Here is a 288358-nt window from a genome sequence, read left to right as displayed (position 1 = left end):
TTATATTTCCATTCTTTTTGATTTCATACTGGTCCATCGCGGATGTACTCTTCCCCTCGTATTATGTTTGTTTCCCCTCACATCCTCCTGTAACCACATACACCCTCGTCATTCCTATCAGGGTGCAGGCATCTAATGGCCCATTGTGCTGTGCCATTTCTTTTAACTGGGTGCTATTTATCCAATCTGGAACTCGCCCGGTTTGTATCTGATCCATATTGTGTCTCACCTGACCGATCATCTCCCATATGCATGATATGTGTCTCTTTTCCTGTCCTCAGCATCGTCCTCTCATTCCTGCTTATTTAGCTCGTTAATTGTTCATGCATGGCCTTCCAAAATGGATATACCCTCTAGCAGTTTTTTTTTTGGATGTTTTAGACCCTAACTCTGAAGATTCTATCCCTATCCTGGCCTGTTTCCTCATTAGTACCTCCATCGTTCCCCTCAAACTATCTACACCTGCCTGGATCACCTGTATATCTAGTGCATTTACTAGAGAGGTCCCTGTACAACTAATTCGTCATTCCCTATAGATCTCCTCTGTCTTCCTCCTTTGTGTCTCAGCTGCTTGTGTTACTCCCTTGCTCCTGATGCATCACTAGCTTTTCTCAGGATTGTGTCCAGCAATCGTGTGTAGAATGCTTTAGTCTTGGGGCTAAACTTTTCTGGCAGGTATAGGGCTGATAAATTTATGCTCACGGATAGCATTTCATGCTGCACATTGTCAAATAACAACATTGCTTCTGTTCCTGGTTTAACTACCATGCGCTTTCCCAAGGTTAATTTCCCTGGTTTACAATATTCAGGTAACATTTTGTTACCCACTTATCTTGTGGCTTTAAGATAAACGCTCCTGACACTCAGATGCCACCTCCTAGGGGCTGCTTTACGTAGTTGTTGTACCCTCCGGTGTGGGTAAATGCTTCTGGACCTCCTCGGGACAGCCTTGTAGCTTGTCCTTGTAGAATCGGAAGGGCGGTGGTGATCACGTTTATATTCTGTTGATAAAACACATCCTGGATATTCCAAGTTTTTAGTTAGAGCCTTACCATTTTGAGTTCAACCGAATTGTTTGCACCATTTCTCCGATTGTTTGCACCGTTTCTCTGGGCATGTGCCCTTTTCCAGATCCATTTTATTATAGCCAGTACCCCTAATATTGCAAATATCCATCAATCCTCAAAGTCTATCTGTCGTATCTTTATATTTTTTCAGCTGGAACCAGTGCTTCCACCGGCCCCTACCTTTCATATTCATGCAAGCACATGTATCTCCACTAATTAATACCTCATATGGTCCGCTCCACCTAGGTGCGAACCCTGGTATCTCTGCCACCTCCTTAACCATTACCTTCACCCCCACCTCAGGGTTTATAGCCGAGGAGATTATCACACCGCCTTCGTCCTCCTCCTTCTGCCTTTCCCAGACCTCCTGTCGCATTCCTTTCAACTGCTCATTCAATTCCCTCACATATTTTCTGATTCTGTCTCATAGGGGGCCTAAGTCGGCTCCTCCTGTCACTATTCCTTCTGGTAACCTCATTGCCTCACTCAAGGTAGTTTTACGGATCCGATTCACTCTCTCTACCATCCCTGAACTCCAGGGGTGATATGGGATATGAAACTTCTGCTTAATGCCGAATATTCTACAAGTTTCTTTCATCACTTGACCCGTGAAATGAGTCCCCTGATCCAAGTCAATCATGTGGTAATAGGACTGCCTTCCATTTAGCATTTCCACCAGTGTGTGTTTTGTGTGCAGCATTATTTCTCCTGTCATTATGACAGGCTCGCTAATTTTGACTGCCCAAGTGGCACAATCCAGTGCGGCCACGTATCTGGACAGACCGTCAGCCGCTGGTGATTGCTGTGTTGAGTAGTAAGCTACGGGTCTCATCCTATCCCCATGCATTTGTGTCACCACGGCTCCATAGAAGCCTCCCTGGTTCTCACAATATATATGGAACGGGAGATCCATGTTCGGGAGTCCCAGCCCTGGAACTGACATTAAGACTTCCTTCAGATTACCGTATATTGCTTCTTGTTCGGGGCCCCACTCTATAGTTTCGAAGGATGGTCTTCCCCCTTTCACTAGCCGCTGTATTGGTTCTGCAATTCCCGCGGTTAGGTACAAAATTCCTGCAATAGTTAAAGAACCCCAGTACCTTACACACCCCTTGGACTGTTTTTGGTTGGGGCATAATCCTAATGGCCTCCTTCCTGTCATTGGACATGGTCCTAGTTCCTTGGGATATTTCGTGTCCCAGGTACTGTACCACAGCTTATCCGATTTGTGCCTTTTTGGGATTACTTTAAATCCTGCTTTCCGTTATCTCAAATGTCTTTTCCATAATTAGAACAGAGTTTAGCACGTAGGTTTTGAAAGCTGCTTTCCGTTATCTCAAATGTTCCAGTTTCAAGGCCATTACATCTCACTTCCTGTGGTTCTTCAACCACCATATCTGAAGTCACAAGTTCAACTTATATTGTCCTTTGTTCTAAACTGCTAAAGCTTGCCGTTTTAACATTTTAATGTTTCCAAAGTCCCTTTTACACTTTTGCAGATAGCTCCCCACTTGTTCAGGAGTTTGACCTGATCCCTGAAGGTATTTCTAGATTGTTTCCAAACCTTTTAGTTTGATTTTTTTTTTAAAGAGATCAGATTTAATTTTTTATTTTAAATGTATCTCATTTTGTTGTGCCTTTTCTTAAACAGTGGTACTTGAAACCTTCACAACAAAATTAACTTTTCACTGTTCCCATCCTAATTTCTGCTCCCCTTTTGTAGTATTTGTATTTATTGTTGGATTACAAAATGTCAAATATGGTAATACTGTTTTTTTTTAACTTGGACTTCTCATTTATGCTTATCGTGATTCACAGATCACAGAATGCAAAGTACTTGTTTTATAATTGTGTGCCCAACTTCTGTTTTAGAAGCTGAACATCAAAAACTCTAATCTTTTGCTCTGTAACTTCAATTTTATGATACAGTGTCTCATAAATTACATCTTTTTAAGCTTCAGCTTCTGATGCAGTAGTTGTGTAATTTTATTAAAAAGGCTTCCAAACCCAAGATTTTCCAATACAACCAAAATGTTTATCAAGGAGAATCACCTGAAATATCTCAAAATCCCAATTCAAATATTGTACTGCCAATCTTTTATTTAAAACTCTTTTTACTGAGCTAGAAGCTTTCGTGTCAAGGTTTTACACAAAGGAAAGTGGGTGTGTACTTCCCCAGCCTCGAGAGACCCACACAGGCTTTTTTTTAAAGGCATTACAACTTCCCTTCTCCGTTCTTTATCTCATTCCTAGACTAAATTTATTGTCTTTCAACCCAATGTAATCAATGATTACATATTTTCTTTTGACAAGTGAACGTGTCGAAATTTATTTTTTAAAACCAACAGGACCACGCATGTTTTATCTTTTGCTCAACAAACCTATCCTTTGTGCATTTCCTAGCTCCGTACCTTATCATCCGAATAAATCCACACCTGCGTTTCTAACTTAAAATGTAATTCAATTCTAGGTTTACACTTTCTTAAAACTTCCCACATACAGGACAACACTACAAAGGGTTAAAAAAAAACTTTCACTCTATCTGAAAAAGTGGGTGGGGCTAAAACAGCAGACATCTCCACCATTTTCTCAAACAGGCTTTCAGACACATGTAAAATTCATTAATTCCCACCTCAAATATTCCGCAGTCAAAAATCACACAAGCACTCTCATTCAAAGACAGACATTCACAAAAGTCTCCCTTCATTCAACAAAGCTTATTGTTTGGCCAGCTCTATTTTTGGATCCATACGTCACTTAAGATCGTCACTATCAGGTTTTTTATGGTCATCCGAAAAATATCTACGAAGCGAGCCGTCCGGCCCCAATCAATTCTTTAGTTTCCTCGGATCCTAATCCTAACCCTGTTAGTGGGGGATACAAATTTGGGCCAGATTCCTCTGTCCATTCCCTTTTGTCATCTATATCTCTTTTTATACTTACATCCTCTATCCTTTTGTCACTTTCTCTGTCCATCCCACTTCGGGTATCTTTCTATTCGTCTGTATGCTGCTAAAATTATCTTTTTCCTGTCTTCGCTTATTTTAGTGAGCTGGCTAACTTTATCTTCCAGCTCCTTGCATTTTTCCTGACTTTTCACCAAATCCTCTGCTTGTTGTTTAATGCGGCTCCGTCCCTCTCTACACCTGTCCTTCCACTTCTTCTTTTCTCCTTACGTTTGTGAAATCTCCGCACACTCTACAACTGCCTCTCTCCCTTTGTTTCCCTTTCTTTGTAACCACTAGTTGAGTTTCCAGGGTATCTTTTTCCCTTCATCAAATCCTGCCTTAACCATCTTCTGCTTAACCTTTTCAAATTTATCTCTCAGAATCTCTTCTGGTAGTTTATACCTCACCCCTCCAAGAGCCTTGGCAGTTTCCTTTGCCATTTCTTACACCGGGGCTTTTGCCCCAGTTCCCGTTTTTCCGCCTTTACTTATGCGGAACCTTTTACACTGAGGCATTTTCCCCAGTACATCGAGGCTTTTTCCCCGATATCCCGTATACGAGCTTATTCTCCCGGCACATGTATTTACTTACAGTGCCCTGACCCGGCCCTCAACTGGATTTACCAGCTGCACGGACTCCGCTTCAGATTCGTTGGATCTCTGGCTGGGACTTTGGGAGGAGAATTTCTCAAGATAATTCTCTACTCACTCGGTTTTAGGTTGGTTCGGCTTTTTGAGTCGAATCTACCCGTCCAGTAGATCCTGCCCGACTACGTCAAGTTGTTAGGGTTAACTTCAAACCACCACTCGGAGTCCATAGCCTTAAAGTAAATGCAGTTTTTATCAATACAAGTCAGCAGGGGAGCTATCCTTGAAGGAATGCACAAAGAAACTGCCAGAGGCATCTTATTTTATACAGTTTCAGATTACAGCATTACGCAATTATGCAAGTTACAATTAATACGTGCTGATTGATTAATACATGATTGATTGGGAGTGTGCTTTCTCCAATCTGGCTTCTATATGCCTTAATTGGTAATTCCGGATACATAGTGTTATGATTCTTTTTATTTAACTCTTATCTTGTTATACAATTCAAATTCTATGTTATCTGTGTCTGTGCCTGACTCCCAAGACCTTTGGTCTATGAATTGGAACATTTGCTCCTCTGTGGAAGGCATCCCACACATGCTTCCCACAGTCTGAAAAACAGGCTGTGGGATCCATTTTAAAAACCTGTTAACTCCATTTTAAAACATCCCAATTATTATTATTAATTGTAATTACGATTTTTAATCTATTCTTTCAATCAGTGTACATATATTTACAACAAAAATATTAACTATTCACCTTTGTGCAATCCCCCATACCTCTCGTTACTGTGTTTGCCTACTCTAGTTCTCCTATGAAGTGTTGGCCCAGTGGCTGGTGGAAGGCTTCTGAGTGTCTGTGCGGGAGACTTCAGATGGCCTTGCAGGATGCCCTCGACCAGCTCTGGGCCTGGAAGGCCCGGCTGTAGGCTGCACCATCTCAGCTTGGGTGGCAACAGTCTGGGCTGGCTGAATGACAGGCAGCAACAAGGGCAATGCCGGAGCGGCAGTGCTGGGAGCAGGAATGCTGTCATCCTGAGAGAGTCAGCAGGTTACGGCTCCACTGACCCACTACCACTCCCCTGGAGCAGCATCTCAGCATCCCAAGCAATCTGTTGGAGCGCAGCCACAGTGCTGGAGCGAGCAGCTGGAGGAGGAGCGAGGAGAAGCCTATAAAGGCCCAGCGGGAGTCCGGGGATCACCGGCAGGCTTTGGAGCAGCTAGCTGCGACAGGGTCAAACGTAAGAAAGAAGTAAAAAGTAATTGAAGGGTGACATCACAGCCAAGAGGATTACTGATTGGCTGGTTGAGTGATAAGTAGTTTTCTTTTTCTTTATCCTTTTTCTTGTTCTTAGCAGTAAGAAACCTTTGGCATTGTTGCCAAATTAAGTAATTTAAGGGATAAGTCATGGCAGGAGAGCCCAGACCCGTGTCATGCTCCTCCTGTGCTATGTGAGAACTCAGGGCTTCCAGTGTCCCTGATGGCTACATGTGCAGGAAGTGTATCCTGCTGCAGCTCCTGACAGACTGCATTGCGGCGCTGGAGCTGTGCAAGGATTCACTCTGGAGCATCCGCGATGCTGAGGATGTCATGAATAGCACGATTAGTGAGTTGGTCACACGACAGGTAAAGGTTACACAGGCAGATAGGGAATGGGTGACCATCAGGGAGAGCAACGGAAGGAAGGTAGTGCAGGGGTCCCCTGCGGGCTTATCCCACCAAAAAAGATACATCACCTTGTGTTATGTTGGGGAAGATGACTCATCAGAGGAAGGCAGCAGCAGCCAAGTCCATGGCACCGGGGGTGGCTACGCTGCACAGGAGGGCAGGAAAAAGAGTGAGAGAGCGATAGTGATAGGGGATTCTATTGTAAGGGCAATAGCTAGGCGTATCTGCGGCCGCAAAACAAGATTCCAGGATGCTATGTTGCCTCCCTGGTGCAAGGGTCAAGGATGTCTCGGAATGCATTCTGGAGGGGGAGGGTGAACAGCCAGCTGTCGTGGTACATATAGGTACCAACGACAACGACAAATGTGATAATGTTCTGCAAGCTGAGTTTAGGGAGCTAGGAGATAAATTAAAAAGTAGGACCTCAAAGATAGTAATCTCAGGATTGCTACCAGTGCCACGTGCTAGTCAAAGTAGGAATGGCAGGATAGCTAAGATGAATACGTGGCTCGAGGAGTGATGCAGAAGGGAGGGATTTAAATTCCTGGGACATTGGAACCGGTTCTGGGGGAGGTGGGACCAGTACAAACCAGACGGTCTGCACCTGGGCAGGACCGGAGGAGTGATTGCAAGTGCTGTTGGGGAGGAGTTAAACGAATATGGCAGGGGGATGGGAACCTATGCAGGGAGACAAGGGAAGTAGAATGGGGGCAGAAGCAAAAGATAGAAAGAAGAAAAGTAAAAGTGGAGGGCAGAGAAATCCAAGGCAAAAATCAAAAAGGGCCACATTGCAGCAAAATTCTAAAGGGATAAAGTGTGTTAAAAAGACAAGCCTGAAGGCTCTGTGCCTCAATACGACGAGTATTCGTAATAAGGTGGACGAATCAACTGCAACGAAAATTATATAATTGGGATCACAGAGACATGGCTCCAGGGTGACCAAGGCTGGGAACTCAACATCCAGGGGTATTCAACATTCAGGAAGGATAGACAGAAAGGAAAAGGAGGTGGGGTAGTGTTGCTGGTTAAAGAGGAAATTAACGCAATAGTAAGGAAGGACATTAGCTTGGATGATGTGGAATCTGTATGGGTAGAGCTGCAGAATACCAAAGGGCAGAAAACGCTAGTGGGAGTTGTGTACAGACCATCAAGCAGCAGTAGTGAGGTTGGGGACAGCATCAAACAAGAAATTAGGGATGCGTGCAATAAAGGTACAGCAGTTATCATGGGCAACTTTAATCGACATATAGATTGGGCTAATCAAACTGGTAGCAGTACGGTGGAGGAAGATTTCCTGGAGTGTATTAGGGTTGGTTTTCGAGACCAATATGTCGAGGAACCAACTAGAGGGCTGGCCATCCTAGACTAGGTGATGTGTAATGAGAAAGGACTAATTAGCAATCTTGTTGTGTGAGTCCCCTTGGGGAAGAGTGACCATAATATGGTAGAATTCTTTATTAAGATGGAGAGTGACACAGTTAATTCAGAGACTAGCGTCCTGAACTTAAGAAAAGGTAACTTCGGTGGTATGAGACGTGAATTGGCTAGAATAGACTGGCGAATGATACTTAAAAGGATTGATGGTGGATAGGCAATGGCAAACATTTAAAAATCACATGGATGAACAACAACAATTGTACATCCCTGTCTGGAGTAAAAACAAAACGGGGAAGGTGGCTCAACCGTGGCTAACAAGGGAAATTAGGGATAGAGTTAAATCCAAGGAAGAGGCATATAAATTGGCCAGAAAAAGCAGCAAACCTGAGGACTTGGAGAAATTTAAAATTCAGCAGAGGAGGACAAAGGGTTTAATTAGGAGGGGGAAAATAGAGTAAGAGAGGAAGCTTGCCGGGGACATAAAAACTGACCGCAAAAGCTTCTATAGATATGTGAAGATAAAAAGATTAGTGAAGACAAACATAGGTCCCTTGCAGTCAGAATCAGATGAATTTATAATGGGGAACAAAGAACTGGCAGACCAATTGAACAAATACTTTGGTTCTGTCTTCACGAAGGAAGATACATATAACCTTCCGGAAATATCAGGGGACCGAGGGTTTAGCGAGAATGAGGAACTGAAGGAAATCCTTATTAGTCAGGAAATTGTGTTAGGGAAATTGATGGAATTGAAGGCCGATAAATCCCCAGGGCCTGATAGTCTGCATCCCAGAGTACTTAAGGAAGTGGCCCTAGAAATAGTGGTTGCATTGGTGATCATTTTCCAACAGTCTATCGACTCTGGATCAGTTCCTATGGACTGGAGGGTAGCGAATGTAACACCACTTTTTAAAAAAGGAGGGAGAGAGAAAGCGGGTAATTATAGACCGGTTAGCCTGACATCAGCGGTGGGAAAAATGTTGGAATCAATTATTAAAGATGAAATAGCAGCGCATTTGGAAAGCAGTGACAGGATCGGTCCAAGTCAGCATGGATTTATGAAGCGGAAATCATGCTTGATAAATCTTCTAGAATTTTTTGAGGATGTAACTAGTAGAGTGGACAAGGGAGAACCAGTGGATGTGGTGTATTTGGACTTTCAAAAGGCTTTTGACAAGGTCCCACACAAGAGATTGGTGTGCAAAATCAAAGCACATGGTATTGGGGGTAATATACTGACGTGGATAGAGAACTGGTTGGCAGACAGGAAGCAGAGAGTCGGGATAAACGGGTCCTTTTCAGAATGGCAGGCAGTGACTAGTGGAGTGCCGCAGGGCTCAGTGCTGAGACCCCAGCTATTTACAATATACACAAATGATTTGGATGAAGGAATTAAGTGTAATATCTCCAAGTTTGCAGATGACACTAAACTGGGTGGCGGTGTGAGCTGTGAGGGGGATGCTAAGAGGCTGCAGGGTGACTTAGACAGGTTAGGTGAGTGGGCAAATGCATGGCAGATGCAGTATAATGTGGATAAATGTGAGGTTATCCATTTTGGTGGCAAAAACGCGAAGACAGAATATTATCTGAATGGCGGCAGATTAGGAAAAGGGGAGGTGCAGCGAGACCTGGGTGTCATGGTTCATCAGTCATTGAAAGTTGGCATGCAGGTACAGCAGGTGGTGAAGAAAGCAAATGGTATGTTGGCCTTCATAGCTAGGGGATTTGAGTATAGGAGCAGGGAGGTCTTAATGCAGTTGTACAGGGGCTTAGTGAGGCCTCACCTGGAATATTGTGTTCAGTATTCATCTCCTAATCTGAGGAACGACGTTCTTGCTATTGAGAGAGTGCAGCGAAGGTTCACCAGACTGATTCCCGGGGTAGCGGGACTGACATATGAGGAGAGACTGGATCGACTGGGCCTATATTCACTAGAGTTTAGAAGAATGAGAGGGGATCTCATAGAAACAAATAAAATTCTGACGGGACTGGACAGGTTAAATGCAGGAAGAATGTTCCCGATGTTGGGGAAGTCCAAAACCAGGGGTCACAGTCTAAGGATAAGGGGTAAGCCATTTAGGACCGGGATGAGGAGAAACTTCTTCACCCAGAGAGTTTTTAACCTCTGGAATCCTCTACCGCAGAGTTCATTAGATATATTCAAGAAGGATTTAGATATGGCCCTGATGGCTAAAGGGATCAAGGGGTATGGAGAGGAAGCAGGAAAGGGGTACTGAGGTGAATGATCAGCCATGATCTTACTGAATGGTGGTGCAGTCTCGAAGGGCCGAATGGCCTACTCCTGCACCTATTTTCTATGTTTCTATGTTTCTATTACATCAAATTGAGACTGCATGAGAGCAGTCTGAGATTGGATGCCACTAAGTATAGACTGTGTTACAGCACTAAGACGTTGCGTCACTTCCGCCTGTGCTGCAGTGGAAGCTGCCAGATCGCCCATCACACGCAGCATCAGGTCTGGGTCGCTACGGTCTCTCAGGGAGTTTACCACCCTTTGGAAATGAGCGACTCCATGGTGTGCACAGAGCCTGTGCAATGTTGGATGCGGACTCTTTCATGCTCCTTATCATTGCCACGAGGCTCTCAGGCACCCTTGCCATTGCACCTATCATCTCCGTGTGCATGCCCATCACCCTTCTTCTAAACACTCCTCATCGAGGTCCTCATCTGAATTCTGTGCAGCAAAACCCGCGCACGGACTCGCCCTCCAGGGAGCTGGCCCTTGAGCTACCCTTTCCAGCTGGCCTTGCTGCAGTCCACTCGTCCGCAGTGCCTCACCTTGTGCCGATCCCGCTATTATACTATCCGTTAAAGAATGCGTAGTGCCAGTGTCTGAGCTGGTGCATGCGGGTGAGACATGCAGTGACACGGTGTGTTCTTCCTCCTCCTCTTCTCCCGCCTCACTCTCTGCGGTGCCCTCAGGAACAGGCTGCTCAGGTGCTTGCTCACTATCTGAAAGCGTAAAGGCACAAGAGTCGGGTTAAGGTGAGGGGAAGGGCCAGGAAGGGAGAAATGCATGTATACAGCATGATTAGCTGGAAAGTACAAAATGCTTGTGGGGTGAGGGGGAAGTGGGATGTGAGAACAAGGACTAGGGATGAACATACCATTGTTTTCCCCAAGGGGGTCAATGTCGCCGGTGGCCACGGCGCTCACCACCTGGCGCCCAATAATCTGCAGCACTCTGCTCTCCAGCTCAGACAGTGGTTGGGTATCGGCTTGTCCCCCACCTTGCGCTCCTGTTCCCTCCTGTTGTGAGCCACCTTGGCCTGCAACAGAAAGGAAAGTGTGTGAGTGAGTGTGGAGCAATGTGTTTGGGTGATGTGCCTGCCATAGTTGAATAGTTCTCATTGTGTGCAAGGTTTGAGATGTGGGTGTGAGTGTTAGTAGGTAGTGATTGTTGGTAGGTGAATGCTGGGGGTGTAGTGCTTTGGGCAGTGTGTGAAGAATGTGGTTCAGATGGTGGTATGTGGCATTTGTAGAAGCATTCACTCACCCTGACCACCCGAGTGAGGTTCTTAAATTTCTTCTTGCACTGTTTGGGTCCTGAGGATCACAGTGCTGCCCGAGACGTGCTGCCCGAGACGTGTTGCTCGAGACGTGTTGCTCGAGACGTGTTGCTCGAGACGTGTTGCCTGAGACGTGTTGCTCGAGACGTGTTGCTCGAGATGTGCTGCCCAAGACGTGTTGCTCGAGACGTGTTGCTCGAGACGTGTTGCCTGAGACGTGTTGCCCGAGACGTGTTGCTCGAGACGTGTTGCTCGAGACGTGTTGCCTGAGACGTGTTGCTCGAGACGTGTTGCTCGAGACGTGTTGCCTGAGACGTGTTGCCCGAGACGTGTTGCTCGAGACGTGTTGCTCGAGACGTGTTGCCTGAGACGTGTTGCCTGAGACGTGTTGCCCGAGACGTGTTGCTCGAGACGTGCTGCCCGAGACGTGTTGCCCGAGACGTGTTGCTCGAGACGTGCTGCTCGAGACGTGTTGCTCGAGACGTGTTGCTCGAGACATGCTACCAGAGACGTGCGGCGCTACCTCCCTCCACATGGTGCGGAAGACTTGTGGCGAGGGCCTCCTGCCACTTGCCGGGTAGAGCACCGCCTTCTGTCTCTCCACAGAAAACAACAAAGCCTCCAATTCTTGATCGCAGAATCTCTCCCTGGGGCATGGATCTGCCATGAGTACAACTGCTTCAGTTGTCCATCTTCCTCTCCTTGATCTGCTTGCTTGCTGAGGTAACTCAGCTGCACTGCCAGCAATGTTGAGAATGAGATTCTGCAACATCAATGAACCTCCCCTTAAAGAACTGAAAAAAGCCTGTGACAATCATGACTTGTAATTAGACTGCACCTGATATTGGTCCACCCTTTGAGTGTAACGCCAATGAGCTTGGGCTTAAAGACTTGAATTAAGACTCCAATCATTTCTTGGAGCAGTGAGCACAAATTTTGCACGCAGTCTACAGCATTAGCACCTGGCACTAATTCGCCAACTTTTCTAATTATGTTGCCCATTCTTGGGCTATAATGAATTTCGAGCCCTTAGTTCGACTGAAACTGCAGTGAGACATGGGCATGTCATACCTTAATCTACAAGTATACCCAACATTCCATAACTTTTATTTCAGTAGGTAGAAAGAAACTATTTCCTCTAGTGGGAAAGCCAAGACAAGGGGGCATAATCTTAAAATTAGTGCTAGGGCAGTTAGGAGTGTAATCAGGAAATTTGGAACTCTTTCCCCAAAACTCTGCGGATGCTGGGTCAATTGAAATTTTTAAGACTGAGATCAATAGGTTTTTGTTGGATAAGTGTATCAAGGGAAATGGAAAAAAGAATAAATAGAGTTGAGGTGCAGATCAGGCATAGAAACATAGAAACATAGAAACATAGAAAATAGGTGCAGGAGTAGGCCATTCAGTCCTTTGAACCTGCACCCCATTCAATATGATCATAGCTGATCATGCAACTTCAGTATCCCATTCCTGCTTTCTCTCCATACCCCTTGATCCCTTTAGCCTTAAGGGTCACATCGAACTCCCTTTTGAATATATCTAACGAACTGGCCTCAACAACTTTCTGCGGTACATGTAAAGTCCTGTCCCCTCGGTACAGATTCACACGAGGCATGTAGTGAAGTCAAGGTCACTCTGGACCTGCACCTTTTATTTCACAGCTCTGGAATGCTGCACTTGCCTGAGACCTGTGCTTATATACCTGTCTCTTGCAAGTGCACCCCCGGTGGTAAGGTATGCTGGTGCTTACAGGTCATATCTTATTACAGTCATGTATAGCATGTTGGAATACAGTTATATATAATAATGTAAGATACATGACATCACCCTCCCCCAAGGTCTTATTGTCTTTATAAGTTTAGTCTCTCAGGTGGTTTGCGCTCTCGCGTGGAGCGTCTGAGTTGTTTGTTTGCCTTGGTGTCTGTTTTTCTTTGGGTGTGGTTGCTGGTATCTCGCCTGGGCTGTCTGTTTCAATTGGTGTGATTGTTGTTGACTCGCCTGGGCTGTCTGTTAGGATTGCCCTTTCCTCAGGTTGTTCCCTCTGTCTGTCCACCAGGTGTGGTGCGAGTTCCACATTGTAGTCTGCCTCTGGTTCCGCAGTGCTGTTGGTAAATCTGCTTTTGACTTGGTCTACATGCCTCTGGCAGGTTTTGCCATTGTCCATTTGTACTACCAGTAGCCTGTTTCCTTCCTTGCCCGTTACTGTCCCTGCAAGCCATTTGGGACCCCTGCCATAGTTTAGTACAAACACTTTGTCCCCTATCTCACTTAGCCCCGAAAAGGTATTGGTGCATCTTTTTGACACCGTACACGCACGCGAGCGCCTCCTTCTCTACCATTCCGTACCCGTGCTCCGCCCGCGAAAGTGACCTGGAGGCATAAGCTTTGGGTTGTAATTTGCCCGCACTATTGACATGTTGCAAAACGCACCCGACCCCATACGCTGACGCATCGCATGTGAGAACTAGCTTTTTACCTGGGTCAAAGAAAGTCAAAACACTGTTGGAACACAGAAGGTTGCGTGCCTTATTGAAGGCGCGTTCCTGGGCGTCCCCCCAAAACCAATCGCACCCCTTTCTGAGTAGCACGTGGAGAGACTCCAGCAGCGTGCTTAAGTTCTGCATAAAGTTCCCAAAGTAATTGAGTAGCCCGAGAAAGGCGCGCAGTTCTGAGACATTCCGGGGCCTGGGTGCCAGGCAAATTGCTTCTGTTTTGGACTCTGTTGGGCAGATTCCATCAGCGGCAATCCTTCTGCCCAAAAATTCAACCTCGGGTGCGAGAAACAGGCACTTGGATTTCTTGACTCGTAGGCCTACCCGATCCAACCGCTTTAGTACTTCCTCCAAATTACGGAGATGGGAGTCGGTGTCCCTGCCCGTGATAAGTATGTCGTCTTGAAATACAACCGTCCCCGGGATGGACTTGAGCAGACTCTCCATGTTGCGCTGGAATATGGCAGCTGCCGACCTGATGCCAAATGGGCATCGATTGTACATGAAAAGGCCTCGATGTGTGTTAATGGTGGTGAGTAGCTTGGATTCCTCAGTCAATTCTTGCGTCATATACGCAGATGTGAGGTCTAATTTTGAGAAAAGTTTACCTCCAGCCAATGTGGCAAATAAGTCCTCCACTTTGGGCAGCGGGTACTGGTCCTGTAGGGAGACTCTGTTTATGGTAGATTTGTAGTCCCCACAGATTCGTACGGATCCATCAGGCTTCATGACTGGGACGATGGGACTTGCCCAGTCGCTAAATTCCACAGGTGATATAATGCCTTCCCGCAGAAGTCTGTCTAGTTCGTGTTCAATCTTTTCCCTCATCACATAGGGTACAGCTCTGGCCTTGTGATGGACCGGTCTAGCATCCTGTGTGATGTTGATTTTGACTTTGGCCCCCTTTGAAAGTGCCCACACCTGGCTGAAAGAGATGTTCAAATCGCTTTATAACTGTTGAGCAGGAGGTCCGTTCCTCTAATGACATGGCATGGACATCATCCCATTTCCAGTTTAGTTTTGCCATCCAGCTTCTCCCCAGCAGTGCTGGAAGGTCTCCGGGGACAATCCACAGGGGAAGTCGGTTCACTGTCCCTTTGTGTGTGACAGAGAGCATGGTGCTGCCGAGGACTGGTATGATTTCTTTGGTATAGGCCCTTAGTTTGGTGTCGACCCTTGTGAGTTTTGGTCTGTCTCTTTTATGCGGCCACAGTTGTTCAAATTGTTGAGCGCCCATGAGAGATTGACTCACTCCTGTATCCAGCTCCATGTTGACAGATTTCCCGTTGAGTAGGACCCTCATCATTATAGGAGGCGTCCTGTCGTAGGAGCAGCGGCCATTGATCGTGTTGACCCGCTGTACATCGGTGTCCTGGGTACTGTCCCCACCATCTTCTGGTCCGCTTTCCGACCCATCCGATTCGTATACCAGCCGAGCTGCCGTTTATTTGCACATGCGGGCCAAATGCCCTGTATATTCACAGTTCCTGCAAACAGCATGCTGAAATCGACATTCAATTGACGAGTGCCCACCCCCACACCTCCAGCACAGACTGCTTGCAAAGAATGAGCTGCGTCTGGCTGATCTCTTTTGAGCTTCTCTCAGTTTGTAGTTGATTGCTCTCATTGTGGGTTGATGAGGTGTGAACGGCCGTTCCTGTGGCCCTTGATGGCTTTTGTTGCCACTGCTTGCTGTCGAAAGCCTGTTCCGCCAGTTTTGTCTGTGTGTGGGGGTAGCAGCTTGTTTAGTGCTGTGAACTCCTTGTTCCATTATTTCGTTAGTTGTCGTACCTGCATTGTAAATCAACCTCGTTTCTTCTTCCCCTGCCAAGAATGTCTGTGCAACCAGTGCTGCTGCCTCTAAGGTCAGGTTCTTGGTCTCTATGAGCTTTCGGAATATGCCTGTGTGGTCTATTCCTTCAATGAAAAAGTCTCTCAGCATTTCTCTCCTCAGTTCATCGGAGAACTCACATAAACTCGCCAACCTCCGAAGTTCCGCCACGAAGTCGGGTATGCTCTGGCCCACACAGCGTCTGTAGTTGTAGAACCTGTGTCTGGCCATGTGTAGGCTGCTCACTGGCTTCAGGTGGTCTCTTACCAGTGTGCTCAATTCTTCAAACGACTTGCTTGCTGGTTTTTCAGGTGTCAACAGATCCTTCATTAAAGCGTATGTTTTCGAGCCACAGCTGGTCAAGAGATGGGCTCTTCTCTTGTCAGCCGTATCATCGCCTAACCAGTCTTTGGTTACAAAGCTTTGCTGGAGCCTTTCTATAAAGTCCTCCCAATTGTCTCCTGCATTGTATTTTTCATCTGATCCGTTGTTCGCCATTCTTGGATTCTGTAATCCCGTAACCCGTCGCCACTGTAAAGTCCTGTCCCCTCAGTACAGATTCACACGAGGCATGTAGTGAAGTCAAGGTCACTCTGGACCTGCAGCTTTTATTTCACAGCTCTGGAATGCTGCGCTTGCCTGAGACCTGTCCTTATATATCTGTCTCTTGCAAGTGCACCCCCGGTGGTAAGGTAAGCTGGTGGTTACAGGTCATATCTTATTACAGTCATGTATAGCATGTTGGGATACAGTTATATATAATAATGTAAGATACATGACAGTAGAGAATTCCACAGGTTCACAATTTTCTGAGTTAAGAAGTTTCTCCTCATCTCGGTCCTAAATGGTTTACCCCTTATCCTTAGACTGTGACCTCTGGTTCTGGACTTCCCCAACATTGGGAACATTCTTCCTGCATCTAACCTGTCCAATCCCATCAGAATTTTATATGTTTCTATGAGATCCCTCTCATTTTTCTAAATTCCAGTGAATATAAGCCTAGTCGATCCAGTCTTTCTTCATATGTCAGCCCTGCCATCCCGGGGATCAGTCTGGTGAACCTTCGCTGCACTCCCTCAATAGCAAGAATGTCCTTCCTCAGGTTAGGAGACCAAAACTGTACACAATTTTCAAGGTGAGGCATCACCAAGGCCCTGTACAACTGCAGTGAGACCTCCCTGCTCCTATACTCAAATCCTCTCGCTATGAAGGCCAACGTGCCATTTGCCTTCTTCACTGCCTGCTGTACCTGCATGCCAACTTTGAATGACTGATGTACCATGATGTGTCTCGTTGCACCTCCCCTTTTCCTAATCTGTCACCATTCAGATAATATTCTGCCTTCCTGTTTTTGCCATCAAAGTGGATAACCTCACATTTATCCACATTATACTACATCTGCCATGAATTTGCCCACTCACCTAACCTGTCCAAGTCACCCTGCAGCCTCTTAACATTCTCCTCACAGTTCACACTGCCACCCAGTTTAATGTCATCTGCAAACTTAGAGATATTACATTCAATACTTTCATCTAAATCATGAATGTATATTGTAAATAGCTGGGGTCCCAGCACTGAACTTTGCGGTATCCCACTAGTCACTGCCTGCCATTCTGAAAAGGACCCATTTATTCCTGTCTGCCAATCAGCTCTCTATCCTCGTCAATACATTACCCCCAATACCATGTGCTTTAATTTTGCACACTAATCTTTTGTGTGGGACCTTGTCAAAAGCCTTTTGAAATTCCAAATACACCACATCCACTGGTTCTCCCTTGTCCACTCTACTAGTTACATCCTTAAAAAATTCTAGAAGATTTGTCAAGCATGATTTCCCTTTCATAAATCCATGCTGACTTGGACCGATCCTGCCACTGCTTTCCAAATGCGTTGCTATTACATCTTTAATAATTGATTCCAACATTTTCCCCACCACCAATGTCAGGCTGACCGGTCTATAATTCCTTGTTTTCTCTCACCCTCCTTTTTTAAAAAGTGGTGTTACATTAGCTACCCTCCAGTCCATAGGAACTGATCTTAGTGAATGCTCGATGGCTGAATAGCCTACTCCTGTCCCTATGTTCTGAGTATACAAAAGCACAGTTAGCAGCAGTGGTCATTTGGAATTATGAAAGGGGCTGAAGGCATGGGATTTATTTTCTATGGGGACATGCTCCCCTCAAAGCATTAATTTTCACACCTGATTTAATAAATGTATTGGCATTTTAGAGCCCCACTGTAATTCTAAGTGTCATTTTCAGTGCAAATGTTGTTAATTAACTAAAGTGCATCATAATTTCAACTCCACTCACTATTTAATTTCTAAACCCTGGCAATTTCATAGGAGTTTTCAAATAAAAATAGCTAGTGCATTCACACCAAGGAACATTCACCTTATTTCAAAACAGCAGCTGCAAATGGACTTGAAGAAAATACATTTTCATTTAAAACAACAGCTGGATATCCCCCAGAAAGTTCTTTTGAGAAAATGTTTTAATAAGTTTTAAAAGCATTTTAGCAGCATATTGGTTCCATATAACGTATGTGGAGGTGAACATTTAATACCCTCGTATGTGACATTGAAGAGGTAAATTCCTTTGACTTCTCTTGATCCACTGCCCCACATTTTGAATTTTTCACCTTAAGCTGAGGTGAAAACAAATAATGAAAGGAAGTAAAGTCTGATTAAAGTGGGAGTTCTGCGCTATAACCAATCTGGTTCTGATAGGCTGCAATTTCACGTTCCAAATGATCTGCGTGATTGATGCTGACAACTTCTAATCCCACTGAAAAGATGCTGATTTTTTTGTGAAATTCTGAGAAGCTGACACATAGGTTAAGAAAACTGTCAGGTTGTTTGAAATACCGATGATTGGTATGCATGAGATTATGCAAGTAGACTTTTTGTGCACTGTTAATTTAAAGCTTAAACACTCAGAAATTCCACGGGACATGATTCCAGCGGTTACAACCTCAGTGTAAGGAGACAATCTGTTTTTTTAAAAATGCAGCCCTTTCTTCAGGAGTTCAGGCTGGAGTTCTTCAGGAGTTTCCTGATTTGGACCTCACCAGTGAAGCTCATTTTCACTCATTTGGCGGCTGGTGTGCTTTAACTCACTTTCCTCCAGAGATACAGATATCACTTAGACTGCCACACTTTCTAGGATGCTCTGCATGGCCTGACATACCTCCTGCATGATGTTGTAGAGATGATTGATGGACTCCACCAACTTATCCACCATGCCTCCCACATGCATGGAGACACTCTCCACATGAGGTTGATACTCCTGTATGTTTTTCCTTGAAAACCTGGCCTGTAAAATCAGGGTCCCTAGCCTCCTCAGCCAATGACAGCCATTTCTCTGGTCTGGCAAGGCATGGCCGGATCCCCCTCTTCCCCTCCCAGCACCTCTAGCTCATTTGTGCAAAGTGCTTCAGCCAATGATATTCCCTCTGACTCATGGACGTTATCCTCGGGGTGGGTTTTCCTGGGCTGTAGCTCAAGTAAGTAAAGTGCCAGTGGTGAGACTGGGATATGAGTGCATGTGCCACACTGTATTTGAGACCAGCCATCTTCAGATTGAGCATCACCAATAGGAGTAACAAAAGAAACAGTTTTTGGAGAGTGGATTCTCACACGTAACTTTGAAGAAGCAACAGAGCAATGATAGGAGACCTTAAAATGAAGGTGAACTTCTGAAGACTGTACCAACTCATTGTACTGTGCATTGTCCCTTTCATTACCCAGCTGTTCCTTACGGCTGCCAGCGTCTTTTCCATTTCCTACTACCTCCCCAGTGCTTCCGCTGAGGAGATGAAACACTTCCTCCTCTTGTGTCCTAAGTGGTCTAATAATTGGCATTCTCTCTCTCTGGCACCTCTTTGCCGCTGATGGTAAGCAACTTTTTTCTTTTACCATGAGAATACAGACTGAAAAAGGCACCCGACCAACACAATATTTAATTTAATCTAGGTGACTGCAGCCATTCCATGTTTAGAATGCTTTCAGGCATAGACTATGTAGCATTCTCTTCTCTTTTGAGTCAACCACTCACATCCTTGAACTCAGGCACTGGGTGAAGGCACAATGGAACGATGGGAAAGGAATGCATGTGTCGGCCATGAGTTTCCTTGTGAATAAAATGCCACATTTATTTCTTCATTTGCACTGTGAGGACATGGTAGTTATGGATGCAAGTCACGCTTCTCGCATTTCCTCAGGATGTGCATCAGGATTTATGATTTCACTACCTTGCCCAGCCTCATGAAGTCATTAAACTGTTTCCACCACTGTGTTGCTATTTGTGGGGTGGTTGAGATGGCACTTGCAGCCTGAGCAGTCATTTTTGATTACCCAATTATGAAATGCCTTGGGATGTTTTTCTACATTAAAGTTGCTACAGAAATGCAAGTTGTTGTTGTTCCACCTCTCTCCATGCTGCCTGTCCCACTCCCTTTTGGGGCTTCCATTCTTTGATGCCAAAAAGCCAGTTTCTCAGCCCTTATATCTGTCAACAGAATCTCAATGAAAGCATCTGGAAATCTGGAAACTTTGGCCACACCAAACACCTATGATGCTGCTCCTCCTTCAAGACCTCTGTTGGCGCTCTCTCTCTTCTTCCTCAATTACATATGGCCTTAGTGTCCTGGGTTAGGTTTAGGAAAATAGGCCAGAATTTCTGATTGCTATCCAGTAACCCCTGCTAGAAGTGCACATGTGTGGATATTGGGTGATGACAGGATTAGGCTTGGTTGTGATGCTCCCAGTGTTGAATGACCTGCTGGACATTTGTTGTCTAGAGTTGCAATTTACAATGGCTACTTGAGTGAGGTACCAGAGCAGCTAGCCAAACACGGAACCATGCCTGCAACAAATAGTCAAAAGCCTTTCAGGGTAAGAAGTGAGGGTAGAAGAGAGAGGGAGGGAGAGGAGGAATGGGAAGGGGACAAGAGGGGAGAAATTTGGCAAAAATACTCAGATTCAACACCTTTCACACACAATAACCCTCTCTCCTCTCCCCCTCTCCCCCTACACTAACTCGAGCCCTATGGGGAATTTGACCACCTCAGTCAGTTCTTATCCCTTAATTTTCAAACCCCAAGGAAATAATTTACAATTCCATTCACCAAATATGTCGAACCAATCATCTTTAGAAAATCGGTGAGCAGGATTTAAAAAAAAATTGAAAGCCACAATCATTGTTGTGCATTTTTAGTGCAGTATTGTGACTGTGGCCTAGACACTCTATCCACTTGGAATATGCATCCACCACAACTAAAAACATCTTTCTCAGGAAGGGACCTGCAAAGTCGATGTGGATCCTGGACCATGGTTTAGATGGCCACGACCATAGACTCAGCGGCGATTCCACTGGTGCTTTACTAAGCTGCATGCAAGTGTTGCACTGATGCACACATGATTCCAGATCAGAGTCAATTCCAGGCCACCATACATGAGACCTGGCAATGGCTTTCATCATGACAATACCAGGATAAGTGCTATGTAGATCATGTACAAATTTCTCTCTGCCTTTCTTAGGCATAACAACGCAATTACCCCACAGTGAACAATCTGACTAAATGGATAGTTCGTCTTTGCGACGGTTGTAAGGTTTGGTCTCATCACCCATTTGCTTGGGTATGGCAGACCAATCACCACTACAGTCACAATGTTTCACAACTGATAATATCGGGTCCTGGCTGGTCCAGGTCTTAACTTGTTGAGCCGTGACAGGAGTTCCTTCACTTTCAAAAGCATCCCTAACTAACAGTAGGTCTGCAGGTTGTGATGTCTCCACCTCCGGTGTGGGCAACGACAGACGGCTCAGTGCATCGGCACAATTCTCAGTGCCAGGTCTATGGCAAATGACATAATCACAGGCAGATAATGTCAGCGCCCAACTCTGGATGCGGGACGATGCATTGGTATTTATACCTTTGTTTTCGGAAAACAATTAAATGAGTGGCTTGTGATCTGTTTCCAGTTCAAACTGAAGACCAAGCAGGTACTGATGCATCTTTTTAACCCCATACACACAGGCTAATGCTTCTTTTTCTACCATGCTGTAGGCTCTTTCCGCCTTTGACAAACTTTTAGAAGCATACGTAACAGGTTGTAGTTTACCCGACTCATTAGCTTGTTGGAGCACACAACTAACTCCATATGACGAAGCAGCACAGGCCAATACTAGATGCTTACACGGATCATAATGTACCAACAGCTTGTTAGAGCAAAGCAGATTAGTAGCTTTCTCAAAAGCTCTATTTTGAGACGCACCCAAAACAGTTGTCATCTTTTCTTAGCAGCATGTGCAGTGGCTCTAATGAAGTGCTCAATCTAGGTAGGAAATTACCGAAGTAGTTGAATAGACCAAGGAACGAACGCAGCTCCGTCACATTCTGAGGCTTGGGTGCATTTTTGATGGCCTTGGTTTTCAAGTCCGTAAGCCTGATGCCATCAGCAGCAATTTTCCTCCCCAGGAATTCGACTTCCGGTGCCATGAAAATGCACTTTGAACATTTCAGTCTGAGTGCCACTTTGTCCAGACGATGTAGAACCTCTTCCAGGTTGTTCAAATGTTCGGCGGTGTCATGACCTGTGACCATGATGTCATCTTGGAACACGACGGTTCTAGGGACGGACTTCAGTAGACTCGCCACGTTCCTCTGAAATATGGCTGCGGCCGAGCGAATTCTGAAAGGACACCTGTTGTAGATAAACAGTCCTTTATGAGTGTTGATGCACGTAAGTTTCTTCAACATCTTAACCAGCTCCTGTGTCATGTAGGCCGACGTCAGATCCAGTTTAGTGATTGACTTCCCCCCCCCGGCTAGTGTTGCAAGCAGGTCATCAGCCTTTGGTAACGGGTATTGATCGTGTTTTGAAACATGGTTGATCGTAACCTTGTAGTCTCCACAAATCCTGACAGTGCCATCACTCTTCAACACAGGAACAATGGGGCTGGCCCATTCGTTAAATTCGACCGGTGATATGACCCTTTCACACTGGAGTCTGTCCAGTTCGATTTCGACCTTCTCCCTCATCATGTACGGAACCGCCTGAGTTTTATGATGGTCTTGCATCTGAGTCCACGTGGATCTGCACCTTGGCTCCCGTGAAATTGCCGCTGCTTCAAACAGCGAGGAGGGGAACTTGCTCAGCACTTGAGCACATGGAGTATCAACCTCCGACGACAATGCTTTGATATCGATCCAATTCGATTTGATTTTTACTAGCCAATTCCTGCCGAACAGCGTTGGATCATTGCCTGGAACAATCATGAACTGCATCATCATAAGACACCTTGACTACTGCACTGCCAATCACCGTTATGAGTTCTTTAGTGCACGTACGCAATTTGGCATTGACTGGACTCAGCCTAGGCCTCACAGCCATAGTATCCCACAGTTGTCGAATGTCCTCTGGCTCATTATTGATTGACTTGCACCCGTGTCCAATTCCGTCGGTACCTGCACACCGTTAAGTTTCGCATTAATCATTATCAGTTGGCCCTTTGTTAGGAACGAATACAGTCCATACCCTTCCTCCTCTGGTATTTCAGATTGCATATCGGATCCGCGCTGTAATGGTCATCATCCTCCACGTGGTGTGTCGCAGCACGCTTGCTCAGTTGCGGACACGTGCGCTGGAGATGCCGCAGTCTTGAACAGCTTTTACAAATGTATTGTTTAAACCGACACTGATGAGGCCGATGATTGCCTCCACAATGCTAACACGGTGAAATCAGATTAATTCCCATTGGCAGCCACAGGTTTCGCATACGCAGTCGAGTAGGCCCTGCCATATGCAGCTCTGCCAAACGACAATACAATCTTGTTTACAGTACTTGCCAAGTTCTGATTTTTCGATGATATCTGCTTTAAGTTTTTGTCCGTCGTCATGCAAGGTCAATCGTGATGGCCTTGCTCAAATCCAGTGTCTCTGGCGCCGGTAGTTTACGGAGTATCACCTCGTGGTTGATGCCCATTGCAAAGAAGTCCCACAGCATGTCTCCCAACGCGTTTTCTAACTTACATGGTCCAGCTGGACGTTTTAGGTCGGCAACGAATTCCGACACATCCTGGCCCTCAGGACGAACGTGTGTGTAGAATCGATATCGTGAGATGATGAGGCCTTCTTCTGGTTTGAGATGGTCACATACCAGAGAACACAATTCCTCATAGTCCTTGTCCGTTGGACTTGCAGGCGAGAGAAGATTCTTTGAGTCCATAGGAAGACCGCCCTGCGCCTAACTGCATCAGTAGGTTCCTCCATTTTGTTGGCCACGAAGTACTGGTCCAAGCGAGTAACAAAATCTGCACAGTCCTCTCCCTCCACGAATCTCTCCAGGATTCCAATTGTGCTCATTTTTGCATGCGAAGGTTCTTAAGTTACCTCGTCGCCAAATGTTATGTATGTAATAATTTGATAGATTGAATATTGTAAACTAACACAGGTACAAAACTGGCTCTGCTTTATTAGGGCCCAAAGTGATTATATTACATGATGGCTTGCCTTTTATACCTGTGCCGCACACACGTGAGTACAGCCCAATGACCTCCGACAGTGGCGCCACTTGGTGGCTAGTAACCCCAAGCATACATACATGACAATCACGTACCTGGGAGCACCTGCAGCTGGCACCTTCATTCCCGCTTCGCCAGTGAGCTGCCTGTTCCTGTCCGCAGCTCACAGTCTGATGCTAATGAAGCCTGAGGCCCAATATTAGGTACACCTTTGGCCTTACCTTTCAGGCTTAGGGGTCATACCCTGCACATCCAAAAGTGGGCTTGCACAAATTTCTAGGGCTATGTGTTTAAACTCTATTCCATTCTATAGCTGTAAAAATTCCTCTGGAGTGTGCATATATATTTCCTAATAAAAGCAATGGTGTGTGACACTGTTTAATTGCATTTTTCAATCCTGTACTATTCAGAATGGTGCTTAAACACTGAAAGTTGCAGCCCTGGAGATTTTCTTTAACACAACTATTTTTGATCAATGCGTCATTATTTCTCAAGGCTACTCTCACACATGTCCTGTACACCTGATGTTCACAAACTGCACTTCCGTGACAAACCAGGCAAAATCCTTTGTATTGTAGTCAAACAGCCGGTAGCACTGAGTGAATTTAATCCTACAAAGAATACTTGACGACCAGAAAAAAATATGATTCATTTTTTCAGAGAATATTAATCATAGAAATATTCTGTTTTTTCCATCCTCTTATCTTCTTCTTTACAACATTCAGTATTTGGACTTAACATAAAATTAATTTTTTCATGGTGTACAGTGCATATCTTAAAGGATGCAGCAGGTTGTTTTTTGAGCAATAGGTTTACTCATTACTGATACATTATTTTTAACATTTTTCACTCAGTAAAAATATCAGGTCTTCTTTGGTCAAGGTAAAGCATTGGAGATGAATTAATGAAGGAACAATAAAGTATTTGGAGAAATAAGGAGTAATACTAGGGAATGAGACTGTCTTTATGGAACATCTTGTCTGACAAATCTATTGAACTTCTTTAATGATATAATAGACGTAGTTGGTCAGGAAAATTCAGTACATGTTATATATGATACTTTATTTTCTAGCGCAGTCATGATGGGTTAAATGGCCTCCTTCTGTGCTGTAAATTTCTATGATTCTATCATTTAGATTTTAGACAAGCTTTTGCCACAGTGCCTCATAAGAAATTTGTCTGAAAGGTTAAAAGGCACAGGATGGTGGTGAATAGTAGATCATAAATTGGCTCAATAAGAAGGAGAAAATGATAGTTAAACATTGAGCTGCATCAAAAGGGAAGAAGGTGACTAGCAGGGCACTGGCAGGGCTATTACTGTTTAACTGGAGGAAATTGAAGCTCAGCCAAGAATGGATGTCAGACAAGCAGTCTGATAACACAGAGGCAGTGGATGGGTGGGTCACGAAGTGATGGAGAGCTGGAGCTGAGTGTCATCAACATACATGTTGAACCTGACCCTATATTGTCGGATGATGTCGCCAAGGGCAGCACACAAATGAGGAAGAAGAGGAGGCAAAGGATAGGACTCGTGAGCAAATGATGTGGGATGGAGAGAGAAGCCACTGGTGGAGTTGCTCTTACTACCATTGAATAGTAAGAGTGAAACTAAGTGAGGGCAGTTTCAACCAAACAGTTCAAATGGCAGTCCAGTTGAGCTTGATAATGGAGGAGAGAATGGTGTGATTGACAGTGTCAAAGGCTGAAGAGATCAAGAAGGACAAGAAGTGATAATGCACTATGATCCCACTCACACAGGATGTCATTTTGACTTTGATTAGGGGTGTTTCAATGCTGTGGGAAAGACCAAACCCTGATTAGTGAGATTCAAACATGGAATCGTGGGAAAGATTGGTAGGAATCTGGGAGGCAACAACACATTCAAGGAATTTGGAGAGGAAAGGGAGTTTAGAGATGGAACGGTTGTTTGCAAGGATAGAGGGATGTCTTTGAGGAGGAACATGATGATGGCAATTTTGAAAAGGGGGGTAACAGTACCTGGGAAGATGGAAATATTTACAATGCCAGCTAACATGGATGCCCAGAATCAAAATTAACAGCCTTGTGCATAAAATAAATTCTCCCAACGTCTCTTTTGGTGATGATCTTGAATTTTTATCTTTTAATGGCTGACTAATTGACCAGTGGAAATAACTTTTCTCTGCTTACCTCATCAAAACCCTTCATAATTTTCAGCATCTCTATTAGATGTTTGGTTGCCCTTCTCTGTTCTCCTCAGAACTAAAAGCTGTCATCCCTGGTATTATCTTAGTGGATCTCTTCTGCTAACTAGCAATGGCCTTGACATCCTTTCTAAACGAAGGTGGCCAAAACTGGACTGAACCAGGCTGGGAAGTGAAATAAAGGCAACCTGACAGTTTTTGCAGGTAGAGTTTTTAGCGTTTGGACAGCGTGGGCCCGAAATTCACCGTGCCCGAAGGGAAGACTACCGCGGAGTTTGGGTGGCTGATCGAAAAAATCGAGCAGCCGCCAAGGTCGGGTGCTTTTTGCTCCCCGAGCCATATTCAGCTCAGGGAGGATTTCAGGAGTGTTCACTTCCGTCGGAAACGGCGCGGTGAAGCCGCTGTAAAGGAATGTTTCCAGCGGTGAGTTCTGCAGCGTTGCAGGCTGCTGGAAAGGGACTACTACAGCAAAATTTACCGAGGAAAAGATAGGACTTTTCCCGGCAGTGCTCCCGCGAGGTTTTCGATGTGGTGCTCGAACACGACACCGCTGGGGCCCTTTTGTAGATAAAAAGTTTTATTACTTATTATTGATTTTATTTCATTTTCCAGCATGCATCCGCAGTATATATCCTTTGATATAGTTTTATTAATTACTAATGTTTTTATTTCATTTTCCAGCAAGCGCAGTATTTATCTTTTGATATAGTTTTATGACTTCTGGTGTTTTTATTTCGTTTTCCAGCATCCGCAGTATTTATTTTTTCATATGATTTTATTAATTGTTTTAGCTCCATTAAACCTGCTGAGTGCTGCTCAGAGGTTTGCACATACCCCTGAACTTTCAGGTCTGACTCTTTAGTGGAGTCCTGTGGGCTGCAGAGACCTGCTTGGCAGGGTTCACCCTGAGGATGGGAGGTGTGTTGGGAGGGCGACACCTGATACACCTGGTCAGAAGCAGGGCAGCACGCAGGAGAAGGTGTCGCCGTCAGCACCGTGCAGACAGGCAGCGGGCAAGGGAGGCAGCAGCCATGATTCATTCATTCTGCACCAGACCAGTGTGCTCGCCGTCTTCACCGGCCCGAATCAGGATTGCGGTTGGCTGCTTGGAGACAAGGGATATCCTCTGTTCACTTGGCTGCTCATTCCTCTGCAGAACCCCAGGACAGCGCTAGAGCATGCATACAATGATGCTCAGTGCCACCAGTTGCATCATTGAGCAGTGCATAGGCATCCTTAAGCAGTGATTCCGTTGCCTGGACCGCTCTGGTGGCATCTTGCAGTACTCTCCTCAATGGACAACTTGGCTATCATGAGGGGACAGCCACTGGAGGTTGAGCCAGCAATACCACCTGAGGAGGAGGAGAAAGAGGAGGAGGATCCTCATCGCCCCAGAGCTAGGAGGCGTCGACCCATCGCCACCCTGGAAGGGCCGGGTGCAGACTGGCCAGCACCCTCCTGGGAGGGTGCGTACTCACATATATGGAGGTGCCTGACACCTTAATGCAATCTCCCTCCATGCATTATGTACCGACAGTCTGCCAGGTCTCCCCACGTCAGGAAACAGTATTCTTCTTCTGTCCTCCACACCGTCCATCAGTGTCTCCAGCTCCATATCAGTGAACCTGTTGGCTCTCCTTGCACCTCTTACACCAGCCATCCTTCCAAACTCCTTCCCCCCTCAGGGCCTTGCTGCAAACCCTGGCCTTTAAAAAGCTGGAACCCATTTGTTCACTTTTGCAGCTGAATATGGGGTGGCCCAGCCACGAAAAATTTTCAGCACTAAAGGCCCTAAAAAGGTGCGGGGAGCACCAACTTTCCAGCAGCAGAATTTCGTGCCCCTTGGCTTTTGTTGTGTGAGTGCTTTGAATGGGGCAGAAATATAAAGTCGTAAAACTTCTCCTGGGTGTATACTTTCTAAAGCTGCCTCATATACGTAAGTGTTGGATAGCGTTACCATGACAACTTCCTTGAGCTTTGTCATTCTCTTCCTCATTGCAGGCAGGTCATTGTCAGTTAACTCCATTTTGGAAGATTCTGATACGGGAGGAGTGTCCTTGAGTGCCAAAGAGGGGAGCGCTCCCTTGCCTCACTCCATGAAGTGTCACTTCAGTGGTACCCAATATCTAATACCCTTCATTTTACTGCAGTTGTTCAATTTCAATCCCTAAGCTTACTGGTCAGCAGCGAATGCACCCTGTAAATTCCTACTGCAGCCCTTTAAATAACTGTTGCAGGGTTCGGAAATTCCCGTCAGTTGCTCAAGGTCTCAAGGTTGCTGGGCATGGAGGGGGGCTGCGTGCATCCACAAATAGAACATTTGCCAAACTTTAGGCGAGAACAGTCATGTGAGAAAAGTCAACAGGATTTTCCACATTGCCCTGTTCAAACTGTTTGAACTGCATCACGACTCCAGACTCATATCGTAACTGATATTTACACCTGGGGTCTTCCCTTTGAGACAAGTTTGTCAGTCTGAGTTAAGTCACATGGGATGTATTGGAGGAAATATTGTCTGGGAAAGGCTTCTTCCTACATTACTCAAAGCTCTCTGAGATAAGCAAGAAGTAGCGTTGCTGATAGCCATACCGGTGAATTTTGTTTAAACAGCCGCACGTTCCTTACCGTACATGTGAAGTGCTAACCTAAAGTGAGAGAAATTGCAACATAAAATAATAATAGACAGGCGAAAAGCCTGAACTGAGGTGATAGAGTTTATTTTTTGGAGCATAAAATTCCAAAGCAAGGCAGCTAGAGATAGATTATATTTGTCAGGGTTCATACAAGTGAGAAGAAATAAGTGAAATTACAGCATAAAATAATAATGAACAGGTCTATTTATTTATTTAAAATGCTGCATAGAACATCAGCTCAAGTCATGAAACGGTTCGTAAAATCTGTGCCCATTTTTCACGATTTTCCATTTAGGCACATCATCTGGAGGAAAAATGCTTGAAATGGTCAATGTCACTGGCTTTCAAAAGCCATTATTAATGCTATTCTCAACACCAGAAAGTCTGATTCAAGCAGAGTTGAGTCACATTTTGTTTTTGCTATCTCTGAAATGGATTGGCTGATTCACCCATCGAAACAGGACTGGTGGACCTGGGACTTGAACTCGCCATCCTCTCTACTTATGACAGAAAAGTGACTTTTATCATTTTATTTATTCTGCTTTAATCCTTTCAAGGGTATGCTTCTACTTAACATCCTGCTGCAGCTGGGAGAAAGGGAGGAGGATTTGAACAAGTCTGTGAACAACTGTGACAAAGCATGTTTGAAGGAGAATGAGATGAGCAATGCCACGTATCGTTCTGTCTAAAACAGAAAGATGTTTCCACACGGCCGTCCATCTGTCACGGTGAATGAGAATTGATGGAAGGCACCTGATTGAGGCAGCAACATTTAAGACATAAAAGTGGAATATTTATGGAACCACTTAGTCACTCTTTATACCACCGTGCTCTCATCACTTTTCTCTGAATGTATGGATATTCTTTCTTTACAGATAGCTTTTATAGAGATGGAGTAATTGCCCTACTCCCACTTCAAACAGCCAAAAATTATCACTATAGAATTCTCAGAGTAGTTAAAGATGAGTTTCAATTGTCATACGGAGTCTAATTTTTTCCAGATTTTTCCCCCATTTCTTTAAGCTTTCCGACGACTGATTTCCTACACCAATGCAAATGGAAAGGAGGAAGTGTGCCTCTCTGCTCCTGCACGGTAGGCCCAATACTGACACTACACAACACTGAATCCAAAAAGTGGCATATCCGGCTCAAATGAGCAGTTAGATTTGAATGTCAATTGCTAGGATTCAAGTTCATAGACCCTTGGTCCAGAAACTAAACTTTCCACCACAGCCTTGCTAACTCAGACAAATTGTTTTTTAAAACCAGTTACATAACAGTTCTAATTTAAAAACATTATGGGGGCAAATTTGCCTCTTTTTATAGCCCCATTAGCGCCTCAAGGGGGCCTCCAGGGGGTGCTAATGGGGCGCTATGTCATTTTTGTCCGGGAGAGTGGGGCACTACCGCCTCCCAGGAAATTGCCCTGGAGGTTTGGGGGGGTGGGGGGTACTGTCCCGGCAACACCGCACCTCGCGGTTTAGCGCCCCAGGCCGGCACGCAACTGGCGATGACATCATCACTGTGAGCGCTGACCCTTCACCGCCCTGCGCTGACCCTTTCTGCTCCACGAGGAAAATTGCCCCACTTGCTGTGAGGCTGACGGGCATCAACCGCTGGGACGCAACTTAACGGGGAGGCCTTTAGCGCCCTAGGCTGCCATCTTTATTTGTCGTCCGACTTTTGGGGTTGGCTTGACAATGGCAGCCCTTACATCGATCGCATCCCTGGTGGCCCAGTGGCAGCCAGCAAAGGGCCTGCAGAGTGCATAGCGGCCCTCCCCTTTAATGGAACAGGACTCAGCGCCATGCTACCGCCCTGAGAGACAGCACTCCCCTTCATTTGAGGGGCATACAGCCCAATTCTACGTCAGGCACGGGACCCCCGGGCCGAGTGCAGGAAGTTCCGACCCTGGAAGGTTACCGCCCCCAATTGGGGCGAGGAGCAATTTCTAGCCCAAAAAGTTTTAAAAATTGGTTTAATTTAGATATTTAGCTACTTAATCATTATCATAAAGTGACATTAGAGGAATAGACCAAAAGCACTATGGAGTGAAAAATAAGTGGCCCATTAAAAGTTAAAAATATGAAGGAAATAGTAGATTCGAAAACAGCTAAAATGGGCAACAATTTTATCTTAACATAGAAGCGAACCCTTTGAAAATCATGACTCCCAGCTGTATATTTGTTTCACAGTCACACATCGTACATTGTTAATTAGGCAGCTCAAAAACAACAAGGTTACGGGAGCGGATGGAATCCCTGCTGAGGCATTGAAGTATGGCGGAGAAGCACTACTGACGTGAATACATGACCTCATCTCCCTCATCTGGAGGGAGGAGAGCATGCCGGGGGATCTCAGAGATGCAGTGATCGTGACCATCTTTAAAAAAGGGGACGTCTGACTGCGGTAACTACAGAGGAATCTCCCTGCTATCAGCCACCAGTAAAGTCGTTGCTAGAGTCCTCCTCAACCGTCTTCTTCCCGTGGCCGAGGAGCTCCTCCCGGAATCACAGTGCAGATTTTATCCCCTACGGGGCACAACGGACATGATTTTTGCAGCATGACAGCTACAGGAAAAATTCAGGGAACAGCACCAGCCCTTATACATGGCCTTCTTCGACCTTACAAAGGCCTTTGACATTGTCAACCGCGAGGGTCTATGGAATGTCCTCCTCCGTTTCGGATGCCCCCAAAAGTTCGTCACCATCCTCCGCCTGCTCCACGACGACATGCAGGCCGTGATCCTTACCAACGGATCCATCACAGACCCAATTCACATCCGGATCGGGGTCAAACAGGGCTGCGTCATTGCCCCAACCCTCTTCTCAGTCTTCCTCGCCGCCATGCTCCACCTCACAGTCAACAAGCTCCCCGCTGGAGTGGAACTAAACTACAGAACCAGTGGGAAGCTGTTCAACCTTCGTCGTCTCCAGGCCAGATCCAAGACCACCCCAACCTCTGTCGTCGAGCTACAGTACACGGACGACGCCTGCGTCTGCACACATACAGAGGCTGCACTACAGGACATAATCGAAGTATTTACTGAGGCGTACGAAAGCATGGGCCTTACGCTAAACATCCGTAAGACAAAGGTCCTCCACCAGCCTGTCCTCACCGCACAGCACTGCCCCTCAGTCATCAAGATCCACGGTGCGGCCCTGGACACCGTGAACCACTTCCCATATCTCGGGAGCCTCCTATGAACAAGAGCAGGCATCGCCGACATGATCCAACACCGCCTCCAGTGCGCCAGTGCAGCCTTCGGTTGCCTGAGGAAAAGAGTGTTTGAAGACCAGGCCCTCAAAACTGCCACCAAGCTCATGGTCTACAGGGCTGTAGTAATACCTGCCCTCCTGTATGGCTCAGAGACATGGACCATGTACAGTAGACACCTCAAGTTGCTGGAGAAATATCACCAATGATGTCTCCGCAAGGTCCTACAAATCCTATGGGAGGACAGGCGCACCAACATCAGCATCCTCATTCAGGCTAACATCCCCAGCATTGAAGCACTGACCACACTCAATCAGCTCCGCTGGGCAGGCCACATAGTCCGCATGCCAGACACAAGACTCCCAAAGCAAGTGCTCTACTCGGAGCTCCTTCACGGCAAATGAGCCAGAGGTGGGCAGCGGAAATGCTACAAGGACACCCTCAAAGCTGCTTCAGAAGTATTTCACGTTGCAAGTGATAACATTTGTGTCAAAAAGTTCTACGGAAATATTTACGGCATTAAAGTTATACTCCATCTCCTGCTGTTTTTGTGTTACATGTAGTAAATAATCCTATAGTTACTGAAAATAAAACAGTCTATCAGTCATATGATCAAAAACTTGTTATGTTCAGAATAAATCCACAGGACTGTATTGCAAACTCAAACTGTTGTGACCTCGGTCTCTTTATTCAGACTCCAGAGTGAGGAAGCAGCATGGTGAATCACCTTTTATCCCTGCTTGCCCCAGTGTGCACAGGTGACCCTTAGGTCTCCCACAGGTGTGCCCCCTAGTGGCAAGTCTTACATTTTGGTAAGGTTTACATACATACATAACATCTCCCCCCCCAAAGTCTTATGTGCAAGTTATTTGCAAGTTGAGGCGATCTGGTGCCCCGCGCCCCCGGCTTGATCGCCTGGGCTAAAGTCCTGACATGGTGGGTTCATCCTCGTGGTTGACGGCGAAGTCGATCGTGTTAGTGGGTCACTGGGGGCCAGGTCCTTTCACAGTGGTTCCTGGTTATCTATAGTTCACAGTTTGGTCTAATCCAAATGCTTTACGCGTTAGCCCGGTACATGGTTTCACAATCAAACGCTCTGTTTTCATCACATACACTCCATTCCCCCCTTGGCTAATGTGGTGCTAGCGGCTCAACTGGGGCCCTGAACATGGCCTGCATCACTTATTCTGATGTTGTGTGGGGGGCCGTGCGATCATGGTGCATTCTCTGCTGATGGCCTAGAGAAGGCTCGGTTCTGAGTGATTCTGTCAGGTGACTGCGTGGCACCCAGGATAGCCGGGTCTGTAGGGAGTCTACCGTGACACGCGTGGTGCTTGGTTTAGTGATTTAGGCTGCCAGTTCCGGGCTATTGTCACTGACCCTGAGGTCTAGCAAGCCCAGGATGGCCGCAATGGCCTTGAGATTTTCGGTAGTGGTGGGAGGCCTAGTGGTCCCCGTGGATCCTGGGCCGTAGTATGCGGGCCCCGGACCACCGACTGTGTGTAGCCGCCCTGCCTTACTTTGCAACGCTGGGATGGGTCTTTCGTCTTTGCGACGGATAGGTTGCAACATCCCGTCTAGCAGTTCACCTTTGGCCGGTGGTAACATAGGATTTTGGCTGGTCCAGGTCCTAAACTGGGGGGGCCGTTACGTTTTCTAGCACTTCCACGACTGCGAGTGGGTCTGCAGGCTGCGCCGTTTCCACCCCGGTGGTGGGCAACGGTGGCCAACTGAGGGCATTAGTGCACAGACATTCTCAAAACAATGCGTCAATAATGGTGCCTCTGCTCTTCCAAACTTGTGGGATGGGCGGCTTGTCTGACTCGAGCACAGATTGGGACACTCTTTGGTACGTCTCTTTAGTCCTGTGAATACAGGCTGCTGTCTTGGTTAGCTTATTGGATACATGCTCAATCGTTTGGGGCTCGCCCGCTACTTTTGCTTGCTGCACAACACTCTCGATCCCGTGCAGTAACAAATCACTTGCTACGAATACTTTGTTAGATACATATACAATTGTTGGTGTTTGCCCGCTACTTTGGCTTGCTGTACAACACACCCGACCCCATGTGATAACACATCACTTGTTACAAGTATTTTGCCAGATACATATACAACAGGTTGGTGTTCACCCGCTACTTTGACTTGTTGTAAGGTCCCCCCGACCCCATATAATGGTACATCATTGGCCGCGAAAGACCGCTCACATGGGTTACATAGTGCAAACAACTTATTGCAACTTGGTGGGTTCCTGGCCTTCTCAGCAGCCGCCCTTTTACCTTTGCCCCAAACCCAGTTGTCTTCCTTGCTGGGCGACACATTCCTCCATTCCGTTATGGACGCTCTCTCGTCCCGTGGTCTGGACGCACCTTCGCCCCGTGGTCTGGACGCACCTTCGTCCTGTGGTCTGGACACACTCTCGTCCCGTGGTCTGGACGCACCTTCGTCCCGTGGTCTGGACGCACTCTCGTCCCGTGGTCTGGACACACTCTCGTCCCATGGTCTGGATGCTCTCTCGTCCCGCGGTCTGGATGCTCTTCCATTCCATGGTCTGGACGCGCTCTCGTCCATGTCCGTGATGCCGACTGCCGCGATCTTCCTCCCCAGGGATTTTGCCTCTGGCGTCGGGAAGACACATTCGGATCGTTTCGGCTGGAGTCCTACTCCGCAAGGTCGACCTGGAGCCTCTTCCATTGTCGCGAAGAGGTCGTCGGCTTCGGGTGGTGGGTACTGCGTCTGTACTGCTGCTCGGTTGATCTTCACCTCCTCGTGGTCGTGATGAGTGTCCTGTACCTCTGGGATCTGCAATTGGATCTGCACTTCGATGTCTGGTTCAGCTGAAGGTGAGGATTTGTTCAGCCTTTGAGAAGGGGAGACATCGTTCGCCGGAGAAGGTACGCAGAGGTCTTCCCAGTTCCATCAAATCGGCCCCATCCACCTTCTACCAAGCAGTGTTGGCCCATCATCTGAAACAATCCACAGTGGTAAATCGTGCACTGCTCCCTCATGGGATACTCTTATGTCCGCACTATCAATAACTGGTATCAGTTCCTTGGTGTAGAAGCGCAGCTTTGCCTGACTCGGGATCAGCTCGGGTCGCTGTACTTCGTCGCTCCACAATCTCTCGAATGCCTTCTGGCTCGTAACTGATTGACTCGCCCCCATGTCTAGATCTATGGAGGCTGGAGTGCTGTTAAGTTCAACTTTTAACATTATTGGAGGGCTTTTGGTGGTGAAGGTGTGTATCCCATATACTTCCTCTTGATCCTCAGGTTCAGTTGCCTCTCCTGCTCATTCATCGTGATCCTCGCTGGATCGGTCATCCTCTCCTGGCTCTGCCACGTGGTGAGCCAGAGATAATTTGCACATTCGCTGGAGGTGCCCCATTGTTCCACAGCCCTTGCACACATAGGGCATGAATCGACATTGATGAGCTCTATGGCTGCCCCCGCAGCGCCAACATGGTGCTAATGGATATGCATTCACGCCCCATGGCGGACTCTGAGTCACTCTAGCCTAGGTCTGGCCTCTGCAGTCATGTGGGCCCTGCCCTGTGCCGTTTTGCCTGCTGCAAACATTATTTTATGCACAGTACTTGCCGGTGAGCTTCGATTCTGTTTCGTGTTATCGCTCGTGGATATGAAGGCTTGGTCTATCGTGATGGCCTTGCTCAGATCTAGGGATTCGGCAGACAGCAGTTTGCGAAGACTGACCTTGTGGCCAATTTCAAGCACGATAAAGTCCCGCAACATTTCTCCAAAGGATCCTACAAATTCGCACTGCCCCGCAAGGCATCTTAGGTCAATGAGAATACTCGCCACGTTCTGGCCCTCGGAGCGATGGTGTGTGTAAAAGCGATACCTGGCCATCAGGATGCTCTCCTTTGGCTTGAGGTGTTCCACAGCCAGCGTACACAGCTCTGTGTAAGACTTGTTGGTTTGACTGGTGCCAGCAAATTTTTGAGAAGGCCATATATCGAAGATCCACATACGGTGAAGAGAATCCTCTGCACTTGGTCGCCGTCTCAGCCTTGTCCAATTCGTTGGCCACAAAGTACTGGTCAAGGCACTCCATGAAGGCTTCCCAATCATCACCCTCAACAAATCTCTCAAGGATACCAACGGCAGCCATTATCGCGTGAAAGTTCGTGGTCCATTGCTCGTCGCCAATTTGTTAATCCACAGGACTGTATTGCAAGTGCAAATTGTTGTGACCTTGGTCTATTTATTCAGACTCCAGAGTGCGGAAGCAGCATGGTGAGTCACCTTTTATATCTGCTTGCCCCAGGGTGCACAGGTGACTCGTAGGTCTTCCACAGATGTGCCCCCTAGTGGCAAGTCTTACATTTTGGTAAGGTTTACATACATACATAACAAAACTTACATTTGATTTCATCAGAAGATTTGATTACTTGCTGGGTGCTCTCTACAGATTTACCGCTCTGTTATATGTCTTTAATTATTTTTTTCCTTTACATTTTGTCTGTTTTTCCTGTTTATTTGCCTGTATGTCTTTAATTCTATCAAACTTGATGAATAATTTACAACAACAAACTGCATTTATATTGCGCCTTTAACATAGAAACATGTCCCAGACAGAAACTGATCCAAGGCAAAGAAGCAGACATTAGGATGGGTAACCAAAAGCTTGGTCAAAAAGGTAAGTTTTAAGGAGCGACTTAGAGGTGAAGAGAGAGGTGGCGAGGCGGAGAGATTTAGGGAGGGAATTCAGGACCTAGACGGCTGAAGGCACAGCCACTAATGATGGAACAAAGGAACTGGAAGATGCAAAAGAGACCAGAGTTAGAGAAAAGCAGAGTTTTCATAGAGTTGTAGGGCTGAGGTGACAATATGATTACAGAGATAGGGAGGATGAGGCTATGGAGAGATTTAACACAAGGATAAGAATGTTTAAATTAAGCAGCTAGAAATTGAGTAGTGCCCCATTTGGGATGATAACCTTTGCAGGAGCACAAAAGTATCGTTGGACAAAAAAGATTTGCAGCCGATGGGAACTTCCGCTGTAGCTCCAAGAGGGAAGTGGAGCACTAAATCAAGCGTTATCACTTCTCTTAGAATGCTAAAGGGAGTGAGGGGGCGGTAGCAGCAGAGCACTGCACAATGTTCCGGGCAGCGCTGCCGTCTTTGGAGACTCTTTCCCTCACTTAAAGGGAAGGGCAGTTGTTGGTTTCATTCAATCTGCATCATATCTCTGTGGGGCCACGGGACATAAGAACATAAGAACATAAGAATTAGGAACAGGAGTAGGCCATCTAGCCCCTCGAGCCTGCTCCGCCATTCAACAAGATCATGGCTGATCTGGCCGTGGACTCAGCTCCACTTACCCACCCGCTCCCCATAACCCTTAATTCCCTTATTGGTTAAAAATCTATCTATCTGTGACTTGAATACATTCAATGAGCAAGCCTCAACTGCTTCCTTGGGCAGAGAATTCCACAGATTCACAACCCTCTGGAAGAAGAAATTCCTTCTCAACTCGGTTTTAAATTGGCTCCCCCGTATTTTGAGGCTGTGCCCCCTAGTTCTAGTCTCCCCTACCAGTGGAAAAACCTCTCTGCCTCTATCTTGTCTATCCCTTTCATTATTTTAAATGTTTCTATAAGATCACCCCTCATCCTTCTGAACTCCAACGAGTAAAGACCCAGTCTACTCAATCTATCATCATAAGGTAACCCCCTCATCTCCGGAATCAGCTGTGCTAGGTGCATAACAGCCCCAAGCACTCCAAGAGAGAGCAGGGCTGACGAATCGTGGGGTCCAAAATAAACAAAAGACACCTGACTGGGGAGAGTAATAAATATTGCCTTACATTACAACAGTGACTATATTCCAAAATTACTTAATTAGCTGTAAAACGCTTTCAGACATCCGGTGGTCATGAAAGGCGCTATATAAATGTAAGTCTTTCTTTCTTTTTATATTAGTGATCTCCCAAGGCATTAATCATGGATCAAAATTTAAAGTCTCCCTATTCCTGTAACTGTCCATCTGCTTGCTCCAAGTCTAGAAAGAAAGTAGAAAGACTTGTACTTATATAGCACCTTAGCACCTCACGACATCCCAAATATGTACAAGAGAAATTTCTTGATCAGTGTATTTCCAGCCCAACAAGGATCTAGTTCTGGGGATGAAGTGGGGAAAGTGGAGCATGTTTCAGTGGGGGAGCATTTGAGGAACAGTGATCATAATATCATCAGGTTTAGAATAATTATAGTAAAGGACAAGGAATTATCAAGCGTAAAAATATTTAACTGGAGGAGAGCTAACGTCAGTGAGTTGAAAAGGGATCTGGCTAAGGTGGATTGGAATCAAAAATTGGTAGGCAAAACAGTAATTGAACAATGGGAGGCCTTCAAAGTGGAGATGGTTTGGGTACAGAGTAGACACATTCCCACGAAGGGGTGAAGGAAAGGCATCCAAAGCTAGAGCTCCCTGGATGACAAAAGATATAAAGATTAAAATGAGACCGAAAAAGGAGGCTTATGACAATTGTACGGTTCATAATACAGTAGAGAACCAAGTTGAATATAAAAAGTACAGATGAGATTAAAAAAGGGAATAAGAGGGCCAAAGATAAAATATGAGAATAGATTAGCGGCAAACATAATAAGGAAACCGCAAGTCTTTTATAAACATATAAATAGTAAAAGGGCAGTCAAAGGAAGGGTGGGAACAATTAGGAACCAAAAAGGAGAAATTCTTGTGGAGGAAGATGGCATGGCTCAGGTATTAAATGAATGCTTTGCATCTGTCTTCACTAGAGAAGAGGAGACGTGGCTCCAGGATGATCAGGGCTGGGAACTCAACATCCAGGGGTATTCAACATTCAGGAAAGATAGAATAAAAGGAAAAGGAGGTGGGGTAGCATTGCTGGTTAAGGAGCAAATTAAGGCAATAGTTCGGAAGGACATTAGCTTGGATGATGTGGAATCTATATGGGTAGAGCTGCAGAATACCAAAGGACAAAAAACGTTAGTGGGAGTTGTGTACAGACCTCCAAACAGTAGTAGTGATGTTGGGGAGGGCATCAAACAGGAAATTAGGGGTGCGTGCAATAAAGGTGCAGCAGTTATAATGGGTGACTTTAATATGCACATAGATTGGGTTAACCAAACTGGAAGCAATACGGTAGAGGAGGATTTCCTGGAGTGCATAAGGGATGGTTTTTTAGACCAATATGTCGAGGAACCAACTAGGGGGGAGGCCATCTTAGACTGGGTGTTGTGTAATGAGAGAGGATTAATTAGCAATCTCGTTGTGCGAGGCCCCTTGGGGAAGAGTGACCATAATATGGTGGAATTCTGCATTAGGATGGAGAATGAAACAGTTAATTCAGAGACCATGGTCCAGAACTGAAAGAAGGGTAACTTTGAAGGTATGAGGCGTGAATTGGCTAGGATAGATTGGCGAATGATACTGAAGGGGTTGACTGTGGATGGGCAATGGCAGACATTTAGAGACCGCATGGATGAACTACAACAATTGTACATTCCTGTCTGTCGCAACAATAAAAAAGGGAAGGTGGCTCAACCGTGGCTATCAAGGGAAATCAGGGATAGCATTAAAGCCAAGGAAGTGGCATACAAATTGGCCAGAAATAGCAGAGAACCCGGGGACTGGGAGAAATTTAGAACTCAGCAGAGGAGGACAAAGGGTTTGATTAGGGCAGGGAAAATGGAGTACGAGAAGAAGCTTGCAGGGAACATTAAGACGGATTGCAAAAGTTTCTATAGATATGTAAAGAGAAAAAGGTTAGTAAAGACAAACGTAGGTCCCCTGCAGTCAGAATCAGGGGAAGTCATAACGGGGAACAAAGAAATGGCGGACCAATTGAACAAGTACTTTGGTTCGGTATTCACTGAGGAGGACACAAACAACCTTCCGGATATAAAAGGGGTCGGAGGGTCTAGTAAGGAGGAGGAACTGAGGGAAATCCTTATTAGTCGGGAAATTGTGTTGGGGAAATTGATGGGATTGAAGGCCGATAAATCCCCAGGGCCTGATGGACTGCATCCCAGAGTACTTAAGGAGGTGGCCTTGGAAATAGTGGATGCATTGACAGTCATTTTCCAACATTCCATTGACTCTGGATCAGTTCCTATGGAGTGGAGGGTAGCCAATGTAACCCCACTTTTTAAAAAAGGAGGGAGAGAGAAAACAGGGAATTACAGACCGGTCAGCCTGACATCGGTAGTGGGTAAAATGATGGAATCAATTATTAAGGATGTCATCGCAGTGCATTTGGAAAGAGGTAATATGATAGGTCCAAGTCAGCATGGATTTGTGAAAGGGAAATCATGCTTGACAAATCTTCTGGAAATTTTTGAGGATGTTTCCAGTAGAGTGGACAAGGGAGAACCAGTCGATGTGGTATATTTGGACTTTCAGAAGGCTTTCGACAAGGTCCCACACAAGAGATTAATGTGCAAAGTTAAAGCACATGGGATTGGGGGTAGTGTGCTGACATGGATTGAGAACTGGTTGTCAGACAGGAAGCAAAGAGTAGGAGTAAATGGGGACTTTTCAGAATGGCAGGCAGTGACTAGTGGGGTACCGCAAGGTTCTGTGCTGGGGCCCCAGCTGTTTACACTGTACATTAATGATTTAGACGAGGGGATTAAATGTAGTATCTCCAAATTTGCGGATAACACTAAGTTGGGTGGCAGTGTGAGCTGCAAGGAGGATTCTATGAGGCTGCAGAGCGACTTGGATAGGTTAGGTGAGTGGGCAAATGCATGGCAGATGAAGTATAATGTGGATAAATGTGAGGTTATCCACTTTGGTGGTAAAAACAGAGAGACAGACTATTATCTGAATGGTGACAGATTAGGAAAAGGAGAGGTGCAACGAGACCTGGGTGTCATGGTACATCAGTCATTGAAGGTTGGCATGCAGGTATAGCAGGCGGTTAAGAAAGCAAATGGCATGTTGGCCTTCATAGCGAGGGGATTTGAGTACAAGGGCAGGGAGGTGTTGCTACAATTGTACAGGGCCTTGGTGAGGCCACACCTGGAGTATTGTGTACAGTTTTGGTCTCCTAACCTGAGGAAGGACATTCTTGCTATTGAGGGAGTGCAGCGAAGGTTCACCAGACTGATTCCCGGAATGGCGGGACTGAGATATAAAGAAAGACTGGATCAACTGGGCTTGTATTCACTGGAGTTCAGAAGAATGAGAGGGGACCTCATAGAAACGTATAAAATTCTGACGGGGTTAGACAGGTTAGATGCAGGAAGAATGTTCCCAATGTTGGGGAAGTCCAGAACCAGGGGACACAGTCTAAGGATAAGGGGGAAGCCATTTAGGACCAAGATGAGGAGGAATTTCTTCACCCAGAGAGTGGTGAACCTGTGGAATTCTCTACCACAGAAAGTTGTTGAGGCCAATTCACTAAATATATTCAAAAAGGAGTTAGATGAAGTCCTTACTACTAGGGGAATCAAGGGGTATGGTGAGAAAGCAGGAATGGGGTACTGAAGTTGCATGTTCAGCCATGAACTCATTGAATGGCGGTGCAGGCTAGAAGGGCCGAATGGCCTACTCCTGCACCTATTTTCTATGTTTCTATGTTTCTATGTAGCAGTAAAGAAGGAGGTAGTAGCACTATTGGATAGGATAACAACAGATAAAGTGGAGGTACTTAAAAGGTTGGAAGTCCTCAAAGTAGAAAAACATCACTGGGTCTGGATGAGATGCATCCAAGGTTACTGAGGGAAGTAAAGGTAGAAATTGCGGAGGCGCTTGCCGCAATCGTCCACTCCTCCTTAGTTATGGGGCTGCTGCCGGGGGACTGGAGGATTACAAATGTTACACCATTGTTTAAACAAGGGGAGAGGGATAAACCTGGCAACTACATGCCAGCAGCTTAACGTCAGTAGTGGGAAAACTTTTAGATACAATAATCCGGGACAAAATTGATTGTCACTTGGTAAAGTATGAGCTAATAAATGAAAGTCAGTACAGATTTGTTAAAAGCAAATCATGTTTGACTAACCGGATTGAGTTCTTTGATAAAGTAATGGAGATGGTTGATGAAATACCATTTTGAACCCAATGAATGGTTGACCTTCTAATGTAGTAATAAGAATTACAATTTTTATATCCTTTTGTTCTGTGATATCTTCAAAAATTTGGAGCTATATCTTGTCTGTATAACAATCAGACACTAGTCTGACGCCTTCAGGAAATGTAACTAATCAGTTGCCTTCGTACTAGTGGATAGTTACATAAGAAGTCAATGACCCTGTTTCAAGTGTAAGAGAAGTGCCTTTACTGTTTTGGCAGTTTTGTAATGACTGTAAATATACAGGGCCTAAAAACCTGTCCAACAGTTATGTTGAGATCACACCTGCTAGTGACCTCTGGTGCTGACCTTGCAGGAGTATGTGGCAAATGCATACATGACATGGGGTGCATAGTAGATGTTGGCCAGGCCTGGAAGGCCGCAAACGGCAAATAGAGCTGAAAGAATCATAAATTCCATCAAATGTTCCCTGGGCAAAAAACATGACATATCTTTATCAATTCTTCATGGGTGCAGACAGTGACCCAGGCCTGGATGCCCAAGGTGTATCCCATATGTAGAGGACCTCTCTACACCTCTTATTTCTCAGTGTAACAGCTGCCACTACTTCACCAGGCCAACCTGAGAACTGAGGAAATTCCCAGGTTGGGAATTCTTGCTCTCTGCCACACCCTCTCTGACATAGGCACCATGTTAGAGGTTGACACAGGTTCAATTCCAAACAAGGCCTCCCCCCAGTAACTAACAGTACAGGTCGGGACAATAAATGTGTCTATTGGTTTATAAACTGTTCTGATAAGCTGCATCTTCTTTCACTTTCCAAAGCTGAGGCGATCATTTGGTTACATGCAATGTTTTTTAAAAATGTATTCATTCACAGGATGTGGGCATTGCTGGCAAGGCCAGTATTTATTGCCCTTCTCGAGTTGCCCTTGAGAAGGTGGGGGTAGATCACTTTCTTGAACGGCTGCAGGTATTCCCCCAGTGCAGTTAGGGAGGGAGTTCCAGGATTTTGACCCAGTGACGATGAAGGAACGGCGATATATTTCCAAGGTAGGATGGCGTGTGACTTGGAGGGGAACTTGGAGCTGTTGGTGCTCCCATGCGCCTGCTGCCCTTGTACTTCTAGGTGGTCAAGGTTTTTGGTGAAGGATTTGACAATGATAATGCCAATGAATGTCAAGAGGAGGTAGTTAGATTCTCTTGTTGGTGATAGTTATTGACTGGCACTTGTCTGATGCGAATGTTACTTGCCACTTATAAACCCGTCTGGATATTGTCCAGGTATTGCTGCATGTGGACATGGATTGCTTCATTATCTGAGGAATTGTGAATGGAACTGAACACTGCAGTCATCAGTGAACATCCCCACTTCTGACCTTATGATGGAGGGAAGGTCATTGATGAAGCAGCTTGTTATGTATGCAAACCTCACCAACGTGTAAGACTTGCCACTAGGGGGCACACGTGTGGGAGACCTAAGGGTCACCTGTGCACCCTGGGGCAAGCAGGTATAAAAGGCAGTCCACCATGCTGCTGCCTCACTTTGGAGTTATATTAAAGAGACAAGGTCACAATGGTTTGAGCTTACAACACAGTCTCGTGGAGTTATTCTGAACTTAACAACTGGTGACGAGTTACAGATCACGAACTTTCACGTGGAAATGGCTGCCATTGGTATTCTTGCGAGATTTGTTGAGGGTGATGATTGGGAAGCCTTCGTTGACCATCTCGACCAGTACGTCATGGCCAACGAGCTGGACATGGCTGAGACAGCGGTCAAGCACAAGGCGATTCTTCTCACCATATGTGGGTCTTCGATATATGGCCTCATCAAAAATATGCTGGCACCGGACAAGCCAATGGATAAGACTTACACAGAACTGTGTACGCTGGTTCAGGAACACCTCAAGCCGAAGGAGACCATCTTACTGGCCAAGTATCGCTTTTACACGCACCATCGCTCCGAGGGCCAGAATGTGGCGAGCTTTGTCGCCGACCTAAGATGCCTTGCGGGACAGTGCGAATTTGCAGGATCCTTGGGGGAAATGTTTTGCAGGACATTTTCGTGCTCGGAATTGGCCACGAGGTCATTTTTTGCAAACTGCTGTCTGCCGAATCTCTAGATCTTAGCAAGGCCATCACGATAGCCCAGGCTTTCATATCCACGAGTGACAACACAAAACAGATATCGTCACAGCATCGAAGCTCACCGGCAAGTACTGTGCATAAAATAATGCCTTCAGCAGGCAGAACTGTACATGGTAGGGCCCATACGACCGCAGAGGTCAGGCCTCGGGTGACTCAGAGGCCACTGTGGGGTGTGAATGCGTATCCATCAACATCATGTTGGCACTGCAGGGACAGTCATAGAGCTCAGCAATGTCGATTCAAGCACTATGTGTGCAAGGGCTGTGGAGTTAGGAGTTAAATTAAAAAGTAGGACCTCAAAGGTAGTAATCTCAGGATTGCTACCAGTGCCATGTGCTAGTCACAGTAGGAATTGCAGGATAGCTCAGATGAATATGTGGCTTGAAGAATGGTGTGAGGGGAGGGATTCAAATTCCTGGAATATTGGAACTGATCCTGCGGGAGGTGGGACCAGTACAAACCGGACGGTCTGCACCTAGGCAGGACCAGAACCGATGTCCTGGGGGAGTTTTTGCTAGTGCTGTTGGGGAGGGTTTAAACTAAAATGGCAGGGGGATGGGAATCTACGCAGGGAGACAGAGGGAAGTAAAAAGGGGGCAGAAGCAAAAGGTAGGAAGGAGAAAAGCAAAAGTGGAGGGCAGAGAAATCAAGGGCAAAAATCAAAAAGGGCCACATTACAACATAATTCAAAATGGACAAAGAGTGTTAAAAAAACAAGCCTGAAAGCTCTGAGTCTCATTGCGAGGAGCATTCGTAATAAGGTGGATGAATTGATTGCGCAAATAGCTGTTAACGGGTATGATGTAATTGGGATTACAGAGACATGGCTCCAGAGTAACCAAGGCTGGGAACGCAACATCCAGGGGGATTCAATATTCAGGAAGGACAGACAGAAAGGAAAAGGAGGTGGGGTAGCGTTACTGGCTAAAGAGGAGATTAACACAATAGCAAGGAAGGACTTTAGCGTGGATGATGTGGAATCTATATGGGTAGAGCTGCGAAACACCAAAGGGCAGAAAACATTAGTGGGAGTTATGTACAGACCATCAAACAGTAGTAGGGAGGTTGGGGATGGCATCAAACAGGAAATTAGGGACGCGTGCAATAAGGGTACAGCAGTTATCATGGATGGCTTTAATCTACATAGTGATTGGGCTAACCAAACTGGTAGCAATACTGTGGAGGAGGATTTCCTCCAGTGTATTAGGGATCATTTTCTAGACCAATACGTCGAGGAACCAGCTAGAGAGCAGGCCGTCCTAGACTGGGTCTTGTGTAACGAGAGAGGATTAATTAGCAATCTGGTCATGCGGGGCCCCTTGGGGAAGAGTGACCATAATATGGTAGAATTCTTTATTAAGATGGAGAGTGACACAATTAATTCAGAGACTAGTGTCCTGAACTTAAAGAAAGGAAACTTCGATGGTATGAGATGTGAATTGGCCAGGATAGACTGGAGAATGATACTTAAAGGGTTGACGGTGGATAGACAATGACAGACAAAAAAGGGCTCAACTGTGGCTAACAAGGGAAATTAGGGAAAGTGTTAAATCCAAGGAAGAGGCATATAAATGGGCCAGAGTGAGGACTGGGAGAAATTTAGAATTCAGCAGAGGAGGACAAAGGGTTTAATTAGAAGGGGGAAAATAGAGTATGAGAGTAAGCTTGCAGGGAACATAAAAACTGACTGCAAAAGCTTCTATCGATATGTGAAGAGAAAAAGATGCAGTCAGAATCAGGTGAATTCATAATGGGGAACAAGGAAATGGCAGACAAATTGAACAAATACTTTGGTTCTATCTTCACTAAGGAAGACACGAATAATCTCCCGCAAATACTAGGGGACCGAGGGTCAAGCGAGAAGGGGGAACTGAGGGAAATCCTTATTAGTCAGGAAATGGTGTTAGGGAAATTAAAGGTACTGAAGGCCAATAAATCCCTAGGGCCTGATAGTCTGCATCCCAGAGTACTTAAGGAAGTGGCTCTAGAAATAGTAGATGCATTGGTTGTCATTTTCCAATATTCCATGAACTCTGGATCAGTTCCTATGGATTGGAGGGTAGCTAATGTAACCCCACTTTTTAAAAAAGGAGGGAAAGAGAAAACAGGAAACTGTAGGCCGGTTAGCCTGACATCGGTGATGGGGAAAATGCTGGAATCAATTATTAAAGATGTAATAGCAGCGCATCCAGAAAGCAGTGACAGGATAGGTCCAAGTCAGCATGGATTTGTGAAAGGGAAATCATGCTTGACAAATCTTCTAGAGTTTTTTGAGGATGTAACTAGTAGAGTGGATAAGGGAGAACCAGTGGATGTGGTGTATTTGGACTTTCAAAAGGCTTTTGACTAGGTCCCACACAAGAGATTGTTGTGCAAAATTATTGGGGGTAATGTATTGACGTGGATAGAGAACTGGTTGGCAGACAGGAAGCAAAGAGTGGGAATAAATGGGTCCTTTTCAGAATGGCAGGCAGTGACTAGTGGGGTGCCGCAGGGTTCAGTGCTGAGACCCCAGCCAATTACAATATACATTAATGACTTAGACAAAGGAATTGAAGGTAATATCTCCAAGTTTGCAGATGACACTAAGCTGGTCGCAGTGCGAGCTATGAGGAGGATGCCAAGAAGCTGCAGGGTGACTTGGACAGGTTAGGTGAATGGGCAAATGCATGGCAGATGCAGCATAATGTGGATAAGTGTGAGGTTATCCACTTTGGTGGCAAAAACAGGAAGGCAGATTATTATCTGAATGGTGATAGATTAGTAAAAGGGGAGGTGCAAAGAGACCTGTGTGTCATGGTACATCAGTCATTGAAGCTAGGCATGTAGGTACAGCAGGCAGTAAAGAAAGCAAATTGCATGCTGGCCTTCATAGCGAGGGGATTTGAGTATAGGAGCAGGGAGGTCTTACTGCAGTTGTACCCGGCCTTGGTGAGACCACACCTTGAGTATTGTGTGCAGTTTTGCACTCCTAATCTGAGGAAGGACGTGCTTGCTATTGAGGGAGTGCAGCAAAGGTTCACCAGACTGATTCCCGGGATGGCAGGACTGACTTATGAGGAAAGATTGGATCGGCTAGGCTTATACCCACTGGAATTTAGAAGAATGAGAGAGGAGCTCATAGAAACTTATAAAATTCTGACGGGACTGGACAGGTTAGATGCAGGTAGAATGTTCTCGATGTTGGCAAAGTCCAGAATCAGGGGTCACAGTCTAAAGATAAGGGGTAGGACCGAGATGAAGAGAAACTTTTTCACCCAGAGAGTTGTGAACCTGTGGAATTCTCTGCCACAGAAAGTTGTTGAGTCCAGTTCATTGAACATATTCAAAAGGGAGTTAGATGTGGCCCTTACGGCTATGGAGAGGTATGGAGAGAAGGCAGGGGTCGGGTATTGAGGTTGCATGATCAGCCATGATCATATTGAATGGCGGTGCAGGCTCGAAGGGCCGAATGTCCTGCTACTGCAACTATTTTCTATGTTTCTATGTTTCTATGGAACAAAGGGCACCTCCAGCGAATGTGCAAGCGACCTCTGACTCACCACGTGGCAAAGTCAGCAGAGGATGACCGATCCAGCGTGGATCACGCTGAACGAGCAGGAGAGGCAACTCAACCTGAGGATGAAGAAGAAGTGTATGGCGTACACACCTTCACCACCAAAAGCCCTCCGATAAAGTTAAAAGTTAAACTTAACGGCATTCCAATCTCCATGGAATTGGACACGGGGACAAGTCAATCAATCATGAGCCAGAAGGCTTTTGAGAAACTGTGGGGCAACAAGACACAGAGGCCAAAACTGAGCCTGATTCACACAACGCTGCGCACTTACACCAAAGAACTCATACCTGTTATCGGCAGTGCGGCAGTGGAAGTATCGTACGACGGAATGGTGCATGATTTACCACTATGGATTGTGCCAGGCGATGGCTCAACTCTGTTCAGCAGAAGCTGGCTCGGAAAGATCAGATGGAACTGGGACGACATCAAACGCTGTCTTCGGTGGATGACGCCCCATGCGCCCAGGTGCTAAACAAATTTCCGGTGTTATTCGAGCCAGGCATCGGCAACTTCACAGGCACCAAGGTGCAGCTCCATCTTGTTCCCGTTCATCACAAGGCCCAAGCAGTCCCATATATGATGCGATAGAAAGTCGAGGTCGAGCTGGACAGACTTCAACGAGAGGGAATCATATCGCCAGTCTAGTTCAACAAGTGGGCCAGTCCAATTGTGCCAGTGCTGAAGAGCGATGGAATGGTCAAAATCTGTGGGTACTACAAGGTAGCGATCAACCGAGTCTCGTTATAGGACCAGTACCCACTACCCAAAGCAGAGGACCTATTCGCAATGCTAGCAGGGGGAAAGTCGTTCACCAAGCTAGATCTAACCTCTGCTTACATGACGCAGGAGGTGGCTGAATCGTCAAAGAAATTGACGTGCATCAACACGCACAAAGGACTGTTCGTGTACCACAGATGTCCCTTTGGGATTCACTCGGCAGCGACCACCTTCCAGAGGAACATGGAGAGTCTTCTAAAATAGGTTCTGTAAATTCCTTACTCTACAGCATGAAACCACACGAGGCACATTCCAGGGACAAGGCCACTCTGTGACCTTAACTCTTTATTACATGACTCCAGAAGTGATGACCCTGCGTGGAACCTCCCTTTATATACCTGTGTGATCAGGTAAGGAGTGTCTCCCACAAGCTCACCCCCTGTGGTCAAGGTGTGCATCTAAGTTGAGTGTATACAGTAATACAGTGGTGTTACATTGTAGTTACAAACATGACATCACCTTCCCCCTCCCCAAAGTCTTACTGGGATCATAGGTTCAGTCTTTCAGGTGGTCTACGCTCCCTCGTGGAGCGCCGCAGTTGGGGCTCTGGTTGTTGGACACTGATGTGAGTGTCTTGTCACCTGTGGTGATTCCGGCCTGTCTGGGCTGACCTCAGGGACTGTGCATTCTTCCGATTGCTCTTGTTGCACGTTCACTGGCGGTAGTGTGAGCTCCATCTCATGGTCTTCTTCAGGTTCCTCTGTGTCCATGCTGAACCTTTTTTTTACTTGGTCCAGATGCTTACGGCATATTTGGCCATTGTAGAGTTTTACCATGATGACCCTATTCCCCTCTTTGCCAATTGCAGTCCCCTCAAGCCATTTGGGCCCCATGGCGTGATTGAGGATGAATACAGGATCATTTATTTCTATACATCTCCCCCTTGAATTATGGTCATGGTACTCATTTTGTGACTTGCGCTTGCCCTCAACTATGTCAGTCAGGACTGGGTGGGTGAGGGACAACCGAGTTTTGAGTGTCCGTTTCATGAGCAGCTCTGCGGGCGGGACCCCCGCGAGCGAGTGCGGGCGGGATCTATAGGCCAGCAGGAGGCGCGATAGGCGGCATTGTAGAGAGGTCCTTGAATCCTGAGCATAACTTGCTTAATGATTTGGACTGCCCGTTCCGCCTGGCCATTGGAGGTTGATGCCATTGCCCTACATAAACTCCTGGAATTCATAACTCGTGAAACACGGGCCATTATCACTAAACAGGATGTCCGGCAAGCCATGGGTTGCAAAGATAGCGTAGGCTTTCCACGGTGGTGGATGACGTGCATGAATTCAGGATGATGCACTTGATCCATTTCGAGTACGCATCTACTACAATGAGGAACATCTGCCCCATGAAAAGGCCCGCGTAGTCAACGTGAATGCGTGACAATGGCTTGGTGGGCCATGGCCACGGGCTGAGCGGGGCCTCCCTGGGGGCATTACCCAGCTGGGCACAGGTCGTGCACCTGCGAACACAGTGTTCCAGGTCCGAATCAATTCCAGGCCACCAAACGTATGACCGGGCAATGGCCTTCATCATCACAATGCCTGGGTGCTCGCTGTGGAGTTCCCTGATGAATGCCTCCCTGCCCTTCTGGGGCATGACTACTCGGCTGCCCCATAGTAGGCAGTCGGCTTGGATGGAGAGTTCATCCATCCGCCTGTGGAACGGTCTGACCTTCTCAGGGCATGCTCCACGTGCGGGCGCCCAATCCCCAGTCAGGACACATTTCTTAATCAAGGATAGGAGGGGTCTATGTTTATCCAGATTTTGATCTGGCAGGCTGTGATGGGGGAGCCTACACTGTCAAAGGCATCGACAGCCATGACCATCTCAGCGCTTTGCTCAGCTGCCCCCTCGGTGGTGGCCAGTGGGAGCCTGCAGAGTCCATCTGCCTCATATATTACTCTGGTTGCAGGTTTTCTGCACATTCGAGCTAAATGGCCACTGAGATTGCTGTTTCTGCAGACAAACTGTTGGAATCTGCAAAATCTGGCTGAGTGTTTTCCCCCACACCTCCAGCATGAGTTAAAGTTTCCATTGTTGGGGACAAAGGGACCATGGCCAGGAATTCCGTACTGGCTGTCCCTTTGACTGCTCTTAAGTACCCTATTAGTCGGTGTCAATGGCCCCATCCCGGGCCGCATTGTCCACTGTGATGGCGTGAATGTCCGTTCAGCCTGCCATTGTCTCTGTTGAGGTCCTGCTCTGGGGTCTATTGCTGCCTGGTAAATGTCGGACTGCCCCTGCCTGCCTGCGGGGCTCTGAGTAGCATTAATGATGTTGACTCCCTGATCCATCGCCGCATTAGAGGCAGAATTGCGCACGTAAATCATTTTCGTCTCTTCCTCCCCCGCCATAAAGTTTGAGCTAACAACGCTTCCGCTTCCAAGGTCCAGTCCTTGGTCTCAATTAACTTGCGAAAAATTCCCGCATGACCGATACCCTCGATAAAGAAGTCCCTTAGCATCTCCCCCATGCAGGCGTCTGTGAACTTACAGAGGCTGGCCAAACGCCGGAGGTCCGCTACAAAGTCCGGTATGCTCTGTCCTTCACGACGTCGGTGGGTGTAGAATCTGTGTCGAGCCATGTGTATGCTGCTTGCCGGTTTGAGGTGCTCCCCGATTAATTTGCTAAGCTGTTCAAAGGTTTTGTTTGACGGCTTTTCGGGTGCCAGTAAGTCCTTCATGAGCGCATAAGTCTTTGGCCGCAGCTGGTCAGGAGATGAGCCCGTCGCTTGTCGGCCGCTGCATCCCCCAGCCAGTCTTTAGTAATGAAGCTTTGCTGAAGCCTCTCGATAAAATCGTCCCAGTCTTCCCCTACACAGTACCGTTCCTCTGTGCTACTGGTGGCCATTCCCGTGTGTCGTGAATTCCCGTTTCTCATCGACAATGTAAAGTCCTTACTCTACAGCATGAAACCACATGAGGCACATTCCAGGGACAAGGCCACTCTGTGACCTTAACTCTTTATTACAGGACTCCAGAAGTGATGACCCTGCGTGGGACTTCCCTTTATATACCTGTGTGACCAGGTAAGGAGTGTCTCCCACAAATTCACCCCCTGTGGTCAAGGTGTGCATCTAAGTTGAGTGTATACAGTAATACAGTGGTGTTACATTGTAGTTACAAACATGACAGGTTCCAAGATGACATCTTGATCACTGGTCGCAACATCACCGAACACTTGCACAACCTGGAAGAGGTTCTAAAGTGACTGGACAGAGTGGGACTCAGGCTGAAACACTGAATTCCACTGGGGAGATGATGCCCTCGCGTTGCAGCCTGTCCAGCTCAATTTCCACTCTCTCCCTCATCATGTGAGGTACCGCTTGCACCTTGTGGTGAATGGGTCATGTCTCTGGGACCAAGTGGATCCGCACCTTTACCCCGGAAAAGTTTCCAATGCCTGGCTCAAAAAGGGAAGGAAATTTGTTAAAAACCTGGGTACATGAGGCCTCATCAACATGTGATAGCGCTCGAATGTCATCCCAGTTCCAGCGGATTTTGCCCAGCCAGCTACTTCCAAGCAGCGTGGGGCCATCGCCCGGGACAATCCAGAGTGGCAGTTCGTGCACCATGCCCTCGTAGGTGACCTTGACCATGGCGCTGCTCAAGACAGTGATAAGCTCTTTGGTGTACGTTCTCAGTTTCGTGTGGATGGGGCTCAGGGCTGGTCTGAATGCCTTGTTGCACCACAGTCTCGCAAACATCTTTTTACTCATGATGGATTGGTTAGCGCCAGTGTCCAGTTCCATGGCTACGGGTAAGCCATTCAATTTTACGTTTAGCATTATAGGTGGACATTTCGTCAAAAATGTGTGCACCCCGTGTACTTCAGCATCTGCCTCCTCTCTCTGAGGCTCGAAATTGCTTTGATCCAGCATGGTCCGATCTTCCTCTGCCACATGGTGGTTAGCAGGTTTTGTAGAGCTTGCAGCTCGTTTACAAGCTCGTTGGAGGTGCCCCATTGTTCCACAGCTCTTGCAAACATACCCTTTGAAGCGGCATGAATAGGCTGAATGGAAGCCTCCACAACGCCAACAAGGTATTAATTGCCTTGCATTCATCGTTTGTTGGGGACTCTGAGTCATCTGGGTCACCTGAGGCCTGCTGGCAGTTGCAGACTTGTGGTTTCTGCCCTGTACATTTCTGCTCGCAAACACAGTTCCAGTTCATTTATGAACATTGCTAGCACTTGTGTGCTGAGAGATTTGTTTGGTGTTATCACTGGTGGATATAAACGCTTGTGCTATCGCAATGGCCTTACTGAGGGTCGGTGTCTCTACAGTCAAAAGTTTTCGTAGGATGGTCTCGTGGCCAATGCCCAGTACAAAAAAGTCTCTGAGCATTTGCTCCAGGTAGCCATCAAACTCACATTGTCCTGCAAGTCGCCTTAGCTCGACGACGTAGCTCGCCACTTCCTGACCTTCAGATTGTTGGCACGTGTAGAACCGATACCGCGCCATCAGCACGCTCTCCCTCGGGTTAATATGCTCCCGAACCAGTGTACACAGCTCCTCATACGACTTATCTGTGGGTTTCACCGGAGCCAGAAGATTCTTCATGAGGCTGTAGCTCAGTACCCCGCAGACTGTGAGGAGGACCGCTCTCCTTTTTGCAGCGCTTCCTTCTCCGTCCAGCTCATTGGCTACAAAGTACTGGTCTCGCCATTCTAGGCTTCCCAGTCCTCACCCTCCGAGAACTTCTCCAGGATGCTCACAGTTTGCTGCATCTTTGCGTTGGATTCATATTCTCGTCGCCAGTTATTGTGTTCCTAACACAGATGAGGCTGCACACAGAGAGGTTAAAGTAACAATGACCTCAGTCTTTAATAAGACACTCCAGAGTGAGGAACAGGCCTTAGGGGCCGGCTTATATACAGTGCTCCCAAGGGATGATGGGATCCCTTGGGACTTCAGGGGATGAGCTCCCTGGTGGCGGAACATGGGAGTGCATGCTTTACAGATACACAACAATAACATGTACCACGATCGCGCGACTGTATCGCGTGACATCGAGGTTAATGATCTGGTGTTTGTTCTAAATTGTGGTCAGGGTCCCAAATGGATTGCTGGCGCTGCTTTAGCCAAGGAGGGGATTAGAGCATTTGTTGTTAAATTGTTGAATGGGCAAACATGCAGAAAGCACTTGGATCAGACCAAACTGCGATTCACAGACAAACAAAAACAGTTTGAAGAAGTCTTTACCATCTTTGATCCACCAACACACACCCAACCTGCAATCGACCTCGCTGTGGGTGAGGATGAACCCACCATGCTCGACAGTCCGATCAGACCAGCTGTGCTGCCATGTATCAATGATCCGACCAACTCACCCATGCCAGGACTTCAATTCAGGCGATCAACCCAGGAACGCAGAGCGCCAGATCGCCTCAACCTGTAAATAACTTGTACATAAGACTTTGGGGGGGAGGTGATGTTATGTATGCAAACCTCACCAACGTGTAAGACTTGCCACTAGGGGGCACACCTGTGGGAGACCTAAGGGTCACCTGTGCGCCCTGTGGTAAGCAGGTATAAAAGGCAGTCCACCATGCTGCTGCTTCACTTTGGAGATTTCTTAAAGAGACCAAGGTCACAATGGTTTGAGCTTACAACACAGTCTCGTGGAGTTATTCTGAACTTAACACAGCTGAAGATGGTTGGGCCTTGGACACTGCCCTGAGGAATGTCTTAGGGCTGAGTTGATTGGCCTCCAGCAACTACAACCATCTTCCTTTGTGCTCGGTGTGAATCAAGCCAGTGGATAATTTTCCCCTGATTCCCATTGACTTCAATTTTACTAAGGCTCCTTGATGCCACATTCAGTCAAATGCTGCCTTGATATCAAGAGCAGTCACTCTCACCTCACCTCTGGAATTCTGCTCTTTTGTTCATGTTTGGACCAAGGCTGTAAGATTTCTGGAGCTGAGTGGCCCTAGTGGAACCCAAACTGAGCATCGGTGAGCAGCTTATTAGTGAGTATGTGCCGCTTGATAGCACTGTCGAAGATTCCTTCCATCACTTGAGAGTAGGCAGATGGAGCGGTAATTGGTCAGATTTGTCCTGTTTTTTTGTGAACAAGACATACCTGGGCAATTTTCCACTTTGTTGGGTAGATGCCAGTGTTGTAGCTGTACTGGAACAGCTTGGCTAGAGGCGTGGATAGTCCTGGAGGACAAGTCTTCAGCACTACAGCCAGGATGTTTTCTGGGCTCACAACCTTTGCCGAATCCAGTGCACGCAGCTGTATCTTGATATCAGCTGGAGTTAATCGAATTGGCTGAAGACTGGCTTCTGTGGTGGTGGGAATCTCAGGAGGAGACCGAGATGGATGTATTCCAGTAATCTGGAGAGCAGTGACAAGGGTTTTCTGTTCAACCTCTAGATCCCACTATAGCTTCCTAGATATTGGACAGAAAAAGGCACACTCTCCCTCAACATCTGATTTTCTTTAAATTCAAAAACCGGTTGATCCTGCAAGAATACATTAACAGTCATTGAATAGCAGAGATCAAACAGACAATTGTTTTTTATCATAAAGATAAAGTGCTAATTTCTGGATGCCCTGGGTACTAACTGCTCAATCTGCTTTGGATGAACAACCTGAAACAATGGGCTCAATTTTCCCGGGTCATTTGCACCGTTTGTTTGGCGCACGCCGTTTTTTCTGGCATAATTATTTAATTCAAAGTTTTCCCCTGGAATCTGCGTAACTGCTTAAATTCCAATTTTTCTATGTTAGGTTTTTTTGACGTCATGGGGGGGGGCGTTCCCTCATGTCTGTGCCAGTTTTCAGCATTTTTCGCAGTTTGCCCAAAAATGTTTTATCCTAGGTCGGCGTATCTGGCCACTCCCGAAAAACCTTCTGGTGAGTTAACAGAAAGCAGCGCACATTGAAAAATCGGCACTGAAAGACGCCATTGTTTTTCATCAAAGTTTTTGGAGGGAGCCTCTAACACTTGAAATATCCAAAATAAAGTTCAACTTTTTTTTACCTTTCAATGGAGTACATGGAAGTTTCTTGGATTTCTGAAGTTTTCATTTTTTTTTACTCACACACCACCACCAAACGTCATCAAGCAGGGCTGGAGGGGGGTCATAGCGTTGGCCATCAGAATCGGCCCTGCACCCAGACACAGGGGCATGGGACTCGGCTGGAAAACAAGCTCAGGGGGGCGGGGTGGTGGGGAGAGGTGGCGATCGGAAGGCTTCTGCACTGAGCCCGGGGAGAGAGGTACCGATCGGAAGGCTTCTGCACTAGGCATAAGACTGCAATGAGTTTGGGGGAGGGGGGTGAAGGGGAGAAGTCACAAGACTGCATCAAGTATTGCTGCAGATACGATTTTTCCAATGCTCTCACACAGCACTCCTCACACAACTGGCTCTTTAAAAATGGCTGATTTCCAACCTGAAGCTGTACTGCGCATGCGCATGAAATAACATCAAAAACGTCACTTTTATTGCCGCGCATGTGCAGAAGGTGCAACATCGTTTTTTTGGCACATACAATAGGCGTCTGAACACGCTGCGTGGCGCCAAATTTGAATTATACATCGAGGAAACTTTGGCAAAATATTTCCGGCGCATTTCTAGCCTAGAGAAACGGGCGTAACTCTGGCAATAAGCCAGAAAACGGGCTTGGCCAAAATTGAACCCAATGTACTACTCTAATGATAATGATGATGACAACTATTATTATTATTAATGAGAAATTAAAACAATCATAAGCACACGTGGTGATTTGCCAATCTGAGATGAGCAGAAGGACTGAAGGACAAAACTGAAGGTTGAATCTGTCAATCTTTCAACCAGCCTCAATTTGACAGGACAGTATTCAGCAAGTTCATTGTTCCTGCTAAATAATAACATGTGAGATTATTACTCTTTTCTAAAATAATTTTTCTATATATCTGTGAGACATGTTTACAGCTCCAAGCTGATCAAGTGGATATTGCTGAATCTATTGTAATATTACAGGCAGACATTTGAAATACTTGCTGACTTATTTTGGAAGTACTGTGTTTGTAAATATCACACCATCCAAAAATAATTAATAGTATTTGCAGCACTTATTTAATCCAGTTACTACCTTAGTGAATATTCACTGGATTAAAATGAAATTGCAGATCCCAATCAAGTTTCCAGTATCTGCCTAGGAAATTAGTTATTGCGTTTCATATCTCTGCATTTTTACAGTACTGTATTACAAACATAGTATACAGTATTGAATAAAAATACAGCACTGCTGGAAATAGCAGATTGTCAATGCAAAATGACTGCACAAGGAAACATAGATCACTTCGTATTTGAAAGTCATTTTACTAATAACTATACTGCTGATGACGTCAATCCCTCCCCCCCCCCATCTGAGCGGCAGGGCTTTGTAGTGGCAGGGAGTATGGCATTAGCATATTAATGCTTCATACAGCATACAATTAGACTCAAGCCAAGAGGATGGGATGGAATGATTAAAACTGTAGCAATACTGTGGGAAGCTCTACATTGCATATTAAAATGAATGGATTCATTATCTGGAATTATTTTATTTTGCTAGGGAAGAATTATTCAAATGTGCTGAGAGTCAAGTTGTTCTTTCAACATTCTTTTAACTGCATGAAGACTGCAAACCCAATTTTCTGGCAATTTGTACGAATCACTTCATCAGATCATTGATTTTTTTAATGCTATTAGCATTATCCTGAATTCTCTGCAGCTTATTTAGGTCAAAATTAAACCAAGTACATAAGCTCTACTATTGCGCTACTTTTTATTAGATTCTTAATTAGATTGATAATTGGCATCAACAGTAATAAACCTCTGCATAAAAATAAATAAATGGCGCTGAGTGTTTGTTTGGCCCATAAAAAATAGATGGTTAAACAAACTGAAAATAGTCCTTAAATAGAAAATCAAGTTATTTTCCTATGCTTGTCTGTAAATCAAATGCAAATTGATGAATATCCCTTCCATTTTACAAATCTAACAAAGGCAAAATTAATCAGGTTTTGTTTTTTAGTGATTGATTGTGGAGGATCATTAAAGAGTTTCTTGAATAATACCTTATTTTCTTCTTAATATTAATAGTTTTCCCTATTACAGGAATGTACACAAACACACACACACACACACACACACACATTCGGGTTGGCAACCCTCCCGGATTGTCCTGGAGTCTCTAAGAATTAAAGATTAATCTGCAAGCAACTCGGGAGAAAATTATTGGAGATGGAATAAAAGGCTTCTTGACTGATAATAAATAATCATCCAATCAGGTAATCAAATGTCTGTTTTCTGTCCAATTGGCGTGGGAAGGCAGTGCGGGGATGGGCGTATCAGGCAACCAATGGTGGGAGCGTTGGAGGTGGGATGTCATATAATGAAACCTCCTGGAATAAGTCCAACCAGAGTTGGCAACTCTAACACACACATAATTTTTCTCGCCTCTTCTCCTAAAAGCCCTGACATACTGAGATAGCATATGCTGGCATTGGTTGCCAGCGATACCTTGCTAAGATGGCCATTTTTCATATTTAAGGCTAGGCAACGTTAACATGCGAGAGTATCACAGCCGAGGTCAATCCTGATCTCACTCCCACACGTTCCAACCCAAGGACCTTGGGCAGCGATCAAGTATGGGAAGCTGATTTTTGAATGAGTGAGCCTAGAAGTGTTGAAAGCAATTTTAGCAGTGCCACCATGATCTTAGTTGATAAAAGTTAACCCACAATAAACCAGGGATCAAACATAAGGTGCTCCTTATTTGTATGGTTCATTACCAGAGCAGATGGTGCATGTATCATTTAGGAAGCCTTTTCCTATTTTATGGACTATTTTGGTCACATGTAAAGCAAGTTGCTGCTAGATTACCCAGTTAGAATAGAATGGAGCTTTCTTAATTCTGTATGGTTGGAGCATAATTTATGCACAATTTTTATTATATAAGTGCTCCTAAGATATTATACCTAAAATTTCAAACTGATTATTCCAAAGTTATAGACAGTGTGAAATAATTATTCAGTCTTTAAATAAATGAGAACACTCAATCCACATTATAATTTCCATTACACTCCTGAACCGCTACCACAAAGTAAATGCAGTTTTTGGGTACAAAGCTGCTTGAAGCACCCCAAGGGCCGTGGAACAGTGCCATGCCACAAAGATTTCATTTGGGCAAGAAAGGGCTGGCAGGCAGTGTCAGTGGTCAGATGTGAAGATTTGGGAAAGACTGCTGAGAAGAGATGGGGTGGGATCTGGTGCGATAAAGACTAGTGTGGCCAACAGAGCCTGTCCGATGCTGGTGGATCAAACGATACAGAAGAAGCAAAGGAAGCCAGCTGTCGACCCTGAGTGGGAGCAAAGAGGGCTGAGAAAAGGGAATCCAGGCAGTGGGAAGCCAGAGCTGGAGTAGTGGGGGTGGAATCTAAGCTTTTGGTTTGTGGAGCGCCAATGGCTGGCTGAAAGTTCAGTGGGTGACAGGGGACTGAAAGGTGCCAAGAACTTAAAAAAGAGAAAGTCTGTGCTTGCATGGCAGCAAGCTGAGAGTGCATGGGGAGCTGGCACCTGCGCTGCCCTTTCCCCCTGCCCTGGCTGCAGCTCACTCGTACCCGGTGTCTCACCACATGTGGATCCCACATCTAAGTTATCCTCTAATGTACGCAGAGTGCCAGTATCTGAGCTAGTGGATGGGTGTGTGAAATTGAGTGATGATGTTTCTTCTTCTTCACCACTCTCCCTCCCCTCTTCTTGTTGACCCCCTGACTGGGCAGGCTGGATATCTTGGTAGTCTGAAATGAGAAAGGCACAAGGATAGAGTTGTGGAGAGGGGGACGCAGTGGGCAGGGAAGCAAGAGGTGCATGCTTACACTGTGTGCAGATTATAAATCAGAAGATATTGTGGAATGATGGAGAAGTGGGGTGTGAAAAAGAGGATAATGTATGAGGACACCTGCACCTTGTATTCTTTCAGCCCTACTGGCCACAGGGTTAGCCATGCCCCTGCGAAGAATGGCCAGCACTGTCTCCTCCAAGGGGGTGAGATGATGCAGGCTAGCCTGTCCGCCGCTGGTTAAGGGTCTAAAAATTCGGGGGTTTAGAACCACCCGTTATCACCAGATTCGGGTGAAAAATGTTCTGCCAGAAGCCAGTCGCTGCATCCAGGAGATCGCTGAGGCTCTCTACACCAGGAGAAGTGACTACATTGGCTTCTCTATCAGCAGAGTGAAGCAGGATGAGGCTTTGCCTCCCCATTGGGCTTCCCCATGGTGCAGGGGTGCCATCGACTGCACCCATGTGTCTTTGCAGGCGCCATATAACAATCCTGAGATCTTCCATTCACTTAATGTGAAGTTGGTGTGCCACCATGCCCAATGCTTTCTGATGGTCACTGCTCGCTCTCCTGGCAGCAGCCATGACGCCTTCATTCTGTGTCAGTCTGGTGTCCCAGCAATCTTCCAGCCACTACAACAAACTCGAGGGTGGCTGCTCGGAGTCAATGGCTATTCGCTCTGCACCTGGCTGATGAATTCCCTCCACAACCCCAACACTCGTGCCTACCTTCCACCAGGAACATCATCGAGCAGACCATCGGGCTACTGAAACAACAGTTCCACTGCCTTGACGGCTCAGGAGATGCCCTCCAGTACACGCCAGAAGGGGTGTCCCTGCTGCATGCTTCACAACTTGGCCATCATGAGGGTGTGGCCCTTGCCATCAGGGATTGCGGGACCACCTCAGGAGGAGGACAAGGGAGAAGAGGAGGAAGAGGTGGAGGAGGAGGAATAATACGAGGAGCAAGAGGTAGAGGATGAGGAGGGAGATAGGAGCCAGGCAGCCAATCCCCCTTCTGGATGGGCTGTCCATGAACATCTCAGCAGGCTCCGATTACGATGATTGAAACCCCAGATCCCCATTGCTTACCACACTCCCATCATACCAGCCCTCTCTCACGCACTATCACAGCGTCTTACTGGATACTAAACTGAAATGGGAGCCACCATAAAAGATTCCAAATAAAATAAATACATTTATAAAATAAAGACAATATTTACATTTACGATATGAACTAATCACCGTTCTGCAATCCCTTAGTGCCTGTTGTTCGGGTGCTCCTACACAGTGTTCCCCAGTGGTTGCAGCATGGCTGGTGGAAGGTTGCTCAGTTTCCATGGAGAAGACTTCAGATGGCCTTTCAGGACAATCCCGAGCAGTTGTGACCCTAGAAGATCCGGCTGTAGACTGCACCACCTCGGCATGGGTGGAGCAGTCTGGGCTGGCTGCCTGACAGGCAGTGGCAAAGGCAATGGTGGAGTGGCAGTGGTGTGAACAAGAATTCGGTCATCGCAGGGTCCTGCTCCACTGACCCATTGCTACTCTCCCGGGGCGGCGCATCAGCATTCCTAGCAATCCGTTGGAGCACAAATTGCTGGTCTGCTACATCAGCTTGCAAGTCCCGATTGACACTGGTAAACCCAGCCATGGTGACAATGATCTGAGCTTGGGTGGCACAAAGCTGAGATGGCATGAGAGCGGTCTGCGCTTCGGCTGCAGCACTAAGACGTTGGGTTGCTTCCGCCTGTGCTCCAATGGCAGCCGCGACATCGCCCATCACACGCAGCATCATGTCTGAGTCGACACGGTCTCTTCGGGAGTCTTCCATCATTTCCAGCCTGGAAATCCTGGGCTCCAAGCTCCGTGCAGAGCCCCGAGCAATATTGGACATGGTCTCCTCCATGCTCCTTGACACTGACAACGGGCTCTCCGGCAGGCTTGCCATTGCACTAAGCAATTCGGTGTGCTTGCCCATCACCCTTCTCTGAAGGCCGCCCCATCGAGGTCCTCATCTGAGTCCTGTGCAGCAGAACTCTGGGGAGCTGTTCCTTTACCCCTGGCCTTGCTGCAGTCCACTCGTGCCCGGTGCCTCACCCTGTGCTGATCTTGCTTCTATACTAGGCTCTAAAGTTCGCGCAGTGCCAGTTTCTAAGCTGGTGTCTGCGAGTGACAGATGCAGTGACGCTGTGTCTTGTTCTCCCCCTTCACTCTCCTCCAACACCTCAGGGACAGGCTGCTCGGGTACTTGGTCTTAATTTGCTGAAACCAGAAAGGCACAAGAATCGGGTTATGTTGCAGCGGAGGGGAAGCAAGATATGCATACAGTGGGATGTGAGAAGAAGGATTAGGAATGAGCATATCTTTGTTGTCACCAAGGGGGTTCAACCTCGCCAGTTGCTACGGCCCAATGATCTCCAGCACTCTCTCTCATCCAGCTGGCTGAGGCCCTGGGTGGCACCTTGTCCCCCGCCTGTCTGCCGCTGCTCTCTCCGATTATGCGCAAATTTGGCCTGCAAGAGAAAGAGAAGTGTGCGAGTGAGTGTGGTGAAATGTGTTTGGGTGATGTGCCAGCCATAGATGAATAGCTATCAGTGTGTGCAAGGTGTGAGATGTGGCTGTGAGTGTTGCAGCAGGAATAAGGTTGTGAGGGTAAAGTGAAGCTATGATTGTGAGGTCTGAGTGGCGATAGGTAGAGATTGTTGGTAGATGAATGCTGGGGGTATGGTGCATTGAGCTGTGTGTGAGGTTTATGGTGCAGATGGTGGGATATGGCATTTGCTGAAGCCTTCACTCATCTTGACCAGCCGTGTGAGGTCATTAAACATCTTTTGGCACTGAATGGCCGACCTTAGGACCACACTGCCGGCCGTCACATAAGTGGCTATCTGCTGCTAGAGCCTCTGCAAGGTATATGGCGAGGGCTTCCTGCCAGCATATGGGAAGAGGACAGCCCTCCTACTCTCCACGGCCACACCCAGTTTGCACTGTTGTCTTCTTCAAGGTGAAGTTGCAATGAGGTGCTTAAGTACTGAAATAAAGCCTGCGCCATACATGACTGGGAATTAGACTGGGCCCGATATTGACCCACCTGTTCTTCCTGCACTGAGTCAAGGTCCTCAGTGCTACACTGCTGGCATTTACCACAGTGGCTATCTGCTCCCACTTCAGTCTAGTCTGTTGCCTGAAGGGCCTCCTGGCCCCCTGTGAAAAGAGGACCTCTCTCTTGGAGTTTACCTCCTGGACCAAAGCCCCCAGAGCAGCATGCAAGAACCTAGGTGCACACTCTCTCCCCTGTTGTGCCATCATTATCACTTTCTTGTCCACTGTTTTCGGAGCCCTTCAATCACCTGTTGCAGGCAGGGACTGCCTTTATGTAGTGCAGCCCAGCTTTAATTGGAGCTAACCTCGCACAAACTTAAGACAAAAAAGTAATGACATTATGACATCACAAGGATGGAGGACGGTGATTGGTTCTTCCATTTTAATTGAGTCACTGGGCAGGGAATGAATCTTAAAGAAAGCTTAAAACTGATTTAATTTGCTTCAATTGCTGATATTCTAATTTTAACTTAATTTATAATTATGTTATATATTATTTAATTTTCTTTAATTATAATTAATTATTATACTGATTTTACAATTGTATACTCCTTATTGTATTATTTACAATGTAATTTGAATTTATTTTCTTTTTATTTTTTTCGTCTGTGTCTATCTGCGAGCGTCGCTTCAGACCCGAGCCTTTTACCTCTTTTTACACTTCCTTCTCCCGCTTTTTCTCTCCCTCCCTCAGTGGTCAATATCTAACGTGTTGTAAAATTGTTGTGAAACACCTTGGGATGTTTTATTACGTTGAAGGCGCTATATAAATAAAAGTTATTATTATGAAGTTATTAATCTTGGGCCCCCGGCTGAGCATTCAGCCACTCAGCAGCACATTCAGCGCTGGGATGAACGCTACAATCATGCAATCAGCAGGCAGCACGAAGTTTGTGTGCTGCCTGCAGTCCTCTGAATTAGCGCGGGTTGATAGCGCATCACGATCCCCGCACCCATTTTTGGGCCTTACCCAATTTTGCCTACTTACCTTTGAGTACTCCCAGTCTTCTGCCGAGGCAGTGCTGCTCAGGCCTTTCAAGCCATGGAGGTAATTCTTTCAAATTTAATTTCATTCAACTTTAATTTTAATAAAAATCCACTCCCACTGTTTCTGTGCTGCTGCCATGTTGGCCCATTACCACCACTATTGGCCTCCCTCTGGCCTACTCCCATCGCCATCGACCCTCCCTCACCTCTTCTCAGCTGCCATTGGCTTTCCTTTGGCCATTCGCACCTGTTATAGGCCTCCCTCTCCCTTTCTTGGTTGCTTCCCAGGCCCCTGACTTTAGCTGCCCCATAGCCTTTGTATCTCAGCCTCACATTGGTTGCCACCCTGCTGTCCCCACACTGATACCAAGCTTTCTCAGAATGATGATTGTAATATTTCATATTTTACAAATTACTACATTGCTAGAACTTTCCCCATTTTATTCATATTTTCCAAATATGTAAACAGAAGTACACACAAAATTAGGCTGATTTTTACAATAGCCAATGTGACAGCTGATTCCCAACCTGTTTGAATATCTACATTGGGCACTTTTGCTGGAATCGGAACTTCAAATGAGGACAAAAAAAGATTATTATTTCTAATAATCTGGATCTTACATATTTTTCATGCACTGCATGTTATGTAGTAATTGAAAGTATATAAATATAGTCTGGATCTGACAGGTTCCAGTTCTGAATGGATTTGATATGAACAGATACATTTATTAATGCCATCATTTTAACGAAACGATCGTGACATTTGAATGTCTGTTGTATTATGTTAATTTCACATCTAAAAATAATTTTGAATGATTTACGAAACTCACTGTATTCATTGCTTTCCTGTGGACAATTTTTTGTCTCTTTTCCATTGTAGCAATTTATCTGTAATCAAAATTGTTTTAGTCTATGTGCTGCTGCAGTGAAATAAATCATTTTTGCCAGCCTGAGACAACATTTGTTAAATTCTAAAATTAAACATGTTGAATAAAAATATTTGAGGATAAAGTAACAATACAATGCAATTTTCCAAAAAGAAAGCATAAAGCAAGATGTTAGTAACTGTGAGTTAAAGGTCTCATAGATCCATACCCATAAATTCTAGATTACCTTCTGTAATCTTCCTCATGTTCTATCTGGGGCATATTGCTCCATTATCAAATTATAGATCAGAATTCAATTTTGTCCATAGGATTGTTCTGACATTAAATTTGTTGTATTTACCAGTCAAGCCTGAAAAAAAATAACAAAATCCTCGTTTATACAGTTCGAAAGACTTTACATTTCTGAGCTTTATTTAAATTTGGAGTGAGTCTATTAATTTTAAAATAGATGTGAACATAAAGCAGGGAACATTTAAACAAAGGAAACTTTTGCCCTGGAATTTGATTCCTATTCGTTCTTGCATTTGGACCCTATTTAACCTCACACGCATCTACTCCATAGGTAAGTTCCTGCATATTTGCGCAGAGAGACATGCGTGATCAAGTCGCAAAGCAAGTACATGGCCTAAAAAAAAATCAGGTAAAATTGGATGTAAGTGGGGCTAGACTTTGGGCACATCATCGCCTATTTATCACCCATTTAGCGCCCATATAAGAGCTGAGACTCAGGCTATCGCCCATATTTGCTGAAAAGTGGAAACTAGTGCCCGATTATAGCCCATTTATCGCCGGCGCAACTTTCGGCACTGCTGAATGAGCTGCATCGCCCGGCCTACTTTACAAAAAAATGTCGTCACCCTCGCACAAGGCCAAGAATAGTGTTCATAATGGAAACTTGCGCCCGATTATGGCCCAGATTATCGCCGAGCGCTACTTTCGACATTTCGCTCACAATTCACCCAAATAATCGCTGGCCCAAAAATAGGCTGAAGAAAAGCTGCAATAACTCGGCACTACGGGGAGGATCTATAGTAAAAGGCTGTCAGGAGAATCAATTTGTGAGTGATTTTAAAAGCCTTTTTGACCCTTGCCAATCATCTAATCACTTTGTATTTGTTGAGGACAAATTAAGGGCATTTATAGTGATTTATAGTGATGAGGGGGCCTGTAATTTCTCAACCAGTATTGATCACTAATCAAATGCTGCAGAATAGAGATGGGAGAATAAAATGAGAAAAGTTACATACAAGTACATTGCTGTAAAATCAGGGTTTATATTAATCATGGATTTTTTCCCCCTCTGGTCCACAGTACAAGTAGAAGCAGAACTAGGGTATGTCATCCCATGAGGAAGGAAATGGAGTTCACCTCAGTTGGCTGATATTTTATTTTATAAATAACAGGGGCTAGAATAAAAGAAAGGTTCTATAATGTTATTGATGGGGACCAGGTCCCCTGTTCTCTTTGTCAACCCCTGTGGGAAAAGTTCTTTGCCTGAAAAAAAAATGCGCATGCGCAGAACAGCCGTTGCTATGGACGCCAACCTTGCACAACTGAATACACTGCTAAGGCCCATTTCACATCACTAAGGCTATCACCCAAATTAAAAAGGCGAAACTAGCAGTTTTTAAAATAGGCGATATTCCAGTGATTCTGAAAAATAAAAAAAGCACTAAGGTTGGAAATATCACCCATTTTGGGGAGATAGCGACCATAGTGGAAAGTCTAGCCCATAATGTGTCTAAATCTCCTCAGCTCAGTGAATAGCATTCTCACCTCTGAGGTTGTTGGTTCAGGTCCCACTCCAGAGACTTGAGCACAAAAATCTATGCGAACACTCCAGTGCAGTACTGCTGGAAATGCTGTCTTTCAGATGAGCTGTTAAACCAAGGCCCCGTTTGCTCTCTCAGGTGGATGTAAAAGATCACACAGCACTATTTCGAAGAAGACAAGTGGAGTTATCCCCGGTGCCCTGGCCAATATGTATCCCTCAATCAACATCACTAAAAGGACAGATTATCTGCTTATTATCACATTGCTGTTTGTGGGAACTTGCTGTGTGTAAATTGGCTGCTGAGTTTCCTATGTTACAACATTGACTACACTTCAAAAGTACTTCATTGGCTGCATAGTGCTTTGGGACATCCTAATGTTGCTATATAAATACAACTGTGTTTTTATTATGGTTGTCTATTGTTCCTACTGCCCAAATGCATCTCTGCTCCGAATAATGACCCTGCCGTCAAACCCTACAGAGCTTTATTTGCAGGTTTCCTGCAATTACACTTGCACAGAGGCACTCTTCAAATTACAACCACATTTTCAAGAACACCTTAACTGTAGAAATGAAGGTCATCACAGCTCTCAACCTTTCCAGGTTTGGATCCTTCCAGGCATCCACGGGGGTCCTATGCAGGATTAGTCGAGGGGCAATGAGGACCTGCTTTTAGCAGGTAAATAATGGCCTTTTGTGTGGGGTTGAAGAGTTCATTTGATATGTCTGCTGTGAAGAAAACGCACCTCTTGTGGCCTGAGGCATTCCTCCTCTGATGTTACACAATAGGACATGCCTGCAAATGCAGAATTTTCATATATTTACTGATGAATTGCCTGTGACCTTGCTGACAGTTAATCAGAGGAAATCATGTATCTTTTAGCAGTGTTTTTCTAAAAGGCTGAGGGAGTTTACAGTGCCAAGTGAAAATAATAGGCTCTTACTGTTAGAGCGCTACTCATTGATTTCTATGTACTGGGGGTGTTACAGCGTTTCTAACTCAAGGATTTTAATATTTATATATAATCCTGTGGCATTGCTGAAGGTGAGGCAGAGGACATGCTGTTTTACAACAATGGGGCAATAGAGGTGTTATGCCGTGTAATACACAATGAGTTACTGATTAAGGGTGACTGAATAAGTCCAATGCTGTTTTTTTTACATGGAATGCCAGGATTTTTATTGATGTTCTTTGGAATGAATTCTGCAACCCTTCTGTTTTGCAGCCGTGTCAGCTGCAGCTCAGTGAGTAGCACCCTCGCCTCTGAGTCAGAAGGTTCTGGTTTCAAGCTCCACTCCAGAGACTTGAGCACAAAAATCTCGGCTGACACTCCAGTCGAGTACTGAGGGAGCGCTGCACTGTCGGAGGTGCTGTCGTTCAGATGAAATGTTAAACTGAGGCCCAGTCTGCCCTCTCAGGTGGACATAAAAGATCCTATGGCACTATTTTGAAGAAGAGCAGAGGAGTTATCTCCGGTGTCCTGGCCAATAACATCACTAAAACCGATCATCTGGTCATTATCACATTGCTGCTTGTGAGAGTTTGCTGTGCGCAAATTAGCTGCCATGATTCTTACATTACAACAGTGACTACACTTCAAAAAGTACTGCATTGACTGTAAAGTGCTTTTGGATATTTGGTGGTCGTGAAAGGCACTATATAAATGCAAGTCTTTCTTTTTTTTCTTTGTTCCTTCAGCTGAAAAGTGATGGTTGACGTGGCCTGATGTGACAGGGAAAGGAGCTACTGAAGGCTGGTGTGGATTGTAGGGAAAAGCATGACATGCAGTCCTCATCATGTCACCTCTTCGTCCATCACTTCCCTTACCCCTTCACATTCCCATGACCTCCTCCCATTCCTACCAACTCATACTTCCTAAATCCACCTCTTCCCCTTTGAACTATTCACTCAAGCACTGTTTCCTTCCCTCCACCTTGCTTCACTGCCAATCACCTCACTCTTAACCCTCCATATACAGATCCAACTGTAAATAAAATATATAACTTTCTTCTGAGTCATGTGTAGTCTACAATAAGTAGTTACATTTTGCCTTTGCTCTGATTTCTGGACTTCAGACACTTTGTTGAGGCATGTGTTTGGGGGGTGGAGGATGTGGGGGCAGATGGGGTGTGGGAATTTCCTCGGAGTTTCTCCCACTCTGCCACTGTCACTTCAGTGGAAGTTTGGCAGAAACATCATTTATGCAACAAACAGGGTTTCAGCCAAATTTACAGCACCAGAGCCGAGGGTCCAAGGAAATTCACCCCATGAAAGGGTGAAAGTCCAGGCCTGCTCAATAGGCCCACCCTCACTCCACCATTGAGCCAGATCAGAGTTTCAGGCCCACAAAGTTCGTAGGTTTCATTACTTTCTCCAATGCAAAATTGTTCCATCTGAATAACAGCAACCTTCATATCAGTCTTCTCTTCTTCATCTCCCACTGAAGACCATCAAGTATTTTCAGTGTCTGTCACATATAACATGTGATGTAATCTCATCATTGTACCATATTCTCTTTAGCTTTACCAGTTACTTGCAAGATTATCTGCCATCTAGTTTTGTTGGGAATGGTATATTTTGTATAATAAATAATCTCACTTCAAACACCATGTCACGCTTATTATTAAAGCTGGTCAGTAACAAATGAGAATAGATTTCAGAGCTTAAAAACATTTGTTGTTTAATGTTCAGTCATGTTCAACTAGCCAGCCTGTCCATCATTTTTGCCAGAGGAAACAGCCAGGGAATCTCCTGTCTTTGACTGCAAAGTTACACGAGCATTGAACCAAATAGTTGAAAGATAAATGAAGAAATTAAAAATGAAAACAGATCAAGCCTTATTCCAGTGTCAGTAGAAAGTTGTCTTTGGAAAACCTGTGAAATGGACTGATAGAAAAATTAAAGATTTCAAAATAAAATGTTCTCATAAGAACATAAGAACATAAGAAATAGGAACAGGAGTAGGCCATTTGGTCCCTCAAGCCTGCTCCACCATTCAATAAGATCATGGTTGATCTGATTATGGACTCAGCTCCACTTCTCTGCCCACTCCCCATAACCCTTTACTCCCTTATCGCTCAAATATCTGTCTATTTCCGCCTTAAATATATTCAATGACCCAGCCTCCACAGCTCTCTGGGGCAGAGAATTTCACAGATTTACAACGCACTGAGAGAAGAAATTTCTCCTCATCTCAGTTTTAAATGGGCGGCTTCTTATTCTGAGCCTATGTCCCCTAGTTTTCGTTTCCCCTATTAGTGGAAATATCCTCTCTGCATCCAACTTGTTGAGCCCCCTCATTAGCTTATATGTTTCGATAAGATCACCTCTCATTCTTCTGAACTCCAATGTGTATAGGCCCAACCTACTCAACCTATCCTCATAAGTCAACCCCCTCATCTCCGGAATTAACCTAGTGAACCTTCTCTGAACAGCCTCCAATGCACGTATATCCTTCCTTAAATATGGAGACCAAAACTGTACGGAGTACTCCAGGTGTGGCCTCACCAATACCCTGTACAATTGTAGCAGGACTGCTCTGCTTTTATACTCTATCTCCCTTGCAATAAAGGCCGACATTCCATTTGCCTTCCTGCCTTGCTGTACCTGCATACTAACTAACTTTTTGTGTTTCATGCACAAGGAAATAATAGAATTAAAATAATTTTATGGGGAGACTTGATTTAAATATTTAAAATAATTAAAGGAATAGATATAATGCATTCAACCCAGAACAGAACAGCAGGGCATGAAACCACAAAATAAGCAAGTGAAGGAACTCTTACATTCAGAGGATTGTTATCAAATGGAATAAATTAGCATTCTATATGCAGTTCCAATCTTGGCATGAGAGTTCTGCTGCCAAGGAACTATTAAACTCAGTGATTACTTGGCACTCCTGCAATGGAAAGTTCACCACTCCGAAAGGTGTCATTAAGTTCTATAGTTTAAGTGTGTTAAACAATGAAAATTATGAACAAAAGCTTAACAGCTTCTAAAAGGGACATTGTTAGAGTGCTAAAAATGTTATTAAATGAGTGCTCTCTGATGAGCATGCATTTGTCAGACTAACAACTTTATAGAGTTATTGGGCTGCGATTTGCTGCAGCAGGTCAACTAACGGTATCTGCCATTCATTAGACTTGCCCTTGTGCATTTGGATTTTGAAACTTTTTGCATGGCAAGTTGCTGAAAGTGCGAGCTGATAACATTGCAGTGAGGAAACTGGGCATCTGGGACCTGAGTGAACAGGACAAGCAACTGTGTATCTCCTTAACCAATCAGATTGAAGGAGTATGAAATTAACAGCACAAGGACTGAGGAGGAAGTGTAAATTAGAGTGGGTGAATTCAATGTCAAATCAGGTACAAAAAGAGAAATAAAGAGAGGGAAGGAAAGATTGGGTTAAGAAAGAGGGGGAAAAGAGACAGATAGAAAAAGGAAGAAAAAATTCAATTTAAAATTTTACAGTTTTAAAATCTCCAGCAACAATTAGTACCAGAAGAAATGAGACTTTTCACTTGTAATAGTTAATTTTCAGTGCCAGAGAGGTTGACTGGCAGTAATTAACACTTATCACATCGTTAACCAAGAAGGGAATTAAGGGTTATGGGGAGCGGGCGGGTAAATGGAGCTGAGTCCACGGCCAGATCAGCCATGATCTTGTTGAATGGCGGAGCAGGCTCGAGGGGCTAGATGGCCTACTCCTGTTCCTAATTCTTATGTTCTTATGTAAAAGGGTACTTAGACTGAAATGGACAGGAATTAACTTTCTGTAACGAGGTTAGTTCATATCTAACGCACAAGTACAGCAACTTCACGCTGATCAATGCATGTCAATGGGGAGGCAGACAGCGAGATGTCATTTTTGCGAAACTAACAGCGCAACTCAGACAGCAACTTTTGGATATTTGAATCTAACCACACATCTGCCCCTTGCCTGAAGTTGCTGTACCATTTATGCATAAATAACGGAGAGTGCCATTAACCTTGCTGTTATTTTGACAGCAAATTATGGTCTATTAATTTATAGTTTTAATTGCTAAATCTTCTATCCAAAATTCAGTCAAGGCTTATAAACTAAAATCTTCTGAATTAAAGCTAATTTAATAGTTTTCATTTAAAAGGTTTTACTGTATGCATGTAATCTTTTACATTTTTCTCATGCAGTAAAATGACTAGATAGTTGTAGTCGGAGATGGGATCTGAATAATGGGACTACTCTGTTTCATTCTCTCTGAGAGTGCTGATGTGCATCAGTTCTTGAACAAAATAATTAACTTGTCTGATAATCTGTTTATGCAGATTCTTCACTTTCTAGTACTCCATACACCGGACATCCGGCAATTTTGTATTGACTGGATTTTACGACAAGCATAATTCTAACAAATTTTCAAAATCAAGTTGTCTCCTTTTAATATTCTCTCGCAAAGCTGTGCTATACTATACTGAAATTGCTAAGCAAATTTGGAATAAAATAGGAAAATAAGGCCCACGTGACTTTTAGGGCCCACCTGTCGCTGCTTTTGGGAATTAAGTGATGGTCATTTTCAGATGTTTTAAGTAGGGCTGTGGTGAGTGAAGGTGGATTGTCAGCTGTAAGCATGATGAATGACAGCATCTGCCTCTGAGATTCGGTAGCAGCAAACCTGCTAGGAAATTTAAATTTCATACTTACAACTCCACATGAAGCACTAAATGGGGCTGTACAGAAGATCCTGTGGCAAGACATCATCAGCCTCCACAGTAACACATGGTGGTCTTACAGAGTGCCGGGACAGGTAAATCATAAGGTTGATATTTGGATCTTGTATTACAGCATCACCCACTAACATTACAAAAAAATCCAACAGGGAGGTGTGGTAGGTAAGTGTGGACATTTTAACATTTGGACTCACATAAGAAATGTTTACATGGCACACTTTAATTAAACACATGACCTACATTCATTCATCTAAAACTCTGCTGTTGGTCTCCTATCTCGAACCATGTTCCGCTCACCCATCACCCCTGTGCTCACCGACCCACATTGGTTCCCAGGCCCCCAATGTCTCGAATTTAACATTTTTATTCTTGTGTTTAAATTCCTTTATGGCCTTGCTCCTCCCTATCTCTGTAGATTCCTTCAGCCTACAACCTTCCGAGAACTCTGCATTCCTTTAACTCTGGCCTCTTGTACATCTACCACTCACTTCACCCTACCATCAGCGGCTGTGGCTTCAGCCATCTAAGCCCTACGCTCTCCTTCTTTGACTCGGCTATTCTTCCTCAAGCTTCTGTGAAGCATTTTGAACATTTTTCTACATTGAAGGCTATAGGCAAGTTGTCATGACTGCTTGAACAGAAAGATTATGATCAACTGTTTCAGAAATGCTTTTATATACTTACTCAGTTATATTCATATAAAAGTACCATATGTCCAGCTTAATACTCTTGTTTGTGCGATTGGCTTTGGAGTTGTATTCATTTAATTTTTTGAGGAGGGTCGATGATGGTTGTGCATTTGATGTAGTCTACATGGATTTTGACAAGTAAAAGTAAAAGTAAGGAAAAGTAAAAGCCCATGGGATCCAAGGGAAAGTGGCAAGTTGGATCAAAAATTGGCTCAGTGGCAGGATGCAAAGGGTAATGGTCGACAGATGTTTTTGTGATAGGAAGGTTGTTTCCAATAGGGTTCTGCAGGGCTCAATATTAAATCTCTTGGTTTTTGTGGTATACATCAATGATTTACCCTTCAATGTAGGGGACATGATTAAGAAGTTTGCAGATGATTCAAAAATTGGTCATGTGGTTGATAGTGAGAATGAAAGCTGTAGACTGCAGGAAGATATCAATGGACTGGTCAGTTGGGCAGAAAAGTGGCAAATGGAATTCAATCCAGAGAAGTTGGGGAGGGCTAACAAGGCAAGGAAATACACAATAAATGGTAGGATTCCGAGAAGTGTAAAGGAACAGAGGGACCTTGGAGTGCATGTTCACAGATCCCTAAAGGTGGCGGGATAGGTAGGAAGGTGGTTAAGAAGGCATCCGGGATACTTTCATTTATTAGCCGAGGCATAAAATATAAAAACAGGGAGGTTATGCATGAACTGTATAAAACACTAGTTGGGCCACAGCCAGAGTACTGTGTACACTTCTGGTCAATACATTACAGGAAAGATGTGATTGCACTAGAGAGGATACAGAGGAGATTTACGAGGGTGTTGCCAGGTAGGAGAATTTTGGCTATGAGGAAAGATTGGGTAGGCTGGGTCGGTTTTCTTTGAAACAGAGGAGGCTGAGGGGAGATTTGATTGAGATGTATAAAATTATGAGGGGCCTAGACAAAGTGGATAGGAAGGACCTATTTCCTCTAGCAGAAAGTAAATAACCAGGGGGCATAGATTTAAAGTAATTGGTAGAAGGATCAGAGGGGAATTGAGGAGAACATTTTTCACCCAGAGGGTGGTGGGGGTCTGGAACTCCCTGCCTGAAAAGGTGGTAGAGGCAGAAATGCTCATCACATTTAAAAAGTACTTGATTAAGCACTTGAAGTGCCGTAACCTACAAAGCTATGGACCAAGAGCTGGAAAGTGGGATTAGGCTGGATAGATCTTTTTCAGCTGGCCATAAATTTCTATGATTCTGCTTAAACTTAGGCTTTCCAGCCTTGGCTTATCTGTTTTACAGTGGATCTGGTGTGAATGGGGATGGAAATTGGATACAGGAGTAGTGGTGGCAGAGTTGCTAATGTTATACCACTATTCAAGAAAAGGAGAGGGATAAGCCAGGAAACTACAGGTCATTCAGCCTAACATCGGTGGTGGGGAATTTATTGTAAACCATTATCAGGGACAAAATAAACTTTCATTTGGAAAGGCATGGGTTAATCAAAGAGAGCCAGCATGGATTTGTTAAAGGCAAATTGTGTTTAACTAACTTGAATTCTTTGATTAGGTAACAGAGAGGGTTGATCAAGGTAATGCAGTCATTATCATCATAGGCGGTCCCTCGTATCGAGAATGACTTGCTTCCACACCAAAAAGGGATGAGTTCACAGGTGTTTCAATGAAGGACTTAATATTCCAAATCCCGAACTACATCTTGAAGGGTGAAAGATGCCTGTGCGTGGATACACCAGCCACCACACGGGCTTGACAGAGCTAGACTTTAGTCCAGTGGCAAGGATTAAGCAAGACGACTGGAGACCAGCTCTGCTGCATGGACCTAGCGCACAAACATAGCACAGTGTGGGCTGGCCCATGCTGCCCCAGGGCTCTCGCCTCTTCTGAGTCCCAAGCTCACGCCTCTCCTGGGCCCCGGTCACTTCCCTCGACAAACTCTTGCCGCTCCTTCGCCCCTCCTGCTGTGCCTGCCCGCACTGCATTCAGCGACCTGGCTTCGCAGCCATCGCCCTCCTGCAGCAGCATGCGCTGCTCCCTACAGTGGTATACCGCCGCATGCTGCTCCCTGTAATGGCCCCGGCCTGCTGATGGTCTTGCAGGCCGGGACTGTGGATTTCCAGAGGGCTGTAGTGCAGTAGATGTTGTATATATAGACCTTTGGAAGGCATTCAACAAGGTGCCACACAGGAGGCTTATTAAGAAGCCCATGGAATTAAGGGGAAAGTGGTGACATGGATTCAAATTTGACTCAATGACAGGAAGCAAAGGGTGGGTGGATGTTTTTCAGACTGTGAGGTGGCTTGCTGTGCTGTTCTCCAAGGGATAATTTTGGGTCCATTACACTTTGACATTTTTATAAACTACCAAAACTCTGGAGTAGGGAGCAGCATTATAAAGTTTGCAGATGATACGAAACTTGGCACAGTAGTAGATAGTGATGAGGATAGTTATCGACTTCAGGATGACACAGACAGGAGGGTGAAATGGGCAGAAGTATGGCAGATGAGTTCAATGCAGAGAAGTGTGAAGTGACGCACTTTGGGAGGACTAATAGGGAAAGACAGTGGGGCCGAAATTCACCATCCCCGAAGGGACGGCTGCTGCAGGGTTTGGGCAACCGATTGAAAAAATCAACCGGCCGCTGCGGTCAGGTGTTTTTCCCACCCCGAGCCATATTCAGCTCGGGGTGGGGGGGATTTGAACGGTGCGCACTCCTGCCGGAAGTGGCGGGGTGAAGCCGTAGTAAAGCAAGATTGTCAGTGGTGAGCTCAGCAGCATGTGGGCCGCTGAAAACCAGCTAGGACAGCGATATTGAGCATCCAAAAGGTAGGATTTTTCTCAGCAGTACTCCCGCGAGGTTTTCAGTTGGTGCAGAAACGCAACAGTGCTGGAGTTTTGCCGCGATCGGGTCAGTTTGGTAGGGAAATTGTTTTATTAATTATTAGTGTTTTTATTTCAGATTCCATCATCTGCAGTATTTTGCTTTTCATATAGTTTTATTAATTGTTTTGGCTCCAGTAAACCTGCTGAGTGCTGCTCAGACATTTTCACATACTTTTGTACAACTTTCAGGTCTGACTCGCTAGTGGAGGCCTGTAGGCTTCAGAGACCTGCTTGGCAGGGTTCACGCTGAGGACGGGAGGTGTGTTGGGAGGGCAACACCTGGTACACCTGGTCAGAAGCAGGGCAGCACACAGAAGAAGGTGTCGCTGTCAGCACTGTGCAGACAGGCAGCGGGCAAGGGAGGCAGCAGCCATGATTCGTTCATTCTGCGCCAGACCAGTGTGCCCGCCGTCTTTACGGGCCCGAATCAGGATTGCGGTTGGTTTCTTGGGGACAAGGGATATCCCCTGTTCACTTGGCTGCTCACTCCACTGCGGAACCCCAGGGCGGCGGCAGGGCATGCATACAATGACGCTCATTGTGCATCATCGAGCAGTGCATAGGCAGCCTTAAGCAGAGATTCCGGTGACTGCACCGCTCTGGTGGCACCTTGCAGTACTCTCCTCAATGGGTCTCCATAATCGTTGTGGTCTGCTGCATGCTGCACAACCTGGCCATCATGAGGGGACAGCCATTGGAAGTCGAGCCAGCAATATCATCTTAGAATGACGAGGAGGAGGAGGCACAGGAGGAGGAGGATCCCCGTCGCCCCAGAGCTAGGAGGTATCGACCCATCACCACCCTGGAAGGGCCGGGTGCAGACTGGCCAGCACCCTCCTGGGAGGGTGCCTCCTCACATATATGGAGGTGCCTGTCACCTTCCCTGCAATCTCCCTCCATGCATTATGTACCGCCGGTCTGCCAGGTCTCCACATGTCAGGAAACAGTATTCTTCTTCCATCCTCCACACCATCCATCGGTGTCTCCAGCTCCACATCAGTGAACCTATTGGCTCTCCTTGGACCTCTTACACCAGCCATCCTTCCAACCTCCTTCCCCCCTCAGGGCCTTGCTGCAAACCCTGGCCATTAAAAAGGCTAGGGAGCAGCAGGCTCATTCGAAACCCTTACCTGCATGCTGAATTTCTCAGTGGTGATAACACTCAAATTAAGACAGCTGAAAAATCTACTTTGCAAGGGTTCCTTAGCGCTGGAACCCATTTGTTCACTTTTGGAGCTGAATATGGGGTGGTCCAGCCACTCAAAAGTTTCGGCGCTAATGGCCACAAAAAGGTGGGGGGAGCACCAGCTTTCCAGCAGTACTGAATTTCGGGCCCAGTATATTATAAATCACACAATTTTGAAAAGTGTCGATAAGCAGAGAGACCTTGATGTCCATATGTACAAATCCTTAAAGTTGGGAAGGCAAGTTGATAAGTTGATCAAAAAGGATATTGGATAGTTAGGTTAATAAATAGAGAAATAGAATATAAAAGCAAATAAATTGTCATGTATCCTACATGGCTACTGTTGGTACTATCACAAGGTGTGCCACCAGAGGACACAGCAGTGGGAGACTTGTAGGTTACCTGTACAGGTGTGCCTGGCCTAGTATAAAAGGCAGGCCACCAGGTGTGATCCTCATTCTGGAGTTAACGAATAAAGGACTAAGGTCATTACAGTTCAAGTACAACACATTGCCTCGTGGAGTCATTACTGGAGCATCTAAGGACACAACAATTGGCGATGAGGTTACGAACTTTCACGCAAAAATGGCTACCCTTGGTACGTTGCAGCAGTTCGCCGATGGTGAAGTTTGGGACACTCTCCTTTGTGGAGAGGTTCGAACATTTCTTCACAGCAAATGACCTGGCAGGAGACAACTCGGCCACACTGGCTGATAATCGCAGAGCTATCTTGCTAACCAGTTGTGGGCCCACCATCTATTGCCTCGCCAAGGACTTGCTGGCACCAGCGAAGACAACGACCAAGATGTACAAGGAGCTTGTAACCCTGATCCATGAGCAACTCAAGCCCAAGGAGCATCCTCACGGCCAGACACCGGTTCTATACCCACCGATGGTCCAAAGGCCAGGAAATCGCGAAATACGGTGCAGACCTTGGGCGACACCCTGCGAGTTCGGCACCCACCTCAACAAAGCGCTGCAGGACATTTTGTCATTGGAATTGGCCATGAGGGCCTTCTTCATAAGCTACTGTTGGCGGATACCACAGTCACAATGTAGAAGGCTATCTCTGTGAGCCAGTCACTCATGACTTCGACCTGCAGCTCTAGGCAGATGACTCACCCTCAGGACTCAAACCCGGCAGGTACTGTGCACAGAGAGGCGCTGTTTAGAGGCTGGACTGTAGAGCGCGAACCCTCTCGGGGATGAGAAAACAGGTCCACGAGTCCCTTAACTCAGAGTCCGCCGAGGGGAGCTACTCAAGTAGCTCCATGCTGGCATTGTGGAGGGAATCACAGGGCTCACCAGTGCCGCTTTAAAGACTAAGTATGCAAAGGCTGCAGCACAAGGGGCCACCTCCAGCAAATGTGTAAGAGAAATATGACTCACTGTGTCGATGAAGAGTCTGCAGATGGCCATGAATCCAGCGCGGATTATGAAACGATAGGCACAGAGGCAGCCCAGCCCCACGATGAGATACATAGCATGTTTACCTGCACCACCGAGTATTCCCCGCTGAAGATGGAAGTCGAGATAGATGGCATTCCAGTCTTCATGGAAGTGGACATGGGAGCGAGCCAGTCAGTGATGAATCAAGAAGCCTTTGAGAGGCTATGGGACAATCAAACTGAACGACCCAAGTTGGTCCCGGTTCAGGCAAAGCTGCACACCTACACCGATGAAATTATCCCAGTCATTGGTAGCATGAATGTAAAGGCGCAGTGCACAAGTTACCTCTGTGGATTGTTGCAAGTGATGGACCAACGCTGGTCGGCAGAAGGTGGATGGAGAAGATCCATTGGAAGTGGGAAGGCTTCACCCCTTCAGCAATCGATGTCCTCGTGCTCAGAGGCAAAGCAAGCCCTCACTCGAGGGTGGACCCGGCACGGGAGAGCAGACCAGCACAGTACCCGAGGCACACACTGCTCAGCACGATTGCGTGGAGAGGATCCAGAGTGTCCATCATAAGTAATGGAAAGTTGTGCGATGTAGGATTTCAACTGCACACAGCCAATGCAGCAGTCAAACATCCATCAGGAGCACACAGGTCCAGCGAGCTACCCAATACTGTAGCCTTGGTTCCCAGGGACTAGTCATGCACTATAGAGTGTGGCCACAAGCAGCTAACACACGAGCTGCAGACCAAGCGACCTCAGCAGGGCAACAGCACCGGTATCGATACGATGCCCCTGGTCGGCTTCACCTCTCAGGCACCCAATGGCACCAACTGCCACGAGCCTGAAAGAGCAGACTGTGCTAAGGCGCAGTCCCCAGACACCATCGCCACCAGGGTCATACCTGTAAACGAAGGATCACCCGCCACAGTTCCCCCAAAGGGGACCGGGACCAGCCAGGATCCCAAACCAAACAACGCCCAGGCAAGTGAGTCAGCAGTCCCCTGTGCACTGCTAGGCAGTAGCCCCTCAGGGAGCAGCAGCGACTCAGGGCACCAAGAAAGGACGGGGAGGTCACAGACATCTGTGAACAGGCCCGACGCGAGGGACCATGGCAACAGCCCCAAGAGCAGGCAACTCGAGCCAAACGGCTTCCCACTGCCAACACTGGGCACTGAGCCACCACCAGACTGCAGGGACTCAATCCAGCAGCTCTGGAACTAGTTTGTCTTTACGCACCGGTCACTGCATCAATAAGGTATCTCACCAGTCTAACATACTTGTCTCACAACAGAACCACAAATGTAATGCAAACCTGTTTTCCTGAACTTGAATGTACATGAATGCAATGAGCCTCCGGCATAATCTATATGTGGGCGGGGTGGGGTTGGGGGGGGGAGCGCAGTGGAGAATGGAGTGGTCAGGGACACACACAAACAGCAACCACCAGCACCCTACTGCACCAACCACTCACCCAAGTTTGAAACGACCTGCCAAGGGTCATCCAGATAGAGTCCATATAGAGCTAAGCCCAGAGCACAGTCAATGCAGAGGCGATTTGCACTAAAGGCTCAGGGGAGACTAATGTCATGTATCCTACATGGCCACTGGTAGTACTATCACAAGTTGTGCCACCAGAGGGCACAGCAGTGGGAGACTTGTAGGTTACCTGTACAGGTGTGCCTGACCTAGTATAAAAGGCAGGCCACCAGGTGTGATCCTCACTCTGGAGTTAACGAATAAAGGACTATGGTCACTACAGTTCAAGTACGACACATTGCCTCGTGGAGTCATTACTAGAGCATCTAAGGACACAACAGAGATCATGCTGGAATGTTATAAATCACTGGTTAGGCCTCAGCTGGAGTATTGTGGACAATTCTGGACACCACATTTCAGGAAAGATGTAAAGGCTTTAGAAAGGGTACAAGGGCGGTTTACCAGGATGTTACCAGGGATGAGAGACTTCAGTTATGAGCAGAAGTTGGAAAAGTTAGGACTGTTTTCCTTGGAACAGAGAAGGTTAAAAGGTGACCGAATAGAGGTTTTTGAGATGAGAGATTTTGATAGAGTAGATAAAGAAAAACTGTTTCCTCTGGCGAGTGGTTCAATAACCTGAGGTCATAGATTTAAAATCATTGGCAAAAGATCTGGAGGGGAATTGAGGAGAATGTTTTTCACTCAGAGAGTTGTTGGGATCTGGAACGCTCTTCCTGAAAAGGTAGTGGAAGCTGATTTCATAAATAACTTTAAAAGGAGGTGAACTGGTGCTTGAGGATGAAGAATGTCCTCCTTCTGTGCTGTAAGTTTCTATGATTCTGTGAAATGTGCTTGGACACGCTGCCTATCACCGCCTCTCTTTCTTTTCAAGAGGGTGGGTCCAGCAGCATAGAATTCACCCGTACATGTGTTATCAGGCACAGGCAAATCATGTTTCCTGCCATTTGCACTATACGGTTTCTGGATGTAGCGGCCATATGTGACTGGAAAGATCAAAGTGTTATGCTAGTCAACTCCATTTTGATTTATCCCAATAAAAATTGCAAATAAATGCTTCTGTTGTTTAATGTGTATTGCTTATTGTATTTATATTTAATATATAATGGCTAGACTTTGTTGCTCTACAGTATTAAATAATTTGTCACCTTTCAATAGGTACCATCTCAGAATTTCCTTGATCTAATTTACGCTGTAAATATGCCTTTATTTAGACTGTTGCATCCGCCAATCACTCTAACAGAACGTTACACGCCAGTTTTCTGCTGGGTAAGTAAGCCCTTGTTATCTCTCCACGCAGCCCTCTGCACAATTTCAAACAACCAGCCTTCCAAACTCTCACAACCCGAGGGGTACATGCTCAACCATTCTGACCCAGTACCTTTTATCGTGCAGATCCAGCATAGCAGCAAAGACAATTGAAGAGGAGGAGGAGGAGGGGTGCTGCTCGAGGAGGAAGATGGCTGGGACCTTCGTCTTTCCAAAGGCACAGGTAAAGAAAATGATGAAGAGAAAGCAGAAAAACAGGACCCTATTTTTCTGTCCTTCTCTAAGAGCACACCATCCTCGCAAATCCCAAACTTCTCTGTCTAACAGTGCATTTAGCCAGAGTGAGGATAGCTCACTAAACACGGGGACCCTAGAAGAGTGGCAAGTGGGGGAAGATGTGGCCACTTCTCCACAGAGGAAGAGAAGAAGGCGGTCAAGGGACTTCATGGGTACTCGCCTCAAAACGCGCAAGTACCAGCTACATGAGAGGTACGTGAGTGCTCTGGGAATGATCTCCCATAGTTTTCAGCCCACAGTTCGGAGGCATTGTCTGCTCTGCAGAAACCAATACAGCAAGTGATAGCTGCATTCAGGTCTATAGTAGATCCCAGGGTAAGAGGCAGCTAGGGATCAGTCGGGGCCTCCACCTCCATGGAAGCAGACTGAAGATGTGGTGGTATTAGGGGATATATTGGAAGGCGTTAATTTTGCCTTCCAGTCCTTAGCTAATTAACTGACACAGAACCCCCAGGATTTGATAGCTGCCATCACACCAGCCATCCAGCTGATGACTGAGGCCACAGATCCAGGACCATAGAAACATAGAAAATAGATGCAGGAGTAGGCCATTCGGCCCTTCGAGCCTGCATCACCATTCAATGAGTTCATGGCTGAACATGCAACTTCAGTACCCTATTCCTGCTTTCTCGCCATACCCCTTGATCCCCCTAGTAGTAAGGACTACATCTAACTCCTTTTTGAATATATTTAGTGAATTGGCCTCAACAACTTTCTGTGGTAGAGAATTTCACAGGTTCACCACTCTCTGGGTGAAGACGTTTCTCATCATCTCGGTCCTCAATGGCTTCCCCTTATCCTTAGATTGTGACCCCTGGTTCTGGACTTCCCCAACATTGAGAACATTCTTCCTGCAGCTAACCTGTCTAAACCTGTCAGAAACCAAGTGGAGGGGCAGCAGTGACGGTTCAAGTGCCTGATGATGTCGTCTCTTAGTACAGTAGCACATACCAGGACACTGGCCTTCCCCTTCGGAGCACCATGCCAATGAAATCTGGCAGGCAAGATCAGGCTGCCTAGGATCTCTCTCCAGAGCTCCATGCCAAGAGCTAGCTGACGTGAGTCCCATGCCAGCCACCTCAGTCTTATAACCCTTAAGTCCAGCATCAGGAGCCCATTGTACTAGCCCTCAGAGCACTGTTAAATGTAGCACTAGAATAGATAATAGAAATGCACGTTTAAGCATCATGGGCTTGCACAATGTTAGGAAAGAGTAGGGTGACTGGTTGCTTATATCTGGCCATTGATCATGTCAAGTTTAAAGTGCACTTACTTTGCTCATAGTTATTCACAGTGGCTGCTGTCATGTTTGTAACCTTCACATAACTGTGACCTTTATGTAACAACACTGTACACTGTATACACCTGAGTAATGCACACCTTGACCACAGGGGGTGAACTTGTGGGACACACTCCTCACCTGGTCATCCAGGTATAAAAGGGGAGGTCTCACGCAGAGTCAGCACTTCTTGGTCCTGGGAATAAAGGTTCAGATCACGTAGTGACTTTGCCTGCAGTACATGCTTTGTGTGATTCCATAGTAAGGTGTAAGGACACCACATTTGGCTATGAGAAATGGGAATCAACGACCCACGAGGATGGCCACCGGTAGCACAGAGGAATGGTACTGTGTTGGTGAGAACTGTGATGATTTCATTGAGAGGCTCCAGCAGAGCTTTGTCACGAAGGACTGGCTGGGAGAGGAAGCGACTGGCAAGCGGAGGGCACTTCTACTGACCAGCTGTGGATCCAAGACGTACGCGCTGATGAAAGACCTGCTCGCACCCGAGAAGCTGGCGGACAAGTCTTTTGAAGAGCTCAGCACTTTGATTGGTGAACACCTCAAACCACGAGCAGTATACACATGGCCTGGCACCAGTTCTACACACATTGGCATCGGGAGGGACAAAGCATATCAGACTTCGTTGCGGACCTTCGGCGCTTGGCCAGCCTCTGTAAGTTCACAGACGCTTGCAGGGGGGAGATGTTAAGGGATTTCTTCATTGAGGGCATTGGTCATGCCGGGATTTTCAGGAAGCTTATTGAGACCAAGGACTTGACTTTGGAAAGGGCAACGTTGATAGCTCAGACCTTCATGGCAGGGGAAGAGGAGACCAAGATAATTTACGCGCGCAGCCCTGGTTCCAACGTGGCGATGGACCAGGGAGTTAACATTGTAAATGAGATTCAGAACCCCGCAGGCAGGCAAGGGCAATTCGACACCGCCCAGGCAGCAACTGGCTCTAGGGTGGGCCAGCAACAGAGACAATGGCAGGGGGATAGGCAATTCACGCCATCACAAGGGACAATGCGTCCCGGGATAGGACCATTGACCTCAACAACAGAGTGCTCAGGAGTAATCAAAGAGACAATCAGAGAGAAATGCCTGCTAACAGTTCCTTTGTTCACAACAATCTCAGCTCATGCTGGAGATGCAGTGGCAAACATGCTGCGAGAACCTGTAGGTTTCAACAATTTATCTGCAGAAACTGTAACTTCAGTGGACATCTGGCCAGAATGTGCAGAAAACCTGTAGCGAGGCTAGTTTACGAGGCAGAGGAACCAGACGAGGGGTCTGCAAGGTAGGGTGAGGCTTGGGGCAAAGCCATGGATGCTGAAGTCCAGTGGGTTCATGTGGCAGATGTCCACAGCTCGTATACCAAAACGCCACCTATGATGATGAATGTTCTATTAAATGGCATCCCGGTACGCATGGAGCTGGACACAGGAGCCAGCCAGTCACTTATGAGTGCCCAACAATTTGAAAAACTGTGGCCACTCAAAGCTAACAGGCCCAAACTGGAACACATTGACACGCAGTTACGGACGTACACCAGAGAGATCATCCCAGTACTAGGCAGTGCAAACTTGGTGGTCACACACAATGGATCGGAGAACCGGCTGCCACTCTGGATTGTCCCGGGGAATGGTCCCGTGCTCTTGGGGAGGAGCTGGTTAGCTGAGATGAACTGGAAATGGGGGGATGTGCACGCCATTTCATCTGTGGAGCGAAGTTCATGCTCACAGGTCCTACAGAAATTGGAGCCAGGTGTCGGGACTTTTAAGGGCACCAAAGTAGTGATACGCATCACCCCGGACGCCAGACCAGTGCACCACAAAGCCAGAGCCGTGCCGTATGTGATGTGTGAGAGAATTGAGAGTGGGTTAGACAGGCTGCTAAGAGAGGGCATAATTTCACCTGTTGAATTCAGTGACTGGGCAAGCCCCATCGTTCCTGTTCTTAAAGCGGACGGCTCGGTCAGGATTTGTGGCGACTACAAGGCCACCATCAATCGAGTGACACTGCAGGACCAATACCCGCTTCCGAGAGCGGAGGATCGTTTTGCCATGCTGGCAGGTGGCAAGCTGTTCACCAAGTTGGACCTCACTTCAGCTTACATGACTGAGGAACTCGCTGAAGAATCCAAGCTTCTGACTACCATCACTACGCACAAGGGGCTATTCGTTTACAACAGGTGTCCGTTTGGCATTCGCTCAGCGGCCGCTATCTTCCAGAGGAACATGAAAAGCCTGCTTATATCCATCCCTGGAATGATCGTATTCCAAGATGACATCCTAATCACGGGTCGAGACACCGAGGAATACCTCCACAACCTGGAGGAGGTACTACACCGCCTGGACCGGGTAGGCTTGCGACTAAAAAAGTCCAAGTGTGTGTTTTTGGCCCCAGAGGTCGAGCTTTTGGGCAGGAGGGTTGCCGCAGATGGGATCCAGCCTACCGAATCCAAAACGGAGGCGATACATCGTGCGCCCAGGCCCGGCAACATATCAGAGTTGCGGTCATTTCTGGGACTATTGAACTACTTCGGGAACTTTCTACCGAACTTAAGCACATTGTTGGAGCCGTTGCACGTGCTCCTGCGTAAGGGTTGTGAATGGTTTTGGGGGGACTGTCAAGAACGGGCTTTCAATCGGGTGTGGAATCTGCTTTGTTCTCACAAGCTGTTGACCTTGTACAACTCCTGTAAGAAACTGGTTTTAACATGTGATGCATCATCCTATGCGGTTGGGTGCGTGTTGCAGCAGAGTGATGATGAGGGCCAACTCCAACCTGTGGCTTCTGCCTCCAGGTCACTCTCCCAGGCAGAACGGGGATATGGGATGGTTGAAAAGGAAGCACTCGCATGTGTCTACGGGGTGAAAAAGATGCACCAGTAACTTTTCGGCAGAAGGTTTGAGTTAGAAACGGACCACAAACCGTTAACATCCCTGTTGTCCGACAGCAAGGCTGTCAATGCCAATGCGTCAGCTCGCATACAGCGGTGGGCCCTCATGCTGGCTGCGTATGACTACACCATATGGCACCGGCTAGGCACCGAAAATTGCGCTGACGCGCTCAGCAGGCTCCCACTGGTGACCACCGAGGGGGCGTCGGAGCAAAGCACAGAGATGGTCATGGCCATTGAGGCTTTCGACACCGCAGACTCCCCCATCACAGCCCGCCAGATCAAAATCTGGACCAAAAGAGATCCCCTCCTATCCCTGATAAAGAAATGTGTCCTGACCGGGGATTGGGCGCCCGCACACAGAGCGTGCCCCGAGGAGGTCAGACCGTTTCACAGATGATGGACGAGCTCTCCATCCAAGCCGACTGCCTGCTATGTGGCAGCCGGGTAGTCATGCCCCAGAAAGGAAGGAAAGCATTCATCAGGGAACTCCACAGCGAGCACCCAGGCATCGTGCTAATGAAGGCCATTGCCCGGTCACATGTATGGTGGCTGGGAATTGACTCAGACCTGGAACACTTGGTTCACAGGTGCACAATGTGTGCTCAGCTGGGAAATGCCCCCAGGGCGGCCCCACCCAGCCCGTGGCCCTGGCCCACCAGGCCATGGTCACTTATTCATGTAGACTACGCGGGCCTGTTCATGGGAAAAATGTTCCTGATTGTTGTCGATGCATACTCGAAATGGATCGAGTGCATCATATTGAATTCGTGCACGACATCCACCACCGTGGAGAGTCTGCGTACGGTCGTTGCGACCCACGGCTTGCCGGACATCCTGGTTAGCGACAACGGCCCGTGTTTCACTAGCTATGAATTCCAGGAGTTTATGTCGGGTAATGGTATCAAACACGTCAGGACAGCACCGTTCAAGCCGGCTTCCAATGGCCAAGCGGAACATGCGGTTCAAATCATAAAACAGGGCATGCTCCGTATTCAAGGACCCTCCCTTCAGTACCACCTATCGTGCCTCCTGCTGGCCTATAGATCCCGGCCGCATTCGCTCATGGGAATCCCACCCGCGGAACTACTCATGAAACGCACACTTAAAATGCGGCTATCCCTCATTCATCCAGCCCTGTCAGACATTGTTGAGAGCAAGCGCCAGTCCCAAATCGAGTGCCATGATCGCAACTCAGTGGGGAGATGCAAAGAAATCGATGACCCTGTATTCGTTCTCAATCATGTTTTGGGACCCAGGTGGCTTGAGGGTATTGTATTTGGCAAAGAGGGGAATAGGGTCATAGTGGTCAGACTTAACAATGGGCAGATATGCCGCAAAAATCTGGACCAAGTAAAGAAAGGGTTCAACATGGACACTGAGAAACCTGAGGAAGATCAGGAGATGTCACCCACACCACTGCCAGTGAACGAGCAACAAGGACATTCACCAGCATGCACAGTCTCTGTGGCCAGCCCGGACAGGCCGGAATCACCTCAGGTGACAGAGATGCATGCCAAGGCCCAACCACCAGAGCCCCAACTGCGGCCCTCCATGAGAGAGCGTCGACTGCCTGAAAGACTTAACCTTTGACACATGTATGCAACCTTCACATAAACTGTAACCTTTATGTAACAACACTGTACACTGTATACATCTGAGTAATGCACACCTTGACCACAGGGGGTGAACTTGTGGGAGACACTCCTCACCTAGTCATCCAGGTATAAAAGGGGAGGTCGCACGCAGGGTCAGCGCTTCTTGGTCCTGGGAATAAAGGTTCAGGTCACGTAGTGACTTTGTCTGCAGTACATGCCTCGTGTGATTCCATAGTAAGGTGTAAGGACACCACAGCTGCTTTGAAGATTGTGTACTTATGCTGTTCTGAGTTACTGATGGAGGCATGTTTGTCTTTGGTAATTTCTGTATATAGCTTCAATGTGCACTTACTTTGTTCTATGGAGGCTGGTAAGTATTTTGCCATTAATGTATTGAGGTTGAATGTGCAATTATTCTCTGATTTGTTAATCATGGAGATCACAATCATACAGGGAAAGGTGCACCTTCAGAGCCACGTGGGTGTTGCTGAATAATCTAGGGAAGTCAGCGGGACTGAAGAATTGAATAGCTCTCTCTGCTTTGCGTGGGTCCTGTCATTGTTGATGAGTACAGATTCCCTTCACCTTGCGAATACAGGCCCTTACAGATTGCTAGCTAATATTACATAGATTATACAAGAAAGGATGCATCGCATGGCTGACTTGAAGGAGCTGGAGCCATAACAATTCAGGATTGTTGTGACCTCCATCTGTACAGATAATCCATATTAATGACTTGGATGAACACAAAAAGTTAGTATGCAGGTACAGCAAGTAATCAGGAAGGTAAATGGAATGTTGGCCTTTATTGCAAGGGGGATGGAATATAAAAGCAGAGAAGTCCTGCTACAACTGTACAGGGTATTGGTGAGGCCACACCTAGAGTACTGCGTGCAGTTTTGGTCTCCGTATTTCAGGAGTGAAATTCTTGCATTGGAGGCAGTTCAGAGAAGGTTCACTAGGTTGATTCCACAGATGAAGGGGTTGAATTATGAGGATAGGTTGAGTAGGTTGGGCCTAAACTCATTGGAGTTTAGAAGAATGAAAGGTGGTCTTATTGAAACATATAAGATATTGAAGGGGCTCGACAAGGTAGATGCAGAGAGGATGTTTCCACTCGTGGGGGAATCTAGAACTAGGGGCATAGTCTCAGAATAAGGGGTCGCCCACTTAGAACTGAGATGAGGAGGAATTTCTTCTGTCAGAGGGTCGCAAATCTGTGGAATTCTCTGCCCCAGAGAGCTATGGAGGCTGGGTCATTGAATATATTTAAAGTGGAGATAGACAAATTTTTGAACAATAAGGGAGTAAAGGGTTATGGGGAGCAGGTAGGGAAGTGGAGCTGAGCCCAAGATCAGATTAGCCATGATCTTATTAAATGGCGGAGCAGGCTCGAAAGGCCAAATGGCCTACTCCTGCTCCTATTTCGTATGTTCTTATGCGATGTGGGCAGTTGACTGTGGCTTCAGGTCTTCTTCTAAAGTGTCATACAGGCAGCTTAAAAATTCCTTGGAAAAGCGCAGTCTCCTAACACACAACTCCTCAGAAAGGTCTTGGTCCGATCTGTGATACCTGTACTCTCTCTGGGGCGGTAGTAATAGCGAGTAGGTTGCTGTCTTCTGCCATGACAAAAGGCAGGTAACTATAGGCCGGTTAGTTTAACATCTGTAGTGAGGAAAATGCTTGAAGCTATCATTAAGGAAGAAATAGTGGGACATCTAGATAGGAATAGGGCAATCAAGCAGACGCAACATGGATTCATGAAGGGGAAATCATGTTTAACTAATTTACTGGAATTCTTTGAGGATATAACGAGCATGGTGGATAGAGGTGTACCGATGGATGTGGTGTATTTAGATTTCCAAAAGGCATTCGATAAGGTGCCACGCAAAAGGTTACTGCAGAAGATAAAGGTATGCGGAGTCCGAGGGAATGTATTAGCATGAATCGAGAATTGGCTGACTAACAGAAAGCAGAGAGTCGGGATAAATGGGTCCTTTTTGGGTTGGAAATCGGTGGTTAGTGGTGTGCCACAGGGATCGGTGCTGGGACCACAACTGTTTACAATATACATAGATGACCTGGAAGAGGGGACAGAGTGTAGTGTAACAAAATTTGCAGATGACACAAAGATTAGTGGGAAAACGGGTTGTGTAGAGGACACAGAGAGGCTGCAAAGAGATTTAGATAGGTTAAGCGAATGGGCTAAGGTTTGGCAGATGGAATACAATGTCGGAAAATGTGAGGTCATCCACCTTGGAAAAAAAACAGTAAAAGGGAATATTATTTGAATGGGGAGAAATTACAACATGCTGCAGTTCAGAGGGACCTGGGGGTCCTTGTGCATGAATCCCAAAAAGTTAGTTTGCAGGTGCAGCAGGTAATCAGGAAGGCGAATGGAATGTTGGCCTTCATTGTGAGAGGGATGGAGTACAAAAGCAGGGAGGTCCTGCTGCAACTGTACAGGGTATTGGTGAGGCCGCACCTGGAGTACTGCGTGCAGTTTTGGTCACCTTACTTAAGGAAGGATATACTAGCCTTGGAGGGGGTACAGAGACGATTCACTTGGCTGATTCCGGAGATGAGGGGGTTACCTTATGATGATAGATTGAGTAGACTGGGTCTTTACTCATTGGAGTTCAGAAGGATGAGGGGTGATCTTATAGAAACATTTAAAATAATGAAATGGATAGACAAGATAGAGGCAGAGAGGTTGTTTCCACTGGTCAGGGAGACTAGAACTAGGGGGCACAGCCTCAAAATACAGGGGAGCCAATTTAAAACCGAGTTGAGAAGGAATTTCTTCTCCCAGAGGGTTGTGAATCTGTGGAATTCTCTGCCCAAGGAAACAGTTGAGGCGAGCTCATTGAATGTATTCAAATCACAGATAGATAGATTTTTAACCAATAAGGGAATTAAGGGTTATGGGGAGCGGGCGGGTAAGTGGAGCTGAGTCCACGGCCAGATCAGCCATGATCTTTTTGAATGGCGGAGCAGGCTCAAGGGGCTAGATGGCCTACTTCTGTTCCTAATTCTTATGTTCTTAGGTATGTTCTTATGATGCCTCACTCTCGTAGTGTCCTGCTGTTGGAATGTTTTTCTATAATACTATAAACAGAGTTGGAGTCCTATGTCTCTGTGCCAAGAATGAACCTTGAGAGGCAGAGTCAAACATTTGCATGTTTATTAAGAATTAAATGAACATATACTCACAGCCGATACTGAGATTACCAGAGATGCTTTACTGTAGAAGAATGCACTTTACAGCCGGTTGAGCTCAACCTTCTCTCCTCTCCCTAATTCTTCATTCTCCTGTTTCTTTTTCCAAATTATGGCTACCATTTCATCTCATTTGTACTGTTTCTAGCCAGTTTAATTCAAATACATTCTGTATTCCATGATCCTTTTGTACCAGCTTGTACCAGTCCTTATCAAGGTGCTCTAAACTACCTAAACAGTTATGACATCTCGTGGTCCCGAAGGTTAACAAAAAATACTGGTGCTTAAGGTTAGTATGGTATTATTAAGGTTAGTTACAGATAACTTAGACTCTAGGCATCCCGAAACAGTGATAGAGTTAGGCCTAAATGTAAACATGTGTAGCCCGACCCAAAAAAGCAGGATGCTTCTGACCTCTATACAGACACGCACTGTCAGCTACATTTGAAGGCTTTTAGTTTCAGGCTCATAACTATAAAGCTTTAACAATATAAAATTGATTATTTTAGTAGCTCTCGATTTTGATCTCTAACATTGCCTCCTTCTCCAATATAATAAAGTACAGAAGTAACCCATTGGGTAGCCTATAACCGCAGCTCATTCAGTCATGTTGAACATGTGGAGTTGAGGGGTCGGGAGACCGAAAAATCTCGGGTGCAATGAGACTGAGCTCTGTCGTCATGTATAGTGCAGGTCACACTGAAAAAAAGTTTAAAAAGCTGCTAGGAAAGGTGCAAACTGCAGAAATCATGCAAAGAAGTTTCAGATGCAGTAGATCGCCTGGTAGAAGGCAGCTACGGACCATATTCTACAGTGCTCAATCACCTCAGCTTCATCAAAATCAGGTGATGGGGCCATGCCGTGCCTTTTCTATCTGGGGGTAAATCAATGCCAACGCATTGTGAGGGTAGCCCTACTGAGCTAGACAACAGAGGAAAGGCATTGGAGGAGAATGGTGGGCAGTCGTATCAAATACTGCAGAGAGGTCGAAGGCGAGGACAGATGTGATTTTGATTGACCAATTCTGTGCTGACTGGAGAGATTCAAACAGGGAGCTAAAGGAAAGATGGTCATGGATTTGTGAGGTGACAACACCTTCTAGGACCTTGTGGCAGAATGGAATTTTGGAGATGGGAGAGTAGAATGCAAAGACAGATGGGTTTAGGGTGTTTTTTTTTGAGAAGGGTGAGGATGACAATTTTTGAAGGGGAGAGATACAGTACCTGAGTAAAGGGAACGATTTACAATGTCAGCTAGCATGGGGCGGGGGACAGAATTGGAAGTTGGGTGGTCAGCAGTTTCATGGGAATTTGGTCAAGGGAGCAGAAGGTGAGTCTCATGGACAAGATGAGCATAGAGAGGTCATGAGGGGATATGCGAGAGAAAGTAAAAAAAGACGTTGGTTGAGGGCTATGAAAGTGGGTAGCCTTGGGGAAAGTTTGGCTTGGTGGGCAGGATAAAGGGAGGGATACAGCAAAGGCAGCTAAACTGATGGTCTCAATCTTAGTGGCAAATACATTCTTGAGTTCCTTGCACTTGTTGTTGGAGGTGAGGTTGGAGGGCGCATTGGAGATGGGTTTAAGGAGGCAGTTCGGAGTGGAGAAAAGAAGCTTGGGGTTATTTTGCTCTCCAGGACGACCCTGGAGTAGTGGCCATTTTTGGAGGACAGTGAGGCGCAATGCTGCTGAAACGTAGTGCAGCCAGATATGATGATGGACTTAATGGAGTGAAGGTGGGGACCTTACCAGGGGAACAAACAGAATGGGAGAGAGGAAAGGTTTTACTGTGGAGAAGGGGGAGTCATTGAGCAGCTGCAAAAATACCATGGTGATTGGAGGCCAAAGGCTTGGGAGTTGGGATTTTGCAAGTGCAGTTTAAGTGACATGGGGAGAGTTTTTTTTTCAGGGGTAGATACAGAAGGAAGTGGGTAGGAAACAAATGGCAGAATGTAAGTGGTGACAGATACGTGGAAATGGTCATAAATGGCCATGTCTATGACCATGGGAGTGAAGAGAAGACAGTGAAATCAGAGGAGAGAGGGCAAGGTGAGTTGAGAAGGAGATTGAAATCACCGAGGATTAGGAGTCGCTCAGTGAAGAGGCTGATGGAGGAATGAAAGGATATCCCAGGGAGTAACTCAATAGATTTGGAGACATGTCCTGGCCATACAGGACAGGAAGATGACCATATGCAAGTAAAAAGTTAAAATCTGAGGTTCGGTTGTGGGATGAAGTTGACTTGTAAACAGGGTGAAGTCAAATTGGAGCATCAACAAATCTCTGTCCCGGTTTGGAATTAGTTATGGAAAGGGAGCAAATAAGGGGCAGTTAGAGAGGCAGAGTATTAGGTGGCTCAGTGCTGGAGGTTGTTCAGTGGAAAACTGGGGGCTGCGGAGGAGTGGAAAGTCAACCGTAAGCCAGCAGAGGTTAATCCAGGGCTCCAGTGGAGGGGCCGAGTGGCCTCGGTGTTAGTACTGTACACCAGCAGATCCAGTATACCAGTGGAGGAGCAGGGAGAAGTAGGAATAGAACCAAAGGACCAAGAGCAATGAAACTAAGGTTGCCAGAGGACACGGAAGGGTAAATCCACGGGAGCAGTGCAGATGAGGTAGCTAGTCTGAGGAACAGCTGTGGGTAGGTGAGGAGCGCACAAGAGCAGCAGTAGAAGCGGCCCAACCTAAGGAGTGACAGAGTTCTGAAGGATGAATGGAGTCATGGGAAGCAACCGGAAAGAGTCAAGGAAGCAGGGTCAGAGCTAGCTCAGTGTATAGCGAAAAATTGCCTGCAAAGGGCAGAAACTCAGGCCGCAGAAGCAGACAAGGCATGAGAATAAAAGCGGTCCGGCAGAGAATACGGTCTCAGTATAAAGTGACAGCGAAGAACATAAGAAAGAAGAGCAGGAGTAGGCCATTTGGCCCCTCGAGCCTGCTCCGCCATTTAATAAGGTCATGGCTGATCTGATCATGGACTCAGCTCCACTTCCCTGCCCGCTCCCCATAACCCTTTACACCCTTATCGTTCAAAATTCTGTCCATTTCCACCTTAAATATATTCAATGACCCAGCCTTCACAGCTCTCTGGGGCAGAGAATTCCACAGATTTACAACCCACTGAGAGAAGAAATTTCTCCTCATCACAGTTTTAAATGAGTGGCCCCTTATTCTAAGACTATGGGCTAGAACCTCCACTTTTTTTGCATGCTTAACACCCACTTAATGTCCATTTTACCACTGAAATGACGTATAACACCCATATATCGGCCATTTTGGCACAAAATGGAAACTGATGGACATTTTTAGGAAACTTATTACCAAGCGTTATTTTTCCCCGGCATTAAGCACATGGAGAAAGTATTACCGCCCGCCCACTTTTTTGGGGCGGAATTATCAGAATGGGCGAAATCAACATCCAAAATATCGCCCAGAGTTACTTTCCTCACTGATTTAACGCCGAGATTCAATATTAATGCCCGCCCACTTTTTTATCGTAAAGAGCATATTTACCGAAACTAGCAGCCATGAGATCGGCCAGCGTCAATTTCACCACCTCGCACACATATCGTCCACAATATCGTTCGCCCAAAAAAACGCCCAGAAAAGTGGAACTAACCGGAACTAATCACAGCGTTATGAACGCCATATTATACATCACATGACGCATCCTTTAAAAGGCTGCTGTGCTTCAACCTTGGCGGAGTTCGGATGTATTCTGCAGGTCATTGGAGTTGATGTGAACATCTTTAAAAACATCTTAAGTATACTGTGACCGATTGGAATTGAATAGATGTTTTCGTTGGGACATTCCTTGTTTGTGACCAATCGATAGAAAACAGAGAGCTACTGCAATGGGGCCTGTCCTTTCTCACCCTCTCTTGGTGACCAATTACATGCAGTAGACTCGACATTGCCGAAGGAACGATCCACTGCATTATGTGCCCAATGTAAGACGTGCCAGACTGATGAGGAGGACCAGACGTTACACCCCAGCAAGTACAAGGAGAAGCATTCTTATCTCGACTTGCCTGACACCACCTGCCTTGGGAGACTGCGCTTCCACAAAGAGGTTATCACTGAGGTATGCCAGCTGATAAGGGCAGATCAGCAGCCTGCCAGCACCATCAGTACTGCACTGTCCGTCGAGGTCAAAGTCACTGTGGCACTATCGTTCTACACCTCGGGTTCTTTTCAGGCTACAGCTGGAGACATTTGTGGACTTTCTCAGCATGCCACACATCACTGCATTAGACAGGTCACTGAAGCCCTGTACACGTGCAGGAGGGACTTGATCAGCTTCCCTATGACCAGAAGGCACAGACTGAGAGGGCTCTAGGATTCTCCAGAATTGCAAACTTCCCCAAGGTGCAGGGAGCAATAGACTGTACGCACATCGTGATGCGGGCACCTTTTCAGGATGCAGAGATTTTTAGGCATTGCAAGGGATTCCACTCCCTGAATGTCCAACTGGTTGTCGACCACCAGCAAATTATACTGACAGTGAATGCTCAATTTCCGGGCAGCATCCATGAAGCTCACATCCTGCGCGTGAGCACTGTATCTGACTGGTTTAACAATCAACCACAAGGTCAATGCTGGATGCTTGGTGACAAAGGATGTGGCCTCGCCACCTGGCTGATGACCCCACTGCGTGACATCCACACTGAAGCCGAGAGGCGATACAATAAGAGCCACAGAGCAACTCGCAATATCGTGGAGAAAACCATTGGAGTGCTGAAACTGCGCTTTAGATGCCTGGACCACTCAGGAGGTGAGCTCCAATACCACCCTGAGCAGGTAGCTCAATTCATGGTGGTGTGTTTCATGCTGCACAACTTGGCTATCAGGAGGGACAAGAATTGTCTGATGAGCCTGACAGTCCACCTCACCAGAGAGAGGAAGAGGAGGACGAGGAGGCAGATGCTGACATTGGCCCAGACAATCAGGCAGAAGCCATGCCTCCGCCCCCCTGTAGACCGCATGAAAGGGTCCGCGGTGGCATGATAGCTGCAAGAGCCTTACATCAGGAGCTCATCAATGATTGCTTTGCCTGAAAGAACGTTGGTGTTATTTACAAGGCTGAAACACTGCTGGGTGTGCAGGTGATACATCAATGGTGGGTATCACCTTGGTGACAGTTAAAGTTTAAGTTGATTGAAGTTAAGTGTAATTATACCCTTTGGTATAATGGCGCAGCTGTCTGAACCAATGCGCTACAAGGTTTGGTTAAATAAAAAACATTAAACTGAACATTAGTCTGAAATCATCAGTATTTCTGTACAAACCAACCCCTCCCACCACCCCCCACCCCACCCGCCCCGCTTCTCCTCCCCACCTCTATCCCTTTCTCTCCTGACTCCAAGCTGCCTGGCCGACGAGCTCCTCAGGCAATGCTTCATTGCGGAGGTGGGTGGGGCGGGGGGGGGGTGTGGTGATGGCCAAAATGCTGCTTGGACGGATACGGGAGAAGACGGTCCCGAGGTGGGAATGTGCTCCGAGCCAGAAGTAAGGTGTTGCTGCTGGCTATGTGTGAATGGCAATGGGGGTGCGGCACCTTGGAGTGCAGTGCTGCGCTCCGGGACCACTGGGAGCCCTCTGCCACCAGTGTTCCTGGCTATCAGCTCCAGGGCCTCCTCCATCCCTTCCATGTTATATCTTATTTGTTGGACAAAAACTCGGTGCCAACTATGTTCTTGGTGCTTATTAGACTTTTTGCTACTGGTCTCCGTCGTGTCTCCCACAATAGCCAGACAAGCACACACCTCATCATCATCATAGGCGATCCCTTGAAACAAGGATGACTTGCTTCCATGCCAAAACAAGGACGAGTTCACAGGTGTTTGAATGAAGGACCCGAACTACATCCTGAAGGGTGGGAGATGCCTGTGCGTGCATTTTTTTAACGTGGGGTGGCCGTTACATTAGCTACCCTCCAGTCCATAGGAACCGATCCAGAGTCGATAGACTGTTGGAAAATGAGCACCAATGCATCCACTATTTCTAGGGCTACTTCCTTAAGTACTCTGGGATGCAGACTATCAGGCCCCGGGGATTTATCGGCCTTCAATCCCATCAATTTTCCTAACACAATTTCCCGCCTAATAATGATTTCATTCAATTCCTCCTTCTCACTAGACTTTTGGTCCCCTAGTATTTCCGGAAGGTTATTTGTGTCTTCCTTCGTGAAGACAGAACCAAAGTATTTGTTTAACTGGTCCGCCACTTCTTTGTTCCCCATTATAAATTCACCTGAATCTGACTGCAAGGGAACGACGTTTGTTTTCACTAATCTTTTTCTCTTCACATATCTGTAGAAGCTTTTGCAGTCAGTTTTTATGTTCCCAGCAAGCTTCCTCTCATGCTCTATTTTGCCCCTCCTAATTAAATCCTTTGTCCTCCTCTGCTGTATTACAAAATTCTCCCAGTCCTCAGGTTTGCTGCTTTTTCTGGCCAATTTATATGCCTCTTCCTTGGATTTAACACTATCCTTAATTTCCCTTGTTAGCCACGGTTGAGCCACCTTCCCAGCTTTATTTTTACTCCAGACGGGGATGTACAATTGTTGAAGTTCATCCATGTGATCTTTAAATGTTTGCCATTGCCTATCCACCGTCAACCCTTTAAGTATCACTCACCAGTCTATTCTAGCCAATTCACGTCTCATACCATCGAAGTTACCTTTCCTTAAGTTCAGGACCCTAGTCTCTGAATTAACTGTGTCACTCTCCATCTTAATAAAGAATTCTACCATATTATGGTCATTCTTCCCCAAGGGGCCTCGCGCAACAAGATTGCTAATTAGTCCTTTCTCATTACACATCACCCAGTCTAGGATGGCCAGCCCTCTAGTTGGTTCCTTGATATATTAGTCTAGAAAATGATCCCTAATACACTCCAGGAACTCCTCCTACCAGTTTAGTTAGCCCAATCAATATGTAGATTAAAGTCGCCCATGATAAGTGCACGCATCTTTATTGCACGCATACCTAATTTCTTGTTTGATGCTGTTCTCAACCTCACTACGACTGTTTGGTGGTCTGTACACAACTCCCACTAGCATTTTCTGCTCTTTGGTATTCCATAGCTCCACCCATACCAATTCCACATCATCCAAGCTAATGTTCTTCCTTACTATTGCGTTAATTTCCTCTTTAACCAGCAACGCTACCCTACCTCCTTTTCCTTTCTGTCTATCCTTCCTAAATGTTGAAGGCACCTGGATGTTGAGTTCCCAGCCTTGGTCACCCTGGAGCCATGTCTCCGTGATGCCATGTCTCCATATCGAGGATGACTTGCTTCCACGTCAAAAAGGGATGAGTTCACAGGTGTTTCAATGAAGGACCTAATATTCCGGATCCCGAACTACATCCTGAAGTGTGGAAGATGCCTGGGCGTGAATTTTTTTAACGTGGAGTAGCCGTTGCACACCAGCCACGACACGGGCTTGACAGAGCTAGGTCTTGGTCCAGTGGCAAGGATTACCCAAGACAATTGGAGACCAGCTCTGCTGCATGGACCTAGTGCGCACACGTATCGCAGTGTAGGCTGGTCCATGCTGCCCCTGGGCCCCTGGACCCGAACCCGTGCCTCCCCTGGGCTCTGATCACGTCCCTTCACAGTTTCTCGCAGCTCCTTCGCCCTGACCTCGCTACTCCTGCTGTATCTGCCCATGCTCCAATCCCCGACCTGGATCTTGATGACATCACTCTTCACAGCCGTCGCCTTCCTGCACCAGCTCGCGCTGTACCTTGCAGTGGCATGCCTTCACGCTGCCCATGGCCACCGCTCGCCACTCAATTCTGTTCAATTCACTAACGTGGCCTTTCAATGGGGGTGTGGCACCACAGCCACACACGCTTTCAGTGCCTCCGAGCTCCCTCTCTCTGTCTCCTCTTCTACACATGTCATGATGACCCTTGATGTCCTGAATCACGGGAATCAAGCATTGCCATGCTGTTGTTAAGGACGGCCACACTTTATGGCAGAAGATCAGCAAAATTTAATGCTACTGCCCATTTCATATCGCTCGAGGTAACATCCATTTTCAAAAATGGAGACTAGGTGCTTTGAGAATGGGCAAGAAGCCGGCAATCTGAAAACCCTTTTTTACCGCCCACGCTGGAAATAACGCCCATTTTTGGACGATAAGCACAAAAGTGGAGGTTCTAGCCCTGTTCCCTAGTTTTAGTTCCCCTATGTGGAAATATCCTCTCTGCATCCACCTTGTCGAGCCCTCTCCTTATCTTATAAGTTTCAATAAGATCACCTCTCATTCTTCTGAACTCCAATTTGTATAGGCCCAAACTACTCAACCTATCCTCATAAGTCAACCCCCTCATCTCCGGAGTCAACCTAGTGAACCTTCTCTGAACAGCCTCCAATGCAGCTATATCCTTCCTTAAATACGGAGCCCAAAACTGTACGCAGTACTCCATGTGTGGCCTCACCAATACCCTGTACAGTTGTAGCAGGACTTCTCTGCTTTTATACTCTATCTCCCTTGCAATAAAGGCCAACATTCCATTTGCCTTCCTGATTACTTGCTATACCTACATACTAACTTTTGTGTTTCATGCACAGGTGGAAGGCTAATGGCAGGTTAGCCTTTATTGGAAGGGGGCTGGAGTACAAGACTAAGAAAGTCTTGCTGCAATTCTGCAGAGCTTTGGTAAGACCACACCTGGAGTACTGTGCACAGTTTTGTTCTCCTTACCTAAGGAAGGATATACTTGCCTTAGAGGCAGTGCAACGAAGGTTCGCTACTTTGATTCCTGGGATGAGAGGATTGCTCTATGAGGCGGGATTGAGTAGATTGGATCGATATTCTCTGGAGTTTAGAAGAATGAGTGTTGATCTCATTGAAAGCGGGAAATTGTGTTCGGGAAATTGATGGGATTGAAGGCCGATAAATCCCCGGGGCCTGCTCGTCTGCATCCCAGAGTACTTAAGGAAGTGGCCCTAGAAAAAGTGGATGCATTGGTAATCATTTTCCAACAGTCTATCGACTCTGGATCAGTTCCTATGGACTGGAGGGTAGCTAATGTAACACCACTGTTTAAAAAAGGAGAGAGAAAACGGGAATTATGACCGGTTAGCCTGACATCAGTAGTGGGGAAAATGTTGGAATCAATTATTAAAGATGAAATAGCAGCGTATTTGGAAAGCAGTGACAGGATCGGTCCAAGTTAGCTGATTTATGAAAGGGAAATCATGCTTGACAAATCTTCTGGAATTTTTGAGGGTGTAACTAGTAGAGTGGACAAGGGAGAATCAGTGGATGTTGTGTATTTGGACTTTCAAAAGGCTTTTGACAAAGTCCCACGCAAGAGATTGGTGTGCAAAATCAAAGCACATGGTATTGGGAGTAATGTACTGACGTGGATAGAGAACTGGTTGGCAGACAGGAAGCAGAGTCGGGATAAACGGGTCCTTTTCAGAATGACAGGCAGTGACTAGTGGAGTGCCGCGGGGCTCAGTGCTGGGACCCCAGCTCTTTACAATATACATTAATGATTTAGATGAAGGAATTGAGTGTAATATCTCCAAGTTTGCAGATGACACTAAACTGGGTGGAGGTGTGAGCTGTGAGGAGGATGCTAAAAGGCTGCAGGGTGACTTGGACAGGTTAGGTGAGCAGGCAAATGCATGGCAGATGCAGTATAATGTGGATAAATGTGAGGTTATCCACTTTGGGGGCAAAAACACAAAGGCAGAATATTATCTGAATGGCGGCAGATTAGGAAAAAGGGAGGTGCAACGAGACCTGGGTGTCATGGCACATCAGTCATTGAAAGTTGGCATGCAGGTACAGCAGGTGGTGAAGAAGGCAAATGGCATGTTGGCCTTCATAGCGAGAGGATTTGAGTATAGGAGCAGGGAGGTCTTACTGCAGTTGTACAGGGCCTTGGTGAGGCCTCACCTGGAATATTGTGTTCAATTTTGGTCTCCTAATCTGAGGAAGGACGTTCTTGCAGTGAAGGTTCACCAGACTGATTCTCGGGATGGCAGGAATGACATATGAGGAGAGACTGGATCAACTGGGCCTTTATACACTGGAGTTTAGAAGGATGAGAGGGGATCTCATAGAAATTTTTAAGATTCTGACGGGACTGGACAGGTTCGATGCAGGAAGAATGTTCCCGATGATGGGGAAGTCCAGAACCAGGGGACACAGTCTTAGGATAAGGGGTAGGCCATTTAGGACTGAGATGAGGAGAAACTTCTTCACTCAGAGAGTTGTTAACCTGTGGAATTCTCTACCGCAGAGAGTTGTTGATGCCAGTTCATTGGATATATTCAAGATGGAGTTAGATATGGCCCTTACGGCTAAAGGGATCAAGGGGTATGGAGAGAAAGCAGGTAAGGAGTACTGAGGGAATGATCAGCCATGATGTTATTGAATGGTGTGCAGGCTCTAAGGGCCGAATGGCCTATTCCTGCACCTATTTTCTATGTTTCTATGAAACATAAGAATCTGAGCATGATTGACGGGATAGATGCTGAGAGATTGTTTCTCTTCGCTGGAGAGTCTAGAATGGTCGGGTTGGCCTTTTAAGATTGAGATGAGGAGGTTTTTCTTTACGCAGAGGGTATCTTTGGAATTCTCTGCCCCGAAGAGCTGTGGAAGCGGGATTGTTGAGTATATTCAAGGCTGTGGTAGATAGATTTTTAGCTCTAGGGGAAACAAGGGATATGAGATCGTGCAGGAAAGTAGAGTTGATGTTGAAGATCAGCCATGATCTTACTGAATGCCAGGGCAGATTCAAGGGGCCATATGGCCTACTCCTGCACTTAATTCTTCTATTCTTGTAAGTCATGATAAATCACAGGAGCCAATGGAGAAATGGCCTTTGGCCCAGGTACCATTGGATTTCTGTCAACAATCCAATGTAGCAGCAGAATAAAGCTGAGAAGCCAGCAGTGCACTGAAGTACAGTCCCGAAGTTCAGCAGAATGGCTATTGGAAGCTGGAACAAATTACTTTAAAATTTGAAGTGGCTAAGTGGCAAAGCGACTCACAGCAGTCAAGTTTTAGTGTAGTCCAGTAGAGCAGCAGAGGCATGATGGCAGCGGAGTCCAGGAAATCAAATGTGTGCACGGTTTCAGTCATTGAAGAGCACAGTAAAACACAGAGCATGCAGGAAATGGATGGCCATGGATGGAAGAGTTCAATAAAGAGCTACCAGCCCAGAATCCACCTTGTGTAAACTCACTATTTCAAAATTAGACATAAATACCTAATTTGTCACACCATTTCTTTGATGCCCATTTCCCTCTTTTCATCTCTCATTTATTTCCCTATTCTCACTCTCCCCAAAATTGCTACTAATTTTCCCCCTTCTTGCCATTCATTCCCCTTCTTCCCTCAGCTGCTTTTACCCGAGTGGACGGCTAATCAAAGTTTCCCAGTTGCTATATGATGTAAACTGAATTCATAAGCTCCCAAGATTTTGCAGAGATATTACTAGCAGATGGTCACAGGCACATGTGAAACCGAGAGCAGGTGGTGGCTAGTCTATGCTGATAGTTGTCAGCAAATGTCAACAAATGACTATGATTTAATTGGGATTATGGAGACATGGCTCCAGGGTGACCAAGGCTGGGATCTCAACATCCAGGGGTATCCATCATTTAGGAAGGATAGACAGAAAGGAAAAGGAGGTGGGGTAGTGTTGCTATTTAAAGAGGAAATTAATGCAATAGTAGGGAAGGACATTAGCTTGGATGATGTGGAATCTGTATGGATAGAGCTGCAGAATACCAAAGGGCAGAAAACGATAGTGGGAGCTGTGTACAGACCACCGAACAGTAGTAGTGAGGTTGGGACAGCATCAAACAAGAAATTAGGGATGCGTGCAATAAGGGTACAGCAGTTATCATGGGCGACTTTAATCTACATATAGATTGGGCTAACCAAACTGGTAGCAATACGGTGGAGGAGGATTTCCTGGAGTGTATTAGGGATGGTTTTCTCGATCAATATGTCGAGGAACCAACTAGAGGGCTGGCCATCCTAGACTGGGTGATGCGTAATGAGAAAGGACTAATTAGCAATCTTGTTGTGTGAGGCCCCTTGGGGAAGAATGACCATATGGTAGAATTCTTTATTAAGATGGAGAGTGACACAGTTAATTCAGAGACTAGGGTCCTGAACTTAAGGAAAGGTAACTTCGATGGTATAAGACGTGAAGTGGCTAGAATAGATTGGCGATTGATACTTAAAGGGTTGACGGTGGATAGGCAATGGCAAACATTTGAATATCACATGGATGAACTTCAACAATTGTGCAGCCCTGTCGAGAGTAAAAATAAAACGGGGAAGGTGGCTCAACTGTGGCTAACAAGGGAAATTAAGGATAGTGTTAAATCCAAGGAAGAGGCATATAAATTGACCAGAAGAAGCAGCAAACCTGAGGACTGGGAGAAATTTAGAATCCAGCAGGAGGACAAAGTGTTTAATTAGGAGGGGGAAAATAGAGTATGAGAGGAAGCTTGCTGGGAACATAAAAACTGACTGCAAAAGCTTCTATAGATAAGTGAAGAAAAAGAGATTAGTGAAGACAAACGTAGGTCCCTTGCAGTCAGAATCAGGTGAATTTATAATAGGGAACAGAGAAATGGCAGACCAATTGAACAAATACTTTGGTTCTGTCTTCACGAAGGAAGACATGAATAACCTTCCGGAAATACTAGGGGACCGAGGATCTAGCGAGAAGGAGGAACTGAAGGAAATCCTTATTAGGCAGGAAATTGTGTTCGGGAAATTGATAGGATTGAAGGCCGATAAATTCCCAGGGCCTGATAGTCTGCATCCCAGAGTACTTAAGGAAGTGGCCCTAGAAATAGTGGATGCATTGGTGATCATTTTCCAACAGTCTATCGACTATGGATTGGAGGATAGCTAATGTAACACCACTTTTTAAAAAAGGGAGAGAAAACAGGGAATTATAGACCGGTTAGCCTGACATCGGTAGTGGGGAAAATGTTGTAATCAATTATTAAAGATGAAATAGCAGCGCATTTGAAAAGCAGTGGCAGGATCGGTCCAAGTCAGCATGGATTTATGAAAGGGAAATCATGCTTGACAAATCTTCTAGAATTTTTTGAGGATGTAACTAGTAGATTGGCAATGGAGAACCCGTGGGTGTGGTGTATTTGGTCTTTCAAAAAGCTTTTGACAAGGTCCCACACAAGAGATTGTTGTGCAAAATTAAAGCACATGGTATGGGGGTAATGTATTGACGTGGATAGAGAGCTGGTTGGCAGATAGGAAGTAGAGAGTTGGGATAAATGAGTCCTTTTCAGAATGGCAGGCAGTGACTAGTGGGGTGCCGCACGGCTCAGTGCTGGGATCCCAGCTATTTACAATATACATTAATGATTTAGATGAAGGAATTGAATGTAATATCATCAAGTTTGCAGATGACACTAAGCTGGGTGGCGATGTGAGCTGTGAGGAGGATGCTATGAGGCTGCAGGGTGACTTGGACAGGTTAGGTGAGTGGGCAAATGCATGACAGATGCAGTATAATGTGGATAAATGTGAGGTTATCCACTTTGGTGGCAAAAAGATGAAGGCAGAATATTATCTGAATGGCAGCAGATTAGGAAAAGGGGAGGTGCAACGAGGTCTGGGTATCATGGTACATCAGTCATTGAAAGTTGGCATACAGGTACAGCAGGCAGCGAAGAAGGCATGTTGGCTTTCATAGCTAGGGGATTTGAGTATAGGAGCAGGGAAGTCTTACTGCAGTTGTACAGGGCCTTGATGAGGCCTCAACTGGAATATTATGTTGTTTTGGTCTCCTAATCTGAGGAAGGATGTTCTTGCTATTGAGGGAGTGCAGTGAAGGTTCACCAGACTGATTCCCGGGATGGCAGGACTGACATATGAGGAGAGACTAGATCGACTGGGCCTGTATTCACTGGAGTTTAGAAGAATGAGAAGGGATCTCATAGAAACATATAAAATTCTGACGGGACTGGACAGGTTAGATGCAGGAAGAATGTTCCAGATGTTGGGGAAGTCCAGAACCAGGGGTCACAATCTAAGGATAAGGGATAAGCCATTTAAGACCGAGGTGAGGAGAAACTTCTTCACTCAGAGTTGTGAACCTGTGGAATTCTCTACCGCAGAGAGTTGTTGATGCCAGTTCATTGGATATATTCAAGAGGGAGTTAGATATGGCCCTTATGGCTAAAGGGATCAAGGGGTATGGAGAGAAAGCAGGAAAGGAGTACTTAGGTGAATGATCAGCCATGATCTTATTGAATGGTGGTGCAGGTACGAAGGGCCGAATGGCCAACTCCTGCACCTATTTTCTATGTTTTCATGTTTCTAAGTGGACCAGGCCCCAAAATGCTGTCGGCATGATCTGCCGCTGTTTGACATTCATGTTTCTTTAAGTAACTATTCAATATTTTTTTGATTTAGCATTGATCAGCTTTTGTGATAAAGCCTTCTTAGTCTCCTGCATTTTCCTGGCAGTTTAATACTTCTCCTATGTTGGTAACATCAGAGAACTTTGGTACTCACCCCTTTATGTCAAAGTCCAGATTATTTATATACATAGAGAACAAAAGTAGTCTCAACATCCAACTCCCGCAGCACCTGCCAGTCTGAAAAATGTCTATTTTACTGCAATCCTTTAGTCTGTCTTTCAACTATCACTCTATCCATCTGGTTATTTTACCTTTTATGCCATGGACCCTAATTTTCTCAATCAATTTCCTATGCACCTTTATCAAATGTTTATACTTTGTTATTGTTTCAGGCTAGTCAAGCATGACCTATCCTTCACATTTCATGAACCATTTCTAATCAGTCCTTGCCTTTCTAAGTATTCATTTGTTTTAACTCTAATTATAGTTTCTAGTAATTTTTCTGTTACTGACTTAAGGCTAACTGGTTGATAGTCACATTTTTTATCCTCTTCCCCCTTTTTGAACAGAGGTAAAATGCGCCATCCTTTAATTCTTTAGCAAAGCTCCTATCTCTAATGAATTTGAAAAATCATGGTTCGTCTCTCTGCTCCCTCCTCGCTAACCTTCAGTTCTTGAGCAGCACAACATTTGATCCTGGTCGCATCAATTTTGAGCCCCTTATGAGTTTCCTTATTAATGCATTTATCGGCTGACCTCCCTTGTTTTCTTTCTCGCTCCTGTCAATATTGAGCCAAAGTATTAATAAAGCAACCCCGCTATTTCCTTATCTACCATAATAATCTCACCATACTCATTTGAGAGGCCAAACCCCTTCTTAAAAGATTTTTTTACCAAATGTGTTTATAAAAATGTTTACTATTTCCTTTTACGTTAGCTGTAAGGTTTTTTTTTCCATAGTTCTTCCTACCTCTATTTGTAGAATATGGAATTTGTCAAACTCTCTTTTGTGTTACTTAATAACTGATAAAATTCAGCAAAGCAAGACAGGTGAACTGAGGTATTATCTAAAGCAATTACTGACACAATTAACATATTGCAAAGCATTTATTTCCAAATATAAGCAAATAAAACTGATTGAATAAAAATCACGAAGTAAAAGACACTGGTTGTGGTTTTGTTTTTAAAAGAATATTCTCTTTAAAGAGTACAATTTTAATTCTAATTGTGGATAATTTACCACTTCTGAGAAAGCTTATTGTTAAGCTGAACAAAGTCAGAATTTACAAAAGTTTTTGGACATGAAGTGATGTTAGAATGTTACCTCTTTCTCCAGATATTTGTCAAATGATTCCCTTGCTTTATTTCCTGCTTGAGAACATGTAAGCTCAAGTACAAGCATTTTAGAATCTACATATCCTTCTCACCCACCCCACCCCACCCCACCAAAACCTAGGACAATTGCAAACAATGTTTTTGTATACAGAAGAATTATATACCGGAACAAATCTTCTGGGCTGTGCTCCAAGAAGAAATCAAGATATTTGAAAGTCCGAGTAATTTTTTCTGTACTGTTGGATGTATAATGGTAAATCACACTTGTGCATGAGATTAAGGACAACTGAAATTTATTCACCTTCTCTGTATAATGCTGTATTTGAGAAAAATAGGAAAGACATGTTGAGAGAGTGATGAAACGTTGACCTGAAACATTAACTTTGTTTCCCTCTACATAGACACTGCCTGGCCTGCTGAGTATTTCCAGCTGGTTTTTTTTTGAGAGTGAGAATGAGTGTCTCTTCACTGTTGTAGGTTGGATGTTAGAACAATTGCGAAAATACAATTTCTATATCAGCATGTAAGAGGTGAGGAACCTTCCCTCACTATCACAAAACCAGTTGGTTATATTTTATTCATTTTGTGGCACTGTACAATCTAAATTACTAAAATTGGTCGCTGTATACTGCATGCAAGAGATTAGGGCCAATTTTTATTATGATGAAACCAAATTTTTCATTTTTGTTTACGTAAAGAAAGCGAAAATATCTTTCAATTGACCTTCTGTGATGTATAGTTAACTCGTGCAGAATCCACTACTGCAGTAGTAATGAGCAGTAATATTCTATATTACTGCAGTATTTGATTTTTGTCACTGGATGCTGCTAGTGAGTTATCTAAATACTCAAAGGGCCTGAATTTGATGAAGGCCTCTGCCCGCCCAAAGGACCGCCAATGGCCGCTGAGGTACCTGATGGTACTTTCGGCGAGATTTTCATCAGAGAGGTCCCTCAATGGTCAGCGGGCGGCAAATGAGCGAATTATGCTGCTAATCTGGGCAGCAGCCAGCGGGAGCTCTCATTCTCGGTGGCAAGGGCACTTGCCGCCCAAGTGCCACCAAGGATGGAGTCGGGCCCATGGAGGGTCGAAGAGCTGAAAAGCAAAAGCATTAAAAAAAAACTGAAGACCTTCAGGGGACCCCGTCCTTGTAAAGAAAAAACGTGTACTAACCTTTTTTTCCCCCATCTTCCTACCTACTGTCGGGGACAGACCAGCCTCCACCCCCATTCTGCCGCCCACATCAATATCGAAGCTCGGAGGTCAGTTGCACGACTTGGCCATTCGCTGACGTCGGCTCCCGCCCACTCCAGGCCACGTCGAAAGTGGCACTGGGCGGTTCGACGAGAGGAATGTCAGCGGCAGTGGGCGGTAAGTTCTTCAATTTCAGGCCCAAAGACTCAAATGGAGAAATTTAGTGGCCCACACTGCAGTACAACAAACATTTTCCACTGGTCTATCATACTGTATAGATTTTTCCCTGGTCTGGATTCCTTCAGCTCAAAAATGTAGATTATAGACATTGATTAGTGAATTGAACAATCCTTGTAATCTGTAAATCTTTAATGAATTTAAATGCAGTTTTAATTTTTTCTTCCTTTGGGCATTAAGGCCTATTTTCCTGCTTATAGTATGACATTAAAATAGTGCCAATAGACTCTAGTACTCTTTTCCGGTACTTTTTCCCCACTGGTTTATTCCATGGGTTTCAACAGTGGAAATCTAATCCTGACAAGGCATTTTTGTGCTGAAAATTGAATAATCCAATAATAATGAATTTAATGTACATAAATGACTCAACTAAGTAGTTATTTAGTGCTAAAGACGTAGAATCATCAGATAATTTAACTTAAGCAATTATTGAATTAATGGGCGTAGACTGAATCTCACCCTCCAGATCTGCTATACAACTGCATGGAAAATGAAAACAAACAGCTATTTGCAATTCAGCACTCGGTAACTGTGAGACACCCGTAGAATACAATATTGCATTACTAACAGTACAATACAGTGGCTCTTTCATGCATGGAAAGAACAACATACAGTCCATTAAGATCAGCAGAGAGCATTTCCTAGCAATCAGCCACCGAGAGTTTCGCAGAAACTTGCAGTAATGGCATCAATACCCTTTTATAACCATCATAAGACACAAAATGCATTACCAGCTATAGAACATAGAAATTAAACTGTTTAGATGATAAAACCAGACAGTAGCGAGTAAGTTTGAAGACTTATTCTCAAGATTCAGGTTATATTTCTACTCCAGGATCACTCTCAGTTTAGAAGTAACCTCAGCCTTCTCAATTAGATTACAGCATTGTAACCACTCTCAAGTATCCATTGTACAGATAAACAATGTAATAAAAATACACTTCATGATGAGATAATACTCTTTATGATAGGCCAACTCCCCTGCTGTTACAAAAACTTTAACTGTTTTCAATCTTATTTAAATATTTCTAACTTGGCAAATGGATCTTCTAGTTTTCCACTGTATATATTTCCATCATCCTGTCAGTGTTTCGTTCAAACCTCTGTGTAGAATTGTACAGGTGGAAAGGTTAAGAGTTACTGGGAGAGTTGATAAGACATTCCTTTCACTTTTTTTAGGCTGTAACATATTAGCTGTCTGATATTCAAAAAGCAGATTACTCAGTAAGATGGTAGAAGTGGTTATGGGTTATAATGAGTTACGAAAAGACTTAATGTTACATTGGGCCTGATTTAAGTGAAAGCATGAGGGAACACACACAAATGAAGATGAGGCTGTATATGTCACTTTCTGTAACAGCTAGATTAGAATAGCTAAAACAAAAGTAAAATACTGCGGATACTGGAAATCTGAATTAAAATTGAAAATGCTGGAAATGTTCAACTGGTCAGGCAGCATCGGAAGAAAACGAGTTAATGGGGGGAATTTTAACATGGGTGAGCGGGTGTGGTTGGGGGGTTAAATGGGAAAAGATTCTGAGCAACTCCAACCAGTCGACTTCAGGGTTTTACTGAGGTGGGAAAGGGGCAGGCAGCCAACCTGCTCCCAGGAGGCGGGTTGACATTTTAAATATGTTAATAAAACTGGAAGCCTCGGATTTACTATGGCCAGCCGGGATTATCGGGCCTCGGGATATCCGGCAGCTTCAGCGAGACGAGGACAGCCTCGGGGAGAAGGTAAGTCGGCCAGGAGGAGCAGAAGTACTTCCTCCCGGCAACCCAAGCTCCCCCACCATCAAACCCCACCTCCCGGGATTGGACCAACCTGGCCCTGTGGACTCCACCAGAGTGCTCCCCGCCCGACTGGAGGTCAAGCCTGTCAATCAGTCTGACTTCCGGGTGGGGAAGCTACACAGCATGCAGGGAAACCCAGACTTCCGGGTTTCCCATCCGAAATTCACTTATCCTATGCAAGCTGCATCAATAAATATCCAGCCCAATATTTCAGACCTGATGAAAGGTGATCTCTATTAACTCTGTTTCCCTCGCCACAGATGCTGCCTGACCTACTGAGTATTTCCAGCATTTTCTGTTTAGATTAGAATAGCAGTATTGTTTGAAACCTGACCGTGTTAAGACTATTAAAAAAACTAACTTTGCATTAATCTTCTGTTGCATAGATACTGAGAACAATAAAAACTTTACTGAACCATTTCAAAACCTCAGCTTAAGAAGGCAGATCACATACAAAGACCATGTGCACACAGTCTGTATATTTAAGCTTTATCTCTGATGCTTATAACACAGGTTTACTATGGTTTGGCACTTGTCCAGCTCATTTTAAAACTGCACTGCTCTATAATGATTACATTTAAAATATTTTCATTTCCGATAAAAACAACATATTTTGTTTAAACTTAAACAAAATCATGTGATCAATTCTTTTGTGTCACATTTTCTCTCCCTCCCACCCCATTCCTGAAGGCATTGACTCCCACAATTCCAAGATGGCAGTCATCTACTGGTACCTCATGCAAGTGTCCACGCCTCGACACAGAATGCTAGCAGCTGTCTGACCATAGAGGACACCACAACTGATCCTAATCCTGTCGCCTAAACGTATGCACTTTCAGCAGGGACGACTGAATAGCGATCAGAAGCAGAAATCCCAGTTGATTTTTGCTTACCTAAGCTGGGGCTCTGCGGCGAATTAAGCATCCTTTCTACAGTCCCAGATAAAATCAACTAACTCAACACAAACTGGAGGTTCAACCTGGAACGTTTATGGTCTGTATGGCTGAGAGATAGGGAATTTTACTCCTGAACCAAAGGGGCAATTGGATTGATCAATTTTTTAGAAATATTTTAATGCCCTACAAATATCGATAAATGGATAAATTTGTGAAACAGCTAACTGACTGCTCTTCAATGGTGACATTGCTCATCCAGTTTTTACAAATTCCCCTTGGTCTCAATCATGCTTATTTTAAATGCCAAAACAAACTGTTTTACTTTAAAGAACCACACACATACATTTTGTACCAAGAGACAAATACGCTGTGGTGGATAGCCTGGTAGTTCAGGTGAATAAGCAACTGATTCCAAAACCAGCAGGTTCCGAGCTTAAATCTCATGGCTACTCATCACTTAAAATGTACTTGCTGTCACAGATTGACAAGTTTGATCAGTGATTATCCATACAGCCTGATGGAGCACGAGACAAGAGGGAACTGTATCCAACTGGCAGAAGCCAGTCCACTATACCAGACAAACATTTCTCATTGGCTGAACAACAAGTATAATTGCCTCTTTCAACTGTCCCAGTTCAAAGGGGGTTTCATGAATTTAAGTGTCACCTAAAGGAAAGAAATATACAATAAAAACAAGAATACCAAAATACATAATTTTAAAGTTATAGGGCACTGCAGCTTTTTAGCCTCAGCAAATAATACTTCTGTCTTGAAATACTTTGAAAATCCAGCCTGTAATTTTGTTGAGAAAGGAATGCTGTCTCTTAACACTTTGGCAGAAACAGTTAAAATTGTGGAAACACTGACTAATAAAACCATAGGAAATATAGAATAAGGACTTTAAAAATGTTCATGTGTGTGGCAACAGATCAGTCGTACATATCCTGGAACATTCTTTGTCCCATGGCAATATATGCTTCCTTTTCTTCAGCTGTCATCTGTGTCACTAGCTCTAGACACTGGCTGACCTGGCTATATGAATATGGCTGTCCTGCTACCAACACAGTTGGCTCATCCTCCACCTCTTCAAACTCTTCATCCTCTTCTGCTGCTATCACTGGGAATGATGGTGCTGCTGCTGCCTGTGGTCGAGGTGATTCATCCTCTGATTCACTGGTATCACTCTCTGAATCACTGGCATTTGAAGTTGGGATTGCAGCAGCTGCAGCCACAGTTGCTGATGTACTTTTCTTTTCATGGATGAGCAATGTTTGCATGACTTCTTCATTTGCTTCCATTGGGTTTCCTTTTCCCTCACGATCGTGGTATGAATCAACATCCATATCACCTATAATGTACACAGCAGGTGAAACATTTATAAAAATTGGATTTCCCCTGCTTATTTTATCTGAGACTTTTTACGTAGCTTAAATTACTCATATTATCTTCTAAATAAATGATTAAAAAAACATGTGACTTAGAATGTTTCTGAAAACTGAATACAGGAGCTGAGCGAGTCCATAACTTTAACAATTTTGTGCAAGTGATCAACTTCAGCATAGTGAAAGGATTTGAAATTTAGAATTCTATGACTCAAGCTAATATTGATGTACTTAATTAGTTCATTGATACAGAAGGGGTAAGCCATTGACTGCACCGTCTGAGTTCCCTAATTTGCTATTATACTTATTGTAGTGTATTCAAATTATTTTTTCAGGAAAGTTTAGCATAATTTCACAATGAAAAGATTGAAAGAAAGGCTTTTCATAACCTCAGTGTCAACCGTGGCTCAGTTGGTAGCAGTCTTGCCTTTGGGTCAGCAAGTTGTGGGTTCAAATCCCATTCCAGAGACCCTGTCTATTCTCTCAGGTAGATGTAAAAGATCCCATGGCACTATTTTGAAGAAGAGCAGGGGAGTTATCACCTGTGTGCTGGCCAATATTTATCCCTCAAATCAACATCACCAAAGCAGTTTATCTGATCATTATCACATTGCTGTTTGTGGGAGCTTGCTGTGCTGCTGTGTTTTCTACATTACAATTGTGACTACACTTCAAATGTACTTCAATAGCTGTAAAATGCTTTGGGACATCCCGAGGTCGTGAAAGGTGCTATATAAATGCAAGTCTTTTTTTCATGACGTTCCTAACCACTTTAAATGTGTAGTCACCATTGTAATGTAGGAAACATGGTGGCCAATTAGTGCAAAGTACACACCCACAAACAGCAAGGTGATAATGACCAGATAATCTTTTAGTGATGTTGGTTGAGGGATAAATATTGGCCAGGACACTGGGAGAACTCTCCTGCTGTTCAGAATAGTGCCATGGGATCTTTTATGCCCACCGAAGAGAGCAGACAGGGCCTCATTTTCACGCGGTATTTAAAAGGTAGCACCTCTGAAAGTGTAGCGTTCCCTCAGTACTGCAGTGGCGTGTCAGCCTAGATTATGTGCTCAAGTCAAAGAGTGGGACTTGAACTCACAACCTTCTGACTCAGAGGCAATAGTGCTACCATTGGACCATGGCTGACATTGGGGAACTAAACAGTGTAATTAATGCCATACATCATTTTCCAGGTCATTATGCTTTCTTATCTTTTTAATGACTATAATTATAAACAAAGCAGCTGGATCCCTGTTTTTCATCCACTGAAGAATCATAGCTTCAAATAATTTGTATTCCTTTTTCAACAGCATCACTAAAAAACAGCATAGAAATTTAAAAGAATTGGGTAACAGAGACTTTACACAGAACAGCTAAAATGAACAAGCAGAATTCTGTACCTCAACAGAATCGGTACTTACTTTGATGAATTTACAAATAAATCAGAAGAAACAGAGAAAATGAAGCTGATCTCTCACCTTCCTGGACTTCCTCCAAGTCTGTAAAGGCTCCTCGGACAGTGCTCTCCCTCATCCAGATTGGTCTCTCTTTAGTTGGCTTCCCATCAGATACAACTTTATGCTGAATATCACGTTCTTCCATATTGATGATGACATTTTGAGTGTAGAGATCCTCATATGTAGGTCCTTTGTTTGCCCACGATTCTTTTTGAAGATTCATATTTCCACTGCCAGTGCCAAGTGCCCGTTGACTGTCAAAAACATCAGTAAATATTACCATCAGTTATAAATACAAAACAACACAACGATTAAAGATCATGGATTTTGTTTAGTATCATAAACTGGGGATGAAAACCTGGGATTGAATAGAATGTTATTGCTGTGTTATAGTTTGTGCCCACATTCATTATTGTGTCATATATGACATTGAAGAAATTCAGCTAACAAAAAGGGCTCCACATTTTCAGTTTTTAACAATTTCTGCTGAAAAATTCATGTCTGATCCTTAGATAATCAGATTGTTTTCTGATTTTTACCCATTTTCACCTTTTTGGCGTTCAATCGTGAACTGATACAAACTTTTATTCCATTTAATTTACCTGGATTTGAACTGTAATGCTGCTTCTGACTTCCTTGCATTCTGATTAACTTAAGGAACCTGTGTGTAGTACAATTACCCTTCACATACGAGAATTAATATTGATAACATGGACACAACTTTTTCAACCAATATACCAAAAATCTGCTGAAATCTGGAGAAAAATTATTATCCTGATTTTTAATTTTGACTGGGATGTTCCACGGAATCTTATCATTATCATAGGCGGTCCCTCGTATCATAGAAACATAGAAAATAGGTGCAGTAGAAGGCCATTCGGCCCTTCGAGCCTGCACCACCATTCAATAAGATCATGGCTGATCATTCACCTCAGTACCCCTTTTCCTGCTTTCTCTCCATACCCCTTAACCCCTTTAGCCGTAAGGGCCATATCTAACTCCCTCTTGAATATATCCAATGAACTGGCATCAACAACTCTCTGCGGTAGGGAATTCCACAGGTTAACAACTCTCTGAGTGAAGAAGTTTCTCCTCATCTCAGTCCTAAAACGCTTACCCCTTATCCTTAGACTATGTCCCCTGGTTCCGGACTTCCTCAACATCGGGAACATTCTTCCTGCAGAACATTCTTCCTGTCCAGTCCCTCCTAATTAAATCCTTTGTTCTCCTCTGCTGTATTACAAAATTATCCCAGTCCTCAGGTTTGCTGCTTTTTCTGGCCAATTTATATGCCTCTTCCTTGGATTTAACACTATCCTTAATTTCCCTTGTTAGCCACGGTTGAGCCACCTTCCCAGCTTTATTTTTACTCCAGACGGGGATGTACAATTGTTGAAGTTCATCCATGTGATCTTTAAATGTTTGCCATTGCCTATCCACCGTCAACCCTTTAAGTATCACTCACCAGTCTATTCTAGCAAATTCACGTCTCATACCATCGAAGTTACCTTTCCTTAAGTTCAGGACCCTAGTCTCTGAATTAACTATGTCACTCTCCATCTTAATAAAGAATTCTACCATATTATGGTCATTCTTCCCCAAGGGGCCTCGCGCAACAAGATTGCTAATTAGTCCTTTCTCATTACACATCACCCAGTCTAGGATGGCCAGCCCCCTAGTTGGTTCCTTGATATATTAGTCTAGAAAACGATCCCTAATACACTCCAGGAACTCCTCCTACCAGTTTAGTTAGCCCAATCAATATGTAGATTAAAGTCGCCCATGATAAGTGCACGCATCTTTATTGCATGCATACCTAATTTCTTGTTTGATGCTGTCCTCAACCTCACTACTACTGTTTGGTGGTCTGTACACAACTCCCACTCGCATTTTCTGCTCTTTGGTATTCCATAGCTCCACCCATACCGATTCCACATCATCCAAGCTAATGTTCTTCCTTACTATTGCGTTAATTTCCTCTTTAACCAGCAACGCCACCCCAACTCCTTTTCCTTTCTGTCTATCCTTCCTAAATGTTGAATGCACCTGGATGTTGAGTTCCCAGCCTTGGTCACCCTGGAGCCATGTCTCCGTGATGCCATGTCTCCGTATCGAGGATGACTTGCTTCCACGTCAAAAAGGGATGAGTTCACAGGTGTTTCAATGAAGGACCTAATATTCCGGATCCCGAACTACACCCTGAAGTGTGGAAAATGCCTGGGCGTGAATTTTTTTAATGTGGTGTAGCCGTTGCACACCAGCCACGACACGGGCTTGACAGAGCTAGGTCTTGGTCCAGTGGCAAATATTAACCAAGATGACTGGAGACCAGCTCTGCTGCAGGGACCTAGTGCACACACATATTTGCAGTGTGGGCTGGCCTGTGCTGCTCCCCCCTGGGCCCTCGCCTCTTCTGGGTCCCGAACTCACGCCTCTCCTGGACCCCAAACACGTTGCTACACAATCACTCGCTGCTCCTGAGTCCCAATCTCGCCGTTCCTGCTGCACCATCAGCAGTTCGGGGCCTCAAAGAAGCATACCACTTCAAGGTACAGTGCGTGCTGGAGAGCGACGGCTATGAAGAGGGCGACTGGATTGGGCGTCACCAAGGTCCAGGTTGTTGATTGGAGCTTGGGCACGGAATCTAGCACTTACCTGAACAACAACTTTGGAGAAAAGTTCCCACGGTGCTTTAGAGAGGGTAAGAAGTGTCATTCTAGATTGCATGTCAAATCTTGGAGTGAAATTTTAAACTTCACCCTTATGGCTCAGAGTTAAGAGTGCTACCAACTGACACTTGAAAGGCATACTGGAGAGAAACAGGGTACGGGGGAGAAACTTAAAGAAGCAGGGAAACAAAGTTAATAAAGAGAAAGTGTGTTCGAAGCATTCAGAGCAGACTACAAGGGGAACGATAGAGCGAAGGACACAGAAAGAATTGGTGATTGGGAGTTGTGCAGAGATAGAGTTTGAGCACTCCGAAAATCCAAAACACCCATTTTGAAACGGTCTTTGGTACAATTTAGAAGTTGTCTGTATAACTGAAATTAAATTAAACTTAACTTTATAATGGAAAATTATACTCTCACTCAAGCCTATGACACCCCAAATTCCATGAAATCCATAGTGGTGGTGGTGGTGGGGGGGATAAAGCGTGAGAAGGAAAGCAATCACAGGCATGTTTTTCTATGGATCTTACTCATAAGCCAGATGGGGAGAGAAAACCAAAGGAGATGGTTTTAACTTGAAGCCAACTGCTGCCATTTAGTAACTGGTAAAATTAGAAAATATAGTTATACACTGAAGACATATCAAGACACATCATATCATATACCAGGAAATTATTTGGCTTTACAGGTTGACAAAACAAACAGAATTTTACGATGAATGAGCAGATCCCTAGAATGCAAGATTATACAGAATTCCCATAAAGCTTTGGTGAGATCATACTTGGAGAACAAGACACTCTCTCACAGAGAAATGTAGATGCTGGAAAGGTTAAAGAAAGCAAACAAGATTTTTTTCCCAAGTCTTAAGTCAAAAACTATAAAGGGAGCCAATGCATTGATTGGGGGAAACAAATTAGTAGAAAAATGATCAATTTTTTTTAAACATGAGGGAAATCAGTGGGCTAAATGCTGTTTGCACTCAACCAGGAGAAATAAAATGTGACTGTTAGCAAAAGAAATATCAAGCAAAGTAACTACTTCATACACATTTGTTAACTTATAAAACTGAGTGCTGTAATGGTTCAAGCTTCTCTAGATACTTTTTCTCATGTCCAGCACAAAAGCCTACTCTGATAGGCATATCTGCACCACCTATGAACTGAAGTAAGATTTTAAATGCAAAGTAAGGAGAGCCAGTGCACTCTGAGTGAATGGTGCACCTGTTCATTCTCCCTGGATTAGCAGTAGGATTTCCACTGCACATCCAAGTCACTTTAGAAGGCAACAGATATTAGTCATGATGGGCATGGTTTATTTGCAAAGTCATTTAGAGCAGCAACCAACAAGTTGTTGAAGTCAGCCCAAATACAACAACAGTTTGAACCCATCATAGGCAGTCCCTCGGAATCGAGGAAGACTTGCTTCCACTCTTAACGAGTTCTTAGGTGGCTGTACAGCACAATACGAGAACCACAGTCTCCGTCACAGGTGGGACAGATAGTCGCTGAGGGAAGGGGTAGGTGGGACTGGTTTGTCGCACGCTCTTTCCGCAGCCTGTGCTTGATTTCTGCATGCTCTCGGCAGCGAGACTTGAGGTGCTCAGCGCCCTTTGAAAGGGTTAAACATATAAACCCCACATGCAGCTAGATAAAATTGTAATTAACTGATACATCAAATCATTTTATACATTCTTGCCTTTGGGAAGTCTATCTGTGGACATAGTACTTTATTCAAACCGAGGACTTTAATCTTCTTCACACATATATAAAACTGTGCCACTGGCCATGTGTGGTGTTTAACAAATGTTGATGATTTCTGAGCTCTCCTAACTAGACTTCCAACGATTAATAGCCGGGTTATACAAATTAACTGTGTCGAGTGCTTGGACGAACTGCTTCTCCTCTCACTTTCCAATAAAACTTTGATTTCACACAATGTCAATATTTCTTCATTTAGAATAGATGACATCAAAGAAGAAAAAGAACTCAAAGACACCCTATTTGTATAATTATGTGCCATGGAATGTGTATATATAACTCTATCAGAGAAGTAACCAAATTAAAGTGACTAGTCACCAGCTCCCATAAAAAAATAAAAGATTTTAGGAAATAAGACAACTTCCACTTAGTACAATGAATTTGAGTGAAACATTCAAATAAGAGCTGAATACATTACTTATTCAAAAGGGAGTGCCAAAGCAGGAAGATAATGATAATGGTCTGAGTGAGTCTTGTACATGAAACTAGTTGAACTGAATACAATTTTTCACTTTTCGACGTTATGGTTTTCATGAGTAGGATTTAGGCTTATACCGGAGATTCTGGTTATCGTAAGTTGCCAATTCAAGCGATAAGCTGTCCAAAGTACATCCTTCAGAAGCAGAGAAAAACTTGCCTAAAGTTCAACTTTCACAAGCTTAGAAGACCAATGACATAGCCAAGTTTGTAGGTCTTTTCTGCTCAGTAGGATAAAAATATAAACAAATAATTTAGATCACAAGCTAACCTTGCCCGAAGCGATGGAATTTCTGTTGGTTCTGGCTCCAGGATTTCATAGGCCAGATTAACATCTTCAGTTTCTCGCAATAGAGCATAGATTGGTTCAATCTGTTCATTGAATCTTGCCAGCAGTGTTCTGGCATCTTTCTTTGGTAACGCAGATTCATCCTCTTCCACCTCAGTGTGACAGAAGGTGCATCGGAATGTTCCTACAAGGACAAAAAGGAATTTTCTATTACATTTCCCACAGTAGGAGTGCCATGATGTCAATGAATTATCACAGACTTTATCCCAAGATTTCTGCACTAGCTGTTTTTTTCCTCTGTGATAATTAGGCTAAAGTTTATCAATGGAAAACTGTGGATCACAGTGGCATTGCTCACAGATCAAAATGTAAAAAAAAACTGAATACATAAGTAAATGGGGAGAGGCAATGTCACCAAGAAGGCAGCCTGGGCAGGGGCCAGGGGAAGAGTTGAGGGAAGCTATACGAGTGGCTACTAAACCAACATGGTACAGATAGTTCTTTCTTCAAAAATAATTACTGCATTTTCCTTCTCTTTTACTCTTTTCTTTCACCTTGCTTAATTTATTGCTTGTGTTGGTTTGCAGCTCTTTTAAGTTTGCATCTGGATTCCTTTTATTCCATAATAATTCCATTATTTACATAACATTCTGAATAATAATTTCAAAATATCAGGATAGATGGTATCAAGAGAAAAACTATGCACCTGACAAAGCATAGGCCTCTGGACAAATTCGGCAGATTTCCAGGAGAATACGAGCAATTTAATAGGAAAATTAAAATAATTTTTTGTGAATTATTTCTAATTAGATTTTTTTAATAGTTGGCTTATTCAGATAAAAATGTTGAAAAATTGTTGAAGCAATCTGATTGGCATGATTTGTCATAATTGCTTTGAAAATAACAGGCATTTCATTGCTCCAGTGCTGTAAAACCCCACAACTAATCCTCCCCCAGTGCTGCTAAATGGCAGGTACCTCCGGCCATCATCTTGTAAACAATAAATAAAAATTGACTTGATAGGTAAAGGTACATATAATTACATTCAAAGGATACCAATTTACAGTTGTTAATAGAAAAAGGAAGTGTCACTTAATTCAATTCACAAAATACCAGTAAAACCCACAGAACACCATGAATAAAATGCAATTCACTGTAAAATCAACTGGCCCTGATAATACTATGCAAGACAGAATCGGTTTTTAAGATGAATATCCTCTGAGTATCCAGTGAGCAAAGCCACAGGAATCCACTCATACCCGTATCCGTTCAAAGTGGTGCAGACAGCACGCAAAATTCGTGCTGCCTGCTGATTATGATGATTGCAGCATTGAGCTCAGCGCTAAACACTCTGCTACCGGCTCAGCGCTGAACAAGGGATTAATATTGTGTGCAGTCTATTGACCAATAAAGTTTGGCCTAGGCTGTCTGCACTACTTAAAAAGGAGTAGCTCTGTTGCAGAAGCACCTTATTGTCAGTGTGAAGAAAGCCAAGGCCCAACAACCAAGGGAAAGGGCGAGAGGATTTTCAGATGCAGCACTGGAAGCCTTGCCCCTGGGGGTTCAAATACACCATTAGGTTCGCTACTCGCAGTGGGGCAGGAGACCTTCAAGGCAGATCATCAGAAAGCTTGTAGGAGGAGATTGCTGAAGCCGTTAATGCAATCAGTGTTGTCCCCAGGACCTGGATCTAGTGCCACAAAACATTTAAAGACCTCACACGAATGGTCAAGGTGAGTGAATGCATCATCAAATGCCATATTCCACCATCTACATCACTAGCCTCACACTGCTCAATGCACCACACCCCCATCACCTACCAATAGTCTCCAGCAATCAACACTCATACCTCACTATCAGAACTTCACTTCACCCTCACAGACTTACCACTGCTGCAAGACTCACACCCACATCTCACATTTTGCACACAGTCAGCTATTCAACCATGATCGGCACATCACCCAAACACATTGCACCACACTCATGGGATTGGGGGTAATATATTAGCATGGACTGAGGATTGGGTAACGGACAGGCAAGTGTCTGCGGCTCGACGAACTTCGGTTCCGAGTTGAGGAGCTGGAGTCCGAGCTGCAGACATTGCGAGACATCGGGGAGGGAGAAAGTTACCTGGACCTCTTGCTCCAGGAGGCAGCCACACCTTCTACAGTAAATACTTTAGAATTGACACGTGGTCAGGGACAGGAGAGTGTGACTGTGAGTGAAGCAGGTAAGGGGATCCAGGAGGTAGTATTGCAGGAGTCTCAGTCCCTGCACTTGTCCAATAGATTTGAGGCCAAGTGTGCAGACTGCGGGGTGGATGAGCAGACTGACCAAGGCACCGTGATGCAGAAAGCCATTCAAGTGGGGGGAGTAAAGAGGCAGGTGGTTGTAGTAGGGGACAGTATAGTTAGGGGGATAGATAGGGTGCTCTGCAGCCAAGAGCGTGCATCCCGAAGGCTGTGTTGCCCAGGGTAAAAGACATCTCCTCCGGGCTGGAGAAGAACTTGGAATGGGAGGGGGAGAATCCAGTTGCATGGTACACATGGGTACCAATGACATAGGTAGGACTAAGAAAGAGGTTCTGCTGAGAGAGTCTGAACAGCTAGGGACTAAATTGAAAAGCAGAACCACAAAGGTAATAATCTCTGCATTATTACCTGAGCCACGAGCAAATTGGCATAGGGTCAATAGAATTAGGGCAATGAATGCGTGGCTCAGAGGTTGGTGTGGGAGAAGTGGGTTTTGATTTGTGGGGCACTGGCACCAATACTCGGGAAAGAGAGAGAGCTGTTCCGTGGGGACGGACTACACCTGAACTATGCTGGGACCAGAGTTCTAGTGAACCGAATAACTAGAGAGGTAAACAGGGCTTTAAACTAAATAAGGGCGGGGGGTGGTGGGGTGACGAGACGGTCGCAGTAGAGAGCAATCTAGAATGCTAAAGAGAAAAGAAAAGGAAGCAAAGCAGGAAAGTGATTGTGGTAAGGATGGCAGGAAGGGACAGAGCATACAAACAAAAGAGTGCACTATCAGATAGGAAAAAACAGTGACAAATAGGGCTATAGTACAAAATAATGTTAAGATGTCTAATAATGTTAAAAAGACAAATTTAAAAGCATTGTATCTGAATGCACGAAGCATCTGTAATAAGGTAGACGAATTAACAGGGGCAGAAAACATTGGTGGGAGTTGTCTATAGGCCTCCAAACAGTAGTGGTAGTGTAGAGGATGGCATCAAATAGGAAATTAGAGATGCATGTAGCAAGGGTACTACAGTAATCATAGGTGACTTTAATCTACATATTGACTGGCGAAACCAAATTAGTAATAATACTGTGGCAGATGAATTCTTGGAGTGTGTACGAGATGGTTTTTTAGACCAGTAGGTTGAGGAGCCTGCTAGGGAACAGGCTATCCGAGATTGGGTATTGTGTAATGAGAAGGGGTCAATTAACAGTCTTGTTGTGCGGGGTCCTTTAGGGAAGAATGACCATAACATGATTGAATTCTTTATTAAGATGGAAAGTGAAGAAGTCCAATCCGAAACTAGGATCCTAAATCTAAACAAAGGAAACTACAAAGGTATGAGGAATGAATTGGCTATGATAGATTGGGAAGATTCATTAAAAGGCATGACGGTGGATAGGCAACGGCTAATATTTAAGGAACAAATGCATGAATTGCAACAGTTATACATTCCTTTCTGGCGTAAAAACACAAAATGAAAAGTGGCCCAACCATGACCAACAAAAGAAATTAAGGGTTGTATAAGATCCAAAGAGGAGTTATACAAAGTTGCCAGAAAAAGTAGCAAGCCTGAGGCTTGGGAGCAGTTTAGAATTCAGCAAAAAAGGACCAAGAAGATTGATTAAGAAGGGAAAAATAGATTTTGAGGGTAAACTTGCAAGGAACCTAAAAACCAACTGCAAAAGTTTCTACAAGTACGTAAAAAGAAAAAGATTATTGAAGACAAATGTAGGTCCTTTACAGACAGAAACGGGAGAATTTATAATGGGGAACAGGGAAATGGCAGAACAATTAAATAAATACTTTGGTTTTGTCTTCATGGAAGAGGACACAAATAACGTCCCAGAAATGCTAGGGAACCAAGGGTCTAGTGAGCAAGAGGAATTAAAGGAAATTATTATTAGTAAGGAAATAGTGCTAGAGAAACTAATGGGACTGAAGGCCGATAAATCCCCAGGGTCTGATGATCTGCATCCCAGAGTACTAAAAGAGGTAGCCATGGAAATAGTAGATGCATTGGTTGTCATTTTCCAAAATTCTATAGATTATGGAACAGTTCCTGCAGATTGATGGGTGGCAAATGTAACCCCACTATTTAAAAAAGGAGAGAGAAAACGGGGAACTACAGACCGGTTAAGCCTGACATCAGTAGTAGGGAAAATGCTAGTCTATTATAAAGGATGTGATAACGGATCACTTAGATAATATCAACGGGATTAAACAAAGTCAACATGGACTTATGAAAGGAAAATCATGTTTGACAAACCTACTGGAGTTTTTTGAGGATGTAGCTGATACAATAGATAAGGAAGACCAGTGGGTGTAGTGTATTTGAATTTTCAGAAGGCCTTTGATAAAGTCCCATATAAGAGATTAGTGTGCAAAATTAAAGCACATATGATTGGGGGTAATGTATTGGCATGGATTGAAAATTGGTTAACTGATAGGAAACAGAGAGTAGGGGTGGGGAGCATAGGGATCAGTGCTTGGGCCCCAGCTATTCACAATATATATAAATGATTTGGATGAGGGAACCAAATGTAATATTTCCAAGTTTGCTGACAACACAAAACTAGGTGGGATTGTGAGTTATGAGAAGGATGCAAAGACGCTGCAAGACGATTTAGATAGGTTGAGTGAGTGGGCAAACATATGGCAGATGCAGTATAACGTGGATAAATATGAAGTTATCCACTTTGGTAGGAAAAGCATAAGGACAAAGTATTATTTAAATAGTGGTGGCTTGGGAAGTGTTGATGTACAGAGGGACCTGGGTGTCCTTGTACACCAGTCATTGAAACAAACATGCAGGTGCAACAAGCAGTTAGGAAGGCCTTCATTGCAAGAGGATTTGAGTACAGGAGCAAGGATGTATTACTACAGATAAATAGAACCTTGGTGAGACCGTACCTGGAGTATTGTGTGCAGTTTTGGTCTCCTTACTTAAGAAAGGATATACTTGCCACAGAGGGAGTGCTGCAAAGGTTCACGAGACTGATTCCTGGGATGGCAGGACTGTCGTATGAGAGATTGGGTCGATAAGGCCTGTATTCACTAGAATTTAGAAGAATGAGAGGGTATCTCATTGAAATGTATAAAATTCTGATTGGGTTGGATAGACTGGATGTGGGGAGGATGTTTCCCCTGGCTGGGAAGTCTAGAACAAGGGGTCAGAGTCTCAGGATGCGGGGTAGGAAATTTAGGACCGAGATGAGGAGAAAATCTTTCACTCAGAGGGTGGTGAACCTATGGATTTCTCTACCACAGAAGGTTGTGGAGGCCAAGTCACTGAATATATTTAAGAGGGAGATAGATAGATTTGTAGAAACAAAAGGCATCAAGGGGTATGGGGAAAAAGCAGGAATATGGTGTTGAGATAGAGGATCAGCCATGCTCATATTGCATGGCGGTGCAGACTTGTAGGGCTGAATGGCCTACTACTGCTCCTATTTTTTATGTTTCACTGAAAGTTAACATGCAGGTACAGCAAGCAATTAAGAGGGCAAATGGTATGTTGGCCTTTATTACAAGAGGATTTGAGTATAAGAGTAAAGATGCCTTACATAGTTAGATAGGGCCCTGGAGTATTGTGTACAGTTTTGGTCTTCTTACCTAAGGAAGGATATACTTGCCATACAGGGAGTGCAACGAAGGTTCACCAGACTGATTCCTGGGATGGGAAGATTTTCCTATGAGGAGAGATTGAGCAGACTAGGCCTATATTGTCTAGAGTTTAGAAGAATGAGAGGTGATCTCATTGAAACATACAAAATTCTTACAGGGCTTGACAGAGTAGATACAGGGAGGATGTTGATGGAGAAATGCTTGGTGCAATGATAAGCCTGCCAGAAAGGCTCTGGTCAGTGTCAAGGAGCATGGAGGGTCAGGCTCCTACATTGCACGGGGCTTTCCGCGGAGCTTGGAACCCATGATTTCCAGGCTGTAAATGATGGGCATCTCCATGACCTTGTGGACGCAGCCATGATGTTACGCATGATAAACAATGTCACAGCTTCCATTGCAGCCCAGGCGGAAGCGATCTACCATCTCAAATGTTGTAGTCGAAGCTCGGACTGGTGTCATCGTGGCTAGGTATACGAGTGTGGAAAGGGGCTTGCAGGGTCTCATAGCACTCCAGCAACCTGTCCCCCAACAGATAGCTAGGATTGCTGAGGTGCCGCCCTGGAGAATGGCAGTGGCTCCATGGAGCAAGAACCTACTGTCCTCTCTCAGCATGACAGCATTCGTACTCCCACCACTGCCACTCCGCCACTGCACTTGCTGCTGCCTGTCATCCAGCCAGCCCAGGCTGCTGCCGCCCATGCCCAGTTTACAGCTGGGCCTTCTAGGCCAGAGCTGCTCGAGGTCGTCTGCAAGACCATCTGCAGTCTACCCCACTGCAAGTCAGCAGCTTTCCACCAGCCATGCTGCAGCCACTGGGCGAACACGTTGTAGGAGCACTAGAATAGGAAAAGGAACACGAAAGACAGACACTAAGGGAATGCACAAGGATGATTAGTTGACGTCGTTGTTTTGATTTGGACTTGATCAATTTATAAATGAGGTTTTGGAATGTTTGTTTTGTGGTGGTTATTATTTCAGCTTTGTGCCCAGGAGGAACCTGTGATATTCTGTGACAGACGGATGGTAAGATGGGGAAGTGGTGAGCAACAGGGGTTTGGGGTTTAATTCATTGGAACCGGAGTCTGATGAGCAATGTTCCCTTTAAGCTGCGCGGTTGTGCAGCACTCCAGGAATCCTACGCAACCGGCTTTTTGATGCAAAAACCGCACATGCGCGGTATTTTGAATGGCCAGCACAGCCCCCCCGAGAAAAATATCAGGTAGCAGTACTGATGACACATTCACAGACAGCCAGTCCGGAACGGGGATCTACTGGCTACCTCCTCCCTTCTTCCTCCTCAGGTAGTCTTGGAACCTGTGGTGGCAAGGGCTGTACACGCAAGATGGCCAAGTTGTGGAGCATGCAGCAGACTGCACAGCGGACTGGCGCAGGATGAAAGCATCATGACTGCTGTCAGGCTAGCGGGCATTCACCATTATGATGCGTTGGACGTGGTCACACACCAACTGCATATTAACTGAGTGGTAGCCTTTGCGGTTATGGAATATCTCAGGATTGGAATGCACATACGTGGCTTTGTGGGCGCCGCATTCCAATCCTGAGATATTCCATAACCACAAAGGCAAAGCCACATGCAAGTTCCTCCTGCTTCTCTCTGTTTAGAGAGAAGACAATGAAGTCCTTTTTCCTGGAGTACAGAGCCGCTATGACCTCCCGGATTCAGCAATGAATGACAAACTGGGAGATGCTAGCTATTTCTTCTGTTCTAGAAGGATCCGGTGGAGAAAAAATTGAGGGCCGCAGTGACCTTGAGGATGACCGGCAGTGCTGTCGCGCCCTGCTCTGAGGCTGCAGGTCTGGTTGCAGGAGGTGGTAAGGTTCCATGACCACTTCCTTGGTGAAGAGGAGCCTCCTAATACATTGCTCCTGGCTTAAGTGCAGGTAGGAGAAGTGCTCTTGGAAGACTCTATGTGGGCAAGGCCTCCTGCTAAGAGCCCTCTGAACCTCTCCTCCTCCCTCTGTGAGCATCTTGTCCTGTTCTTCACTGCGTCTGCTCCATCTCCCTGCGCGGGGGGGATTGCAAGTAGAGCCCCCATGACTGGGAGCAAGTGGTGTGAGCAGAACCTTTTAAAGAGGAAGCAAGGCATTCTCCACTAGTAGCAACATTCCCTGTCACCTTAGCAACTTTAAATAACTAGAAAGCACCAAACAGTTGTACAAACTTAGACAGAGCCAGTAGAACTGAACGAGCCAGTCAGCTGCAAGTTGTTGATGATCCCTTCAATAGCGCTGGTGGGGGGTGGTGTGTGGGGGTGTTGGTCCTTCTTGCTGCTGAACGCATGGTCGTAGGTCGTAATTTGGAGAGGTTAAAAGGAGCGGCGACATCCAAAATGGCATATTGTGAGTCAAATCAGCGTTGTACACTGAGTGACGTCACAATCTGCCTCATCTCCATATCTGCAACGAGTGCAGGCAACGGCAGCGCTACTGACCTGCCCAAAATGGTGGCTGCCGTGAGACCCGCTGGAAGCGGGCGGAAGTGAGGTGACCGCCATGTTTCTTCCAAACCTGCCTTAACTGCCAGTGCAAATGGGTCCAATTTCCCGACCTAATGTATGAAAATGATATGTTAACATGCACACAAGCAAGTAATACTTTGTCACAGCTGCAAAACAATCTTAAAATGATGGGTGCTTCTGACTGCACAGCTAACTTTCAGCCTAAAACTGACAAGCACATACCAATCTGCAAACTGCTTCTGACCAAACAATTAAAACTCTGAATGACTTGGAAAAACTCTGTATATTCAATAACAATTAGATTTTGTAGCTTTAAAATTATCATCTTAGCAGAACAGCAGATTGTGCTTTTAATGTAATAAGAACAGGAATAGGCCATACGGCCCCTTGAGCCTGCTCCGCCATTCAATATCATGGCTGATCTTCTAAATCAACTTCACTTTCCCGCCCTATCCCCATATCTCTGGATTTCCTTACTTCCAAAAATCTATCAATCTCTGTCTTGAATATACTCGATGACTGAGCATTCACAGCACTCTAGGGTAGAGAATTCCAAAGATTCACAATCTACTGAGTGAAGAAATTTCTCACCTCAGTCCTAAATGGCCGACCCCTTATCCTGGGACTATGACCCCTAGTTCCAGATTTTTCAGCAAGGCTGAACAGCCTCTCAGTTTCTACCCCGTCAAACCCTCTAAAAAGTTTACATGTTTCAATTAGATCACCTCTCATTCTTCTAAACTCCAGATTATAGGCACATTCTACTTACTATCCCCTCATAGGACAACCCTCTCATCCCAGGAATCACCCCTTCTAAGTCATGTACAGATGCAGCGTCCAAAATCCGGAGTTCCGGAATCCGAATGTTCCGGAATCCGGACCGATTGGTGGCAGGGTTGTCCGGAATCCGTAAAATGTTCCGGAATCCAGACCCGCCGACCCTGCCGACCGAGGTCCCGCTGCTGCCCGACCTCAGGCCTCGCCTCGCTGCCCCTCGCCTCGGCTGCTGCTCAACCTCGGGCCTCGCCTCACCGCCGCCGCTGTCCGACCTCAGGCCTCGCCTCGCTGCCCCTCGCCTCGGCTGCTGCTCAACCTCGGGCCTTGCCTCACCGCCGCCGCTGTCCGACCTTAGGCCTCGCCTCGCCGCCCCTCGCCACCGCTGCTCAACCTCGGGCCTCGCCTCACCACCGCCGCTGTCCGACCTTAGGCCTCGCCTCGCCTGCTGCTCAACCTCGGGCCTCGCCTCACCACCGCCGCTGTCCGACCTTAGGCCAGGCCTCGCCTCGCCGCCCCTCGCCACCGCTGCTCAACCTCGGGCCTCGCCTCACCGCCGCCGCTGTCCGACCTCAGGCCTCGCCTCGCTGCCCCTCGCCTCGGCTGCTGCTCAACCTCGGGCCTCGCCTCACCGCCGCCGCTGTCCGACCTCAGGCCTCGCCTCGCTGCCCCTCGCCTCGGCTGCTGCTCAACCTCGGGCCTTGCCTCACCGCCGCCGCTGTCCGACCTTAGGCCTCGCCTCGCCGCCCCTCGCCACCGCTGCTCAACCTCGGGCCTCGCCTCACCACCGCCGCTGTCCGACCTTAGGCCTCGCCTCGCCTGCTGCTCAACCTCGGGCCTCGCCTCACCACCGCCGCTGTCCGACCTTAGGCCAGGCCTCGCCTCGCCGCCCCTCGCCACCGCTGCTCAACCTCGGGCCTCGCCTCACCGCCGCCGCTGTCCGACCTTAGGCCTCGCCTCGCCGCCCCTCGCCTCGGCTGCTGCTCAACCTCGGGCCTCGCCTCACCGCCGCCGCTGTCCGACCTTAGGCCTCGCCTCGCCGCCCCTCGCCTCGGCCGCTGCTCAACCTCGGGCCTCGCCTCACCGCCGCCGCTGTCCGACCTTAGGCCTCGCCTCGCCGCCCCTCGCCTCGGCCGCTGCTCAACCTCGGGCCTCGCCTCACCGCCGCCGCTGTCCGACCTTAGGCCTCGCCTCGCCTCGCCGCCCCTCGCCTCGGCCGCTGCTCAACCTCGGGCCTCGCCTCACCGCCGCCGCTGTCCGACCTTAGGCCAGGCCTCGCCTCGCCGCCCCTCGCCTGCTGCTCAACCTCGGGCCTCGCCTCACCGCCGCCGCTGTCCGACCTTAGGCCTCGCCTCGCCTGCTGCTCAACCTCGGGCCTCGCCTCACCGCCGCCGCTGCCCGACCTTAGGCCTCGCCTCGCCGCCGCTGCCCTTACCTAGGGGCCTCGTCACCAGCCCGCCCGAACACCACCTCCTCCGCAATGGGGCCACCCGACCAGCTCCTCTTCGGCGGGGTTCTGCCCAAACAACTCCTTGGCGTCTGGGCCCTACCCGACGACCTCATCGTCGAGGCCGGCGACCCGAACAGCTCCTCGGCGAGCACCCCCACACCCCGCCCCCCCCTTCTGACATTCCGTAACCCAGAAATACCCGAACCTGGGCTCGGTTGTTTCCGGATTCGTGACGTCTGAAAGACGTTCCAAAGTCCGGAAAAACGCGGAATCCGGGATGTCCTCAGTCCCGAGGGTTCAGATTCGGGACTCTGCACCTGTATATTCTTCATAGGTAAGGAGACCAAACTACACAGTACTCCAGGTGTGGTCACACCAATGCCCTGTACAATTTCAGCAAGACTTCTTTACTCTTATACTCCAATCCCCTTTGCAATAAAGGCTAACATACAATTTTTGACGTCCTAATTACTTGCTGTACCTGCATGTTAACTTTCTGTGATTCGTGTATAAGGACACCTAAATACCTCTGCATACCAACATTTACTAGTTTCTCACACTTTAAAAAATATTCTGCTTTTCTATTCTTCCTATTAAAGTGGATCATTTCACACTTCCCCACATTATAATCCATCTGCCACCTTCTTGCCTACTCAATTAACCTGTGTATAGCCCTTTGCAGCCTCTTTGCGTCCTGCTCCCAGCTTACTTTTCCACCTAGCTTTATATCACCAGCAAACTTGGATACATTACACTCAGTTCCCTTATCTAAGTCATTGATATAGATTGTAAATAGCTGAGGCCCAAGTACTTATCCTTGGACACACCACTACTTACAACCTGCCAACCTGAAAATGTTCAATTTTCTGTCCAATAATCAATCCTTAATCCAAGCTAATATATTACCCCAATCCCATGAGCCCTAATCTTGTGCAACAATCTCTTGTGTGGCACCTTATCAAATGCCTTTTGAAAATCTAAATTATAACACTTGTCCTTGTAAAACAATCTATCCTCCGACTTATTGTGTGCAACACTACAGGACATCCTCATGTAATGTCTTCTAGGCAGGTGGCACTGTTGTGTGGTTCTCCACAGATCAACCCATCTCAGGCATACTAACATGAGAACTGTCATCTAATAGTTTCTGCCCGCATTGCATCTCCCCGCCTCGCTTACATCCCAATTTGAACCGAAAGTTGAGATGGTCTTTTCTTTCCTTACTGTTACATGCTGCTACTCCCTAACCCGACTCAACCAGCCATTGCTTCCTCCAGCTCTGTACTGCAAAGATCATGAACCTGAATATGACCAGAAAAAAGCTTCAAGTTCTTCTTGCCTTCTGCACTTTTACTGTTGCAAAAGCACAGAAAGTGCTTAAGCAGTCTTAAAGTCAATTCCTGGTTAGGGCTGAGGAGAGATTCCACAGAGTTGAGATTCCAAACTGTCTTTTAACTGAGCCCCTTCTTTTGGAGATTCATATCCCATGTGGCCACCCCGCCCCGCCCCCGCCACTCTTTCGACCTGCCACATTCATCTCAAATCAGCAATTTTGGGATGTTTGGAAGAATTTGGGTGTGGAAGAAATCGGTCCCTTTCGTGCTTGTTTTTTGGATGCAATATTCCCAATGGGGCATCAATTTATTGGGGCGATCTCCTCCACTTAGGGTTGCCAACTCAGCGTTGATGTATTTCTGGAGATTTGATTGTGCGACATTTGATCACATGGCATGTGATCACGTGACACTACTCATGTGATGCTTAACTGTATGACATTCAATCATGTGACATTTGCCCAGAGTTTGCAAATGTTTTTGCAGTTACCTTAGTTGAGTGTCTAAGTATCAGCAAGCCCCGAATAAAATACTTGACTTTTTGTTTTATAGTGAGATGAACAACATAATTTATAAATCAAAGAATGAACACAAAAGAATGAAAAGATTTAAGGATAAGTAATGTTTAAATAAAAATTACTTCTGTGATGTTTCTACTGTATTGATGGCAATGAGAAACACCAAGTAAATTCCATTGATTCAACAAAAACATCATCAATATAAGTAACTTATAACCAAAGTTTTGTCCGATTTTATAACTTTTTACAGTACACAGCAAGTTATAAAGGTAAGAAATGAAACCACAACTAAACCTAATTCAATTCACTTTAGGGAGATGAGGCTCGGTCCTCAGGAAAAAGCACCTATGCTGTCCGACTCCCAGAACAAAATACATTATACAACAGCGCACATCACGGGCTAATATGAACTCTTTCTCATCCTCTTTGTGTTGCTTCCTCTCTCTCCCACCCGTTTGTACTTCTCACTCTTTCTCCAGTTTGTATTTTTCTCTCCCTGCCCAGTTTGTAATTTCTCTCTCTCTCCCCTCCCCAGTTCGTGTTTCTTTCTCTCCCTCTCTCTCTCTCCCCCTCCCCAGTTGCTCTTTCAGGAATCGCAGAGTTTTCAGGTGATTCTTGTTGGCCCCGATGTCGCCATCCTCACAACTGGCAATGAAGGAATGCGCTCTGAATATTGGGGAAACCTGCAGGACTCAGACAACGCGGTTTAGTTGCAAGCCACAACAGCCGGGGTACTACGCATGCGCAAAACTGCACATACAAGGACCGTTTCTCCCGAGCCACCAGTGGTGCTTGGGAGACTAATCGACTCCCGCTAAGTGTGAGGGTTGGGAACCCTACCCCCACTCGATCTCCCTCGGAAGTGCAACAGTTGGCAAATTGGCATTCGGTGACTTCAGAGTGACTGGGACATCCGCCTAAAACATTCGTTAGGCCTATGATTAACAGATAGTTTTAAGGAGCCCAATCCCTATTTTAGGACCGCAATGCCTATTTGGTAAAATCTAAGCAAAGCATGCTCATTCAAGGTAGACACTTGGGAGTATGACATTATAACCATTACAGAGACATGGCTGAAAGAGGGGCAGGTTTGGCAGCTCAATATTCCTGGTCACAGGATTTTTAGACAGGAGAGAGGGTTAAAAAGGGGGGGGGGCGCGGTCGCGGTCGCGGTATTGATTAAAGAAACTGTGTGAAGAGGGATGATATGTTAGAGGGATCATCAAATGAGGCCATATGGGCCGAACTGAAAAATAAAAAAGCGGCGATCACACTGCTGGGCATGTATTATAGACCCCCAAACAGTGGGAGGGAGATAGAGGAGCAAAAACCATAGGGCAGTAATAGTAGGGGATTTCAACTATCCTAATATTGATTGGGACAAATATAGTGCGAAGGGTATAGAGGGTGCGGAATTCCTAAAATGCATTCAAGAGAACTTTTTTAGTCAGTATGTAACAAGCCCAACACGGGAGGGGGCGGTTCTGGATTTAGTTTTAGAGAGTTAAGCTGGGCAGGTGGAAGGGGCATCAGTGGGAGAGCACTTGGGTGCCAGTGATCATAATTCAGTCAGATTCAAGGTAGTCATTGATAAGGACAAGGATAGACCAGGAATAACAAGGATAGACCAGGAATAAAAGTCCCAAATTGGAGAAAAGCTAAGTTGAGAAGTGATTTGGCCACAGTGGTCTGGAAACAGCTACTTGAAGGTAAATCAGTGTCGGAACAGTGGGAGGCTTTCAAGGAGGAGATCCGGAGGGCTCAGGCCAAACATGTGCCCTTAAAGAAAAAGGGTGGGAATAACAATTCTAGAGCTCCCTGGATGTCTAGGGACTTACAGGGGAGGATAAAGACAAAAAGGGTAGCTTATGTCATATACCAACGACTAAATACTGTAGAATCTCTGGAGGAATATAGAAAGTTCAGAGGTGAAATTAAAAAGGATATTTGGAATGCTAAGAGAGAACATGTAAAATTCTTGGCAAGTAAAATCAAGGAAAACCCAAAGGTGTTCTATAAATATATTAAGAGTAAGAGGATAACTAAAGAGAGAGTAGGGTAATGTGTGTGTGGAGGCGGAAGATTTGCATCTGTTTTCACAAAAGGGGCAATGCAGACACTGCTATCGAGGAGGAGTGTGAAATTCTAGATGAAATAAACATAGTGAGAGAGGACGTATTAAGGGGTTTAGCAGCTTTGAAAATGGATAAGTCCTCAGGTCCGAATGAAATGCATCCCAGACTGTTAAGTGAAGCAAAAGAAGAAAGAGCAGAAGCCTTGACCATCATTTTCCAGTCCTCTTTGGAGTCGGGCATGGTGCCGGAGGACTGCTAACGTGGTACACTTGTTTAAGAAGGGAGAAAGGGATAGGCTGAGTAATTATAGGCCTGTCAGCCTAACCTCAGTGGTGGGAAAATTATTGGAAAAAATCCTGAAGGACAGGATAAATCTACATTTAGAAAGGCAAGGATTAATCAGGGACAGTCAGCACGGATTTGTTAAGGGAAGATCCTGTTTCACTAACCTGATTTAATTTTTCGAGGAGGTAACCAGAAGGGTTGTTGAGGGTAGGTAGTGCGTACGATGTAGTGTATATGGACTTTAGCAAAGCTTTTGATAAGGTCCCGCATGGTAGACTGGTCATGAAGGTAAAAGCCCATGGGATCCAGGGCAAAGTGGCAAGTTGTATCCAAAATTGGCTTAGAGGTAGGAAGCAAAGGATAATGGTTGATGGATGTCTTTGTGACTGGAAGGATATTTCCAGTGGGGTTCAGCAGGGCTCAGGACTGGGTCCCTTGCTTTTTGTAGTATACATCAATGATATAGATTTGAATATAGGGAGTATGATTAAGAAGTTTGCAGATGACACTAAAATTGGCTGTGTGGTTGATATTGAAGAGGAAAGTCATGGACTGCAGGAGGATATCAATTTACTGGTCATGTGGGCAGAACAGTGGCAAATGGAATGTAATTCGGAGAAGTGTGAGGTAATGCACTTGGAGAGGGCTAATAAAGAAAGGGTATACACATTAAACGGCAGGCCAGTTAGAAGTGTAGATGAATAAAGGGACCTTGGAGTGCTTGTTCACAGATCCTTGAAAATAGCAGGCCAGGTGGATAAGGTGGTTAAGAAGGCATACGAAATGTTTGCCTTTATTGGCCGAGGCATAGAATACAAGAGTAGGGAGGTTATGCTTAAATTGTGTAATACACTGGTGAGGCCACAGCTGGAATACTACTTGCAGTTCTGGTCGCTGTATGATATGAAGGACATGATTGCACTGGAGAGGGTGCAGAGGAGATTTACGAGGTGCTGCCTGGAATGGAAAATCTCAGCTATGAGGACAGATTGGATAGGCTGGGTTTGTTCTCCTTGGAACAGAGGAGGCTGAAGGGAGACCTCATTGAGGTGTATAAAATTTTGAGGGGCCTGGATATAGTGGATAGCAAGGGCCTATTTTCCTTGGTGGAGGGATCAATTACGAGGGGGCATAGGTTTAAGGTGGTTGGTGAAAGGTTTAAGGAGCTCTTTCATAGTGCTCAACAAAAATATATTCCAGTGAAAAAGAAGAGCGGTAAGAGAAGGGATAACCAGCCGTGGATAACCAAGGAAATAAAGGAAAATATCAAATTAAAAAACAATGTGTATAAGGTGGCCAAGGTTAGTGGGAAACTAGAAGATTGGAAACATTTTAAACGACAGCAAAGAATGACTAAGAAAGCAATAAAGAAAGGAAAGATAGATTACGAAAATAAACTTGCGCAAAACATAAAAACAGATAGTAAAAGCTTTTACAGATATATAAAATGGAAAAGAGTGACTAAAGTAAATGTTGGTCCCTTAGAAGATGAGAAGGGTGATTTAATAATGGGAATGTGGAAATGGCTGAGACCTTAAACAATTATTTTGCTTCGGTCTTCACAGTGGAAGACACAAAAATCATGCCAAAACTTGCTGGTCACAGGAATGTGGGAAGGGAGGACCTTGAGATAATCACTATCACTAGGGGGATAGTGCTGGACAGGCTAATGGGACTCAAGGTAGACAAGTCTCCTGGTCCTGATGAAATGCATCCCAGGGTATTAAAAGAGATGGCGGAAGTTATAGCAGATGCATTCGTTATAATCTACCAAAATTCTCTGGACTCTGGGGAGGTACCAGCGGATTGGAAAGCAGCTAATGTAACGCCTCTGTTTAAAAAAGGGGGTAGACAAAGGCAGGTAACTATAGGCCGGTTAGTTTAACATCTGTAGTGGGGAAAATGCTTGAAGCTATCATTAAGGAAGAAATAGCGGGACATCTAGATAGGAATAGTGCAATCAAGCAGACGCAACATGGATTCATGAAGGGGAAATCGTGTTTAACTAATTTACTGGAATTCTTTGAGGATATAACGAGCATGGTGGATAGAGGTGTACTGATGGATGTGGTGTATTTAGATTTCCAAAAGGCATTCGATAAGGTGCCACACAAAAGGTTACTGCAGAAGATAAAGGTACGCGGAGTCAGAGGAAATGTATTAGCATGGATAGAGAATTGGCTGGCTAACAGAAAGCAGAGTCGGGATAAATGGGTCCTTTTCGGGTTGGAAATCGGTGGTTAGTGGTGTGCCACAGGGATCGGTGCTGGGACCACAACTGTTTACAATATACATAGATGACCTGGAAGAAGGGACAGAGTGTAGTGTAACAAAATTTGCAGATGACACAAAGATTAGTGGGAAAGCAGGTTGTGTAGAGGACACAGAGAGGCTGCAAAGAGATTTAGATCGGTTAAGCGAATGGGCTAAGGTTTGGCAGATGGAATACAATGTTGGAAAGTGTGAGGTCATCCACCTTGGAAAAAAAACAGTAAAAGGGAATATTATTTGAATGGGGAGAAATTGCAACATGCTGCGGTGCAGAGGGACCTGGGGGTCCTTGTGCATGAATCCCAAAATTAGTTTGCAGATGCAGCAGGTAATCAGGAAGACGAATGGAATGTTGGCCTTCATTGCGAGAGGGATGGAGTACAAAAGCAGGGAGGTCCTGCTGCAGCTGTATAGGGTATTGGTGAAGCCGCACCTGGAAAATTGCATGCAGTTCTGGTCACCTTACTTAAGGAAGGATATACTAGCTTTGGAGGGGGTACAGAGACGATTCCGGAGATGAGGGGATTACCTTATGATCATTGATTGAGTAGACTGGGTATTTACTCGTTGGAGTTCAGAAGGATGAGGGGTGATCTTATAGAAACATTTAAAATAATGAAAGGGATAGACAAGATAGAGGCAGAGAGGTTGTTTCCACAGCCTCAAAATACGGGGGAGCCAATTTAAAACCGAGTTGAGAAGGAATTTCTTCTCCCAGAGGGTTGTGAATCTGTGGAATTCTCTGTCCAAGGAAGCAGTTGAGGCTAGCTCATTGAATGTATTCAAATCACAGATAGATACATTTTTAATCAATAAGGGAATTAAGAGTTATGGGGAGAGGGCGGGTAAGTGGAGATGAGTCCACGGCCAGATCAGCCAAGATCTTGTTGAATGGCGGAGCAGGCTCGAGAGGCTAGATGGCCTACTCCTGTCCCTAATTGTTATGTTCTTATGTTTAGAGGGGATTTGAGGGGAAGCTTCTTCACGCAGAGGGTCGAGGAGGGATCGGAGACTCACTGCCTGGAAAGGTGGTAGAGGCAGAAACCCTCACCACATTTAAAAAGGTGCTTGGATGGGAACTTGAAGTGCCGTAACCTGCAGGGTTACGGACCTAGAGCTGGTAAATGGGATTAGACTGGATAACCTCTTGTTAGCTGGCACAGATACAATGGTAAATACTTCAGGGAATCTAATACTGTCAGTGTGATTTCCTGGACTAGTTTCAATCTCCTGGATGGGTCGGAGAGGAATTTTACCAGATTTTTTCCCCCAATTGGCCTGTTTTTTTAATCTGTTTATTTGCCTCTCCCAGGAGATCGCATGGCTCTGGGTGGGGTGGAGTGTAAAATGTTGCGATACATGGGGTGTCGCAATTGTATGGAGCAGACTGGTTGGGCCGGATGCTCTTTACCTGTCCGCCATTGTTCATAGGTTTATATGTAACCTTCAGGGCTGCTGACCGAGGACCATGTGGCTCTTTGGACATGATGGGCCAAAATGGCCTCCTTCTGCACTGTAAATTTCTATGTTTCTATTCTCCACACAGTTTTTTCTGGGTCTACTGCGGCCTAACCGGGCCTAACCGGTGGCCGCAGATGAATGGGTAGGTATTTGCTTTTTCACTTAGCATAATCTGGAGTAATACTGCGGTCCAGTCTTGAGCCACTCACACTCCTCCCATTCATCCACAATTTACGTGGAGTGTATAGAGTTATTGAGAAATATTGCATCTACTGAAACATACTCTAAGATGTGTCGTTATTGTACTGCTTGGCTGTTGGCAATGAATACAAGTTTTTTTTATTCACGTTGATCTAATCAGCATTTTAGGTAAACAATTTTGGTACACACTGTAAATTCATTAGCAAATTTCTGGAAAACTTAAATATATAAAGTAGAAAACAAAATAATGTTTCCATTGCAGGAAAAAAATACATTCATTGTGAAAGCTGAAAATGGCTTCAGCTAAGTGGGAAATAGAATACTTTTTTCCATCAACCTTTCAAAGATCTTAGGATGCATAACACCATACCAACTTAAGACCAGCAGTTAACAGGTCATGTAACTCCATCAGGATGTGAATTATACACTTTGCCATCTGTCTTTAGTTTATTTTAGGACCAAGCCAGGATTTGTCAAGCAAAGACACTGCACGTACTGGAGCTCTCCTTGATGCTGCTCTCTGCAGGAATGAAAGCTTCAGTCCCTCTCATGTGCATAACAAAGTGAGAGGGACGGAAAACAGATGGTACCAACCCCAAGACATGCAACCCAGACTGCCGAGAATCCTCCATCTTTCCCATCTGGAGAGTCTCAGCATAAAGAATATAGCTGTGTTAAGCTGCAGCTTCAACTGTATTTCTGCCACGATAGGACTCTGTGCAAGACAATAGATATTTCACAATGAAACACGATTACACACTTATAATTTATCCAATAATATCGCGCAATCAGTACAACACTAAAACACAACCAGTAGTTTTGATTTAGGAACATACAGGACTTGGATTTCACAAGACCCAATAACGGTATTTTTAGTGTCATCATATCATTATCATAGGCTATTTATTTAGCAACACTCAAAGGACTTACTACCACAGTGCCCTACATCTGTACGTCATCTCACTTGCACAAATCAAACTTTATAAAATGTTCTAGTTCTAAAAATATTACATATAGAAAGTTCTACAAATATTACACACAGAAACAAAATTATTTTCAGAGAACACTGACTGAGCTCCAATTTTCCATGTTAATTAATGTAGGTAAAGTGCCTTAAAAATGCCCTAACGTACCCTTAAGACGGAGTTTCCAGCATTCCCAAACTCTGGAAACATAAAAAATAGTTGCAGGAGTAGGCCATTCGGCCCTTCGAGCCTGCCCCACCATTCAATATGATCATGGCTGATCATTCACCTCAGTACCCCGTTCCTGCTTTCTCTCAATACTCCTTGATCCCTTTAGCCGTAAGGGCCATGTCTAACTCCTTCTTGAATATATCTAACGAACTGGCATCAACAACTCTCTGCGGTAGAGAATTCCACAGGTTCACAATTCTCTGAATGAAGAAGTTTCTCCTCATCTCGGTCCTAAATGGCTTACCCTTTATCCATAGACTGTGACCCCTGGTTCTGGACTTTCCCAACATCGGGAACATTCTTCCTGTATCTAACCTGTCCAGTCCCATCAGAATTTTATATGTTTCTATGATATCCCCTCATTCTTCTAAACTCCAGTGAATACAGGCCCAGTCGATCCAGCCTCTCCTCATACGTCAGTCCTGCCAGCCCGCGAATCAGTCTGGTGAACCTTCGCTGCACTCCCTCAATAGCAAGAACATCGTTCCTCAGATTAGGAAACCAAAACTGAACACAATATTCCAGGTGAGGCTCCATCAAGGCCCTGTACAACTGCAGTAAGACCTCCCTGCCCCTGTACTCAAATCCCCTAGCTATGAAGGCCAACATGCCATTTGCCTTCTTTGCCACCTGCTGTACCTGCATGCCAACTTTCAATGACTGATGTACCATGACACCCAGGTCTCGTTACACCTCCCCTTTTCCCAATCTGCCACCATTCAGATAATATTCTGCCTTCATGTTTTTTGTTACCAAAGTGGATAACCTCACATTTATCCACATTATACTGCATCTGCCATGCATTTGCCCACTCACCTAACCTGTCCAAGTCACCCCGCAGCCTCTTAGCATCCTCCTCACAGCTCACGCCGCCACCCAGCTTAGTGTCATCTGCAAACTTGGGAGATATTACACTCAATTCCTTCATCTAAATCATTGATGTATATTGTAAATAGCTGGAGTCCCAGCACTGAGCCCTGCGGCACTCCACTAGTCACTGCCTGCCATTCTGAAAAGGATCCGTTTATCCTGACTCTCTGCTTCCTGTCTGCCAACCAGTTCTCTATCCACTTCAATACATTACCCCCAATACCATGTGCTTTCATTTTGCACAACAATCTCTTGTGTGGGACCTTGTCAAAAGCTTTATGAAAGTCCAAAGACACCACATCCACTGGTTCTCCCTTGTCCACTCTATTAGTTACATCCTCAAAAAATTCTAGAAGATTTGTCAAGCATGATTTCCCTTTCATAAATCCATGCTGACTTGGAGCGATCCTGTCACTGCTTCCCAAATGCGCTGCTATTTCATCTTTAATAATTGATTCCAGTATTTTCCCCACTATCGACGTCAGGAAAAACAGAAAGAGTAATGCTAAGAACCATGGATACTTCAACATAGCCCTGTCCACTGTGAGAAAAAGGATCTCAGTTAGATGGTTCCAGTTATTGACTGGAATTAAAAACACTCAGCCTAGTCAAGGGTGAATGAATGATCAGACTGATCATCCTTTATTTTGTCCTGTCCCTTCTGTTGTGATTTATGGCCAAAGTGAAAGAAGTTCATGTATTTCATATGAACAGCCCTGAAGACCTAATTTTTTATCAGGCTTGTCTGACTATAGGCTTGCAGCCCAGCAAAATAAATAGTTCTGCAGCTAATGGGTCGAACTAAACTTTACCCGATTAAGAATTTGCTCATTATAAATGCTTGGCATGTGCCATTCCTGAGTACGTATTATCACCAAATAAGGAAATCGCTGTAATAAGTGTATCACAGATACTGGTTGAAATGGTATCAAAGGAAAAGATCAGGAGAGAAGTATAAGATCAGGAAAGAGCAGTACTCAACAGAAGAAATAATGAAGAATGTTAGAGATTACAGAAGTTCAGAGAAGTTTAAGAACTCCATCAGCCAAGAGATATGTAGCTATTCAGCGCATCATGTGTCTGCAAGAGTTATCAGGAACTAGGTTAGAAACAGGTATAGGGATAACAGACAGACATTGGATGAAAAAAAAACTACAAATGACAAATTGAGATTCATTGTGCGGACATCCCAGAAGACAACAAACCAATTGTACTGGATTGACTCAGAAGGGTAAGGTCATATAATCTTTTGAAATCTTTGCTAAAGCTGCAAGCTTATGTACTAAGCTGAGAAACTAATCTTTTAATATACTCAATAGACGGAGTTATCAAGGCTGTTAACCTGTTAGCTATACAATAGTCAAGTCTGTACTAACCTTGCTGACTTTGCATCAATCCTGGACATCGAGAATATCAACTGGTAATGCGTAGAACCAGCTGCACTGATACACTTGTACTGTCTTTTGAAGAAGTCTCCAAAGTGGGTGGATGAGGGAAGCCCAGTAGATATTGTTTACTTAGACTTCCAAAAAACATTTGATAAGGTACCACACAAGAGGCTTCTCTACAAGATTGTAGTCTCTGGTATTAGTGGTAATATATTGAGCTGTACTGACAACTGGCTGGAAGGACATAGGCAAAAAGTAGTTATAGATGGATTTGGCTCTGTATGAAGGGTGGTCACCAGTGGGGTCCCGCAGGGATCGGTGTTGGGACTGTTGCTCTTTACTATTTTATTAATGGTCTAGATGTAGGTGTTGGCAGGGGGGAGGGGGGCGGGGGCACGATCTCCAAATTTGTGGATATACGAAGATCTATGAGAGTGTTATATGACTGTAGACGATGCTCGATGGCTTCAGGCGAATCTTGATGTTTTGGGAGCTGGGTTTACTTTGACAAAGTATGTTTAATTTGGAAAAGTGCAGTGTTCTGTATGTAGGCAGGGTGAATGCTGAACATGTATACACCCTTTAGGGAAAAGCATTAAAGAAGGCATTATGCTTGAACTGTATAAAACACTAGTTAGGCCTCAGCTAGAATACAGTGTACAGTTCTGGTCACCACATTACAGGAAAGATGTGATTGCACTAGCGAGGGTACAGAGGAAATTTACGATGATATTGCCAGGACTGGAGAATTTTAGCTATGAGAAAAGATTGGATAGCTGTGGTGGTTTTCTTTGGAACAGAGGAGGCTAAGGGGAGGCTTGATTGAGGTGTATGAAATTATGAGAGGCCTAGATAAAGTCGATTGGAAGTACTTATTTCCCCTAGCAGAGAGGTCAATAACCAGTGGGTATAGATTTAAAGTAATTGGTAGAAGGATTAGAGGGACGTTGAGGAGAATTTTTTTCACCCAGAGGGTAGTGGGAGTCTGGAACTCATCGAATCACAGAATGGTTACAGCACAGGAGGAGGCCATTTGCTCTGTTAAGCCTGTGCCGGCTCTCTGCAAGAGCACTTCAGCTGGTCACACTCCCTGGCCTTTTCCCTGTAGCCCTGCAAATTTGTTTCCTTCAGGTACTTATCCAGTTCGTTTTTAAAAGTCACGATTGAATCTGCATTCACCACCCTTTCAGGCAGTGCATTCCAGATCCTAACCATCAATCCTAACTCACTGCCCGAAAGGGTGGTAGAGGCAGAAACCCTCATCACTTTTAAAAAGTACTTGCATATGCACTTGAAGTGCCATAACCTACAAGACTACGGACCAAGTGCTTGAAAGTGGGATTAGGCTGGATATCTTTTTTCGGTCGGCACAATCACAATGGTCTCCTTCTGTGGTGTACATATCTATGATTCGAAGGTGGAGAAAGAAAATAATTTGGGCATTCAAGTGCATACATCATAAACGTACATGCCTTTATGCCGTGAAGCAATAGCAAGAGCGAATAGGGTGTTGCAGTGCAGTCATAGGACAATTGATTATAAGACAAGACATACTATTTTGTCCTTATACAAGACCTTGGTCAGACCTCACTTGGAATACTGTATCTAGTTTTGGGCTCCTCACATGGTGGGTAATATTGAGGCTCTGGAAAGGGTTTAGAAGGCCACTGGACTAATTTCCAGTATAAAGAATCTTAATTAACAAGATAGGCTAAAAGACTCTACACTTTAGAGAAGCATAGACTTAGGGGTGAGCTGACTGAGGTTTCTGAGATAATGAAGGGAATAGATTATGCTCCAGTTGACAGTTTGTTCCAATTAAATAGATTAGGGAAGACCAGGGGTCACAATTTTAAGTTGCATTTGGCCAGACCTAAGTTAGATGTCAGGAGGTGACTCCTTTCCCAGAGAATAGTAGACCTCTAGGAAAGACTGTCATCTCGTGTGGTGGATGCCTTCAAGTGAGAGAATTGGATCTGTTTCTTGCTGCAGTGGCTATCTCGTCTTACAAAAGGTAAGTACAGCAGGGAATTCAGGGCCAGAGTGATCTCCTAGACTAGTTTCGATTACCCAGATGGGTCGGAGAGGAATTTCCCAGATTTTCCCCCCCAGATTGTCTTGGGATTTTATCTGGTTTTTCGCCTCTCCCAGCATATCGCATGGTTTTGGGTCGAGTATATATATTGTGATACACAAGGCTGAATGGACCAGAGGGTCTTTATCTGTCCATCATTGTTTGTTTGGGCCCAAGTTTCCGACGCTGGTGAAAACAGCGCACCTCCGTGATTTAAGTAACCTGTCTGGGAAAAAAGGTGCACCGAAATCTTACCGGGGAATTCTCCGATCATCCTGGAGCGTGGCGTGGCGCAGCGGAGTCTCCCTGGGGTGGAGCAAGTCGATCGCAGCCAGCAGGGGGGCAGGGCTAGGGATCAGCATTCTTCTGAGTGCCGGCAGTGTTGCGCATGCATGTTGAAGCGTGCGCGCATGCGCAATGGCTCAGCAGGGCGTTTTTCCATGGGAGTGTTTTTCTTTTGAAAATGATGGCTACTCCTTTTGTGGAAGCATCCTTTCACTGATGAATGTATTTTCACTGGTTTCTGTGCATACAGTGCAGTATTGAGTTCTAGTAATCAGTTCTGCAGTATTGTTTTCCCCCAGTCTGTCTTTGAATGGTGTGGGGACTGGGGAGGTGATCGGTGGGGGAGAAGCATGGGAAGGGATGGAGGAGCGTGGGTTTGGGGCACTCAAAATGATCGGAGGAGAGAGCAGGGGTGCCTATACCAATTGGGGGGTGGGAGGAGCAAGGGTCTGGGGTTAAGAGTGATCGGAGGAGAGAGCAGGGGTGCTTATACCAATTGGGGGGTGGGAGGAGCAAGGGTCTGGGGTTAAGAATGATCGGAGATCCGGAGGAGAGAGCAGGGATGCCTATACTAATTGGGGGGTGGGAGGAGCAAGGGTTCGGGGTTAAGAATGATCGGAGAGCCGGAGGAGAGAGCAGGGATGCCTATACTAATTGGGGGGTGGGAGGAGCAAGGGTTCAGGGTTAAGAATGATCGGAGGGCCGGAGGAGAGAACAGGAATGCCTATACCAATTGGGGGGGCCGGAGGAACAAGGATTCGGGGTTAAGAATGATCGGAGGGCCGGAGGAGAGAGCAGGGGTGCCGATACCAATTGGGGGGCCGGAGGAGCGAAGGTCCGGGGTTACTGCATATTACAGCCTCCATCCGGTCTCCCTCCACCGCACCCCCGCCCCCGCGTTCAGCGCCCCCCTCCCCCCTCCTGTTCAGCCCCTCCCCCCTCCCCCTCTCCCCTCACTGTTAGAAACAGAGGCAGAGAAAGAGAGACACAGACAGAGACACGGAGCGAGGCTGACAGAAACACCTTCCTTTCACATAAAGGTAGGACTTCTATTTTTTTATGTTATTGATTGGTTGCTTATTATTTTGGTCTTGGTGCTTTAGATGTAGGGTTCCTTCTATTTTTTATTAATTAATTGCATGTTACTTTTTGTGCTTTGTTTAGTGCTTGGTGCTTTAAATGTACTTTGCTGCTTTAATGTTGTTGTGAAGGTGTTTATGGAAAATCCTCGAACTTCCCTTCCCCCCTCTTGTTATGATGATGATGTATCTTTTGTGTTTAATGCTCCCCCCTGCGCCCCCCCCCTCCCCTGTCTTTGGCTGTGCCTGCACTAAACTTAACTCTAGATAAGGTTTTTCAGAACTTACAAAAGTGGACACTTACTCCATTCTAAGTTAGTTTGGAGTAAGTTTTCGCTGCCGAAACTTGCAAAACAGGCCTAAGTGGCTGGACACGCCTCTTTTGAAAAAAAAATACCTGAACTAAAACGAACCTAAACTAACTCAACTAGAACTGGAGCAAACTAAGTGCGGAGAATTGCAATTTCTAAGATACTCCAAACTAAACTAGTTGCTCCAAGAAAATTGGAGCAACTCCACCCGAAACTTGGGCCTATGTTTGTAACCGGAGATATTCATTCATTCATTCAGTTACTAATGAGTGAAGTAATTATTTGAGTACTCTTGCTGTTGAAGATTAAGAGACTACGTCTTCATCATTTCTCATCTCCCCTCCCTCTCCAAGGTCCATGAACGCATTTTTTATTCAAGTCAGTTTGGTTTCCATCCTGCCCACAGAACTCACCAGCTCTGGACATCCTTTGTAACTGCCTCCTTCAAACTACCTGCGGCCAATACTACTGACAGTTCTTTCCTGCTTTACCATCTCTCCTCCATGGTCCAACTCCATGGCAGTGTCCCTTCCCGATTTCACTACTACTTGTCCTAACATATCTCCATCAATGGTTTCTCCTTCTGTGCCCACATGGCCTGCCTCAAAATGTCATCCTAGGCACTCATCCTGGGATTATTCAACTAAATGCTGTCCCTTAGCATCATTGTCCAGAAGCATAGGGTCACCTTGCTAATGATATCGGGGTAGAAATTCACCACCGCCCGAAACGGAACCACATCTACCGCTTTTGATGTGTTTTCATCACCGCGGTGGATGAGGTGGCCTTTTGCGTGAAATTCAGCTTTTTGTCATTTTTTTTCGAGCGTACCAGAAGTCGGTCATAATAGGGGCGATAGTGTAGCGGTGAGCACACTAGAGGGGTGTGTTGGAGTAAATAGAGCTTGCTGGGAAATCAGACAAGTGGCAGCTTGGCAGCAGGGGGTGGAAAATCCCCAGTTGCACAACTAGGGATGAGGTCACATTCTAGCATAAACCATTTAACCGTATAATCATATACAGACGTCATGTAAACAGACAAAGGCGGTGGCAGTTATATGACTCATGGGTCAGGCGATTTCTTATCAATAATGAGATTTTCTGTACAATAACGAGATTTTCTATACTTGTTTACTTCAATGTATAAATGATTGTGCTCCGCTCTGCTTATACGAGAAGTCGGCTGCTGTGACTGCGGAGTCCACGGCGTCTCTCCCAGAGCGCTCTGTTTAATAAACCATTTATGATTCGCAAAGTTCACTCCGTATTCCGGGGAATAAGTTATTTCAAAAACAGGGTGTAAGTGGAGGCGGAAAGGAGTCTCCGCCGCTGTCAGTCATCAGAGTAGCGTTGATGACATCATGCCGCTTATGCGTCACCATGTCTCTCCCCTTCACATAAAGGGGAGAGCTGTGAACTCTGCGATTCTTTTAGTTAGGTCCACTGGGACACCAGGGAGGGTTTCAGCCAAGTCAGTGGCCTGTTGGCGGCCCGGCCAAACCCGGGGGGCATAATTGTCCGGCCAACCTGGCAGTCGGCAGACAAAAAAAAGACAGCTGCGGCAGTGCGCCCTCCCCTTGAATGGCCGCCGCATAGCCATGCCACGCACACAGCGAACACAGTGCACCGACAGAAACAACTGTTGGGGACAGCTCTCGGCAGCCTGAAGATTTTTCGCCGAATTTAGGTTGGGGGCGGGAGATCGGCAGTGCGCGCTTTGATGCCATACTTAGGAGGGGTTAGCAGCTGCTTTTCCAACATCAAATCATGAATGACCCAGAGCTCTTTCCAGCTTAATAATGGCAAAAACCACAACCATCCTGCTTAATTCCCACCAGAAACTCTACATTGTCTGCCTACTCCATCCCTTTTTCCAGCTGTTAGCAGTTGAGCCCAATGGTGTTCAACTATGATTTTCTATTTGGACAAAATTTGAACTTCAAAATTCACATACTATCCATCATCGAAATTTTATTTCAACCTCCATTCCTACTTCACCTTTCTCACCCGTTGAAACCTTGCTACACCTCTTCCAAAATTCAAGAGCCTCCTCAAAACTATAACCATATGTTCAGTCAGCCCCCGAAGAGCCTTGGAATATTCCGTGAAGAGCCTTGGAATATTTTGCTACATTATAGGTGCTATATATGTGAAGGTTATAGTCTGCAAGATAAACATTTTTTTTTAGATGATTTTCCTTTGTCAAAAGTAACAATAATTTAAGTTTTTTTCTTCCTTAAGCAATAGCAAAATTAAAGCTTTTTTCCTTTAATCTTAATTTTTCCTCCTCATTGCTCAGCCCAATTACTATAACATGTACATGTTTCTTCTCTAATGGAATGGTGAGGCTGTCCAGGTACAGTGCCCTATCTTTCTTCTGTGATCCAGATGAGCGAACAATGTTCTTAAGGAAGGGTGAATGTCAGCCACCAACTCAAACTCATTGTCTTGCGCATCTTGTTTAAAGTATACTGCTAGTCTATTTAATGGAAATTCTCAATTCTAAATTACATTGCAGACACAAAGAAATTGATAGCACCACAAGTTTAATATTTTTGTATTATTAAATATCATTAGCGCCCTAAGATCAAAATCGTACGAGAAGGTTGAGAGTTATAACTTTTAAATTTTATTTATGCACAAACGAAAATATGAAAACTCTACAATTCTATTTCCATAAGTGGCACTGACGAAGACTTGTACAAATAGTTGTGGTCAAGTTTGGGTCAGAATTACAATCAGAAATAATCATCATCATAGGCAGTCCCTCGGAATCGAGGAAGACTTGCTTCCACTCTAAAAATGAGTCCTTGGGTGGCTGAACAGTCCAATATGAGAACTACAGTCCCTTTCACAAGTGGAACAGATAGTCGTTGAGGGAAAGAGGGGGGGGGGTGGGGTGGGACTGGTTTGCCTCACACTCTTTCTGCTGCCTGCGCTTGATTTCTGCATGCTCTCGGCGATGAGACGCGAGGTGCTCGGCACCCTCCCGGATGCACTTCCTCCACTTAGGGCAATTTTTGGCCAGGGACTCCCAGGTGTCAGTGGAGATGTTGCACTTTATCAGGGAGGCTTTGAGGGTGTCCTTATAACGTTTCCTCTGCTCACCTTTGGCTCGTTTGCCGTGAAGGAGTTCCAAGTAGAGCACTTGCTTTGAGAGTCTCGTGTCTGGCATGTGAACAGTGTGGCCTGCCCAGCGGAGCTGATCAAGTGTGGTCAGTGCTTCAATGCTGGGGATGTTGGCCTGGTCGAGGACGCTAACATTGGTGCGTCTGTCCTCCCAGGGGATTTGCAGGATCTTGCGGAGACATCGTTGGTGATATTTCTCCAGCGACTTGGTGTCTACTGTACATGGTCCATGTCTCTCAGCCTTATAGGAGGGAGGGTATTACTACAGCCCTGTAGACCATGAGCTTGGTGGCAGATTTGAGGGTCTAGTCTTCAAACACTCTTTTCCTCAGGCGGCTGAAGGCTGCACTGGCATACTGGAAGCAGTGTTGAATCTCGTCGTCAATGTCTGCTCTTGTTGATAGGAGGCTCCCGAGGTGAGAAATGGTCCACGTTGTCCAGGGCTGCGCCGTGGATCTTGGTGGGCAATGCTGTTCGGTGGGGACAGGTTGGTGGAGGACCTTTGTCTTACGGATGTTTAGTGTAAGGCCCATGCTTTCGTACGCCTCAGTAAATACGTTGACTATGACTTGGAGTTCAGCCTTTTATATGTGCGCAGATGTCGTGTGCGTACTGTAGCTTGACGACAGAGGTTGGGGTGGTCTTGGACCTGGCCTGGAGACAACGAAGGATGAACAGGTTCCCACTGGTTCTGCAGTTTAGTTCCACTCCAGCGGGGAGCTTGTTGACTGTGAGGTGGAGCATGGCAGCGAGGAAGATTTCCAATCTTGCAATCAGACTTCCAATCAGAAATAAACCTCAGAGCTCAACTGCACTCATTCAGGATTCTGTTCCTATAATGCTGCCGTTACAGCTTTTCTTTTATTGAAAAGATTTTTTAATGACAACTACTAGTAAGATTAAGAACATGCATACCTCGTATTTTGCTCAGTGCTAAATGGATCATGCTATTTACATGGCACAGATGTGCGTCTGTGCCATTAGGAGAGCGTTTCAGGTGCCTATTTTTGCCAGGATAGCATAACATGCGAGTCCAAAGGGGTGTGCTTCCCTGGCCTGGACCACCCCCCACCCCCCTCAACCCGCAAGGTTGTTCCCATATCCACCAGTGAAGTCACTAGTTTTCACGACTTCATTGGGCATACTGGCGACCAAAGATTTTCTTGGCCTCAGAGCCAAAGACATGCAAATTCCTGGCATTGGGAGTCCCTGCTCTGACCACTAAGACACCAACGACATTGTTTGGAGTGGACAAAGGCTCTGCCCCAGTCAATCTGGCTCCTGACCTAATTTCCAGCTCTTCTGGTGCCCTCTACCCAGACTGGTAGTGCTAGAAGCACTGAGGTTATTCGTCCTTCATTTTGTGCGCTTCCAAAAAATAAAATGCTTTAATGAATATCTAAATGTTATTTATTTATAGTATGATAACTAAAATAAACTATGATTAGACTTAATAAGAAAAAACAGGACTCGTATTAATGTCTTGTTAATTTTATGACCTCATTAGTTTACATTTACATACACAGAAAGGTTAGTGGAAATCTGAAACTCATTCCCTCAAAGCTCTGGATGTTGGATCAATTGAAAAGTTTTAAATTCCAGATTAATCTGGATTATCAGCCACAACTCTCTTTATGGTTATGATAGCAAGAATTGAAAAACTGCAAGTTGTTTGAACCTGTACTTCCTTGAAGTCTAATTCATTAAAATTTCATTACTCTCCAATTTGCTGTTGCATTCAACAATATTCAAGAAAGTGAATGGTTCACGTAAAAATTTCTAATTGTAATTGAAATCCATTTAGTTTGAGAGATGAAATAACCACTTTGTTGAATTTAATTTAAAGCAAGTGCCTTTCACTTCTCTGCTGCTTACATTCCAACCTGCTACTTGAGGTCACAGCACTGCATATCTACAAATAATCTGAGCCAGTGGAATACTGGTAACATATTTCAGATTTCTCCTGGGATCTCAACCAGGACCAAGTGGTTATGTGGGGAAACCTATTTGCAGAAACAGCTTTCTAAACCATTTTGCAACTATCTTTAGAAATATATCAGCTGATCTTGAGGCAGTGCTCATGGTAAGAGGATAAGATGTTTCACAAAGAAGCAGCATTATATCATATACACAAAATGCTCCGTCCTGCTCTGCCATTCAGTAAGATCATGGCTCTACGGACCCAAGTTTCGGCCTCAGTTGCTCCTGATTTTTTTGAGCAACTGGTGTAGAACGGAGTATCTTAGAAATTCAAATTCTCGGCATTTAGTTTGCTCCAGTTCGAGTCAGTTAGAACAGTTTCACTTTGGAACAGAATTTTTTTTTCAAAAGGGAGCGTGTCCGGCCACTTACGCCTGTTTTCAAAGTTTCGGCAGTGAAAACTTACTCCAAACTAACATAGAATGGAGTAAGTGAAGATTTTTGTAAGCTCGTAAAAACCTTGTCTACACTTTAGGAAATCAGGGGTAGGTTACAAATCAGGCATAGGGAATGGGGGGGGGGGGGGGTTTAAAGGGAAGTTTACAAACATTAAACACTTCAGTTTTACAAATAAAGAGCCATCATCAATAATAAATGATAAAAACATCAATAAATCAACCCATAAATCAATCAAGAAAAATTAATAAGAAATAATTTTTTATAAAAAAAATTCATAAATAAAACATTTTCTACTTACCGACTGCAGCACCAGGAGCACTCCAACAGCGTGCTGGGATGCCTCCCCCCTCAGTGTGTCTCTGTCAGTATCTCTATCTCTCTGTCTGTCTGTGTGTGGTCTCTCACTCTCTGTCTGTCAGTGTCTGTGTTTCTGACAGCGAGGGGAGGGGGAGGAGGGAGGGAAGGGGGAGAAGGAGAGAAGGGGGGGAGGAGAAGGGGAAGGGGGGGAGGAGGAGAAGGGGAGGGTGGGGAGGAGAAGGGGAAGGGGGAGAGAAGAAGGGGAAAGAGAAGTGGGGGAGAAGGGGAAGGAGAGGGGAGAAAGGAAAGAAGGGGGGGAAAGGAGAATGGGGGTAAAAGGAGATGGGGAAAGGAGAAGGGGGAAAGGAGAAGGGGGAAGGAGAAGGGGGGTAAGGAGAAGGGGGAAGGAGAAGGGGGGAAAGGAGAGGGGAGGAAGGAGAGGGGGGAAGGAGAGGGGGGAAGGAGAGGGGGGGAAAGGAGAGGGGGGTAAAGCAGAAGGGGGGGTAAAGGAGAAGGGGGGTAAAGCAGAAGGGGGGGTAAAGGAGAAGGGGGGTAAAGGAGAAGGGGGGGAGGGAGGCTGAACGGGCCCAAGACTTCGGGCAGGGCCTGTCCCCAGCACCAGATTTACAAGTAGGTGGCGTTGGGTCGGGTCCGGGGTCCAGGGTCAGGAGCGCGGGTCGGGTCGGGGGGATCGCGGGTCAGGTCCAGTCCGGGGGGGGGGGGGGGGCAGTCGGGAGCACGGGTCGGGTTGGGGGGGGGGGGTGGTGGGAGGAGGGAGGTCGGGTTGGTTCGGGGGAGGGGGGGCAGAGGGAGGTCGAGTCGGGTCGGTTCGTGTCGGCGGGGGGGGGGGGGGGGGGGGGAGGTCAAGTTGGGTCGGGTCCGGTTGGGGGGTGTCGGGAGCGCGGGTTGGGTCAGGGGGGTGGTGGGAGGGAGGTCGATTCGGGTTCGGGTCGGCGGGGGGAGGGTGGGAGGGAGAGGGAGGTCAGGTCGGGTGGGTGGGGGAGCGCGGGTCGGGTCCAGTCCGGGGGGTCCGGTCCGGTCCAGGGGCAGGGAGCGGGAGTCGGGTCGGGTCGGGTCGGGAGGAAGCAGGAACTGGGCGTGGGAGGCAGCCTTATGCACGCAGCCCCAGTGAGGCCATTCAGCCAGGGCTAGGGGCTGCATGCTTTGGCCCCTCCCACACAGCTTTGGGCGCCACTGTAGCGCGCATGTGCAGAGGTCCCGGCACTGTTTTCAGCGCAGTGACCTAGCTCCGCCCCCCACAGCTCGTGCTGCGCCGCGCCCGACTCCAGAGGACCAGCAGGGAGCCGGAGAATCTGTAAGTTTTTTTTAGGCGCACTTTGTGGCGCGAAATACGGGCGTCCAGGTCGGGACTGCGCCGTTCTAGGCGCGGCCCGAAACTTGGGCCCTACATTACTGCCCTATCCCCATATCCCATGATTCCCTTAGTATCCAAAAATCTATCGATCTCTGTCTTGAATATACTCAGCGACTGAGCTTTCACAGCCCTCTGGTGGAGAATTCCAAAGATTCCCAACCCCTTCAGTGAAAAGATTTCTCATCTCAGGCCTAAATGGCTGACCCCTTATTTTGAGACTGTGACCCCTAGTTCTAGACTCTCCAGCCAGGGGAAACATCCTCCTAGCATCTATCCTGTCAATCCCCTTAAGAATTTTATGTTTCAATGAAATCACCTCTCATTCTTCTAAACTCTAAACATTGGACCACTAGGATTTAGTGCTATGGAGAGGAGAGATGCAGATTCCCCACTGTTGAGTTTTTTGCTCAGTGGTGTTGCTGTGTAGGGATATACTGAGCAGGGGTCAGGTGTCTCCCTGGAAGGGGCGAGGAAGGCAAAAAATTGGAAGGAGTGTCTCCACTGGCCTGGGAACAGGCCTGACTCGCAGCCACAGTAAATGCTTGGCTTGGGAGGAGGAGCTGCAACACAGGCTATATTCAGCTGCTGTCTGGAATAAGGGCAAATCCATTTTAGGAAAGAAAGGATTGCAATTACGCAGCACCATATCATGTCTCTCAAACATTGCGAACAAATGTGAAAGCACAGGAAGATCTCATTAACAGCAGTGAGATAAATGACCAGTTAATCAGTTTTAGTTCGTGTTGGTTGAGAGAACAATGTTGGCCTGGACACAGAGAATTCCCAGTATTGTGGGATCTTTAACATTCATCTGAACAGGTAAATGGGCCTGGAGCAATGCTCCAGTTAAACTGCGCAGCCATGCAGCAGTTTTGAGGTCCTGTGGCTTTTGGATGGGAAAAGTGGCGCATGCACAGAAATTTGAATGGCCCCGCAGCCAGTTAAATGGCCAGTGCACCGGAAAAAAATAAGGAACATTGGCCTGGAGATTAATGGTTCGAAATAGATTTAAAATGACTAGAATATGTTCATCTTACTTTGTACTTGCTGTATGTAGCCTTTTAAAAAAAAAATCTGATATTAGTCTAGCACTCAAAAGGGGCACTGATCATCTCCCATTGTCCTTTTTTTTTCCATCTAAAAATTTAGAAAATCATAAATTCAAGTTAATAACCCAGTATTTTTTAGGTTTTAGAAAAGATACAATCCATTATTTGTTCAGATCAATTTCCACATAAGATGCAACTATCATTTGATATGGTTTCAAACAGCAAAACATCTTTGTTGTATCTCTGCTTCAACTAATTCAAGTAGCACAAAAACACAAATTTCAACTTTGTCAAGTATTTTTTTCTTTTGCTTTTCTCTACTTCATTTTATATCCCCCCCCAAAAAATGATTGTTTTGTAAACTTGCTGTTTCATTTAATGGGATTAATGAAATAGCACTCTCAACGAAAGTTGAGCACATTACCTAGGAGTAGCATATCTTGGTTATCTTGTACCAGCTAGCCACTGACTTTCTCCTCTGCCGATGGCAACATAGCCTAGAACTGATTTTTGTAATTGAGAGCGAGCAGCTGGAGCCAAAATCTTCCAATTTCTCCTCCTTTGTTGTGGGGAAGCACTAAGCCTTTCTTCACTGCATTCACAGAAAAAGTCACTGGTCGGCGTAGTTTATAGGCCCCCAAATAATAACTTCACGGTGGGGCGGGCAATAATCAAGGGAATTGGCGAGAGGTGGGAACAGCGTCGGAGCGGCCTATAAAGGCCCAGCAGGAGCTCGAGGGTCAGCGGCAGTTGGCGAGAGGTGGGAGCAGCGTCGGAGCGGCCTATAAAGGCCCAGCGGGAGCTCGAGGGTCAGCGGCAGTTGGCGAGAGATGGGAGCAGCGTCGGAGTGGCCTATAAAGGCCCAGCGGGAGCTCGAGGGTCAGCGGCAGTTGGCGAGAGGTGGGAGCAGCGTTGGAGCGGCCTATAAAGGCCCAGCGGGAGCTCGAGGGTCAGCGGCAATTGGCGAGAGGTGGGAGCAGCGTCGGAGCGGCCTATAAAAGGCCCAGCGGGAACTCGAGGGTCAGCGGCAGTTGGCGAGAGGTGGGAGCAGCGTCGGAGCGGCCTATAAAAGGCGTACTTGTGCAGCTACAGCGGGAGAGAAAGCAAAATAGAAGTAGAAAGGAATCAAAAGGTGACGTCACAGCCAATGGGGTAAGTGATTGGCTGGTGATTGGTGAGTAGCTTTTCTTTTTATTTTTTATATCAGTAAGTGAACTGTAACATTGTTATTACCAATTTAAGGGTATCTAAGGGTTAAGGCATGGCAGGAGAGATCGGTCACGTGATATGCTCCTCCTGTGCCATGTGGGAACTCAGGGACACTTCCGGTGTCCCTGACGACTACGTGTGTGAGAAGTGTGTCCGCCTCGAGCTCCTGACGGTCCGCGTTACGGAATTGGAGCTGAGGGTGGATTCACTCTGGAGCATCCACGATGCTGAGAATGACGTGAGTATCACGTGTAGTGAGTTGGTCTTACCGCAGGAGAAGGGTCCACAGCCAGATAGGGAATGGAAGACCAGCAGGAAGAGCCGTGCAAGGAAGGTAGTGCAGGGTAGTGGTCATCCCCCTGCAAAACAGATACACCGTTTTGAGTACTGTTGGGGGGGATGACTCATCGGGGGAGGGCAGCAGCAGACAAGTTCATGGCACCGTGGCTGGCGCTGCTGCACAGGAGGGCAAGAAAAAGAGTGGGAGCGCGATAGTGATAGGGGATTCAATGGTGAGGGGAATAGACAGGCGTTTCTGCGGCCGCAACCGAGACTCCAGGATGGTATGTTGCCTCCCTGGTGCAAGGGTCAAGGATGTCTCGGAGCGGGTGCAGGACATTCTGAAATGGGAGGGAGAACAGCCAGTTGTCGTGGTGCACATTGGTACCAACGACATAGGTAAAAAAAGGGATGAGGTCCTACGAAACGAATTTAAGGAGCTAGGAGCTAAATTAAAAAGTAGGACCTCAAAAGTAGTAATCTCGGGATTGCTACCAGTGCCACGTGCTAGTCAGAGTAGGAATCGCAGGATAGCGCAGATGAATACGTGGCTTGAGCAGTGGTGCAGCAGGGAGGGATTCAAATTCCTGGGGCATTGGAACCGGTTCTGGGGGAGGTGGGACCAGTACAAACTGGACGGTCTGCACCTGGGCAGGACCGGAACCAATGTCCTAGGGGGAGTGTTTGCTAGTGCTGTTGGGGAGGAGTTAAACTAATATGGCAGGGGGATGGGAACCAATGCAGGGAGACAGAGGGAGACAAAAGGGAGGCAGAGGCAGGAGACGGAGGGGAGATGGGGGGGGGGGGGGTGGGGGGCGGAGAGGCCCGGAGCGGGGAACAGGAAGGGCCACTGTGCGGCAGAATTCTAAAAGGACAAAGGGTGTTAAAAAAACAAGCCTGAAGGCTTTATGTCTTAATGCAAGGAGTATCCGCAATAAGGTGGATGAATTAACTGTGCAAATAGATGTTAACAAATATGATGTGATTGGGATTACGGAGACGTGGCTCCAAGATGATCAGGGCTGGGAACTCAACATCCAGGGATATTCAACATTCAGGAAGGATAGAATAAAAGGAAAAGGAGGTGGGGTAGCATTGCTGGTTAAAGAGGAGATTAATGCAATAGTTAGGAAAGACATTAGCTTGGATGATGTGGAATCTATATGGGTAAAGCTGCAGAACACCAAAGGGCAAAAAACATTAATGGGAGTTGTGTACAGACCTCCAAACAGTAGTAGTGATGTTGGGGAGGGCATCAAACAGGAAATTAGGGGTGCATGCAATAAAGGTGCAGCAGTTATAATGGGTGACTTTAATATGCATATAGATTGGGCTAGCCAAACTGGAAGCAATACGGTGGAGGAGGATTTCCTGGAGTGCATAAGGGATGGTTTTCTAGACCAATATGTCGAGGAACCAACTAGGGGGAGGCCATCTTAGACTGGGTGTTGTGTAATGAGAGAGGACTAATTAGCAATCTCATTGTGCGAAGCCCCTTGGGGAAGAGTGACCATAATATGGTAGAATTCTGCATTAGGATGGAGAATGATACAGTTAATTCAGAGACCATGGTCCAGAACTTAAAGAAGGGTAACTTTGAAGGTATGAGGCGGGAATTGGCTAAGATAGATTGGCGAATGATACTTAAGGGGTTGACTGTGGATGGGCAATGGCAGACATTTAGAGACCGCATGGATGAATTACAACAATTGTACATTCCTGTCTGGCGTAAAAATAAAAAAGGGAAGGTGGCTCAACTATGGCTATCTAGGGAAATCAGGGATAGTATTAAAGCCAAGGAAGTGGCATACAAATTGGCCAGAAATAGCAGCGAACCTGGGGACTGGGAGAAATTTAGAACTCAGCAGAGGAGGACAAAGGGTTTGATTAGGGCTGGGAAAATGGAGTACGAGAAGAAGCTTGCAGGGAACATTAAGGCGGATTGCAAAAGTTTCTATAGGTATGTAAAGAGGAAAAGGTTAGTAAAGACAAACGTAGGTCCCCTGCAGTCAGAATCAGGGGAAGTCATAACGGGGAACAAAGAAATGGCAGACCAATTGAACAAGTACTTTGGTTCAGTATTCACTAAGGAGGACACAAACAACCTTCCGGATATAAAAGGGGTCAGAGGGTCTAGTAGGGAGGAGGAACTGAGGGAAATCTTTATTAGTCGGGAAATTGTGTTGGGGAAATTGATGGGATTGAAGGCCGATAAATCCCCAGGGCCTGATGGACTGCATCCCAGAGTACTTAAGGAGGTGGCCTTGGAAATAGCGGATGCATTGACAGTCATTTTCCAACATTCCATTGACTCTGGATCAGTTCCTATCGAGTGGAGGGGAGCCAATGTAACCCCACTTTTTAAAAAAGATGGGAGAGAGAAAACAGGGAATTATAGACCGGTCAGCCTGACCTCAGTAGTGGGTAAAATGATGGAATCAATTATTAAGGATGTCATAGCAGCGCATTTGGAAAATGGTGACATGATAGGTCCAAATCAGCATGGATTTGTGAAGGGGAAATCATGTTTGACAAATCTTCTGGAATTTTTTGAGGATGTTTCCAGTAAAGTGGACAAAGGAGAACCAGTTGATGTGGTATATTTGGACTTTCAGAAGGCTTTCGACAAGGTCCCACACAAGAGATTAATGTGCAAAGTTAAAGCACATGGGATTGGGGGTAGTGTGCTGACGTGTATTGAGAACTGGTTGTCAGACAGGAAGCAAAGAGTAGGAGTAAATGGGTACTTTTCAGAATGGCAGGCAGTGACTAGTGGGGTACCGCAAGGTTCTGTGCTGGGGCCCCAACTGTTTACATCGTACATTAATGATTTAGACGAGGGGATTAAATGTAGTATCTCCAAGTTTGCGGATGACACTAACTTGGATGGCAGTGTGAGCTGCGAGGAGGATGCTATGAGGCTGCAGAGTGACTTGGATAGGTTAGGTGAGTGGGCAAATGCATGGCAGATGAAGTATAATGTGGATAAATGTGAGGTTATCCACTTTGGTGGTAAAAACAGAGAGACAGACTATTATCTGAATGGTGACAGATTAGGAAAAGGGAAGGTGCAACGAGACCTGGGTGTCATGGTACATCAGTCATTGAAGGTTGGCATGCAGGTACAGCAGGCGGTTAAGAAAGCAAATGGCATGTTGGCCTTCATAGCGAGGGGATTTGAGTACAGGGGCAGGGAGGTGTTGCTACAGTTGTACAGGGCCTTGGTGAGGCCACACCTGGAGTATTGTGTACAATTTTGGTCTGCTAACTTGAGAAAGGACATTCTTGCTATTGAGGGAGTGCAGCGAAGATTCACCAGACTGATTCCCGGGATGGTGGGACTGACCTATCAAGAAAGACTGGATCAACTGGGCTTGTATTCACTGGAGTTCAGAAGAATGAGAGGGGACCTCATAGAAACGTTTAAAATCCTGACAGGTTAGATGCAGGAAGAATGTTCCCAATGTTGGGGAAGTCCAGAACCAGGGGTCACAGTCTAAGGATAAGGGGTAAGCCATTTAGGACCGAGATGAGGAGAGACTTCTTCACCCAGAGAGTGGTGAACGTGTGGAATTCTCTGCCACAGAAAGTGGTTGGGGCCAATTCACTAAATATATTCAAAAGGGAGTTAGATGAAGTCCTTACTACTCGGGGGATCAAGGGGTATGGCGAGAAAGCAGGAAGGGGGTACTGAAGTTTCATGTTCAGCCATGAACTCATTGAATGGCGGTGCAGGTTAGAAGGGCTGAATGGCCTGCTCCTGCACCTATTTTCTATGTTTCTATGAATAATGGAGGCATGTGAAAAAGGAACGGCAGTAGTCATGGGGGATTTTAACCTACATATCGATTGGTCAAATCAAATCGCATGGGGTAGCCTGGAGGAGGAATTCATAGAATGCATACGGGATTGTTTCTTAGAACAGTATGTAACAGAACCTGCAAGGGAGCAAGCCATCTTAGATCTGGTCCTGTGTAATGAGACAGGAAAAATAAACGATCTCCTCGTAAAAGATCCTCTCAGAATGAGTGATCACAATATGGTTGAATTTGTAATACAGATTGAGGATGAGGAAGTTGTGTCAGAAACGAGCGTACTATGCTTAAACAAAGGGGACTACAGTGGGATAAGGGCAGAGTTGGCTAAAGTAGACTGGAAACAAGGACTAAATGGTGGCACAATTGAGGAACAGTGGAGGACTTTTAAGGAGCTCTTTCAACAAAAATATATTCCAGTGAAAAAGAAGGGCGGCAAGAGAAGGGATAACCAGCCGTGGATAACCAAGGAAATAAAGGAAAGTATCAAATCAAAGACCAATGCGTATAAGGTGGCCAAGGTTAGTGGGAAACTAGAGGATTGGGAAAATTTTAAGCAACAGCAAAGAATGACTAAAAAAGCAATAAAGAAAGGGAAGATAGATTACGAAGGTAAACTTGCGCAAAACATAAAAACAGATAGTAAAAGCTTTTACAGATATATAAAACGGAAAAGAGTGACTAAAGTAAATGTTGGTCCCTTAGAAGATGAAAAGGGGGATTTAATAATGGGAAATGTGGAAATGGCTGAGACCTTAAACAATTATTTTGCTTCCGTCTTCTCAGTGGAAGACACAAAAACCATGCCAAAATTTGCAGGCCACAGGAATGTGGGAAGGGAGGACCTTCAGACAATCACTATCACTAGGGAGGTAGTGCTGGACAGGGTAATGGGACTGAAGGTAGACAAGTCCCCTGGTCCTGATGAAACGCATCCCAGGGTATTAAAAGAGATGGCGCAAGTTATAGCAGATGCATTCGTTATAATCTACCAAAATTCTCTGGACTCTGGGGAGGTACCAGCGGATTAGAAAACAGCTAATGTAACGCCTCTGTTTAAAAAAGGGGGCAGGCAAAAGGCAGGTAACTATAGTGGGGAAAATGCTTGAAACTATCATTAAGGAAGAAATAGCGGGACATCTAGATAGGAATAGTGCAATCAAGCAGACGCAGCATGGATTCATGAAAGGGAAATCATGTTTAACTAACTTACTGGAATTCTTTGAGGATATAACGAGCATGGTGGATAGAGGTGTACCGATGGATGTGGTGTATTTCGATTTCCAAAAGGCATTCGATAAGGTGCCACACAAAAGGTTACTGCAGAAGATAAAGGTACGCGGAGTCAGAGGAAATGTATTAGCATGGATAGAGAATTGGCTGGCGAACAGAAGGCAGAGAGTCGGGATAAATGGGTCCTTTTACGGTTGGAAATCAGTGGTTAGTGGTGTGCCACAGGGATCAGTACTGGGACCACAACTGTTTACAATATACATAGATGACCTAGAAGAGGGGACAGAGTGTAGTGCAACAAAATTTGCAGATGACACAAAGATTAGTGGGAAAGCGGGTTGTGTAGAGGACTCAGAGAGGCTGCAAGGAGATTTGGATAGGTTAAGCGAATGGGCTAAGGTTTGGCAGATGGAATACAATGTCGGAAAGTGTGAGGTTATCCACCTTGGGAAAAAAAACAGTAAAAGGGAATATTATTTGAATGGGGAGAAATTACAACATGCTGTGGTGCAGAGGGACCTGGGGGTCCTTGTGCATGAATCCCAAAAGGTTAGTTTGCAGGTGCAGCAGGTAATCAGGAAGGCTTATTGGAATGTTGGCCCTCACTGCGAGAGGGATGGAGTACAAAAGCAGGGAGGTCTTGCTGCAACTGTATAAGGTATTGGGAAGGCTGCACCTGGAGTATTGCGTGCAGTTTTGGTCACCTTACTTAAGGAAGGATATACTAGCTTTGGAGGGGGTACAGAGACGATTCACTCGGCTGATTCCAGAAATGAGGGGTTTACCTTATGATGATAGATTGAGTAGACTGGGTCTTTACTCGTTGGAGTTCAGAAGGATGAGGGGTGATCTTATAGAAACATTTGAAATCATGAAAGGGATAGACAAGATAGAGGCAGAGAGGTTGTTTCCATTGGTAGGGGAGACTAGAACTAGGGGGCACAGCCTCAAAATACGGAGGAGCCAATTTAAAACCGAGTTGAGAAAGAATTTCTTCTCCCAGAGGGTTGTGAATCTGTGGAATTCTCTGCCCATGGAAGCAGTTGAGACTAGCTCATTGAATGTTTTCAAGTCAAAGATAGATAGATTTTTAACCAATAAGGGAATTAAGGGTTACGGGGAGAGGGCGGGTAAGTGGAGCTGAGTCCACGACCAGATCAGCCATGATCTTATTGAATGGCGGAGCAGGCTCGAGGGGCTAGAAGGCCTACTCCTGTTCCTAATTCTTATGTTCTTATGTTCTTATTCCATCATGGCGCAGAAGCGACTGGGAACTTGGCTTGCAGGCAATTGCAGATGTAAACTAAATTATATAGCACCACACATTAGTGCTCTAATTAACTTTTTTGTTAAAATTATCGTTATCTCTACACTTTTATTTTTTCTAAAATTGATTGTTTTTAAATTAGGGATTACAATAACTAATTTTTTAATAACTAATGAGTTTGTACTTCAAACAAATTGCTCAGAACTGGTCAATTCACTTTCGTCTTAGAAATTCTGCATATGTTCAATCAATGATATAAACCAAAATTGCCTACTTGTTACAATATACATAAATTGACAAATTTTACCTCAATCATGCCAGATTTTGGGTTTTGCCGGATTTCAGACCATGCAGCTCAAAACCTGGCACGGATTTCGTCAAGGATTCCAGTTTTCAGTCTATTGATTTTCTTGTCTGAAATCCGGGAAAACCCAAAAACCGGAACGGAGTTAGTCCCAAGGATTTCGGATTTCGGATGTTGTACCTGTATTAGGTCAGGTGACCAAAAGCTTGGTCAAAGAGGTAGGTATTAAGGAGCGTCTTAAAGGAGGAGTGAGGTGTAGAGAAGCGGAGAGATTTAGGAAGGGAATTCCAGTGCTTAGGTCCTGAAGTCATGGTCACCAATGGTAGGGTGACGGAAATTGGGGGTGCACAAGTGGCCAGAATTAAAGGAATGCAGAATTTCCAGTTGGTTGTAAGGCTGGAGGAGGTTACTGAGGTAGGGGCATGGCCATGGTGGGATTTGAACACCAGGATAAGAATTTTAAATTTGATGTCTTGCTGGACCGAGAGCCAATGTTGGTCAGTAAGCACAAAGGTATGGGAGAACAGGACTTGGTGCAAGTTAGGATACGGGCAGCAGAGTTTTAAATGAGCTCAAGTTTACGAAGGGTGGTAGATGGGAGGCCGGCCAGGACAGCATTGAAATAGTTGAATCTGGAAGTAACAAAGGCATGGATGAGGGTTTCAGCAGCAGATGGGCTGAGGCAGAGGCGGAGGCAGGCGATATTATGGATGTAGGATCTTGGTGATGGAGAAGATATGGGGTCGGAAGCCTTGCTCTCGGTCAAATAGGACGCCGAGGTTGTGAACAGTCTGGTTCAATCAGAAATACTCCCCCTGATCTCTACGTTTTCTATGTTTCTATGTTTCTACCCATTGTTTTGCTATTATACGGCTGGCATATTATTGAATTTACAACATACTCCATTATCCCAAGAGTTATGTACAAACTTATTCCTTAATGGCTTAATAACTTTCAAGAGCAAACAGTAGAGCTCCACATAGGTAAACCCAATGCACGCTCAAGGCACTTGAGATTCTCTAGCAGATCGCATCTCCTTTGTGGACAGTTTCGAAGAATGATCCAAAAGGTGTGTCCATACTTCTAGGAACTTGTTTAGGTGCAACTGGAGAGAATACAAATCCTGTCCACATGGCTATGTTGTAAAAGATCCAGTTTCAAACTACTGTGTTTTTAAAGTTTTTATTTTACCAGTAGAATGTAATGAAGCTACACCTGATGTACAAGTAGTTTTATTACTGTGATATGAGGGTTTGTTTATGCACCACCCTGTAAGAAATGAAAAAGCCAACCCACTGAGCTTGCAATTCCTTGGAGCGGCCAACAGTTACTAGCTAAACATCAAATTTAATGATCCGAGCTTCTCTTTCAAAATGGTTCCTCATCATGATTTCAGCCCTACTAAATGAAAGGAGGATGCCTATAGGTGGAGGAAATTTGCTATTACCAGGATTGCATTTCAATGGAATAGCCTGTATAACTCGATTAATAATTCACTTCCTTGTGAGCAATCTGAATGAAACATAAGATTCAAAAAATCTATTTAAAAGCTCACAGATATAAAGATTTCAATCCCTGCTTTCTTGCTTGAGGTGCACTGCAGCACAGCAAGCTGTAGTTTGATATAGCGCAGCACATGAACAATTTCAGTGATACAATAGTGTAAATGTTGCAGAAATTGAATTTAGACTAGTTCTATGTAACCTGAAAGCTCCACTGTGAGTATAAATAAGATATAGATAACTGTCATTTTTCTGTGTGCAACATGCATTCAGCGCTTGACAAAGGAGGGCAGAAACAACAAAAAAATTCAGTGCTTGTATGCTATGTTTCAGAAGGGTTGCCATGTTTAATTACAAATAGGGATTTTTGGCACAAGCAATCGGAGGACTGTTCCACAACATTTAATGCAACATAATGGAAAATGTTATTTAATGTAATTAAACAAAATGATTCATATATACTATACAACAAAGCAAGATAGCACAATTCCTTCAATACATTCAAACCTATTCTCATACAGGGATGTCCATTCTTAAGCATTTCAGCTTAGCTCTGCTGCATTTTCAAAGACTTGTGAATGGTATGGGAATTTTACTGCAATCAATGACATCAGCTCATGTAGAGAATTAGATTTTACTGGACTGTTATTGCGGAGCAAGAGCAGACACATAAGCAATTTTTATATGCAGAATGTCTGTCATATCAGCAACAGGGGAATAATGTTTTATCACTTGCTGAATTTATTTACTCCATAGAGCACACATACACACACACACACACACACGTAACAAATGATCTAATATTGGCCAATCATATGTCCCTGAATAGAAAAAGAAACCCTTAATTCTTTCAGTGCATCTTTTAAAAATGCGATTATTTGGCAGCTTGTTGGTACCACAGTAAAGCACCTGCCTACCAATTAGATGCAAGGGTTCAAGTCTGAGGGCTGTCATGTTTCCATCTGTCACTATACGGAAATATTTGTCTATTTTCAGCAAGACTAATAGAATAAATTCCATGGTCATTTTACGATGGCAGGAGTGGGAGAGGAAGCAAACAATTAACTCGTTCCTGCACTAAGTATACCTTTTAGCATATTCCATTTTTTTGCGAATAGGAGAAGGTCAAGAGGAAAATTGAAAGCTTACTCATGATGGTAAATGCATCCCCTAATGGCAGCATAGATGGGCTGTGTTAAGCCTCTTCACAGAATAAGCTTTTGAGTGGTCAGTTACAGATAGGCTTTAGGAAGGAACGATATAAACTTACCCTGATTTTCATCATACTTAACAGTAGGAGAATTAATTCTCTTTTCAATACGTTACACTTTTGCTGCTGCCACCATTAAGTTTACTCATCAAGGTCAGAGATCTGAACAACAGATCTTTCACTGTTGTCATCAAAGCCAGGGTCAGTTATCAAACAGCAAACTCACATGGACCAAGACAATATCAACCTTTCCTCTCCAACTCTTTAGCCCCGATTCTAAAAAAATGAAATGGTGAAGCAAGGTGGGAAATGACATCTTGAGGAATCACATACTTTTCTAATTTTGGTATCCAGTACCAACATTGGTCAGGTACAGTACGGCCCAACAATGTACTTTACCCCAACCTAAGGGCACCATTTATCATTGCACCAGGGTGATTGTTTTCTACTTTCCATATCAGCTACCTTAAAGTCCTCATCTTGAGGGAGACTGACAATTTGTTTTTAATATGTACTGCTTTGTTTTGTGGGTACACACCCACTAGGAATTCGATTGAGACTGTCCAAACTCATTTCATATAGGTATTTTTAGGACATCAGAATCTAGTCTTGAGGCAACTCAGATCACTAACGTACTGGGACATTAAGTTAACAGAAACAACAGTCACAACGTTGGCCAGCATTCAAGTGCCATCCACAATCATCAAATGAGCATCTAAGTAGGTATAACTCCAAGTATTAGACCACAACCAATACGAACACGTGAAAAATTTAATAAAATGTGGTGATAGTCATAATGGTAATTGTGGATATTAAATTGTGACAAACCCACAGGAAATGGTTTTAATGTACTGTGAAAATAGATTAATTGCCTTATATAGTTGTCGTCATTCTTCAAATTACAATGTAGGAACTTCACCAAAGTTAATAGGTTCTGAGATAACTACATGTTAAACATGCCCAGAAAAATCCGCATCATGAGATTCTATTTGTGGGGAAAACTTGTGACTTTGTACTCCCACTCTGAATGTACACTTGTGCATAGGTTTAGCAGGACTGTAAAATAACATTAGTGGTTTAGTGCCAATATTTAAAACAATATTGGGGACTACATCCAATTCATTCTAGCCAGGCAGTAATTCCTAAAACTGGGATTGTTTCCCTTGGTGCAGAGAAGGCTAAGGGGAGATTTAATAGACATTCAAAATCATGAAGAGTTTTGATAAGAGTAAATAAGGAGAAACTGTTTCCACTGGCTGAAGGATCGGTACACAGAGTACACAGATTTAAAGTAATTGGCAAAAGAGTCAGAGGTGAGATGAGGAGAAATGTTGTTTCGCAGGAGTTATGATGATCTGGAATGCACTGCCTGAAAGGGTAGTGAAAGCAAATTCAATAGTAACTTTCAAAAAGGAATTGGATAAATACTTGAAGGGGAGAAAATTGCAGGGAAAGAGCAGGGAGTGGGACTAATTGAATAGCTCTTTCAAAGAGCTGGCACTGGCACAATAAGCTGAATTGCCTCTTCCTGTGCTGCAAGATTCTATGATTTTATAATGTAACACATTTACCTGGTTGTTTTAGCCGCACTCAGCCAAGACTTTATTTTAACACCTTTCAGTATGGAGAGAATAGATTTTTAGAATCATGCATAATCAGTGATCAAAACAACTCACCCTGCTGTACTGATGCAAGAGGAGACATTGTTTATCAACATGGAGGATTAGTAAATAAGTATTCAAGGGGTGCTAAATATTTTTTTGCATTGCGATAATATACCCTGTATTACTCATTTGGGCAACATGGATGCATCAACACATAATTGCATTTCTGCAACTGGCACTAGGCAGGGCACCCTCCACATGGATGATATAATGTCAGGACAAGAATAATGAATTGGATTGAACATTCCAGAAACAGTTACTGTTCTATACAATGGGGCATGTAGCCATCAGGCTGAAAAGTTCTCTTTTACAAAAACTAGATTTGAAAGTCTTGTCTGGAGTAGGCAAAGACACAGGCAGAAATGAGAAGAACGAATGCTTGTAGAAAAATAATACATATGGAACTGTAATTAATCTCCTTACAAAGAGGTAGTTTGCTCAACTGAATAGATAGCTAAATAATTACATTTACTTGAATTCAACTATGCCAGAAGTAATTTCTATGCAAAAATATTGTAAAAGATAAATAGTGCGAATCAAAGATTATTGTGTGGAACAGATCAACTAAATTTAACTATGATTTCCCTTATACTTTTCAGATTTACAAGACTAGTTTCTGGTCTTTCCATTAAAAGAATTACCACAAGGGAGGGGAAGATTATTTACAGTCACAGGTAAAGCAGATGTCGGCCCCACTTTCTGTGGAAAGCCTTCCAGATATCCCTAGAGGGCTCTCAATGGCTACATCTCAGGCCAATGTGGAGGAAGGTTGCTCAGAGCCCAAACATGTCCTGCCCAACTGCATAATGCTGTGCATAGTCGAGTGCGCTTGATTACTGTTAAATCACACACTGCCAAAGACATAATTAACGGCCTGTTTCAGCAGATGCATAATATTTTCTGAAAAAATCCCTTGAAGGTTTAAGGCAGCTTCAATAGCAATATTCAAAAGGGAACTGAATAAATACTTGAAGGGAAAAAAAATTACAGAACTATAGGGAAAGAGCAGGGGAGTGGGATTAATTTGATAGCTCTGTCAAAGAGGCACAGGCACGATGGACTCCTTCTGTATCCTATAATTCTATGACACAATGGAGAATCTGGCAACAAATGGATCCTCCCATTGTTTGGCTGCAGAGTATGCACTCTCTTCCTTTGACGGACAACTTTTCCATGACTGTAAATGAGAGCACCTCCTTGAAAATGGAATTTAGCTCCCAGTGTCCCTTCAGTGCCCTCAGAAACAGTCATGGTTTTTGCAAGAGAGTGCAGGTGGAAGATGACAAATTTGAATTGGCAAAAATAAACAAAGCTTTATACAAATGCACAATGGAACCGAAGACAGACAGCTGAAGAGGCATTTTGAAAAAGATTTACAAAAGCAGGTATAGTGCAATTATGGATTATTATACACAGAACTATGCATATTACATACAAAAATCTTTAAATATACGTTTTGGCATTCTGCATATTTTAAATTTATAAACAGTGCTTTTCATTCTATGTTTATGGTATTGTGTACTCCTGTTAATTCAAAGTGTTTTTTGTGCTAACAAATTCAAATTGTCCAGAATTAAGCAATTAAAATAACAGCACAGAAGACTTCTTTCACACAAGCAAGAATCAAATTCAAGTGATTTTGACTTAAGCATGGGAAATTGCATGGCTGTAAGGATTGTAATATGAATTTACCAGACATCTGTGATTAGGAAATATTTTGACCTTGGGTATGGTGTTGAAGATTTTTCTAAGCTGTTCTACCAGTGAACTTAAATATGTCAATATCCTTTTGGTCTATCGGGGGGAAGAGATGGAGGAGAAAAAGGCAGGGAAAGAGGAGGAAAAGGGGGGGGGGAAGAGGAGGAAAAGGGGGGGAAGAGGAAGAAAAGGGGGGGAAAGGAGGAAAAGGGGGGAAAGAGGAGGAAAAGGGGGGGAAGAGGAAGAAAAGGGGGGAAGAGGAGGAAAAGGGGGGAAGAGGAGGAAAAGGGGGGAAGAGGTGGAAAAGGGGGGAAGAGGAAAAGGGGGGGAAAGAGGAGGAAACGGGGGGGAAGAGGAGGAAACGGGGGGAAGAGGAGGAAAAGGGGGGGAAAGAGGAGGAAACGGGGGGGAAAGAGGAGTAAAGAGGAGAAAGAACATGAAAAGGGAAAGGGGAAAATAGGAGGAAAAGGGGAAAGAGGAAAAGGAGAAAGAGGAGCAGGAGGGGAAAGGGTGGAGGAGATGGGGCGGGGGGGAAGAGGTGGAAAAGGAACAAAGAAAAGATGCTATCGAGTGAATGAATGAATGAATGAGAGTGTGAATGAATGAGATGCTACTTGGGACACCAGTGGAGAGGTTACATTTGGCCGCAGTACGCTAGATTAATTCGAACAAGATTCCTACTTCTGACCTATGATGTAAGTACAAGTAAATTGACATTAGGTGAGAAACCACAAAGTCACTTTTGATGGGCCTGCAGTCACATTATCTGGCTGGCAACATTCACCATTAAGGCTGATACATGAATAATAGCTATCCAGGTAAGGCATCTATCAGTCAACGTTTTAAAGGTAGGAAGGGAGAGTAAAAACAAGTGGCAGACAATTTTTGAAAAGAAAGGAAAATTTAAAATGCAGTTATGGTTTCTCTCTTGAAATCTGAATAAACCAAAAATCACATTGCCGACAAGGCACAGATGCTTGAATGGATTGGGGATCGAAAGTACTAGGGGACCGAGGGTCTAGTGAGAAGGAGGAACTGAAGGATATCCTTATTAGGCGGGAAATTATGTAAGGGAAATTGATGGGATTGAAGGCCGATAAATCCCCAGGGCCTGATAGTCTGCATCCCAGAGTACCCCAAGGAAGTGGCCCTAGAAATAGTGGATGCATTGGTGATCATTTTCCAACAGTCTATCGATTCGGGATCAGTTCCTGTGGACTGGAGGGTAGCAAATGTAACACCACTTTTTAAAAAGGAGGGAGAGAGAAAGTAGGTAATTATAGACTGGTTTAGCCTGACATCAGTGGTGGGGAAAATGTTGGAATCAATTATTAAGGATGAAATAGCAGAGATTTGGAAAGCAATGACAGGATCGGTCCAAGTCAGCATGGATTTATGAAGGGGAAATCATGCTTGACAAATCTTCTGGAATTTTTTGAGGATGTAACTAGTAGAGTGGACAAGGGAGAACCAGTGGATGTGATGTATTTGGACTTTTAAAAGGCTTTTGACAAGGTCCCACACAAGAGATTGGTGTGCAAAATCAAAGCGCATGGTATTGGGGGTAATATACTGACGTGGATAGAGAACTGGTTGGCAGACAGGAAGCAGAGGGTCGGGATAAACGGGTCCTTTTCAGAATGGCAGGCAGTGACTAATGGAGCGCCGCAGGACTCAGTGCTGGGACCCCAGATCTTTACAATATACATCAATGATTTGGATGAAGGAATTGAGTGTAATATCTCCAAGTTTGCAGATGACACGAAGCTGGGTGTCGGTGTGAGCTGTGAGGGGGACACTAAGAGGCTGCAGGGTGACTTAGACAGGTTAGGTGAGTGGGCAAATGCATGGCAGATGCAGTATAATGTGGATAAATGTGAGGTTATCCACTTTGGGGGCAAAAACGCGAAGACAGAATATTATCAGAATGGTGGCAGATTAGGAAAAAGGGAGGTGCAACGAGACCTGGGTGTCATGGTTCATCAGTCACTGAAAGTTGGCATACAGGTGCAGCAGGCAGTAAAGAAGGCAAATGGTATGTTGGCCTTCATAGCTAGGGGATTTGAGTATAGGAGCAGAGAGGTCTTATTGCAGTTGTACAGGGCCTTGGTGAGGCCTCACCTGGAATATTGTGTTCAATTTTGATCTCCTAATCTGAGGAAGGACGTTCTTGCTATTGAGGGAGTGGAGCGAAGGTTCACTAGACTGATTCCCGGGATGGCCGGACTGACATATGAGGAGAGACTGGATCAACTGGGCCTTTATACATTGGAGTTTAGAAGGATGAGAGGGGATCTCATAGAAACATACAAGATTCTGACAGGACGGGACAGGTTAGATGCAGGCAGATTGTTCCCGATGTTGGGGAAGTCCAGAACCAGGGGACACAGTTTAGGATAAGGGGTAGGCCATTTAGGACTGAGATGAGGAGAAACTTCTTCACTCAGAGAGTTGTTAACCTGTGGAATTCCCTGCCGCAAAGAGTTGTTGATGCCAGTTCATTGGATATATTCAAGAGGGAGTTAGATATGGCCCTTACGGCTAAAGGGATCAAGGGGTATGGAGATAAAGCAGGAAAAGGTACTGAGGCAATGATCAGCCATGATCTTATCGAATGGTGGTGCAGGCTCGAAGGGCCGAATGGCCTACTCTTGCACCTATTTTCTATGTGTCTATGAGCCAGTTAGAGCTAATCCTACCGCTCCTGACTCTGTGCCACCCTATATGGTTTCTCCCAAATCATGTGCCAGTTGGTACCAGATGGATATGACTTTTAAATTTAACATGCAGGAGTGTAAGCTTGCAGTGTTTTAAGCTAATTCCTGTTTAGTTAAAATGTGCTAAGTAGCAGCTAATTATATCAAAATGTTAAGATTACCTACTGTGTTTTCATCTGCCTTTTTCTTTTAAAATGTGGTTCAAACCAAGATACAGATGAACAGCATCCAAATAAGAGGAGGGGACATTCATTTTAAGAGCTCAGCAGCATGTGGGAACTCCTCATTTCTACATTCACAATCTTGTGCAAAATTCCAGTTATGGAACCTTGAGCTCAAATTTCCCCAAGAGTTGCCCCGTTTTTTTTTGGTTTAAGTAGCTTTTTTTGGGAGTAACTTAAAAATCGCAAATTTCCCCATTTAACTTGCTCCAGTATAAGTCAGTTAGTTAGGTTTTTTTCTAGTTTAGTTTTTTCTCTCCAAAAGGGGGCATGACAAGCCACTTATGCCTCTTTTGGCCATAGAAGCAAATTTGGCCAGCTGAAAGTTACTCCAAACTAACTTAGGCCAGTGTATGTGGCCATTTTTGTAGGCACAGAAAAACCATACCTACATTTAAGAAATCAGCGCAAGTAGCCAGAGATGGGGGTGGGGGGAAAGAGGTGAGTTAGAGGATTCTAAAGCACTAAAGACCTTCACAACATCAGCACATCATCACATCTTCAGGACAACCGCTGCACAACATCATCAAAAATAAATGAAAGATAAATCAGCTACTGAAAATAGAGCAGTCCTACCTTGCTGACTGCAGAACGCACCGGCTAGCCCTCCCACAAGGGCTAGGGGCGGCAGACACGCATGACTGTAGGGTTGAGGAACTTTTACTTTTTACAGTTGTCCCTAAAGGTTGTGTGGTCCTAATGGAACATGATTCAGTTTTAATGCAAAATATCTTTTATTGGATATTTTACAGTGCACTTCAACGACAACAGCAAAGAAAGGCTGCACCCATCCCTCACCCACACCTCGGGGAAAGTGCACTGCCTCATAGGGTCGGTGATGGTGGTGGGGGGAGCGATTGGGGGCCCGGCTTGGGTCTCGCCGGTGGCTGGTGCGTGGATTGAAGTGGGAGTGGCATTTGAGTATCCGGCCTTTGTGCCCTTATTGCAGAAGCTAGCTCCCTCATGGCATCTGCCATCGTTTGCACACACTCTGAAATGCCTGCCCTCAGTTCCCGGCTCAGTGTTAAAATTTCACCTGACAGTGTCGCTACCTCATCACGCATCCCACTGACGGCTGCCATGAGTGTTCTTGTAAGGGCATTGGTCTCCTCACCCAAAGATAGTAGACGTTAATCAGGTTCTGAGGGCTGCATCTCAGGAGAGACTGGTCGGTTTCTCCTTCCCCGAGGTATGGGTCTGCCTAGTGGCACCCCTCCAGTGTGAGGCGCAGGCTGGGATGGTGTGGGTGTCCCAACATGCATTTCACCACCGCCACTGGGACCTGCAACCTCGGAAGGTGTGAAACCATGGAGCTCATGGTTTCTGGTAGTGTGATGCCCTGTACTATGGACTGATCCATATTGCGGTCAGCATTCTCCCGTGAACACATTTCCATGGACCCCTCCTCCCCCCATCTTCTGGGGGATCTTCAGGATGTTGAGGAATATCTTCCTCTTCTGCAAAATACAACAGAACAGTCAAATGGTTAGCAGCACAGGAGGGGGCAGGATGGGTGGAATGAGTAGTCTGATGTGTAGCAGGCCAGTCAGCAGGTTGATTTGAAGGGCGACGATGCATTTTAATGACTCACCCTCACCATCGCGTGTGGGTCCAGCTTGTGAAGAGCTGATTCTTTTTCTGCCGGTGCGACTCAGCAAGGCAGCGACCCTCTGTTCCAGGGGTGTCAGTTGGTGCAGATTTGGCGGACCTCCTCCTGTTCTAAGTCTTTCCCTTTTGTTGTGGGCCAATTTCTTCTGCAAAGATGAAAATATTAATTTTCACACATGGTGCGCTTCTGATGAGTGGGACACATACAGGTGGTCACATTTTCAATTGCAATTCCATTTAACGATCAAGATATTACTTACACTCACTACTTGACCAACGTCCTGCCATTTCTTTTTGCACTGGCTTCCAGATCTTGCGGTATTCACCCCTGCAGAGTATTCTTCTGCAACTAGGTTCCATCTTCTTCTCATTTCCTTGGGTGAAACTTTTGTGGGACCACACTTGCTGATATTCAGCTCCAGCCATTTCTCCTCAATTAGTCACTAGTTTTTCCACTTCCTCATGGAGGAAATTTTTTGTTCTTGTTGCAAGCTCTTGCGTCATTCGTGTATTGGACTTACACTCAGGTAATGTTCAAAAATCACAGTTCTAACCTTTCTTCCACCTATCCAGCATTCCATTCCACTCCCTCAGCCACACAAAAATCACTATTTAAACCTTACCTTTATATAAGGTCCATTGCCAATGATACTGAGGACGCTCTTTAATTGGCCGATTGCCAAGCTTCCTGCTCCAATGCGCATGCGCGCACGCTGAAACGCACATTGCGCATGCGTCCCCCTGCCAGGACTCCACGAGACGTTGGGCCCAAGCCCCGCCCCTCTGCAGGCTGCGCTGAGCAAGCGCGGCCGAAGCTCCGCCCCCCCGCAGGCTCTGCAGCGTCACGCCGAAGGAGTGGCCAAATTACCAGGTACATTTTTGGTGCTTTTTTTGCCTCAAAAAGTCGGCGTGCCACCCCTAATTACGCCGCTCTAGGCGGCTGGGGAAATTTGGGCCCCGTATCTCAACTTTCGAAGAAAATCACAGCAGGGGACTAAGCAAAACACAGTAAAGAAAGAAAAACTTGCATTCATCTCTCTCAGAAAATGTCTTAAATATATATCTTACATATAAAAAGCGAATTCAAGGTCAGCCCATAATACACCAAAGTTTCTGCCATCTTTTGCTGTCAAATAAAAATAGGAATACCTTGTCAAAACATTGTGCAGCCTATTCAGCTCGACACTATTTAGTTATGATTTTCCCAAGATTTTATTACTAAATAAAATTGGCTAGCTAGGCAACTGCCAAATGACCTCAGTTCTAGCTTCTAGTCTCGGTTCTAGCCATCTGAGGTAAAGAGTGTTTGAAGACCAGGCCTCAAATCTACCACCAAGCTCATGGTCTACAGGACTGTAGTAATACCCGCCCTCCTGTATGGATCTGAGCCATGGACGATGTATAGAAGGCACCTCAAGTCGCTGGAGATATATCACCAACGATGTCTCTGCAAGATCCTGCAAATCTTCTGGGAGGACAGGCGCACCAACATCAGTGTCCTCGACCAGGCTAACATCCCCAGTATTGAAGCACTGACCACACTCGATCAGCTTCACTGGGCAGGCCACATAGTACGCATGCCAGATATGAGACTCCCTAAGCAAATGCTTTATGCGGAGCTCCGTCATGGTAAACGAGCCAAAGGAGGACAGCGGAAACGTTATAAGGACACCCTCAAAGCCTCCCTGGTAAAGTGCGACATCACCACTGACACCTGAGATACCCTGGCCGAAGACTGCCCGAGGTGGAGAAAGTACATCCGGGAGGGCGTTGAGCTCTTCGAGTCTCAATGCAAAGAGCATGAAGAGGCCAAGCGGAGGCAGCAGAAGGAGCACACGGCAAACCAACCCCACCGACTCCTTCCCTCGACGAATGTCTGTTCCACCTGTAACAGAGTCTGTGGCTCTCGTATCAGACTGTTCAGCCACCAAAGAACTCACTTTGGGAGTGGAAGCAAGTCTTCCTCGATTCCGAGGGACTGCCTATGATGATGAGAATACGATGGCCCCTATAATGACTGGGGCGGGTTCCGTGAGCAGGAAGGAATTTTGTTCGGGAAACCTGAATATACAGTGTGTGTCTTTTCTTTCTAACAGGTTCCCCACCGGAAACCAACCTAATTGACAGGTTTGGCTACGGGGGGCTGGGGGAGACGACGCTCTGGAGCCATCGTATTCTCATCATCATAGGCAGTCCCTCGGAATCGAGGAAGACTTGCTTCCACTCCCAAAGTGAGTTCTTTGGTGGCTGAACAGTCTGATACGAGAGCCACAGACTCTGTTACAGGTGGAACAGACATTCGTCGAGGGAAGGAGTCGGTGGGGTTGGTTTGCCGTGCGCTCCTTCCGCTGCCTGCGCTTGGCCTCTTCATGCTCTTTGCGTTGAGACTCGAAGAGCTCAACGCCCTCCCGGATGTACTTTCTCCACCTCGGGCGGTCTTCGGCCAGGGTATCTCAGGTGTCAGTGGTGATGTCGCACTTTACCAGGGAGGCTTTGAGGGTGTCCTTATAACGTTTCCGCTGTCCTCCTTTGGCTCTAGCCTGCAGTTGCGTTAGTGGGAGAGTGAATCTGAATCTTTGCGCGGAAGTGGGGGTGGGAGACGGACGGACGCAGTTCGGAGTCTGATAGCAGGCAGAGAAGAAGGTAAGCTTGGTGGGCTGGGAGGGAGCACTCCAGTGCTATAATGGCTCTTGCCTTCCCCACGAAGCAGTCCTCACCTCCCTTTAGCTGCCGGAAAACCCAACCAGCCAGGGTTAAACCTGGGGTAGTTAAATGAGTCACGCAACCTCATTACAGTATTTAAATTGCCAACCCGCCTCCTGGGAAGAGGTTGGATTCCCCACCCACCCCCCACCCCACCCCGTCACTCCTCCGTTACAACCAGAAGTGGGTGGGTTGGAGGCTGGTTTGAGATTTAAAATGTTTTAACATCCCACCCAATCCCAACCCACCTTTTTTTTTTGGTTAAAAATACCCTCAATTGCTCTGTAAATATCAATTAAATTTTACTTCTCTCAACGAAAGCACGTGTGGTGTTAAATGAAATTTTGGTATGTGATTTCTCAACATAAATTAAATGAATATGAAGCTGCTGGATTGTCATAACAACTCATCTGGTTCATTAATGTCCTTTAGGGAACTAAATCTGTCGTCCTTACCAGGTCTGGCCTATATGCAACTCCAGTTTCACAACGTGGTTGACTCTTAACTGCCCTCTGAAGTGGCCTAACAAGCCACTCAATTGTATCAAACCACCACAGTAGTTCAAGAAGCAAGCTTACCACCATCTTCTCAGGGAAATGAAGGACTGGCAATAAAAAATGAGACGGTTAGGCAACAGTGAGAGGTTTTATAGTTGGGATGCAATCGCATGTTCAAGGGCATGACAGCAATGTGGGAAGGGGAATAAAAAAAAAAGAATTGTTGGGTCCGGGGCATTGGGGATGGTACTAGCATTTATTGGCTCTGGAGACAGCGAGTGCAATAGTAGCACAGCACGCAGCAGGGTGCTAGAGTCTACAGCGCAAGAGAGTTCGGAGCATTAAAGTTGTTCTAGGACTTGTCAGAATTTTTAAAAATTCATTCCTGGGATGTGGGCGTCGCTGGCAATGCCAGCACTTATTGCCCACCCCCAAATGCCCTTTAAGCTGGTGGTGAGCAGCCTACTTGAACCGCTGCAGTTCGTGTGGTGCAGATACTCCCAGGCATGGGGAATATCCTGGGATCTGGTAGCATTGTGGAGGTGTTAATGAGGTGTAGTCGCACCGGTAAGAAGGATGTGGGGCTCTGGTTGCACTCAGAAGGAGTTCGTCTCGTGATCTAACACCAATTGTAGTGTGGGGGTGGGGGTGGAAGCGTTGAGCGAAAGTATGTTTTAGGATCTGGAAGCACTGGGATCTCTGGTTTTAGGAGCACTGGGGAGAGGTAGGTACCAGGTACATAGTTAGAAAATGGAAACATTTGATTCAAAGTTTGTTCAACTATCAATAAAACACAGGTAATCAAGTGATAGCGGTTTTGTTTTTTGTTTTTATAATTAAGCTCCTTTTTATAAAAGGAAAATTAGGATAAGGTAAAACACTTTCACTCAGCTTAATACACTTTCTGAAGTCTACGGTGTATTTATAATGCCAATACCAACTAAAGCTACACAGGTATCCTATAAGTACAGTCTATAATTTTTTTCTTTCACAGCATTTTGAAAAAATACTCAATATAGATTTAACAATTAAAAGGTTTTGAATTTTGTCCTCTAGCTTTTTCTTCCAAAATAATGTTGAAAAACATGTAGAGATTTTCTGGCTACCTTAAATGCTACTGAAGCATCCTGAGTATTGTGCACACCCAATGCTAAGGCAACACCACCTGCTTTCAGTTAACATTCACTCCTCTGGCCATAAACATCACGACATCAGGGCCGAAATTCAGGCACACCAGAAACCTAGCACACCTAACGATGTCTTACTTGTTTTTACCGCCGTACGGGAAGAGATCGACTCCTGATCGCTATTCAGGTTTTTGTCGGTTTTTTCCCAACAAGACCGGAAGTCGGTCATAATGGGGGCGGAAGTGCGGCGGTAAGTGCTGGAAATTGAGGCAGGACCGAGTCTCCGCTGCTGTCAATCAGCAGCAGAGTGGTGGTGACATCAGTGTGCGTGTGCGTCACCGTGTCTCTCCTCTCATTTGTACATTCGGCCACTGGGCTACCAGGGATGGTTTCGGCCGGGCCAGCGGCCTGGCACCCAAGAGGGGGTGCCAGGCTGCATGTTGGCGGCCCGACTGAACCCGGGGCAATAATTGGCCAGCCGATCGGGAAGTGGGCTGACAAAAAAAAGCATGGTGGCCGTGGCAGTGCGCCCTCCCCTTGAAGGGTCGCCATGCTGCCGTACCGCACACACACAAAGCAAGATGTCCCGACAGAAAAAGCTGTCGGGGGCACCGCGCGGCGGAGCTAAGATTTTTGGAAGTAAATTTGGGGCGGATTGCGATGTAGGTGCGGGATAATGGCGGTGCGTACTTTGATGATGCGCTTGCGCCAGTCGGCAGCAGTGGGGACAGGCCGAAAAATCCCCGAGCTGAATTTGGGTCGTGGCGGCCAATGGACTGCAACGCGGCGGCCACTCGATTCCGCTGCATGGCCGCCACAAAACGGCGATAACGGGCCTTATCCAGACCCTGAATTTCGGCCCCATCAAGTCCATCATTCTAATTTCCCTTTTTTTAAAAAAGGAGCTTAATTATAAAAACAAAAAGACTTCAAGTTTAAACAAAAAAAAATAATGAAGGTATTAAAAGATTTTAAACTATTCAATTGATTAAATTGAATAATATAAAAAAATATTTTGTTCAAAACCTTATTTTGGACAACAGAAATATCGGTCTGAAAAAATGGAATAAAAAAAAACATTTGGAATGATTTAATTGGCTAATCAACAAACTTTGTATTAACAAAGACATTAATAAACTTACAGAACAGGCATGTAATTGGCAAATTAATGTAAATATAGGTGTGAGCTGCTGCACTTTAGTAGGAAGAATAAGCAGGCCACATACTCCTTGAAAAATAAGAGGGTAAATGGGGTAAAAGAGCAAAGGGCTCTAGAGGTACAGATATACAAATCACTAAAAAGTAACGATGCAGGTTAATAAGGCCATTTAAAAAAACAAAGCACTGAGTTAATTTCTAGGGATAGAATTGAAAACCAGAGAAGTTTTGTTAAACTTGTATAGAACCTTGGTTAGACCACACCCGTGAACAGTTCTTGTGTCCATATTATAAAAAGGATATAGAGGCACTGGAGAAAGTGCAAAAAAGGATTTACAGGTATGATACCAGAACTCAAGAAGTTATCTATCAGGAAAGACTGAGGAGGCCGGGGTCTTAAAGATAGAGGTCTTTAAGATTATGAAAGGGTTAGATAAGATAGTGAAGATGTTGTCACTTGTGGGGAAGACCAAAACTATGGACCATAAATATAAGATAGTCACTAATTCATCCAATAGAGAATTTAGGAGAAACTTCTTTGCCCAGACAGTAGTTAGAATGTGGAACTCACTACCACAAGGAATAGTTGAGATGATTAGCATAGATGCTTTTAAGGGGAGGGAGAAAGGAATGGAAGGGTTTTTTCCTCAATTTCCCTCTCCCAGGAGATCACATAGCTCCGGTTGGTGTGGAGTGTAGAATGTTGCGGTGCAGTGGGTGTCGCAGTTGTGTGGGGCGGACTGGTTGGGCCAGATGCTCTTTACCTTTCTGCCATTGTTCATAAGCTGACCGAGGGCCGTGTGGCTCTTTGTCGGCTGGCGCGGACACGATGGGCTGGCAACGGCCTCCTTCTGCGCTGTAGATTTTTATGTCTCTATGAAAAGGGGTGGGAGGAGGCCGTGTGGAAACTGCTGCTAAGTCTTTTCTTTGTACATGAAGTAATGGCCCATTACACAGGAAAACTGCTTCCAGATAAAAAATCAGCATATCTTATTCCCCAACTCGCTCTTCACAGCTTCTACCTGATGCTGTTGAAATGGGAGTCTTGCCCCTTGAACTGGGCTAGGGATGGAGAGGGAAGAGAAGAGTGATTTTCCAGTGTGCATTGACGAGGAGGAAGGTAAAAAGAGTGCGAGAATAAAGTGGTGGAGTACGAGTGCCAATGTGAACTGGAGGAGGGGATGTGAAAGAGTGACAACGTGAATTGGGAGGGAGGAAAAAGGTACCAGAGTGAAGTGGGGTAGAGAAGAAGGGTGCCAGCATGAACAGGGAGTAAGGAGAAGTGTAGCTCCATGAACTGAGAAAGGAAAGGGAATAACCATCAGATTTAGCAACAGGGAGTACCAATACATAGCCACAATAGCCCACAGTTTCTTCACAAAAAATGAAGAAACATACATGTAACTTTTGCCACAGTCTTCTATAATGTTCCAGTGGCCCAGGTAATTACATGTGTTCTGTGATACACATTTGTATTAGTCTTATTTATTGTATAGAAAATAAACAGGAACTAAACACTAGTGATTACCTCATTGCTTTGAATACATCATATCACAGAAGATCATGACATATGCTTGTATCCTGAAACTACTTTGTCTATAATGAGCTCAAGTGGAAAATGTCAAATATAAATATTCTGTACAACAACTTGCATTGCTATAACACGTTGACAAAAGCAAAGCATTTTTGTCTAAGATGTATTGCATGGTATTGGCTTCTTTATGCTAGTACTGCCAGACCCCATGCTCCTTTTTAAATGCCATCCCCATGCTGATAAATGAGTGTCCTTGATGTAACATCCTTGTTCTTATAAAACCTCTGACTTACTGTGAACACCTCCACAGAAGGTATGTTGGTGCATAGAATCATACAGCATGCTCATCATGTCTGTGCCGGCTCTTTGAAACAGCTATCAAATTAGTCCCATTCCCCTGCTTTTTGCTCATAGCCATGCAATGTTCTCCTTTTTAAGTATATACAAGTTAAATGACAAGAACATAGAGTGTTGACTCAATTATATACTTAGCCGAGTAGCTGCGTAATGCAACACAGCAGTGCCATTATATTAATGCAAATTCGGATAGTTGATTTCAGATTTCTTTCTAACCACTGGTATTGGGTTGCCCTCTATTGACTGTTCAATGCAACAACAATATTTTTGGACTAGTAAAGGACTTCTGTAGAAACAGGAAAGTTATTGGGAAATGAGAGGAAAAAAAGATCAATTACTCAATGAATGTCAAAAAAACCTCACAGGATGACAAAAGTACATAAAGTGAGCAATATAGTGGTGTTAAAATTTGTGGGGGTCAAAGAATAGGGGAAGTTATTTTACACTTGCAACACCCATATTGAATTCCACTTCTGAGCTGCATCACTAGGAAAGTTCCCCGTGCAGACCGCAGGTGAAAGCCATCGTGATGCCATTCTAATGCACTTCCGAGCATTTAGCTTAGAGCAACGTGGCCCAAGGTGAGCAGGATAGCATTGGGAATGATAAGTCAAAAGAAAATGAGGCCTTAAAAGAAAAATGTGGAGAGTGGCTGAAATTTCCACAAGTTTCAATCGGTCTTCATTCTCCATTTCATGTTTTTTTCTTTTTAGGTTTATTTCCCTTTTATTCTCTGTTCTCATTCTGAAAATAACTACCTATTTGAGGCAGTTTAGAAGTATGATGGAATGAGCTCAGATTCATGGTTATTATCCCAAGAATACGAAATATTGTGCATCAGTATACATTACTCAATACAAACTACATAATTTCAACTGTAGTTTGCAGCAAAGATTAGTAAATGATGACTTGAGAAGTCAATAAATAGGCTTATGCAATATTGTTGAGTCTCTGCCAGAATTATAGCTGACACTGGACCAAGCACAATGACGCTGGGCTAACTGTATCTTTTTCCAGCTACCTCATCATAGGCAATCCCTCGGAATCGAGGAAGACTTGATTTCCACTCCCAAAGTGAGTTCTTTGATGGCTGAACAGTCCGATACGATAGCCACAGATCTGTTACAGGTGAGAAGGACATTAGTCGAGAGAAGGGGTGGGTGGGGCTGTTTTGCCGCACACTCCTTCCGCTGCCTACGCTTGACCTCTTCACGCTCTTTGCGTTGAGACTCGAAGAGCTCAACGCCCTCCAGGATGCACTTTCTCCACCTTGGGCGGACTTCGGCCAGGGTCTCTCAGGTGTCAGTGGTGATGTCGCACTTTATCAGGGAGGCTTTGAGAGTGTCCTTATAACGTTTCTGCTGCCCACCTTTGGCTCGTTTACCATGAAGGAGCTCCGCATAAAGCATTTGCTTAGGGAGTCTCATATCTGGCATGTGAACTATGTGGCCTGCCCAGTGAAGCTGATCGAGTGTGGTCAGTGCTTCAATACTGGGGATGTTAGCCTGGTCGAGGACACTGATGTTGATACGCTTGTCCTCCCAGGGGATTTGCAGGATCTTACGGAGACCCAGCTGCCTAACCCAGTGGCAGCAGAATTTTTAACATTCTTTTTTTATTCCTTTGAAGAGTATATTGTTTTAAATAAATGTAACATTAATAAGTCTGTAGGAGCTTAAAGGTTTTACCATCTTGTAATTCAGGTAATTTTAGTTGAAAGGTTTTTTTTTGTATTCCTGGATGTGGTACAGTTCTTGATTTTCCACATGTATAACCTCAACAAGGAAAGCTGTTCCCTCATGCAGTTATTTCTAATATACTGTATAGAAAACCACTTTTTAAAAAAAAAAGCTTTGTTCCTAAGAACACTCAGCATTTAAAGAATGGTCAAAAATAACTATTACTACAATTGCAGAAAGCTATGCATAATTAAGAGGAGTTTAATTATACCAATGCACAATGTTTGTGATACATCTGATAGTAATTCTCAGTCATCTCCTACAGGTATTAAATGCAACTTATAAGCAATGGTCTTCTGTAACCACAGTATGCACAACTGCAGGGATAAAATGTCATTAGTCAGTCCATCTGGCTTAGAAAAATATTGCTATTTACACAAATAGGAATTGAATCAATACATTGCTACAGTACAGTCCTGATAGTGCTGCATTGTTGAACATGCAGACAAAGGAATTAATAAAGTGAGGGAGATCCTAAAAAAAAATGCAAGCACCCCTCAACTGCAAAAGGAGGATAAATGATTTAACAAAAATTGGGATTTAATTTGAAAAAATTTAAGGCATATCCTTTCGTGTACATGAGTCAGGGCCAGGATATACCATTATAATAAAAACAGAAAATGCTGGAAATCTCAGTAGGTCAGGCAGCATCTGTGGAGAGAAAAAGAGATAATGTTTCAGGTCGTTGACCTACACCAGTTCGGACGAAGAGTCGTCGACCTGAAGCGTTAACTCTGTTTCTCTCCATAGATGCTGCCTGACCCACTGAGATTTCCAGCATTTTCTGTTTTTATTTCAGATTCCAGCATTGGCGGTATTTTGGTTTTGTATCAGGATATACTATTTTCCATTTTAAATGAGATGAACAAACTAAAATTCTATCATCTCCAACATGATTGTGCTACACGGGTTTAGAGAAATGTGAAGGGCAATGATAGTGATAATATAGTTAATCAACTACATTTGCTTGTTCAGTTGGACGTAAAAGATCCCATGGCACTAACTGAAGAGCAGGGGAGTTTTCGTAGCATCCGAGCAATATTTATCCCACAACTAACACCACCAAATGCAGATAATTATCTCATTGTTGTTTGTCGGACCTTGCTAGGCACAAATTGGCTGTCATATTTGCCTACTAAACAATGACTACACTTCAAATTAATTTAGTGCTTGTGAAGTGCTTTAAAAGTGCTACTTAAATGTAAATTTGTTCTTTCTTTATTATCTATATTGTCTAAAGCGACTACAAATTACAATCAGTTACGTGGTGCTGTGCACTAGATATTAATCCTTGGTTACAAGATGGTAAAACATTCAATATTAGTTACTGAATAACGTTGTTAGTTTTGTAAAAAGGTGTGTGATTTGCAATGGTCCAGACTCAGAATAGTGGCGGGGTGGTACGATCCCCAACCCCAGGAGGGGGTCTGATCCCCGATTGTTGCTTGTGCTCATTAAGGAAGTTGCATGGCATTTTGGTGGCTAGCACTTGACTAACTAATGCCCTCTGCTAACAGCGATCAGCTGATTATGTAAACAAGTCGTTGCAGAGGATTTTCAGCGCAACTTAAAGGTTTTTCACCTTTTACTGATAAAGGGTCACAGACCCGAAACGTTAACTCTGTTTCTCTCCACAGGTGCTGCCTGACCTGCTAAGATTTCCAGCATTTTGTGTTTTTATTTCAGATTCCAGCATCCACAGTATTTTGCTTTTGTATCACCTGATACTGTTCACTTGCTGCTGGAGGTTTGAATAGGGCCTTTGAAACACATCAGGAGACTTTCTGGGACACTTTGTCAACACTTCAACATCAACATTTATTCTGAAAACTCGCTGAGGACGTCACCTAAAAAAAGTCTCTGAAAATGATTAAGGGATTCAATAGGATAAATACAGAGCATTTCTTCTGGTGGGGGAGTCCAGAACAAGAGGACATCATTTTCAAATTCGGAGTTAGGCCATTTAGGAGTGAGATCTGAAACTCACTCCCCCAAATGTGTGTGGATGCTGGGTCAATTGGAGCTTTCAACACTGATATTGATAGACTTTTGTTAGGTGTGGATATTAAGGGATATGGAGAAAATTCAACTAAATGATGTTGAGGTGTAGACCAGCCATGATCTAACTGAATGGTGGAGTAGGCCCAAAGGCTCAAAAGCCTACTCCTGTTTCTAATGTTCCGAAATTGACTTATTAAAAGAAAATAGAATCAAGATTGGCAATTCACTGAAAGAACAGAAATATTCATTTGAAATCCAAATGTAGTTTCTAGTCTACTAACTAATTTTTTCAAAATTTAAGTCATCAACAAAATCAATACCCAATACATTTTACTACAATAAAGCTCTTTCCTTCCTCCATTTTTCCCCTTCCTCATCTCCCAAAGGTTTGGGCTACTTCTTGGGGCACAATTCCATGGGCCCCTTCCATAAGTGGCCATTCTTCATACATAAACTTGTGATGATTTGCTCTTTGGTTTTAAAGAATTTCAGAGCCCAAACTAATCCTGCCTACAAGTTGTACATTTTCACCAGGGAATCCTGGAATCCCAGCAGATTTTCCCCTCCCCAATCCAAGACACTCATGCCTGTCAATTGTAATACCCCTACCACTACCCTGGCTGAGTTCAGTTAACTCAGCATAGACTGGGAATTAAGATTGGAACTTTCCTAGTCCATGTGGGTCAGATATTTGCTAGTGTAACTATCAGATAAGTCGGTTTTAAAAAATTTTGGAACGTTGAACAATTAAGTACAAAACTCTTTCTGTACCTGTCATTGGGTCAAACAGTTGGTTTGCTTCCAGGTCAGTGAATGTGTTGAAACAGGTGGGACATTTAAAAGAGGCTCTGTTGGTGGAATCTCGTTCATCTGTCTCAATCCTTCGCCTCATGTGGTCAAGCTTGTACTTTACCACATTCACCAGAAGACGATAGTTTATGAAGTAATAATTGTGTCTTGTAGTTTTACCATCTGGAGCAGTTTCAACTCGCATTCTACTTTTAATAAATTTGTCACTTTTCAGTGTATTCAAGACCGCTCGCAGTTGTTTGCGGTCGAATTTCAGCAGCTCCAACATGTCCTCCTCTTTGACACAAGGGTTTCTAATGAGAATATCCAAGGCCAATGCATGCTCCAGCCCATAAAATCCTCTCACAACATATTTGGCAAGACGTTTCAAAGCCGCAGGCACCTCAGTCACAACATCTGGATCAGTCATCTTTGACCTTTGGGTTTACAAAAAGAAAATTATTCAAGATCAAGAACTCACACACGGGGAATTACACCTACAAACATAGATCCTGTTACTCTGTTGTAGCCTTGTACATACATAATAGTTAAGTCTGACCAAGCTTATTGTTAGATCATTAACTGCATTGTTGCATGCCTGCTGTCAGAAGTAGTCATCCACAATAAGTCAATTTTAAAAAACAGAGTGACAGCTGCCCTACGAACTGGAAACTGCGCAGAATCATTCTGCGCATAAATGTCAGGTCCCAAATAAGAAAAATGTAACGTTCACTACAACTGGAACTGCGCACACGTAGCTACTTTATTTTGTTGGCAGCAGTCGCGTCCAATGAAGAAATCAAAGGATAACAGATAAGGACCACTTCCTGTTCCAACCCATGCAGCATAGAGTTGGCTGATCTTGCTACAGATTCTCACATAGTAATCTTTATAACCTACTTTTACAATTATATTGATTACAATGGGGGAAGAAAAAGCACACAGTATAAATACTGTGAATTTTACATAGTGGAGTACACATATATGATATGCATATTTTTCATGTGAACCTACACTGTGGTTTTAAACAAACAGTATAATGCTAGTTCCCTTAAAAAGATGCCTCGGACAAACATGAAATGCTTCACATCTGTGCTAGCTGGACTGACCAGATATATCAAGGGTTCCCTGGTTCACCGAGTGGTGAATATTTGTTATGTAACTTCAGTGCTTTATTTTTATACTTCCGAGTACAAAAGTAGGGAGGTCCTGCTGCAACTGTACACCGTATTGATGAGGCCGCACCTGGAGTACTGCGTGCAGTTTTGGTCACCTTACTTAAGGAAGGATATACTTTGGAGGGGGTACAGAGACGATTCACTAGGCTGATTCCGGAGATGAGGGGGTTACCTTATGATGATAGATTGAGTAGACTGGGTCTTTACTCGTTGGAGTTCAGAAGGATGAGGGGTGATCTTATAGAAACATTTAAAATAATGAAAGGGATAGACAAGATAGAGGCAGAGAGGTTGTTTCCACTGGTCGGGGAGACTAGAACTAGGGGGCACAGCCTCAAAATACGGGGGAGCCAATTTAAAACTGAGTTGAGAAGGAATTTCTTCTCCCAGAGGGTTGTGAATCTGTGGAATTCTCTGCCCAGGGAAACTGTTGAGGCTAGCTCATTGAATGTATTCAAGTCACAGATAGATAGATTTTTAACCAATAAGGGAATTAAGGGTTACGGGGAGCGGGCGGGTAAGTGGAGCTGAGTCCACGACCAGATTAGCCATGATCTTTTTGAATGGCGGAGCAGGCTCGAGGGGCTCGATGGCCTACTCCTGTTCCTAATTCTTATGTTCTTATGTAATGAATTTAAATAAGTGCAGTCCCCACCACTTACACCGTCCTGTTTATGCCGGGCAGCCGCCTATCAGGCAAAGACGCTAACCATTTGCTATTTCCACTGAAGTCAATTACAAAAGCGCCGCCTGTAACACATTAAGTGCAGCAACTATTTTGGGGAAATCAATAAGCTTTTCGCACCTCACTGTCCTATTTGTATTTAAAGTGCTCCATGCTCCAGGGATCATTTTGTGTCTATGTCTGTTTTTCGTTTTTTTGGGTCTCAGTGGGTTTTATTGAAGTTAGACTTGGTGGTCATCAGGGTTGTAGAGTTCACATCTGCCTGTAGATGTAGGAGGAATCATTTCCCCCGATGTTAGAGGTAAACAGAGTGATCAGTTCTGAAGGGATGTGGTCAAATTCGGGCAACGCGTGCTCACTTTGGAGAGAATCGCACCTTCTGTGAAGGGAAGAACCTCCTGTGGTGAAACACATGTGAAGCATATTCTCCTCATTGGAGTATTTTGGGCACAGCTTAAACATGGCAGCACAGACTATAATGGTGCTTTGGCTGCAAGAGCGAGTGTGTGCTCTCAATCCTCCATGGATGGCCACCAATCACCTTATTAACCCAAAACATGACCGCAAAGTTGGCTACATCAATAATGATGGTGGTTTCAATCCCAGCCTCGGACATTTCCTGCTCCTGTTCTCTGTCTCTAAAAGATGATATACTGTCCAACATTTATAGCAGAATAATCACGTTAACATCAACTATAAGTGGGGTCTGTATTTTCGTAACCCAAGAAAGTCAGTTGTTTTATGATGTACCAGATCACAATATCCTACTGATAATTCAAATGTTTTTTTGCACTAATTATCCAATAATTCAAATTAAACAATGTAATTAACATAATAATGTGCTCCATTCTCAAAAAAATTAATCATCAGTTAATTCAAATTAAGCAATTTCAAATTTAGAGTAGCATGTATATCGACTGGAGTTTGCCTGGACCAGACTAATCAACTCTACAACCCAATGGTTCATGAAGCCCTATATGCTGCATATAGAAGTGTCAGCTGTGAAGTTAAATTCGGGGTAGGCCATAGAAACCTCAATAGTTATGTGAATCATGTAAGCTGAAGCAAATCTAGTTAACTGTGTCATATGGGTAAGAAGGCAACATCCAGTTGTCAGTTGGGATGGTATTTTTAAACATCAGATTAAGTTTTGCGAACAGTCTCTGCTATGTTGAGATATACCTGCAGCTCTGTGCTGTACGTGACCTGATGCTGGCGCTGGGCCCCTGAAATGGAGAGTTCTATTCCCCAACAGAAATCCCTCCACATTCCTTTTTTGTGTAGATTGGTTTAAACATGAAGCCAGTGGCTTCAGGGCAACACCACTGATATCTCCAAGGAGGGTTAGCCTACCCCAAATGATCTTAAAAACTTAAGAAACTTAAAAAAAAACTAAAGTACGATGACAAAATCATCAGAAATGTCATGTGGTGCCCAGCAAGCCAATAGCATTGAATGAACTTGCAGACACTGCCTGGACACTCAGCTACTTTCAGCATAAAAATAATTATGAAAGATAAAAATGCCTTACTTCTCAGTAATCCTTTCTTCAGCTATGCTCATTGTATAACAGTTAGCAAACAGCATTATTTTCAGGAAAACCATGTGGTAAATGCCAGTCCAGCAATTAAAGCTAGGGCAGTTTCATCTTTCATGTAGGAATAACAATGCTGTAAATATTTTATGCAGATTTAAACAAGTCACATTGCAGATTCCAAATTTTTAAAATGACATACCCTACCAGTACTTTGGTCACACTCAAACTAGAGTTTCTTGCCAGCAAAATTAAGCCAAACTATAATTCCCATTTTTAACATCTGGCAGAATTAATATAAAATGAGTTTGTACATCATACATAAAATCATAGATAGAATCATTGAAATTTACAGCACAGAAGGAGGCCATTTCGGCTCATCATGTCCGAGCCGGCCGACCAAGAGCTATCCAGCCTAATCCCACTTTCCAGTTCTTGGTCCGCAGCTCTGTAGGTTACGGCACTTTAAGTGCACATCCAAGTATTTTTTAAATGTGGTGAGGCTTTTCAGGCAGTGAGTTCCAGACCCCCACCACCTTCTGGGTGAAGAAATTTCCCCTCATATTTCTTCTAAACCCGCCCCCATTTACTTTAAATCTATGCCCCCTGGTTGTTGACCTCCCTCGCCAAGGGAAACAGGGCCTTCCTATCCACTCTATTCAGGCCCCTCATAATTTTGTACACCTCAATCAGGTCTCCCCTCAGCCTCCTGTTCCAAAGAAAACAGACCCAGCATCTGTAATCTTTCCTCAGCCAAAATTCTCCAATCCAGGTAACATTCTTGTAAATTTCTTCTGCGCCCTTTCCAGTGTAATCATATCTTTCCTGTAATGTGGTAACCAGAACTGCACACAGTATTCCAGCTGCGGCCTAACCAGTGTTTTACAGTTCAAGCATAACGTCCTTGCTCTTGTATAAGGATGTTATGTAGATTAGGATGCATCATGCAGCCAAAGAGTCTCTTCTACACGTCAATGGTGTACTATAAGCAACAAACTTTCACTGCATCACATTATATTAGTACATTTATCCAAATGGGCATATTTAAAAATTGCAAATGGTACAAGTCAAACCACTTTCTATACATTATTATGGTAGCACAGTCCACAGGAGTCCACACGAAGGCGAACAGCAATATATTGAAGGGCTGGTATGTGTACCATGTGGGTGGTTACTGCAAATGCTATCGGCTTGTGCAGTGTATCCCAGAAAAGGTTCATTGAAGGTTTCAGCAACAGATGGAGGGTCTTCTCATTATTCAAAATCCGCATATAGAACTTGGGGGTGAAAGATGATGATGTCCTGTTTTCAATTTGTAACGAACAGATAATTGTGCATATAAATGCTGCAAATAACAAAAAGAGGAAATTTCCCTTCGAACACACCCCAAGTTTCTGGGTTGTGCCTCTTCAGAATCTGTTTTAAATCTTTCGGCACAGAATTGAATGCACATCAGGGATGGATCCAGCACAATGATAACTCACCTGTGGAGATGAGAAAAATATTGTTTCTTTAAATACTGTAAATAAAAACCAAAGTATTATAAATGTTGAAATACAATAACGTCAGTTGTAGTTGACTGTGGACACATGACCACCTTAACTTGATTTTATGACTTTAGAACCGTATATTATGTAGTATATTAAGGAAGATATTAATAGCAGTTCTTTCAAACTACTGTACAGGATAATTAAAAAGAAACATTGAGTGACGCTTACCAGACTGATCAGATTGGGAAAAGATACCATCTCCTTTTGTCAAATAGAATAAAACATTTGTCAGTCTTGCACTAGAACCGTTACCTGCAAGCGCAAGGCATCTTGAATTGGAAACAGCAAGACAACTCGAGTGCAAGAAAGCAGATCTACAGATGTCTGAAGGTCGAGGTCCAACAAAAAACTCGCGACCTAACGAAGGATGATGGGTGGAGAAAGTGCAGGAAATCCAGCAACTAGCCAACAACCACGACATGCGTGGATTCTTCAGTGCAGTAAAGACCACCTACACCCCAAGCCCCCAAGGTCCTACCCCACTGTAGTCGAAGAACGGAGAAGTTCTCATCAAGGACAGAGAGGCAGTCAGTGCTTGCTGGAAGCAGCACTTTGAAGATCTCCTTAATAGAGACTCTGTCTTCGACGTGAGTGTACTTGACTCCATCCCACAGCATGCTACACACCACCATCTCAATACAACCCCAACCCTCCATGAGGTTGAAAAGGCCATTTGACAACTGAAGACCAACAAGGCCTCAGAAACAGATGGAATACCCGCCAAAGCACTAAAACATGGTGAAGAAGCACTAGTGCCATGAATACATGAGGTAATTTCTCTTATTTGGAAGGAGGAGAGCATGCCAGGGGATCTCAGAGACGCCGTAATCGTGACACAAGAAATAGGTGCAGAAATAGGCCATTTGACCTCTCGAGCCTGCTCCACCATTTAATATCATGGCTGATCTGATCATGGACTCAGCTCCACTTCCCTGCCCGCTTCCCATAACCCTTTATTCCCTTATCGCTCAAAAATCTATCTCCGCCTTAAATATATTCAATGACCCAGCCTCCACAGCTCTCTGGGGCAGAGAATTCCACAGGTTTACAACCCTCAGAAGAAATTCCTTCTCATCTCAGTTTTAAATGGACGGGCCCTTATTCTGAGACTATGTCCCCTAGTTTTAGTTTCCCCTATCCTCTCTGCATCCAACTTGTCGAGCCCTCTCATTATCTTATATGTTTCGATAAGATCACCTCTCATTCTTCTGAATTCCAATGAGTCCAATCTCAACCTACTCAACCTATCTTCATAAGTCAACCCCCTCATCTCCAGAATCAACCTAGTGAACCTTCTCTGAACAATGCAAGTATACCCTTCCTTAAATACGGAGACCAAAACTGTAAGAAAGGGGCTAAGTCCGATTGCGGTAACTGCAGAGAAATTTCCCTGCTGTCTACCACAAGAATCGGAGAATGTGAATAGAAGAGTTGTGAATGTGTCAGTTGAAAAGGATCATGGGAAGATAGCTAAAAGAAAATGTCAAGCTGCGATATTTGCAATGCCGACACAAAAAGGGGTTACTCAGAGTTGTGGTCAAACACGAGTTACGCGAAAAGCGAAGTCAGGTATGAGTCAGACGCTATAACCAGCCGTAAAATAGGGAAATACAATGTAAAGCGAAACTGTAAACAGATCCCTGGAGCCCGCCCTGTCTGGGGGACCTGTCGGCCTGCCATTGGATGTATTCTGGGGGAAGCAGAAAGTGATTGGATGAACTAAGTGCGAATCAAATGTGTTCTGTTTTGAAAATGTATAACTGCTGTGGTTTCGCGCTGTAATGAGACTTGTCAAGAGAGTGGTGGACAGGCTCAAATCGAGGGTGTTCCCTTTATCTTAACAGGTCCCGGCCGGAGTATCTACAGAATAAAGATCTTATGTTGCTAAGACTAAAAGTGTTCGTGTGTCAGTGAATTCGCTGAAACAGACTTAAGGGAAAAGAATCCAGTATCCACATTTGGTGTCAGAAGTGGGATCTCAACGGACGACTGCCGAAAACTTGCGAATTAAGAGCTAGACTAGCCTTGGACGAGACGAGAGGAAAATGGCCACTGGAGTAAGTATAATTTCAATACTGCTCCAGTTTCCTCTGGTTTCAAAAGTCTGAGGAAAGTTTAGCCACTCGCTGGTTCTCAGGTGGTGTCTGAACGAGATCCAGGTCAATCTGGCGAACACGTTCTAAACTTAGGAAATAAGTGTCCAAGTCAGGTGTGACGTCGACCTTGTATATCACTTGGTCCGTCTAGGCACTGATTGGATTTAAATTGGAAAGGACAAATTAAGTAAGGATCGTGCGGCAACACGAACAGGAAAACCGTGCGGCGACACGGGGGGATAGAGAATCGCGCAAACCGCGTAGGGAAACGCGGAGGTTAGGGAATTACGTAAAATTAAGCTGCGGGACTACGCGGGACTGTGTAAATTTCAAATTGTACTTACGCCAGGTACGGCATCGATCTTATATATCACTTGGTCCACCTAGGCTCTGGGTAAGATAATTAAAACCACCACGGAGCGACGTAGAAACCATCAAAATTAGGACCCTGATCCAACGTGCGGCGACACAAGGATGGGTAATTTAGATAAAACTACGAATTCCCTGAAAGGTCATGGATCCAAAAATTAATAGGAAAGAAGAGAGACTCTTGTGAACGTCTGTTTTAAATGAGAAATGCTTGTATGATTTTTACTGTGGAGAAAGAACCCTGTGGGAAAACCGGGGAGTTGTGGTTTGCTTTAGCTCCACCCACTTTTTCAAACAGTGAAAGTTTTTTTAAACCCTTCATAGTGTTGTCCTGTATGTGGGAAGTTTAAGAGTGTGAACCTTATTGAATTATGTATATTCGGATGATAAGTTACAGAGCCAGGAAATGCACAAAGGATAGGTTTGTTGAGTAAAAAAAAAATTATATGGTTCCGGTGGTTAAAAAAGGATTTAATAGCCAAATGGAGACAGTACTGTCAAAAGCTGAAAGATGAGTCCCTTCTGTCAAGCTGGCAGGAGAACGCCACTAAACTAGGACTTTCCTTGACAGAAGGAGGACATGTTAAAACTGTAGACGTCTTAAAGAAAGAGTGCGCGCACGAGAAACGTACTAAGAGTTCCCCTGGGACCTCTGAGAAGGATACCGATAGACTACGTAGTCGAATGGTTGGCTTTGCGTTGACCGAGGCTGATGATGAATTTGATGAATGGTCACTGACTCGGCGCCCAACCCCAACAGCACCTCCCGCAGCCCCGGGCCCATCACCACAGTCCCCTTCCCGCCAACCTCCACCCTACACTCCGGCGGTAGGAGGTGATGATAACCGTAACCCCACACCAATGAACCGACAAGCCCAGGCGGACTCTTCCTCTTCAGATAGTGACTCAAGTCCTCAGTTCACCGACCCTGTGGCCGGTAGGACCAGATCTAAGACTAAAGGACGTAACCTGATCGTTCAGACCCCTAGTCCAGAGAGACGATGCAGGCGCTCTCATCAGCCCCGCTCTCAGTCTGAACCTCGGGGCCATCGGCGACGACTCACTCGTCATAGCCGAAGCTCCAGCATTAGTTCTACAGGCTCGGAGTGCTCTTCAGATAGAGAAACGGCCTCAGGAAATAATACTTCTGTCCAGAAAACTAGGGTAGGAACAAGGCAGTTCCCAGTTCGACCCATGCCAAATCCCAATCCAGAGCAGGTTGCGGACCACCCCACCATAGAAGTATATATGCCATGGAAACCGAATGAGATTATGGCTATCCTGGCTACCATGATGCATTAGTGACTGCTCACCCTAATAATGCCCAGGATCGCCTAAACGCTATCTTTAATGCTCTCAGCAAGAACCTTCAGAAGCCCATCAGTATGGCAGCAGTATTAGAAACTAAACCCAAACGAGAAGAAACTGCCGACGAATTCATGGAAAGATTTATTGAAATGTACGGAGGTCAATCAGGAGATAATGCCTTCAGGGCAGGGGATAATTCACCTCAATTTTGCGCTACTATATTTCAGTGCCTGCCCTATTCGATTGCTCACGCTATCCGGACAAATAATATGAATTGGGCAGATAACAGTAAAGCCCAGATGGAAAGGGCGGTTAAATATTATTGGCAGGAAAAGAAAGGAGAAGGCGGAGGTGCGCCCCCAACCCGGGTCAAGACTGAATACGTAACTAGAAAGGAAGAGCCGCCTCGGGTGGAAGGACCAAAACCCGACCCAAGGGGATACCAGATGGAACCGCAATATTGCGTGCAGGGTTGGGTGGATAAACAGGGATACGGTTATACCAAACACCCAAATGGCCCAGACCCTGCTAATTACAGACCACCCTACTGTCCCCGGCCTGGTATGGGAAGAGGTCGGGGCTGGGAAAGACGAGATGGATACTTTAATTGTGGGCAAGAAGGACATTGGAGTAGAGAGTGTCCCTCCCGTCGGCACGAAAGAGGAAGAGGAGGAAGAGGAGGGGGGAAAGGGGGGCGAGGACGGGGATCTTACACTAACTTCTCCTAGAACAACCCCTTTGGCCAACCGTCCCCCGATTACGTAGCTTGATTGTACAGAGAACCTCCCCGGATGACGAACCAATTTGCCAGTTTCCAGTCCCTAGCACAGCTAAACAGATGCGGCAGTGGTTGGGAATGATCAATTACTGTAGATCCTGGATCCCTAACATTGCCCTGATGACTAAGCACCTTACACCGTACACAACTAAAGAAGGCAGCTTTGAAATAGAAGCCACAGGCGTCCAAGCCTTTAAGGAACTAAAGACAGCCCTGTTGCAAGCTCCGGCTTTGGGCCGGCCCCTCTATGACCGGCCCTTTCAACTGTATTGTACAATCCTGAAAGACTGTGCTACCGTTGTCTTAACACCTCTCACTCCGTAGCTGCCCTCCTGAGCCAACTGCAGACTCAACACCTTACCATGGCCAGGCAAAGCAGATATGAGATCTACCTACTGAATAATCCTAAGCTGACCTTTCGGCACTGGACTGCCATTAATCTGGCCTGTTTTCTTACTGAACCACCCCAAGATGAGGAAGAATCCAGTCATGATTGTTTATCTTTAATTCAGGAGGCCTCGTCGGTCAGGGAAGATTTAGCTGACGTACCAATGGAAGACCCAGACTGTATTATGTATGTTGACGGAAGTTCTTCTATTAATCCAGAAGGTACACGAATCTCAGGATACGCCATAGTAAACCAGGAGAATCAGGTCTTGGAATCTGCCGCCTTTGAAACCGCCTATTCTGCCCAACAAGCTGAACTATTCGCCCTCACCCGAGCCTGTATCTTGGCCAAAGACCTCAAAGTCAATATCTATACCGACTCTAGGTATGCCTTTGGGGTAGCCCATGATTTCGGACAATTATGGAAAAATAGGGGATTCCTAACCTCACAGGGGAATGAGATATCCCATAGGCAACTAGTATCTGATTTGTTGCAAGCCCTCATGCTCCCCAAGCGTATTGCCATTGTCAAGTGTACCGCCCACACTACCGGAAAGTCTCCGGTTGACATAGGAAACCGCTGTGCTGACAGAGAGGCTAAACAGGCCTCTTGCGGACAACAAATGGTGGTGCCTAGAATGATGAGTCAAACTAAAAGTCCTGCCAAGGATAAGTTAGCCTCGGAAAAACCAATGCCAACCATCCAAGATGTCATTAAAGCACTGGAGGACGCTCCTGAAAAAGATAAACTGTTGTGGAAAGATTATGGATGTACTTATGACAATGTTTCTAAACTCTGGACCACTCCCGCGGAACAGACTTGCATGTCTGACGAGTTGGCTCTATGGGTTATTGAATGTATGCATTTTGCTACTCATTGTGGGGCAGGGACAACAAGTGACATGCTTTTGGCCACTTGGTGGCACCCTAGACTCCAGATGCTAGCCCAGAACATCAGTAGTCGCTGCCTTGTTTGCCAACGGCATAATCCAGGGAAGGGAGTCCCCTGTGATTGGGGTAAGACGTCCCTACCAGAAGGTCCCTTTGAGACATTGCAGTTGGACTACATTGAGTTGCAAAAAGTTCAGTGTTATAAATATGTGTTGGTAATAGTAGATGTGTTTAGCAGATGGATTGAAGCCTACCCTACCCTGGACAATAAGGCTCAAACTGTTGTTAAGGTGTTAATGAGGAAAATTGTTCCTAGATATGGTATCCCAGCTCGACTGATGACCACCTATGTTCTTTCTCTGACTCAGGCTCTGCGAATAGCTCACAACCAGGTTCGAGAGGCTCACCTCGACCTCCCAGTTTTACCCGAATCGTCCCTCATGGCACCAGGGAAGTATGTCCTGATTAAGAAATGGATTCGAAAGGGACTAGAGCCACGATGGGAGGGGCCTTTTCAGGTGTTACTCACTACCCCCACCGCAGCTAAGGTTGAAGGGAGAAGTGCCTGGATTCACCTGCACCACTGTAAACTTATTACTTCATAATGAGCCTATCTCACTGGTCGTCGTCCTAACCCTTGTTTCTGTTTCAGACTTCCTCTCCTCCATAGCTGAATAAACCACATCCTTGGGGCAGGAAGAAAAACGCCAAGAACACGGGAAAAGAAAGGAACAAACAGACTTAGCTGTTTTTGATTTGTCCTTATCTTGTTGTTAACTAATTATCTAAACATGTGTAAGCTAGCAGGTATAATTGTGCTATCTTGTGCTATCCTAGCAGAACTAGAAGGGCTACAGGATAACTTATTTTATCAGACCCATACCCGATTGCATGGCAATCGAACTGTGTGTTACCCACTAGTCCAATCAGTAGAGGCCCTGTTCGTGGCTACCCCTGGGTGGACTCCCCGCGATTTATATACGGCGGATACCACGGACGCACCCTGTAAGGGACCAACGGGCGAATATAGAAGGGGTATACCGAGAAGATGTGTGGAATTAATAGACTCCATGAATCCTGAGTGCAGGGGATTCCAGGGAAAGAACGGAGCGGTATGCTCGGACATTGCAAGCTACCCGCTTTGCTTCTCAGGACAAGGGTGGGGTTGTGTATATATCACCCAAGCCATTGATGCCATAAAAAAGCAGCTGGATGAGTTTAGGCAGGGCCCAGAGAAAGGAAATAGTTGGTTGGATTGGTTATTTGGAGGATCCTGGGGATCTTATTTAATGCATGGAGCAGTTATTCTCGTTATGATAATAGTTACCTGTTGTCTGATTATTGGTTGCTTTAATGTCTGTTGTAAAGTAATGATGGCAAAATTGGAGCAAATTCTTACAGTCACGGGCTCCCGGAATCTGGTTCAACAGACTAAAAGTTTACTCGAGGATCAAGAAGAGTATAAGAAACAAGAATGCGAACGGCTGAATGCGATACTCCTGGAATAATCACCAGGGGAATGATAAAAGGGGGGAATGAGAATGTGAATAGAAGAGTTGTGAATGTGTCAGTTGAAAAGGATCATGGGAAGATAGCTAAAAGAAAATGTCAAGCTGCGATATTTGCAATGTCGACACAAAAAGGGGTTACTCAGAGTTGTGGTCAAACACGAGTTACGCGAAAAGCGAAGTCAGGTATGAGTCAGACGCTATAACCAGCCGTAAAATAGAGAAATACAATGTAAAGCGAAACTGTAAACAGATCCCTGGAGCCCGCCCTGTCTGGGGGACCTGTTGGCCTGCCATTGGATGTATTCTGGGGGAAGCAAAAAGTGATTGGATGAACTAAGTGCGAATCAAATGTGTTCTGTTTTGAAAATGTATAACTGCTGTGGTTTCGCGCTGTAACGAGACTTGTCAAGAGAGAGGTGGACAGGCTCAAATCGAGGGTGTTCCCTTTATCTTAACAGGTCCCGGCCGGAGTATCTACAGAATAAAGGTCTTATGTTGCTAAGACTAAAAGTGTTCGTGTGTCAGTGAATTCGCTGAAACAGATTGAAGGGAAAAGAATCCAGTATCCACAAATCCTCTTCAACCGCCTTCTCCCAGTGACTGAAGAGCTCCTCCCAGAGTCGTAATGTGGATTCCGTCCACTAAGGGGGACAATGAACATGATCTTCACTGCGCGACAAGTGAAATGCAGGGAACAAAAAACCAACCTCTGTACATGACCTTCTTTGGCCTGACAAAGACCTTTGACACTGTTAACCGTGAGGGATTATGGAGCGTCTCTTCAAATTCGGCTGTCCTCAAAAATGTGTCACCATCCTCCGCTTGTTTTATGATGACATGCAAGCCGTGATCCTGACCAATGGATCCACCACAGACCCAATTCATGTACAAACCAGGTGAATCAAGGCTTTGTCATTGCACCAACGTTCTTCTCGATCTTCCTTGTTGCAATGCTACATCTCCCCGTCAGCAAGCTTCCTGCTGGAGTGGAGATAATCTATAGAACGGGAAACTGTTCAAACCTTCGTCGCCTTCTGACCAGATCCAAGGGTGTGCCATCCTCTGTCATCGAATTACAATATGCAGATGACACTTGTGTCTGCGCTCACTCGGAGGATGAACTCCAAGCCATCGTCAAAACGTTCACCGTAGCATACGAGAGCATGGCCTTACAATTAAAATTCATAAAACAAAGGTGCTTTATCAACCTGCCCCCGCCACACAGCACTGCCCCCCCCCCAATTATCAAAATCCATGATGAGGCCTTGGACAACGTGGACCATTTTCCATACCTCAGGAGCCTAAGGTCAACAAGGGCAGACATCGATGACTAGGTCCAATACCTTCAGTGTGCCAGCGCAGCCTTTGGTCGCCTAAGGAAAAGTATTTGAAGGCCAGAACCTTAAAACTGTCACAAAGCTCATGGTCTACAGAGCTGTAGTGATACCTGCCCTCATATATGCTTCTGATACATGGACTATATATAGCAGACACATCAAAGCACTGAAAAATTACCACCAACGCTGCCTCCGTAAGATCCTGCAAATCCATTGGCAGGATAGGTGCACTGTCAGTGTACTCACCCAGGCCAACATCCTCAGCATCAAAGCATTGACAATGCTCGATCAGCTCCGATGGACGAGCCACACTGTCTGTCTGCATGCCCAATACGAGACCCCCAAAGCAAACGCTCTACTCGGAGCTCTGACACGGCAAGCGAGCCCCAGGTGGGCAGAGGAAACGCTTCAAGGACACCCTCAAGGCCTCCTTAAGAAGTTCAACATCCCCACTGACACCTGGGAATCCCTGGCGCAAGATCACTCAAAGTGGAAGAGAATAATCCAGGAAGGCGCCGAACACCTCGAGTCTCTTCGCCGGGAGCAAGTGGAAACCAAGCGCAAACAGCGGAAGGAGCGCATGACAACCCAAGCACTTCAACAAACCGGCCCTTCAACAAACGTCTGTCCAACCTGTAACAGAGACTATAGTTCCCGCATCGGACTTAATTAGTCATCTGAGAACTCATTTTTAATGTGGAAGCAAGTCATCCTCGACGCCAAGCAACTGCCTATGGTGATGATGAGAACCGCTATCTTTATTTTTGTGGAGCTTTTGAGAGTTTTGTAACATAGACCATGGTTTATGTTCAGTTTTCATCTTTGACAAGAGAACAATGCTGCCATTGCAGTAGTCCGATGCAATTTGTGGAATTTTGAAGCGCTATAGTGGTCCAATTATTCTTGCAAACTTCTGTAGTTTTTGTGTTAAAAATGCATCATTATATTTGATTGATTTTGAGAAGTTTGCGTGAAGTCACATTGATTTGTATGGGTCAAATAACTTTTTTAAAAAAGGTCATGCCCACTTCTGTGAAGCAAGAACATTTTCTGATCGCCTTCCCTTTCCTGTAATCATGTGTTAAAAATACTAAAATATCCTCTTCCTTAACAGAGGCACTCTTTTACCCTTCCCAATCTTTATAATAAGGCTCTTTCCTACTTTCACAAATGCCCTTTCCTTCCGTTAATAAAGAGGCTCTCAAGCTCATTTTAAACGCTCGGCTCTCAGTTCTCCTGCTCTTAAGTGTCAGCCATGGTTCAGTGGGTAGCACATTTGCCTCTGAGTCAGAAGGTTGTGGTTTCAAGCCCCACTCCTGGACTTGAGCACAAAGAAATCAAGGCTGACATTCCAGTGCAGTGCTGAGGAAGCGCTGCTGAGGGAGTCTTTCGGATGAGACGTTAAACCGAGGCCCCGTCTGCTCTCTCAAGTGGATGTAAAAGATCCCACGGTACTATTTCAAAGAAGAACAGGGAAGTTATCCCCAGTGTCCTGGCCAATATTTATCCCTCAATCAACATAGCAAAAAAAGAGATTATCTGGTCATTATCACATTGCTTTTTGTGGGAGCTTGCTTGTGCGCAAATTGTCTGCTGCATTTCCTACATTACAACAGTGACCAGACTCTAAAAGGACTTCATCGGCTGTAAAGCGCTTTGAAACGTCCGGTGGTCATGAAAGGCGCTATATAAATGCAAGTCTATTTTCTTTCTAAATGGCCCTTTCAATTGTTTTTAAACTTAGTTAGGCAATTGCGATATGGTCTTCTCTTCATTCACAAGTCACTTTGAACTGATTGAATAATTCAATTTTTTTTAATTTAAAATTGCGAAAGAGCAAATTGCAACTTGCACAATTTTGGGCACACCATTATAGGAAATGTATAAAAAGCAATTGAAAAACTGCAGCATAGACTTATTAGGATGTTAGTAGGGATGAGGGGTTATAGTTGATACTTTAGTGGTGAAGACTAAGGGGCAACCAGTGAGATATCTTCAAGATTATAAATTGTTATGATATGGTAAATACTAATTGATCATTGGAACTGATCAGCAAGTCATTAACCAGAGAGCATAAATTTAAGATAAATCACAAAAAGAATTAAAGGGAAGGTTAGAATGTTAAAAATTTCCATTAAAAGAGAATGAGGTAATTGCTCTGAAAAGAGGACTATTAAAGGCTGCAGGGAGCAAGTAGAAGAATGCGTTTAGACAAGTCGGCTGGTTGGGGGGTTGGGGGGTGGGGGGGCAGGAAAGTCTAACTTGATGGGCCAAATAGTTTGCTTTCATGCTGTAACATTCTATGATTTAAACTGAGCCCTGCAATTCATTATATCCTTAAACTACATTCAAACCAGTATTAATGTACAATTATAGTTTGTGGAAATGTTTTTTTGGTCTGGCTACAAGTACCAAGAGAGACACCAAAAATGGTAGGTTTCTATAATCTGAAAGGCACCATATCATTTCGACAAAAGAGGCAAAAAAAAGTTGATGAGTGTTAAGGGATCGGAAGCAAGCGAGAAATCCATTTTATATCACGTGCCAAGTCTAAAAGCCCGCAGAACATTGCTGACAGTGGCAGTCTTCAAAGGGGTCACAAACAACCAGATCGAGGTAAAACACTTACATTTCATTCTGAACTTTCTCACAAATTCACACATGCTTAGAGGCTAACTTATCTGTAGAATAGCCATTTTTATTTTTTAATTCATTTGCTGGATGTGAACATTGGCACAGCATTTATTGCTCATGAGAAGTGGTGGTGGGCCTTCTTCTTGAGCCGCTGCATTCCATGTGGCAATGATTCTCCCACAATGCTGTTAGGTAGGGAGTTACAGGGTTTTGACCCTGTGACAATGCACATTCTATGCTTTGCTTAACCTAAACATAAGCAGTTCCTATTAGTCTTTGGGACCTCAGTTGATAGATGTTTAAATAGCCTAGAACTTCTTGATAAACACTGATACAAGCTGAAGTGTATAAGGGGCCGAAATTGCCCTCCACCCCAAACGGAGCGCACTTACCACTTTTTGGCGTGCATTCATTGGGGCGGACATTAGAACGAAATTCAGCACTTAGAGCAAAGAAAAAGAGCGGGGCAGTGCTGGAGGCGGAAATGGGCTCTTTGCAGCAGTGAGGGGAAGACTAACCGATTAGGTCGAGAAATTCAGCTGATTTTTTTTAGCAAAGAACTTTTCCCACGATTCGGGAGTTCAAGGGTCATCTGTGCATGCTCAGAAGGCTGAAAGAAAGGGAGAGAGAGAGGAGAGAGAAGGAAGCTGTTTGTGAAGGGTAAAAAATGTCCAGCGATAGCAGCATGCAGCAGGATGAGCGGTCAGGGAGGAGGGCAAAAGCCTTCTCTGATGAGGCCAATGAGGCCCTCGTTAATGAGGTTGAAAATAGGTGGGGCCAATTAACCTGGGGTGGGCATGGGAACCTCCCCCCGAACCCCCACCCCCGGACATATCAAAAAATATGGGGCGATATCACCGCCGTAGTATCAGTGGCCGATGATAGACATGAGACAGACCAGTGCCGCAAGAGGTAGAACAGTCTGGTTGCTTCGACAAGAGTAAGTATTAAATTATTACATTTTAAATTGTAATGATGCACTGACTCATTAATTAGAAAGTAAATCTGCTTGATTGTAATTAAGCTGGGTAATCTTAGGTAGCTTCCCTGCTAAAATTTGGACTGGGGTCAGAACCTGCACCCTTTAAGTCTAATTTTGCTGAGATGCCTTACAGTTAATCAACAGTATTAATTATTACTAATTAAAGGAATGACTGGAAACAGACAGACCGCAAACATTCGGCATTTCTACTACTTTAGTTTAGGAGGAGAATTTTTGTGTGTTGTGAGCAAATCTCATTTTTGGTTACGTTGGTGGATGGGGCACGACTGAGCACTGAGGGGTCCGGTCACCTTTACCCAGACTGTGTGAGTCTGTCCGGCTGCTGTCACTTCACACAGTGACCCAGCCTGGACTGGGGGAGAGCTGCCCTGATTCACTGTCTGCCCTGGGACACTAGCTCCGGCCACACGGAGGTCTCCGAGCACAGCCCATGGACATGGTGCCCCATCCCATTACACTCCTGTCATTGCCGAGCTCACCAGCGGTCCCGATTCCCCTCCCCCCTAGGGGACCTCCATCGATTCAAATAAACCACCTACCTCCCCTCAGGCACCGAATGGCACAGCCCGTGGATGGGGCCTTTCGTGGAGATTGTATGCAAGATGTTTGGTGTCAAACATTAGTTCATAAACACGATCTTTTAAATATTTTCTCTGAACGTAGATGTTATAACCATGCATCCATTGTGGATACAAACTGTATTAGCATATAACGTTAGTGTTAACAATGAATAGAATGTGGGGTGACTAATTGTGGATTACAATATCTGTTGTGTTTCCGTATTAGTACCTAAGCAATTAGCTTATGCCATGTTCTTGTCACATTTGCAGAGGAAGATATCTAAGAATCATGCAGAGCAGAGGCGGACCGGAGAAGGGCTTGCTGAGCTGCACCCTCTGACCGACCGAGAAGAAAGTGCTGCACTAGTGGGCACCCATAATCGTTCTGCCACACGTGGTGGTGCAAATCCCATTGTTGTGCCAAGTAAGTAACATGTAAAGCAGTGGTAAACCAGTGGTAATTTAAAGTGATTTAATGGCATTTCATTATAATATATGAATGATGTAATGTTATGCATGCAGCTTCTGTACTCTGATGTTAATATGTAACGTCTCTTGTTCACATTTATTGCAGTAGTGTTGCTCCTCGTACATATGCCAGCGCAGCGCAAGCATTCTCATGTCTCCCCTTCTCTTCTAATAACCTTAATTATGTTTTGCAGCTCCCTAGACTTCCCTGGAGCAAAGGGAGGCCCCTGCACCAACACTTGTATCGCTGCAGGTCATCATCACCACGAGTGACGAACACAAAAGTGAGGAGGAGAAGGAGGAAGAAACAGAGCCTGAGTTGTCATTTGTGGTACCTATGGCCACGTCCTCCTCAACAAATGAAGTAGCGGGGCCAAGCGGCTTGCAGCAGGCCACTCCAAGTCGTCCAGTGCCCACACCGACCCCTCGGAGGTTGAGTCGGCGAGGTAGGCACACGCTGCAACGGGCAGACGTAAATGAGGACATGGTCTCACTGTCAAGGGCGAGCATCGACATAGGTCGAGAGCTCATCCACGTGCTTGATGGGTTGACCGGCAACATTGCCACACTGTCTGCGAGAATAACGGGAGACATGGAGCAGATAGTAGTGGCACTGGGGCGAACGACCGACTGTCGATGCCTTGTGGCATGCGATAGTTTCAGAATACGGCACTGCACCCCCAAGGTGCTGCACCACCAACCTCCACGACAGATGCGAGACAGGAAGAAAAACTTCCTTCTGACTCGGAAGACGTTTCTTCACAAACGTCTTCTCCTCCAGCCACTGAGATCATTCTGCCGATGTCAACCCCCATAGCAACAGGCCTTGAGGTGCTCTGCTGCAAAATGTCTTGGTCCATTACTCAGGAAGTACGTGGGAAACGGGGATTTACTACAAGGGGGGGGGGCAAGGTACAGGAGGGAAGCATGGCCTCAGTTGTGGAGGGAGCTGGATATTGTTATTAAAAAAATTGTTGAAAGTTGTCTGTTGGGGATGGAGGGAGGGTGTTGTTATATTGTTCTGTTAAAAATGTTATTGACTGTTGGGGATTGGGTGATATAACAGCTAGTGCTGTTGGGGAGGGTTTAAACTAATATGGCATGGAGATGGGAATCTATGCAGGGAGACAGAGGGAAGTAAAATGGGGGCAGAAGCAAAATGGAGAAAGGAGATAAGGAAATGTGGAGGGCAGAGAAATCAAAGCAAAAATCAAGAAGGGCCACATTACAACATAATTCTAAAAGGACAAAGTGTTAACAAAAAACAAGCCTGAAGGCTCTGTGTCTCAATATGAGGAGCATTCATAGAAACATAGAAAATATGTGCAAGAGTAGGCCATTCGGCCCTTCGAGCCTGCACCACCATTCAATAAGATCATGGCTGATCATTCACCTCAGTACCCCTTTCCTGCTTTCTCTCCATACCCCTTGATCCCTTTTGCCATGAGGGCCATATCTAACTCTCTCTTGAATATATCCAACGAACTGGCATCAACAACTCTCTGCATTAGAGAATTCCACAGGTTAACAACTCTGAGTGAAGAAGTTTCTCCTCATCTCGGTCCTAAATGGCTTAACTCTTATCCTTAGACGATGTCCCTGGTTCTGAACTTCTCCAACATCGGGAACATTCTTCCTGCATCTAACATGTCCAGTTCCGTCAGAATTTTAAATGTTTCTATGAGATCCCCTCTCATCCTTCTAAACTCCAATGAATACAGGTCCAGTCGATCCAGTCTCTCCTCATATGTCAGTCCTGCCATCCCGGAAATCAGTCTGGTGAACCTTCGCTGAACTCCCTCAATAGCAAGAACGTCCTTTCTCAGATTAGGAGACCAAAACTGAACACAATATTCCAAGTGAGGCCTCACCAAGGCCCTGTACAACTGCAGTAAGACCTCCCTGCTCCTATACTCAAATCCCCTAGCTATGACGGCGAACATGCCATTTGCCTTCTTCACCGCCTGCTGTACCTGCATGCCAACTTTCAATGACTGATGAACCATGACACCCAGGTTTCGTTGCACCTCCCCTTTTCCTAATCTGTCACCATTCAGATATTATTCTGCCTTCATGTTTTTGCCACCAAAGTAGATAACATCACATTTATCCACATTATACTGCATCTGTCATGCATTTGCCCACTCACCTAACCTGTCCAAGTCACCCTGCAGCCTCTTAGCATCCTCCTCACAGCTCACACCGCCACCCAGCTTAGTGTCATCTGCAAACTTGGAGACATTACACTCAGTTCCTTCATCTAAATCATGGATGTATATTGTAAATAGCTGGGGTCCCAGCACTGGGCCCTGCGGCACCCCACTAGTCACTGCCTACCATTCTGAAAAGGACCCGTTTATCCCAACTCTCTGCTTCCTGTCTGCCAACCAGTTCTCTATCCATGTCAATACATTACCCCCAATACCATGTGCTTTAATTTTGCACAATAATCTCTTGTGTGGGACCTTGTCAAAAGCCTTTTGAAAGTCCAAATACACCACATCCACTGGTTCTCCCTTGTCCACTCTACTAGTTACATCCTCAAAAAATTCTAGAAGATTTGTCAAGCATGATTTCCCTTTCATAAATCCATGCTGACTTGCACCGATCCTGACATTGCTTTCCAAATACACTGCTATTTCATCTTTAATAATTGATTACAACATTTTCCCCACTACCGTTGTCAGGCTAACCAGTCTATAATTCCCCATTTTCTCTCTCCCTCCTTTTTTAAAAAGTGGTGTTACATTAGCTACCCTCCAGTCCATAGGAACTGATCCAGAGTCGATAGACTATTGGAAAATGACCACCAATGCATCCACTATTTCGATGGCCACTTCCTTAAGTACTCTGGGATGCAAACTATCAGCCCCTGGGGATTTATTGGCCTTCAATCCCATCAATTTCCCTAACACAATTTCCTGACTAATAAGGATTTCCTTCAGTTCCTCCTTCTCACTAGACACTCGGTCTCCTAGTATTTCCGGAAGGTTATTTGTGTCTTCCTTCGTGAAGACAGAACCAAAGTATTTGTTCAATTGGTCTGCCATTTTTTTGTTCCCCATTATAAATTCACCTGATTCTGACTGCAAGGGACCTACGTTTGTCTTCGCTAATCTTTTTCTCTTCACATATCTATATTAGCTTTTGCAGTCAGTTTTTATGTTCCCAGCAAGCTTCCTCTCATACTCTATTTCCCCCCTCCTAATTAAACATTTTGCCCTCTTCTGCTGAATTCTACATTTCTCCCAATCCTCGGGTTTGCTGCTTTTTCTGGACAATTTATATGCCTCTTGCTTGAATTTAACACTATCTTTAATTTCCCTTGTTAGCCACGGTTGAGCCACCTTCCCCGTTTTATTTTTACTCCAGACAAGGATGTACAATTGTTGAAGTTCATCCATGTGATCTTTAAATGTTTGCCATTGCCTATCCACCGTCAACCCTTTAAGTATCATTCGCCAGTCTATTCTAGCCAATTCACGTCTCATACCATCGAAGTTACCTTTCCTTAAGTTCAGGACCCTAGTCTCTGAATTAACTGTGTCACTCTCCATCTTAATAAAGAATTCTACCATATTATGGTCACTCTTCCCCAAAGAGCCTCGCACAACAAGATTGCTAATCAGTACACATCAACCAGTCTAGGATGGCCAGCCCTCTAGTTGGTTCCTCGACGTATTGGTCTAGAAAACCACCCCTAATACACCCCAGGAAATCCTCCTCCACCGTATTGCTACCAGTTTGGTTAGCCCAATCTATATGTAGATTAAAGTCACCCATGATAACTGCTGTATCTTTATTGCATGCATCCCTAGTTTCTTGTTTGATACTGTCCCGAACCTCACTACTACTATTTGGTTGTCTGTACACAACTCCCACTAGCGTTTTCTGCACTTTGGTATTCCGCAGCTCTACCCATACAGATTCCACATCCTCCAAGTTAATGTCCTTCCTTACTATTGCGTTAATTTTCTCTTTAACCAGCAACGCTACTCCACCTTCTTTTCCTTTCTGTCTATCCTTCCTGAATGTTTATAATAAGGTGGATGAATTAACTGCACAGATAGCTGTTAACGGATATGATGTAATTGGGATTACGGAGCCATGGCTCCAGGGTGACCAAAACTGGGAACTCAACATCGAGGGATATTCAATATTCAGGAAGGATAGACAGAAAGGAAAAGGAGGTGGGATAGCGTTGCTGCTTAAAGAGGAGTAACACAATAGTAAGGAAGGACATTAGCTTGGATGATGTGGAATCTGAATGGATAGAACTGCGGAACACCAAAGGGCAGAAAACGCTAGTGGAAGTTGTGTACAGACCAACAGACAGTAGTAGTGAGGTTGGGGATGGCATCAAACAGGAAATTAGGGATGCATGCAATAAAGGTACAGCAGTTATCATGGCTGACTTTAATATACATATAGATTGTGCTAACCAAACTGGTAGCAATACGGAGGAGGAGGATTTCCTGTAGTGTATAATGGATGGTTTTTTTAGACCAATACGTCGAGGAACCAACTAGAGAGCTGGCCATCCTAAATTGGGTGTTGTGTAACGAGAGAGGATTAATTAGCAATCTTGTGCGAGGCCCCTTGGGGAAGAGTGACTATAATATGGTAGAATTCTTCATTAAGATGGAGAGTGACACAGTTAATTCAGAGACTAACTAGCGTCCTAAACTTAAAGAAAGGTAACTTTGATGGTATGAGACGTGAATTGGCTAGGATAGACTGGCAAATGATACTTAAAGGGTTGTGGATGGAGAGGCAATGGCAAGCATTTAAAGATCACATGGATGAACTTCAACAATGCTACATGCCTGTCTGGCGTAAAAATAAAATGGGGAAGGTGGCTCAATCGTGGCTAACAAGGGAAATTAAAGATAGTGTTAAATCGAAGGAAGAGTCATATAAATTGGCCAGAAAAAGCAGCAAACCTGAGGACTGGGAGAAATTTAGAATTCAGCAGAGGAGGACAAAGGGTTTAATTAGAAGGGGGGAAATAGAGTATGAGTGTAAGCTTGCAGGGAATATAAAAACTGACTGCAAAAGCTTCTATAGCTATGTGAAGAGAAATCGATTAGTGATGACAAATGTAGGTCCCTTGCAGTCAGAATCAGGTGAATTTATAATGGGGAACAAAGAAATGGCAGACCAATTGAACAAATACTTTGGTTCTGTCTTCACAAAGGAAGACACAAATAACCTTCCAGAAATGCTAAGAGACCGAGGGCCTAGCGAGAAGGAGAAACTGAAGGAAATCCTTATTAGTCAGGAAATTGATGGGATTGAAGGCTGATAAATCCCCAGGGCCTGATAGTCTGCATCCCAGAGTACTTAAGGAAGTGGCCCTAGAAATAGTGGATGCATTGGTGGTCATTTTCCAGCATTCTATAGACTCTGGATCAGTTCCTATGGATTGGAGGGTAGCTAATGTAACCCTAATGTGAATGTTTAAAAATGTATAGAGACATTGAAGTTGAGAACGTGGGAATTGTATAGGGACAGTATAAGCTAACAAACAATTCATGGAGGAATAGCCATGACATCTCAGACTCGAGACTGCGAAATGTTACAACACTAACACATATTGAAACAAAACCCACAGCTTGCAGAAAAACCTCAAGGTCTTATTAAATCATGTTATTAACCTGAAACATTGACAGAAGGTCTTTGTTTAAAATCGGACCATGCTTGGGTCGGCTTATGAGTGGACAAAGGGAAGGAGGGATCAAAAGAGATGGGCTGAGCTGGGATGTCACTCTAGCCCTATCTTGTTATCTTTTGCCGAAAATGTATAACCATCGTGCCTTGACAATGTAACGTCACTTATCCGTAGGGAGTATGTACGCTCTATCGTGAGAGTATATCTTCTGTCTGATAGGTCTTGCCGGCCGGTAAAATAAAGACTGCTTTGTTCAAAGCACAAGAGGTATTCGACTCAGTAATTTTACTGAACCAGATTGAGAGAAAAGAATCTACATTTACACTACTTTTTAAAAAAGGAGGGAAGAGAGAAAACAGGGAATTATAAACCGGTTAGCCTGACATCGGTAGTGGAGAAAATGTTGGAATCGATTATTAAAGATATAATAGCAGCGCATTTGGAAAGCAGTGACAGGATCGGTCCAAGTCAGCATGGATTTATGAAAGGGAAATCATGCTTGACAAATCTTCCAGAATTTTTTGAGGATGTAACTAGTAGAGTGGACAAGGGAGAACCAGTGGATGTAGTGTATTTGGACTTTCAAAAGGCTTTTGACAAGGTCCTACACAAGAGATTAGTGTGCAAAATTAAAGCACACGGTATTGGGGGTAATGTATTGACGTGGATAGAGAACTGGTTGGCAGACAGAAAGCAAAAGAGTCACAATAAACGGGTCCTTTTCAGAATGGCAGGTACCACAAGGTTCAGTGCTGGGACCCCAGCTATTTACAATATACATTAATGATTTTAGACAAAGGAATTGAATGTAATATCTCCAAGTTTGCAGATGACACTAAGCTGGGTGGCAGTGTGAGCTGTGAGGAGGATGCAAAGAGGCTGCAGGGTGACTTGGACTGGTTAGGTGAGTGGGCAAATGCATGGCAGATGCAGTATAACATAGATAAATGTGAGGTTATCCACTTTGGGGGCAAAAACAGAAAGGTAGAATATTATCTGAATGGTGACAGATTAGGAAAAGGGGAGGTGCAACGAGACCTGGGTGTCATGGTACATCAGTCATTGAAAGTTGGCATGCAGGTACAGCAGGCGATGAAGGTGGCAAATGGCATGTTGGCCTCAAATCCTCTCGCTATGAAGTATAGGAGCAGGGAGGTCTTACTGCAGTTGTACAGGGCCTTCGTGAGGCCTCACCTGGAATATTGTGTACAGTTTTGGTCTCCTAATCTGAGGAAGGATGTTCTTGCTATTGAGCGAGTGCAGTGAAGGTTCACCAGACTGATTTCCGGGATGGCAGGACTGAATATGAGAAGAGACTGGATCGACTGGGCCTGTATACATTGGAGTTTAGAGGAGAGGGAATCTCACAGAAACATAAAATTCTGACGGCATTGGACAGGTTAGATGCAGGAAGAATGTTCCCGATGTTGGGGAAGTCCAGAACCAGGGGTCACAGTGTAAGGGTAAGGGGTAAGCCATTTAAGACCGAGCTGAGGAGAAACTTCTTCACTCAGAGAATTGTGAACATGTGGAATTCCCTACCACAAAGTTTTTGAGGCCAGTTCGTTAGATACATTCAAAAGGGAGTTTGATGTGGCCCTTACGGCTAAAGGGATCAAGGGGTCTGGAGAGAAAGCTGGAATGGGGTACTGAAGTTGCAAAATGATCAGCCATAATCATATTGAATGGTGGTGCAGGCTCGAAGGGACAAATAGCCTACCTACTCCTGCACCTATTTTCTATGTTAAAAAAAAAATTACGTGTTCAATTAGTAAACATTTTTATTTAAGTTTACAACTGTTGTGAAATACAATGGTTGGAAGCAATGGCCATGGCCAGGCAAGGATGAAACGTAATGTAACAGTAACTGTCACCAACGTAACTTCATGCAAAGCATTCATTTATGAGCTGCTCACCCAAGAGATTTGCAGCTGCGTAACTACCACGGGGCTTTTCCAGTGTTGTGGGGGGACGTAGGGGCATGGGTTCATCGCCAGGCTGATTGTCCTCCCAGAGGTCCTCGTCCTCCTCCCCTCTCTCCTGAGGTGGCAGTTGTTGTCCTCTCCTTATTGCTAGGTTGTGCAACATGCAGCACACCACAATGAACTCAGCGACCTGCTCAGGGTGGTATTGTACGTTGCGTCTTCAGTGTTCCAGGCATCTGAAGTGCTGCTTCAGAACTCCAATTGTCTTTTCGACGATATTGCATGTAGCTATATGGCTTTCGTTTTAGCGCTTCTCGGCTTCTGTCTGGGGCTTACACGGGGCAGGGGGGGTCATGAGCCAGCGGGCAAGGCCATATCCTTTATACCCCAGCATCCAACCGTGACATTGTGGCTGACTCTTAAGCAGGTCAGAGACAGTGCTCTCACGCAAGATGTGCGCATCATGGATGCTCCCTGGAAAATTTGCATTTACTGTCATGATTATTTGCTTGTGGTCGACAATGAGCTGCACATTCAGGGAGTGGAATCCCTTTCGCTTCCGAAACACCGCTGCATCCTGTAAAAGATGCTCGCAGGGCGATGAGTGTACAGTCTATTGCTCCCTGCACTTTGGGGAAGTTTGCTATTCGAGAAACCCAAAACCCTCTCAGTCTGTGCTTCACTAGTCATAGGGAAGTTTATAAAGTCCATCCTGCATGCGTAAAGGGCTTCAGTCACCTGTTGAATGCAGCAACGTGTGGCATGCTGAGAGGTACCGTAAATGCCGCCAACTTAGGCCTGAAAAGGAGCCCGATGTGTAGAAGGAAAATGCCGCAGTAACCTTAACCTCAACGGGCAGTGCGGTCCTAATGGTGCTGGTAGGCTGCAGATCTCCCTTAATTAGCTGGCATATCTCACTGATGACCTCCTTTCGGAGGCGCAGCCTTCTAACGCACGTGTTATCTGACAAGTCCAGGTATGATTGTTTAGCCCTGTAAATGCATTGGGTATAACGTCTCCTCCTCCACAGCAGTCTGCCACCTCTTTGATTGGGCACATAATGCTCTCCCATCTCTATTCTGCAGCATGTGATTAGTCATCAATACTGGTTGAGAAATTACAAGCCACATCACTATAAATGCCCTTAATTTGTCCTCAACAAATACAAATGTGATTAGATGATTGGCAAGAGTCAAAAACGCCCTTAAAATCACTCACAAATTGCTTCACCTGACAAGCACTTCAAGCAGCCTTTTAATAAAAATCCTCCGAGTTACAAAATAGCGTCCGTAGTGCCGAGTTAAGGTCAGGTGATTGCAGCTTTTCTTCAGCGTCTTTTTGGGCCAACGATCATTTGGGCGAATTACCCAAAGTAGCACTTAGCGATAATCTGGGCCATAAGCGGGCACTAGTTTCCTTTATAAACAGTATTCTCGGCCTTGCACGAGGATGATGTCATTTTTTTTATTAAATAGGCCGGGCGATGCAGAGATCAAGGGGTATGGAGAGAAAGCAGGAAAGGGGTACTGAGCTGAATGATCAGCCATGATCTCTTATTGAATGGTGGTGCAGGCTCAAAGGGCCGATTGGCCTACTCCTGCAACTATTTTCTATGTTTCTATGAACTTCGGGTGCCAGCTCTCCAGGGGGGCGAGGTCGCACACGAGTTCTGCTGCAGAGGACTCAGACGAGCCCCTCGATGTGGCGGCTTTTGAAACAAGGGTGCAGGCCGTGCATTCGCAGACGTTGGGGGCAATGGCAAGGGTGCCAGAGAGCCTGTTGCAAGTGGTCAGGAGCATGGAGGAGTCTGCCTCCCGCATTGCGGACAGCTCTGTGCACACCATGGAACCCATCATTGCCAGTGTACAGACAATGGTGGACTCTCAGAGTGACTGTGCGAATCCAGATGTGATGAGGCGTGTTGTGGGCGATGTGGCAGCTGCCATTACAGCACAGGAGCAAGGGAGCCAACGTCTCAATGCTATATTGAAGAGAATGGTCGCTGGCCTGGAAGCTCAGAATGCTCTCATGCACTCTCAGCAATAGACCACGGATCATCTTACTGCTGTCGTGTCTGGTGGCAGAGACTGTGTCTGCTCTCATGCAGTCTCAGCTGGATGCCACCACGCGAGCTACGACTTGTTGCCATCACAGCTGGGTCCACCAGGGACCTTCCAGTGTTAGGCCACCCCACCAAACTGTGCTCCAGCAGATTGATGAGAATGGTGAGGTGCTGCCCCATGGGAGTGGGTCAGGCTCCTCGGACCAAGATCCTGATGTGGTCCCTCATGATCACAGACGTCCCACTCCGCCAATGCTCACAACCATGGTTTTGCCCCAGCCAATCCCGACTGATGGTGCAGCCCAGTCTGCAGCTGGCTCTTCCAGGGCCAGAGCTGGTCGAGGGCATCTGAGAAGGACATCAGTAGCTTCTACACCTGAAACACAGCAGCCTTCACGTGGCCTTCTTTGATCTTACAAAGGTCTGCGACACGGTTAACCGCGAGGGACTATGGAGCGTCCTCCGCCGCTTCGGCTGCCCCCAAAAGTTTGTGGCCATCCTCTGCCTGCTCCATGATGACATACAAGCCGTGATCCTGACTAACGGATCCACCACAGACCCAATCCACGTCTGGACCGGGGTCAAGCAGGGCTGCATTATCGCGCCAACCCTCTTTGCGATCTTTCTCGCTGCAGCCACAGAGGAGACACTGCGGCGTTGGTTGAAGAGGTAGGTGTAAGAGGGGTTATAAGGAAATGCACCAGGGTGAGAATTGATAATGTGGATTTTTTTGCACCATTATTTCTTGTGTAATAAATCTTTATTTTGGGTTTGAAGATGTGTGCAGGTCTTTCATTTGACTGTGGCGAATGCTGTGTGAAAGGGCTCATTGGTTTGCCCACGACGATACACAGATGAAGGCTAAAGTGCGGATCAACTCAGCGGAAACGAGCAACAATGAGATGGTTTAGGACTTCCCATGCAAAGTCCAGATGGCGACGCCGCCTCCTGCATGGCCAACGACCTACATCCTGCTCCTCCTCCTGCGCTTCGTGCTCCTGCACCTCCTCTTCCTCCTCCTCCTCAGTTGGTACTGCTACCTCGTCCTCCAATGGTTGTGCCATCATGATTGCCAGCAGATGACGAATAGGGACACCCGCTCAGCCGAGTACTGCAGCACTCCTCCTGAGCGATCCAAGCATCGGAACCTCCATTTAAGAATTCCGGTGGTCTGCTCAATGATATACCTGGTAGCTGAATGACAGTCACTGTACGATTGCTGCGCAGCAGTCCTGAGGTGCCGAAGAGGAGTCAGCAGCCAAGTGCAGAGTGGGTAGAACCTGGTCTCCAAGGAGCTAGGCGCAATCTTGGTTTGACGCAGCACACACCTGACATACCTGTCTGCTGCAGGATGAAAGCATTGTGGCTGCTGCCAGGATACCAGGCATTAACTGCCATGATTTTGCGGTTGTGGTCGCACACCAGCTGAACATTGAGGGAGTGGAATCCCTTGCGGTTACGGAAGATCTCGGGATTGTTCAGTGGTGCCTTTAATGCGACATGGGTGCAGTCTACGGTGCCCTGAACCCTGGGGAAGCCCGCAATCCTCACAAATCTGGTCTGCCGCTCTAGCTGCTTCTCCCTGCTCATAGGAAAGGATATGTAGTCCCTCCTCCTCTTATACAGAGCATCTATCACCCGATGGATGGAGCTATGCACGGCAAACTGTGAAATGTTCGCAATGTCTGCTGTTGCAGCTTGAAAAGATCCAGTCGCATAGAGATTCAGGGTGACTGTGACCTTTGATGCCACTGACAGAGCTGTCCTCAACTTTGTTTGAGGTTGCAGGAGATTGCATAGCTCTGTGACGAAGTATTTGCGGAATCACAGTCTCTGGAGACACCGGTCAGTGATATCCACCAAGAGAACTGATATCTGTAAACTCATTGACAATAGGGCCTTCTGCCAACACGTCTATGTAGGCATCGTTCTCTCACAGCTGCCTCATTGCCTTTTCCCTCCTACTGTTGTGGTCCTCACCTTCTGCAGCCTGTGCATGCTGTCTCCTCTCCATCTGCCCCACTCTGTGGAGCTGGGGGACTGCATACCTGACCCTCCCCCTGACAGCAAGGCCTTCCTGAGGTCCTTCCTGGTGCACCTCTCTGGGTTGTTTTCGGTCGCCATCTCCATGGCCTCCTGCATGTTCCTCACCCACGTGAGCTGCGTCCCTTGCCCTCTGCTTCTCCAAACATTGGAGCCGGCGCCGCGTTCTCCTGTGTGCCTCCCTGCCACGCACAATATGCAGGAGGCATTCCGCTGCCAGCGCTGACCCCATTTATTAAACTTCTTCAAGCACAGCCTCCTCAATCAGTGCTCTCTGTTGCTGACTATGAAGAGGCTGGCCCACTACTCCTCAAATCTGGTGTCAACAACTCAACTCTCAATGCTTTTAACCGTCGAAAATAACCTGGCCAACAACAATGGTCGGAGCCACACCGCATCTTTAAATGCCACTGGTGACATTCAGTACGCAGTGTGTACCAACCCAAAAACCTGTTGGTGGCCCCGACAAAAGGCCGGAAGCCAATTTAAGGGCAATTTGTTTCCGGGGCGGGTCCGAGGCGGTGCGCGCTTTGATAACATCGTTACCGACGCATATGCAGTAGTGTGGCGGAAGTGGGGGGAGGGAAGGGGCAGTTACCTACACCGCTGGAAATATCAATGATGGCAATGCCGCGAGCGTCGATCAAACCACGCCGACTGGGCACTCGGTCCGCACCGACCCATGGCTGCCACGGCTCTTATTAAAAGGGGCAATTTCGGCCCCTAAAGGTCATGGAATGCAAGTGAAATAATATAGCTAGAAAGATTTACAATGGGCGAGATTGTAACGCAAAGTTGGAAGATGAAACAGAAGGAAGAGATCTTGAATGTTGAACTCAACGACTATATGCGTAATCTTCTTCAGCAAAACATCACTGGGTGTAAATGCTTGACTCCTGCATTTCATTTCTGGTTCCTAGACAAGGACTGGAGCCTCTGTCTATACTCACAAGGAGGGAAAAAAATTAGAGGTTTACAATTCCTAAAACATTACGCAAGTCAGATCACAGTTTCAGTTCATAGAATAGTACAGCACAGAAGGAGGTCATTCAGCCCATCGAGTCTATGCCGGCTCTTTCGAAGAGCAATCCAGTTAGTTCCACTCTTTCCTGATATCCCTACATTTTTTTCTCTTTCAGGTATTTATCCACTTCCCTTTTGAAAGCTACTGTTGAATCTGTGTCCAGCACCAGACAGTGCATTCCAAATCCTAACCACTTGTTGCATAAAAAAGTTTTTCCTCGTGTCGCCTCATGTTCTTATAATTGGCAAAAGGACCAAAGAATCTTAAATCTGTGCCCTCTGGTTATCGATCCTTCAGACATTGGAAACAGTTTCTCTTTAGTTAATCTGTCTAAACCCTTCATGATTTTAAACATCGCGATCAAATCTCCGCAAAGCTTTTTCTGCTCGAAGGAGAACCACCTTCTCCAGTCTATCCATGTACTCATAATCCCTCATCCCTGGAACCATATAGTAAATCATCAAACTAGTTCCCAATACAATAAGGCAAATAAGGGTACAGTTATACTACCCCTTTCACATTGATGCAAAGCAATTTTTTTTGTCAATCAGGTATTGTACTATTTAAGTCCCAAGCACTCTTAAGCCAAGTTATGCAAGGTCATCTCACACCAGATTCAACAAGACTCCAGACCAGCACAAATCAACACTTTAAAAACTTTGTTTCGTTGTTAATAAAAAACAAACACCCCCAGTTCTTTCCAAGCATCAAAAGTTAGTCACATTCAGAACGGATCTCTGAATATGCACGGAGGCCCACATCACAGTCCACAATTATTGGACGACAAATACTGGTTGCTGTAGCATGCCTGTAGCCTTATTTGTCTACATTAAAATAAATAGGAGCATTAGATTTCACTTCAGGTCACACGGGAATAGCACTCAAGGTTCAATCAAATACCGTGAGAGTCCACTCGGGATTTATTCTGGTTGTTTAAGAGATCATCCAAACTCCCCCGAGTATTTTAACCTTCAAATAGTTTACTCGCTATATAATTATGCCACATCCATCTCATTCTACAGTCTTACCAATTACATCTCTCTTGAAAGTACTCAATGTAAATACCTAAACTTAAATAGTTTCCCATTACCGGATCAAACCAAATAACATCAGATCCACTCACGTGAACTCTTAAAAATATATAAATAAATACAAAATTACTTAACAGATCCTGAATGACCAAAAACAGCAGGTCCATACTAAAGACACAAGAACAATGCTAATTAGTACTAGAAACCGTTCAGTCTCGGAAGTAAAGCGGGGCAGTTTTAAAAAGCCGCTCACATTAAAATTGGTCAATTGGAGCAACTAATTGAATGATTTTAACGTTGAAACACTCACCACCACGCACTGAAGACAGGCTCTCGAGCAGCGCCGCACGCAACAACGCCGCATTACCCGGTTGGCACCGCGCGTGGCGCGGCCGCCATCAACGTCACCGCGTTGATGCCTCGGCATGCGCGTGCCGTGCGATGCGGTGGTTGAGAAGGTGAAGGGACGTTGAGAAGCTGTCTGTTGCTCGTCAAGAAAAGTTTGATCCGTTCACGCCCCATCCCAAGCGTTTGTTCAAAATCCTGGCCAGGCAACCCGGCGTTGGGTTGCGAGAAAGCGAACGTGTTGGTGACATGGCATCGTTGGACCGAGTGAAGGTGTTGGTGCTGGGGGATTCAGGTAAAGGACAGTTGAATATTGTCTAGAGTTTATAAATAGTGGAACAGGCCTGCGCATCTTTAAGTAATGCATATTGTATTTGCTCGGAGAGAGTACCAATTGTGTGAAGTTCCGAATTTTAAAGGGTTAATCATTTGGTGATGTATATTGAAATATAAAGTTTTATAAATCTCTTACGCCCGTGGTGCTATTGCTGGAGTGTTGACATTGTGAGCGAAATGTATTATCTCGTTTACAGACCTTTCGAATTTCATACATCAGGAACCGCACTCGCTCACTTTAAATGCAACTTATTGGGGGCTGCATTTGCGGTGGGTGTGGTCATAAAATACCGCCTTTGAAATAGACAGTTTTAGGGAATGAAACTGGGCAGGTGGAAGGAGTAATAACATTTCAGCGGGTCAGACACCATCTTTGGAGAAAATAACAGTTAACGTTTCAGTTCGATGACCCTCAGAGGTGGAAGGGGTATCGGTGGGAGAGCATTTTGGTGCTAGTGATCTAGATCAAGGTGTAGAATCAGTTTGGGTGGAGATAAGGAATAATAAGGGGGGGAAAAGTCACTGGTGGTTGTATTCTATAGGCCCCCCTAACAAGTAACTACACTATTGGACGGAGTATAAATCAAAAAATAATGGCTTGCAAAAAAAAAATCGGCAATAATCATGGGTGATTTTAATCTTCTTATGTAACCTTCATAACCAAATTGGCCAAGGTAGCCTTGAAGAGTTCATAGTGTATCTGAGATAGTTTTCTTGAACAGTACGTTGTGGAACCAACCAGGGGGCAGGCTATCTTGGATCTGGTACTGTGTAATGAGACAGGATTAATAGATGATCCAGTAAAGGATCCTCTAGGAAAGAATTATCATAGCATGGTTGAATTTCAAATTCAGTTGGAGGGTGAGAAAGTTGGATCTCAAACCAGTGTCCTAAGCTTAACTAAAGGAGATTACAAAGGTATGAGGGCAGAGTTGGCTAAAGTGGACTGGGAAAATAGATTAAAGTGTAAGATGGTTGATGAGTAGTGGTGGACATTTAAGGAGATATTTCATAACTCTCAACAAAAATATATTCCAATGAGAAGGAAAGACTAAGAGAAGGGATAACTATCTGTGGCTAACAAAGGAAATAAAGGATGGTATCAAATTGAAAACAATGGTATATAAAGTGGCCAAGATTAGTGGGAAACTTTTTTAAAAAACCAGCAAAGAACCACTAAAAAAAATATAGAGGGGGAAGATAGATTATGAAAGTAAACTAACAAGAAATATAAAATCAGATAGTAAGAGTTTCTACAGGTATATAAAAAGGAAGAGTAGCTAATTAGCATGGATAGAGGATTGGCTACGCTCGCGGCCTTCCGCGAGAGATGGGCACCGGAGGGACTGGAGTGCATCATCACGCCCGGCAACCAAATTTTAATTTGATTTTACGTTTTTAAGTTTAATTTGTTTTAATTGCCGGTGCTTTTAGTATCCCCCTTCCCTTTTATAGGGGGCACTGGGGAAAATTGTGATTTTAGTGCCAAAAAAAAAAAAAGAAAAACACAAAAAAAACAAAAAAAAGGGGGAAAAAAAAAAAGGGCCTTGTAAATGTCTGGAGTGTCACCCAGGTCGGGTGGCACCGTTTAATGTTTTATGTTTTGCAGGTGAACTCCAAAAAGAGTTAGAGGATTGGCTAACGAACAGAGAGTCGGGATAAATGGTTCATTCTCTGGTTGGAAACCAGTAACTAGTGGGGTGTTGCAGGGATCAGTGCTGGGACCCCAACTATTTACAATCTATATTAACGACTTGGAAGAAGGGACTGAGTGTAATGTAGCCAAGTTGGCTGATGATACAAGGATGGGAAGAAAAGCAATGTGTGAGGAGGACACACAAAATCTTTAAAAGGACATAGACAGGCTAAGTGAGTGGGCAAAAAATTTGGCAGATGGAGTATAATGTTGGAAAGTGTGAGGTCATGCACTTTGGCAGAAAAAAAATCAAAGAGCAAGTTATTATTTAAATGGAGAAAGATTGCAAAGTGCTGCAGTACAGCAGGACCTGGGGGTACTTGTGCATGAAACACAAAAGGATAGTATGCAGGTATAGCAAGTGATCAGGAAGGCCAATGGTATCTTGGCCTTTATTGCAAAGGGGATGGAGTATAAAAACAGGGAAGTCTTACTACAGCTATATAAGGTATTGGTGAGGCCACATCTGGAATACTGCGTGCAGTTTTGTTTTCCATATTTACAAAAGGATATACCTGCTTTTGGAGGCGGTTCAGAGAAGGTTCACTAGGTTGATTCTGGGGATGTGGGGATTGACTTATGAGGAAAGGTTGAGTAGGTTGGGATTCTACTCACTGGAATTCAGAAGAATGAGAGGTGATCTTATCGAAACGTATAAGATTATGAAGGGGCTTGACAAGGTGGATGCAGAGAGGATGTTTCCACTGATGGGGGAGACTAGAACTAGAGGGCACGATCTTAGAATAAGGGGCCGCCCATTTAAAACTGAAATGAGGACAATTCCACAGATTTACAACCCTCTATCTGTGGAATTTGTTGCTTCAGAGAGCTATGGAAGCTGGGACATTGAATAATTTAAGACCGAGATAGACAGTTTCTTAAACGATAAGGGGTTATGGGGAGCAGGCGGGGAAGTGGAGTTGAGTCCATGATCAGATCAGCCATGATCTTATTGAATAGCGGAGCAGGCTCGAGGGGCCGTATGGCCTACTCCTGTTCCTATTTCTTATGTTCTTATGTAATGTAAATGTTAGTCCCTTAGAGGATGAGACTGGAGAATAATAATGGGGAACAGGGAAATGGCAGAGACTTTGAACAAATATTTTGTATCGGTCTTCACGGTAGAAGACACTTTAAAAAATAAATAAATAAATAAATAAATAATAATAAAAAAATCCCAATAATGGATAATCAAGATGCTATAGGGAGGGGGAAACTTAAAACAATCACTGTCACTAAAGAAGTAGTACTCGGAAAAATAATGGGAGTAAAAGTAGACAAGTGCCCCGGACCTGATGCCTTGCATCCTTGGGTCTTAAAATAAATGGCTGCAGAGATAGTGGATGCATTGGTTGTAATCTACCAAAATTCCGTGGATTCTGGAGAGGTCCCAGCAGATTGGAAAACTGCAAATGTAACGCCCTATTTAAAAAAGGAGGCAGACAGAAAGCAGGAAATTATAGACCAGTTAGCCTAACATCTGTCATTGGAAAAATGCTGGAGTCCATTATTAAGGAAGTAGTAGCAGGACATTTTAAAAGAGCATAATTCAGTCAAGCAGAATCAGCATGAAAGCAAAATCATGTTTGATACATCCTCAAGAGTTCCAGCAAATGTAACGAGCAGGGTGGATAAAGGGGAACCAGTGATGTGGTTTATTTGGATTTCCAGAAGGCATTCGATAAGGTGCCACATAAAAGGTTACTGCACAAGATAAAAGTTCATGGTGTTGGGGGTAATATATTGGCATGGATAGAGGATTGGCTAACTAACAGAAAACAGAGAGTTGGCAAACAGTAACTAGTGGGGTGCCACAGGGATCGTGCTGGGTTCTCAGCTATTTACAATCCATATTAATGATTTGGATGAAGGGACCGAGTGTAATATAGCCAAGTTTGCTGATGATACAAAGATGGGTGGGAAAGCAGAGTATAATGTGGGAAAATGTGAGGTTATCCACTGGTAGGAAGAATAAAAATGAAAATTATTATTTAAATGGAGAGAGACTGCAAAATGCTGCGGTACAGAGGGCTCAGGGGGTCCTTGTACATGAAACACTAAAGATTAGCATGCAGGTACAGCAAGTTATTAGGAAGACAAATGGAATGTTGGCATTTATTGCAAGGGAGATAGAGTATAAAAGTAGGGAAGTTCTGCTACAACTGTACAGGGCGTTGGTGAGACCACACCTGGAGTACTGCGTACAGTTTTTATCTCCTTATTTAAGGAGGGATATGCTTGTATTGGAGACAGTTCAGAGAAGGTGCACTTGATTCCCGAGATGAAGGTGTTATCTTATGAAGAAATGCTGGGCCTATACTCTCGTTTAGAACAATGAGAGGTGATCTTATTGAAATGTACAAGATTTTGAAGGGGCTGGAAGGGTAGATGCAGAGAGGAAGTTTCCCCTTGTGGGGTTATCTAGAACTAGGGGGCATAGTTTCAGAATCATGGATCACCCATTTAAAACAGAGGAGGAATTTCTTCTGTGAGGGTAATGAATCTTTGGAATTCCCTACCCCAGAGAGCTCCGAAGTCTGGATCATGCATTATATCGAAGGTGGCGATGGGGGAGTTGAGGGTTTTGGGGAGCAGGCAGGACAGTGGAGTTGAAGACAAGATCAGATCAGCCATGATCTTATTGAATGACAGAGCAGGCTCAAGGGGCCAAATGGCCTACTCTTTATCCTATTTCTTATGCACCTGGCAGCCTACCTTCAGGGATTTGTGGACATGCACTCCAAGGTCCCTTTGTTCCTCCACACTTCTCTATTAATGTGTATTCCCTTTAGCTCTCCCCAAATGCATTACCTCACACTTCTCTGGATTGAATTCCATTTGTCACTGTTGTGCCCACCTGTCCAGTTCATTGATATTGTCCTGCAGTCTACAGCTTTCTTCTTCTTTATCCACCACAGTGCCAATTTTTGTATCGTCTGCAAACTTCTTAATCATACCCCTTGCATTCAAGTCTAAATTATTGATATATACCATAAAAAGCAAGGGACCTAGTACTGAGCCCTGCAAAACTCCACTGGAAATAGCCTTCCAGTCACAAAAACAACCATCAACTATTACCCTTTGCTTCCTGGCTCTGAGCCAAATTTGGATCCAACTTGCCACTTTGCCTTGGATCCCTTGGGCTTTTACTTTTGTGACCAGTCTGCCATGTGGGTCCTTATCAAAAGCCTTGCTAAAATCCATATACACTACATCAAACGCACTACCCTCATGAGCCCTCCTTGTTACTTCCTCAAAAAATGCAATCAAGTTAGTCAGACATGACCTTCCCTTAACGAATCCATGCTGACTGTCCTTGATTAATCCGTGTCTTCCTAAATGAAGATTTATCCTGTCCCTCAGAATTTTTTCCAATAATTTTCCCACCACCGAGGTTAGGTTGACTGGCCTGTAATTACTTGGTCTATCCCTTTCTCCCTTTTTTTGAAACAAAGGTACCACATTAGCAGTCCTCTGGCACCACACCTGTAGCAAGAGAGGATTGGAAAATGATGGTCAGAACCTCTTCTATTTTCTCTTGCTTAACAGTCTGGGATACATTTCATCTGGGTCTGGGGATTTATCCATTTTCAAAGCTGCTAAACCCCTTAATACTTACCCTCTCTCTGTTTATTTAATTGAATAGTTCACACTCCTCCTCCCTGATTGCAATGCCTGCATCGTCCCCCTCTTTTATGAAAACAGACGCAAAGTATTCATTAAGATACCCATGTCTTCTGCCTCCACACACAGATGACCTTTTTATAAGAACATAAGAAATAGGAGTAGGCCATACGGCCCCTCGAGCCTGCTTAGCCATTCAATGGCTGATCTGATCATGGGCTCATCGCCACCTTCCTGCCCGCTCCCCATAACCCCTTATCCCCTTATCTTTTAAAAAACTGTCTCTTTCTGTCTTAAATTTATTCAATGTCCCAGCTTTCACAGCTCTCTGAGGCAGCAAATTCCACAGATTTACAATCCTCAGAAGAAATTTCTCCTCATCTCAGTTTTAAATGGGCGGCCCCTTATTCTAAGATCATACCCTCTAGTTCTAATCTCCCCCGTCAGTGGAAACATCTTCTCTGCATCCACCTTGTCAAGCCCTGTCATAATCTTATATGTTTCGATAAGATCACCTCTCATTCTTCTGAATTCCAATGAGTAGAGGCCCAACCTACTCAACCTTTCCACATAAGACAACCCCCTCACCCCCAGAATCAACCTATGAACCTTCTCTGAACTGCCTCCAAAAGCAAGTATATCCTTTCGTAAATATGGAAACCAAAACTGCACGCAGTATTCCAAGTGTGGCCTCACCAATACCTTGTATAGCTGTAGCAAGACTTTCCTGCTTTTATACTCCATCCCCTTTGCGATAAAGGCCAATATACAATTGGCCTTCCTGATCATTTGCTGTACCTGCATATTATCCTTTTGTGTTTCATGCACAAGTACCTTCAGGTCTTGCTGTACTGTGGCACTTTGCAATCTTTTTCTATTTAAATAATAACTTGCTCTTTGATTTTTTTTTCTGCCAAAGTGCATGACCTCTTACTTTCCAACATTATTCTCCATCTGCCAAATTTTTGCCCACTCACCTAGTCTGTCTATGTCCTTTTGCAGAATTTTTGTGTCCTCCACATTGCTTTTCCTCCCATCTTTGTATCGTCAGCAAACTTGGCTACGTTACACTCAGTCCCTTCTTCTAAATCGTTAATATAGATTGAAAATAGTTGGTGTCCCATCACTGATCCCTGCAGCACCCCAGTAGTTACTGGTTGCCAATCAGAGAATGAACCATTTATCCCAACTCTGTTTTCTGTTAGCCAATCCTCTATCCATGCTAATATATTACCCCCAATTCCAATAAGATTGTGGTCTCTAATAGGCCCCACTCTTTCGTTATCCTGTTGCTCTTCATGTATTTATAAAACATCTTTGCATTTTCCTTGATTTTACTTGGCAAAATGCTTTCCTGCTTTCTCTTTGCTTTCCTAATTTCCTTTTTTTAATTTCACCCCTGCATTTTCTATACTCCTCTAGGATTTCTGCAGTATTGAGCCCTCGGTATCGGTCATAAGCCTCCCTTTTTTCTTTGTCCTACCCTGTATGCCCCTTGAGGCTGCAGAGCGACTTGGATAGGTTAGGTGAGTGGGCAAATGCATGGCGGATGAAGTATAATGTGGATAAATGTGAGGTTATCCACTTTGGTGGTAAAAACAGAGAGACAGACTATTATCTGAATGGTGACAGATTAGGAAAAGGGGAGGTGCAAAGAGACCTGGGTGTCATGGTACATCAGTCATTGAAGGTTGGCATGCAGGTGCAGCAGGCGGTTAAGAAAGCAAATGGCATGTTGGCCTTCATAGCAAGGGGATTTGAGTACAGGGGCAGGGAGTTGTTGCTACAGTTGTACAGGGCATTGGTGAGGCCACACCTGGAGTATTGTGTACAGTTTTGGTCTCCTAACCTGAGGAAGGACATTCTTGCTATTGAGGGAGTGCAGCGAAGGTTCACCAGACTGATTCCCGGGATGGCGGGACTGACCTATCAAGAAAGACTGGATCAACTGGGCTTGTATTCACTGGAGTTCAGAAGAATGAGAGGGGACCTCATAGAAACATATAAAATTCTGACGGGGTTAGACAGGTTAGATGCAGGAAGAATGTTCCCAATGTTTGGGAAGTCCAGAACCAGAGGTCACAGTCTAAGGATAAGGGGTAAGCCATTTAGGACCGAGATGCGGAGGAACTTCTTCACCCAGAGAGTGGTGAACCTGTGGAATTCTCTACCACAGAGAGTTGTTGAGGCCAATTCACTAAATATATTCAAAAAGGAGTTAGATGAGGTCCTTACTACTAGGGGGATCAAGGGGTATGGCGAGAAAGCAGGAATGGGGTACTGAAGTTGAATATTCAGCCATGAACTCATTGAATGGCGGTGCAGGCTAGAAGGGCCGAATGGCCTACTCCTGCACCTATTTTCTATGTTGACATCCAAGGGGCTCTAGATTTGTTAGTGTCTCCATTTTTTTTTTTAAGCGAAGATACTTGCTCTGAATCCTCAGGATCTCCTCCTTGAATGTCTCCCACTGCTCTGAGATTGATTTTACCTTTTAAAGTAGCTGTTTCCAGTCCACCTTGGCTAGATCACATCCCAACTTAGTAAAATTGGCTTTCCTCCAATTGAGAACTTTTATTCCTGGTCTATCTTTGTCCTTTTCCAGAACTACCCTAAATGTAATTGAATTATAAGAACATAAGAAATAGGAGCAGGAGTAGGCCATTTGGCCCCCACGAGCCTGCTCCATTATTCAATAAGATCATGGCTGATCTGATCATGGACTCAGATCCACTTTCCTGCCTGCTCCCCATAACCCTTTACTGCCTTATCACTCAAAAATCTGTCTATCGCTACCTTTAAATTTATTCAATGACCCAGCCTCCACAGCTCAGGCAGAGAATTCCACAAATTTACAACCCTCAGAAGAAATTCCTCCTCGTCTGTTTTAAATGGACGACTCCTTATTCTGAAACTATGCCCTTAGTTCTAGATTCGTCCATTAATGGAAACATCCTCTCTCCATCTACCTTGTCGATTCCCCCTCATTATCTTATGTTTCAATAAGATCACCTCTCATTCTTCTGAACTCCAATGGGTACAGGCTCAACCTTTCTTCATAAGTCAACCCCTTCATCTCGGGAATCAACCAAGTGAAATTTCTTTGAACTGCCTCCAATGCAAGTATAACCCTCCTTAAATAAGGAGACCAAAACTGTACACAGTAATCTAGGTGTGGCCTCACCAATACCCTGTACAGTTGTAGCAGGACTCCTCTGCTTTTATACTCTATCCCCTTTTCAATAAAGGCCAACATTCCATTTGCCTTCCTGATTACTTGCTGTAGCTGCATACTAACTTTGTATTACATGCACAAGGACCCTCAAGTCACACTGTACTGCAGCATTTTGTAATTTTTCTCCATTTAAATTTTTTTTTTCTGCCAAAGTGGACAACACATCTCTCTCCTGCGTTATACTCCATCTGCCAAAGTTTTACACACTCACTTAGCCTGTCTATATCCCCTTGGAGATTTTTTTGTGTCCTCACCTATCTTTGTATCATCAGCAAATTTGGCTACATTACACTCAGTCCCTTCATCCAAGTCAATAACCTTATCGAATGCCTTCTGGAAATGAAAATACACTACATCTACTAGTTCCCTTTTATACACCCTGCTCGTTACATCCTCAAATAACTCTAGCAAATTTGTCGAACATGATTTCTCTTAAAATCATGCTGACTCTGCTTGATTGTATGAATTATGATTTTGATTGTTATAAATAGTATGTATTGAATAGAGTCTGACCAGATACTGTGAGCTCAAAGTAAAATGTGACCGTAGTCCTTTATTACAGGTCTCCAGAGTTCTCTCCAGCCTGTTAGGCCTCCTTATATACAGGTGCTCCCAAGGGATTTTGGGATCCCTTGGGACTCCAGGGGATGAGCCCCCTGGTGGTTAAACAAGTAAACAAGGTATTTACACATACACACATATATATATATATAACAACACTCCCCCTGCACCCCCCCCCCCCACCTCCTCTCCCCAAAGTCAACAGTGTAACTATTTACAATGTGAGTCGATCTGGGGCCTTCCTTTCCCTGGTTAATCGTCTCGGTGCAAATGCTGGTTTTGGTGAGTCGTTTGTTGGGCCCTCGCTGGGCTGCTGTGCAGCTGGCCTTGCTCGGCTGCCTGGCTTGGTGAGTCCTGCTGGGCTGCTACGGGTGATGGGTTCTTCTTCGTGGTCAAACACTGGGTCGGTTGCCACTCGTGTGTGTTGGAGGGTTACAAAAGGCAGAGTCTATTGTGGGTTGCTCTGGATAGTCTTGTGAATCTGAGTTTGGTTTGGTCCAAGTGTTTCCTGTAGGTGAGACCATTTGAAAGTTTGACCAGAAACATCCTACTCTCTTTGGCCACGACAGTGCCGGGAAGCCACTTGGGACCTTGTCCATAGTTCAACACAAATACAGGATCATTAATCTCGATTTCACGTGACACATTTGCGCGATCATGTGTATTCTGTTGAAGCTGCCTGCTCTCTACCTGTTCGTGTAGATCAGGGTGGATTAACGAGAGCCCTGTCTTAAGTGCCCTTTTCATGAGCAGTTCAGCGGGGGAAACCCCAATGAGCGAGTGGGGTCTTGCGCGGTAACTAAGCAGGACTCGGGATAGGCAAGTCTGCAGTGAGCCTTCCGTTACCCTCTTCAAGCTCTGCTTGATTGTTTGCACTGCTCTCTCTGCCTGACCATTGGACACTGGTTTAAACGGGGCAGATGTGATCTGTTTAATCCCATTACGGGTCATGAACTCTTTGAAGTTGGCACTGGTGAAGCGCGGCCCATTGTCACTCAAGGACGTCAGGCAGGCCGTGCGTGGCAAACATGGCCCGCAGGTTTTCAGTGGTGGCAGCGGATGTGCTTGCCGACATTATCTCACATTCAATCCACTTGGAGTATGCATCTACAACCACTAGGAAATTTTTTCCCAAGAACGGGCCTGCATAGTCGACATGGACCCTAGACCACGGTTTGGAGGGCCAAGACCATAAACTTGGTGGCGCCTCCCTGGGTGCATTGCTTAACTGAACATGTGTTACCTTTGTGCACACAGGACTCTAGGTCTGTATCGATATCGGGCCACCACACGTAGGATCTGGCTATCGCTTTCATCATTACAGTGCCAGGGTGGGTACTGTGGAGATCACTAATGAAAGTGTCCCTGCCCTTTTTTGGTACCACTACATGATTTACCCCATAGGAGACAGTCTGCCTGTATAGACATTTCATCTTTGCGCCGCTGGTACAGTTTTATTTCTAACGGGACACTAGACCAACTCTGTGGAGCACACAGTTTTTTTACTAAGGACAGTAAGGGGTCCCGGCTCATCCAGGTTCTAATCTGTCGGGCGGTAACAGGTGATTGCAGTAAAGAGTGCAGTGGTTCGAACAGTGTGCTAAGACCCAGTAAAAAAATTGCCAAAGTAGTTCAGGAGTCCTAGAGACGACCGCGGCTCCGTCACGTTCTGTGGTCTCGGTGCGTTCTCGATTGCCTCCGTCTTCGAATTGGTGGGCCTGATGTCCTCCGCCGCGATTCTTCTCCCCAGGAACTCCACTTCAGGCGCCAGGAAAATGCACTTCGAGCATTTTAACCTGAGCCCCACGTGATTAAGCCGACTAAGAACCTCCTCCAGGTTCTGCGGCTGCTCGACGGTGTCCCGACCTGTAACCATCATGTCGTCCTGGAAGACCATGGTGCGCGAGACCGACTTCAGTAAGTTTTCCATGTTCCTCTGGAATATCGCCGCAGCTGATCGAATCCCAAATGGACATCTGTGGTAAATGAAGAGACCTTTGTGCGTGTTGATGCAGGTGAGGCCCTTCGCTGATTCCTCCAACTCCTGTGTCATGTAGGCTGAGGCCAAGTCCAGCTTCGTGAACATTTTTCCTCCCGCCAGTGTTGCCAATAGGTCATCTGCCTTTGGTAGTGGGTATTTATCCTGCAGGGAGAAACAATTGATAGTTACTTTGTAATCACCGCAGATTCTGATGGTGCCGTTTTCCTTGAGGACTGGAACAATCGGACTGGCCCACTCATTGAATTTGGTCGGCGAAATGATGCCCTCTCGTAGCCGGTCCAGCTTGATCTCCACCCTCTCTCTCATCGTGTACGGTACCGCTCTCGCCTTGTGATGGATGGGTCACACTCTTGGAATCAGGTGGATCTGCACTTTTGCTCCTTGAAACTTCCCGATGCCTGGTTCGAACAACGAGGGAACTTGTTTAGGACTTGGGCACATGAAGCGTCGTTGACGGATGAGAGCGCTTTGACGTCGTCCCAGTTCCAGCATATCTTCCCCAGCCAGCTCCTGCCGAGCAGCGTGGGACCATTGCTCGGTACCATCCAGAGTGGTAACTTGTGCACTGCTCCATCGTAGGAGACCTTTACAGTAGCACTGCCGATTACGGGAATCAGTTCCTTTTGTGTACGTTCAGTTTAGTACGAATGGGAGTCAGGACTGGCCTTGCTGCACCTCACTTTATCGAAAGTCTTTTTGCTCATAATGGACTGGCTTGCGCCCGTGTCCAGCTCCATTGACACCGGAAGTCCATTTAATTCAACCTTCAGCATTATTGGAGGACACATTGTGGTAAATGTGTGCACCCTGTATACCTCTGCCTCCTCGGTCTGAGGCTCTGGTTCGTGGTGATCCACCATGGATCTGTCGTCCTCTGCAACATGATGATTTGCAGGATTAGCAGGGTTCGCAGCTCGCCTGCACATATGTTAGAGGTGTCCCATTGTTCCACAGCCCTTGCAAACGTATCCTTTGAAGCGGCATGAATGGAAACGATGATCACCCCCGCAGCGCCAACAAGATGTTAATGGCCTTGCATTCACCACCCTTGATGGCGGACTCCGAGACATCTGCGGACGTGCAGCTGCAGGCATGTGAGGCCTGCCTTGTACGTTACGATTCGAAAACAACATCACTTTGTTCACAGTACTTGTAGCAGCACTCTTGCTGAGAGATTTGTTTGGTATTGTCACTGGTGGCAATGAACGCCTGGGCTATCGCTATGGCTTTACTCAAGGTTGGGGTCTCTACAGTCAAAAGTTTGCGAAGTATTACTTCATGGCCAATGCCAAGTACAAAGAAGTCCCTGAGCATGTGCTCCAAGTGTCCTTCAAATTTGCAAGGCGTCTTAGCTCGGTGACATAAGCTCACCACTTCCTGGCCTTCAGACCTCTTGTACATGTAGAACTGGTACCTCGCCATCAGAATACTTTCCTTCGGGTTTAGATGCTCCCGGACCAGCAAGCAGAGCAAGCAGATTTTTCATGAGGCGATACGTTGGTGCCCCGCAAACTGTGAGGAGGATCGCCCTTAGTTTGGCAGCGTTCGCTTCTCCTTCCAGCTCGTTGGCCACGAAGTATTGGTCGAGTCGCTGCACAAAGGTTTCCCAATCATCTCCCTCCGAAAATTTCTCCAGGATGCCCACTGTTCTCTCCATCGTTGCGATGGGGTTTGTCGAAATCTCGACTCTCAACTTAACTGAAAACAAGTGAAACTCAGACATAAATAGGCCCGGTAGATGTTCCTTTTAATTGATAGATCTACTTGTATACAAGAAAAAGTCTCTCCAAATCAAAGGCTCTGCGAAGACTTCTAACAGTAATACAAAAGCACACTAGCTTTGAAAACGGACAAAGAAGTTACGGTTCCATCACATGTATCAGTTCTGCCCTTGCGGTCAGTAAATACAGATAAGGAGTTCTTAAATCACTTGATTAACCTTTCATCCTGGTCTCACTTTCCTACTTATCTATATAGCCTTTATCTGGAACTTCTAAGATTCATCATTGCGACAGTTACTACTTGGGAGTATAAGACTAAAAACAAAAGAGGCGCACTTTCTGTTAAGGGAGGATCTGTCCAAGGTTTCCCTTGCTCACACAGATGGCTCCCAAGCTTCTAAATTAATTGCCTATCAATCAAGGTTGACATGTTTATACAGAGGCATGCTGTCTGCTGTAGGGACTTCTGGGAGAATTGGGATTCCATTTTGTTTTACTACAAAAGGGTACATTTAACAGAAAATGTAACTTTAAAAGTAAATTTCCACAGGTTTGTCATCTGTATCTCGTCGCCAATTATTATGTATTGAATAAAGAGTCTGACCAGATACTGTGAGCTCAAAGTAAGGTGTGACTGTAGTCCTTTATTACAGGTCTCCAGAGTCCTCGCCAGCCTGTGAGGCTTCCTTATGTACAGGTGCTCCCAAGATATTGTGGGATCCCTTTGGACTCTAGGGGATGAGCCCTCTGGTGGTTACACAAGGTATTTGCAGTTTTACATATATAACAACTAGGTAGATAAGGTGGTTAAGAAGGCATACGGAATACTTGCCTTTATTAGCTGAGGCATAGAATACAAGAGCAGGGGGGTTATGCTTGACCTGTGAGGAGCACCAGAGGCAGGTTGGAGCCTTAAAAAGAGCGTGGAGGCGGCGGACCTGGCATTCGGCGCGGCCCCAACCTTTGAGGAACAGTTGCCAGGGAGAGGGATGGTTGTGGCGGAACCGATGACTGTCATTGGTTTTCCCAATATTTAGTTGGAGGAAATTTCTGCTCATCCAGTACTGGATGTCTGGAACAGTGTGACAAATCGGAGACTGTGAAGGGGTCGAGAGGTGGTGTTGAGGTAGAGCTGGGTATCGTTAGCGTGCATGTGGAACCTGATGTATTTTCGGCTGATGTCATCAAAGGACAGCATGTAGATGAGAAATAGGAATGGGCCAATGATTGATCCTTCGGGGACTTCAGTGCTAATGGTGCAGGAGCAGGAGGAGAAGCCATAGCAGATAATTCTAGCTACAACTGGATAGATAAGAATGGAACCAGGCGAGGGCAGTACCACCCGGCTGGATGACGGAGAGGTGTGGTCAACTGTGTCAAAGGCTGCAGCCAGGTCGAGAGCGATGAGGAAGGGACAGTTTACTACGGTCACAGTCACGTAGGATGTAATTTGTGACTTTCATAAGGACCGTTTCAGTACTGTGGCAGAGGAGACACCTGGATGGAAGGATTCAAACACAAGAATTGTAGGAAAGATGGCCATGGATTATGAAGGCGACAACATGTTTAAGGACTTTGGAGAGGGAAGGGAGTTTGGAGATGGGGCTGTTGTTTGCCAGGGCCGAGCAGTCAAGGGTGTAAGTTTTCAGGAGAGGGTGGTGATGATGGCAGATTTCAAGGGGAGGGGGACAGTACCCAAGAAGAAGGAACTGTAAACAGCAGCAAACCACAGTAAATACATTTATTTCGTATCTTACTTTTTAGTTCCTGTGACTTTCTGTCATTATTTAATCTTGCAAGTATTGTTTTAAGCTTTCCCTCCATTCCTCCCCTTTAACTTGTCATTCCTGTTTATCTATTATCCTTGTAATAGGAAAGCCTTAATGTTCACCCCACCTTAGGATTTCTTGCTAACTTACATACCTAATTATTGAGTGCCTTATTACAGTGCCTCACCCAACAATGTGCTGCCTTTCGTTATCTGTACTGCTTTATCCTGCTTAATTCATAAAGGAATGATGCCTGCACTGATTTATTTTTTTAAACAATCCGTCTTAAGACCATTTAATTGAAGATGGATGGATTTCTAACTTTTTTTAAATAAGAATCTAATGCTGATTAGTTACTGTTAAGTAAATGGAGCCTGTACGTCATTTGACCACCCTAACAATCCTATTAATTCTACTGATCTGGTTGGGGGATTATTTTATGAATCCATCTATTCAAGAATACAAATTGTCACCTACATAATTAATGTTTTTATCAAACATGAGGTCTCCTTTTGAAAGTGAACATGTTCAGAACTGTCCAAGTGATGCACATCTATCAGAGGTGAAATATCCCATTTTTAATAACTCCTCTTGAGAGGTTCACAAGTTTTGGGAAGTTTGATTCTCATGTTCTGTTCTGTGATCCTTTTTACAAGAAGATGGAGTACTGTGTAGATCAAGCCTTATGCCACACTTTTCCTTTCTCTGTGTTACACTAACCAGCTTGGCTACCATTCCCAGCCATCCATCCAGCTAGTGCAAATTGTATTGCTGCAGATGACATCACAGAGCAACGTCAAAATAAGTGTTTTTTATAACCAGTTATTTATTTACCGGCCTCCAAGTCTGCGAGAAAATCAAACTATTACTGATCACGGAAAGAACAAAAAATAAAAATATATAGCACCATTTCACATCCCAGAGGATGCTCAAGTCGTTGAGTATATTCAAGACTGAGATCGATTTTTATATTTTTGAATATTAAGGGAATCAAGGGATATGGGGATAGTGCAGCAAAGTGGAGTTGAGGCAGATCAGCTGTGATCTTATTGAATGACGGAGCAGGCTCGAGAGGCCGACTGGCCTACTTCTGCTCCTAATTCTTGTGTTCTTATGTTCTGATGTACCTTTTTGAAAATCTAGATAAATGGTCATGCAGTAGATATAATTGTCCATTTTCTCTGATACCTCTTCAAAAAATTAAATGAGATTGGTAAAGCAAGACTTTCCCTTTTGAAATCCATGCTGACTATTCATTATTGTATTTTTGGTTTCTAGATGTTCTATTTTCTCCTTTTTAGTAGGGATTCCATTATTTTTCCCACCACCGATGTTAAGCTGACTGGTCTATCATTTCCTAGATGTGTTCTATCCCCCTTCGTAAATATATAGGTATTACGTTAGCTATCCACCAGTCCTCTGGCACTACACCTTTTTCTAACGAATTATTAAATATGTGTAGTAAGGCCTCTGCTATCTCTTCCCTGGATTATTTTAAAATGTGTGGATGCAATCCATCCGGATCTGGGGTTTGATTAGTTTATTTAATATATCCCCTCTTTTTTTTTTTTATTTTAAATATACTAATCGCATTATTAATCTCATCATCCAATGTCATGTCCACCTGTTCTAGCTCCCTGGTAAATACTGAAGCAAAATAATTATTTAATATTTCTGCTGTCTTTCTATCATTACCTATGGTATTATCCTGTCGATCCCTTAATGGCCCTATTCCCACCCCGACCTTTCCTTTTTTATTAATGTGCCTATAAAATATTTTACTATTTTGTTTTATGTTCCTTTTAATAATTTCATTTCATAGTTCCTCTCTGCCTTCCTAATTGTTTTTGACTTCTCTCCTAATGTTTTTGTATTCTCCCTTATGCACTCCCCTGCTGTCTGTGTACTTAATATAAGCCTCTTTTCTTACCCTCAATTGTTCCTTTATGGCTTTATTCATCCATGGAGACTCATTAGTGTTTAGTTTGTTCTTTCCTTTTAGCGGAATATATTGTTCCTGCACTCTGAACACTATTTTAAATGTTTCCCATTGCTGTTCTACATCGTTATTTGCCAATATTGTTGCCCATTTTATTTTCCCAAATTCTATTCTCAGCCCCTCAATCAGCTTTTCTCCAATCTATTACCCTGGTTTTCGTCATACTTGTGTCTTTCTCAATTATAAAGTATATTACAGGTTGAGCATCCGAAATCCAGACATCTTGCTGATCCGTGGAGGGGTTGTCTGGAATCTGGGAAATGTTCCGAAATCCGGACATTTTTTTAAATGGCGATAGCCAAAAATACCGCTAATCACTTTTTTTTTTAAAAAGGCCCAGCAGTAAAAATCAGCGGAAACGGTGGTCATTGCCAAGTTTAGTCCGAGGCCAATTACCGCTGTGAGATGGGCCTAGGGAGGGGTAAAATTACCCCCCCCCCCCCCAAAAAAAAAAATTCCAAAAAATAAAAATTCACAAAGCCCTTACCTACTAAATTGCTGAAAAATAATTAAAAAAATGAAAACTAACTTTTTTTTTTGCAGGTCTTCATCGCAGGTTTTTCCGGCTGCCGGACCCGCAGCACCGCTGCAGTCCCCCCCACCCCCATGCGCTGCACCCCCTCCGCCACCCCGGACCCTCCGCCGCCGCAGCACCCTTATCTTGGCGTTTCGGGATGTCGGAATGATGTTTCAAAATCCAGAAATATCGGAACCTTTACCCACCGTTTCTGGATTCGGGACGTTGGAAAGATGTTCCAAAATCCACAACGGCCTCAGTCCCAAGGTTTCCGGATTTTGGACACTCTACCTGTATATTATGGTCACTATTGCCTAGATGTTCCCCTTCTTTTACTTCTCTTATCTGCTCTGGTTCATTCCCCATTACTAGATCCAATAGCGAATCCTCCCTTGGGCTTTTTTACATGTTGGCTTAGAAGGGAGCCCTGTACACATTGTCAGAACTCCATTCCTATATCCCCTTTACCTACCTCTTCTGTCCAATTAATATCAGGGTCGTTGAAATCCCCCATGATTATTATTCTAAGTTTTTTTTTTTTTTAATCATTTCCCTAATTTGTCTACATATATCTTCCTTCACCTCCCTTCCACTATTTGGTGGTTTGTAGACCACACCTATTAGTGTGATTGATCCTTTATCTTTTATCTCTATCCATATGGATTCTATTTTTGTCTTGCTGATAGCTGTGTCATTTTTTTCTACTGCCATTGTTATCCCTAATAAGTACAGCTATTCCACCTCCCCCTTTTCCATCTATCTTTTCTAAATATGTTATACCCTGCAATGTTTAATTCCCAGTCCTGATTTTTCTGTAGCCATGTCTCAGTAATCACTACTATGTCTGGTTCTTCACAACACATGATTGCCTCTCGCTCCCCTGTTTTATTACAGACACTGAACAGAGTGTTGAACTCATTTTTAATAGGATTTCCCCCCCGCTTTATGTTTAACTATCTTTTTAGACTCCTGTTCTATAACTCTATGTATTCCCTTGCCATCAATGTCCTCCCTTATTTTATTCTTTCCTCTGCTCTTCCTGTTTTGGCTGGTTACATTTCTTGTCAATCCCTCACCCCATCTTACTAGTTTGAGTGGGTTTTTTTTGCATTTATATGGAGCATAAGCTTTTTTTTTAAAAAAAAAAAATCCATTCAGAAAGTGGGTGAAAAGAAAAAAGCAAACCCTCATTACTCGAGCCTTCCGGCATTTAACGTGCATAAACATCTATGTTCTAAATAATGAGACCTTCTGTTTGCTGATCGAAGCACATACCCACGTTGTTGTATCTTTAGATGCTCGGACAATGACTCCACGAGACAATGTGTTGTACTTGAACTGTTGTGACCTTAGTCCTTTATTGATAACTCCAGAGTGAGGATCACACATTGTGGCCTGCCTTCTATACTAGGCCAGGCACACCTGTACAGGTAACTTACAAGTCTCTCACTGCAGTGCCCTCTGGTGGTATATATTTAATGGTACCAGCAGTAAACATGTAGGATACATGACATCACTCTCCCCCAAGATCTTAGTGCAAAATGCCTTCCTGCATTGACTGTGCTCTGGGCTTGGCTCTATCTGGTTGACCCTTGGAGGGTCGTTTCTATCTTGGGTGAGTGGGTGATGTTTCGTTGGCAGTAGTGGTGCTGGTGGTTTCTGTTTGTGTGTCCATGGCCACTCCATTCTCACCGCCCCCCCCCCCCCCCCACTACTTGCAGATTGTGCCGGGGATTCATTACATTCATCTACATTCAAGTCCAAAAGGGAAAGGGTTGCATTTGCAGCATCACATTCGTGGCGCCATTGTGAGGCAAGTGTCTTTGACTAGTGAAGTACATATTTGATATCACTTGGTGTCAGAGCTGGGATCAGCACTTGTGCATGAGGACAAACTAGTGCCAGAGCTGTTGGATGGTGTTCAGGTAGTCTGGTGGCGGTGCAGTGCCCAGTGCTGGCAGTGGGAACCCATTTAGCTCGAGTTGCCTGCTCTCGGGCCTTTTGCCGTTGCTCCTAGCGTCGGGCAGGTTCACAGAGGCCTGTGACCTCCCTGTCCTCTCCTTGCGCCCCGGGTTGCTGCTGCTCCCTGAGGAGCAGTTGTCTAGCAGTGCACCGGGAACGGCTGACTCGCTTGTCTGGGCATAATTTGGTTCGGGATTCTGGTTGGTCCCGGTCCCATTTGGGAGAACTGTTGCGGGTGACACTTAGTTCCCGGGTATGGTGTTGGTGGCGATTGGGTCTGGGGGCTGCGTCTTATCACAGTTTGCTCTTTCAGGCTCGTGGCGGTTGATGCCATCGGATGCCTGAGAGGTGGAGCCGATCGTGGCAGGGTATCGATACCGGTGCCGTTGCCCTTCGGAGATCGCTTGCTCTGCAGCTTGTATGTGACGGCTGCTTGTGGCCACACTCCATGGTGCATAACTCTGGTCCCAGGGACACAGGCTACTGCTTTGGGTAGCTCGCTGGACCTGTGTGCTCCTGATGGGTGTCTGCCCGCTGCATTGACTGAATGCAGTTGAAATTCTTCATCGCACAACATTTCATTACTCATGGTAAATATCCTGTAGCTCCAATCGCGATCGCGCGACTTTTCTTTGCTTATTGCATGTACACAACTCTGATCATCAATTACACATTTTACATCTAACTCACAGTTGCTCTTGCATTGATTGAGAGTGTGGAACTGTCCCTTTAAGTTTGGTGGGTTGCAGGCCTCCTTTAAGAGAGCCTTGCTATCTTTATCCCAATCCTCTTCTCCATTTGGTGCCACATGTTGTGCCATCAGCGCTGCACCTCGTGGTCTGGCTGCCACCATCCTTTTCTTCAGCACCTCAGCTAGTGGTTTGGGTGCCATCTTTTCTCCATCCCCGATGTCGACTGTGGCGATCCTCTTCTCCCTGGGTTCTGCCACTGAAGCTGGGAAGTCTCCTTTGGATCCGATTTTCTTCCTCCGGAGCCCTGCCACTGGAGCCTGGAAGGTGCGTTCGGGTCGACTCAGCTGGATCATCTCCTCGCAATCGTGCTGGGCGGTGTGTGCCTCGGGTGCTGTGCTGGTCTGCTCTCTGGTGCTGGATCCATCTTCGGGTGAGGGCTTGCTTTGCCTCGGAGCGTGGAGGACGTCAATCGCTGGGGGGATTAAATCTTCCCAACTCCAATGGATCTTCTCCATCCACCTTCCGTAGCATTGGTCCATCACCTGCAACAATCCACAGAGGTAACTTGTGCACCGCGCCGTCATGGAGTACCTTTACATTCGCGCTACCAACGACTGGGATAATTTTATTGGTGTAGGTGCACAGCTTTGCCTGAACCAGGACCAACTTGGGTCGTTCAGTTTGATTGTCCCATAGCCTCTCAAAGGCTTCTTGATTCATTACTGACTGGCTCGCTCCTGTGTCTACTTCCATGAAGACTGGAACGCCATCTATCTCGACTTCCATCCTCAATGGGGAACACTCGGTGGTGCAGGTAAACATGCCACATACCTCATCGTGGGGCTGAGCTGCCTCTCTGCCTATCGTTGCATAATCCCCGCTGGATTCATGGCCATCTGCAGACTCTTCATCAACACAATGAATCATATTTCTTTTAGATATTCGCTGGAGGTGGTCCTTTGTGCTGCAGCCTTTACACACATAGTCTTTAAAGCGGCACTGATGAGCCCTGTGATTCCCTCCAATGCAAGCATGGAGCTACTCGGTTAGCCCTCCTTGGCGGACTGAGTCAAGAGACTCGGGGGTGGGGGGGGGGGGGGGGTCTGTTTTCTCTTACCTGAGAAGATTCACGTTCTACAGTCCAACCTCTAAAAGCCTCCATTCTGTGTGACTGTGGTATCCGCAGACAGTAGCTTGTGAAGAAGGCCCTTATGGCTGATTCCAATGACAAAGATATCCCGCAGCGCTTTGGTGAGGTGGTTGCCAAAATCACGGCGCCGCCAGCCTCTTGAGGTCTGCAGCATATTTCGCGATTTTCTGGCCTTCGAGCTGTCTGTGTGTGTGTGTGTGTGTGTGTGTGTGTGTGTGTGTGTGTGTGTGTGTATAAAACCGGTGCGAGGCTGCTCTCTTTGGGCTTGAGTTGTTCCTGAATCAGCTCCTCGTACGTCTTGGTCGTTGTCTTCGCTGGTGCCAGCAAGTCCCTGACGAGGCCATAGACAGTGGGCCCACAACTGGTAAGCAGAGCTATCCTGCTACTTGGCCAGATTGTCGCCTGCCAGGTCGTTTGCTGTGAAGAAATGGTCGAGCCTCTCCACAAAGGCATCCCAATCATCACCATCGGTGAACTGCTGCAACGTACCAAGGGTAACCATTTTCGCATGAAGGTCCGTAATCTCGTCGCCAATTGTTGTATCTTTAGATGCTCTGATAATGACTCCACGAGGCAATGTGTTGTACTTGAATTGTAGTGACCTTAGTCCTTTATTGATAACTCAAGTGAGGATCACACATGGTGGCCTGCCTTTTATACTAGGCCAGGCACACCTGTACAGGTAACTTACAAGTCTCCTGCTGCAGTGCCCTCTGGTGGCACATCATATGTAATGGTACCAACAGTAAACATGTAGGATACGTGACACACGTGATCCCAGGTACGCTTCCACATACGGTGCGTCAATGGGATCCGTGGGCCACTACGCATCGTCTGCCAGCAAGTTCTCTAAGGAGGATCCCCATCAGGTAAGTTCGCATTCTGTTTGGATGCCAGCGGCGTAATCCGTAGTTATGCCGCCGACTGCAAAATCCAAGCTCATATGTTTAAGTGGATTTCTAATCTGGCTCACTCTTTATGATCCTTAAACTGATTGGCAATCTTCTATATTAGATTCATCAGTAATTTTAGGTTCTATTTTGACACTGGCTCTGCAAACTGACCCATTGATGAGCAGTCCTGTCGAGGATATGGAAAGATCAGTACTGGACTGTCAGTTGTAAATTATTGATGGAATGATCCAAGTTGGCAAAATGTGGGATATGCAATGGAAACTAATCTTTACTGAGTTAATTTAATCAGAACCAAAGAAAAAGAAAGATTAGTATTTTATATAGAACTAAGATGTTCCAAAGGCTTTACAGCCAGTGAAATCATTTTGAAGAACATAGCAGCTAGTTTGTACACAGCAAGGTCCCAGAAACAGCAAATATGAGAATGATTAGATAATCTGTTTTACCAGAGAATTGAGAGAATTCTAGAGTGCCACAAATATGAATGATTTATGATTTCTTTCTAATGAACAATATAAATCCAGTCGTGCATCCCTTAATGTTGTAATGTTCTGTGGACTTAAATTCTCCTTTTTTAACAAAAGAAAAATGAGTGAACCTGGTGTCAGCCTTGGCCTAGTTCTGGCACTCTCATCCGTGAGTCAGAAGGTCGTGGGTTTAAGTCCCATTTCAGAGACTTGAGCACAAAATCAAAGCTGAGGGTCTATTGAGGGAGTGCTGCATTGGCGGAGGTACAGTCTTTCAGATAAGATGTTAAACCTTCTCTGCCCCTACAGGTGAACATAAAAAATCCCTTGCAGGGACTTCTCTTGGTGTTCTGGCCAACATTTATCACTCAACCAACGCCACCCAAAAAATTATCTGATTATTATGTTGCTGTTTGTGGGACCTTGCTGTGTGCCAATTGACTGCCATTTTCCCCTCTGTTATAACAGTGACTACACTTCAAACTTGCTTAAATTGGCTGTGAAGCTCTTTTGGATGTATTGAGATATGAAAGGTGATGTATAAATACAAGTTATTTTATTATTCACAACAATGGTGTTCTGAATATTGATCTTTGAATTTCCCTTATAAAAGACCTGTATTCATAGTTACTTTTGATGCAAACAAAGTGTCTGTTCTCCAGCTGGTTTAGTTAATCCTCTAGTATCAATAGAATGCTGCATGTGGTAGAGAAATTTTTGCATGTAATGTGATTTTTATTTATTGGTGTGTATATATAAAATATTGTGCTGTTAAGGTAACACTGAAATCCATAGGTTTAAAAAACATTGTGCTGTTAAGTAACATAACACTGACATCCATAGGTTTAATCATTTATTCCACTTCTGTTTTCAGTCTTGACTTTGTTTATTTTCCAGGAGTTGGGAAATCATCTCTTGTCCACTTGTTGTGCCACAACCAAGTGTTGGGAAATCCATCATGGACAGTTGGATGCTCCCTTGATGTGAGGGTAAGTGCGAGAGGGGACAGAGTTTGTTCATAAACGTGTAAGTTGAGGATTTGTTTTCAAGCTATTTGGTTCACTGGGAGCAGTGCCTTGCTTTTTAAGAGGAAAAACAGTCTTGATTCACATGTCCTGGATGTAGTTGTGCATTCTTAATGGCTGATTCCAATGACTCAGTGATTGTCATTGCAATATTTGTGGCTTGGGCTGGTTTGTCATCGTGGAATTAAGGAGTGGATGAATGCTGGAAAATTTCTCAACACTACCACTTCTCGATTTGCATTCCAAAATTGGTTTAGGTTACACAATGTAAAGTGGCAGCAGGAAGGGAACCATTTTTTTTCTCCAAGACCAACAATCTATTTCTGAATAGTTTTTCTTACAGAAATAAAACTGATTAAATTTTTTAGAAGACAGTGGGTGAAAGCAATGAAGTGCGTCAACTGCAGTATACACACCTGAGCTGTGTACACGATGCATACAGCTGTACTAATTGTTATCAAGTTGCTTCACTCGAGCAGCAGGTTGTCGAACTTGAAAAGCACCTTGATGCATCACATTATTTGGCTGGGAGAAGGTTTAAGGCTAGAAATGAGAGCATGGTTGAGCCTTAACCGGAAGGTGAGGAAGGAATTGACTGGGAGAACATGACTGGAAGAAGAGAGTGAGATAAATGATGCAGACAGTAGGGGTAGGAGCTCTCTCGAGCTAAAACAAAATCAACTTCATCTCCAGCCTGGAATGAAAGGAGTTCATTGAGGATGAGTCTATGGAGGCTGTATTTGAAGAAAGCTATGCTGACTTCTCCCCTGGATAATACCAGCCCTGTGAAGCATAGGAGGAGATGGATATTGATAGTAGGAGGTTGTGACCTGGTGTACAGAGGTATATCTGTGGGTATAACGAAGTCCAGGATGGTATGTTGTCGTCTTTAAAGTAATATGAAAGCAGGATTTTGGCAGGGTTGGGTGAGCAGCCAGTGATTATAGTTTGAAAGAAAGACTTGCATTTATATAGCGCCTTTCGCAACTAGTGGACGTCCCAAAGCGCTTTACAGCCAATGAAGTACTTTTGAAGTGTAGTCACTGTTGTAATGTAGGAAATGCAAACTCTCAAACAGAAATCTAATAAAGACCAGATAATCTGTTTTAGATGTAGATTGTGGGATAAATATTGGCTAGGATACCAAGGTTAACGCCCCTGCTCCTCTTCGAAGTAGTGCCCAGTCAATGTGCAATCTAACAACATTGGTAGGATTGAGGAAAAGATATTCTGTAAGGGATATGAGGAACTAGGATGGAAGCTAAAAAGCAAAACCTAAAAGCTAACATTCTCATGAATACTACCTGTCGACTGCTAAACCAGACCTGTTGAGAATGATTAAGCAGCTGAACCTGTGGTTTAAAGGAGGAAAGTTCAAGTTTGTGGGGCCTTCGGACCAGTTTTAGAACGTGCTGTACAGGATGGATGAATTTCACCTAAACAGAACTAGCACTGAACAGATAGAGCTGTGAATTTAAATTAATAAACAGAGTGGAATGGAGAGACCTGCAATAGGGTGGTGGAGTCACCAAGAACCAGTGCGGTGGGCGGTCTTAGAATAAGGTGGAGGAGAGATGGGTGCAGCCTTTCTCTGCTGCTGCTGTTATTGTTACTGTTGTCACCAAGATCCAGGTCGGTGATTGAAACATGGGCAAGTACAGCAGAGGAGCGGCGAGAGACTGTTGAGGGACGTGATTGGGGCCCAGGAGAGGCGTGAGTTCGGGGCCCAGAAGAGGCGAGCGGCATGGGCCAGCCCACACGGCGATATGTGTGCGCACTAGGCCAATGCAACAGAGCTGGTCTCCAGTCGTCTTGGTTAATCCTTGCCACTGGACCAAGACCTAGCTCTGTCAAGCCCGTGTGGTGGCTGGTGTCCAACAGCCACCATATGTTTTTTTTTAAATCCACGCATAGGCATCTTCCACCCTTCAAGAGTTAGTTCGGCATCTGGAATATTAGATCTTTCATTGAAACACCTGTGAACTTTTTGACGTGGAAGCAAGTCATTCTCGATTCAAGGGACTGCCTATGATGATGTATAAGAACTTGGAAATGCTTCACCATAAGTGAGTATTGAGTCAGAAGTTATAATTTTCTTTAAAAGGAAGGATATTTAAAAAAAATACAGGGAAATGTGATTAGAGTAGGTAAGAGAATTGGCACAGGTGTAATTTGCAAAAAGGCTTTCTTCTATGCTGAAATTTTAAGGATACTGGGGAGAAGATTTCATGGACAAGATTCAACCTTGTAACCAATAAGTGTAGGGAGAGGGAAATGGCTCTAAAATATTAAAACGCTTCATTTGAGAATTAAACGGGTCCAGAAGGCATCATTTTCTCAGCCTGGTTTAATAACTTGTATTTATATAATGCCTTTAACGTAGTAAAATGTTATCAAACAAAATGTGACACCGAGCCACATGAGATATTAGGGCAGATGACCAAAAGCTTGGTGAAATAAGTAAACTTTAAGGAGTGTCTTAAAGGAGGAAGGAGAGGGAGAGGTGTTTAGGGAGAGAATTCCAGAACTTAGGGCCTCGGCAGCTGAAGTCACGGCCGCCAATAAAGCGATTTTAAAATCTGGGATGCTCACGAGTCCAGAATTGGAGGAGCACAGATAACTCTGAGGTTTGTAGGACAAAGGCTAGAGGAGATTACAGAGATGGGGAGGGGCAAGGCCATGGAGGGATTTGAAAACCAGGATGAGAATTTTAAAATGAGGCATTGCTTAACTGGGAGCTAATGTATTGGCACAGGGGTGATGGATGAATGGGACTTGATGCGAGTTAGGACACGGGCAGTAGAGTTTTGGATGACCTCTGATTTATGGAGGGTGGAACGTGGGAGGCCGGCCAGGAGTGGGTTAGAATAGTCAAGTCTAGAGGTAACAAAGACATGGATGAGGGTTTCAGCAGCAAATAAGCTGAGGCAGTGGTGGGAGTATGTGGTCGGAAGCTCATCTTTATATCAAAGATGAAACAAGGTTGCGAACAGTCTGGTTCAGCCTCAGATAGTTGGCAGGAAGAGGGATGGAGTTGGTGGCTAGGGAACGGAGTTTTTGGTGGGGGCCTAAAACAATGGCTTCAGTCTTCTCAATATTGGAGGAAATTTCTGCTCATCTAGTACTGGATGTAAATATGTATTACTTTATAATCTCTAAGATTAATAAACAAGGTAATTAAAATGTATTCCAAGCATCATGAGAAACATAGAAACATAGAAAAATACGTGCAGGAGTAGACCATTTGGCCTTCGAGCCTGCACCACCATTCAATAAGATCATGGCTGATCATTCCCTCACTACCCCTTTCCTGCTTTCTCTCCATACCCCTTGATTCCCCCTTAGCTGTAAGGGCCATATCTAACTCCCTCTTGACTATATCCAATGAAGTGGCATCAACAACTCTCTGCAGCAGGGAATTCCACAGGTTAACAACTCTGAGTGAAGAAGTTTCTCTTCATCTCAGTCCTAAATGGCCTACCTCTTATCCTAAGACTGTGACCCCTGGTTCTGGACTACCCTAACATTGGGAACATTCTTCCCGCATCTAACCTGTCCAGTCTCATCAGAATCTTATGTTTCTATGAGATCCCCTCTCATCCTTCCAAACTCCAGTGTATAAAGGCCCAGTTGATCCAGTCTCTCCTCATATGTCAGTCCAGCCATCCCTGGAATCCGTCTGGTGAACCTTCGCTGCCCTCAATAGCCAGAACGTCCTTCCTCTGATTAGGAAACCAAAACTGAACACAATATTCCAGGTGAGGCTTCACCAAGGCCCTGTACAACTGCAGTAAAACCTCTCTGCTCCTAATACTCAAATTTCCTAGCTATGAAGGCCAACATGAAGGTGAATGATCAGCCATGATCTTATTGAATGGTGGTGCAGGCTCGAAGGGCCGAATGGCCTACTCCTGCACCTATTTTCTATGTTTCTATGTTTCTATACCATTTGCCTTCTTCACCACCTGCTTGCCAACTTTCAATGACTAATGAACCATGACACCCAGGTCTCGTTGCATCTCCCCTTTTCCTAATCTGCCGCCATTCAGATAATATTCTGCTTCGTGTTTTTGCCCCCAAAGTGGATAACCTCACATTTATCCACATTATACTGCATTTGCCCACTCACCTAACCTGTCCAAGTCACCCTGCAGCCTCTTAGCGTCCTCCTCACAGCTCACACCGCCACCCAGTTTAGTGTCCTCTGCACACTTGGAGATATTACTCAATTCCTTCATCTAAATCATTAATGTATATTGTAAAGAGCTGGGGTCCCAGCACTGAGCCCTGCGGTACTCCACTAGTCATTTTAAAAAGGATCTGTTTATCTCGACTCTCTGCTTCCTGTCTGCCAACCAGTTCTCTATCCACGTCAGTACATTACCCCCAATCTCATGTGCTTTGATTTTGCACACCAATCTCTTGTGTGGTACCTTGTCAAAAGTCTTTTGACAGTCCAAATACACCAAATCCACTGGTTCTCTCTCGTCCACTCTACTAGTTACATCCTCAAAAAATTCCAGAAGATTTGTCAAGCATGACTTCCCTTTCACAAATCCATGCTGACTTGGACCTATCATGTCACCTCTTTCCAAATGCGCTGCTATGACATCCTTAATAATTCATTCCATCATTTTACCCACTACCGATGTCAGGCTAACCGGTCTATAATTACCTGTTTTCTCTCCCTTCCTTTTTAAGAAGTGGTGTTACATTAGCTACCCTCCAATCCATAGAAACTGATCCAGAGTCGATAGACTGTTGGAAAATGATCACCAATGCAACCACTATTTCTAGGACCACTTCCTTAAGTACTCTGGGATGCAGACTATCAGGCCCTGGGGATTTATCGGCCTTCAATCCCATCAATTTCCCTAACACAATTTCCTGCCTAATAAGGATATCCTTCAGTTCCTCCTTCTCACTAGACCCTCGGTCCCCTAGTACTTCCGGAAGGTTATTTGTGTTTTCCTTCGTGAAGACAGCACAAAAGTATTTGTTCAATTGGTCTGCCATTTCTTTGTTCCCCATTATAAATTCACCTGAATCCGACTGCAAGGGACCTACGTTTGTCTTCACTAATCTTTTTCTCTTCACATATCTATAGAAGCTTTTGCAGTCAGTTTTTATGTTCTGGCAAGATTCCTCTCGTACTCTATTTTTCCCCCTCTTAATTAAACCCTTTGTCCTCCTCTGCTGAATTCTAAATTTCTCCCAGTCAAGTTTTCTGCTTTTTCTGGCCAATTTATATGCCTCTTCCTTGGATTTAACACTATCCTTAATTTTCCTTGTTAGCCACGGTTGAGCCACCTTTCCCGTTTTATTTTTACTCCAGACAAGCAGGTACAATTGTTGAAGCTCATCCTTGTGATCTTTAAATGTTTGCCATTGCCTATCCACCGTCAACCCTTTAAGTATAATTTGACAGTCTATTCTAGCCAATTCACGCATCATACCATCAAAATTACCTTTCCTTAAGTTCAGGACCCTAGTTTCTGAATTAACTGTGTCACTCTCCATCTTAATAAAGAATTCTACCATATTATGGTTACTCTTTCCCAAGGGGCCTTGCACAACAAGATTGCTAATTAGTTCTTTCTCATTACACATCACCCAGTCTAGGATGGCCAGCTCTCCACTTGATTCCTCGACATATTGGTCTAGAAAACCATCCCTAATACACTCCAGGAAATCCTCCTCCACCGCATAGCTACCAGTTTGGTTAGCCCAATCAATATGTAGATTAAAGTCACTCATGATAACTGCTGTACCTTTATTGCACGCATCCTTTATTTCTTGTTTGATGCTGTCCGCAACCTCAGTACTACTGTTTGGTGGTCTATACACCATTCCCACTAGCGTTTTCTGCCCTTTGGTATTCCGTAGCTCCACCCATACCGATTCCACATCATCCAAGCTAATGTCCTTCCTTACTATTGCATTAATTTCCTCTTTAACCAGCAATGCCACCCCGCCTCCTCTTCCTTTCTGTCTGTCCTTCCTAAATGTTGAATACCCCTGTATGTTGAGTTCCCAGCCTTGGTCACCCTGGAGTCATGTCTCCGTGATGCCAATTACATCATAACCGTTAACTGCTATCTGCGCAGTTAATTCGTCCACCTTATTCCGAATACTCCTCGCATTGAGGTACATAGCCTTCAGGCTTGTGTTTCTAACACACTATGCCCCTTTAGAATTCTGCTGTAAGGTGGCCCTTTTTGATTTTTGCCTTGGATTTCTCTGCCCTCCACTTTTACTTTTCTTCTTTCTATCTTTTGCTTCTGCCCCCATTCTACTTCCCTTGTCTCCTTGCATAGGTTCCCATCCCCCTGCCATATTAGTTTAACTCCTCCCCAACAGCATTTGCAATCACTCCTCCGGTCCTGCCCAGGTGCAGACCGTCTGGTTTGTACTGGTCCCACCTCCCCCAGAACCGTTCCAATGTCCCAGGAATTTAAATCCCTCCCTTCTGCATCACTCCTCGAGCCACGTATTCATCTGAGCTATCCTGCGATTCCTACTCTGACTAGCACGTGGCACTGGTAGCAATCCTGAGATTACTACTTTTGAGGTCCTACTTTTTAAATTTAGCTCCTAGCTCCCTAAATTCATCTAGTAGGACCTCCTCCCGTTTTTGTTATCTATATGCACCACAACAACTGGCTGTTCACCCTCCCTTTTCAAAATGTCCTGCACCCACTCCGAGACATCCTTGACCCTTGCACCAGGGAGGCAACATACAATCCTGGAGTCTTGGTTGCTGCCGCAGAAACGTCTATCTATTCTCCTTACAGTAGAATCCCCTATCACTATAGCTCACCCACTCTTTTTCCTCCCCTTCTGTGCAGCAGAGCCACCCACTGTGCCATGAACTTGGCTGCTGCTGCCCTCCCCTGATAAGTCATCTCTTTTCCCCCCCCCCCCCCCCCCCCCCCCCCAACAGGACCCAAAGCGGTGTATCTGTTTTGCAGGGGTATGACCGCAGGGGACCCCTGCACTACCTTCCTTGCACTGCTCTTCCTGTTGGTCACCCGTTCCCTATCTGGCTGTGTACCCTTTACCTGCGGTAAGACCAACTCACTAAACGTGCTATTCACGCCATCCTCAGTTTCGCGGATGCTCCAGAGTGAATCCACCCGCAGCTCCAGTGCCGCAATGCGGTCCGCATACGTAGTCGTCGGGGATACCGGAAGTGTCCCTGACTTCCCATATATTACAGGAGGAGCATAACACGTGTCACTAACTGCCCCCAAATTCTTAATTGTCCAGCAAAGTATCAGGAGGTCACAAAAAAATAGGGCTTTATCCAAGCCAAAGCACCAACTTACTCACAATTCCATATACTGTAGTGGAAATTAGAGTCTTTTCCTCCTTTTCTATACTTTCTTCCTCCCTATTAAAAAGCATTATAACAGTTATCCCCATTATCCAAATCATCATGGTATCCCATACTATTTTTCATTCGAATAAAATGGCAGAGACTGACATTTTTGAACCAAAGCTAATTGACCTCTTGTGACTAACAGATGAATCTTATTGTCCAATTCTTCTGCCGTGACGTAACCCTTAGATTAACTTAATTTGGCAACAATAGTGCTAAAGGTTACTTATTGATAAAAAGAAAATCTACTCACCAATCACTTACCCCCTTGGCTTTGACGTCACCTTTCGATTTCTTTCTACTTCTTTGCATTCTCTCCCAGCTGCACCGGTGCTGGCCTCTCCGACTGCCTCACAAACTCCCCGCTGGCCTTTATAGGCCTCCCGACGTTGCTTCTCGCTCTCCCGCCTTTCCGACTGCCTCATGAACTCCCCGCTGAGCTCTCAAATACCTTTTCTAAACTACAATATACTGAAATAAATTTGTTCTATTTCAAATCTATTTTGATCATATGAGGAGCCTCCCAAAAATTGGACAATAAGATTCATCTGTTAGTCACAAGAGGTCAATTAGCTTTGGTTCAAAAATGTCAGTCTCTGCCATTTTATTCGAATGAAAAATAGTATGGGATACCATGATGATTTGGATAATGGGGATAACTGTTATAATGCTTTTTAATAGGGAGGAAGAAAGTATAGAAAAGGAGAAAAAGACTCTAATTTCCACTACAGTATATGGAATTGTGAGTAAGTTGGTGCTTTGACTTGGATAAAGCCCTATTTTTTTTGTGACCTCCTGATATTTTGCTGGACAATTAAGAATTTGGGGGCAGTTGGTGTCAATTTTCATCCCGATGTAGGCTAATGGCTAAAGGGTGCTACTGTAGCAATATATTGTAGCAACAATTTACATTTCTGTAACACTATTAGTACAAAGAGAGGTCCACATGATTTACAGAACAGTATATAGCAAGTGGGGAAGGGAAGAGGATTAGAAAGGGGCAAAGGCACAGTCAAAAAGGGACTTGTGGTTTTTAAAAGTAAGGAGAGAAATGGCAAGGCAGAGATGCTAAGGAAGGGACAAGGTAGCTAAAGCAACAGCTGTCGGTGGTAGAGCAGAGAGAGTGGGGAATAAACGAGTCAAGATTGGAGAACGCATAAAAGAACATTGGGCTGGAGGTGATCAGAAGTAAGGAGGGGCAAGGCCATGGAGGGATTTAAAGGTGAGGACAAGAATCTCAAAGCAAATTCTCTGGGACACACGACGCCAGTGGAACTTGGCAGGGACAAGAGTGATGTGGTTATGACCTTTGTGCAGGTGAGGATATTGGCTGAAACATGACTTGTAATTTATTGATGGTGGGGAAAAAAAGGAGCAGTTTTTTTTGAGGAGGGAATTGATGATGCTAATTTTAAAAGATGTACAGACAGCAAGAATTTAGGGACAGGTTCATGTCAGTAAGAAGGGGAAGTTGGTGTCGGGAGCTGGGACAGAAGAGAGTCAGAGGGGTGGGTAGTGGCTTCATTGATTAGATATGTTTAGTGACGGGGGGAAATGTGGTTTGGGTGACGGAGTGGGGCAGGGAAGAATCGGAGAATGCTGACGCACAAAGTGGATACTTTCAAATTTGGACACACAAAGTTCATAATTTGATGTCTGAAATAACATTGGAGCATGCAATGGGACGAGACTTGTGGAGGAGTTTGGAATTTTTCTACTCGCCAGGATGATCTCCGTAGTAATAAACAAAAGTGATGCACAGTCAATGCTGGAACAAATTCCAACTCTTCTAAATTCACTTGATTAAAATTTGTACTGGTGCTTAAACTGAAGGAAAATAGTTCCCTCTACAAAGAAATAAATTACACTTTTTTCTTGTTGATGTGCTAAGGTGGAAAAAGTTGCAGTTGCTTCAAAGAATTAATCCAGAGGTGTTCCCTGTAGGCTGACGAGTGTTTATTTTTACCTCACTTGACTTGTTGGTAAATGTCTCACCGAAGGCAAGTTGGTCCATAGAAATAGCTAGGCCCTTTTCAGAAAAAGTTTACTGTTTCATGAACTGAAAACCAGAGGAGCAAATTGTGTATGTGACCGATCCAGAGAACATTGTAACAAAACTAATACTCCACCAGCTGGTAGGTGGGTCGTCGCCAGTTGTTACCCAGTCACCGTGTTCTGGAGCTTGCTTGATTGCATTCAGGTTTCAGAGAGGAATTCTTTGAAAATTGGAGATGACTTAAAGGTGAAGCTATAGTGGTGCATAAGGTAGTGCTGGAAATGGAAAAGGTAAATCAAGAATAGTATTTGAAATTAAAGTGAGAGTAGGACAAGGGGGCTGATGTCAGAAACTTCTTCAGAGTCATCAACACTTGGAGTGGCCCTCTGGATAAAGTAGTAGAAATAAAAACCCTGGAATCACAAACAATTGGACTCAGCAATGGGGAGACTTTGAGTCTTTCTAGATGGATGGAATGATCTTCCTCCTCCGAAAATATCTTGTGCTCTAAAATTAACCGGGATTATATGCTCTAATGTGATTTATTTAGCATGCTCCAGTGATGTTTGCTCAGTGTTATGAAGGATGCAAGATGAAACAAAACCAATTTCAGTAAAATACTTTACAAAAAATTGGTTAAATATTTTGCCATCATTTTCTAAACCAGCCAAAGTTTTGCATAATTGTGTATTTTATTGTAGCTAACTATAAATTGTTCGCTATAGAAATGTTATCTAATGTTTGTTTACATGTTACTAAATGTCATACCTGCTTTTCATGGAAGTTTTATTAAAATATTATTTGGTGATGATGCTCATCACGATGTATAAAACCGGCTTGATAGACCAGATGGTCTTTTCCTGTGTGATCTTTCTGTATGTTCATTTGTGAACACTATTTGCAGCTTCAGAGTGCATTATAGCCTTTTGCTTCCTTCCAATTGGGATACAGAACTTCCATCACTTTTGCATTATTAATAGCATGATTGAGCTCAGCCATTCATTAGTTATGGCTGTTGGGTTTGGGAATGGTATAAATTTTATGCACCTCCAGAAAAGTCTTGCATGCTGTTTATACCCTGTGAAATTGTTGACACAGTGGTTTCTGTAAAACACGTGAGGATGAATTTCTGCAGGGATTCTCCCACTTGCCCGACATCACTTTGGCAGGAGAGCCTTGGAAACCCCAGAAGAATGGCGTAAACGAGCGTGAAAACCCCATGGAAATTCACCCTTGTGATCTTCCTTGGGTTGAATGTGGAGAGGTTCCTCCGATTTCATAGCTGCAATTTGTTGTTATACTTTCCACACATAGGTCCTGAAATTCGTGGCACTGAAGAGGGCAGAAATCTTGATTTCCGCCAGAGAGGGGGCTGACTACGAGGGGATTCTTCCCCATTTAAAGTAGCTCTTTAAATTTGATAGGTGGGTCATAGGCGGATCTTCCTTTGTCAAGTGGATTTATCTGGGGATTACTGAGCTATCCTGGTAACCCAGCCCTTTGTGCTCTCCACTGACACTGTGAACTGATTTTAGTAGATTGTTGTCTGTAACTACAGGAATGGGTGGCTTTTGGCAAATTTTATATAGATTTTGTTTCACCTTCAATTCAGGTTCATGATTATAAAGAAGGCACACCAGCCGAGAAAACCTACTACACTGAACTGTGGGATGTTGGTGGATCTGTGGGCAATGTCAGCAGTATTAAAAGCACTAGAGCTGTATTTTACAACTCTGTGAATGGTATGGAAGCTACTTTTGCTGCTATTTATTTTTGTCCATAATTATTATGTGTAAACTTAGTCCTTTTTTAATCTGCATTATCTCTTCCATCAGTTTTATGTCTTAATTATGGAATGTTACAGCACAAAAACAGATCATTTAGCCCATCAAGTTTATGCTAGTGTTTTTTATAAACTGAGCGCCTCTTGCTCCATCAGAACATAAGAAATAGAAGTAGGCTGTTTGGCCCCTCGAGCCTGCTCCGCCATTTAATAAGATCATGGCTAATCTTCTACCTCTTCTCCACTTTCCTGCACTATCCCCATATCCCTTGATTCACTTAAAATCCAAAAATATATCGACCTCTGTCTTTGAGTATACTCAAAGACTGAGCATCCACAGCCCTCTGGGGTAGGGTAGAGAATTCCAAAGATTCACTATCTTCTGAGTGAAGAAGTTTCTCTTTATCTCAGTCCTAAATGGCCAACGGGGCACAACGGACATGATTTTTGCAGCGCGACAGCTGCAGGAAAAATGCAGGGAACAGCACCAGCCCTTATACATGGCTGCCTTCGACCTTACAAAGGCCTTTGACGCTGTCGCCCGCGAGGGTCTGTGGAGTGTCCTCCTCCGTTTCAGATGCCCCAAAAGTTCGTCAACATCCTTCGCCTGCTCTGTGACGACATGCAGGCTGTGATCCTTACCAATGGATCCATTACAGACCCAATCCACGTCCGGACTGGGGTCAAACAGGGCTGCGTCATCGCCCCAACCCTCTTCTCGATCTTCCTTGCTGCCATGCTCCACCTTGCAGTCAACAAGCTCCCCGCTGGAGTGGAACTAAACTACAGAACCAGTGGGAAGCTGTTCAACCATCGCCGTCCCCAGGCCAGGTCCAAGACCACCCCAACCTCTGTCGTCGAGCTACAGTACGTGGACGAGGCCTGCGTCTGCGCACATAGAGGCTGAACTCCAGGACATAGTCGATGTATTTACTGAGGTGTATGTAAACATCCGTAAGACAAAGGTCCTTCACCCATCCTGTCCTCTCTGCACAGTGCTGCCCGCCCGCCACCCCCCCCCCCCCCCCCCCCCCCCCAAGTCATCAAGATCCACGGCGCATCCCTGGACAACGTGGACCATTTCCCATACCACGGGAGCCTCTTATCAACAAGAGCAGACATTGATGACGAGATTCAACACCGCTTCCAGTGCAGCCTTCGGCCGCCTGAGGAAAAGTGTTTGAATAACAGACCCTCAAATCTACCACCAAGCTCGTGGTTGACAGGGCTGTAGTAATACCTGCCCTCCTGTATGGCTCAGAGACATGGACCATGTACAGTGACACCTCGTCGCTGGAGAAATACCGCCAATGATGTCTCCGCAAGATCCTACAAATCCCCTGGGAGGATAGACTCACCAACATCCGCATCCTCGACCAGGCCAACATCCCCAGCATTGAAGTACTGATCACACTTGATCAGCTCCGCTGGGCTGGCCATATTGTCCGCATACCGGATAAGAGACTCCCAAAGCAAGCACTCTACTCTACCTCGTTTGCCGTGAAGGAGTTCAAAGGTGGGCAGAGGAAACGTTACAAGGACACTCAAAGCCTCCCTGATAGAGCGGTCTTTGGCCAGGGACTCCCAGGTGTCGGTGGGGATGTTGCACTAAGTGGAGAGAGTGCATCCGGGAGGGTGCTGAGCACCTCTAGTCTCACGCCGAGAGCATGCAGAAATCAAGCGCATGTGGCAAATCTATCCCACCCTCACTTACCCTCAACGACTATCTGTCCCCCCTGTGACACTGACTGTGGCTCTCGTATTGGACTGTTCAGCCACCTATGGACTCATTTTAAGAGTGGAAGCAAGTCTTCCTCGATTCTGAGGGACTACCTATGATTATTATGATGAAATGGCCGACCCCTTATACAGTTGAATATTCTTTCATGAGCAGCACTCTATATATCCCTTTAAAAATAATTTCTGGATTTTGTTTCACCAACCTGTAACTTGTACAGATATCAGCTGGACCAAAAGATTGCCTTCGATACCATACTGAAAATACCATTTGTTATATTTCAGTCTTATTTTTGAAATCATGTAGGTGATGCAACTATTTCATATTACCTTAAAATTGATTATAACTGATCCTTTATTGTGTATTTTGGATTTTAATCTGTCTTTTTAGATGTTGGTTCAAGACAGCATTGTTTTCTTTTGTCCTAAAATGTATCATGGATCATCCACATACATATTCATCCACATACACAAATGTTTTGCAACGCCCCCATCTCTCACATCTCACACTTTGTTAGGCATAGAAATTTCCATGTGACACTTTACTTAAAAAAAAAATTAAAGAATGAAAGCAATTTCCTGCTGGTTTCTCCTGAACTTTAACTGATTTAAGGATTTTCTTATGTAAAAGAATATCTATATTTATTTAGCACATTATCATGTGCTCGGAATGTTCCAAAGTGCTTTTCATAAATTACTTTTGAAATAGCATTCTAACTGTATGGTAGTATTAGTCTGTAATCTGGATGGTATTTCTATAAATACAGAATTTATATTTTCTGTTTCTATTTTGTTTACTTGTTCTTAAAGGTATAATATTAGTGCATGACTGTACTAACAAAAAGTCATCCCAGAATCTCTATCGGTGGTCATTAGAAGCTTTAAATAAGGACTCCTCTCCTACTGGAGTGATAGTGATGAATGGGTAAGTTGTGCTTCTATTATGATATCTTTTTCATTCTGTGTGCAATAGCAGTACACCTACTGGAATATTCTTTTGAAAACTTAAGTGGATCGGTTAACGTATGAACCACATTGCATTCAGCTAAAATTTGATACACGCACCGGCAAAAACTCTAACTAGTTGATCTCCTGTAGTGTCGCACATGGTTAGTCATGACTAAATTCAATTTTTCAGATCAAGTAGAGGTAGGAGATATTTGAACTGGTGTGGGGGGTGCAGATAGGAGTGGAAATGGAGTGGAGTTGAGGGGGGGAAAGGAGGGAGGCAGGCAGGAGTAGAATGAAGAGGGAAAGGGTGGAGGTAGGAGAGGGAATGTGAATGAAGTAAGGAAGAGGGAAGGAGTGGAGAGAGGGAGACTGTATCCCTGCCTGGGAAATCCGCTCTGTGCAAGGGGTGGGGATTGCCAATGACCAGAAAATCCAGAGAGAATGGTAAAGAAAGTGAATTCAGATTAGCACGAGTAGGAGAATTGAGGCATGGGAGTCAGTCATTTCTGCAAGGAAAATACCAGCGAGGTTGGGGGTTGATTACTGTTAAAAGAGTAAATGAAGCGGGGTAGGGATAGCCTCGGGGGGGTGGGTGCTGCAGCAGCAGCCAGTGGGGGGTGTTGAATGGAGGGATTTGCAGAAGGGAGGGATGAAATGGGAAATGCTGTGACCTGCTAGGTGAGATGCATCCAGTCGTGAATGAATGCAAAGTTGAGCCAGTGGTGGGTACGGGAAGGGTTGAGTGCAATCCTCGACTTGTTTCACAATTCCTACTCTGCATCAAATTATCATTTGATTTTTGTAATTGCAAGTGTGCATGGGTCATGCAGAAGTCAAAAGTCAACCTTTTTGTTTTAAAGGGACTATGATCGTGAGCAGTTTAGTGATAACCAGATACCATTGTTAGTCATTGGTACTAAGTTGGACCAAATTCATGAAACTAAAAGGAATGAGGTGTTGACGAGGACTGCATTCTTGGCGGAGGATTTCAATGCTGAGGAAATTAACCTGGTATGTGCTTTTTGTACCTCTGATTCAGGTTTATAAAAGGAAAATTTACTTCTATGAGAACAGGACCTCATGTTGGGAGTGAAGATAGATTTAGAAAATTATTCTAGTATATTAAGTTTACATTTGTTTAATAAAATAGTGTAATTATTATACAAGGCAATTGCAGCTCTTGGATAGACTGGACCAGATTCGATCACTAATATGTCCAAGAAATGGGTTAGCTTGGTCTCCAGTTAAGGAATTGGAATGGGTAGTGCTCTGACAGTTTATTGTTGAGTTCAGGGGTTAATTTTGGATTCTTAATAATTGCTTTCATTACATGAAAAAAAGACTTGATTTCCTATTTAAAAAGCATTTCTTTACAATATCATTTTTAAAATTATTTTTCATTCAGCCAAGACCAGTCTTGTCACATATGCACATTTCCCAGCAGGGTGGTGGTCACTGTTCTGGACTAGGGTCCCTGGTTGAGTGTTGCCCCTTTCCCAGCTCTAGGACACATAGGCCAACTTGAGAGCCTCCACTGCTGTCCCAGTCGAGTCACCCAGACCAGAGACTTAAGTTTGGGTCATTCATGATCTGTATAACTCGGTGCCACATCACGGAGTGCACCAGAACGGTCTTAACTGCAACCAATTTTATATAAAAGATGGATTTATAAGTCTGTTGAATTAATAGTTCTATTAGTAGTGCAGCTATAACTTTTTTTCAAAATGTCTCATAGTAAAGAGCTATAACTAGTCCTCTAAGTGATCCCAAAGAAATTCAATGTTATCAAAATGAGAATTGGGAATATGATGTAAACCAATTATTTACATAAAGTTAAATAATTACTTGGGATTGCTCTTAATTTTTTCTGCTACTTGCCCTAGGATTGTACCAATCCACGTTATTTGGCTGCAGGATCTTCCAATGCTGTGAAACTGAGCCGTTTTTTTGATAAAGTAGGTTTCTCTTAACTTCTTACTGTAGTGAATCTTGTAACCTGCCTCTCCTTGACAAAAGACCAAAGAATTGGAATCGTAAATGAGCAGTTGCCATTTGCCAGAAGTCTTAATAAAATCGGGGGGAAGACTCAGCTTGAGAATCTAATTTTCTTGAAATGACATGATGGGCATATTTTTTTAGTAATTTTTTAAATTTAGATGAATAGGGGTGGATGTTACAACTGTATACAATTTTGTACACTGCTTGTACAAACTAGGTTCTGATGGCTTTTAGGGGCTGCTTAAATTTGCACTTGCAATTGACATTGTAACCTGAATCTCTTGATCTACTCTGCTGGTAATGTAAGAAAAATAGAATATTAGAAAATCTCTACACATTGAATTATAGTGGACGACAAGGATCGAGTTGCAATTAACAAGTGCCATCTAGTGGCAACTCTTGCTTCTTGCACCATTTAACAGCACTTGGAACATTGTATTAAGAAATATTTTGAGGTTACGTAGAAACATCGAAAATAGGTGCAGGAGTAGGCCATTCGGCCCTTCGAGCCTGCACCGCCATTCAATGAGTTCATGGCTGTACATGCAACTTCAGTACCCTGTTCCTGCTTTCTCGCCATACAGCTTGATCCCCCTAGTAGTAAAGACTACATCTAACTCCTTTTTGAATATATTTAGTGAATTGGCCTCAACAACTTTCTGCGGTAGAGAATTCCACCGGTTCACCACTCTCTGGGTAAAGAAGTTTCTCCTCATCTCGGTCCTAAATGGCTTACCCCTTGTCCTTAGACTGTGACCCCTGGTTCTGGACTTCCCCAACATTGGGAACATTCTTCCTGCGTCTAACCTGTCTAAACCCGTCAATGTTAAACGTTTCTATGAGATCCTCTCTCACTCTTCTCAACTCCAGTGAATACAAGCCCAGTTGATCCAGTCTTTCTTGATAAGTCAGTCCTGCCATCCCGGGAATCAGTCTGGTGAACCTTCGCTGCACTCCCTCAATAGCAAGAATGTCCTTCCTCAAGTTAGGAGACCAAAACTGTACACAATACTCCAGGTGTGGCCTCACCAAGGCCCTGTACAGCTGTAGCAACACCTCCCTGCCCCTGTACTCAAATCCCCTCGCTATGAAGGCCAACACGCCATTTGCTTTCTTAACCGCCTGCTGTACCTACATGCCAACCTTCAATGACTGACGTACCATGACACCCAGGTCTCGTTGCACCTCCCCTTTTTCTAATCTGTCACCATTCAGATAATAGTCTGTCTCTCTGTTTTTACTGCCAAAGTGGATAACCTCACATTTATCCACATGATAATTCATCTGCCATGCATTTGCCCACTCACCTAACCTAACCTATCCAAGTCACTCTGCAGCCTCATAGCATCCTCCTCGCAGCTCACACTGCCACCCAACTTAGTACCATCCGCAAATTTGGAGATACTACATTTAATCCCCTCGTCTAAATCATTAATGTACAATGTAAACAGCTGGGGCCCCAGCACAGAACCTTGCAGTACCCCATTAGTCACTGCCTGCCATTCTGAAAAGTACCCATTTACTCTTATTCTTTGCTTCCTGTCTGACAACCAGTTCTCAATCCACGTCAGCACACTACCCCCAATCCCATGTGCTTTAACTTTGCACATTAATCTCTCGTGTGGGACCTTGTTGAAAGCGTTCTGAAAGTCTAAATACACCACATCAACTGGTTCTCCCTTGTCCACTCTACTGGAAACATCCTCAAAAAATTCCAGAAGATTTGTCAAGCATGATTTCCCTTTCACAAATCCATGCTGACTTGGATCTACAATCTCACCTCTTTCCAAATGCGCTGCTATGACATCCTTAATAATTGATTCTGTCATTTTACCCACTACTGATGTCAGGCTGACTGGTCTATAATTCCCTGTTTTCTCTCTCCCTCCTTTTTTTTTTAAAAGTGGGGTTACATTGGCTACCCTCCACTCCATAGGAACTGATCCAGAGTCTATGGAATGTTGAAAAATGACTGTCAATGCATCTGCTATTTCCAAGCCCACCTCCTTAAGTGCTCTGAGATGCAGACCATCATGTCCTGGGGATTTATCGGCCTTCAATCCCATCAATTTTCCCAACACAATTTCCCGACTAATAAGGATTTCCCTCATTGTTGAAGACAAGTCTAAGAAGTTAAGCATTCCAAAACCTGTTGGATGTGGAGTTGGCAAGGTTGCCACTTATCCATCACTGAAAGCCTTTCTGAACTTGATTTGTTTTGGGGTGGGGTGGGATGGGCTAGGGTAGGGGTGGATAGTGAAAATTTACTCCCGGATTGCTAGTCTTGTATGTGTACTTGTTAATATTGAAATATAAAACTGCACAGTGGATCCTCGTATTTAGATTGAGTCAGGTTCTGATTGGATCTGCAGCAAGGAACTAATATCCATGTTGTTGTCGGAGAATCTATTAAGTGTTTAATCGAGTTCCTGCAAAAAGTGTAAATGAAATGTGCTTTTCTTAAATTTTAAGCTTTATGCATTTTTGGAATGTTGGAGCAAATTCACTCTAATGGTATAATGCAACTTGCTCTTATTTGCAAAGCCGCTGTACCTTCAATCCTAATTTTATTTTATTTTTCCTCCCCTCTTGCCCACTGCTGGGCGAGGGTTCCATATGTAGTTGAGGGCTGTAGAGTCTTGTCTAAGTGGCTATCCTTCATGTGTGAGGTTGGATAGCGTGTTGCTAGATCGTGTAAATACAGCTGATTCCACTAAATTATGTCAGTTCCACACATGGAAAATTATGCATGTGCATAATTGACAGCAGGAGTCAGAAGGTTAACACTTGGGAGTGGGAACCTTGGCTGATTTTTCTCAAGCCCAAAGTGCTAAGGTCAGTTGTAGCACTCCTACTGTCCTATCAAAAATTAACTAACTTTGGAAAGAGAACGAATTGAACTTGGGACCTTCTCGTCTGTAATGCTATAGTTACATGCTGCCATCATTAAATGAGCTCCTTGTGATCTTGATTCCTGAATTTTCACATGTTCCATTGTATACTAATATTCTGGGTATTGGTCATTCGGCAAGTGATTGGTTATTTTTCATGTTTGCTTGGAAACTACCACTTTCATTGTTTCTGAGACTTTATGCAATTATGGAAATTTGTGGGATTTGTTGCACTGCATCAAATCACTTGCTCTGTTCAACATTCCATGCATCTTGCAGAAATGCAAAATATTTTTCTTCCTGGGAGAGAGGGTGAATATTTGTACAGGTAGTAAATAACTTAATTACATACTACAAATAATCTTCTAAAACTGTCACATGATGTTGCATCTTTTTTCTCAAATGCTTGCAGCACATTATTTGCTGCTATTTGTATCTATCTCATAAGGACATAAATTAGAAGCAAGGTAGGCCATATGGCCCCTCGAGCCTGCTCCACCATTCAATAAGATCATGGCTGATCTTCGACCTCAACATCACTTTCCTGCCCTATCCCCATATCCTTGATTCCCATAGAGTCCAAAAATCTATCTCTCAACCTTGAATATACTCAACGACTGAGTATCCACAGCCCTTTGGGGCAGAGAATTCTAAAGATTCGCAACCCTCTGAGTGAAGAAGGTCTTCCTCGTCTCGGTCTTGAAAGGCCAACCCCTTATCCTGAGACTATGCCTCCTTGTTCTAGACTCTCCAGTCATGGGAAACAATCTCTCAGCATCTATCCTGAAAATCCCCCTCAATCTTTTATGTTTCAATGCGATCTCCTCTCATTCATCTAAATTTCAAAGAGTATAGGCCTAATCTACGCAATCTTTCCTCATAGGACAACCCCCTTGTCTCTGGGATTAGTCTAGTGAACCCTTGTTAAACTGCCTCTGAGGCAAGTATATTCTTCCTTCGATAAGGAGACCAAAACTGTACACAGTACTCCAGGTGTGGTCTCACCAAAGCCCTGTGCTATTGTAGCAAGACCTCCTTAGTCTTGTACTCTAATCCCCTTGTAATAAAGGGCAACATGCCATTTGCCTTCTTAATTGCTTGCTGTACCTCACTGATAAATGTATTAATAATTATTCTGTTTTGAATTTTTAGGTAATAGAAAGGAGATATTTTTCACGTGATGGTAATCAGGTTTGTACATCTTTAACTTTATATTTTTCTCTTAAACCAGACCTTACTTGCTTTGTTTCTCCCCAATCTAGCGGTTTAGATATGTGAATAATACAAGTAATTGAAATACGTGCATTTGAAAATCACTGGGCACCAATCTCCGGATCAAACCAATCTCTGTTCAGACACAGCATGGTTTGTTTCCGGGTACAGCTCCAGTAAGGTACCTCCGCTTCAGAATAGCATCCCCTGCTGGGTCATTTTGACTCGCTTGGTAGCACATTTGCCGGTGTGTCAGAAGATTGTTGGCTGAAGGCACATTCCAGAACTTAAGCACATAATCTAGGCTGATATTTCAGTGTCGCACTCAATGATAGCTGTGTTGTTGGAGGTACCTTTCAGCTGAGCCATGAATCCAAGCCAGGTGGATTAAAACATCCTTTTTTCATTTAGAAAGGAAGAGTGCCTGCTTGGTGATTTTATTATATATGATGGGGACAAATAATGATGAGAATCTCCTCCCTGGGTAATCGCGGGCAGATGCTTGAAAGGGGCCCAGCTTGCCCCAATGCAGCCAGCCAGAGCTGAGGGTACTGGGAACCTGCATGGCAGCTACAGGCATGGTTCAATAGGCCTCAGGAAAATAAATTGAGGGCTTTCTCGTATTTGTGATTGGAACATCTTGATGTTTTCCTTGGGTTTAGTGGCATTGACCACTGAACCGACCTTGATTCCTTATGAACCAGAATGTGCCTTCACCTGCCCAATATATAGTTAAATATAGCAAGATCTAGGAATTTACCAGAAACCCTTGCTACATTGCTCTGTCTTACTGAATACAGCACTGCTGCAGAAGAATTACAAATACTATGGCCACGATTTCTCTGCAGAAGGAGACCAAAGGCAGGATTGATGTGGCTGGGGTAGGTGGCGTGTTGAAAGCCTGCTCCGACTCTGGAATCTTCCCATGATTGGGCTTGTTAAGCCCGCCTTGCGGGCTTCCAGGCCAATTAAAAGGAAGCCGGTCTGATGACGTCAATTGATGACGTGTCGTCAGCCAGTTTCCTTAAAGGAACCATGCTCACACTGGTTTTGACAGTTCTTCTGACATGTGTCCTGCAGCATTGAGGAGCTGCAGACACCAAGAAGCATTGCACAGAGATGCACGGTTCCACCCAGGCTCTCCCATGACTCCCTCCAGATGTTTATGGAGTAAGTCACAGCACGCCGGGAGGTGGTCCTCTTCCCTTCCCATGGGTGGAAGGGACCTCCCCAGGACACCAACGCAGCCTGATTGCACAGTAGGGCACAAGCAGGGACGTCATCAGGAGGACCAGGCTGCAGTGGTGCAATCTTTTCAATGATCGCAGCAGATCACGAAACGTTACTGCAAAGCCACACTCAACCTCATCCTGCTGTGTCACTCATCACATCCCCGTCACTCTGCCTTCCCTACTCTACCCCTGCACATCATTTCTCTCTCCAAACTTGCCTTGCACCTCCCCTCTTCCCCCCCCCCCTCCCCCCTTTCTTCTCTTTCCCCCCCCCGCCCCCCCCCCCCCCCCCCCCCCCCAAAATGGTGATCAGTGTGAAAGGAATGGGTTGGACATTGCATGGATGTTTTATGGAGCTGGTGTGGGGTGGTGCTAACCTGGTGCATCATATGTGGTATGGTATACAGCATGTAGTGAAGTAAAAGTGGCCTCCCGGGCAGCAAGGTAGTCCGTGCTGATGTCCTTTGTACTGTGCAGCATCAGGTGATTGAGGAGAGGATTGGTGATGTTGGTGTGTTTAATGGTGGTGGAGCTGATTATGGTGGGATTCTGAGGACCAAAGTGAGATTTTTTTCAAGGGCACCGATGCAACTGGAATAGATGGCAGGTGAAGTTTAGATGACAGAAGCGTCCTGTCAATGATGAGAGGTTGATCCAAGGAGGTGACCGTGAATGGAGAGTTCACTGCAAACACTTCCAAACAGCTCAAAAATCTCTTCCAAAACCTGAAGGCTTCAGCTTCTGACATTCGAAAGTGAACAGCTGTGAAATGGCAGCTTTTATACCACTTCTGCAGCTGTCAACTAACCAAAGCAATAGAGAGTCACTGAAAACCCGACACATTTACCTGGCGTGAAACCCGAGGGACGGCCATCCCGTCAAAAGGTTGGTAAAATTGTGCCTGCTTTTAAGCCTCTTAACTAGCATTTAAGTACTTTTTAATTATGTTAATTACCTGTCCCGCTGCTTGCTATCGGGTCGGCTATCCAAATGCCGACCTGACAGTTTTTTAAAAAAAATTCAGAGGTGGGTTCAGACCCGCTGTCAATCAAAGCCATTTTGACAGCGGGCCTGCCTCCAAACTCTCACTCGCAGGGCTGAGAGGATTCCGGCCCTTAAGGCCTAAGCTTAAGTTTTAAACTACAAGACAAGTTTGTTTAACATGAAACAAATGAAAGAACAGCACTAAATAGTTTTACAGTAATTTCTGTATTTCCTTTTATAATGTGACTGAAACACCTGAGCCTAACACAAAATTCCGATTTCCTTCTCTAGTGATGGTATGCCTTCCCACTCCACAGGTGGCTGCTCTCCACCTTCCTTACCCCTCCACCAAGAAGCAAAACTGCCAATGCCCCACAGTCGGCCAGTAGACCTTTCCTGGCATTTCAATACCCATCCTGATGTTGCTTCCGCTTCATTATGAACAATGCTCCTTGACGTATTGGGCTTGTTCTTGCACAGATGCGCAAAGTGCCTGAAACAGTGGCAATGCTGCACGGGGGCTGAATTATTGGCCCAGAGTTACTAACAGAGAAAAACATTTCTTTGCCAAAATATATCTGATTGCATGATGCATCACTGAGTGTTTCCATTTACAGCCCTAATACATCTTTGTGATCATGTCAAAGTAAGGCAAGTTTTGATAATTAGGAACTGCGTTTGGACTGCACAGATACAGGGAGAATGCTGCAACTGTAACTTATTGTTTTTATGTATATATATATATTGCAGATTCCTGGTTTCGCTGACCGAAAACGATTTGGAGCAGCTGGTGCATTGAAGATTCTTCATTATGATTAAGCAGAATTGCCAGTGGCTCATTCACTGTGGAGGCAGAAGGCTTCTGCTCAACTCTCAACATCAGCGATTGCAGTTAAATATTTTGAGGAGAATTTCTTTGAAGGACAATTTACTACTTTTGCTTTTTTTTTTAAATAGGAGGATATTTGTAACATTTATCTTTTAAGAAGATAAATGAAATGATGTGCAGTATATAACTTATATTCAAATAAGATTGAGCTGTGGGAGATTTTAGGCAGTTATACAAATCTGAAGACACACACAACTAACATTTTCAGGAAATGTTCTAATCCCTTTCAAATGTAACTGTTTTGCATTTCATTTGCAAATCTTTATTAATGTGTATCTGCCAGAGCGTGTTGCTATATTTATCCAGAATCGCCTAGAGACCTCTTCAGTCATTATTCCCAGGGACCAGTGACACTCAAGATATATGTTACTCAGGTGTTTTGTCAGCTGAGAAAAGGGATAAACATTTATTAGAGACGTGCCAGAGGCATTTTAGATCTCTAATAAGCAACCTAAGCTTTTTAGACTGCTGGATTCAACACTATTTGAAGCATGCTGTATGTAAACATGTGCACAAATATAGTTTTAAATCTTGCCTTGGGCAATAGACAATCAGCTAACTGCTTTCTTGGGAAGGCTTCTACCATAATACCAGAGCACAGCATCATCTGAAATAATTGCTATTCCTGAGGAGCAGAGAGGCTTCAAAATTATGTTTGCCAGGTGCCAATGTTTTAAACTGCCAGTCGGTTAGCATCTGGTGCCATAATTTTGTATTTTTGAAAGTTTCAGAAGTAAAAAGATAAAACCACATATCAAATGAATATATTTTGCCCTTGAGTTTCTTGTATTTGCAACTGTTTTACCCAACTGCCATACTTCCATTCTTGCCTGAAGGTGATATTGTTTGGACTATGGACACCACCACAATCCCCATCAGAGCTACATTTAAGATCATGGTACTTTTGAAGGGCAAGACTGGTCCTTACAACATTATTTTATTTTGTTTGTTTCTTTCCTAACACTACTTCCAATTGCTGTAAAACACTCCGTCCATTCCTGTGACTAAAACTGGTGGATATGTAGATTTGACCATTAGTTTTGTTTTACTTTACTAATGTTTTATATTGGATAATTAAAGCTACCGGAAATCCATAATTGCTTGTAATAGTTCCTTGAATACAGAAGTAAGTAATATTTAGGCACCATGTTTTGAAGCCTTATACCAGTATTTCTAATTGTAGGTTTAATGGGGCGCCTCGTGTCTGTTGTAGTTATATAAACTATCGTGCTGTTTTATTGTTGATTTCATACAATTTCTAAAGTTTCACCTAATGTGTTTTGCAAGATCAGGCATAAATGTATATTATGAATATGTTTACAATACAACTAGAAATTAATTTGACTGCATAGGGTGAAGAATTGAGACTTACTCCATTTCTAAAGCTAGAGTATGATTTGAATTCATTATTTACAAAAAAATAATAAAGTTCAAAATTTAAAATTCCACAACATTTTTATGCTTTTTGTAACAGTTCATTGTAAGAAAGTTATTAAATATTGTTTGGTAATGCACAATCTGTAGTTCTATATTTAAACTTACTGAAAATTCTAGATGCTGATTCAATTATGTATATTTTGAAACAAAGTAAATTTATTGGATGAATTAATAGCGTGTGTAATACTGGGGAAAGGAACATTTTCCATTTCAGATGCCCAGTATTAGTATCAAACATTCCTAGGCCGGGTGCAGCATTTGTAAAACTTCCGAAGAGCACCCTTTACTGCACAAGCATGATTTTTTTCTGATTTCCTGTGCCAGCTATCCTTGGCCCTTCTGAGTGACATTGCCAACTAATGCCAAATTAGGGATAGTTTTGTGCTCATAAAAAACTGCATTGAGACTGACCAGACTCATTTCACACAGGATCTTTACAACCAGCTGTGTCAAGTAAGCTGTGGACATTCTACCTCAAAGAAAGAAAGGAAGATCTTCATTTATCCAAATGTTGTAAGATACCTGTATATGTACAATTTGGTTTAATCTCATGTCACTGATCATTCCCAGAATGCTTCAGGGTGTGAATGACCTTTAGCCAAAGTTAGCAAAGAATGATGAATAAGGGGTCAAAGGCCTTTCAGATAAGCGAATGGCTTATATCACAAATGAGCATGACTGATCAATAGATTAGTTACTTTTTTTCAGTTTTCCTAACTAAACTGAAAAACAACTCATCACACCATAATCAATCAAGATTACAAGGATGGGTGTGAGTGACTAGAGTCTTAAAGATCTTAAGCTCTCCTTCACAATTTGTAGAGACAGGCGAGAATGAAAGAATTGATGATGGTTAGCGAGTAATAATTATTTTTCGATGACTTGCTTAGACATTTTGTCAAGACTTGGTGGCTCTCAATAAATATTTGATCAAGTCTAAAAACCTTACAATGTGGAGCTCTTTTTTTAAAAAAAAATTGCTCAGATGTACTGTCACTTTAAATACTTTATGCATTCCTAGACAAGAGCATTAAATTAATCTGATGTGCCCCTTATTTATTCTTCTCCAACCCCTTCCCCGCACAGCCTTATTTGTGACCACCTGGGATGATTTTTAATCATGTTCGCATTAACGGTTGAAAGAGCATTGTTAATAGAAGCATGAAATCATTGTTCAAACAGCATCATCCTATTTATTTTTGTTGAACTTGATATTCTCAGAGGAAGGAGAACAAAACAGCTGCAAAACACTGGTTCCTATGTTTCTCAAACATAAAAGTCACATTTATTAAACTGGAGCATTAACTAGATAAATTACAGCAAAGTAATAATTTGTATTTTATCTTGTGCTGCACTGTAGGTGCAAACCAGTATTGAGAAATTGGTTAGCCATTTTTCTGCAACTGATTGACAGAAATTAATAGAAAACCATGAATGAAGGTCTACTGGTGACTGAGTTGGGCTATGTTAAATAGTCTGAACCAGTTTTTAGGAAATTAGATTGCTATGTATTCCTGACACTGACTTCCAAACCACAGTATAAGCAGATCATAATTACAGATGGAAGAGAAGCCAAGAATGTATGAGGCAATTTTGGAATCGCCCAAGGATGATGATTTTTGAGATCTCATTTGGGATCAATCATGTGCCTGTATCCAAGTAAGAATGCTAACTCCACCTCTGGGAAAATGAAGTAAATAAATAGCTATTTAAAAGCCGATAATGTCTGAGAATGGTCTTGGAACAAATTGTACAAAATGACCATATCACATCTCCACAAACCCCTCTCCTCTGCCCCCTCCAACCACACCAACAATGTGCAAGGAGACCACCTGTTAGTCTGCCTCTGCATCATTCCCTTCCTTACCAGCCAAGGTCCCCCCGCCCCCTGCTCCTATCCATGAACTTGCATCTTTAATTTTGCTCCTATCTCCCCTCATGCCCTTCCTCAGTTCATCTTGTCCATGAGATGCACCTCCTGCTCTCACCCCTATTACCACTAAACTGCTGACCATCCAACTTCCCTTCCTGGACCTGATGGTAGTTTATATTGTAAATGGTTTCCTCTCTTCCCTCCCCCCCCCCCCCCCTTTAAAATCTTCCATCATCAGCCCCTCAAAAATCCCACCCTTGACTCCTCTCATCCATCTACCATCTCATCTCCAACTTGCCTTTATTCTCCCTTGTCGTTTCCCCAATCTGTGAACCATGGTCAGTCACAAATGCAATCCTCTGTGACTGTGACCGTGGTGCACTATTCCTTCTCTTGATTTGTCTGCAATCTTTGACACAGTTGTCCACACCATCCTCCAACACCTTTCCTCCGTTATCCAGCTGAGCGAGCCTGCCCTCGCCTGGTTCTACTCTCAACTATCCAGTTGTAGCCAAAGAAACTCCTGCAATGCATTCTTTTTCTGCCCCCCCCACCCCACACACTGTTGCTTCCAGAGTCACTTAAGGATCTATGCTTGGCCTTCTATTGTTCATCTCCGTGCTGCCCCTTGCCGACATCGTCTCAAAACCACACTTTGTCACTGACCTAATATTGCTGCCTTTGGCTCGGTGTCAATCCCACTGGTGAGAATACAGATGAAACTAGATAGATGGAACAAGAAATCAAAATTTCCAATAAACTCTAAATTTCAACATGCTTTTAAGTTGCCAACTTATGAAGGCCAAGCACTCATTTTATGTGGGTGTGCTGTGCTACTGGAGGTGAAGGATCAGCAAAACATAGAAACCTAGAAAATAGGTGCAGGAGTAGGCCATTCGCCCCTTCGAGCCTGCACCCCCATTCAATGAGTTCATGGCTGAACATGCAACTTCAGTACCCCATTCCTGCTTTCTCTCCATACCATTTGATCCCTCTAGTAGTAAGGACTACATCTAACTCCTTTTTGGATATATTTAGTGAATTGGCCTCAACAACTTTCTGTGGTAGAGTTCCACAGGTTCACCACTCTCTGGGTGAAGAAGTTTCTCCTCATCTCGGTCCTAAATGGCTTACCCCTTATCCTTAGACTGTGACCCCTGGTTCTGGATTTCCCCAACATTGGGAACATTCTTCCTGCATCTAACCTGTCTAAACCCATCAGAATTTTAAACGTTTCTATGCGATCCCCTCTCATTCTTCTGAACTCCAGTGAATACAAGCCCAGTTGATGCAGTCTTTCTTGATATGTCAGTCTCGCCATCCCGGGAATCAGTCTGGTGAACCTTCGTTGCAGTCCCTCAATAGCAAGAATGTCCTTCCTCAAGTTAGGAGACCAAAACTGTACACAATACTCCAGGTGTGGCCTCACCAAGGCCCTGTACAACTAGTAACACCTCCCTGCCCCTGTACTCAAATCCCCTCGCTATGAAGGCCAACATGCCATTTGCTTTCTTAACCGCCTGCTTTACCTGCATGCCAACCGTCAATGACTGATGTACCATGACACCCAGGTCTCGTTGCACCTCCCCTTTTCCTAATCTGTCACCATTCAGATAATAGTCTGTCTCTCTGTTTTTACCACCAAAGTGGATAACCTCACATTTATCCACATTATACTTCATCTGCCACGCATTTGCCCACTCACATAACCTATCCAAGTCACTTTGCAGCCTCATAGCATCCTCCTTGCAGCTCACACTGCCACCCAACTTAGTGTCATCCGCAAATTTGGAGATACTACATTTAATCTCCTCGTCTAAATCATTAATGTACAATGTAAACAGCTGGGGCCCCAGCACAGAACCTGGCGGTACCCCACTAGTCACTGCCTGCCATTTTGAAAAGTACCCATTTAGTGGCAAGATCTGACATGGGATCAGTTTGAATAAAATAAAAAAAATTTATAAAGTCATCATGAGTCAGTAGTGTGACCTCCAAAAAACGTGAACATCTATTTGCCACAAAATGTAGCATGCTACAAATCAAGCACCCTGATTTTGGTGCCTGGTTTTACAATATTCGTTCCCAGTCAGAAAGGCTCCTTGCTGCAAGGGGAGTTTAACACAATTCACCTCTTGTGTTTGGATGACCCCAAATGGGATTGAGTAGATTGGGCCTATACTCTCGAGTTTAGAAGGATGAGAAGTGATCTCATTGAAATGTAAGATTCTGAGGGGGATTGACAGGGTAGATGCTGAGAGGTTGTTTCCCCTGGCTGGAGAGTTTAGAACTATTAATCCCACTATTTAAGAAAGGAAGAGGAGAAAAAAAACAGGGAACTATAGGTCATTTAGCCTGAGTAGACAAAATGCTAGAATCTATTATTAGGGACGTGGTAGCAGGGCACTTAGAAAATCGTAATATAGTTAGGCAGATAGTCAACATGGTTTTATGAAAAGGAAAATCGTGTTTGAAAAATCTGTTAAGAGTTTTTTGAAGATGTAACTATAGGATGGATAAGGGGGAACTAGTGGATGTAATGTATTTGGATTTTCAAAAAGCATTCGATAAGGTGCCACACAAGAGGCTATTACACAAAATTAGGACTCATGGGATTGAGGATAATATATTGGCATGGATTGAGGATTGGTTAATGAACAGAAAACAGTCGGAATAAACAGGACTTTTTTGGGTTGGCAGACTGTGGGGTACCGCAAGATCAGTGGTTGGGCCTCAGCTATTTACAATCTCTATTAATGACTTAGATGAAAGGACTGAGTGTAACGTATACAAGTTTTCTGATGAACAAACTTAGGTGGAAAGTAAGCTGTGAGGAGGACGCAAAGAGGCTGCAGAGCGATATAGACAGGTTGACTGAGTTCGCAAGAACATAGCAATTAGAGTACAATGTGGGGAAGCATGAAGCTATTCACTTTGGTAGGAAAAACAAAAAAAGATTTTTTGAATGGCGAGAGATTGGAAATTGCACTTTTTAATTGTAGTAAGACCAGCTACCAGAGAGCCAAGAGCAACAGCAAGGATGAGCCAACTAAGGTCAGGATCAAGGAAGTCCAAGACCAACCACAGGAGAGTAGCTGTGGGAGAATGGAGAGTGTCCAAAGCAGCTACAGGAATGAAAATGCTGCAGGAGTACCTGCTGTAGCTGCAGTGAGGAACACATTAGTGTAGGGTGATAATGAAACATAATGTTATCCCCTTCAGAGCAATAGATAGCATCCTGGAGCAGATTTAAATGTTATCCCCCTCTACTGCAGAGATTATGTTTGATTTGCTCAAGATCCATCAATAGGTCTGTATTTGAGTTTCAGGTATTCTAGGAGAAAGGTTTGTGAATTACCTACACTGAGCACAAAGAGATTTTCGCTTCACAATAACAAGTGCCATTTATATAGTGCCTTTAACATAGAAAAAGATCCGAAAATGCCTCACAGAGGTATAATAATAAAATAGATGCTGAGCCAAGAAGAAGACATTGTGACCAAAAGTTTGGTCTGAGAAGCGGGGGTGGTGGGAATACATAACACTACGTTTGGGGGTTGCTAGCAGCTGCAAGGTGAGAGTTCCTGCACCTGGTGCGGAGGTCCCGTCCTGCTCGCAATATTGGGGTCACTGCCCCTGAAAGGAAGTGGAACACAAAATAAGAGCTCCACTTCCTCTGTGGGGCACGAGTGGGGCAAAAGCACATGGAGAGGGGCATGGCGCTACGTGCTGGGATGCGTGACGCAGCCGCATAGGGGAGGACCAAGCTGCCGATTCTACGGGCCCCTACCTGGACCATTGGGAAGCGGGGGGCCGAGCAATCAGCCCAGCACTCAAGCGGAGTGCTTGGCTGCCAGATGCAAAAGGATGCAGCAGGCCATGACTGGTAAGTTGGTCGATTTTCTTTTTCGCGCCGCCATCTCCTGTTTAATTAATGCCCTACGAGTAGCATGTGCCCCCTCAAGCTGTCGCTGTCATCGCCCGGCACAGCTTCAGGGGCCACTCAGGTCAAAATGGGTCGCTGCGCACGGTGATGACATCGACATAGCCGGTGCAGCGGAGCAGGGAGCTACCACTTGCCGCCGCCGCTACACTCCCGTGGAATTTAGCGGGAGTCGTTAGCGGCGCTGTGCCTGGGTGAAAAGTCGTTTACGCCCCATTAGCGCCCCCTGGGAGTGCTAACGGGAGCACAAATGACCCCAATTCCTTCCCTGTAGGTTTTAAAGAGGGTCTTAAATAAAGAAAGGGAGATGAAGGTGGAAGTATTTATCGAGGGAATGCCAGAGTGTGGAGCCTAGGTGGGTGAAGCACATTGGATAATGGTGGATGAGGTGGGGGGCATGCACAGAAACCCATATTCGGAGGAATGGAGAGTTCGAAGAAATGAGCTTTAAGGAGGCGGTTACAGAAATAGGGAGGGGGAAAGCCATGAAGGGATTTAAACACAAGGATGGGAATTTAAAATTTGAGGAGTTGGGGGACCGAAAGTCAATGTAGTTCAGTGAGCACAGGGATGAGTGAGGATATATGCAGCAGAGGTTTTCACTAATTATATTCAAAAAGGAGTTAGATGTAGTCCTTACTACTAGGGGGATCAAGGGGTATGGCGAGAAAGCAGGAATGGGGTACTGAAGTTGCATGTTCAGCCATGAACTCATTGAATGGCGGTGCAGGCTAGAAGGGCCGAATGGCCTACTCCTGCACTTATTTTCTGTGTTTGGATGAGCCGGAAGTTTACAGAGGGTGAAGAATGGGAGTCCGGCCTTTAGAGCGATGAAATAGTCAAATCTGGATGTGACAACGACGTGGATAAAGGTTTCAGGAACAGATGGGCTGAGGTAAGGCCAGAAGAGAGTGATTTACAGAGGGTGAAGTAGGCGGTCTTTGTGATGGGTCAGAAGCTCAGTTTGGGATCAAACAGAGTGCTGGGGTAGTGAACAGTCTGGTTTAGCTGACTGGTTGAGACCATGGCCAGGGAGAGGGATGGTATTAGTTACAAGGAGTTTGAGGTGGAAGCTGAAGACAATGGCTTTGGTTCCCAAAGTTTAGCTGGAGGAAATTGTTTTACATTGCCCCACCTCTGCTCTCTGCTTCTCACTGAGCTGCTGAATTCGCTTCTCAAATTTGGTTTCCGAATTGCTGGACTTCTCTGAACATCAAGACGACATTTCTACACTGGATTACACCACTATGCTTCTGCACTAAACTACACTGGATTACACCGTAAGACTCAACTGATTCTGTTGCTACAAAATTTTAAATAACCTTTGTCAATCTTCCCCCACTGCGGCTGTTTCTCTGCTGAGCTGGGTGACTCATTCTCACTGTTTTTTCAGCTTTGTTGGTCTCTAGCTATCGGTTTTACATTTTCTCCGTCGCTTCTGATCTACGGTGACCTCCAACTTCGGGTCAACTTCGCCATCATCTTGCTGCACCGCAACTGATTTCTCATTCCCATGACAATAATCTCCATCCTCTAATTTTCTACCATTCAAATAGCTTCTGTATTTCACTCGCCCACCTCGCCTGCCACCGAACTTGGACAACAGTTCGTCGATGCTCCATACCGACTTCATCTTACCTACAACTATTTTAGTCTACATCAACTTTTTCCCTTCACGGGACCTCTGACTTTATCACTGGTCTCCCTACTATTGTCTCATCTACATTCTACCATTTAGCAAAATCATCCGAAAACACAGTGTCAGTGTCCACATGTACGCTGACAACACCCAGCTCTACCTCACCACCATTTCTCTCGACCCCTCCGCGGTCTTTAAATTGTCAGACTACTTGACCAACATCCAGTACTGGATAAGCAAAAATTTTCTCCAATTAAATATTGGGAAGACCGAAGCCATTGTTTTTGGTCCCCGTCACAAATTCCATTCCCTAGCCACTGACTATATCCCTCTCCCTGGCAACTTTCTGAGGCAACCTTCACGTCATATTTGACCCTGAAATGAGCTTCCACATATCCACGGCATAGCTAAGACCGCCTATTTCCACCTCTATATTACTGCCCGCCTCCGCCCTTGCCACAGCTCATCCACTGCTGAAACCCTCATCCATGCATTTGTTACCTCTAGACTTGACTATTCCAATGCACTCCTCGCTGACCTTCCACATTCTACCCTACGTAAACTTGAGGTCATCCAAAACTCGGATGCCCGTGTTCTAACTCGCAACAAGTCCCGTTCATCCATCACCCCTGTGCTCGCTGACCTACATTGACTCCCGGTTAAGCAACTTTAAGTAATTTTCAAATTACTCCATGGCCTCACCCCTCTCTATCTCTGTAATCTTCTCTAGCATCACAAGCGCCCCGAGATATCTGCGCTCCTCTAACTTTGCCCTCTTAAGCATCCCTGATTATAATCGCTCAACCATTGGTGGCCATGTCTTCTGTTGCTTAGGTCCTAAGCTCTGGAATTCCCTCCTTAAACCTCTCCACTTCTCTACCCCACTTTCCTCCTTTACGACGCTCTTTAAAATGTATCACTTTGACCAAGCTGGTCATCTGTTCTAATTTCTCCTTTTGTCCTGAGAAGTGCTTTGGGATGTTTTACTATGTTAAAGGCTCTTATACAAATACAAGTTGTTGTGATGTTGCCTCCAACAATTCCTTGGTACTACCAGGAAATATTTATCCTGATAATTTCTATATAACCAGGCCTATGCAACTTGAGTTTATCCCTGTGTTTATTCTCGTGCGCATTTTGGCTGCCACCCGAGCCAATCACTTCTACTTCCACTTTTTTCTCCCCCTTTTTCTTAACTCTATCCCTCCCTGATTGCCCTCTCCTGTTAAAATCATAGAATCATATGGTTACAGCACAGAATAAGGCCATTCGGCCGGTCGAGCTCATGCCGCTCCCCTGCCCATTTCCCCGTAGCCCTGCAAATGTTTTTTCCTTCAGATACTTATCCAATTCCTTTTTGAAGGATAAAATTGAGCCTGCCTCTACCACCCTTTCAGGCAGTGCGTTCCAGATCTTAATCACTCACTGCATAAATTTTTATTTTCTTACGTTGCCTTTGGTTATTTTGACAATCACCTTAAATCTGTGTCCTCTAGTTCTCGACCCTTCTGTCAATGGGAAGCGTTTCTCTCCATTTACCGTGTCCAGACCCCTCATGATTTTGAAGACCTCGATCAAATCTCCTCTCAATTGTCATGCTTGTTGTCATGCCAATATTGTCAATGAATCATCCACGATAAGCTAATGGATGGCAAGGACCTTGTCCGCAAGTGGACGCACATTCTGGAGGGAGATGTGGAGACGGTGGGTGATGGTTCACCCACTGTTCATCTCTCCTCTCTTGGATACTCTGCCCTCCCAAATCCCTACTCTAACCCTTCACTACTCTTTGACCTCCCTACTCTCCTTCTGCTGTCCCAGGCTTCACTCCCTTTTAGATAAGCCGACAGCTTTCCTCTGTGCCTTGCTTGACATCCTCCAAAGGGCCCATCGAGGTACGCGTCACTGCCTCCTCATGAGCAGCAACCCCAACTTTCCCATCGTACTCTCTTGCCGACTTTTCCACCCAGCTAATCTTGCCAATTTCCTCATCATCCAATTCATCCCTCCGAGCGCTGACCCTGTGGATGCTGGCAGTGGGTCAGCCATCACCGACCCACTCCTCATCTCCCTCCAGAATGTGCGTCCACTTGCGAACAAGGCCCTTGCCATCCATGAGCTTATCATGAATGATTGTGTTGTGTCCTTACACACTACAGCAAATCAACACGAGGCGCATACTGGAGACAAGGTCACTCTGTGACCTGTACCTTTATTCACAGGACCAAGAAGTGATGATGCTGCGTGGGACCTCCCTCTATATACCTGGATGACCAGGTGAGGAGTGTCTCCCACAAGTTCACCTCCTGTGGTCAGGGTGTGCATTTCTCAGGTGTATACAGTGTACAGTGTTGTTACATAAAGGTTACAGTTATGTGAAGGTTACAAACATGACATCACCTCCCCCCAGAAGGGGGTCAAAGATTGAGTCTTTCAGGCGGTCGACGCTCTCTTGTGGAGCGCCGCAGCTGGGGCTCTGGTTGTTGAGCCTTGGCATGTGTCTCTGTCACCTGTGGTGATTCCGGCTCGTCCGGGCTGGCCGCAGGGACTGTGCATGCTGCTGATGGTTCTTGTTGCTCGTTCACTGGCAGTGGTGTGGGCAGCATCTCATGATGTTCCTCAGGTTCCTCAGTGTCCATGCTGAACCTTTTTTTTACTTGGTCCAGATGCTTGCGGCAAAACTGCCCATTGTTGAGTCTGACCACTATGACCCTATTCCCCTCTTTACCAATTACAGTACCCTCGAGCCACTTGGGCCCCACAGCGTGATTAAGAACAAATACAGGGTCATCGATTTCTATCCATCTCCCCTTTGAGTTATGGTCTTGGCATTCATTTTGGGACTGGCGCTTGCCCTCAACAATGTCTGACAAGACTGGATGAATGAGGGACAGCCGAGTTTTTAGTGTAAGTTTCATGAGTAGTTCCACTGGCGGGACCCCCATGAGCAAGTGCGGTCGGGACCTATAGGCCAGCAGGAGGCGCGATAGACGGTATTGAAGGGAGGGTCCTTGAATCCGGAGCATGCCTTGTTTTATGATTTGGACCGCACTTTCCACCTGGCTTTTGGAAGCTGGCTTGAACGGCGCTGTCCTGACATGTTTGATGCCATTACCCAACATGAACTCCCGGAATTCATAGCTAGTGAAACACGGGCCGTTGTCGCTAACTAGGATGTCCAGCAAGCCGTGGGTCGCAAAGACCGCACGCAGACTCTCCACTGTGGTGGATGTAGTGTATGAATTCAATATGATGCACTCGATCCATTTCGAGTACGCATCAACAACAATGAGGAACATTTTTCCCATGAACGGGCCCGCGTAGTCTACGGGCTGAGTGGGGCCTCCCTGGGGGCATTGTCCAGCTGGGCACACATCGTGCACCTACGAACACAGTGTTCCAGGTCTGCATCAATTCCCAGCCACCATACATGTGACCGGGCAATGGCCTTCATGAGCACGTGCCTGGGTGCTCATTGTGGAGCTCCCTGATGAATGCTTCCCTAACCCCCTGGGGCATGACTACCCGGCTGCCCCATAATAGGCAGTCGGCTTGGATGGCGAGCTCATCCATCCGTCTGTGAAGCGGTCTGACCTCTTCAGGGCATGCTCCGTGTGCGGGCACCCAATCCCCTGTCAGGACACATTTCTTAATCAGAGATAGGAAGGGATCTCTGTTTGTCCAGGTTTTGATCTGGCGGGCTGTGCTGGGGGAGCCTGCGCTGTCAAAGGCATCGACAGCCATGATCATCTCCGCGCTTTGCTCCACTGCCCCCTCAGTGGTGGCCAGTAGAAGCCTGCTGAGCGCGTTAGCGCAATTTTCGGTGCCTGGCCGGTGCCGTATGGTGTAGTCATATGCAGCCAGCGTGAGAGCCCATCACTGTATGCGAGCTGATGCATTGGCATTGACAGCTTTGCTGTCAGACAACAGGGATGTTAATGGCTTGTGGTCCATTTCTAACTCGAACCTTCTGCTAAAAAGGTACTGGTGCATCTTTTTCACTCCATAGACACATGCGAGTGCTTCCTTTTCAACCATCCCATACCCCCTTTCTGCTTGTGAGAGCGACCTGGAGGCATAAGCCACAGGTTGGAGTTGGCCCTCATCATTACTCTGCTGCAACACGCACCCAACCCCATAGGATGATGCATCGCATGTCAAAACCAATTTCTTACAGGGGTCGTACAGGGTCAATAACTTATTAGAACAAAGCAGGTTCTGCGCCCGATTGAAAGCCCGTTCCTGACAGTCCCCCCAAAACCAATCGCAACCCTTACGCAGGAGCCCATGTAGCAGCTCCAACAATGTACTTAAGTTTGGTAGAAAGTTCCCAAAATAGTTCAATAGTCCCAGAAATGAACGCAACTCTGATGTGTTGCCAGGCCTGGGCGCGCGACGGATCGCCTCCATTTTGGATTCAGTGGGCCGGATCCCATCTGCGGCAACCCTCCTGCCCAAAAACTCGACCTCTGAGGCCAAAAACACACACTTGGACTTCTTTAGTCGCAGGCCTACCCAGTCCAGTCGGCGTAGCACCTCCTCCAGGTTGTGGAGGTGTTCCTCGGATGTCGTCCTGAAATACGATTGTTCCGGGAATGGATATAAGCAGGCTTTCCATGTTCCTCTGAAAGATAGCGGCTGCTGACTGAATGCCAAACGGACACCTGTTGTAGACAAACAGCCCCTTGTGCATGGTGATGGTGGTCAGAAGCTTGGATTCTTCAGCCAGTTCCTGAGTCATGTAGGCCGAAGTGAGGTCCAACTTGGTGAACAGCTTGCCGCCTGCCAGTGTGGCAAAAAGATCCTCCGCTCTCAGAAGCGGGTATTGGTCCTGAAGGCACACTCGGTTGATGGTGGCCTTGTAGTCGCCACGGATCCTGACCGAGCCATCCGTTTTTAGAACAGGGATGATGGGGCTTGCCCAGTCGCTGAATTCAACGGGCGAAATTATGCCCTCTCTTAGCAACCTGTCCAACTCACTCTCAATTTTCTCCCGCATCACATACGGCAAGCTCTGGCTTTGTGGTGCACTGGTGTGGTGTCCGGGCTGATGCGTATCCTCACTTTGGTGCCTTGGAAAGTCCCGACACCAGGTTGAAATAATGACTCGAACTTTTGTAGGACCTGTGAACATGAACTTCGCTCCACAGATGAAATGGCGTGCACATCCCCCCATTTCCAGTTCATCTCGGCTAGCCAGCTCCTCCCCAAAAGCGCGGGACCATTTCCCGGGACAATCCAGAGTGGCAGCCAGTTCTGATATTCATTATGTGTGACCGCCAACATTGCATGCCTAGCACTGGGATGATCTCTTTGGTGTACGTCCGTAGTTGCGTGTCACTGCATTCTAGTTTGGGTCTGCTAGCTCTGAGTGGCCAGCTTCTCGAATTGTTGGACACTCATAAGTGACTGGCTGGCTCCTGTGTCCAGCTCCATGCGTACCGGGATGCCGTTTAACAGTACTCTCATCATCATAGGTGGCGTCTTTGTGTATGTGTTGTGGATGTTTGCCACCTGGACCCGCTGAACTTCAGCATCCATTGCTGCGTCCCAGGAATACCCCTGCCTTGCAGACCCCTCTTGTGGTTGATCCACTTCGTAAACCAGTCTCGCTGCGGGCTTCCTGCACATCCTGGCTAAATGTCCACTCAAGTTACAATTTCTGCAGATAAATTGTTGAAACCGGCAGGTCTTCGCAGCATGTTTGCCCCCGCACCTCCAGCATGAGCTGAGATTATTGTGAACAAAAGAGCTGTTATCAGGCATTCCTCTCTGATTGTCTCTTTGATTACTCTTGATCACTCTGTTTGTGGGTGTCAATGGTCCCATCCCGGGACGTATTGTCCCTTGTGATGGTGTAAATGTCCGTTCAACCTGCCATTGTCTCTGTTGAGGACCCGCCCTATAGTCTGTTACTGTTGGTGTCGAATTGCCCTTGCCTGCCTGCGGGGTTCTGAGTCGCGTTTACCATTTTAGCTCCCTGCTCCATCGCCATGTTGGGAGCAAAGTTGCGCGCGTATATGATCTTGGTTTCCTCCTCCCCCGCCATGGAGGTTTGAGCCATCAATGCCGCTGCTTCCAAGGTCAAGTCCTTGGTCTCAATTAGCTTCCTAAAAATCCCGGCATGACCAATGCCCTCAATGAAGAAATCTGGTAACATCTCCCCCCTGCAGGCGTCTGTGAACTTACAGAGGCTGGCCAAATGCCAAAGGTCCGCAACGAAGTCCGGTATGCTCTGCCCTTCCCGACGTCGGTGCGTATAGAATTGGTGTCGGGCCATGTGTATACTACTCGCCGGTTTGAGGTGCTCACTGATCAGTTTGCTGAGCTCCTCAAAGGTCTTGTCCGCCGGCTTCTCGGGTGCGAGCAGGTCTTTCATCAGCGCGTACGTCTTAGGTCCACAGCTGGTCAGTAGATGCGCCTTCATTTGTCAGCCGCTGCCGCTCCCAGCCAGTCCATCGTGACAAAGCTCTGCTGGAGCCTCTCAACGAAATCGTCCCAGTCCTCTCCAATACAGTACCGTTCCTCCTTGCTACCGGTGGCCATTCTCTTGAGTCGTTGATTCCCATTTCTTGTCGCCAAATGTTGTGTCCTTACACATTACAGCAAATCAACACGAGGCACATACTGGAGACAAGGTCACTCTGTGACCTGTACCTTTATTCACAGGACCAAGAAGTGATGACCCTGCGTGGGACCTCCCTTTATATACCTGGATGACCAGGTGAGGAGTGTCTCCCACAAGTTCACCCCCTGTGGTCAAGGTGTCCATTTCTCAGGTGTATACAGTGTACAGTGTTGTTACATAAAGGTTACAGTTATGTGAAGGTTACAAACATGACAGATTGCATCGATATCATGGCTCTGACGGAAACTTGGCTGAGGGGTGATGACACCTTACCATTAAATGAAGCCTCCCCACCTGGCTATACCTTCCACCACTTGACCCGCTCAGAACACCGTGGTGGCGGTGTGGCTCTCATCACCAAATCTCACCTTGGTCTGTCCCCCTCCTCCTTTAAGCATCTCACCTTGTTCTACTCTTGTCACCTCTCATTTAAAATTCTTGTTCTCTGCAGCCCACCCAAATATTATGAAAATGTCATTACCGAGATATCTTCATTGCTTTTGTCCCTCAGCCTCTGCACCGAGCGACTTTTGATCCTCGGTGATTTCCATCTCAATTCATCATGCTCTCTCTCCTCTGAGTTCACTACCCTCCTATCCTTCCTTACTCCCTCCCTGCATGTAAACTCCCCAACCCATATTCACGTCCGCCCCCTCGACCTTGGATCTCTCGTGGCCTCACTACTCCCATCGTGTCAATCGCAGATAAGGCCATCCTTGTATCGCGCTCCACCCGCCCCTACTTCCTTCTGTGTCCGCCCCTGGAAAAAACACTCTTCCAACTCTTTCCTAACTGCACTTACAAAATCATAACTGTCCAGCCTTTGGCCCTCCATTCATTACAACATTTCTGCTCAACCACACCCTCACTACCACCTTAGCCTAACTTGCACCAAGTTCCGTTCACCCATCATCCCTGTGCTAGTTGACCTACATTGGCTTCCGGTTAAACTATGCCTCGAATTTAAAATACTCATCCTTGTTTTCAAATCCGTCCATGGCCTTACCCTTCCCTATCTCTGTAATCTCCTCCAGCCACACAACCCTCCGAGTTCGTTGGTGAGGCGTGAGTCCGGGGATTAGCAGAGGCCTATAAAAGGCCGTGAGAGGCGTCGGGAGTTCGTTGGTGAGGCGTGAGTCCGGGTATCAACAGAGGCCTATAAAAGGCCGCGAGAGGCGTCGGGAGTTCGTTGGTGAGGCGTGAGTCCGGGGATCAGCAGAGGCCTATAAAAAGCCGCGAGAGGCGTCGGGAGTTCGTTGGTGAGGCGTGAGTCCGGGGATCAGCAGAGGCCTATCAAAGGCCGCGAGAGGCGTCGGGAGTTCGTTGGTGAGGCGTGAGTCCGGGGTTCAGCAGAGGCCTATAAAAGGCGTACTTGTGCAGCTACAGGGAGAAGGCAAAAAAGAAGTAGAAAGAAACAGAAAGGTGACGTCACAGCCTAGGGGGTAAGTGATTGGCTGGTGATTGGTGAGTAGTTTTTCTTTTTCTTTTTTATATTAGTCAGTAACTTTTAACATTGTTGTTGCCAATTTAAGTGTATCTAAGGGTTAAGTCATGGCAGGAGAGCTCGGTTGTTTGTTATGCTCCTCCTGTACCATGTGGGAACTCAGGGACACTTCCGGTGTCCCTGACAACTACGTGTGCGGGAAGTATATCCGCCTCGAGCTCCTGACGGTCCGCGTTGCGGAGTTGGAGCTGAGGGTGGATTCACTCTGGAGCATCCACAATGCTGAGAATGACGTGAGTAGCACGTGTAGCGAGTTGGTCTTACTGCAGGAGAAGGGTCCACAGCCAGATAGAGAATAGAAGACCAGCAGGAAAAGTAGTGCAAGGAAGGTAGTGCAGGGGTCCCCTGTGGTCATCCCCCTGCAAAACAGATACACCGCTTTGAGTATGTTGGGGGGGATGACTCATCAGGGGAGGGCAGCCTCATTAGGGGAGGGCAGCAGCAGCCAAGTTCATGGCACCGTGGCTGTCTCTGTTGCACAGAAGAGCAGGAAAAAGAGAGGGAGAGCGATAGTGATAGGGGATTCAATGGTGAGGAGAATAGATAGGCGTTTCTGCGGCCGCAACCGAGACTCCAGGATGGTATGTTGCCTCCCTGGTGCAAGGGTCAAGAATGTCTCGGAGCGGGTGCAGGACATTCTGAAAAGGGAGGGAGAACAGCCAGTTGTCGTGGTGCACATTGGTACCAACGACATAGGTAAAAAAAGGGATGAGGTCCTACGAAACGAATTTAAGGAGCTAGGAGCTAAATTAAAAAGTAGGACCTCAAAAGTAGTAATCTCGGGATTGCTACCAGTGCCACGTGCTAGTCAGAGTAGGAATCGCAGGATAGCGCAGATGACTACGTGGCTTGAGCAGTGGTGCAGCAGGGAGGGATTCAAATTCCTGGGGCATTGGAACCGGTTCTGGGGGAGGTGGGACCAGTACAAACCGGACGGTCTGCACCTGGGCAGGACCGGAACCAATGTCCTAGGGGGAGTGTTTGATAGTGCTGTTGGGGAGGAGTTAAACTAATATGGCAGGGGGATGGGAACCAATGCAGGGAGACAGAGGGAGACAAAAAGGAGGCAAAAGCAAAAGACAGAAAGGAGATGAGGAAAAGTGGAGGGCAGAGAAACCCAAGGCAAAGAACAAAAAGGGCCACTGCACAGCAAAATTCTAAAAGGACAAAGGGTGTTAAAAAAACAAGCCTGAAGGCTTTGTGTCTTAATGCAAGGAGTATCCGCAATAAGATGGATGAATTAACTGTGCAAATAGATGTTAACAAATATGATGGGATTGGGATTACGGAGACGTGGCTCCAGGATGATCAGGGCTGGGAACTCAACATCCAGGGGTATTCAACATTCAGGAAGGATAGAATAAAAGGAAAAGGAGGTGGGGTAGCATTGCTGGTTAAAGAGGAGATTAATGCAATAGTTAGGAAGGACATTAGCTTGGATGATGTGGAATCTATATAGGTAGAGCTGCAGAACACCAAAGGGCAAAAAACGTTAGTGGGAGTTGTGTACAGACCTCCAAACAGTAGTAGTGATGTTGGGGAGGGTATCAAACAGGAAATTAGGGGTGCATGCAATAAAGGTGCAGCAGTTATAATGGGTGACTTTAATATGCACATAGATTGGGCGAGCCAAACTGGAAGCAATACGGTGGAGGAGGATTTTCTGGAGTGCATAAGGGATGGTTTTCTAGACCAATATGTCGAGGAACCAACTAGGGGGGAGGCCATCTTAGACTGGGTGTTGTGTAATGAGAGAGGATTAATTAGCAATCTCATTGTGCGAGGCCCCTTGGGGAAGAGTGACCATAATATGGTGGAATTCTGCATTAGGATGGAGAATGAAACAGTTAATTCAGAGACCATGGTCCAGAACTTAAAGAAGGGTAACTTTGAAGGTATGAGGCGTGAATTGGCTAGGATAGATTGGCGAATGATACTTAAGGGATTGACTGTGGATGGGCAATGGCAGACATTTAGAGACCGCATGGATGAACTACAACAATTGTACATTCCTGTCTGGTGTAAAAATAAAAAAGGGAAGGTGGCTCAACCGTGGCTATCAAGGGAAATCAGGGATAGTATTAAAGCCAAGGAAGTGGCATACAAATTGGCCAGAAATAGCAGCGAACCCGGGGACTGGGAGAAATTTAGAACTCAGCAGAGTAGGACAAAGGGTTTGATTAGGGCAGGGAAAATGGAGTATGAGAAGAAGCTTGCAGGGAACATTAAGGCGGATTGCAAAAGTTTCTATAGATATGTAAAGAGAAAAAGGTTAGTAAAGACAAACGTAGGTCCCCTGCAGTCAGAATCAGGGGAAGTCATAACGGGGAACAAAGAAATGGCAGACCAATTGAACAAGTACTTTGGTTCGGTATTCACTAAGGAGGACACCAACAACCTTCCGGATATAAAAGGGGTCAGAGGGTCTAGTAAGGAGGAGGAACTGAGGGAAATCTTTATTAGTCTGGAAATTGTGTTGGGGAAATTGATGGGATTGAAGGCCGATAAATCCCCAGAGCCTGATGGGCTGCATCCCAGAGTACTTAAGGAGGTGGCCTTGGAAATAGCGGATGCATTGACAGTCATTTTCCAACATTCCATTGACTCTGGATCAGTTCCTATCGAGTGGAGGGGAGCCAATGTAACCCCACTTTTTAAAAAAGGAGGGAGAGAGAAAACAGGGAATTATAGACCGGTCAGCCTGACCTCAGTAGTGGGTAAAATGAAGGAATCAATTATTAAGGATGTCATAGCATGCATTTGGAAAATGGTGACACGATAGGTCCAAGTCAGCATGGATTTGTGAAAGGGAAATCATGCTTGACAAACCTTCTGGAATTTTTTGATGATGTTTCCAGTAAAGTGGACAAGGGAGAACCAGTTGATGTGGTATATTTGGACTTTCAGAAGGCTTTCGACAAGGTCCCACACAAGAGATTAATGTGCAAAGTTAAAGCACATGGGATTGGGGGTAGTGTGCTGACGTGGATTGAGAACTGGTTGTCAGACAGGAAGCAAGGAGTAGGAGTAAATGGGTACTTTTCAGAATGGCAGGCAGTGACTAGTGGGGTACCGCAAGGTTCTGTGCTGGGGCCCCAGCTGTTTACATTGTACATTAATGATTTAGATGAGGGGATTAAATGTAGTATCTCCAAATTTGCGGATGACACTAAGTTGGGTGGCAGTGTGAGCTGCGAGGAGGATGCTATGAGGCTGCAGAGTGACTTGGATAGGTTAGGTGAGTGGGCAAATGCATGGCAGATGAAGTATAATGTGGATAAATGTGTGGTTATCCACTTTGGTGGTAAAAACAGAGAAACAGACTATTATCTGAATGGTGACAGATTAGGAAAAGGGGAGGTGCAACGAGACCTGGGTGTCATGGTACATCAGTCATTGAAGGTTGGCATGCAGGTACAGCAGGCGGTTAAGAAAGCAAATGGCATGTTGGTCTTCATAGCGAGGGGATTTGAGTACAGGGGCAGGGAGGTGTTGCTACAGTTGTACAGGGCCTTGGTGAGGCCACACCTGAAGTATTGTGTACAGTTTTGGTCTCCTAACTTGAGGAAGGACATTCTTGCTATTGAGGGAGTGCAGCGAAGATTCACCAGACTGATTCCCGGGATGGTGGGACTGACCTATCAAGAAAGATTGGATCAACTGGGCTTGTATTCACTGGAGTCCAGAAGAATGAGAGGGGATCTCATAGAAACGTTTAAAATTCTGATGGGTTTAGACAGGTTAGATGCAGGAAGAATGTTCCCAATGTTGGGGAAGTCCAGAACCAGGGGTCACAGTCTAAGGATAAGGGGTAAGCCATTTAGGACCGAGATGAGGAGAAACTTCTTCACCCAGAGAGTGGTGAACCTGTGGAATTCTCTACCACAGAAAGTAGTTGAGGCCAATTCACTAAATATATTCAAAAGGGAGTTAGATGAAGTCCTTACTACTCGGGGGATCAAGTGGTATGGCGAGAAAGCAGGAATGGGGTACTGAAGTTGCATGTTCAGCCATGAACTCATTGAATGGCGGTGCAGGCTAGAAGAGCTGAATGGCCTAATCCTGCACCTATTTTCTATGTTTCTATGTTTCTATGATATCTGCATTCCTCTAATTCTGCCCTCTTGAGCATCCCTGATTATAATCACTCAACTATTGGTGGCTGCACCTTTGCCCTCCTGGGCCCTAAGCTCTGGAATTCCCTCCCTAAGCCACTATACCTCTCTTTCTTTCTTCAAGACACTCCTGGAAACCTAACTGTGTGGTCTGCACAGAGCGGCATTAAACAGAGTGCAATTAAACAGAGTATTTTATTTGAAAATTTTCAATAACTGGGAATTTCTGGTAAGTATTGAGTAAGTAGAAGCTGTAAATAATTAAATTTAATTTAATATTTTGATTTAAAAACAGAACTTTAAAAACTGTAGTTAACAGAAGCTGCCTGCTAGTGGTAGTTAACTGTCAGTCACCAGTAGGTGTTTGTCTTGAATAGGTGCTAATCACTGGGAGCAAGGCAGCTGAGTCATCACTTGTAACTTGGTTGAGGCTCGTACAGTATAAAAGTAAGAATGCGTTTATTTGTACTAACTGAATTGCAGCCGTTTCTCTGATTGGCTCTGTCCCCTTGGAGGCTAAGCCATGCCCTGAAGTTCCTCTGGAATGTGTAAATGGAACTGTCCAGCCTAACTTTGCATGTTGTAACTATTGTGTTCCGAACACAGATGAGAGTGCACACAGGGAGGTTAAAGTAACAGTGACCTCAGTCTTTATTAAGACACTCCAGAGTGAGTAACAGGCCTTAGGGGCCAGCTTATATACAGTGCTCCCAAGGGATGCTGGGATCACTTGAAACTTATGGGGATGCACTCCCTGGTGGCGGAACATGGGAGTGCATGCTTTACAGATACACAACATCACTCTCCCCCAAAGTCAAAGTGAAAACTATTTACAAGGTGAGGCGGTCGGGAGCCTTTCTTTCCCTGGTGGATCACCTCAGTACGAATGTCTGTTCTGGTGTGTTGGCTGTGCCCTCGCTGGGCTGGCTTGTTGTTAGCCCTGCAGGGCTGCTGGGTGAGCCTGGCCTTGCCGGGCTGTTGGGCGTGATGGGTTTGATTTCCTGGTCCGGAGTGGTGTTGTTGATCCTTTGGGTGTGTGTTGTGGGCTCGAAAAAGGTGGTGTTTGCTGTGGGTTGTTCAGGGCAGTCTGTGAACCGCAGCCTCGTTATGTCCAGGTGCTTTCTGCAAATTTGTCCATTGTCTAGTTTGACTACAAACAGCCTATTCCCTTCTTTAGCTATCACCGTGCCTGCGATCCACTTGGGACCATGTCCATAGTTTAGCACATACACAGGGTCATTCAGATCAATTTCCTGTGACACAGTGGCGCGACCATCGTTTACATTTTGTTGCTGCCGCCTGCTCTCTACCTGACCATGCAGGTTGGGGTGAACCAGCGAGAGTCTGGTTTTAAGTGTCCTTTTCATGAGTAGCTCAGCCGGGGGCACCCCTGTGAGCGAGTGGGGTCTCGTGCGGTAGCTGAGCAGTACTTGGGACAGGTGGGTTTGGAGTGAGCCTTCTGTGACTCGTTTAAGTCTCTGTTTGATTGTTTGTACTGCCCTCTCTGCCTGCCCATGGAGGCTGGCTTAAACGGGGCCGAGGTGACATGTTTGATCCCATTGCGGGTTATGAATTCTTTAAATTCGGCACTGGTGAAACATGGCCCATTGTCACTGACCAGTATGTCAGGCAGGCCATGGGTGGCAAACATGGCCCTCAGGCTTTCAATGGTGGTGGTGGCGGTACTTCCCGACATTATTTCACATTCAATCCATTTTGAAAAAGCATCCACTACCAACAGGAGCATTTTACCGAGAAACGGGCCTGCATAGTCGACATGGATCCTCGACCATGGTCTGGAGGGCCAGGACCACAAACTTAGTGGTGCCTCTCTGGGCGCGTTGCTCAACTGAGCACACAATCTGCATTGCCGTACAGAGGACTCTAAGTCAGAGTCGATACCGGGCCACCAGACGTGGGATCTGGCTATCGCTTTCATCATTACTATACCCGGGTATGTGCTGTGGAGATCCGAGATGAACGTCTCCCTGCACTTTTTTGGTAGCACTACACAACAGGCAGTCTGCCTGAATGGACACCTCGTCCTTTCGCTGCTGGAACGGCTTGATTAGCTCTTGCATTTCAACAGGGATGCTGGCCCAGCTCCCATGCAGTATACAGTTTTTTACTAGGGACAGCAGAGGATCTTGGCTGGTCCAAGTACTAATCTGGCGGGCCGTGACAGGTGACTTATCATTTTCAAATGCTTCCATGACCATCAACAAGTCTGTGGGCTGCGCTACCATCAACAAGTTTGCAGGCCGCGCCATTTCCACCCCCGTGGTGGGCAATGGTAGCTGACTGAGAGCATCCGCACAGTTCTCGGTGCCTGGCCTGTGGCGGATGGTATAGTTATATGCTGATAGCGCGAGTGCCCACCTTTGTATACGGGCTGAGGCATTAGTATTTATCCCCTTGTTTTCAGCGAACAGGGATATGAGGGGCTTGTGATCGGTTTCCAGCTGAAATTTGAGGCCAAAAAGGTACTGATGAATTTTCTTTACCCCGAACACATACGCTAATGCCTCTTTCTCAATCATGCTGTAGGCCCTCTTGGCCTTAGTCAAGCTCCTGGAGGCATAGGTGACAGGTTGCAACTTACCCGCAACGTTAGCTTGTTGTAATACACAACTGACTCCGTACGATGACACATTACATGCTAGCACAAGTCTTTTACACGGGTTATACAATATAAGCAGCTTGTTGGAGCATAAAATGTTCTGGTTTCTCAAAAGCAACTACTTGGTTTTTCCCCATACCCAGTTCTCACCTTTACGCAATAACACAGGTAGGGGCTCTAAGAGGGTGCTTAACCCCGGTAGGAAGTTACCAAAATAGCTGAGGAGTCCCAGGAACGACCGCAGCTCCGTGACGTTCTGTGGCCTGGGCGCGTTCCTGATATCCTCCGTCTTGGCATCTGTGGGCCGAATGCCATCCGCCGCGATCTTTCTCCCCAAAAACTCCATTTCTGTTGCCAGGAAGACACATTTTGACCTCTTCAGCCGCAGCCCTACGCGATCCAGTCGCTGGAGGACCTCCTCCAGGTTTTGTAGCTGCTCGACGGTGTCCCGACCCGTGACCAATATGTTGACCTGAAAAACCAGGGTGCGTGGTACCGACTTGAGTAGGCTCTCCATGTTTCTCTGGAAGATCGCTGCAGCCGACCGAATTCCAAACGGGCATCTGTTGTAGATGAACAGTCCCTTGTGCGTGTTGATGCAGGTGAGGCCATTCGAAGACTCCCCCAGCTAATGCGTCATGTAGACCGAAGTCAAGTCGAGCTTGGTGAACATCTTGCCTCCTGCCAGCGTCGCAAATAGGTCGTCTGCCTTAGGTAGCGGGTATTGGTCCTGTAGCGAGAAACGATTAATAGTTACTTTATAATCGCCACAAATCCTGACCGTGCCATCACTTTTGAGTACTGGAACAATCGGGCTGGCCCACTCGCTGAATTCCACTGGGGAGATGATGCCCTCGCGTTGCAGCCTGTCCTGCTCGATTTCCATTCTCTCCCTCTTCATGTGAGGTACCGCTCGCGCCTTGTGGTGAATGGGTCGTGCCTCTGGGACCAAGTGGATCCGCACCTTCGCCCCGGAAAGGTTTCCAATGCCTGGCTCAAAAAGGGAAGGAAATTTGTTAAGAACCTGGGTACATGAGGCCTCATTAACATGTAATAGCGCGCGAATGTCATCCCAGTTCCAGCGGATTTTGCCCAGCCAGCTCCTTCCAAGCAGTGTGGGGCCATCGCCTGGGACAATCCAGAGTGACAGTTCATGCACCGTGCCCTCAAAGGTGACCTTGACCATGGCGCTGCCCAGGACAGTGATAAGCTCTTTGGTATACATTCTCAGTTTCGTGTGGATGGGCTCAGGGCTGGTCTGAGTGCCTTGTTGCACCACAGTCTCTCAAACATCATTTACTCATGATGGATTGGCTAGCACCAGTGTCCAGTTCCATGGCTACGGGTAAACCATTCAATTTTACATTTAGCATTATAGGTGAACATTGCTTCGAAAATGTGTGCACCCCATGTACTTCAGCATCTGCCTCCTCTCTCTGAGGCTCAAAATTGCTTTGATCCACCATGGACCGATCTTCCTCTGCCACGTGGTGGTTAGCAGGTTTTGCAGAGCTTGCAGCTCGTCTGCAAGCTCATTGGAGGTGCCCCATTGTTCCACAGCTCTTGCAAACATACCCTTTGAAGTGGCATGAATAGGCTGAATGGAAACCTCCACAATGTCAACAAGGTGTGAATTGCCTTGCATTCATCCTTTGTTATGGACTCTGAGTCATCTGGGCCACCTGAGGCCTGCTGGCAGTTGCAGACTCATGGGTTCTGCCCTGTACATTTCTGCTCGCAAACACAGTTCCAGTTAATTTATGAACATTGCTAGCACTTGTGTGCTGAGAGATTTGTTTGGTGTTGTCACTGGTGGACATAAACGCCTGTGCACAATGGCCTTACTGAGGGTCGGTGTCTCTACAGTCAAAAGGTTTCGTAGGATGGTCTCGTGGCCAATGCCCAGTACAAAAAAAGTCTCTGAGCATTTGCGCCAGGTAGCCATCAAACTCACATTGTCCTGCAAGTCACCTTAGCTTGGCGACATAGCTCGCCACTTCCTGACCTTCAGATCACTGGCACGTATCGAACCGATACCTCGCCATCAGCACGCTCTCCCTCGGGTTAAGATGCTCCTGAACCAGTGTACACAGCTCCTCATACGACTTATCTGTGCGTTTCACCGGAGCCAGAAGATTCTTCATGAGGCTGTAGGTCGGTGCCCCGCAGACCGTGAGGAGGACCGCTCTCCTTTTTGCAGCGCTTCCTTCTCCGTCTAGCTCGTTGGCTACAAAGTACTGGTCTAGTGTTCGACAGAGGCTTCCCAGTCCTCACCCTCCAAGAACTTCTCCAAGATGCCCACAGTTTGCTGCAACTTTGCATTGGATTCGTATATTCGTCGCCAGTTATTGTGTTTCTAACACAGATGAGACTGCACACAGGGAGGTTAAAGTAACAGTGACCTCAGTCTTTAATAAGATAATCCAGAGTGAGGAACATGCCTTAAGGGCCGGCTTTTATACAGTGCTCCCAAGGGATGCTGGGATCCCTTGGGACTTCAGGCGATGCACTCCCTGGTGGCGGAACATGGGAGTGCATGCTTTACAGATACACAACAGTAACATGATCCATTTGGACTTCAGAAGTCCGAAATGACACATGTTTCCCCAGCTGAAGTCCCTCCTTACACCAGCGCAAGTGCATCCCTCCCCAAGCCGGTTTCGGGTGGGTGGCGGGGTCCAGAGGACACAGGCGCAGAGGGACGAGAAAATCGTTACTACAAATAGTCATATCGTAAAAGTTAAATCTAGATCCAGT

General features: G+C 45.1%; 2 protein-coding genes across 9 annotated transcripts; one reads left to right on the top strand and one right to left on the bottom strand.

The window, feature by feature from the left end:
* Nucleotides 1-105546: 105546 nt before the first annotated feature.
* Nucleotides 105547-215117, bottom strand: LOC139276083 (general transcription factor IIE subunit 1-like). Of its 5 annotated transcripts, XM_070893542.1 has the most exons (6): nucleotides 215084-215117; nucleotides 187511-187609; nucleotides 182711-183165; nucleotides 117925-118126; nucleotides 112772-113004; nucleotides 105547-111256 (listed from the first exon to the last, which is right to left on the bottom strand). In XM_070893542.1, exons 2-6 carry the CDS (start codon nucleotides 187576-187578, stop codon nucleotides 110838-110840), a joined length of 1377 nt encoding a protein of 458 aa, XP_070749643.1. In that variant the 5' UTR covers nucleotides 187579-187609; nucleotides 215084-215117; the 3' UTR covers nucleotides 105547-110837. The 5 variants fall into 5 exon arrangements, with proteins under 5 accessions (XP_070749643.1, XP_070749646.1, XP_070749644.1 ...); XM_070893545.1 differs by lacking the exon at nucleotides 187511-187609 and having other exon boundaries at nucleotides 215084-215115; XM_070893543.1 differs by lacking the exons at nucleotides 187511-187609; nucleotides 215084-215117 and adding an exon at nucleotides 215027-215067.
* An 88-nt stretch (nucleotides 215118-215205) lies between these two features.
* On the top strand, nucleotides 215206-263226 carry rabl3 (RAB, member of RAS oncogene family-like 3). Of its 4 annotated transcripts, none has more exons than XM_070892963.1 (8): nucleotides 215206-215413; nucleotides 238661-238752; nucleotides 249778-249907; nucleotides 252496-252610; nucleotides 253497-253647; nucleotides 254520-254591; nucleotides 258678-258716; nucleotides 261704-263226. In XM_070892963.1, exons 1-8 carry the CDS (start codon nucleotides 215368-215370, stop codon nucleotides 261770-261772), a joined length of 714 nt encoding a protein of 237 aa, XP_070749064.1. In that variant the 5' UTR covers nucleotides 215206-215367; the 3' UTR covers nucleotides 261773-263226. The 4 variants fall into 4 exon arrangements, with proteins under 4 accessions (XP_070749064.1, XP_070749067.1, XP_070749068.1 ...); XM_070892966.1 differs by having other exon boundaries at nucleotides 258678-258720; XM_070892965.1 differs by lacking the exon at nucleotides 215206-215413 and adding an exon at nucleotides 228950-229056.
* Nucleotides 263227-288358: the final 25132 nt, after the last annotated feature.

The sequence above is a fragment of the Pristiophorus japonicus genome, chromosome 11 (assembly GCF_044704955.1).
Source record: "Pristiophorus japonicus isolate sPriJap1 chromosome 11, sPriJap1.hap1, whole genome shotgun sequence".
Classification (NCBI taxonomy): Eukaryota; Metazoa; Chordata; class Chondrichthyes; family Pristiophoridae; genus Pristiophorus; species Pristiophorus japonicus.
The sequence above is the reverse complement of the archived record's forward strand: the minus strand, read 5'-3'. Positions and strand labels throughout refer to the sequence as shown.

Bases quoted from the DNA above. Each gene is read 5' to 3' on its own strand.
- rabl3 (XM_070892963.1), top strand. From the start codon at position 215,368: ATGGCATCGTTGGACCGAGTGAAGGTGTTGGTGCTGGGGGATTCAG. The intron at 249,908-252,495 runs GTATGGAAGCTA...TTGTTCTTAAAG, and splicing joins ATTTTACAACTCTGTGAATG to GTATAATATTAGTGCATGAC. The intron at 258,717-261,703 runs GTTTGTACATCT...TATATATTGCAG, and splicing joins TTTCACGTGATGGTAATCAG to ATTCCTGGTTTCGCTGACCG.
- LOC139276083 (XM_070893542.1), bottom strand. From the start codon at position 187,578: ATGTGCATTCAATTCTGTGCCGAAAGATTTAAAACAGATTCTGAAGAG. The intron at 118,127-182,710 runs GTACAGAAAGAG...TTGTCCTTGTAG, and splicing joins ACTGTTTGACCCAATGACAG to GAACATTCCGATGCACCTTC. The intron at 113,005-117,924 runs GTTAGCTTGTGA...TGTTTTTGACAG, and splicing joins ATTCCATCGCTTCGGGCAAG to TCAACGGGCACTTGGCACTG.